The 256,044-nt window shown below is 49.0% G+C and overlaps 3 protein-coding genes and 1 pseudogene across 7 annotated transcripts; 3 read left to right on the top strand and 1 right to left on the bottom strand.

Annotated features, from left to right (window-relative positions):
• Window positions 1-35,333: 35,333 nt before the first annotated feature.
• LOC137356084 (RNA-binding protein 4-like) lies at window positions 35,334-37,547 on the bottom strand. Its single transcript, XM_068021895.1, has one exon. It carries the CDS (start codon window positions 37,450-37,452, stop codon window positions 36,718-36,720), a length of 735 nt encoding a protein of 244 aa, XP_067877996.1. The 5' UTR covers window positions 37,453-37,547; the 3' UTR covers window positions 35,334-36,717.
• Window positions 37,548-52,207: 14,660 nt separating this feature from the next.
• On the top strand, window positions 52,208-54,297 carry LOC137356085 (RNA-binding protein 4 pseudogene; annotated as a pseudogene).
• Window positions 54,298-92,348: 38,051 nt separating this feature from the next.
• Window positions 92,349-101,529, top strand: LOC137356087 (basic leucine zipper transcriptional factor ATF-like 3). The gene is made up of 3 exons (XM_068021897.1): window positions 92,349-92,656; window positions 94,254-94,358; window positions 95,718-101,529. Exons 1-3 carry the CDS (start codon window positions 92,555-92,557, stop codon window positions 95,931-95,933), a joined length of 423 nt encoding a protein of 140 aa, XP_067877998.1. The 5' UTR covers window positions 92,349-92,554; the 3' UTR covers window positions 95,934-101,529.
• On the top strand, window positions 95,723-237,407 carry LOC137356083 (membrane-anchored junction protein). Of its 5 annotated transcripts, none has more exons than XR_010970993.1 (12): window positions 95,723-95,801; window positions 120,466-120,585; window positions 133,370-133,415; window positions 137,908-137,983; window positions 139,738-139,863; window positions 149,134-149,162; window positions 164,235-164,338; window positions 174,674-174,752; window positions 182,864-182,930; window positions 189,088-189,214; window positions 230,438-230,521; window positions 237,322-237,390. XR_010970993.1 is itself a non-coding variant. In XM_068021891.1 (12 exons), exons 2-11 carry the CDS (start codon window positions 120,485-120,487, stop codon window positions 236,598-236,600), a joined length of 846 nt encoding a protein of 281 aa, XP_067877992.1. In that variant the 5' UTR covers window positions 95,723-95,801; window positions 120,466-120,484; the 3' UTR covers window positions 236,601-236,620; window positions 237,322-237,407. The 5 variants fall into 5 exon arrangements, 4 of the variants coding, with proteins under 4 accessions (XP_067877992.1, XP_067877995.1, XP_067877994.1 ...); XM_068021891.1 differs by lacking the exon at window positions 230,438-230,521 and adding an exon at window positions 236,510-236,620 and having other exon boundaries at window positions 237,322-237,407; XM_068021892.1 differs by lacking the exons at window positions 95,723-95,801; window positions 230,438-230,521 and adding exons at window positions 120,081-120,237; window positions 236,510-236,620 and having other exon boundaries at window positions 237,322-237,407.
• Window positions 237,408-256,044: the final 18,637 nt, after the last annotated feature.

The raw sequence follows: 256,044 nt of genomic DNA, 5'->3' as shown, positions 1-256,044 counted from the left end.
AGTAGTATTCTCAGGATTGTTACCGGTGCCACGTGCCAGTGAGGCTAGAAACAGGGAGCGAGTGCAGCTGAACACGTGGCTACAGAACTGGTGTAGGAGGGAGGGATTCAGATATGTGGATCATTGGGATACCTTCTGGGGAAGGTGGGACCTGTACAAGAAGGACGGGTTGCATCTGAACTGGAGGGGCACCAATATCCTGGGCGGGAGGTTTGCTAGAGCTCTTTGGGAGGGTTTAAACTAGTTTGGCAGGGGGATGGGAACCAGAGCCACGGATCAGTAGATGGCGTAGCTGTTGAGCAGGCAGATACTGAGTGCAGAGAGTCTGTGAGGAAGGTTAGACAGTTGACAGGGCAAAGTTGCAGCCAGTATGATGGGTTGAAGTGTGTCTATTTTAACGCAAGAAGTGTCAGGAATAAGGGTGATGAACTTACAGCATGGATGTTATGGCCATTATGAAGACGTGGATATCACAGGGGCAGGAATGGATGTTGGATGTTCCGGGGTTTCGATGTTTCAAAAGGAATAGGAGGGAGGTAAAAGAGGTGGGGGAGTGGCATTGTTAATTAGGGATAGTATCACAGCTGCAGAAAGGGAGGTCGTCAAGGAGGGTTTGTCCACTGAGTCAGTATGGGTGGAAGTCAGAAACAGGAAAGGAGCAGTCACTTTGTTGGGAGTTTTCTATAGACCCCCCAATAGCAACAGAGACACAGAGGAACAGATTGGGAGGTAGATTTTGGAAAGGTGCAGAAGTAACAGGGTTGTTGTCATGGGTGACTTCAACTTCCCTAATGTTGATTGGAACCTCCTTAGTGCAAATAGTTTGGATGGAGCAGTTTTTGTCAGGTGTGTCCAGGAAGGTTTCCTGACTCAATATGTAGATAGGCCGACTAGAGGGGAGGCTATGTTGGATTTGGTGCTTGGCAACGAACCAGGCCAGGTGGCAGATCTCTCGGTGGGAGAGCATTTCGGTGATAGTGATCACAACTCCCTGACCTTTACTATAGTCATGGAGAGGGACAGGAGCAGACAGGATGGGAAGATATTTAATTGGGGGAGGTGGAATTACAATGCTATTAGGCAGGAACTGGGGAGCATAAATTGGGAACAGATGTTCTCAGGGAAATGCACGACAGAAATGTGGAGGTTGTTTAGGGAGCACTTGCTGCGACTGCTGGATAGGTTTGTCCCGATGAGGCAAGGAAGGGATGGTAGGGTGAAGGAACCTTGGATGACAAGAGATGTGGAACAGCTAGTCAAGAGGAAGAAGGAAGCATACTTAAGGTTGAGGAAGCAAGGATCAGACAGGGCTCTAGAGGGTTACAAGGTAACCAGGAAGGAACTGAAGAATGGACTTAGGAGAGCTAGAAGGGGACATGAAAAAGTCTTGGCGGGTAGGATTAAGGAAAATCCCAAGGCGTTCTACACTTATGTGAGGAACAAGAGGATGGCCAGAGTGAGGGTCGGGCTGATCAGGGATAGTGGAGGGAACTTGTGCTTGGAGTCGGAGGAGGTAGGGGAGGTCCTAAATGAATACTTTGCTTCAGTATTCACTAGTGAGAGGGACCTGGTCGTTTGTGAGGACAGCGTGGAACAGGCTTATATGCTCGAACAGGTTGAGGTTAAGAGGGAGGATGTGCTGGAAATTTTGAATGATATGAGGACAGATAAGTCCCCGGGGCCAGACGGGATATACCCAAGGATATTACGGGAAGCAAGGGAAGAGATTGCTGCGCCTTTGGTGATGATCTTTGCGTCTTCACTGTCCACTGGAGTAGTACCGGATGATTGGAGGGTGGCAAATGTTGTTCCCTTGTTCAAGAAAGGGAATAGGGATAACCCTGGGAATTATAGACCAGTCAGTCTTACGTCGGTAGTGGGCAAATTATTGGAGAGGATTCTGAGAGACAGGATTTATGATTATTTGGAAAAGCATGGTTTGATTAGAGACAGTCAGCATGGCTTTGTGAGGGGCAGGTCATGCCTCATAAGCCTTATTGAATTCTTTGAAGATGTGAAAAAACACATTGATGAAGGAAGAGCAGTGGATGTGGTGTATATGGATTTTAGCAAGGCGTTTGATAAGGTTCCCCATGGTAGGCTCATTCAGAAAGTAAGGAGGCATGGGATTCAGGGAAAGTTGGCTGTCTGGATACAAAATTGGCTAGCCCATAGAAGTCAGAGGGTGGTAGTAGATGGAAAGTATTCAGCATGGAGCTCGGTGACCAGTGGTGTTCCACAAGGATCTGTTCTGGGACCTGTGCTCTTTGTGATTTTTATAAATGACTTGGATGAGGAAGTGGAAGGCTGGGTTAGCAAGTTTGCCGATGACACGAAGGTTGCTGGAGTTGTGGATAGTGTGGAAGGCTGTTGTAGGTTGCAACGGGACATTGACAGGATGCAGAGCTGGGCTGAGAAGTGGCAGATGGAGTTCAACCTGGAAAAGTGTGAAGTGATACATTTTGGAAGGTCAAATATGAATGCGGAATACAGGCTTAAAGACAGGATTCTTGGTAGTGTGGAGGAACAGAGGGATCTTGGGGTCCATGTCCATAGATCGCTCAAAGTTGCCACCCAAGTTGATAGGGTTGTTAAGAAGGCGTATGGTGTGTTGGCTTTCATTAACAGGGGGATTGAGTTTAAGAGCCGCGAGGTTATGCTGCAGCTCTATAAGGCCCTGGTTAGACCACACTTGGAATATTGTGTTCAGTTCTTGTCGCCTCATTATAGGAAGGATGTGGAAGCTTTAGAGAGGGTGCAGAGGAGATTTACCAGGATGCTGCCTGGACTGGAGGGCATGTCCTACGAAGAAAGATTGAGGGAGCTAGGGCTTTTCTCATTGGAGTGAAGAAGGATGAGAGGTGACTTGATAGAGGGGTACAAGATGATGAGAGGCATAGATCGAGTGGATAGTCAGAGACTTTTTCCCAGGGTGGAAAGGGCTATCACCAGGGGGAATAATTTTAAGGTGATTGGAGGAAGGTTTCGGGGAGATGTCAGAGGTAGGTTCTTTACACAGAGAGTGGTGGGTGCGTGGAATGCGCTGCCAGCGGTGGTAGTAGAAGCAGATACATTAGGGGCATTTAAGCGACTCTTGGATAGGTACATGGATGATAGTGGAATGAAGGGTAGGTAGTTAGTTTGATCTTAGAGTAGGTTAAAGGTTCGGCACAACATCGTGGGCCAAAGGGCCTGTACTGTTCTATGTTCTATCATGTACTGGATGGGCTGAACGGTCTCCTGTGCCGTAGTGACTCTTTGATTCTATAAGTAGAGGCCTGATGGGGTCTGTGAAATTATGAAGGGGTTCAATAAATTACAACAGCGACTACACTTTTCAAGTATTTCATTGGCTGTAATATGCTTTAGGATGTCCTGGGGTTGTGAAAGGTGCTATAGAAATGCAAGCCTTTCTTTGTGGGTGTGTGCAGAACAAGAGAGCACAACTGTAAAGCAATCACTAATAGATGAAATGAAGAATTTAGGATGAATTTCTTTGCATGGAGGAAGTTAAAAACATGGAACTCTCTGCTACATGGTGGCACATGAAGCAGATAGTGTTGGTGCATTTAAGAGGTGGATTGACTGGTGAAGAAGGGAATCAATGGGCAGGGTGGGAAGAGGTCAGTAGTAGAACTGGAGTATAAAAACCAGTATAAATCAGTTGGGCCGAATGGCCATCCCTGGGCTGTAGATTCTATGCAAATCTATGCTGTTCAAGATACCGTCTTTCGCATGGGACGTTAAACCGAGGCTCCATCTGCCACTATTTTAAAGCAGATCGGGGGAGTTCTCCCTGGTGACCTGGCTAATATAGATCTCTCAACCACAGTATCACAGAATTGTTACAGTGCAGAAGGAGGCCAATTGGCCCATCGCGTCTGCCCCGGCTCTCCGGGGCAGAGCAATTCACTCAGTTCCATTCCCCTGACACAACTAAAAACATTAATGCTCATTTCCCTCGTTGCCATTTGTGGGATCTTACTGTGTGCAAAGTGGCTTGCCCAGGGGCAGGTTAAGACGAAATTAACTGACACCTGGAAAAGTATGGGCTAATAAATGGAGGTCAGCATAGATTGGTCAAAGGAAAACCATGTTTGACTGACTTGATTGAGTCCTTTGATGAAGTAATGGAGAGAGTTGATGAGGATAGGATAGTTGATGTGTAAGAAAAGGTGTTCAAGAAAGTAACTGTTAGTAAAATTAAAGCCCTTGGGATTAACAGTCGTGGATACAAAATTGGCTCAGTGGCAGAGAATAGAATAGCAGTGAACAGTTGATTTACAGGCACCCCAGTGATTGCTGGTTTACACTAGCTCCCTATCCAGCAATACCACGTTTTTAAAACTCTCATCCTCGTTTTCAAATCCCTTCACGTTCTCGCCCTCCCCATCTCTGTCGTCACCTCCTGCAAAGATCTTTGTCCTTCTCCAATTCTGCGCTCTTGCACATCCCCAGTTTTACTCACTCCACCATTGGCCCTAAACTCTGGAATTCCCTCCCCAAACCTCTCCTTAAAGATGCTCCTCCTACCTCCGTGACCAAGCTTGAGGTCATCAGTCCTAATAGCTCCTTCTGTGGCTCATCGCCAAATTTTGTTTGACAAACACAGCTTGGGACATTTTGCTATGTGAAAGGAATTATTTAAATGCACGTAGTTATTGGAGAGTATACCGTGGTGTTCCCCTAGGGTCAGTAGTGGGACCACTGCACTTTTTGATATACAATTAATGACCTGGACTTGGGAATACAGAGCATAATTTCAAAGTTTGCAGATGACACGAAACTCAGAAATATAGTTAACAATGAGGAGGATAGTAACAGAATTCAGGAGGACACGGGCAGACTGGTGAATTGGGCAGACACATGGTAGATGCAGCAAAGTGTAGTTTGATGCATTTTGGTAGGAAGAATGAGGAGAGGCAATATAAAATAAATGGTACAATTTAAAAGGGGATGCAGGTACATAGAGATCTGGGGTGTATGTATGCAAACCTCGGGGACATAGATTTAATGTAATTGGCAAAAGACCCAGAGGTGACACACTGAAACATTTTTTTTTAAACAGGGAGTTATGATCTGGAATGTGCTGCCTGAAAGGGCAGTGGAAGCAGATTCAATCACAACTTTTGATAGAGAACTGGATAAATACAGGGGTATGGAGAAAGAACAGCTATTGATACCACAAAATCATGCTTCGAGTGCATGAATCTGTCACTTTTTCTTCCAGGGGACAAGCTAATGAGATTCCTATATTTAGAAAGGGAGATGGAACAAATCCAGGGAACCATACATCAATTCACTTAGTGTTTGTAGTATGAGAATGGAATTTTTAATTAAAGATGTAATAGCAAAACATCTAGAAACTGAAAATATAACAGTCAGCACCAATTTTAAAACAAAAGGTCATGCTTAATTAAGCTTATTGAGTTCTTTTGAAGAAGTAACAGAGTAGGCAAGGGGAATGCAATGGATGAGATGTGCACTGACTTTCAAAATGTCTTTGAAAAGATACCACCTGATAGAGTCATGAAGGGGGTCAGAACACGTGGAGACAGGGGACAAGTAACAGTGTGGATAGCAAGCTGGCTACAGAGAGTAGGGGATTAAAAGTGATTGTGCAGGCTGGTGGAAGGCAGGATGTAACCACAGGAATCAGTGCTGGAACCACTGTTGTTCATCATTTACGTTAATTATTTGGACTTGGGAATCAGAAGGACAATTTCAAAATTTGGGGATGACACCAATTTGGGGGAAAATAAAGTTAACATGCAGGAAGACTGCAACAAAAGAAAACATTAACAAACTTACAGAATGGCAAATGGATTTCAATATAGATAAAAGTGAGAGGTGCTGTATTTTGGTAGGAAGTGTAAGGAGGCCACATACTGCTTGGATATTAAGAATCTCAAGGGAATAGAGTAAAAGGGATCGAGGAACCGGTTCAATCGAGGCATTGAAGAGGGAATTAGATTGTTAATCTGTAAAGGCAGAATGTGCCGGGCTGTGGGGAGAAATATTTCAAACCTTGGTTAGACCACACTGAAGAGTACAGCGCACAGTTCTAGTCACAGTATAAAAATGATACAGAAGAAAGTGAAAAAGATTTACTGAACGGGCTGTGGCTCTTTTCCACAGAAAAGGGAAAACCTGGTAGAGGTCTTTAAAATTATGCAGGGGTTCGATACGTGGAAATATCTTCTCTACCTCCAGCCTGTCAGGGAACCAAAACTAAGGGTCATAAATAAAAGACAATTACTAATAAATCCAATAAAGAATTCAGGAAAAAAAGTTTTACCCAGTGTGGTGAGAATATGGAACATACTGCCACATGGAGTCAATGAAGTGAATAATGCAGATACATTTAAGGAGAAGCTGCGGAAGTATATGAGAGTGAAGGGAATAGGGCATGTTTACAGGGCGAGATGAAAAGGGATTGGAGGAGGTTTGTGTGGAGCATGAACAGGTCAAATAGCCTATCGTTGTGCTGTAATTTAATTCTGACAGCTACCCTTAATACAAGTTCAAGGACAAGGAAATATGGAGACGTTTGACCGATATCTTTTATTCATCAAATCACCAATAGGATCCATATGCCCTTCACTTTACAGTCTGTGTTCATACAATCTGACTCTAATACCCAGTTGTTGTGTCATCTCTTCCCACATACTGAGTGAGGAATGTGTTATGCACCAGGCTCTGTCCTCAGCTTGTGTGTGTGTGTGTATGTGTATGTGTGACCTCCAAAAACCACTTGCTGTGCAGAATTTGTTTACTGCGTGTTTTATATTGGGAAATGCTGATTGGGGCTATTCCTCCTGGCTTACCTATGCTTACAATCACCAAATGATCAGTTAGGCTGGTGGACAAACACAGCAAGTAATTAAATTCACGAGGGGGGTGTGGAAAGGATTTTTCTTGGATGAGTCCAGAACTAGAGGTCCCCCTTTTAGGACAAATGAGGAGATATTTTTTCTCGAGGGTTGAGAGACACTGGAATTCTTTGCCTCAGAAGCTGGTGGAGACGGGGTCATCGAATATTTTTAAGGTGGAGGTAGATTGATTCCCTTGCCTAACAAGAATCTAAGATTATCAGGGTTAGATGGGAGTGTGCAATTTGAATCACAAACAGACCAGCCATGATATTATTCAATGGAGTAGCAGGCTCGAGGGGCCAAATGGCCTACTTCTGCTCCTAATTCGTATGTTCATAAATTTATTAGCACATCGCAGGAACCGAATGCAGCCTCAGGAGTGTTAAACCAGAGGATAAATGAGCAACTGCTGGGGGAACTAGATGAAAATGAACAAAGAAACAATACAGCACAGGAACAGACCATTCGGCCCTCCAAGCCTGCGCCGATCTTGATGCCTGCCTAAACTAAAACCTTCTGCACTTCCGGGGCCCATATCCCTCTATTCCCTTCTGATTCATGTATTTGTCAAGATGCCTCTGAAACGTCGCTATCGTACCTGCTTCCAACACCTCCCCTGGCAGCAAGTTCCAGGCACTCACCACCCTCTGAGTAAAGAACTTGCCTCGCACATCCCCTCTAAACCTTGCCTCTCTCACCTTAAACCTATGCCCCCTAGTAACTGACTCTTCCACCCTGGGAAAAAGCTTCTGACTATCCACTCTGTCCATGCTGTTCATAACTTTGTAAACCTCTATCATGTCGCCTCTCCACCTCCGTCGTTCCAGTGAAAACAATCTGAGTTTATCCAACCTCTACTCATAGCTAATGCCCTCCAGACCAGGCAACATCCTGGTAAACCTCTTCTGTACCCTCTCCAAAGCCTCCACGTCCTTCTGGTAGTGTGGCGACCAGAATTGCACGCAATATTCTAAGTGTGGCCTAACTAAAGTTCTGTACAGCTGCAACATGACTTGCCAATTTTTATACACTATGCCCCGACCGATGAAGGCAAGCATGCCGTATGCCTTCTTGACTACCTTATCCACCTGCGTTGCCACTTTCAGTGACCTGTGGACCTGTACGCCCAGATCTCTCTGCCTGTCAATACTCCTAAGGGTTCTGCCATTTACTGTATACTTCCCACCTGCATTAGACCTTCCAAAAGGCATTACCTCACATTTGTCCGGATTAAACTCCATCTGCCATTTCTGAAGGCGGCAGGAATCTGACTATTCAGAGAATTTGGATCAATTTGAGCACCATTTAACAGAACACTGGTGGAGAACCTGTGGCACTGCTCAGTGTCAGACGATGTATTGTTTTACACTGGGTGATTACAATGTATGTTCTACTGCTAAGGTGCAGCAATGGCCTTGTTAAAAAGTCTCAAAGGCAGACTGATTTGAGACTTTGTCCATTTAACAGCTAGAATTGGCCTGGTGAGAGCACCAAATCAAACTGGAAAATGATTATGAGTTTCAGGTCAGAATTAAATGACTGTCGTGGCGCTCAGCTCCAGGCTGCAAACATCAACTGCCACACAATTACAACAGGGAAAAGAATTTACCCTGCAGAATGACTGGCTCTGAAAATACTTGAAATAGTAAGTTCCTGATATAGTTACTGATTGAAGGAAGAATCCAAATCATGAGGGAAATCGGACATTAGATTCCACTCCCTCTGTACTTGCACTTTTGTCAGCCTCAATAAGAGCAGTGGAAGCACATTCAATTCTGCTAATCTTCTAGCCAACTGATTAATAAAAGTAAGGAACAAAGTTATTCTAACCCTGTAGCTGGCTGTTTTTTAAAAAAAGGGTCCTGAAAGCAAGATCCTGCTTTGAGATAGTATTTGCAGACCTCCAACATATTATTGCACAGGCCCTATCCATGTGCTATTGGTAGTGGGTTATCTGCCATATCCCCACTCCTGCTGGTAGCATCAACCCTGCTGAGGAACTGTGCACTTGGCTAGTGCCAAAAAGTCAAAGGTCAAAACCAAACTGCCCCTCCGACAGTGCAGCAGCCCCTCAGTGCTGCCCCTCCGACAGTGCAGCAGCCCCTCCGACAGCCCCTCAGTGCTGCCCTCTTCGAGGGGAAGAAGCACTCAGGTTGGTTTTCTCCTCGCATAATCCAGAGCACAAAGGCCCAACTGCAATCAGCTAAGCTGAGGCTGTCGGTGAAACCTGGGGCTTCCCGGACAGTGTACCTCGGGTCGAGTGAGGCAGCAGGGGAGATTCAGAACATATCAATTTACAGAACATACAGAAGACGACTGGGTGAACACCACCTACTGGGCACTTTCAACCTGGCACGCTTGAAGGTCTGTGACCAGGTTACTTGTGGACCCATCAGCCAGGTAAACACTAATACATAAGGAAGTAATGGAGTTACCCCAGGTTAAAGGATAAACTGCTTGCTGATTATCCCAGTTTGGAGATGGGAAGGGAGGAGGCTAAGAATTAGGCTTCTGTTCAGTCTCTTCAGTGGTCATGGGGCGTCAGTTTTCACCTAAATGCCATTCCCTCTCACACCCACCCATACCTAAACACACACAAGAACACAACACATAGCATTTCAGAACAAAACTTTTATTAACAATACTGGTTCAATACAGGAATTCTCAAAGGCACAGCGGCTGATGTCGATATAGAAATACCCAGGGCACAGGATTCAGAAGCTGCAACAGGTTGCAAGAGCAGAGGTGAAGCAAATTACATTGAAGGTGAGAACCCACAGTCAAGACTGTACATTTCCAGACTGAGTCATGGGACTGATGAGAATCTACACTGGGTGGTTCCCTCTCTCGCTCACTGAACACAATTTGCCCTGGGATAAACTGTACCTTTCGTATTTTAAATATCAACCATGCCAAGCACATGTAGGGAGGGAGGAGCAATAGGCTGATTGTTGGACATCATACCTGACACTCAGCTCGTGAACCCTGATCTCATGGGACTGGCAACTTGCATCCCTGCTAGTATAGCAGCAGATGGCAAGCTGTTCCAGCAAGCTGAGGAAGTGCCTTTTGCAGCCTCTGCTACTGAAAGGGGTTGAAACAAAACCATATCAATTGTTGTTACTTCTGTTCAGCTCTTCTCTTAACTGTGACACTGCACTGCACAGGATGGGGTGGGTAAAGCCAGCAGAATGACAGGCCAGAGACTCTACGCCAAGAAGCAGTCTAACCAGTCCGCAAGTACTTCAAGTCTACTCCTCCGGGTTGCCTGGGTTTACGGTAGCTTCATTTTAGTCAGTGTATAAGCCCATGGAAGGTGGGGAGAACATGATAGCAATCCTGTGCATTCTCCAGGGAGCAGTTTACTCCAGTCGGGGTTGTACCTGAGCTATGCTAACCCAAAAGTGGCAGGGATAAACAGGTTTCAGCTCACGGGAGACTACTTACAGAAGTTTATATGGTAAAGGTGCTTTGGGTTGGGTGCCTGAACTACAGCAAGGACACTCCCTGTTTACACAAGGAGGGAGGGCTGTAACATTCACTACAAGTGCAGGGAGCGGTAACTTGCAACTGTTCACAAATTGGGATATATTGAACCAACGACTGAGGATTCTAACTACAGAGTAAAAGCATGGATTAAAAATAAAACAGAAAACACTGGACAGTTAATCAACATCCAGAGAGAAAATACAGGTTAATGTTTCAGGTAATCCCTTTGAACCATCTATCCACAGCTGTCTGAATCCTGAGATCACAGCCTTGGTATCACTCCATGACCTGACTCTTGAGATTAGACAGAGGGGCAGACTCAAAATACAGCTGGTGCCGGAGAACAAGAACAATTGCTCTTGGATGCTGTACACCCAGTTGTGCGAGATAAACAGTTAATGTACGGTGAAGACCGAACTGGAAAAGCTTAAAAGCTGGTACTTCATCTATTTATTTAGAGATACAGCACTGAAACAGGCCCTTCGGCCCACCGAGTCTGTGCCAACCAACAACCACCCATTTATACTAACCCTGCAGCAATTCCATATTCCCTACCACCTACCTACACTCGGGGCAATTTACAACAGCCAATTTACCTATCAAGTCTTTAGCAGTGGGAGGAAACCGCAGCACCCGGCGAAAACCCACGCGGTCACAGGGAGAACTTGAAAACTCCGCACAGGCAGTACCCAGAATCGAACCCGGGTCCCTGGAGCTGTGAGGCTGCGGTGCTAACCACTGCGCTGCCCTGCAATGTCTGGAAACAAATTACTTACCAAAGGTCAGCCAGCCACTGGACTTGGATCAGCCTCCACCAGCACCAACTCAATCAGCTACTTAATACTTGCCAGGGCCCTGGGGAGGGGGAAGAGAACAGGAAACTTCAGAACACAGTAAGCCACAGCACAATAAATGTGAATAAAATATTTTCAGACAGAAACAAAACTCAGCAGAAACCCCCTTACTGAACTCACCTTCATCGGTGCAGGAACAGCATTAGGAAATGTCCCCGAAAAAGCAGTTTTTAATATCTATTCCCCTCCCACTTATCTGGAGCAGGCTACAGACTTGTCTTAAATAACCCACTTGCTCATTCTCTGGGTTGAAGTTCTATCCCAATTGCTGTTTATCATATTGGCCACAGACCAGATTTCTATAAGTTATTTTGAAGGGTTGTGTTTTAAAGAGAAGCAGATTTAGGCCAACAGTGGCTAAAATATCAGTGAGCTAAGCTTTGTAGTCTGGCCCAGCCCCCTCTTGAGTAATGAACAAATAAAAAGTCAGATTTTTCAACAAAGCTGCAAAGGCAACCCATTCACCAAACTCAAACTTTAGCATGCAAAGGATAGTGCCACAACCAGGTGAGTAATGTGTCCAGGGGTCTTTTACTGTCTTCACCTGGTCTTGTTGGAAGAGGGTTAGATTTTTAAACACACAGTTTTGAGCTCCCCCTTGGTGAACCCTTGTTCACCGCTTTCCAATTATAAGGCAAAGAAACGAGCACACCAGGTTTTCTTAGGTCTAAAGAAAAGTGAAATTTATTAACCCTTAAACAAACTAATTTGGTTAACACCTACGGATACACGCCATGCCCCATGCTAGCATGCGTACGCGATACGCATATGCAAATAGAGACAGAAAAGAGAAGAAAAATAAAACAGGGTGGTTTGAGGCAATATCTGAAGAGGGTTTTTTTTAATAAAACGGTGCTTCCAGCTCGCTGTTGAGTCCTTGATTGTAGGTAGTTCTTGCTTTTCGTTGGTGCCCAGTATTCCTCTTAAACTTTGTTCACTGTAGGAGACTTTTCTTTCTTGGGGTTAAGTTGTCTTCAATGGCTTCCGAAGCTGGTGAGAGCAAGATGAGAGCAGACAAGAGAGGTCTTTTTCAGTCCAGGAGTTTACGGAGTTAAAAAAAAACCCAGTTATGTGACTAAACTGGTCTGACCACTACTTCTGTGCAAGGACTGGGTCCCTTGTTCCAACACTGTCTGCTAGCACGCAAATATCTTTCCAGTCCAGGGCCTGGCAACTGCTTGTGATAGGCCCTCTTTTCTTCCCAGCCACAATTTTAAGTTTTAATGTTCACGTGGCGAAATAATGTGTCCCTCAGTCTTGGCAGATGGGGGGCTTACCTGACAATGGTTAGGAGTTATTTATCTAACTGGTCTTTGGGATGTGGCAACACTGGCAAGGAAATATTTATTCCCCATGCCTATCTGCTCCAGGGGCATTAAGAGGCTACATTATATTGTCAGACTGGAGTCAAAAGCCCAGATCAAGTAGGAGTAACAGGATCCCCTCTGAAGGACATTAATGAACCAATGGGGTTTGATGACTATCTAGCATGGTCAGTTTAACTGATGTCAATCCCAAATTAAACAGATTGCATTCAATTCTACAACTTGCCAAGGTCAAGTCAAGACAACCCAGTGATGTGGGGAAATGCAGCAGGTTTATTATTTCATATTACATGACGAGAAGTTGTACCGATGGAGGGAGTCCAATTGTAAGTGTTGCTTTGTCTGCTCCCTTGCTGTGAACTACTGTATCATTTCTTTGAAGAGACCTCAGAGGCTCATGGGGGAAGCATGCCCAAGACATGGATTCAGCTCAGATCACAAGAGGCACGACTGTTACCCCACGCCTACCTGAGATTACACCCTTATTTATTGGACAGTGGAACTCTGCTCTGGTACACAAGGAATTTGGGACCCCCTTATGGCAGCATGCGACACTGAAATAAAAAATGCATCTATGGCAGACCCAAAAATATAACTTCACTCAGGATCGCTTCTCAGCTGTTGTGGGGACGCACGAGCTGCAATTAACTACAATCATCCGTGTACTTGTGAATTCTGTGCAACCTCATACAACCAGGATGTTGCCTGGTCTGGAAGGCATTAGCTATGAGGAGAGGTTGGATAAACTCACATTGTTTTCACTGCAACGACGGAGGTGGAGGGGTGACATGATAGAGGTTTTACAAAGTTATGAGCGGTATGGACAGAGTGGATAGTTAGAAGCTTTTTCCCAGGGTGGAAGAGTCAGTTACTAGGGGACATAGGTTTAAGGTGAGAGGGGCAAAGTTTAGAGGGGATGTGCGAGGCAAGTTCTTTACACAGAGGGTGGTGAGTGCCTGGAACTTGCTGCCGGGGGAGGTGGTGGAAGCAGGTACAATAACGACATTTATGAGGCATCTTGACAAATACATGAATAGGATGGGAATAGAGGGATACGGTCCCTGGAAGTGCAGAAGGTTTTAGTTTAGACAGGCATCAAGATCGGCGCAGGCTTGGAGGGTCGAATGGCCTGTTTCTGTGCTGTACTGTTCTTTGTTATCTGGGCAGATCCAGATGTGTAAAAATAAATCAGTTCAGTTGAAGCACATGTTGTGCTATGTAGCACACTGCGTATAAGCCACAGTAAATAGTCATTCCCAGACAAGTCAAGAGTCAATTACATGTAAAATTGGGAGAGATCCACATTTCATATTCAACCAATTTCAAAAAGTGCGGCAAAGCACTTCAATAGCCTATGGTCAAGGGATGCGGAAGGGATGCGGGGGAAAGAGATGGTGGAATGACCCTTGGAAGTGGGGAAAGCAGACTAACAGAATAAAGACAGAGGGAGAGTGACTTCAGCTCAAATCAAGACATGATTTTAGTTTAACCAAGATGCATTTTCAGTTAAAACCTTTCTCCACTATACTTTAGACGAAAAGGCCATAGGTTCAAAAAGAGATGAGCTCCAACTGCACAGCAGTTCCTTCTCTGACTACTCACCATTCTCTCAACCATTTCAATGGCATCATACTCCACCAGTAAAAACACTGTCCATTTATGCTGGTAAGCTGATGTAATGGGGGACTGAACAGTGTTTTGTGAAGGAATTTCAGCAAAAAGGACAACAGTGGGGTTACTACAAGTATGCAGGGGGACTAAATATTGCATGGTGTGCCAATTATGGAACAGTGGGGAAAATTCAGTGCAAAGAAAACTAGATATCAGCCTCAGCGGCTGCACCCTTTCTGGCTCAGAAAGTTGTGGATGGACTCGCGCCCCACGCTAGAGACTTGAGCTCATGATCCAGGCCGATGTCAAACTGAGGCCCCATCTGTCCTCTCAGGTGGCCCTAAAAGATCCCAAAGCACTATCTGGGAGATGGTGGCATAGTGGTAAGATCACTGAACTAGTAATCCAGGCTAATGCCAAAGGGACACGGGTTCAAATCCCACCACAGCAGCTGGTGGAATTTAAATTCAATTAACTAATAAAAATCTGGAATTGAAAGCTAGTCTCAGTAATGGTACCTTGAAACCATCACTGATGGTCATAAAAACCCAACTGGTTCACTGACGTCCTTTAGGGAAGGAAATCTGCTGTTCTTACCCGGTCTGGCCTACATGTGACTCCAGACCCACAGCAATGTGCTTGACTCTTAACTGTCCTCTAAACGCCCACATCCCATGAAAGAATAAAAAAACAATGTTCGCAAGACATTGCAAAGCACTTCTCAGGCAATGTTAGTTTTGAAGCACAGTCCTAGTATGCAGTCAAATGCAGCAGCCAGTGTGCACAGTAAGATCCCGCAAACAGTAAATGAGATAAATGACCAGTTAATCTGTTCTTTGCTGGTATTAGTTGAGGGAGAAATGTTGACTAGGACATGAACTTCCTCCTCTGAATAGCCCCAGGATCTTTTCCATCCAACTGCAAAGGCAGGCAGAGCCTCAGCTCAACCTCCCAACACCTCCTCGGGGTAACGAAGGATGGGCAATAAATGCCAGACGTTTCATCGACACCCTTATCCCAAGAATGTGTGTAAAAATAAAAGGAAAATTAGGACAAATGCCTTTAAAAGTCTCGGTATAAATTAAAAGTAGAAATCTGAGAAAGCAGTACTTAATTTACTCTAAACACCATCCAAACAATCCTCCAAACCCATGAACAACTGCGTCACAAACTAGCCTATCAGAATTGTCAGCTCAGCTTAGTTTAATAAAGCCTTCTGCCAATTTAAGAACATTTCACCACAATGCTTTTGAGGGTAAACAGACCGCCAATTTTCACCTGCAGTGCCTCACAGGAGACACAAACAGGCTGCATGTCACATTGCACAAAGTGGTTCAACATTAAGGCACTCATGGAGTTGGGCCAGGCTGCAGGCGGTGGGGCCTCCAATGGTGCCGAACGATAAAAGGTCTGGAGAGAAAGAGAAGTTCAAGAATTAAACAGTTAGCTTAGCACGATCCTACAAATTCAGGGCTGCTTTCGCAGTAACAGAATGGTCATAAAACCTCCTCTCTTCAAGATGACGCTGAATATCTAGAGTAAAACTGAACCATTGTGCGTCCAAAATTGGTAGGACAAAGCCATGTTGAAGACTTCATTAATGTTTTTTGTTCTGTATTCTTCATTCCTGCACCCAAGTTACACATGCAGAACTAAATGCTGACTGCCCATTACCTGCTGATTTCTATTTTGCATTAGGGGTGTCCCTAGATAATGAGAATTCTGCTGGTGCCCTTTACTTTCAGGTTAAGCAGTTACTAGGCATGTACAGAACCCACATGTGCTGTTGTCACTCAAAAGCTTAGGTATAGTCGTGATGACATAACCTGGAGGCAAATAAAGCCACAGACAAGGTCTAGTACATCACTAAGAAATATTGGGTACTTCAAATCACCGAGATACTCAATTTGCCAGATTTGTGACTAGATCCCATTTCTGCATCGGCTGCTGTTAACCCTCATCCATGCTTTCGTTATCTCTAGACTCAACTAATCAAATGCTCTCCTAGACAGCCTCTTTCATCCTCTGTAATCTTAAGCTCATCAAAAACCTTGCTGCCCTTTTCTCAACTCTCACCACATCTAGTTCACATATCACCCTTGTGCTTGTTAACCTACACTGGCTCCCGGTCCAATGCCTCAATCTAAAATTATTACTCCCATGTTCGAGTCCCTTGCTCCTTCCTGTCTCTGTAATTCACTCCACTCTCACAACCCTCAGAGCACTCTGCATTCCTTCAACCCTAACCTCTTGTGCATCTCCCACTTCCTTCACGCCACCACTGGTGGCTATGCTTTACGACATCCAGACCTAATTGCTTCCTTAAAGCTCCCCACCTACAAGATGCTCTTCAAAACCTACCTCTTCGATCAAACTTTTGGTCACCTGTCCTAATATTTCATTCTTTGGCTTGGTGTCAATCTGATTCCACCCTTTACTATGTTAAAGGAACGACATAAGTTGTTGTAAAACGCAGTTCATTGATCAGGCTTTTGGTCACCCCGATATCACCTTTTGCTCATTTTCTTGCTTATGTTTCTGTGAAGTGCCTTAAGACTTTTTTTTTTGCTATGTTGAAGTCCACAGATTTTCCAGTCTCATTGCTAAAAAGTCCATTCATGCAGATCATATAAGCAACTGGAATATTTTAATGCATTACATATTGCAGCAACACACCCCACTCTCTGGGCTCCTGATTCTGAGATAGAACATAGAACATTACAGTGCAGTACAGGCCCTCGATGTTGCGCCTGAGGGAAAGTTCAACACAATGCTCTTTAGGCAGTACACAAGAGCTAGTCTATATGAAGTTATCACAGGCTGCCTGCCGTCTTGTACCTCATTATACATGGGAAATCCAAGGATCTGATGGGTCATTCCAAATATCAGAGAAGTTTGAAAGTTATGATCTGTAAATTCACATTAAGATTTGACCTAGAACAGCCTGGTTCAACCTTCCCAATGGCATTTAATACTTTATATGGCTCAACAGCCATAATCACCTTTAATCTCTTCCCTTTACACTTAATCATTCTCATACACAGAAGGGCAACAATTGTAAACAAAATTGCTCAATAATGCATTAAAAAGCCTCAGCATAGCCTCTGCAGCTGGATACTCCACTGGACACACAGTCCAACACTCTTACTACTTTAACATGGAAGTGACAAGTCTACCATCATTCCCAGATCGCTTTCAAAGTCTGTGGTCATTTGTTCCCACTCTTTTCACCAATTCCTTCTTCCAACATACAGCACCTTGCATTTGTTAATATTCAACTTAATTTGCTCTCTGCCCATTAACACGAGTTTGCATTTCTGCTGCACAACCAAATTTTCTGTAAAGTTAACAAGCTTTCATAGAATCAAAAATTTACAGCACGGAAGGAGGCCATTCAGCCCATCGTGTCCGCGTCAGCCTATAGCCTTGCACTTCAAGTGCATATACAATCTTTCAAATGTTATGAAGGCTTCTGCCTCTACCACCCTTTCAGGCAGTGAGTTCCAGATCTCCACCACCCTCTGGGTGAAAACATTTCCCTCAAATCCCCTCTAAACCTCCTACCTCAACCTAAATCTATGCCCCCTAGGGCATAGGGCCTTCCTATCCACTCTATCTAGACCCCTCAATTTTATACACTTCAATTAGGTCTCCCCTCAGCCCCCTATGTTCCAAAGAAAACAAACACAGCCTGTCCAATCTTTCCTCAACTAAAATTCTCCAGTTCAGGAAACATCCTTGTAAATCTCTTTTGTACCCACTCTAGAGCGATCACATCTTTCCTATAGTGTGACCAGAACTGCATGCAGTACTCCAGCTGTGGTCTAACCAGCGTTTTATACAGTTCCAGCATAACCTCCCAACTCTTATACTCTGTGTCTTGGTCAGTAAAGGCAAGTATGCCTTACCTACCTGACAAGCCACCTTCAAAAGATCTGTGGACATGTACTCCAAGGTCCCTCTGTTCCTCTACACTTCTTGGTATCCTACCATTTATTGTGTATTCCCTTGTCTTGTTAGCCTTCCCCAGATGCAATAGCTCACACTTCCAAGATTGAACTCCATTTGCCACCTGTCCAGTCCATTGATATCTTCCTGCAGTCTACAGCTTTCTCCTTCTTCATCAACCACATGGCCAACTTTTGTATCATCTGCAAACTTCTTAATCATACCCCTGACATTCAGGTCCAAATTATTCATGTATGTCACAAAGTGTAAGTGACCTTTTACTGAGCCCTGCAGAACCTCATTGGAAACAGCCTTCCAGTCACAAAAACACCCACTGACCATTATTTCCACTTTTGAATTTAACTTGCCGCTTTGCCTTAGCTAAAAGCCCTCCCATGGGCTTTTACTTCCCTGCTCAATCTGCCACATGGGACCTTATAAAGCCTTGCTAAAATCCATATAGATTACATCAAATGCATTACTTATCAACCCAGCTTGTTACTTTCTCAAAAATTAAGTTAGTCAGACATGACCTTCCCTTAAGAAATCCAGGATGTCTTTGATTAATTTATGTCTTTCTAAATGAAGATTTATCCTGCCCGTCAGAACTTTTTCCAATAATTTTTGGCTGACTGGCCCCCAGTCTATCCCTTTTTAAACAATGGTACAACTTTAGCAGATCTGTAGCCAGAGGGGATTGGAAAACTGTCAGAGCCTCCATTATTTCTTCACTTACTTCCCTTAACAGCCTCGGATACATTTCGTCCAGGCCCAGAGTTTTATCAACTTTCAAAGATGTCAAGCCCCTTAACACTTCCTCTCACTATGTTAATTTCATCTAATATTTCACACTCCTCCTCCCTGATTGCACTATCTGTATCGCCTTTTACTTTTGTGGAAGCAGACACAAAGCATTCATTAAGAACTATACCAATGTCCTCTGCTTCCACAAACAGGTTACCTTATGGTCCCTAATAGCCCTACTCTTTCTTCAGTTATCCTCCTGCACTTTACATATTTATAAAAACAATCTTTGAATTTTCCTGGATTTTACAAGCCAATATTTTTCATGCCTTCTTTGATCTCCCTTTTTAATTTCACCCGACACTTTTTATATTGTAGGTTTTCTGCAATATTGAGCCCTCGATATCTGCCATTAGCTTCCTTTTTTTTTCTTTTATCCTCTCTTAAGCCCCTTGACATGCAGTGGATCTGGATTTTAGGGTTTTCTCTTTAAGGGAACATACTTGCTCAGAAATAAAAACAGAAAATGCTGGAATTACTCAGCGGGTCTGGCAGCATCTGTGGAGAAAAAAACAGAGCTAACGTTTCAGGTCAATGACCCATCAGAACTGGTAAAAGTTCGAAATGTAATAGGTTTCGAGGAGGTTAAATAGGGGAGGATGGAAAAAGAACAAAAGGGAAGGTCTGTGATAGAGCAGAAGACAGGAGATATTAAATGACAAGAGTTGGTGGTGCTGAGCCAAATGGAGTAGTAATGGGACAAGTAAAAAAACAAAAAGACATGTCCAGAGGAGGCGTCAATAGCAGAATAAAGCACAGCTCCTGCGCGAAAGCAAAAAAACAAGGAGAGAAAAACAAGATCAAGGCTGAAACATGCGAAGAAAAGGTATCAAAATGGGGGCAGAGATTACAGTCGGAAATTGTTGAACTCAATGTTGAGTCGAGAAGGCTGTAAAAGTGCATAATCAAAAGATGAGGCGCTGAACCCTAGCTTTCTCTTCTTTGAATGCCTCCCACTGATCTGGCACTGATTTACGTTCAAGACGTTGTTTTCAGTCCACTTTAGCTGAATCACATCTCAGCTTAGTAAAGTTAGCTTTTCCCAATTGAGAACTTTTATTCCTGGCTCATCTTTTCCATAACCACCCTAAATCTAACAGACTTCCACCAAAGTGCCCTCCCCCAACAAAACAAATACCCTTTCCACCTGCCCGGCTTCGTTCCCTAAAACTAAATCCAGAACTGCGCCCTCTTACTGGCTAAAAGTTTTCCTAAATGTATTTGAAGAATTTTGCTCTTGTGCCTTTCACATTAAATTATATCCTGGTCTATATTAGGGTAGCTGAAATCCCCCACTCTTACTGCCCTGAAGGGATTTACCTACATATTTGCTCTTCTATCACCCTCAGAATGTTTGAGGGTCTATAGTACACTCGCAGTAGTGTGACTGCCCCTTTTTTGTTCTTCAGTTCAACCCATATGACCTCGTGATCCAGAAGCAGTCCCAATGCCTCAGGAATTTAAAGCCCTCCCTCCTGCATCATCGCTCCAGCCACGCATTCATCAGCTCGATCTTCCTATTTCTGTACTCACCAGCATGTGGCACTGGGAGTATTCTGGAAACTACTACCTTTGAGGACCTGCTTTTCAATCTCTCTCCTAACTCCCAAAACTCTATCTGCAGGACCTCATCCCTCTTTCTACCTATGGCATTGGTGCAGATATAGACCATGACCTCTGGCGGTTCACCCCTCCCCCACAGAATCTCCTGCATCCCCTCAGTTACATCTTTGATCCTGGGACCAGGGAGGCAACATACCCTCCTGGATTCATGTCTGCAGCCGCAGAAGGCCTGTCCGTTCTCACTTCTGCAGGTATTCAGATTAGGGTCCAAGCATCAACCTATGGAGGACTCCACATAGCACTGCCGTGTCTGGCGATGAGCCCTGCACTACCTGTAGGCTGACACGGTCTCTCCAGTGCCATATTTTTCATCCTTACTCAGGTCTACCTTTTCCCCTGAATTTTTTTTAAAGCTTTTACTTTAATTGGTGTAGCAAGTGAGACCAATTCAAAAATGGAGAACTAAAAATGAAAGCAGAGTATGAGACATAACCTAAATGAATTACTGAAATGCATGAACAGCGTGTCAGTCATGACTCAGCTGGTAGTACTCTTGCTCGAGGCGGAAGGTTTGTGTTCAAGTCCTGCTCTAGGGAGCGAGCCTAGGCTGACACTCCATTGCAGTACTGAGAGGGTGCTGCTCTGTTGGAGGTGCCATCTTTTGGATGAGGCGTTAAACAGAGGCCCCAGGTGACCCCCTGGGTTCATGTTAAAGATTCCATTGGGACTATCTGAATTAGAGCGAGGGAGTTATCCCTGCTGTGGCGGCCAATTTTTAATCCCTCAATCAACATCACAAAAACAGGTTATGGGGTCATTATCACATTGCTTACTGTGTGCAAACTGGCTGCTATGTTTCCTACATTACTGTGACTACACTTCAGAAGTATTTAATTGGTTGTAAAGTGCTTTGGGATGTCTGGCGGTTGCGAAAGGTGCTAAATAAATGCAAACCTCTTTTTTGAGCAGATTGGTAAAATGGGTTTATTCATCTTTTTCCTCCAGGGAAAAAAATGGCATGCAACAGATTGTTATATCTCTATATTTGGGTCTTCAGCTTGGGCATTTGGACTGAAACAGCATGGCCCTGTGCACTTTTTTTTTTTTTTTTAAGGACACTGCAGGTTTGAACATTTCCTTTTGATTTAAAAAGATTACAGGACAATTGCAAGGCCCAGCATGAGTTATAATTATAATAAATTTACAGAAAACAGGAGGACCTACTACACCACGCAGGGTACACCCTGGCCTTGAAAGGAGCCCAAAAAACTGCGGCAAGGAATTATACCCTTAAGCTCGGAGGAAAAATTATCACTAGGGAGGTTTACAGAGGGAGCGGTGCAGAGAACAGCTTGGGTGACCTTAAGGATAATATATATCAATATGAAAAGGGAATTAACCAGATCCCAGAGAGATGCCAAAACTAGACAAATTCAACTTTGAGATGAGAAAAAGGTAGAACTACACACAATCAGGTGGCAAGTGTAGTCCAGAGTCCAGAAATGCAGCAAGTAAAGGAAGAGATGTCATTACAGCACAGGTCACCATTCAGCCCATCGAGTCCATGCTGGCTCTCTGCATAGGAATCCAATCAGATCCATTCCCCTGTAGCCCTGCAAGTTGATTTCCCTCACGTGCCCATCCAATTTCCTTTGGAAATCATTTGTCTCCACTCCCACCACCCTCTTAGTGGGTTCCAAGTCATTACCACTCTTTGGGTAAAAAAGTTCATATCCCCCGCCCTCCCCCAAACCTGTATGATCAGATAATGGGAACAGTTTCTCTTTGTCTACCTTATCAAACTTGGATAACTCTATCAAACCTCCCCCCTCATGAATTCCCTCATCCCTGGAACCATTCTGGTAAATCCTCCCTGCGCACACGCATCTTTCCTGAAGTGTGGTGACCAGAACTGGTCACAATACTCTAGCTGTGGCTGCCCAGAGCTTTGTAAAGGTTCAACGTAACTTCCCTGGTTTTATACTCAATACCTCTATTTATGAAGCCCAAGATCTGACATGCTTTGCTAACTACTCTCTAAATATGTCCTGCCACCTTCAAAGATTATGCACATGTACTCCCAGGTCCCTCTGTCCTGGAACACTCTAGAAAGGTGCCATTAAGTCTGTATTATCTCTTCCTATCCCCTCTGCCAAAATGCATCGCCTCACACTTGTCAGTAATAAAGTCCGTCTGCCACTTACATACCCATTCAGCTAGCCTACCCATGTCCTGTCAGCTTGTACCAACCGCACTGTCTGCCACACCTCTAAGTTTGGTATCAGCAAATATACCCTCTTCTTTGGTTTCATCATATTCCCTATCCCTATCATCCAAGGAGCCCTGGCTTTAGTTCCCATTCCTTTCACCCTTGTTGGAATGTACCTAGCCTGTTCCTGAAACATCTCTTCCTTAAAGATGATCCATTGTTCTGTTACAGATTTTCCTGTCAGCCTTTGGTTCCATTTTACCCTGATTAGATCCCCTCTCATCCTATTGAAGTTAGTCCTCCTCCAATTGAGAAATTCTACTTTAGATTGTTCCTTGCTTTTCATTACTAATCTAAACCTTGACACCTTGATCACTCATACCCAAGTGCTCACCCAAAGACACTTCGCCCACCTCATTCACTAGCATCAGATCCAGCAATGCCTCCTTCCTAGTTGGACTGAACATACTGGTCAAAAAAGTCCTCCCTTCCCTTCCTTTTCCCTAACATTAATTACCCAAGTATTGACTGGAATAAAGTTCCCTAATGTCACCACTCCATAGTTCTTGCACATCTTATTTCCCTGCAGATTTGCTCCTCTATATAATCACTATTTGGAGACCTACAGAATAATCCCAATACCATGATCATACCCTTGCCCCCTCAAGGACATCCTCTTTCCAACACTACAATGTGTTGCATAATCAGTACTGCCACCCCACCTCCTTTGTTGCTTCCCTATCTTTTCTGAACACTTTGTATCCATGAATATTAAGTATCCCTTCACCATTTTCAAGCCACGTTTCTGTTATTCCAACTACATCATATTCTTCTCTTCTTTGGCCTCCTTATCTCGAGAGACAATGGATAAGCGCCTGGAGGTGGTCAGTGGTTTGTGAAGCAGCGCCTGGAGTGGCTATAAAGGCCAATTCTAGAGTGACAGGTTCTTCCACGGGTGCTGCAAAGAAATTTGTTTGCCGGGGCTGTTACACAGTTGGCTCTCCCCTTGCGCCTCTGTCTTTTTTCCTGCCAACTACTAAGTCTCTTCGACTCGCCACACTTTAGCCCCGTCTTTATGGCTGCCCGCCAGCTCTGGCGAACGCTGGCATATTCACACAGCTATTTGCGTTTGTAGCTCACCAACCTTATTCACTATACTCTGTTTACATACATGCATTCTAAACCTGTCTTCCCTCTCTAGTACTGTGCAAAACACTCACTCCTTTAGGCACCTTATACAAGTTTAAGACACAGACACACGGTTGGGGAGGGGAAGAGAGAGAGATAGATTAGTATGTACAGTGATGCATCATGTTAACAGTCATCTGAAACTTACTGAAAGTAGTAACAGTTTTTTTGAAATTGGTCATAAAACTTATTTTCTCAGCTTGGGGAGTCACTGATGAGAGCAGGGTGGAGGAGAGTCATCAGATTAAAATATGTCACTAAGTGAGGATAGGGTTAAAAAAATTTCTCCACGCATTATTGGAGCATAGAATGTTTCAACACCGGAAATGGCCATGGCAGAGTTTGTTGAATCTTAATGCAAATCTGGATAAATATTGAAAGCACATGATGCAGGGCTATGGGAAAAAACAGATTCGTTTTAGATTACTCCAGCAAGGTGGGCCAACTTTCCCTCATCACATCATTTATCAATCATTAATTGGTCTAAATGGTCGGAAGGGATTACATTTGTGGTCTTTGCCAAAAGGCACCAGTGGAATAGAGAGCAATGTATATATAGGCCAGATCATTTGTGTATATTTACTGGCTCTGGAGTAAGTAACAAAAGTAGAATTAGAGACATTTTTGTAGGGACTGTAGGACATCATTGCTTCATAGAAGGCAAGTTCATTAACAGTAGGATCAACAGCTCAGTGCAGCTGGAAGAGGCAAGGAAGAAATTGGTTGGGGGAAATAGTGCAAAAAGATACCAGGGATAAGTTAGGTTGCAACAGTAGAATAGAGCACATTTAAAAAGAGTTTTCTGGCACTGAAGAGATTCACAAAAAGGAGGGAGAATGGATCTAAGCAGCATAGTGCAACAAAGGTGAAAGCGGTAGAGATAAATAGTTGTAGTACAGGATTCAGATGAACTTGGATAGTTTCTTTTACAATAAAAACAAAGAAGCAAAGACTGTTTCGTGTTCCAGGCATCAAGCCAGCAGACAGAGGAAAGCAATGGTAGGATGGAGCCAATCATGCTTGCGCATGAGAAAAGAGGGGTGATCAAATGAGATACAATAGATTGCTGACCTCTGGTCAAGCTGGTGAGTTAAAAGGAAAACAGGACAGCCTCTCGAGCGTACAAAGATAATGTAACAAAAGATGGACACAGAAAGGGGGGGGGTCAGACTAATAAAGCTGAAACTGGGAAGATTATCTCTAGAACATAAGTAGGTTTCCTCCCACAGCCAAAAGACTTGCAGGTTGATAGGTAAATTGGCCATTATAAATTGTCACTAGTGTAGGTAGGTGGTAGGGGAATATAGGAACAGGTGAGGATGTGGTAGGAATATGGGATTAGTATAGGATTAGTATAAATGGGTGGTTAATGGGCAGCACAGACTCAGTGGGCTGAAGGGCCTGTTTCAGTGCTGTATATCTAAATCTAAAAATCTAGGAAATAAGTTCCAGCATCGTTTTGGAAGGGAGTCCAGATGGGTGCTACAATTCCTCAGGTGCAGCATGATCAGACACTTCAAGTAGACCCCATGCCCCCACGATCAGCAGTTTCCATCTGCTATCCAACATCTAGTAGTACCATAGTGTAATCCGGAGGACCCTTCAGTGTTTACTTGGCACTGCAATCTTGCCTCATGTGCACTTTTATCTCATGAAAAGGTGACAGATAGACATGAGAATGACAACTCCAATTGGAAACCAACCAGCTGAGTATGATCTGCTCAGTCATGAATTTGAGGTTTACCCATTTCCCATTGTCCCTCATTACCCAAAATAAGGTCACCTTGAGGGTTGCCACGTTGTTGGACTCATTCCTGGAGACTGTCACATGATATCCTGTGCAGTCTGCAAATATTATTGTATTTAATTAGATGCTCAATAACTGCTCTTGGATTTACAGTACAAGGGGCAGTCTGGTCAAATTGGCCACTCGTGATGCCAGTCCATTCCTTCATGGCATGATGAGACAGGCAGGCTTGCACAAATGTGTTTAAAATATGTGTTGGGGTTGGGAGACGATGTTACCAAGGTCAATGAGACCAGCGATAAGCCACCAAAATTAAGTGGAGAAAGGAGCTCTTCTTGGCCATCTGCCAGTTTTACAGTGCATCTGACCAAAGCCTGGACACCAGTGATCAAAGACTAACAGAAAAGCTGCTACAGTTCCCACCTCCTAGCATATACAAGACAGCCTTGATTTTCAAAAGGGGTGAAACAATCAGGAGCAGTTTATCCTACTGTCTCCAACTGAGGGTGAAGAGGACTTGCTGTACTATACTTTGTGAAAGTGCATTGACAGGAACCATTCAACACATGGTTCACAATCAAGCTGTCAGAGGTGTGAATAGCAACGTGGAAGTACCTTTCCTGTGGGACATCAGCAACGGGACCAGAGAGATTGACTGGTCAGCAGCGGCCAGTAATTACGTGATATTTGGTGAGTGTAGTGTGCTTGGGAGGAATGGCTTTGGACCCCATGATTCCCAAAGCTTCCATCATTGGGGTTATGCTCACCTTATTGGGGCTGTTCAGACTACCTGATAACTGCAATGCAGCATGGAACTAGAATGGTAAAGCCAAACTAAATGGACTTCGATCTTTTCTTCATCAAGCAACTCCTTGAGAGACACATCGAAAACCTGACCTCTGATAGACTGGCTCATTGAGCGATTAATAAAACAACTGCCTCAAATCAAACCCGACAACCACATTCCCCATTGTTTCTAATTTGAAACATAGAATAAGAATCAATTTGTTTAGTCATTTTATCAGATCCCAACAATATTTGCAGCTAGTATGTAGGAGTTGACCACTTAAGATCTGAATTTAATATCCCCCCTCCTAGACCAAATATAAAAAAAGTCCAAATATTACAATGATCTTACAACTGCCTTTACTGGAGTGCTGTGAAGTTATGAAACAATGATCCCAGAAATAATGGTCATTTAAGATGGGAGTAACTTGAACAAGTATATACTGCTCTGGCAAGATGGGAACTATACATGCACAATCTGGATCAGTACAACATTAGTGAGGCCGCACCTGGAGTACTGCGCGCAGTTCTGGTCACCGCATTATAGGAAGGATGTGGAAGCTTTGGAAAGGGTGCAGAGGAGATTTACTAGGATGTTGCCTGGTATGGAGGGAAGGTCTTACGAGGAAAGGCTGAGGGACTTGAGATTGTTTTTGTTGGAGAGGAGGAGGAGAGGTGACTTAATAGAGACATAAGATAATCAGAGGGTTAGATAGGGTGGATAGTGAGAGTCTTTTTCCTCGGATGGTGATGGCAAACACAAGGGGACATAGCTTTAAGTTGAGGGGTGATAGATATAGGACAGATGTCAGAGGTAGTTTCTTTACTCAGAGAGTAGTAGGGGCGTGGAACGCCCTGCCTGCAACAGTAGTAGACTCGCCAACTTTAAAGGGCATTTAAGTGGTCATTGGATAGACACATGGATGAAAATGGAATAGTGTAGGTCAGATGGTTTCACAGGTCGGCGCAACATCGAGGGCCGAAGGGCCTGCACCGCGCTGTAATGTTCTATGTTCTATAATGTGGCAAAATGCCCCAAGGCAGTCTCGAGGCATTAATCAGAAAAAAAACCTGAACAAAGGAGACATTACAAAGGGTGAGCAAAAGCTGGCCCAAGATTAGTTTTGAGGTGGAAAATACCTATTATACTTATACATGTAGGATGGGGTTTAATCTCATGATTAATGTTTTTGCTTTCTTTTGACTTGTAAATGCCATATCTATAAAGTTGTTCATTCCCAGAATGGTTCAGGGTATAATCACATTTGGGAAGTCAAAGCTTGGTCAGCAGAGAGGGCCTTTTGTTAGCAAGGACTGTTTCAAAAAGGGTATATTATATGCTTAATGTCTATGCAAGTTAAAGCTGCTGTGTTAACAGAGAAATGCACTGTTTAGCTGATTGCTGCTTTTTCTGCTCAAGAACAGAGAAAGAATAAACCTAGTCACCAGATTGCCAAACAAGACTATTGCGAGATAGGAAATAGGACAATGGGCCCCAAGATAACAATGGTGAATGACAAGCAATATAAAAGCAGGAGGCACAGCCAAGAAGTTGAGGAAAAGTTAAAAATGTAACGTAGAAGACAAGTACTACCCAAAAAATAAGAGTAAACTAACCACTCTCCAAAACAGAATTGAAATATCCTGGTGCAAGGAAAGGCACTGAAGATTATACATGACAAGTGAAACTTGTACTTGTGTAATAGGGATTAGCAATATTTAAAAGGTGTGTAGTGGAATAACTGGAGATGTAGGGAAATTAGATTGCTTTATTTCAACAAAATGCTCTATAGGGAGGAAGGTAACTAGCTTGTAATCCAGTTATTGCACTTCAATGATAACTGAATATATTCAAATTGACAAGTTTCTTGGAAAAGTATTTTAAGATTAATGATGCACTTGTAAGCAGCAGCAGCGCATGTGTGATAACATCACAGTGACATCACTCGCTCACTGCAGACTCGGTCAACCCGGACTCCCAGCTCAGGTAAGTTTTTAAATTTCAATACTTACCAGCAGAGCAGTTGCCGTATGTCCGGCCTGACCAGAGCTTGAAAGCCAGACCTGAAAGAGGGGCCTGACCCGGCCCCGACACATGGCATCGGATCCCTTCGGGTCGGGTAGCAGGCCTTTACTGTCCAGTGACATTTCCATTGCGCCATTGTCTCTGACCAGCTGACCAAAGAGTGCCAGCATAGATTTGTAAAGAGCAAGTCATGCCTGACAAACCTGATTGAATTTCTTTTGAAGACTACAGTAGTGATCAGGGGAATGTCTATGGATGTTATTTATATGGACTTCCAGAAGGCACTGAAGCTCACAGAATTGAAGGCAAATTATTGACTTGGGGTTGGAAATTGGCAGAGCAGCAGGAAATAGTAGGGATAATGGGCAGGTACTCCAATTAGCAGGATGTGACTGGTGGTATCCCACAAGTATGTATTGGGACCTTACCTATTCATTGTACTTACAACTTAGATGACAGGATAGAAAAACATACCCAAATTTGCCAATGACAAAGAAAGGAGGCGTCGTAAGCAATGTAGATGGAAGCATAAAATTACAGAAATATTAATGGATTTAAATGGGCAAAACTGTGGCAAACGGATTTCAATGGCAAAAAGCTAGTAACAGTGGAGGTTCCGATACATAGATTTATATGTCATGACCAGGTACAGAAAAAAATTAAAAGGCTATGGAATGCTGGTCTTCATATCAAGGACCAGAATACAAGGGGGTAGAAGTCATGCTTCAGCTATACAAAGTCCTGGTTAGACCACACCTGGGGTTACTGGCAGCACTTCTGGGCACCACACCTTAGCAAGAAATAATTGGCCTTGGAGGGAGTGCAGTGTAGATTTACCAAAATGAGGGCTGGACTCCAAAGGTTACATTAAAAGGAGTACTTACAAAAACTAGGGTTGCATCCCCTGGAATTTAGATGGTTAAGGGGTGATTTGATGCATGTTTAAGATACAAGGAGAACAGATAAGGTAGACTGAGAGAAACTTGACACACTGGGGAGTATAGAACATGAGGGATAGTCTAAAAATTAGAGCTCGCCCTTTCAAGAACAGAATTAGGAAACCCTTCTCACTTTCTTCCGCAAACAATTGATGCTAGATCTATTAATGTTAAATTTGAAATAGATTTGTTAGCCATAGGTATTAGAGGATAAAGGGGCAAAGGCAGATAAATGGAGTTAGATCACAGATCAGCCAATGGTCTCACTGAGCGGCAGAACAGGCTCAAGGGACTAAACATTCCTAGAATGGGGGGGCACAGTGGTTAGCACCGCAGCCTCACAGCTCCAGCGACCCGGGTTCAATTCTGGGTACTGCCTGTGCGGAGTTTGCAAGTTCTCCGTGATTGCGTGGGTTTTCGCCGGGTGCTCCGATTTCCTCCCATAGCCAAAGACTTGCAGGTTGATAGGTAAATTGGCTATTGTAAATTGCCCCTAGTATTAGGCGGTAGGAGAATTGAGGGAAGGTGGGGATGTGGTAGGAATTTGGGATTAATGTAGGAATAGTATAAATGGGTGGTTGATGGTCAGCACAGATTTGGTGGGCCGAAGGGCCTGTTTCAGTGTTGTATCTCTCTAAAATTAAATTAAATGCACTCAGAAGGCGGCACTTTCACTCACTGAATTTGCCCCATCAGGGTAGTTTAAAAATGACAAATCAGAAGCTGGAGTCTGGCTTTCTCTTCAAATTGCTTTCAGGATCCCCACTTTGTTTTGTGCCTTTTCTTTTCCACCTCAATTCATGAAGTGACTGCGGTTACACTACTGGATATTTTTCTGAGGCATTCCTACACAATCCAGGGAGGAGACCGGCTCTAATGCTTACTGCTGCTGTCATGAATGGAGGACGCCATACTCCTCCTTCCACGCATGTTCCTTTTAGTTTCTAGTAACCTCAGATTAATCTTGATGCTATTGGTATGCACATATTTCTATGTATTACACTTCTGTAGTGATGCCCATATTTGTATCTCTATTTGCTCTCCTTGGCACCTCTTGTAAAATTCCAAGCCTGTGCTGCTAAAACAGCTGAAAGCAATCGTACAGGCTCCTTCAATGTCAGGACGGGGACAGACTGTTTATCAGCCCTACTGTCAGCTAATTTTGAACTGTGATGCTGAGTGAGCCTGCTTAAAACACCCTACTTCCCCCTGAAAGGGCAACTTTTATGACCCAAATGGTCACAAGGGGATGTTGGGGGGGGGGGGGGGGGGAAGGGAAGAGGGGGCAGAAATACTGAAGAGATTGTTTTGCTTGATGCTTCATTGTCAAAGCCAACAGCTCCCAATCAGCATCTAGACTTAGTCAGGAATCCAATTTTCTGACTGCAAAGGCAGGAATGGACCACAGCTGCAGGGTACAACCCTTACTCAAATCAAAGCTAAATGTAATTCAGACGTCGAGTACAAAGTCTACCATAACAAAAAAATAGGAGTAGGCCATTTGGCCCCTCAAGCCTGCCACGCCATTCAATATCATGGCTGATCTGCTCCAGTCCTCAACTCCTCTATGTCAGCTCCTCATAGCCCTCAACTCCGATATTTCAAACATCTATCTACCCCCTCTTTAAATACTTTGTGATCTAGCCTCCACAACTCTGTGGTAGAGAATTCCAGACATTCACTACCCTCAAGAGCCGGAATTCCTTCACATCTCAGTTTTAAATGAGTGTCCCCTTATTCTGTAACTATGTCCCCTAGTTTGAGATTCCCCCACTAGTGGAAACATCTTCTCAACATTTCCCCTGTCAAGCCCCCTCAGAATCTTGTATGCTTCAATGAGATCACCCCTCATTCTTCTAAACTCTAAATGAATAAAGGCCTAACCTAGTGAATCTCTTTTGAACTGCCTCCAATGCCAGTATATCCTTTTTTAGATATGGGGACCAAAACTGTACACAGTACTCCAGGTGTGGTGAGGCCAAAGTTATAACAAGACTTTCCCATTTTTAAACTCCAACCCCCAGCAATAAAGGCCAAAATTCCATTTGCCTTAATTACCTGCTGCACCTGCATGCTAACGTTTTGTGCTTCTTGCACAAGAACACCCCGATCCCCCTGTGCTGCAGTTTTTGGAGTCTCTCCATTTAAACAGTCTGCCTTTTGATTCTTCCTACCAAAGTGCATAACCTCACTTTCCTACATTAAACTTCATCTGCCAAGCTTTTGCCCACTCACGCAACCTATCTATATCCCCTTGCAGATTCCTTATATCTTCATCACAACATGCCCTCCCACCTATTTGTATTTCAGCAAATTTGGATAGATTACACTCTTACCCCTCCAAGTCATTAATATAGACAGTAAATAATTGAGGTCCTAGGACTGACCCTAGGTGCGTCAACATGAAACAGAGGAGGCTGTGGCGTAGTGGCAATGTCACTAGACTAGAGTCCAGGCTAATGCTCTGGAAAAATGGGTTCGAATCCTACCACAGCAGGTGGTGAAATTTGAATTCAATTAATAAATTGGAATTTAGCTTGTCTAATGGTGACCATTGTCGACTGTTGTAAAAATCGATCAGGCTTTATGTCCTTTAGGGAAGGAAATCTACTGTCCTTACCCATCTGGCTCCAGACTCTCAGCAATGCAGTTGACTTAGCTGCCTAGCAAGCCACTCAATTCCAAGGGCAATTGGGGATGGGTAATAAATGCTAGCCTAGCCCTGCAATACCCACAAAAAAAGGGTAATCATGACCTTGGCCTAGCCAGAGATCCAAGCTTCAAACTCAAAATATCTACATCTGGGTATTTATGTTGGAACATGGGAACTTTAGGATGGATGTGATGGCCCTCGAGGGGGTGCAGAGGAGTTTTACCTGAATGGTTTCAGGGATGAGGGAATTTAAGCTACAAGCTCAGGTTGCAGAAGCAGGCATCTCCTTAGAGCAAAGGAAGGGAAGACTTGGTGTACAAGATTATGACAGGTTTAGATAGAGTAGACAAGGACTAAAGGATACAGATTTAAGGTTTTGTGCGAGAGATGCAGGGAAGAATGAGAAGTTTTTTTTTAAAAACGCAGTAAATGGTAATGACCTGGAACACTCTGCCGACAAGGATGGTGAAAGCAGAGACCATTAATTATTTCAAAAGGAAATTGGATAGGCACTCGAGGGAAGTAAACTTGCAGGGTTACAGGGATAGAGCAAGGGAACAGGACTAATTACATTGCTCTACAGAGAGCCAGCATGGGCCAAATGGCTTCCTGTGTGCCAGTGTCTCAATGGGAATTTCTAGACAAAAAAGACCAGTCCACCTTGTTTGGCTTTTACTATTTTATCATGCAATCACCAGATGGTAGTGGAACTGTTCATTAATCACAGCAATTTGTTTACAACAGACCCAGATGAGGCAAGGAAAAGCACCAGCTGTGGAGAGCTCAGGGAACCACAAGCTGAATATCACTGTGGGGTGGCACAGTGGTTCACACCACAGCCTCACAGCTCCAGCATCCCAGGTTCAGTTCTGGGTACTGCCTGTGCGTAATTTGCAAGTTCTCCCTATGACCGCCGGGTGCTCTGCTATCCTCCCACAGCCAAAGACTTGCAGGTTGGTAAGTAAATTGGCCATTGTAAATTGCCTCTAGCGTAGGTAGGTGGTGGGAGAATGGTGGGGATGTGGTAGGGAATATGGGATTAATGTAGGATTAGTATAAATGGGTGGTGGTTGGTCAGCACAGATCTCTAAATAAAAAAAAATATTCCTCAAGCCTGCAGCACTCACCATGTTATGTCTCAAATCATTCATATACGGTGTCTCAAAATGCAATGTACGAGAAATCTAATTTGTATTCAAAGGAATCAGTACTATCTGCTTTCACGGTCTCCCTAGGAACCCTGTTCCATCAACTGACCCCTCGCTCACTGAAGTACTTTCTGCAGATTAGTTTTGAATTTACCCCCTGTAAGTGCAGCTCATGTCCTCTGGTACTACTGTCCAGTAGGTGGTGAAACAGCTCATTACCTGAGTCTTTTAGAATCCTAAAAATACCAATCATCTCATTTACAAGTGACCTCACTTCAAAAAAAAAAAGTATTTCACTGATTGTAAAGCACTTTTGGACAGAATCAGAGTTGTTACAGCACAGGAGGCAGCTATTTGGCCAGTCATGTCTGCGCTGGCTTTCTGAAAGAGCAATTGACCTAGTACCACGGCATCCTGAGGTTGTGAAAGATGCTGCATAAATGCAAAGCTTTTTCCGTAATCTTCTCTTTTCCAGTGAGAAAATGTCCAATTTACATCATTCCACACAATTCAGTCCCTCCATCCCTTCAATCATTCTAGTTATCCTCTTCTGTATCCTGCAATAAACACAGCATCTTTCTGTACTGTGGCAACCAGAACTGTAAATATTCCAAGAGCAGTCACACTGATGGCGGCAGGATTACCTTACTATTTCAGCTCATGACTGACCTTGTAATATCCCATTTGCTTCATTCATTGCGACTGAGCATTATTGTGATTGGTAATAAATTGGAACTATCAGATCTCATTTCTTATTCAATATCCATGCCTTGGAGGTTTTTTTTTTGTCCCATGGACACTTTGCATTTCTCTACGAATTTCATCTGCTCAATTTCTAAAGAGTCAACTCCTGTAGCGTATCCTCTTCAGTTTGGAGGCTTCTGACTTCATTAGCTTTGTTCTATTATGCAGATGGCTAAATTCTCATTTGCAGCAGACTAGACAAACATAAGGGAGTCACCCAGGGCTTATTCGAAGTCTGACTGGGTGACAGTGAATGCAATGTTCTATTGACATTCGGGCGGCACGGTTCTATTCGGGCGGCACAGTGGTTAGCACCGCAGCCTCACAGCTCCAGGGACCCGGGTTCGATTCCGGGTACTGCCTGTGTGGAGTTTGCAAGTTCTCCCTGTGTCTGCGTGGGTTTTCTCCGGGTGCTCCGGTTTCCTCCCACAAGCCAAAAGACTTGCAGGTTGATAGGTAAATTGGCCATTATAAATTGTCACTAGTATAGGTAGGTGGTAGGGAAATATAGGGACAGGTGGGGATGTTTGGTAGGAATATGGGATTAGTGTAGGATTAGTATAAATGGGTGGTTGATGTTCGGCACAGACTCGGTGGGCCGAAGGGCCTGTTTCAGTGCTGTATCTCTAATCTAATCTAATCAAGAAGGTTGTTCATGTCTGAAAGACCATCAGAACCCAGATATTAAGAAAATTCACTTACCAGATTTGTTCCAGTTGCTCTCTCACACTCCTCTTAGAGTAGAATATCTACTAGTGGCACCGTAAGCCCAGATCCTACTAGTGGCACCGTAAGCCCAGATCCTACTAGTGGCACCGTAAGCCCAGATCCTACTAGTGGCACCGTAAGCCCAGATCCTACTAGTGGCACCGTAAGCCCAGATCCTACTAGTGGCACCGTAAGCCCAGATCCTACTAGTGGCACCGTAAGCCCAGATCCTACTAGTGGCACCGTAAGCCCAGATCCTACTAGTGGCACCGTAAGCCCAGATCCTACTAGTGGCACCGTAAGCCCAGATCCTACTAGTGGCACCGTAAGCCCAGATCCTACTAGTGGCACCGTAAGCCCAGATCCTACTAGTGGCACCGTAAGCCCAGATCCTACTAGTGGCACCGTAAGCCCAGATCCTACTAGTGGCACCGTAAGCCCAGATCCTACTAGTGGCACCGTAAGCCCAGATCCTACTAGTGGCACCGTAAGCCCAGATCCTACTAGTGGCACCGTAAGCCCAGATCCTACTAGTGGCACCGTAAGCCCAGATCCTACTAGTGGCACCGTAAGCCCAGATCCTACTAGGTGAAACCCAACCCAAAACTGTTTCTCAACAGATTTGTGGCACCCAACTCCAAAGTGGGCAGGTATTCTCCTGAAAGCCAGCACTGATTTCACTGAAACAGGTTGAATAAAAAGCCACACACGTACAAAAGCCTTTACACTCGTTTTATACGTTTGACAAAACGCCATGTTGCAGCTGGTTTTTAAAAAAGGAAAAAAGACAGTGATTTTAAAGATCAGGAAAAACCCCAAAGCAAGGTAACTACTTCATTACAACTCGCCCAAGAAACATTTTACAGAGATACTATTCTCTATCCCAAGAACACAAAAACATCAAGTCCCATCCTCCCCCTCCACACGAAAGCAAATATGCAGTAATTATACACAATTTGCAAGTAGGGCTCCCTATTACAAGTTTCATACACCCCATTCCAAAGAGACCCCACCCAGTAAATAAACAAATTGTAAAGATGCCCCCCATTACATGAACAAGCCCCATTTTCAGACCCGCCCAGAAAACATGCAAGTTACATACAAACTACAATGAAAAGCAGCCCCATCACAAGATCTTGAATGATTCCCATTTCCAGACACCGCCCCCCCCCCCCCACCCGAGTAAACAAAGTAAACTGTAAATGTGTCCCATTACAAGAGCTTCGATAATTCCCATTTCCAGATCCCCCGCTCAAAACAGTAAGTTATACAGACAAATGGAGATAAAGACTTCCTTATTACAAGAGCACAAGTCCCATTTCCAGCCCCATCCCACCCCAGAAAACAATGCAGTCAGCTATTGAGTCAAATGTAGTCAAAAGTTCCCCCGTTACAGCAGAAATGTGAATAAGTCCCATTTCCAGCCCCCCTCCAAAGAATGAAAAGTCGACGAATCAATTAGTGACTTCCCCCAAAAGAAAAAGTGAACAGTGGCTCGAAAACTAATGGATCAGACTGACTCTTTAAAAAGGTTTAAATTAAATCCAGCAGCCGGTTCTCAACTCCATGTTTTTAATATTTCTTTGCCTCCCCCCCCACCCACCCCGGCGAGTCCAATGATCTACTTTTTAAACTAACTCCCAACTATCTTCCATCCATTAAATAGAACTGATCTTTTCGATCCTGTATCTATCTATCTGGCAGAAATGGGTTTTGGGAAAAGAGATAATACACAAAAAGAGAGGGGAAACTGCAGTGTACAAAGGAAGATCAAGAGACTGATGGCGCCTGGGGTACTTCATGGCTCTCAGGAGCACTGGCTACAATGAGAATGCCCTCCCCAAGATTTCTTGCTGTCGGCAGATCTTTCCCCCTGTTGCAATGTTGACGCGGCTGGCGACTGGGCTCTTGCATGAGGTTTATCCACGACACCCAAGTTGTCTGTCAACGGAAATCTGCGTGTAGGGTAGGCTTTCCCAACAATGAGGTGAAGAGTTCCCGTACTGGTGGGTCCCGGAGGAGTGGGAGGAGGGTTGGTCACAGCCGGCTCCAGTCCTGGGCGACTGACAAAACAGGATCACTTGGCCGATGCCAAGCCTCTTCAGTAGCCGCGGACCCTCGACCCGTAGCCGTTCACATAAGGCGCTCGGAAGTACTGCGGCGGCATCGGCCTCATCATGCCCGGCGGGGGGCGGCGGTGGTCCTGGTAGGCGGGCAGAGGCTGGGCACCGAACGGGCGGCTCCTGGGCAGCGGGCGGTACGGGTCGTAGCCCGGGCGGTCATAGTAGCCCAGGGCGGCGGCGGCCGGGCCGTAGAAGGGCTGCGGCGGACCCTGGGCGAAGGGGGCCCGCTGGTAGGAAGGCTCGGGCCCCCACGACTCCCGGCTCGGGTTGGACCGGGACAGCTGGACGAACATGTTCTGGCCCTGCAGCGTGGTGCCGTCCAGGGCCTGGATGGCGGCCAGCGCCTGGCGCTCCTGCTCCATGTAGACGAAGGCGAAGGTGCGGGCCACGTCCAGGTCCACCACCCGGCCGAACCTCTGGAAGAGCTCCTTGACGGCGGCGCCCGACACCGGCTCGGACAGGTTGCCCACGAAGACCTTGGTGGTGTTGCGCGTGCGCGCGTTGGCCACGCCCACCGTGATGTGCGCGCCGTGTACGTTGCTGCGGTGCAGCGCCTTGATGGCGCGCGTGGCCTGGCTCAGCTTCTCCATGTGCACGAAGGCGTAGTTGCGCACCACCTCGCACTCGCTCACCTCGCCGTACTTCTCGAACATGCTACGCAGCTCGGTGGGGCTGCAGTAGCGCGACAGGTTGCCCACGAATATCTTCACCATCTTATTTCACTTCTCTCTCACTCTTATAAATTCTCGATTTTTTTTCCTTCCACCCCTCCCCCCCCCGCCACCACAGACTCCTTCCTGCGCGGCAGCCACCGCCGGACTGACGCTTTGCGCAAAATGGCCGCCTATTTATATCGCCGGTGGTTGCGTGCCCCCTGACGTCACGACGTCGACGCGCCGCCTTGGAAAAGTGGCGCGAGCGCAACCGAATTTTCCCGTCGCGGCTTTTCCCTCCCGATTAAATTCCGTAATTTTGATCGGCGTTCATAGGAAACTGAATTATATCAGAATGGGTTATATTATTTACGGGGATTATTTTACACGGGAAGAGAGACGAATAACCGAGGTTGAGGCCGCGAGAGGCTGGACGGTAATTCCCCCCCCCCCCCCGTTTTTCTTTAGATTGTGTGTGTGTTTTTTTTCTCTCCGTGTGTAATTTTATGGGGTATTTTGTGTTCGCGGTCCTGCGAGATGAGCCTTCTCGTGTTGGAACAATCCGTTGGTAGGAGTTGGGCGAGTGGTTGCCCCTGGCAACCGTCCGTCACTCGCAGCAGTGCAGGAGGCGGCCTGAGTTTAAACAAAGGCCGGAGGAGCTGCAGGCAACTCTGAGAGAGGATTGGGGGGTGGGGATAAGATAGGGGACGAGAAGGATGGGAGGAGGGGAGGGGAGGAGGATAGGGGGCGAGTAGGATAGGGGACAAGGAGGGGGGAGGATAGGGGACGAGTAGGATAGGGGACAAGGAGGGGGGAGGATAGGGGACGAGTAGGATAGGGGACAAGGAGGGGGGAGGATAGGGGACAAGGAGGGAGGAGGATAGGGGACGAGGAGGGGAGGAGGATAGGGGATGAGTAGGATAGGGGACAAAGAGGGGGGAGGATAGGGGACGAGTAGGATAGGGGACAAGGAGGGAGGAGGATAGGGGACGAGGAGGGGAGGAGGATAGGGGACGAGTAGGATAGGGGACAAGGAGGGGGGAGGATAGGGGACGAGTAGGATAGGGGACAAGGAGGGGGGAGGATAGGGGAGGAGGAGGATGGGAGACGAGTAGGATAGGGGACAAGGAGGGAGGAGGATAGGGGACGAGGAGGGGAGGAGGATAGGGGACGAGTAGGATAGGGGACAAGGAGGGGGGAGGATAGGGGACGAGTAGGATAGGGGACAAGGAGGGGGGAGGATAGGGGACAAGGAGGATAGGGGACGAGTAGGATAGGGGACAAGGAGGGGGGAGGATAGGGGACGAGTAGGATAGGGGACAAGGAGGGGGGAGGATAGGGGACGAGGAGGGGAGGAGGATAGGGGACGAGATAGGATAGGAGGGGGGGAGGATAGGGGATGAGGAGGAGGGGGTGGGGATAGGAGCGGGGAAGAGAGAAGTGGAGGTGGGAGGGGGAAAGAGGAGTGGAGTGGAGTGGAAGAGATTAGGGGAAAAGTGGGGAGGACGAGGGGTGACCCTAAAATGCAGTTGGGACGCATTCACTTGGAAAATCCGACATTGGTTCGGAATTTTACAAGAGGTGGGTACCATGGAGGAATGACTTCTCCCAACATCGTGGTGGGACCTTAATTAAGATAGTTAAAATGGCAATTAACCCAAATGTTGTGGTGCTTTTATAATTTTATCAACAACACACATATATCAAGGGGCTTCTGAGTCCCAGCAAATTAAAGGGGGCAGCAAGGAGATGACAGTTCAGTGCTGCCTATGCCAGTAAGCCATCTGGAGAGCCAATGTGTGATGGAAGGGAGGGTCATGAATGGAGGGCAATGCCAGGCAACAGCAGAAGGAGCGGTAAAGGTGCCAGCACTGAAGGAGGGGTGCACCACAGCCTCCTGCACAAAGTAGGGCCTATTCCCAGGAGAGGGTACGGCTAATGATCTCCAGATGTCTGAGCAGCAGTGTCAGTGTACCAGCTGAAGTGAGAAGTGCACTGGTGGAGGGTTCGGGGGAATGTTGTGACAGCGCACCCTCTGAGGATCCCTGCTCCCCAGAGATGGCTGGCTGGCTCGCCTCCGTCTCGACCTCTGTGACCTTCAAGATGACCGTGATCTGCATGAGAGAAAACAAACATTGAGGGGTTAAGGGCTTCCCGTTTCTTCATCCCAACTATGTCTGATGTGGAGCTCCATCTGTCCAGTGGTGGACACATGAGCACAGTCCCTCATATTGTGGGTCTGAAGCACCCTTGTGCCCCAGCACTCATTCACCCACTCTTGTGATGACGCTCCTGTTTTGCCATCAGCATTCGATTGGCCGCCCTGAGACCCAGCCAGTTCCAGGGCGGTGGCCTCTGTCAGGGTCAGCATACACAGGACCAGAACCCCTCCCCTGGTCTTGGCCCTCTCTCTTTAGTGTTGTGTGCCTGTTTCTCCTTCAAGCAGTTAGTTTCTCTACAAAGACTAGCACAACACCTATGCTGGTGGCAGCCCTTTTCTCCATGTTGGGGGGGCTCACAAATGCCTCCTCCAGACGGGCGCTCTCGACTGACCTTGTGGGTGTCACTAATGACAGACAGGAGCCTCTCACCCAGATGCAGCCATGCCTCTGACAGGAAATACTGCTGCCTGACCCTGTTGCCACTGACTAAACTCCCTCCTCACCAAGTGCACCTTCTCGTGTTGCCACATGCAAAGCAGTATGAAAAACTCTTCCTTAGCGCGAAGGAGGTCATTGATGCGTTTGCAGCATTGCACCCAGATTCTGGGGATGACCCCACAGCTTCTGACTTCCTCTGAAATCTCCATCCAGCTTTGCTTGGTCAGGTGAGCCGGTCCCTTCTTTCTGTCCCTTGAGAAGAGGACCTCCCAGCTTGCCCTTGCAGCTTGGAGGAGAACCTGCAGGGAGGCATCACTAAACTGTGGGGCCGCCTGCTGTCTTCCTTCTGCCATGGCCACAGCAGGCTCTCGTTCAGCTCCTTCGGGGATCTTGAGGCCAGCCAGGCAGCAGGAAGGGGGTCTTCTAGTCGGTAGCACTGAACGAAGAGCTGGCTGCCCTTTAAATATTGTGCCAGCACCTGGCATTGAGTCAGCTGATGCCGCCTCTGATCATTAATTAGACGGGACCCGCGCCTCCCCTAATGAATTGGCCATGCGCTGTGTGATTGCGTTTAGCTGGTGGCTTGATGCTCAAGCATACGTGGCAGCCACTTGTGGTGCCACTGCCAGAACCCGCAGTCTCCGTATAAAATTCAGCCCATGGAGGCATAAATGGAGACCATTCAGCCCATCAGGTACATGCTGCCACTCTGTAGAGTGATCCAATTGGTCCCATCCTCCACCCCCCCCCCCCCCCCCCCACCCACCACTTCCATAGCACTGCAAGTTTATTTCCCTCAAGTGCCCATCCAATTTCCTGCTGAAATCATTGAATGTTCCCGCTTCCACCACCCTCGTGGCAAGCGAGTTCCAGGTCGTTACACTCGCGGCATTAAAAATGTTCTTCCTCATACCCCCACTGCGTCTCTTGCCTAAAACCTTAAATCTGAGTACAAGGTCTAGGGGACAATTAGTTAATGGGAACAGCTTTTCCTTGTCTACCTTATCTAAACCTGTCATCAACTTGTACACGGCGATCAAACCACCCTTGATCCAAGGAGAACTTAGCTTTTCCAACCTAACCTTCTAGCCAAAATCCTCCATCCCTGGAACCATTCTGGTAAATCTTCCTTGCACCCTCTCAAGTACCCCAACATCCTTCCTCGAGTGAGGTGACCTGAACTGGATGCAATACTCTAGTAGTGACCTAACCAGAGCTTTATAAAGTTTCATCATAACTTCCCTGCTTTTGTGCTCAATACCTCTATTTATGAAGCCCAAGATCCCACATATTTTGCGATGTACTTTCTCAATATGTCCTGTCAGCTTCAAAGATTTGATGCACCTGAGCTCCCAGGTCCCTCTGTCTCTCCACACACTTTAGAACTGTACCATTAAGTCTATATTGCCTCTCCCTATCCGTCTGGCAAAATGCATCACCTCACATTTCTCTGTATTAAATTCTGTCTGCCAGTTGCCTGCCCATTCTGCTAGCCAAACTATGCCCTGTTGCTGTTGTTTTACTGCACCCAGTCATATCTATCTATCACATCCATCATCCAACTCCATTAACCCCTCCATCTCCAACAATCCATCCCCATCTATACCAACATCTTCATCCATCCTGGTCAGTCCATTCATCTCTGTCAATCCAATCCCATCAATCCCTACATCTCCAACAATTCACCCTTCCCCTTGAATCCACCCATCCCCATCCATGCATCCAACTCCATCCGTGCATCCAACCAAATCCATCCATCTCCATTCATCCATCCATCTCCATTCATCTATCCATCTCATGAATCCAGCCATCCTTGTCACCCAGTCGCTCCGGACCCTCCCCTTCCACCCTCCACCCCTTCCTCCCCTTCCACACGCCACCCCTTCCACCCTCCACCGCTTCCAACCTCCACCCCTGTCCCTCCCTCCCCCCCACCCTCAGTCTTCCCTCCCCACCCTTCCCCATCCACCAGTACCCCATCCCTTCACCTGTCCCTGTCTCTCCATCTTCATCAAACCATCCCCATCCCTTGATCCCCATCAATCAATCCATCCATCCCTGTCAATCCATCCCCATCAGTCTGACCTCATCAATCCCTCCATGTCCATCCCTGCACATCAATCATTCCCCATCCATCCATCCATCCATCCTCCCTCTTCCATTCGTCCACCAATCCAACCAAATCCATCCACCCCCATCGATCCATACATCTCCATCAACCCATCCCCATTAATCCATCCATCCCTGACATTCCATCTTTTACACTCCAAGTCCGTCCATCCCCGTCCCTCCGCCTGTCTCAGCCCATCCGCCTGTCCTCATCCATCCATCCCCATGAGTCCCCATCCACCAGTCCTCCATCCCTCCATCCGTCCCTGTCCCTGTTCCCTCCATTGTTAATCCACCCATCCCCGTCAATCCATTCCTGTCAATCCATTAGTCCCCAGCAATCCATCTGTAGCGATCCATTTACCCCCCTCAGTCCGTCCATCCACATCATTAAGGTGTTGTACTTAAGTTTGTATTTTGTTGCAAAAAGTTATGGTCTTAAAATTTACATTTTGATTTTGTTTTATCGTGCTTTAGTGATCTTTTTTGAAAAGTTTGGAGCACTCTCGCCTGAGTCAGAAGATTCTGGGTTCAAGTCCCACTCCAGAACCTGAGCACAGCAGCCAAAGGCTGACACTCGAGTGCAGTACTGAGGGGTGTGCTGCATAGTTGGAGATGCTGTCTTTCCAATGAGATGTTAAACAGAGTCCCATCTGCCCTCTCAGATCCTGTGGGACTATTCGAAGACGGGTAGGGGAGTTCTTCCCAGTGTCCTGGGGCCAATATTTATCCCTCAACCAACATCACTAAAACAGATTATCTGTTCATTATCAGATTGATGTTTGTGGGAGCTTGCTGTGCACAGATTTGCTGATGCATTTCCTACATTACAGCTGTTAATACATGTTGGCTGTAAAGCGATGGGATGTCGTGAGGTTGTGAAATGCGCTATGTAGATGGAATTCTTTTTTCTTCATTTCTATCATCTCCTTCAATCCATTTATCTCATCTATCTTCTATCCATCCATCTTGATCCATCTATCATATGTGCATGTGTTGTCCATCAATCTATCGATCTATTAACCATCGTTAAAAATCCATTATCTATATCTAGCTATCATCTGTATCTACGTGGTCGGATCAATCCATTCACCTCTATTTATCTACCATCTCTGTCAATTAATCCATCTCTATAAGACTACAATTTTTATTTATCAATCCATCTACCATATCTATCAATCTATTTATCTCTATGTTTCTCTATTCATCTGTACTCATCCCACTCCAGCTGTCTATCTCCATTCACCCATCTCTGTCTATCCATGTCTAGCAATGATGGCGGAGCCCAGCGTGTGACAAGCCTGAATTATTTGCAAACATCTTCAGCTAGTGGTTGGTCCATGTCGGCCTCCTCCTGAGAGCCACACCTCACAGACACCGTTCTTCAGCCAATTCAGTTCGTTGCATGTGAAACCAAGAAACGGCTCAGCATGCTGGATGCAACAAAGGCTGTGGGTCCCGGCACCATCCCAGCTGTAGTGCTGAAGACATGCGTTCCAGTACAGCTATAACATTGCTACTTGACAATGTGGAAAAATTGCCCAGTTATATCCTGTCCACAAATAAACAGGACAAGTCCACCCCAATCAGTGTACTCTTAGTCATCAGCAAGCATTTGGAAGGAGTCACCTTAACCTCACCAATAACCTCCTCACCAATGCTTGGTTTGGGTTCCGCTGGGACCAATTGGCTGTAGACCTCATTACAGCCTTGGTCCAAACATGGACTGAAGAGCTGAGTTCCAGAGGCGAGGTGAGAGGGACTACCCTTAACATCAAGGAGCCCTAGCGAAACTGAAGTCAATGGGAATCGGAGGGGTAAAACACTCCACTGGCTGGAGTCATACCTAGCACAAAGGAAGATGGTTGTTGATCAATCAATCATCTCAGCCCCAGGACATCAGTGCAGGAGTTCATCAGGGTAACATCCAAAGCCCAATCATCTTCAGCTGTTTCACAATGACCTTCCCTTCATCATAAGGTCAGAATTGGGGATTTTCACTGATGATTGCACAGTGTTCAGTCCAATCCATAACTCCTCAGTCCATGCCCCCATGCAGCAAGGCCTGGACAACATTCAGGTTTGGACTGATAAGTGTCAAAGAACATTCATGTCACACAAATGCCAGGCAATGACCATCTCCAGCAAGAGAAGGTCTAACCACCTTCCCTTGATATTCAACTACATTACCATTGTCGAATCCCCCGCTATCAACTTCTGAGGGTCACCGTTGACCATAAACTTAACTGGTACAGCCACATAAATACTGTGTCGACAAGAGTAAGTCAGAGGCTGGATATTCTGTGGCAAGTAACTCACCACCTGACTCCCGTAGCCTTTCCACTACATACTAGGTACAAGGCAGGAGTGTGATGGAATACTCTCCACTTGCCTTAGGAGTATTGACAGGCAGAGAGATCTGGGCGTACAGGTCCACAGGTCACTGAAAGTGGCAACGCAGGTGGATAAGATAGTCAAGAAGGCATACAGCATGCTTGCCTTCATTGGTCGGGGCATACAGTATAAAAATTGGCAAGTCATGCTGCAGCTGTACAGAACTTTAGTTAGGCCACACTTGGAATATTGCGTGCAATTCTGGTCGCCACACTACCAGAAGGACGTGGAGGCTTTGGAGAGGGTACAGAAGAGGTTTACCAGGATGTTGCCTGGTCTGGAGGATATTAGCTATGAGGAGAGGTTGGATAAGCTCGGATTGTTTTCACTGGAACGACGGAGGTGGAGGGGCGACATGTTAGAGGTTTACAAAGTTATGAGTGGCATGGACAGAGTGGATAGTCAGAAGCTTTTTCCCAGGGTGGAAGAGTCAGTTACTAGGGGACATAGGTTTAAGGTGCAAGGGGCAAAGTTTAGAGCGGATGTGCGAGGCAGGTTTTTTACACAGAGGGTGGTGAGTGCCTGGAACTTGCTGCCTGGGGAGGTGGTGGAAGCAGATACGATAATGACGTTTAAGAGGCATCTTGACAAATACATGAATAGGATGGGAATAGAGGGATACAGACCCGGAAAGTGCAGAAGGTTTTAGTTTAGACGGGCATCAAGGTCGGCACAGGCTTGAAGGGCCGAATGGCCTGTTCCTGTGCTGTACTGTTCTTTGTTGATCGTCTTCTTTGTTCTTTGAGTGCAGCTCCAACAGCACTCAAGAAGCTCAACACCATTCAGGACAAGGTAGCTCACTTGATCGACACCCCATCGGTGTGCTCGTACACCAGTCGCTGAAGGTAAGCATGCAGGTGCAACAGGTGGTTAAAAAAAGGCAAATGGTATATTGGCCTTCATAGCGAGAGGATTCGAGTACAGGAGCAGGGATGTGTTGCTGCAATTATACAGGGCCTTGGTGAGGCCACACCTGGAGTATTGTGTGCAGTTCTGGTCTCCTTATCTGAGGAAGGATGTTCTTGTTATCGAGGGAGTGCAGCGAAGGTTTACCAGACAGATTACCGGGATGGCGGGACTGACGTATGAGGAGAGATTGAGTCGGTTAGGTTTATATTTGCTGGAGTTCAGAAGAGTGAGGGGGGATCTCACAGAAACCTATAAAATTCTAACAGGACTTGACAGGGTAGATGCAGGAAGGATGTTCCCAATGGTGGAGGAGTCCAGAACCAGGGGTCATAGTCTAAGGATACGGGGTAAACCTTTCAGGACTGAGATGAGGAGAAATTTCTTCAACCAGAGAGTGGTGAGCCTGTGGAATTCGCTACACAGAAAGCAGTTGAGGCCAAAACATTATATGTTTTCAAGAAGGAGTTAGATATAGCTCTTGGGGTGAAAGGGATCAAAGGATATGGGGGGAAAGCGGGAGCAGGTTACTGAGTTGGACGATCAGCCATGATCATAAAATGAATGGCGGAGCAGGCTCGAAGGGCTGAATTGCCTACTCCTGCTCCTAGTTTCTATTTTCTGCCACTTTAAACATTCACTCCTCCATCATCAGCGCACAGTGGCAGCAGTGTGTACCATCTACAAGAATCACATTTTTTATAAAAAAATTCATTCATGGGATATGAGCGTCACTGGCTAGGACAGTATTTATTGCCCATCCCTAATTGCCATTCAGAAGGTGGTGGTGATCTGCTGTCTTGAACTGCTGCACTCCATGTGATGTAGGTACACCCACAGTGCTGTAGGGAAGGGCGTTCCAGGATTTTGACCCTATGCTAGTGAAGGAATGGCGATATAGTTCCAAGTCAGAGTGGTGAGTGGCATGGAGGGGAACTTGCAGGTGGTGGTGTTCCCAAGTGTCTGCTGCCCTTGTCCTTCTAGGTGGTAGAGGTCGCATGTTTGGAAGGTGCTGTCGAAGGAGGCGTTGTGAGTTGCTGCAATGTGTCTTGTATAGGGTACACACTGTGTGCCGGTGGTGGAGATGGTGAATGTTTAAGATGGTGGATGGGGTGACAATCAGGTGGGCTTCTTTGTCCTGGATGGTGTCTAGTCTCTTGAGTATTGTTGGAGCTCATCCAGGCAAGTGAAGAGTATTCCATCACACTCCTGACTTGTACCTTGTAGGTGGGTGAGCAGGCTTTGGGGAGTCAGGAGGTGAGTTACTTGCTGCAGAATTCCCAGTCTCTGACTTGCTCTTGTAGCCATAGTATTTCTGTGACTGGTCCAGTTCGGTTTCTGGTCAATGGTAACCCCCCAGGATGTTGATAGTGGGGGAATTCAGCGATAGTAATGCCATTGAATGTCAAGGGGAGATGATTAGATTATGTATTCTTGGGGACCTCACTTGGCACTTCTGACTGAAGATGGTTGCAGTGCTTCAGACTTGTCTTTTGCACTGACTTGCTGGGCTCACTGAGGATGGGGATGTTTTTAAAGCCTCCTCCTCCAGATAGTTTAATTGTGCACCACTTTTTCCCACTGGATATGGCAGGAGTGCAGAACTTTGATCTGATCAGTTGGTTGTGGAATCACTTGGCTCTGTCTATAGCATGCTGCATCCACTGTTTAGCAGCATGTAGCGCTGTGTTGTAGCTTCACTAGGTTGGCACCTCAGTTTTAGGTATGCCTAATGCTGTTCCTGATGTGCCCTCCTACCCTGCTCATTGAACCAGGATTGGTCCCCTGGCTTGATGGTAATGATACAGTGAGGAATATGCTGGGCCACGATTTTACACATTGTGGTTAAGTACAATTCTGCTGCTGCTCATGGCCCAGAGCACCGGATGGGTTTCTAGTTTTGAGCTGCTAGACCTGTTCTGAATCATTTAGCACGGTGGTAGTACCACACATGATGGAGAGTGTCCTCGGTGTGAAGGCGGGACTTCATTTCGACAAGGACTGTGTGGTGGTCACTCCTAGCAGTACTGTCCTAGACAGATATATCTGTGACAGGTAGATTGGTGAGGTAGGTTTTGCCCTCTTGTTGGTTCCTTCATCACCTGCCGCAGGCCCGGTTTGGCAGAGGTGGCTTTCCAGACCCTGTCAGTAGTGGTGCGACTGAGCCACTCTTGGTGATGGACATTGAAGTTCCCAGACCGATGTCGGGTTTCGTGGCGGGGGGGGGGGGGGGTGGCGGGGGAGCCGGAGCACTGGAGCAGCAGTGGCCACCACGGAGCCCGATGCCAGGTTTGCCGGGCCCGATCTTCCCGGTGGCAAGGCTCCGTGGCGGCATCTCCGCCAGTCTGCAACGGGACCCTACTTTAAATATTTAAAATATCACTCTGCATAAATTTAAATTTAATCCGCTGCGATTGTACCTTCAGTTCCCAATCCTGAGCTTGTCCTGCAGAATTCGCGCCTTCACTTTCCCGTCCAGGAGCAGCTGCGCCACCGAGGAGTCAACTCTGCTTGATTTGTATGGGGAACAGGTCAACTCTGCATTACGTTGAACTGTTTGCAGGGCAGACAGCCTTTTAAAAATGGCGGCAGCACCTGCTCCTGCATAAGGTGACGCCATGAATGGCATCGCTAATGCCACCCCCGCCACCTGATTGGTGGGGATTGGGGCAGCCACTGTCAATATGTTAAGTGGCCGCCCACCATATAATTGCAGCGGTGTGGGTCCCATGCGGGGCGACCGCCATTTTCTGCACTCACCAACGCTGCCTGGAGTACCTTTGGGCCCTTGCTATCCTCAATGCTTTCTTTCAAATGGTGTTTAACAGGGAGCAGCACTGATTTATCAGCTGAGGGAGGGCGGTAGGTGATGATCAGCAGGCGGTTTCATTGCCGATGTTTGACTTAATGCCATGATGACTTCATGGGGTCCAGATCCCATGTTGAGGACTCTCAGGGCCCAGGGTCACTCCCTCCCCATTGTACACCAATGTACCACCACCTCTGGTGGGTCTGTCCTGCTGGTAGGACAGGGCATATCCGTACATAGTGATGGAGGTGCAGGCTGTTGCTTGACTAGACTGTGGGACGGCTCTCTCAATTTTGGCACAGTTCCACAAATGTCAGTGAGCAGGACATTGCAGGATTGACTGGGCAGGGTGTATCTTTGTCATTTCCGGTGCCTAGGTCGATGCCAGTCTGGTTTTATTCTTACTTAGCTTTTCTGCAGCGGTTTGATACAACTGAGTGGCTTGCTAGGCCATTTCAGAGGGCAGTTAAGATTCAACCCCATTGCTGCAGGTCTGGGGTCACATGTAGGTCAGACCAGGTAAGCATGGCAGATTTCCTCCCCTGAAGGACATTGGTGAACCAGGTGGGTTTTTACGACAATCCAATGGTTTCATGATCATCATTAATGAGACGAGCATTTTATTCCAGAATTATTAATTTATTGAATTTAAATTCCCCCAACTGCGTTGGTGGACTTTGAACCCATGTCTCTGGAGGATTAGTCTGGTCTTCTGGATTACTAGTCCAGTAACATAACCACTATGCCACCTTCCCTCTCCACCCGCCCCACCCCCGACACTTATATTCGGCTACTCGCCAAGGCTTCTTCGGCAGCACCTTCCAAACACACACCCTCTACCACCTAGAAGGACAAAGGCAGCAGACACATGGGAACACCACCACCTGCAAGTTCCCCTCCAAGTCACACACCATCCTGACTTGTAAATATATCATCGTTCCTGCATTACTGGGTCAAGATCCTGGAACTCCCTGCCTAACAGTACTGTTTGTGTACCTACATGGACTTCAGTGAATCTGGAAGGAGGCTCACCACCGCCTTCTCAAGGGCAATTAGGGATGGGCAATAAATGCTGGCCTTGCCCGTGATGCCCACTTCCCATGAACAAATAAAAAAAAAAATAGCTGAAGTGACGACTTGTGTTCTTTCTACAGCTGCTGCCTGACCTGTTTCAGGTCCAGGTTCCCAACATCTGCAGGATTTAAAAAAAAATCAATTTCTGAATCTTTTATATTATCAATTAACTGGTGCTTATCAATTAAGAGACACAATAAGGGGGAATCACTAATTAATTAACAAACAAAAAAATTGGAAACATCAAATTAAAATCCAGTGTCGATGAAGAGGTGAGAGTGACATGAAGACAGCATTTAACTGAGTGTGACATCAACGAGCCCAGGCAAAATTGAAGTCAGTGTGAATCGGGTTGGGGGGGCTCTCCACTGTTTAGAGTCATACCTAGCACAAAGGAAGATGTGCTTATTGGAGGCCAATCATCTTAGCTCCAGGATATCGCTGCAGGCGTTCCTCAGGGCTGTGTCCTAGGTCCAACCATCCTCAGCTGTTTCATAAATAACCTTCCCTCCATCATAAGATCAGAAGCGGGGATGTTCGCTGATGATTGCACAGTGTTCAGTTTCATTTGCAACTCCTGAGATAATGAAGCAGACCATGCCCGCATGCAGTAAGTGCTGGACAACTGTTATGATCCCCGTGGAAACCATCAACAAACCAAATGAATCGATTCCACTGACTGAAAATTTAGGAAACTGAAAACCAAATGGACAAGATTTCACTTTTATAAATTTTACTTTAACACTCAAACCAAAACCAACATAAATTAAACATGAGCTAACAGTTACCACGATCGATATATACATCTTAAAGGATACACATTAATTACCAGATGCATCAAAGATAGTCCTGTGGATCCATTGAACAATCTTATCAGCAAGGTGGCATCAAACAGTTCCACAGTACAACAAAATCAGGATCTTCCTTGGGTAATTTTTCAAGTTATGTCCTCCAGGATGCAGATACAGAAGTAGTGAATTCCCGTCAATAGCGAGAAATGCAATCTTTCCTTTAACGGTTTGGTCTTGTCGCCTCTTGAACAACCTCGGCCTTGCCCACTACCATTCTGATGGTGTGGTTCCACTGATAAACTTTCAGTCACCGAAGACAACTTCCATAAGTCAATCACAAATGGTTAGCCCTCAGTCCAGGCACCTTTGCATGTAATGAAACTGCCTGCACCAGCTGCTTTGTAGTCTGATGCTATTCTAAGCAGCCTCTTTAGAAGCACAAAAACTTGCAGCTCTCAGTCAGTCTCTTTAAACAGTCTGGATGATTTTCCATCCACTGTGATGTTCTTCTCAACTCTCCAAAAGACTTCTTTTTACAAAACATACAAACAGCCTTTTAGCTGGTTTCCATCTTTTTTCAAAAGTCTTCTGGTCAAACTGAAACTGAAGCCAGATGTCCTTGCTAAAGAAAAACTGTTTATTTTTTTCTCCGTCACAGGATTGTTTGTTTGTCAAACCTTTGTTTGACTCCCCAAAAACCTGAAAACCTTTTAGTTTCAATTTCAAATCAGGGATTGTTTCAAAAAAGAAACACAAACTGTGCTGCATAACATAACATTCGGGGTTGATAATTGGCAAATAACATTTGTATCTCACATGTGCCAAGCAATGATCATCTCCAACAAGAGAATCTAACCAGCTCCCCTTGACATTCAATGTTAACACTGCTGAATTCCCCCACCATCAACATTCTGGGGGTTACCATTGATCATAAACTTAACTGGACCAGCCATATAAATACTGTGGCTACAAGAGCAGGTCAGAGGCTGAGAATTCTGTGGTGGATGATTCACCGCCTGACTCCCCAAAGCCTGTCTACCATCTACTCTTCACTTGCCTGGCTGAGTGCAGCTCCAACAACACTCAAGAAGCTCCCCACCATCCAGGACAATGTTTATTTGGCAACCCATTCACCAGTGAAAACATTCACTCCCTCCATCACTGGTACATATTAGCAGTAGTGTGCACCATCTACAAGATGCAAAGGAGCTGAGGCTCCTTTGACAGCACCTTCCAAACCTGCAACCTCTACCACCTAGACGAACAATGGCAGCAGATGCATGAGAACATAACCACCTGCACGTTTCCCTCCGAGTGCCACACCATCTTGACTTGAAAATATATCGCCATTCCTTCCTTCTTTGCGTCAAAATCCTGGAACACCCTCCCAAACAGCACTGTGGGTGTATCTGCACCAGATGGACTGCAGTGGTTCAAGAAGGCGGCTCACCACCACCTTCTCAAGCGAAATAACGGATGGGCAATAAATGCTGGTCTTTCCAGTGACGCTCACATCCCACGAAGGAATAAAAGGAAAGACTCCAGCTCCCCCCAGTGTCCACCAGTTGCAGAAGCCCCCAGAGGTACTGGCGGACACAGCGTGCTCCATTTCGAGTCACCCAGGCACGGGCGTATACAAGGCTGGTGGTCAGGTCGAGCGACCTCCTCAACCTGGATCTGTGGATGTTCAAATCGGCCCGGCCCAGGAGCAGTCCCACGAGGACTGGTGCTTGAGAGCTGGCAAGGGCACAGACAATAAACTGCAAATTCAAGCAGCTTTAAAGGGAATGCGACGAATTGGAAGAAAATGTGGCTCTGGGTGGCCAGAGCGCTTTCTGGTGCCCATGCAATGAACTTGCCAACCCCTTTGCAGGCAACAGAGCTTTAACCTTTCCCAGGAAGTTTAATATCCAGCCATTATGGAAGATACTGAATCAGGGATCTTGGAAGGAAATTGAAAACTAAAATTGAGGCGGGGGATTTAGTCAGAGTGGCCAAGCTTGCAAATTGAGAGAGAGGAGATTTAAAATTGGAGGCGGGCTTGTTTTGGGCGGTCGGTTGATGCGGTTTCCAGGGCAACGAGGTTACGTGATGACGTAAGAGGAGCCGGCGGTATATAAAGCGGCCATTCGACGGGCGGCGCTCAGTCTGGCGCGGCTGCCAGCGGGAGATGGAGGCGGAGGCGCGGTGCCGCTACTGCTGAAGAGAGAGACATTAAATCGGCCCGCGTCCTCCGCCGGGTGCTCGGAGAGGCGGCCCGAGGGCCTCGCTGAGCCGGTTGGAAGATGGTGAAGATCTTCGTGGGCAACCTGCCGGGCGCCAGCGACGCGGCGGAGCTGCGCGGCCTGTTCGAGAAGTACGGCCTGGTCAACGAGTGCGACGTGCTGAGCAACTACGCCTTCGTGCACATGGAGAAGGAGGCGGAGGCCAAGCGGGCCATCGCCGAGCTGCACCGCAGCCAGCTGCACGGCTCGCCCTTGACGGTGGAGCTGGCCACGGCGCGGCTGCGCAACGCCACCAAGCTGTACGTGGGCAACGTGGCGGAGGAGGCCAGCACCCGGGAGCTGCAGCGGCTCTTCGAGAGCTACGGCCGGGTGGTGGAGTGCGACATCGTCAAGAACTACGCCTTCGTGCACATGGAGAAGGAGCGCCAAGCGCTGGAGGCCATCCGCGGCCTCAGCGGCACCGAGCTGGCCGGCCAGAGGATCTACGTGCAGCTCTCCAAATCCAACCCGGTGCGGGGGGCCCCGCCGGGCCCGCCCCTGCCCCCGCCCCCGCCTCCCCCCTTCCTACACCCCCGCCGCCTCCCCTTCCCCCCGCCCCCGCCCCACCCCTTCGCCGCCCGCTACTACCGCTACGACCCGTACGGCCGCCGCCTGCTGCCCCCTCCCCCGCCCTTGCCCCCTCCCCCGCCCTATTATCGAGACCGCCGCCCCCTGCCCCCATACCTGCCCGGCCCGGCCGGCCGTGTCAGCAACGGCTACGGGGGGAAAGTTTGGGGTTACTGAAGTGTTTCTGTTATTTGGTTTAGGGGGTGGTGGTTGGTTGGTGGGGGGGGGGGGGGGTGAAGGAGAGGGAGGCTGCCACCAGCCCTGGGAGGGGGCAAGAGGTTGGGCAATAGGTCACTGGCATCACTTCTCCCATCCCTGATGCTCTCTGCCATCATCAGCCTGGTAGAAGAAACCGCTACAACCCAGGGTAAGGTGGACATGAGGCCACAATCACTGCCCTGCCCTTCTCCCCCCCCCCCCCCCCCCCCTCCATGTCCTTTGCTGCAAGTCAGTGATGGTGCCATGTGTGTAATTCATCCCCCGCCCAGCCCAGCGTTTTTATTGAGCGAAGCTGGTATAAACTACAAACAGCTGCATCTGCCCATTACAGGACTTGGGACGAATGGATGAGCAGAGCCTTTCGGAGGCCTCCATTTGGAGCTTTAATCTTTTCTCTTTGTGTTTTAAGACTTGCTGCAGGTGCGGATGCTGCAGGACTACAGAAGACTTGAGCGGCTGAAGCTGACCTGCCATCGGAACCCCTGGAGACAGCACTCCTGTCAGTACAGGAGCAGAATAGGGCGGGAGGTGTGTGGTGTTGGGGGGGAGGTGGTGAATTCCCAATGTAGCTGGGGTGCCCGGAGCTCGCTATCCCCAGTTTGTAGCAGCCCATGTCTGTCTGTCTCTTGTTTCAATGTTCCCTGCTCCTTTCTGCTCTTCCGTTTTCCCCCTCCCAACTCCAGCTCTCCAGGGTTAACGAAACTGTTCGTACTCGGGTCGGGATTAATAACTGAAGCCTCGTCCATATAGAGTAACGTTTGGACTGGCATCGGAGGGGGTGATACGGAGACTTGAACCGAGAGTGGCTTCTGAACGGCTTTTAATGTTTAAAAGGACCGCCGCTGTATGTTTGCTTTACCCATGATTCGTGAACTGTGAACTCGTTGCTTTGTTTATCTCTGGGTGGACGGGGGGGTGGGTGGATGTGGGGCACTCGATCTGATGTGTGTAAATCTGTCAGAACGGACCGTTTTTGTAACGTGTGGACGAGTTGTAATTGCTTCCGTTTTTATTCGAACGTCTCCTTCTTAAAATTAACAAATCGGCCCGTGAATGACGGTGTTTGCTCAAACGGTGTAAAAAAAAAAGTGTAATCGTTTCTGTACGTGTCGTTTCCTATTCGACCTTGTGTGAATAAAACTTGGCACGGCTCTCGGGTACCAACCTATCGATTTTCGGCTGTATTTGGAGTGGGTTCCTCACGTCCTTTCGATAAACTTCCTGGGGTCTGGCTTTTATCCGCATAGTATCTGGGGTTATCAAATGTCACTAATTTAATTCTACTGTGAGGAGTGTTTGGGAGCAACTGGTTCTAGATCTGGTAAGTGCATTTAATCAATGAGTTTTGATTATTCTTTGCATATAACATGGGGGTTTTTCACTTCACTCACCTGGGCAAGCTTAGGTCTGTCTCTCTTTAACCTGACTCCCTCCAGGTTTCAGTAGGCACAAGTGAGAGTTTCCTCCAGCCTTATAACTTGCACACACCAGGAAGATGGGGAAACAACTGAACAGAGTAGAGTAGAGTTGCTGGCATTTTGTGAATGGGCCTTGTAAGTTGAGTGTCCCTAACTTAAAGGGTGGGGTAAAGAGGTTCTCCACTCTATCGCTGTTTCTCTCTCTCCCCGCCCTCCTTTGTCAGAGATCTGTATTTTCAAGTTTTCTGCCCTATAGTGAGCTGGTCAACAGTTGAGCCTCGACAGTGTCCAGCTAGGCCTGCCTGCTGGTTGGGAGGCACCTCTGGTCTGCCTCACTTTATTTACCAAAAATGTAATTTCCTTTTGTTCATCCAATAATAAGTTAATGGTGCTTTCCAGAAGCTTTATCTGCCTGTCGTCCTGTGGCTGACTTGCAACCTTTAATTTCCATGTTCTCTCAGTGATAAACTTAGCCACAGCCAGTGCCTTAGTTTGTACCTCATTTCTCTGGTCCCATTTGCTCCGATCCTAGCATTTGCAAGTGTAGCTGGTCTCTCCTCCTAACCACTATATTTCCTCCAGGCATGCACTACCTGTATCTGTTTGGCCAGTATAAACACCACTGGTTCAGCATCCAGATGATAAATCAGGCTTTAGAGGCACTGATAGAAAAGCTAAATACTGCAGATGCTGGAAATCTGAAATTAAAAACAAAATGCTAGAAATACTCAGCAGGTCTGTCTGCATCTGCAGAGTGAGTTAATATTTCAGGTGGATGGTGTTTCGAGGCACTGCCGTCCTTTGGGGTAATGCAACTGTCAGGTGTCAGTGCCAGCCTTGGAAGAGCTGCTTGGTTATATTCTATGCAATGTCATTCACCGATTCAACTGTAAACGAGGGTGCTGTGACTCTACAAGGCTCTGGTTAGGCTGCAGCTGGAGTGTTCCAGTTGAAATGACAAGTAGACTTGCCAGGTTAAGGGTGGAAGATGATCCATTTGCTTTAGTGCCTTTCACATCCTTGATAACTGTTCCATAACCAGTGGTTACTTTTTATAAGCAAATGCTAGGATACATTTAGTCTGGAGTAGGGCTGTTTGCTGAATTAGAGAAGGTTAATGGGGTGACCTACTAGAAATTTGAGGGTAAACTGATACTTGCTGCTGGTTGGGGTCATAAATTTAGAATTGGTGTTCCACCACCAAGGGAATGTATTATGAGAAATGTGCTCCAGAATTGTTTTGACATAGAATCTGTTATCACTTCTCATGATCATGATTAATAAGCACATTGACCAGTAATGTTTCCATAATAATCAGCCTTTGACAGGTATGGAGTCAAGTAACTGCAGCAGACTGCATGTCGGGTTATCATCACCGAGCCATGGTTACGTGGCCTTGTGATGTAGCAGCGGTAATAAGTTTAAATGAAATCACTTGAGGTCAGCAGCAAAGCTGAACCATACGTAGACCCAGAGCATGCAGTGCATGTCCCAGTGGGCTGGGTACAAAGAAAGGTCCAATCAGGATGCAAGTTTTCTTTTGAAGTTCTGTTAATTCCTGAAGACTTGACAGCAGTTTCCCTTGTCCTAATTCAGCTTCCAGTCCCAGTACACTAGCTACCAAACCACTACACTAATCCTGCCTGCTACTTCTGTACACCTTGCAGCTGCACCTGATGTATTAGCATAGTAGTTTATTTCCACATTAGGATCTGTAAATGCCTATACCCTGAGTCGCTTGTCTTGTACCCCAAGAATCTGGACTTTCTTCATAATACATGCTTTGTGCATGGGTATAGAAGGACTCGTCAAGGTCTGGGAATAAAACAAATTTGAGCATAGCAAACTGACAGATAAGGGAGTGGGCAGGTAGGCGGCAAATACAATTGAATAAATGGGTGGAAGTGTACCTTGTCTGAATTTCTGGAATGAAGGAACATTTTCTTTTAAAAGCAGGTTAAAAAAGATGGATTTTTTTTTTGAGCTTCCGGATACCCTGTTGAAAGGATATTGTACCTGAATTTACATGGGTAATACTAGGAATGGGATGGAGGACTTAGGGCTGTGTTCACTAGAGTAAGGGTAAGGGAGGGTTTAATAGCTGAGAATTAAATTGAATCAGTAAATGTACTGCCTCATAGCAACGAGAAAGGCAGCCCGGGAGCTGGTAACAAGGGTGGAAGCAGAAGTGAAGAAATATTCGAATAGTGGGTATCTGCTATGTAGTACGGGCAGTGAGATCTGCTGAAATATTCCAATCTTCTGGTTTTTCCTATGTTGGTCTTTAACTCTTTGTGCAGGTCAGAGCTGATGCATCGAGGGAGATCTGTGTATAAGCTGGTATTTGAGATCTGTACAGGTCCAGAACCCCAATTAAGGCTACCCCACTGAAAGCTTGATTGATAAAAGATACTAGAGCTCTAGTCTTCATATTCAGTTTGTCTGAAAGGAGGCTTTACCTCTGGGGAACTCTGTGCAATTTCTCGTTTCATCCATTGTTCTATAGCTCATTCATGAGATGGTTACCAGCCCCCAGGCTTTGACCTTAAATAAATGGAAAACAATGGTGTGTGTAAGTATTGGTGAAACTCATTGTCGACAACAAGGGCCCCAGGAGTGGATAGAATTAAGTTTAAAGAGCAGATGGGTCCATGAAAGTAAATTATTAGAGCATGTGACAGAATTCTGCAGTGCCATTTGGCTCACTGTGCTTGAGCTGGCTCTTATTTTCTTGTCCTCTCCCTTAAATTTATCTTTCAAATATTTTTCCTAATATTTAAATGCTGCTGTAGATTTCTGCTGCCACTATCTGTGGTCCAACATTCCATTTTTACTTAATCACTCAAAATTGGTTGCCTTTATTTGATCTCTTAACCTTCTCTGCAGTAAGACCCACTGTTTTTCTAGTCTCTCCTGGTAACTCAGTCTCCATATCTTTGACGTTGTTCCTAAACTATGGTGCCCAGGACTGGACACTACCTAGGTGCAGTCTAACCTATTTTTCCTATTTATAAAATGCATGATCTTCTCTCAGGTGCAACTTTATTCACTTGTGCTCCCAGATTTAAAGGTCTGAGCTTGACTTTACACTCTCAAAACCGTACTGCTTGATGTATATTTTCTCATCCTTACAGCACTTTCACTTCTACATCAAGTTTAATCTGAAATAAAAAAAAAACCTCAACAGGTCTGGCAGCATCTGTGGAGAAGGAAAGTTGACGTTTCAGGTCTGTGACCTTTAATCAGAATTAATCCTGAACGCTCCTAAAGTTGCTTAGTTCAGCTGATCTTTGTTTGTTTCTGTTTGGAAAGTTAATCTTGTCCCTCCACATTGAAATCCAGGCCTTAGTCCTCTGGCTGATCCATGGGGCACAGCGCTGTTTACAACCCCTTGTCTGTAAAATACTTTATTAAGCACACTTGTTCTCTGGCTATATCACCATACAACATCGGGTCTGTATTCACTTAATGAAGCCAGAGATGAGAAACGAAGGTTGATCTACTGTGATTGAAGGTGGAGAGCAGATTGAAGATGTTTTTAAAAGGCAAAGGGCTTTGGTGGAGAAAAACTATTCTCTGGATTGGGGGGTGGTGTGATCAGTGAGCAGATATTCAATGAAATTTGAGGGGTGGGGTACACCAGTGTAAAATGCTCTATGGCAGAGACCAGTGACTGTATTTGACACGGAGGATGATGCAAGGCAATGGGGAAGTTACTTTAGTAAAGCTTCATGTTGCCTCCCATTTTATATGTTGAAGTTTAATTGACGGACTTGTTCAGTAGCTCATCAGACATTTATTAAAACTCCACATACACAGTGCACACTGCAGTTTGATAGCTTGTTCAGAGCGATTAAGTTTCAGACACAACTTGCCTTTTAATCCATATTTTTTCCTAGCTCATCATTTTATGCTCTAGTCTATTCTGCCTGGTATATTACCTGGTTTTAATTTTTTAGGAGGAAAATCTGGTACAACTCTTATCCAGGGCTGTGGTCTGAGCCTCTGATTTGCTTTGGCACTAACTGTATAGTGATCCTTGTCTATATATGTACACTGAGGTAGGCTAGGGTCACAGTTCACAGGTACACAGGTGAGTGCAGGTAACTTGCTTTCTTGGGGCACTTTCTAACTGCTGCTGAGCAGGTGAGGTCAGTAAAGGGGTGGGCTTGCTGCTCAGTGTTTGTTCTGATCTGATCTCTCTCTCTCTCTCTCTTCCTCCCTAGGGACCTCCTGGCAAGCATCTAGCAACTTATCTCCAGTCCAGGGCTACCTTTTGGTAAGTTTAAAAACAAGAAATGCTGGAACCACTCAGCAGGTCTGACAGCATCTGTGGAAAGAGAAGCAGAGTTAACGTTTCGGGTCAGTGACCCTTCATCGGAATTTGGACCCTTCTGATGAAGGGTCACTGACCCGAAACGTTAACTCTGCTTCTCTTTCCACAGATGCTGCCAGACCTGCTGAGTGGTTCCAGCATTTCTTGTTTTTATTTCAGATTTCCAGCCTCTGCAGTATTTTGTTTTTATCCCACAGTAAGTAGCTGTTTCCAGATGCAAAGCTTCAATATAGCAGCAATTCAGCCTTTAAATACCCCACAGAGACCATAAACCAAGTGTTTAGGCTCTCCCTGAGGGTATGCTGCAGTTATAACTCTTTGATCTCCACTTATACCCTGTTCATTCAATCCTGCTACATGTATCTCTGCAGATATTCCATTTTCCTTGAATTTCCTTTTGTCTCGAATTGGATCTGCCCTTTGTTTTTGTTTGTAAAATGTTTTTACCCTCGATTTTCTACCATTTTCCTACTTGCCCTTTTCCGATCTCTTTTGCCTCACCTCAATATTGCCTGATTGTCACTTGTCAAGTTTAATTTCTCTACATAAGGTAGCCCAGGGACTGGGTCCCTGCACTCTTGTGTAGTGCATCGCTGTTCCAACTCGGTGCCTCACTGACTTTTTTTTTTCTTCCCATTTGCAACCTCCTGCATCAGCTTTAAGCTGTGGCACGTTGTGTACTTTTGTAGTTGTCAATAAAAAATTTCATGCTGAAACACCAGGCTTTGAGTTTCATTCTTGTGCTGCAGGTGAGTGTGTGAATAATGGTGATTGGTCGGGTGTGAGGAATAATGGTGACTGTGAGGGTTAATGGCCAGGTGTGTTGCACTGAGACAAGGTACATGTGGATTGATGGGCCTTTAAATGTACCAGGTTCCCTTCCTCATCCTCGCTCTAGTCTGGGATGAGCAGAGTCAATATGCTCCTTCTCAACTTTCTCATTTAATAGTGGACTGCAAGGGAAGGCAACTGAGTGGACACATTCACTAAAACATCACTAACATTTTTAATATTGGAATCGAAGGAATCATTCATTACTGGAGTGAAATATAGACAGTTAAAATGCTACATGAGGTACAGAGTTCTGTTGGACATCAGGAATGAAAACTGTCTGGGTTGAACAAACTGGTAGCTTGACGTTGAGATTCTCTAAGATGCTACCTGGATTAGTAGCTCCATACTGACTACCTTTCCTGGTGTGCATGACCAAGACCTGAGGCCCCTGAACACCTCTGGATCAACCTCTCCTGGTTATGGTCAATTGCCTTCTCCTTCTCAACTCTGCTTTCATTGGGAAAGCCTCCTGCATCATCCCCATTGATCCTCTGATTGTCAACTCCTCAATCTGCCAGTGAATCTATACATTGGTTCCACACCATCCGTAAGTCAACTATATCCCACCACAGTATAGTGGCTGTTTTCGCATTGTTTGCTCCCTGTCCTGTTTTGCTCTGTCTACATAACCTCAAATTCCCTTCCTAGCCATTCATCCCCTTGTGCCCTTTCTCCCATTTAGTTAGATCATGGCTGATCTATAAATCAACTCTATTTACCTGATTTTACTCCATGTCTCTTGATAACCTGGACCAACAGAAATCTCTTCTTCTCAACCTTGAAAACTCCAATTGTCCGTGTATTTTTTTTGGGGTTGGGGGGCAGGAAGTTCCTGATTTCCACTGCCCTTTTTGTAAAAACATACTTTTTGATTTCACTCCTTGATGTAGCTTGAATTTTAAAACTATAGGCTGTTCTGAATGCCCCCTCCTGGCAGAAATAGTTTCTTACCATCTACCCTATCAAATCCCTGGATAGTCACACCCATAATCCACAATGACACTCCCACTGCCAATACTGAGGGAGTGCTGCACGGTTGGACCAACCACAATCTTTCACTATTTACCCTCGAAGTCTTGCAAATGTTGAACGGTTGTTGGAGAGCAGACCAAATTGAGGGGTTTAGATTAAGAGGTCGGAGGTTTAGAGGGGATTCAAGGGGAAATGTTTTCAGCCAGAGAGTGATGGGGGTCTGGAACTCAGTGATGGGCCGAATGGCCTCCTCCTGTGCTGTATATTTCTGTGATTCCATGGAAGAATAGCAGCTTGTAGCTGCTGGAAATTGGAAATAAAAACAGAAAACGTGAGAAAGGCCGAGTAGGTCAGGCAGCATCCGTACAGAGAGAAACAAGATTGAACATTTCCAGTCTATGCCCTTTCCGACAGAATTGGGTTGGCCCAGTTCTGATGAAAGCTCGTTAACCTGCAACGTTGAATCAGCTTGAGCAGAAACCCATTCTCTAAATAAACAGTCATTGTTTGAATTTGCAAGTATACACGAGGCAGAGGTGTTTATTGGTCTCCCGGTGTTTCTCTATCTGAATGCAGCTCTCTGGTGTAAGTGTGAAGCGGCTGAAAGAATGAACTTGTGTTTATGTAGTACCTTTCACAACATCAGGACATCCCAAAGGGATTTAGAGCCAATGAAATGCAACTTGAAGTCGAGTTACTGTTGTAATGTAGGAAGCTGCCCACCAGGGTGGTGGAAGAAGTTGGATGGCCACTTGAGGGAATTAGACTTGCAGGGCTATGGGGGATCGAGCGGGGCAGTGGGACTGCCAGGATAGCTCTGTGGAGAGCTGGCATAGACTCGATGGGCTGAATGGCCTCCTTCTGAGCTGTACATGATGATGACTCTATGCTGATGCTGAAACCATTCTTTATCACGAAATGTGTGCACATTTTGAACACAACCAGGAGAGGGCAGCCTTTGATAGACTTTCATGTATCAAGTGCAACCAACGGAAGACTGGCCTTGGTTCCAGGGGACAGGCACCTGCTGCCCTCTCTCAGGGTGCCAGTGTTGCCTTCTCCACACCACCCACCCCACCCCTCTCCCCAATCACCCACTCCGCCAGCGCTCCTTGTTAGGGCCACAGCCAACTGGGCCAGACTGCCCCAGCTCAGGCTGAGTCACTGCCGTCTGCAGCCAAGCGCTCAGGACCCAGAGCAGTTCAAGGTCACCCACCACTGAAGGGTCCTCAATGGAACCTCAGCAGCCGTTTTATAGTGAATGAGAGCAAGACCCCAGAACTAGATGTCATAAATATAAAACAGTCATTAATAAATCCTCTCGGCAATTCAGGAGAAACTCCTTTCCCCAGAGAGTGGGGAGAATGTGGAACTCACTACCACAGGGAGTGGTTGAGGTGAATAGTATCGATGCGTTTAAGGGGAAGCTGGGTAAACACATGAGGGAGAAAGGAATTGAAGGATACTCTAAATACTGTGGTCACGGCCTCCTGAACTGCCCCGAGTCACAAAGAGCCCAGAAGTTAACCAGCAGCCTGAAATGACAAACCAGCAACTAGCCTGTAAGTTGTGGATGATCCACTTAACTAGCACTGGAGGACTATCTCTGCCCGTTGGCAAGACGAATTTAGCATGTCACGAGTTAGCGCAGCCCAGAATCAAATTACAGTGGTCCAACAAGCGCAGAACCTTGGCAACGCCGACGGTGAAGCCCAGTCCAACAGGCAGTTCAGCCTTGAAATGAGCACTCACTTCCTGCCTGCCATATTGGAAGTTTGTGCTGCAGTTTATTGCTTGATCAAATTTCTACACCTCTATCTCCTGTTTAACCATTAACTCTAATTAACAATGTGCGGAACTGGAACTGCCTCAATTTCCAGTAAGCAATGTTTGCCAGAATCCTAATCTGCCGATAAGAAACCATTAAACCGGAGTTAATGACTGGTAAACTATAACATTTCATCAGCCCTCCTGTTCAAACTGATCCTGAACAGTTGCAGCTGCAACACCCTGTCTCCCCAGCCCACACCCTCCCATGCGCCCCATCTCACCCCTCCCCTAGTCTCCCCCCGCACTCCCCATCTACCCCCACTTCAAATCTCATTTGCACTCCCCTTCCCTCCCACAGTTCCCTGACTCCCACACAACTCTCCCGATCCTGTTCCCACTCCAGGTCTCTCCCGATCCTGTCCCCACTATGAGGGCCTTTTCCCTGCGACTGAGAGAGCAACAGAGGGACCCTAGATAACAGGCCCTCGACATTTACAGCACAATAAGTGGCCATTCGGCCCATCACCTCGCCCTTTCTCTGAACGTACAAAAACGATGGCATTCGAATGTTTGAGGGAGTTCATGTCCCAATCCCCATCTCTCACATCATCCCTCCTCCCCTCCCCTTCTTCCGTTCTTCCCTTCCTTCCCACATCTCCTCCCTCTCCCCTTCCACTCCTCTTCCTCCACCCGTCTCCATCCTCCCAAACTCTCCCTCCCCTCCCCTTCTCCTCCTCCATCTCCACTTCTCACTCTCCTTCCTCATATCCCCTCCTCCCCTCATCCTCCTCCCCTTCACCTCCCTTTCCTCTCCCCTTGCATCCTCCCCTTTTCTCCCCCCTCCCCTCCTCTCATCCCATCCTTCCATCCCCACCACCCCTCCCTTCCTCTCCACCCCACCTCCCTTTCCCCTCCTCTCCTCGCCACCTCTCCCCAATGCCTCACCCCCTCCCCCTTCTCTGCTTCCCCTCCCCCACCTCTTTTCCTCCCCTCCCCAACGCTCCTCCCTCTCCTACCCTCCCAGTTTGCAACAGAGTATCGGAAGGCGAGAAAAGCACTTTTCCCACACTAACTGCGGTTCATTTCCTGACAGTGAGTGGACCCGAATTTCACTGAAATCCTTCAAAGATCCTCTTTAGCAATATCACTTCCCTCTCAAAGCTATTTTTAGAATCACTTCTACAGCACAGAATTGTGGACACTGACTCGAATATTAGTAACATTGATCTCTGTGACAGCTCACATATGAATTAAGAAAATAGAAGAAAGACTTGCATTTATATAGCGCCTTTCATCTGAAAGCGGGTGACAGCCAATGGGGTGCTTTTAAAGTGTAGTCACTGGTGCAATGTAGGAAACGCGGCAGCTAACTTGTGCACAGCAAGATTCCACAAACAGCAATGTGATAATGACCCAGATAATCAGATGTCGGTTGAGGGATAAATATTGGGTCCCAGGAGAACTCCCCCCGCGCTCTTTTTATTTATTTATTTAGAGATACAGCACTGAAACAGGCCCTTCGGCCCACCGAGTCTGTGCTGACCAGCAACCACCCATTTTATACTAACCCTACGCTAATCCCATATTCCCTACCACCTACCTACACTAGGGGCAATTTATAATGGCCAATTTACCTATCACCTGCAAGTCTTTGGCATGTGGGAGGAAACCGGAGCACCCGGTGAAAACCCACGCAGACACAGGGAGAACTTGCAAGCTCCACACAGGCAGTACCCAGAATTGAACCCGGGTCCCTGGAGCTGTGAAGCTGCGGTGCTAACCACTGCGCCACTGTGCCTCCCCTCTTCTTCCAATAGCAGCCGTGGGATCTTTTACATCCACCTGAGAGGGCAGACGGGGCCTTAGATGTAGTATCTAATCTGAAAGACGGCACCTCTGACCGTGCAGCACTCCCTCAGTACCACACTGAGAGCGCCTGGAGCGGGACTTGAACCCACAGCCTTTCTGACTCAAGAGGTGAGCGAGGATGATACCCACTGAGGCAAGCTTCGGTGAAGGATTCCCTCTTTGATTCCCTGCAGGAGTTTATTATAATGATTGACAAGGCTGAGTTTGGGAGAGAAGTTCTGAGCTGCACTAAACAACAACAACTTGCATTTCTTATAGCGCCTTGAGCATAGTAAAACACCCCAAGGTTCTTCACAGGTGTATTTATCAAACCAACATTTAAAATAAATGACTTGTTTAAAGAGATCACCATACACTTGGCTGGAGGACATTTGCCTACTAAGAGACAGTGCTTGTGGAGACAAAGGACTTCACTGCTCCAATTAACCCAAATGGATTTTGATCACCAGACATTGAAGGTGTAAGGAAACGCACCCATCAGATCTGGGTAACAGAGGGTAGAATGTGGGAAGCCAGCAAACAGAGTATTGAGTTACTCAAAAGCAGAAGCCTGTCAGTGCTCGGAATCAGATGTAGATGATTCCTGTTCATTTACTCTGTTGCCAGGCAGAGGTTGACAGGGCCTTATGTGCCAAGTCAGTAGGAAGCACTTCTCCATTAAGTGTTAAGTTAGTTACTGATGGACTTGCAACATGTGTCTGCGTTCCATAGTTGGATGATCAACAAAGTAGAGCTCCAGTCACCCTGAGGACAATTTCAAACCAAAAAAAGAAGTGAGACTAACAGGACAAGAAGCAGTGGTTTTAAGGCCTGACACTGTGGCCCCAAACCTCAGTAAGATAGCTGCAGTTCTGCTTTCAGTCGGCCCGTGTCCTGTCCTCACAGCCTAGGAACTTGGAAGGCTGCTTTCTCAGTCAGAGGCCCGGGGGCAGCCACTCTGCTTTCGGCCCACATTTGCTCCCACTTGGCTTCCCTGCCATCACTCCTATCCTAGAGCCTTTCCAAGTGGGGGCCGAGGAGTGAAATGTTGGCCGGCTGTTCGACCACAGGCAGCATCACAACCAAGACCAGACCTTACATCTGCCACTGGATGCAGGAATCGATGGAGGAACCTACAAACTCCGTTCCTCAGCCACTGAATTCACCCCTCTCCCTGGCTGCAGTCTGAGACCCATGAGACCACATCGGCTCCTGGTTCAGCAACGCCTCCATTTTAAAATTCTCATCCTTTTGTTCAAATCCCTCTCTCCCTCCCTATCTCTGTCACCTCCTCCAGCCCCCACAACCCTCCGAGATCTCTGCGCTCCTCCAATTCCAGCCTCTTGAGCGTCCCCCGATTCCCATCGCTCCACCATTGGCGGCCGTGCATTCAGCTGCCTGGAAGCTCTGGAATTCCCTCCCTAAACCTCTCCGCCTCTCTCTCGCCACCTTAAAGCCTCTTGGAACAAGTTTTTGGTCGCCTGTCTTAATATGAGGCTGCGTGTCAAATCTTGTCTTGATAATCGCTCTTGTGAAGCGCCTTGAGATTTTTTTTTAAGGATGTTAAAGTTGCTATATAAATGCAAGTAGTTGCCCCTGTCTGGGGTTATCTAACTCAGGTTCTAACCTGCTGTTCCTGCTCTCCACATCTCAGTAACACAATCAGTTCATTCAGGAGTCAGTTAATCAAGAAAGCACACACAGCACATATTTATGATGTAATATAAGAGTCGGGTCGAAGTCATTACTACATAGCCAGATACTCCTTTCCCGATAACTGCGATAGATAAGCAGCTTTAAGTACACAGTGAAAGGCTCCTTATCTCCTAGTGCAGGACAATGTCCCATTGGCAATAAACCTCAAGGAGCCGGACCACAGCGAAATAGAAAGCAATAAAACGGCATCGCTTTTTGAGGTTCGAAAACATCCTGGGAGCCTCCACACCTCATGTATTCCAGGAATTCCACATTGCGAAAGCCAATTTTTTTCTTCTACAGATGATGCAACCGCTTTGATCACAGAATTGTTACAGCACAGAAGGAGGCCATTCGGCCCATCTTGTCTGCACCAGCTCTCCGAACGAGCAATTCATCGAGTGACATTTCCCCCGCTCTCTCCCCGTAACCCTGCACATTCTTCCATTTCAGATAACTATCCAATTCCCTTCTGAACGCCTCGATTGAACCTGCCTCCATCACACTCTCAGGCTGTGCACTGCAGACCTTAACCACTCGCTGTGTGAAAAAGATTTTCCTCATGTCACCATTGCTTCTTTTACCAATTACCTATTGTTCTCGATCCTTCACAAGTGGGAACAGTTTCTCCCTATCTACTCTGTCCAGACCCCTCAAGATGGATGGCAGGTCAAATGACTAAAAGATTAATGAGGAGGGAAAAATTAGAGTACGGGAGAAAGCTGGCTAGAAATACAAAAACACTGAGCCTTTCCTTTAACTGTTGGCTTTGTGTGATGGTTGTCTCGGTCTGGGCACGATGAAGGCAATTTTAACTTAACCCGCCTGTTGTGAAATTGCTGGGATCAGGTGGGACACCAATTTGACACCCTACCTTTGACATCAGTGGAGAGTTAAATACCAGGGCTAAAAGGGTTAAATTATGAGGCCAGGGAGGCTTGCACTCCCTCGAGTATAGAAGACTAAGGGGTGATCTAATCGAGGCATTTAAGAGGATTAAAGGGTTCAATAAATAGAGAGAGACTATTGCCTCTGGTGAGGGGAGTCCAGAACAAGGGGCAAAAACCTTAAAATGATCTCTCCATCACTTCTGTAACATCGTATGTCTCGGCTCTTGCCTGTGCTCATCTGTTGCTGAAACTCTTGCCCATGCCTTTGCTACTATTCCGAAGCATTCCTTGCCGGCCTCCCAATTCCACCCTCCGTAAACTTGAGAAAAGTTAGGCCTGGTACTTAACAGCGTAAGGAACTTTTTTAGGATGTTCAAGGAAGTCTCCCCCCTAAAAGCCAAAACTGAAATTGGTACATTTTTGTTAGGCAAGGGTATGAAGGATTACAGAACCAAGGCAGGTACATGGAGTTAAGATTCAGATCAGTCATGATCTAATTGAATGATGGAGCAGGCTCGAGGGGCTGAATGGCCTCCTCCTGTTCCCACGTTGCCGAATCAGCTGGGGCATTAAATCCGATCCTCTCTGTTTCCCAATAGGTGGGTTGGGTTGAAGTTCTCACATTAAGCACTGCTGGAGGAGCAGCGAGACAGTCCAGCCCTCGGTCATTGCCAGTCTGACAGTGTCTGCTCAGAAGTGGGCACGAATGGACCAGGAATGATCCTCCCTCAGATTTTTCTCCCCCCTCCTTCCCTCTCCCTGGAGAAACCCTTGTCTTTTGTTTGACTTTTTCCCTTTGGTGGCCCAGTTGGAATTGTTAATGCATTGGCCAAGATTTGCTGCCAAATTACCAGTGAGTTTAATAATGCCCGCTGTTATTCATGTCCAGCAACCTCCCCCTGAGTTTCAAGAGGTCGCTGCATTTGCACGTTAATTCTCCATTAAACCCACTGCTGAAAAGTTAGGCCTTGTACTTAACAGTGTAAGGAACGTTTTAATGAAGACATTTATGTTGCTGCGACTCAACCTCTCCAGCCCAGAAAGGAAGCAGTGGGGAGTCTCATTCCTGCAGGTAGTAAATTGTTACAGTTTTGTTTTTAACATTTTAAATTTTAGTTCTAATTTTTAACTCTAATTCGCCCTCTTTCTCAGCCCTACCCCTGATTATTTCTCAATCCTTTAATCTTACTGGTTTATGGGAGAGACTGTTGACCCTGCTGTTCACTGAGGTCGCAGATGCGCATTGCTCTCGCTGCACTTCCAGCAACTTGCAGGGGAAACGTTTTTCCAGCTGAAAGGCGAACGTCTAACTGATGGGACACGCTGTGAGAAGAGTTACGATCAACCTGTAACTTGTTGAATTCTGTGGAGACTCAAGTTATAGAGGGCTGCAGGCCTTTGATGATTGTAGATTTCTCTCTTGATTGAAGGTTCTGTTGAAGATGGTGGGTCACTTATAGCTCTCTCTCTGCTGTATGATGTAGGTATCAGATCTTTTGCCAGCAGTGTATGTGCTTTCTGGCTTTCTGGAATGCCAGCAGTTACAAGTAGCTTCATCTTCTGGGTCAGTCTCTCTCTCTCTCTCTTTCTGACTGTCTTTTTTTAAGGTAAAACTGTCACTTCTCACTTTCTGTTGGGAGACGCTCCAGTTTCTTTCCCATGGTGATCGCACTATGGTCCAGGAAGTGACTAAGTCTGTTTTTTTCATAACTATCCAGAGTTACTCCGTGACTGCTGTATCATCGCACCTCTGATGTGCGTGGCATTGTCCCCAAAAGGGAAACAATGAAAATCCTTGGATTTCATTTTTGTGGGGGGTTTTCTGGGGTTTAGAAAGAGGCAAAAGAAGTAGTTAGACAGTTGATGGTCACATCACTTTACCCATTCATTTAATTCACTCCTCAACCTACCAGCCCTGAGTCTGATATCAATTTGATTAAAACAGTGTTCTTTATATTCCGGACAGTGTGTCGTCTAGGACATTGTCTTTTCCCACTCTGTGTGAAATTTTTAGGTTGAATGATTGGAGGAGTAAACTCCATCGAAAAATCCTGGCTTTTTTTTTTACTTTTCCAGGGAGGTGGGTGGATTACGGTCTGTATGAATTTGATTCTCTTTGAGCTTGTTATTGGCATAGACTGCAAAATGTTGAAGGAGCGCTAATGCTTCCTTTACTATAGTGGAGTATTTTCTTTAGGTGCCTGGAGCTTACTCCACCATCACTGGTGTCAATGGCCATTTTAAAAGCTTTGCTGAACTTCGGGGCTGCCAATACTGGGTGGTTTGTTCGAATTGCCTTCAACTTTTCGAATGCTCACTGGCAAAGCTCTCACCACACCACTATTGCACTTCTCTTTAGCAGATCTTTCAGGGGAGCAGCTAAGGTGGAGAAATCGGAAACAGATTTGCCGTAGAACCCGCACATTCCTAGGACGTGCGGGATTCCCTTCTTGGGTTTTCGGAGTGGGGAAATCCACCAGGGCCTGCACTTTTGCCGCCCTTGGCAACACTCGACCTTGGCCCACAATGTGATTTGAGCAGGTGACTTTAGCTTTGGCGAATTTGATTTGTTGCCAAGTTGGCCACGAGGTGAGCATTTTGAAGGCACTTGAAGAGGGCCTGGAAATGATTAAAATGGTCTTCCCAGGTTTGCTGAAAACTAGCAGATCATCGAGCTAAACAACAGTTATTTAGAACAGCTATCACTTGATTCATTTACCTTTGGAATGTAGCTGCCGTATTTTCCAGACTGAAGGGCATTACTTTGCACTGAAACTAGCCATCGGGGTGTGATGAAGGCAGAGATTTCCTTTACCTGCTGGGTCTTGACACTTGTCAGTATCCTGTCAATAAATCTATTCTGCTGTTACAGGTGAAATTTCCTACCTGGTCTATGCAGTCGTCGATACACGTGATTAAGTATGACTCTGTTTTTGTAACTGCATTGACCTTGCTGTAGTACAAAGCCTAGTTGAGTCATCAGATTTGGGAGCTAATACTATGGGAGAGATTCTGGGGCATAGGGTCCAAGAGCTAGGAGGTGATGTTGAACTTGTATAAAACTCTAGTTTGGCCTCAGTTAAGTACCGCGTTCAGTTCTGGGTGTCGCTTTTTAGGAAGGATGTGCGGGCGTTAGAGAGGGTGCAGAAAAGATTCACGAGAATGGTTCCAAGGATGAGGAATTTCAGTTATGAAGAAAGATTGGAGAAGTTAGGACTGTTTTCCTTGGAGAAGAGAAGGCTGAGAGGGGATTTGATAGAGGTATTCAAAATCATGAGGGGTCTGGACGGAGTAGGTAGGGAGAAACTGTTCCCGCTCGTGAAAGGATGGAGAACGAGAGGGCACAGATTTAAAGCATTTGGTAAAAGAAGCAAAAGTGAGGTGAGGAAAGGCTTTTTCACGCAGCGAGTGGTTAAGGTCTGGAATGCGCGGCCTGAGAGTGTGGGTGGAGGCAGGTTCAACTGAAGCGTTCAAAAGGGAATTAGACAGTTATATAAAAAGGAAAAATGTGCAGGGTTACAGGGAGAAGACGGGGGAGTGGAACTAGGTGAATTGCTCACTCGAAGAGCCGGTACATACACGATGGAACGAATGGCCTCCTTCTGCACTGTAACAATTCTGTGATTCAGCCATTCTAACTGTGTTCGATTAAATCATTTTGCAGCATGTACTGGATTTCCTGGCAGACCTGAGCTAGCCTATTTGGGTTCAGTCTATAGGGGTTCGGTGAGGTCTCTCCTAACTCCGCATGGTGCACTGTTAAAGGTGTGCAACCTGGTCTGTCCCTGCAGACTTCCTTGAACTCCTCTAATAATGTGAATAGGTCCAGCCTCTGTTGTTCAGAGAGATAGTCCAGCATTGTGTCTACTCCCTTTGAAATTTGTCCTCACTACTGCTCTCTTTATCACTTTTACTGCCTGTCATACACTTGCTGATCTGTCTAGTTCCCGGATGCATGTATCTTTTTAGCGTGTTAATAGGACAATAGTTTCTGTCTTTTCCTTCTGTCAGGAATGTAGTTTACCTCATTCACCTTTTTCACGACACTACATGGGCCATTAAACCTGGCCTTTAAAACCTCACTGTGTTGGGGTAAATGCACTAGAACTTGTCCTCCTGGTTTAAACTCACGGCCTGCCATTTCATTTCTTTTTTCCTGGGAGGTTTTTGAGGTGTCCCTTTGCTACCGTACAGGCCCTGGGAAAGTCTCTCCCAGAAGGTGGCCACGTAGTTCAGTATCGAGTTTCCTCTCGCCCGTCATCGAACTTTTCCCTGATCAATTTTAGGGGGCCTCCCACCTCATGTCCGAAACTCAGTTCCAAGGGAGTAAGAGCCCTGTGGATTCATTGGGGGAATCCCTGGTAGCAAAGAACAAAAAAAAAATTACTCCTTAGTCCCAGTCGTTGGGGGTATTCACTGCAATATGCTTAGAGTCTGATGGTACCGTTCCAGAGCCCCTTTTGATTGGGGGTGATACACTGAGGATTTCTGCTGGTCAATTCTGAGGCTTTCTATGACCTCCTGGCACATTCGGGACATGGTTCTCTGATCGAACTGTATTTCCATGGGGAATCCGTATCTGGTGACAAACTGGGTTAACCGTTCGATAATGGCTTTGATAGTCATTTTCCTCAAGGGCATGGCTTCTAGGAAACTGGGAGCCATATCCATGATAGCTAACAGGTACTGATGACCTGTCTTGGTTCTGGGAAGGGGTCCCACGCCATTGATTAGAACTCTACTGAAAGGTTCTTTGAAAGCAGGAATGGAGATCAGTGGCGCAGGTTTCATGGAACCTGCAGGTTTAATGGTATTTTAGCGTTTCCCAATAATCTGGCAGACTCTAACCACATCCTTGTGGAGATGTGGCCAGTAAAAGCGTTGGATAATTCGTGCTTGGGTCTTTCGGGTACCCACATGCCCAGCCATAGGGATTTCATGGGCAATTCGCAGAATATTTCGGGGGACCACAATTTGGTGAACTATTGTCCACTCCTCCGCTGCGGGTCGCAGTGAGTTTCTCCATTTCCTCATTAAAATGTCATTTTTTAAATATTGATACTCTAGCAGCTTCTCTGCCTCGGAATACACTGTCTGTGCTATCTTTGTTAAAAACAGGGTCTGTTTTTTTTTGGGCGTCAATTATGGAGGGTCTGTCATGTATTTCCCCTAAATTTCCGAAGAAAAGTTTCAGTCTGCCAGACCTCTGAGTCATGGCCCTTGTTACTGCACAGGCAGAAAAGATTCCAGGGACTTCCTACTGTATTTGCTGTCTCCTTGGCCTCACTTGGCTGGTCTAATATCACTGGGGCTGCGACCACCTTCCCTCCAGCCGAGTCATTGCTGAGTATCAAGTCTCTGCCCGCCACAGGTAGATTAGGGATAATTCCTACAGTAACTGGCCCAGAAACCAGGTCCCACTGCAAGTGGACCCAATACAGGGGTAATTACATGTATCCTTTTTCAATTCATTTTACCCGAACCTTTGCTTTAAGCGAGCTCACTGGTGGGAAGGTCATTCCTTTACCCAGCATTTGGGATTTAAGGGCCCCAGTGTCTTGAAGCAGAACCATGGGTTTACTTGTTTCACTAGAAGGATATGGAGACACCGTTCCTTTTAAAACATATTCTTGATAGCCTTTCCCCCCCTACCTACAGCAGTATTCTTTGTGGAGTTCTTTACCAGGGCTAGGACCATAGACATCTGCAGGGGCACCCTTTTCTTAGTTAACCTAGTGCACCCCTACAAGATTAATGGACTTCCCTGTTAACTTCCAGTAGTCAGATTTTATGCCCTGTTTTGCTGCAATGGGAACACACAGATCTGTGGTATAGATTCCCGCCCTCTGCATTTTCTTTCCTTACTGGCGAAGGGCTTCTTGTGTGCACCTTTTGTTCCGCTGTCGCTAACACTCCATCTTTTATCACTTTCCCACTTTCTGCCCTTTCCGAACCTCTGTGAATTTATCATGACAGGCCTTTCCCTGAGTAAAGGGTTTATGTGTCAGATCAAAGTCATCTGCCATGGCGGCCGCTTCTCTCACTCTGTGAATTCTTTGTTCTTCTATGTGAGTTCTTATGCTACTTGGAACCCTATTTTTAAATTCTCCCAGCAACATCACTTTTCTCAAATTTTCATATGAGGGTTCCAGTTTGAGACATTGCGTCCAGCGATCAAAAGCCATATTTTTGATCCTTTCAAATGCAAGGTAAGTCTGTGTGGGTCTTTTCCGGGTGTGTCAGAATTTCTGTCTACGTGCTTCTGGTGCCAGCTCATTTGCATTTAGAATTGCAGTTTCAGTTTGTTCATAATCAGAGGAACTTTCTTCTGATAACAGGGAATAAGCATCACGAGCCCTACCCATGAACTCACCTTGTAAGAGGAGAGTCCAGAGTTCTTTCAGCTATTTAGCCTGGTAGCTATTTTCTCAAATGAGATAAAATATGATTCAACTTCCTCCTCATTAAATTTTGGCACGGGTCTTGAGTGTCTCAGCACATCAAAGTTTTTGCTCTGAATTGGGGATAAGGTTTGAGTGGCTGGTAGCATTCTCATTTAGGGTTTGCAGTCTTTGTAGCTCAAACCTTGTTGCTGCTTCCTCTCTTTGCATCTCCCTTTCCTCCTCTTCCTTCTGAAACTCCCTTTTCCTTTTGAAATTGCAGCTGTTCCCTTTTCAACTGCAACTGGATTCTCGCTGAAGTTATTTTTTTCAGACTCGGATTCTAGGCTTTCTTCTTTTAGTTCAGGGGGAAGTTTAAAATAGTTGGCTAGACTTTTCACCAGTTCAGACTTTTTTGTCTGAAAGTGATTCCCACCTCTTTAGTTCAGCTTTTAAATCTTCAACACTTAATTTGTTTAACGTACCGTGGGATGTCTCTCCCTGCTCTACAAACTCCTTAGCATTAAATGTGGCTATCTCTTTTGTTTCTCGCACTGCAGAGAACAAACAGAAGAATACAAGAAAACCTATTTGTTTATTTTTCCGCAATTTCAGAGGTCATTTTTCCTCACCCGTTCCAAATCTCTCGTTTGTCTGGCGGTTCTGATCCTGACTTCGAGCCCCCAATTTGTAACGGCCACGTGGTATGAAGTGGGTGGTTCTCACTGTTCAACATCCCCCCTCATTGCAGCAAGTGTATTTGTATTAGCCTCATGGTGTTTTATTTTTAAGTAAAGAGACAGCGACAGGTTTTCTTATAGGTTTTAAAAAACAGAAAGCCAATTGTTTATTGATCAATACGCCATTCCCCGAAATTATCACAACCTCATTCGCTTGCACACCCGCAAACATACACACAAAAAACAGATAGAGAAGGGAAAGAGGTAGGTGGGTTTTAACAGGCGGAGAAGGGTTAGGATAATTCTGTTGAATTCTCTTGAGACTCGAGTTATAGAGGGTTGCAGGCCTGTGATGATTGTAGATTTCTCTCTTGATTGAAGGTTCTGTTGAAGATGGTGGGTCACCTCTAGCTCTCTCTCTGGTGTATGATGTAGATGTTGGATTTTTTCCAGCAGGGCATGTGCTTTCTAGCTTTCTGGAATGCCAGCAATTACAAGTAGCTTCAGCTTCTGGGTCAGCCTCTCTCTCTCTCTCTCTTTCTGGCTGTCTTTTTAAGGTAAAACTGTCATTTCTTACTTCCTGTTGGGAGATGCTCTAGTTTCTTAGATGCTCTAGTTTCTTTCCCATGGTGATCGCACAATGGCCCAGGAAGTGACTACTTCACACCTCCTTTGTTTTAGAAGAAGACATTCAATTATGGAATGTTTCTATGATAGGTGTGAGATGGATTTCATTATCACCTTTTGCCTTTGAAGATTTGTACTTTGTCTTTTTCAGACTATTTGAATATACGAAAGGTTAATCCCCCTTTTTCTACAGTGGCCATTTTGAACCATTGTTCACTTTTTTAAATAGAAAGGTTCATTTTTTTAAAGGCAAAGTCCATTTTTGTCATAACTCTTCGGAGTTATTCCGTGAATGTTGTATCATCTAACCTCTGATATGTGTGACAGACATACTATGGCTGCTATTATCTAGTGTCATGCAGGCCCCCACCTGCCAACAATGAGGCACATATATTTCGCCACACGGACATTACATTTTAAAATTGTTGGCTAGACTTGTTTCAAAGAACGAGAGAAAATGGACAGTCCAATGACACACTTGTTGTGGCTTTTATTCCGAGCTCTGTAAACTTCAAAAAAGTGTATGAAACTGTGGGGGAGACAGAGAGAGACGGGCTGCAGTCAGAGAGAAATACTCTTTGAGGGAAATTCATTTTATTCTGACTCTTCATAGAATCATACAGCACAGAAGGCCAGTTGGCCCATTCTTTCTATGCCTGCTCTCTGATTTATCCAATTAGTCCCACTCCCCCATGCTCTTTCCCCATAGCTCTGCAAATGTTTCCTCTTCAAGTATTTCTCCAATTCCTTTTTGAAAGTTACTACTGAATCTGCTTCCACCACCCTTTCAGGCAACGCGTTCCAGATCACATCTCACTGCGTAAAATAAAATTCTCATCTCCCCTCGCAGTTCTTTAAATTCATGTCCTCTAGTTACTGACCCTCCCAGCACTGGAAACAGTTCCTCCCTACCCACTCTACCAAAACTCTTCATAATTTTGAACACCTCTATTAAACCTCCCCAAAGCTTCTCTGCTATAAGGAACAATCTCAGCTTCTCCAGTCTCTCCACAAAACTGAAGACCTGTTTTCCTGGTACCGTTCGAGTAAATCTCTTCTGCACCTCCTCCAAAGCCTTGACATCCTCCCTAACGTGTGATGCCCACAATTACACTCACAATTTATGAAATAGGAGCTTGAGTTGGCCATTTGCTTCTTTGAGCCTGCTCTGATTTACAAGAAGATCATGGCTGATCTTCCACCTCAACTCTACCTTCCTGCACTATCCCCATATCCCTCGATTCCCTTAGCACCCAAAAATCTATCGACCTCTGTCTTGAATATACTCAATGACTGAACATCCACAGCCCTCGGGTAGAGAATTCCAAAGATTCACAACCCTCCCACCACTGGGGTTAAACTGACTGGCCTGGGTTTATCCTTGCACCTTTTTTTGAACAAGGGTGTAACATTTGCAATTCTGTAGTCCTCTGGCACACCCCTGTACCTAAGGAGGATTGGGAGATTATGTCAGTACCTCTGCAATTTCCACCCTTATTTCCCTCAGCATTCTCAGATGTGTCCCATCTTCTCCTGATGACTTAACTACAGCCAGCCTTTCTAATGCCTCCTCTTTATCAATTTTTAGCCCATCCACAATCTCAACTACCTCCTCTTTCACTATGACTTTGACAGCATCTCCTTCCTTGGTATAGACAGATGCAAATACTCCTTTAGTATCTCAGCCATGCCCTCTACCTCCATGCATAAATGGCCTTTTTGGTCCCTAATCGACCCCACACCTCGGGCTGGATTTTACTGGGCCCCCGACGTCGGGCTCCTGGGTTGGGGGGCCGGAAGATTTTTCCGGCAGAGGCCCGCCACAGAGCTCAACGTCGGGAGGGCTCGGCCCGATCCTCCCGGCGGCAGCGAGGCTGTGTGGCGGCGCGCCACCCCCCCCCCCCCAACCCCCACCCACCGCTGGGCGACGGGACCTGAATTTCACTATGTAAATCAATAAAATGAATAAATTTAAATACTCTCACCTCCAATCATCCGGGCCCGCCGCTATCTTAAGGGCGGCAGCTGGCACTCCCGCACCTTCCCTTCCCCACCTGGGGAAAGCCGGCATGACACGAATGGGAGGGGGGGGGGGGAGAGTTAAGATTTTTAGTGCGGTGGGGCGGGGGGAAACAGGGTCAAATAAACGTAATGAGTGTAGGGGATGGTGGGAAGGGGCGAACATTTGTACAGTCTCGGGGGGAGGTCAGATTTCAAAGATAAGTATTTTGTGGGGGGGGGGAGGAAGGGCAGATATTAAAGTAATTTTCATTGGGGGGGGGGGTGTAAAGGGTGTTAGGATTTTATTTGATACATTTTGGGGGGCGGTGTATCTTTAAAAATTTAAATTTGCAGACAGGGCTGGCTGCCCTTTAAAAATGGCGCCAGAGCCTGCGCACAGGCAGCTGACGCCATTGCTGACGTCGGACAGCCCACCCCCTCCACGTGATTGGGGTGGCGGGTCACCCTGGCTATTTGAATGAGTCGCCACGTGGGAGATCGCGGCGGCTCGGCGGTGTTGCAGGCCCGCCATTTTTTTCGCCCACTGCCAACGGGCTCTTAACATCCAGCCCGTCCTCTTACTACTGTATTATTTAACCAAGGTATTAGTGTCGGCTTTGTTTGCTCTTTAACATCTGATATAACGAAGGAATGCTATATGAATGTGTTTGAAGTTTATCCAATAACACCAACAACAGTAACCCATTATTTTAATGATTTTATTTTAAAAATCCTCTGATCCAAGTCATGCTGGGTATTTAGTTCTGTCGCTATATTGTGGTGTTTCTGTTCATTGTTAATGATTTCTGAGGAAGCTACAAACTCGCTTCAAAAGAACACATCATTTCTGGAATGCAATACAGAAAATATTTCTGGGAATGAAACATGATAATGGCAATTGGGACCAAACTTAAACAATTTATGATTCACCCGAGGGTTTTAATTTTACTTTCTGTCACGTTCTTCTGGGCTAAGGTTGCTTTCTGCTGCAGGCTTCAAGGTTGTGATGTTTTCCTGAACTAGGCAGGGCCAGATTAGGGCCTGGTGTTTGACAAGCCTCTGTTAAAAAGGACGTAAAAGCATTGTCACTGCTGTTAATTAGGCAAATGTTGTATGTCTCCCGCAGACTGGAAGGTGATGAATGACCAGTTAATCTGTGCCATTTCACATCTGCTGAAACAGTTTAGCTTCACATGATACATTGGACATACCACGAACTACAATGAAACCTAGAGCCTTTTATCACTTCTCAGTCAGAGGTCGTGGGTTCGAAACCCACTTCAGGACTCGAGCCTATAATCTAGGCTGAAAGTACTGAGGGAGTGCAGCCCTGTCAGAGGCGGGATTTTCAGATGAGATGTTAAACAGAGGCCCCGTCTGTTTGTTTTGGGAGAATGGAAAAGGTGGCCCAGCCACTATTGGAAGAAGAGCCTGATGTCCTGGCCAATATTTATCCCTCAAGCAACTACATGAGAGTTACCTGTATTTACGTCTGATTTTGGACATCTTGAGGGTAAATTCAGGTTCTTTCCTCCGTTCTAAAGGAAAACTGAATTGTGAAACATATTTCCAGTAACGCTGTGACTGGGTCTCATAGTCACATCCCACTCACTCTGTACTGCGTGACTATCACTCTTCATATTAGTGGAGCCAAGTGAAACAATGTGAGGGCAGGGGGAATTCTGCTCAAAGTATTTTGTTCTTGGGCTATCTCTGAACAAAGGAGTGCTGAGAGATCTCAGGTATCTTCCTTCAAAATACGGCAGTTCAGCGATCCAACCCACCACTGATGTTAATGCGTGACCGGTGCAGGAGCCTTCAGTTTTCAGAGGCCAACATTTACAATTATGGGGAAACCTTTCATGACCTGTGGGGAGAAGATGCTTAACCCAACACCGTCTGCAGGAAGAGAACACCAGCCCAGCCTACCCCCAACAATAATTAGTGATTTTAATCCTTAGCTGTGTCAAAAATCGTACATCTAGAAAGAAAGACTTGCATTTATATAGCATCTTTCCTGAGGTCAGGATGTTCCAAAGAGCCTTACAGCTAGTGGAGTACCGTTGAAGTGTCTGTTGACATCCTTCCATCTACATGAGCTGATGGACCTGCAGTAAATCCATTGGCATTTGGATTGTACCACATGGTGCACTATTTCTGAAGGTTGAAGAGACCAGTTCATGAGAGGCAGGTTCTGCCACAGGTGCCGCATATGAGGTGGTTAGCGGGTGTCGTGAGTTGTCGCTTTCAGCGTTGGCGCTTGCTGTCACCACTGATCGTCACGGTGACGCCCAGCGGTCCCACAGGGAACGTCACCACTTGTCGTTGGCGAGCGTCTACCATGTGTAAAATTCAACATTTAGGACCTTCGTGTCACGCCTGCGAGCATTCTTGAAGCGCAGCTTCGGGCAGTCAATGTCGTAACGTAGGATCCCACAAACCCATGCGATAACGGCCAGTGCTTTTGCAATGTTGGCCGGAACGCCAGGAGAAATCCCCTGCTCTTCTTCCAATAGCACTTTGGGGTCTCCTACGTTCACCTGAAAGGATGAATGGGGCCATGGTTTAAATGTCTCATCCCAAAGATCACACCTCCAACAGTGCAGCAGTCCCTCAGTACTATATACTGCATTCCCCTGCTCAAGTTCCTGGAGTGGGGCTCAAACCCACAACTTTATGACACAGAGGAGAGAGTGCGATCCACTGAACCACAGCTGACTTCTAGCGTCCTCTAACCCAACTGTTAACAGGTTAAGGTATGAGCCAACTGAATGACTCTTCACTGAGGGGAAGGACTGAGGAGACATGATACAGAATACTGAGAGGTACATATTTGACTACAACTAGAATTACACCACACCTTTAGTATAGTGAAGCATTCCCAAAGTTGCAGGAAACTTAGCAGCCAATCGGCACAGAACAAGATCCTGAAAACAACAATGAGATGGTGCCCAGGTCATATGTTTTAGGTGTTGGTTGAGGGATGGATATTGGTGAGGACACCTAGGAGCTGCAGTAATTGCATTGAGCTCTGGGCACTGCACCTCAGCAAGGGTATACTGGCCTTGGAGGGAGTGCAGCGCAGATTCAGCAGAATGATACTGGGGCTGAAAGGGTTAAATTACGAGGACAGGTTACACAGACTGGGCTTGTATTCCCTCGAGTGTAGGAGATTAAGGGGTGATTCTAATCGAGGGGTTTAAGATGATTAAAGGATTCGCTAGGGTCGATAGAGAGAAACTGTTTCCTCTGGTGGGAGGAGTCCAGAACAAGGGGGGCATAACCTTAAACATAGATCCAGGCCGTTCAGGGGTGATGTCAGGAAGCACTTCTTCACATAAGGGGAAGTGGAAATCTGGAACTCTCTGCCCGCAAAAAGCTGCTGAGGCCGGGGAGGTGGGGGCTCAACTAAAAATGTCAAAGCTGAGATTGACTAACTTTTGTTGGGTAAGGAGATTAAGGGTAATGCAACCAAGGCAGGTAGATGGAGTTAAAAAACAGGTCTGCCATAATAAACTGAAGGGTGGAATAGGATCGAGGGGATGAATGGCCTCCTCCTATTCCTACGTTTTCCATCTGCTGTCTCAAGTGGAAGTAGAAAATCCCACTACACTGATGGAGGAACAGCAGGGGCATTCTCCCTGGTGTCCTGCGCCAATATCCAGAGCTCTAGGCCACCGTAATTGTTGTGTAGACGTGATTTAACATCTCATCCGAAACCTCTAACGCTTCCTCAGTACTGAATTTAAGTGTAAACCTAGATTATATGCTCAAGTCTTTAGCGTAGGGCTTGAACACAGGTTCTTCTGAATCAGAGGCGCGTGAGAGAGTGATACTCACCGAGGCATGGCTAACACCAACATCTGAATGCAAACCTATTAGAAATTCCTGTGACTAGATTTATGATGGGAACAGCCTAGATCAATATCTCATGCTGTAATTACACCTCCAACATGAAAGTACTGTAGCGCCGCCACTGGCAGAGAGTGTAATTACAATGTGATGTGTTTACATAGGAACATGCTGTTCTCCCTTCGTCAGATACAGGAGAAATGCCGTGAACAACAGATGCCCCTCTACATTGCTTTCATTGATCTCACCAAAGCCTTTGACCTCGTCAGCAGACGTGGTCTCTTCAGACTACTAGAAAAGATCGGATGTCCACCAAAGCTACTAAGTATCATCACCTCATTCCATGACAATATGAAAGGCACAATTCAACATGGTGGCTCCTCATCAGAGCCCTTTCCTATCCTGAGTGGTGTGAAACAGGGCTGTGTTCTCGCACCCACACTTTTTGGGATTTTCTTCTCCCTGCTGCTTTCACATGCGTTCAAATCCTCTGAAGAAGGAATTTTCCTCCACACAAGATCAGGGGGCAGGTTGTTCAACCTTGCCCGTCTAAGAGCGAAGTCCAAAGTACGGAAAGTCCTCATCAGAGAACTCCTCTTTGCTGACGATGCTGCTTTAACATCTCACACTGAAGAATGCCTGCAGAGTCTCATCGACAGGTTTGCGTCTGCCTGCAATGAATTTGGCCTAACCATCAGCCTCAAGAAAACGAACATCATGGGGCAGGATGTCAGAAATGCTCCATCCATCAATATTGGCGACCACGCTCTGGAAGTGGTTCAAGAGTTCACCTACCTAGGCTCAACTATCACCAGTAACCTGTCTCTAGATGCAGAAATCAACAAGCGCATGGGTAAGGCTTCCACTGCTATGTCCAGACTGGCCAAGAGAGTGTGGGAAAATGGCGCACTGACACGGAACACAAAAGTCCGAGTGTATCAGGCCTGTGTCCTCGGTACCTTGCTCTACGGCAGCGAGGCCTGGACAATGTATGCCAGCCAAGAGCGACGTCTCAATTCATTCCATCTTCGCTGCCTTCGGAGAATACTTGGCATCAGGTGGCAGGACTATATCTCCAACACAGAAGTCCTTGAAGCGGCCAACACCCCCAGCTTATACACACTACTGAGTCAGCGGCGCTTGAGATGGCTTGGCCATGTGAGCCGCATGGAAGATGGCAGGATCCCCAAAGACACATTGTACAGCGAGCTCGCCACTGTTATCAGACCCACCGGCCGTCCATGTCTCCGTTATAAAGACGTCTGCAAACGTGACATGAAATCGTGTGACATTGATCACAAGTCGTGGGAGTCAGTTGCCAGCATTCGCCAGAGCTGGCGGGCAGCCATAAAGACAGGGTTAAATTGTGGCGAGTCGAAGAGACTTAGTAGTTGGCAGGAAAAAAGACAGAGGCGCAAGGGGAGAGCCAACTGTGCAACAGCCCCAACAAACAAATTTCTCTGCAGCACCTGTGGAAGAGCCTGTCACTCCAGAATTGGCCTTTATAGCCACTCCAGGCGCTGCTTCACAAACCACTGACCACCTCCAGGCGCGTATCCATTGTCTCTCGAGATAAGGAGGCCCAAAAGAAAAGAAAGAAGACATAGGAATATTTTCATTATAAATGTGGACACAGGTGTTTATAATGATATATAAAACTAAGCACACTCTGTTTGACTAGAAATTTGTAGCCTGGTCCAATTATCCCTCATCTTTTAACTCTGCTTCACTGAAGACTACACTCCCTGTGGAAAACATCGCACAAAAGCATATACTACAAGTAGTTGTTTGGTAGTACAGAACTTGAGTATTGCCGAAAACGGAGACATTTTGTTGAAGCTTTTCTTCTTGCACTCATCAGGACAATTCACAAGAATACCAATGTAAGGGAAGCAACAAATTTATACCACATGAGAAGAGAGTGCTGATTCCGCGATTGGACAACATTTGCTAAATAATCCACAGTGTTCTAAGAACTACACTGAAAACCAATTTAAGATTGTCAGTCGGGCTCACAGTGTAGCGCACTGTGTAACTTGTGTTACACTTTAAATGTCCCTACAATGCAAAAAAAGCTGTCATGCTTTGGCAAGTGGACTCTGATTGGCTGAGGTGTTGCCACGGGGAATGCACCAGTTTATGGTGTCTGACAGTTAAACAAAATAAGTGACAAATTCATTCCTCAGTGCAATGCCTTGACCGATCAGAGTCAAGCTGCCTGGTTTAAATTTCATACAAAGCTTGGTAGTTAACTGTCAGTCACCACAAACTGGTGCATTCTCCATGGCAACACCTCTACCAATGAGAATCTGCTCATTTTTCCTCTCCTTCCCAAAGGTATTGACTGTTTGCTGGGATAGATTTTAACCACCTTGGTGCTTTCTGATACCTCATCTGACTAGCTGTCATCAATGCACCTGGACAGTGAGTGCCACAAGGCTATTCAACTGCAGGAGCATCACGGCTGCAGGACAGACAAGTGTTGAATCCTGCACAGTAATCAATCTTGCATCACAAATCCCACGAGGTAACCTTGATTTGTTACAGAGTATCATGCAGTCTTCCCACCCACCCCGCACCCCCCCCCCCCCCCCCCCCCACCCACCGGCACCACTTTTGTTCCGAACACATTCATGTCAAAAAATCAGTCTGGAATGTTCTATACCTGTCTAAGATTTACAGGTTATCTATATGAGCCTACCCTGCACTGTCTGAAGTACCTGTCTGAGAGAGTCAAGGCCAGAAATGAGTGTGGGGATTAAGTACTCTGTTAAAAACAGATAGTGCTCGAAACACATAGGTCAGTGCAAGGCTATAGGAAAGAGCAGGGCAGTGGGATTAGTTTGGGATTGATACAGGGCTATGGGGAGAGAGTGGGGCAGTGGGATTAGTTTGGGATTGATATAGGGCTATGCGGAGAGAGTGGGGCAGTGGGATTAGTTTGGGATTGATCGAGGGCTATGGGGAGAGAGTGGGGCAGTGGGATTAGTTTGGGATTGATATAGGGCTATGGGGAGAGAGTGGGGCAGTGGGATTAGTTTGGGATTGATACAGGGCTATGGGGAGAGAGTGGGGCAGTGGGATTAGTTTGGGATTGATACAGGGCTATGGGGAGAGAGTGGGGCAGTGGGATTAGTTTGGGATTGATACAGGGCTATGGGGAGAGAGTGGGGCAGTGGGATTAGTTTGGGATTGATACAGGGCTATGGGGAGAGAGTGGGGCAGTGGGATTAGTTTTGGATTGATACAGGGCTATGGGGAGAGAGTGGGGCAGTGGGATTAGTTTGGGATTGATATAGGGCTATGGGGAGAGAGTGGGGCAGTGGGATTAGTTTGGGATTGATATAGGGCTATGGGGAGAGAGTGGGGCAGTGGGATTAGTTTGGGATTGATATAGGGCTATGGGGAGAGAGTAGGGCAGTGGGATTAGTTTGGGATTGATCTAGGGCTATGGGGAGAGAGTTGGGCAATGGGATTAGTTTGGGATTGATACAGGGCAATTGGGAGAGAGTGGAGCAGTGAGATTAGTGCTCCAGTAAGAGCTGGTACAGACACAATGGGCCGAATGGCCTCCTTCTGTGCTGTAAACCTATACGGGTTGGTGGTTATGTGGTCTTGTCTGCCAGCATTCGCTAGCCTTTCGTTATTTCTCCATACTGCTGTCCTACTCAGTCTCTCTCAGACTCTTTAGCTGTTAGATTAACAGCTGCGATATATTTTGTTGTGTGAATTCCTGTTTGATCGAGCGCACTTTACAACTTTCACTTAATGTAGTTACAACTTCCTTTCAGAAACTTCTGCCAATTTTTACAGACCTCTGAAGACTTTCTGAACTGTCTGCTTCCAGTAAGGTCTTAATCAACCTCACACTGTCAGAAATTGGTCATTCAAGATGCGGAACAATTAAAAGAATCTTTTCCGAAGGCAGCACTCAACTGGACAGACGCCAATATGACTCAGTGTGATATAGAGCGCTTCTTTCCTTGTTGCTCTGTGATATTTAATCATAATCTGATGTCCAGGTTCGCTCGAGGGTTGTTGAACCACTTGCTGTGCGGGAATCAAGGTTGGTCTGTCCTGCCGCCTGCGATGCCCCTGCAGCTGAATAGCCTTCTGGTGCACACTGATAAGTCTGTGGATTTGCTTTTCTGCCACTCGCTGTTTCGCTATAGCCAAACCTAACCCTGCTCTGGCCTGACTCCAATATGGAATAGGATGATACAGCACAGTAGGAGGCCAGTCGGCCCATCGTGCCTGTGCTAGCTCTTTGAAATAGCTATCATATTAGTCCCTGCTCTGTCGCCATGGGCCTGCAAACATTTCCCCTTTCGTGTAGATATCCAATTCCCTTTTGAAAGTTACTAATGAATCTGCTTCCATCGCCCTTTCGGGCAGTGCATTCCAGATTGTAAACACATTTCCAGTAGGAGTGGCTGGTTAGTGATCAATAGCAAGAACCTTAACTATTACAAGGCTGAGTGGGAATCCAGTGTCTCCTGGTCCAGTGATAATTTGCGGCCTTCTGCCAGAATTGGGGCAGAACTGTGCAGTCAACTGTGTTTCTCTCTGCCCCTTCAAAGCTTGAAATCTTAGAATCTTACGGCACAAAAGGAGTTCATTCATCCCTTCATGCCTGTGCTGATTCTTTGAAAGATCTAACCAATTAGTCCTACTCCCTACCCCCTGTTCTTTACTCATGGCCCTGCAAATTACAAACATACATACGAATTAGGAGCAGGAATAGGCCATTCGGCCCCTCGAGCTTGCTCCGCCATTTGATTAGATCATGGCTGATCTGATTGTGGCCTAACCTCTACTTTCCCGTCTATCTGTATAACATTTGACTGCACTGCTCTCTGGGGAACGGAATTTTCCCTTTCAAGTATTGGAGATGCCGTCTTTCAGATGATAAATTAAACCAAGGCCCCATCTGCCAACTCAAGTGGATGTAAAAGATCCCAAGGAATTATTTCAAAGAAGAACAGGGGGAGTTCACCCTGGTGTCCTGGCCAATATTTATCCCTCAACCAACACCACAAAACAAATCATCTGGTCATTTGCTGTTTGTGGGAGCTTGCTGTGCATGAATTACCAGCTGTGTTTCCTACAACAGTCATTCTCCAACTAAGGTTTGTGGATGCCTGGGAGTCCACAGAGATCTTCCAAGGGGTCTGTGACGCAAGGGCGGTCTTACAGGCGAGCGACATGGGAAAATGCTGAGGGCATCATGGTCAAGACAAAATGAGTGAGGGACGGTTAGTGGGCTGCTCTGCCCCCACTGCGCTCCTGCTGCCCATGAGCTTCTGCTCTCTCCATGCTCCTGCTCTCCCTATGCTCCTGTTTCCCCCTGTGCTTCAGCTCTGTTTGGGCTCCTGCATCCCCTCCCGCACCTTGTTTCCTGCTCCCTCTGTGTTCCTGCCCCACCCCCCGAGCTCCTGCTCCCCTGTGCTCTTGGTCTTTCTGGGACCCTGCTCTCTCTGTGCTCCTGCCCTCTCCATCCTCCTGCTCTCTCTGTGCTCCTGCTCTCTCTGTGCTCCTGCTCTATCTGTGCTCCTGCTCTCTCTGTGCTCCTGCCCTCGCCATGCTCCTGCTCTCTCTGTGCTCTTGCTCTATCCATGCTCCTGCTCGATCTGTGCTCCTGCTCTATCTGTGCTCCTGCTCTATCTGTGCTCCTGCTCTCTCTGTGCTCTTGCTCTATCCATGCTCCTGCTCGATCTGTGCTCCTGCTCTCTCCGTGCTCCTGCTCTCTCCGTGCTCCTGCTCACTCCATCCCCCTGCTCTCTCCATCCCCCTGCTCTCTCCGTGCTCCTGCTCTCTCCGTGCTCCTGCTCTCTCCGTGCTCCTGCTCTCTCAGTGCTCCTACTCTCTCCATCCTCCTGCTCTCTCCATGCTCCTGCTCTCTCCATGCTCCTGCTCTCTCCATCCTCCTGCTCACTCCGTGCTCCTGCTCTCTCCATGCTCCTGCTCTCTCCGTGCTCCTGCTGACTCCATCCTCCTGCTCTCTCCGTGCTCCTGCTCTCTCCGTGCTCCTGCTCTCTCCATCCTCCTGCTCTCTCCATCCTCCTGCTCTCTCCATCCTCCTGCTCTCTCCGTGCTCCTGCTCTCTCCGTGCTCCTGCTCTCTCCATCCTCCTGCTCTCTCCATGCTCCTGCTCTCTCCATGCTCCTGCTCTCTCCGTGCTCCTGCTCTCTCCGTGTTCCTGCTCTTTCTGTGCTCCTGCTGTCTCCATCCTCCTGCTCTCTCCGTGCTCCTGCTCTCTCCATGCTCCTGCTCTCTCCGTGTTCCTGCTCTCTCTGTGCTCCTGCTGTCTCCATCCTCCTGCTCTCTCCGTGCTCCTGCTCTCTCCGTGCTCCTGCTCTCTCCATCCTCCTGCTCTCTCCATGCTCCTGCTCTCTCCGTGCTCCTGCTCTCTCCGTGCTCCTGCTCTCTCCGTGTTCCTGCCCTCTCTGTGCTCCTGCTGTCTCCATCCTCCTGCTCTCTCCGTGCTCCTGCTCTCTCCGTGCTCCTGCTCTCTCCGTGCTCCTGCTTTCTCCATCCTCCTGCTCTCTCCATCCTCCTGTTCTCTCCGTGCTCCTGCTCTCTCCGTCCTACTGCTCACTCCGTGCTCCTGCTCTCTCCATGCTCCTGCTCTCTCCATCCTCCTGCTCTCTCCATCCTCCTGCTCTCTCCATGCTCCTGCTCTCTCCATGCTCCTGCTCTCTCCGTGCTCCTGCTCTCTCCGTGCTCCTGCTCTCTCCGTGTTCCTGCTCTTTCTGTGCTCCTGCTGTCTCCATCCTCCTGCTCTCTCCGTGCTCCTGCTCTCTCCGTGTTCCTGCTCTCTCCGTGTTCCTGCTCTCTCCGTGCTCCTGCTCTCTCCGTGCTCCTGCTCTCTCCCTGCTCCTGCTCTCTCCCTGCTCCTGCTCTCTCCATGCTCCTGCTCGCTCCATGCTCCTGCTCTCCGTGCTCCTGCTCTCTCTGTGCTCCTGCTCTCGCTGTGCTCCTGCTCTCTCTGTGCTCCTGCTCTCTCCATGCTCCTGCTCTCTGTGCTCCTGCTCTCTCCGTGATCCTGCTCTCTCCGTGCTCCTGCTCCCTCCGTGATACTGCCCTATCCATGCTCCCGCTCTATCCATGCTCTTGCTCTCTCTGTGCTCCTGCTCTCCCTATGCTCCTGTTTCCCCTTCTGCTTCTGCTCTGTTTGGGTTCCTGCTTCCCCTCCCGCACCTTGTTTCCTGCTCCCTCTGTGCTCCTGCTCCCCTGTGCTCTTGGTCTTTCTGGGACCCTGCTCTCTCTGTGCTCCTGCCCTCTCCAGCCTCCTGCTCTCTCTGTGCTCCTGCTCTCCCTGTGCTCTTGCCCTCTCCATGCTCCTGCTCGATCTGTGTACCTGCTCTCTCTGTGCTCCTGCCCTCTCCATGCTCCTGCTCTCTCTGTGCTCCTGCCCTCTCTGTGCTCCTGCTCTATCTGTGCTCCTGCTCTATCTGTGCTCTGCTCTCTCTGTGCTCCTGCTCTATCTGTGCTCCTGCCCTCTCCATGCTCCTGCTCTCTCTGTGCTCCTGCTCTATCTGTGCTCCTGCCCTCTCCCTGCTCCTGCTCTATCTGTGCTCCTGCTCTCTCCATGCTCCTGCTCTCTCCCTGCTCCTGCTCTCTCCGTGCTCCTGCTCCTTCCGTGATACTGCCCTATACATGCTCCCGCTCTATCCATGCTCCCGCTCTATCCATGCTCCTGCTCTATCCATGCTCCTGCTCTATCCATGCTCATGCTCCCTCCGTGCTCCTGCTCTCTCCCTGCTCCTGCTCTCTCTGTGCTCCTGCTCTCACTATGCTCCGGCTCCCCCATGTGCTTCTGCTCTCTTGGGCTTTGCTCCCCCACCCCCTTGTTTCGTGCTCCCTTTGTGTTCCTGCCCCCTCCCCATACTCCTGCACCCCACTGTACTCCTGCCCCACCCCCTTTACTCCTGCTCCCCTGTGTTCTTGGTCTTTCTGGGCCCCTGCTCTCTCTGTGCTCCTGCCCTCTCCAGCCTCCTGCTCTCTCTGTGCTCCTGCTCTCTGTGTGCTCCTGCCCTCTCCATGCTCCTGCTCTATCTGTGTTCCTGCTCTCTCTGTGCTCCTGCCCTCTCCATGCTCCTGCTCCCTCTGTGCTCCTGCCCTCTCCATGCTCCTGCTCTCTCTGTGCTCCTTCCCTCTCTGTGCTCCTGCTCTATCTGTGCTCCTGCTCTATCTGTGCTCCTGCTCTCTCTGTGCTCCTGCTCTATCTGTGCTCCTGCCCTCTCCATGCTCCTGCTCTCTCCATGCTCCTGCTCTCTCCATGCTCCTGCTCTATCTGTGCTCCTGCTCTATCTGTGCTCCTGCTCTCTCCATGCTCCTGCTCCCTCTCTGCTCCTGCTCTCTCCGTGCTCCTGCTCCCTCCGTGATACTGCCCTATCCATGCTCCCGCTCTATCCATGCTCCTGCTCCCTCCGTGCTCCTGCTCTATCCATGCTCCTGCTCTATCCATGCTCCTGCTCTATCCATGCTCATGCTCCCTCCGTGCTCCTGCTCTCTCCGTGCTCCTGCTCTCTCTGTGCTCCTGCTCTCTCTGTGCTCCTGCTCTCACTATGCTCCGGCTCCCCCATGTGCTTCTGCTCTCTTGGGCTTTGCTCCCCCACCCCCTTGTTTCCTGCTCCCTTTGTGTTCCTGCCCCCTCCCCATACTCCTACACCCCACTGTACTCCTGCCCCACCCCCTTTACTCCTGCTCCCCTGTGTTCTTGGTCTTTCTGGGCCCCTGCTCTCTCCATGCTCCTGCTCGCTCCATCCACTTGCTCCCCCATGTTTCTGCTCTCTCCCTAAATAGCTCCCTGCAAGTAAACTCCCTAACCCATATTCACGGCCACCCCTCGACCTTGCCATCTCAAGGGGCACAGACTTGAAAGGATGTAGCAGACAACTGGTTTAGCTATCCACGGCCAGATCTAGCTGGACCACTCAAAACACTGCTGCCTTCTACTAAAACTGCTCACTGTTCCAGGACCATCCTGGAATTCAAAGATAACCCCAGTTTCTTTTCTCTACTGCAAACTCTTAAAATCCTTTTCCCTGTCACCTCGAACAATAAGGGCAAGGAGCCCATGGATTTCTTTGTCACTAAGGTCGAGACCATCCGATCAGCTGCCTCTGCCCTGTCCCTCCTTTCCACTAGCCCACCAGGCCAAACTTTCTATCATGATCCCCGCTGCCCTAGCCCTGAATTTGAATCTTTCTCTAGTTTCTCTCCTCTGTCCCCTCATGCCCACTCTGAGAACATCTTCTCCATGAGATCCACTGCCTGCTCCTTCGACTCCATTCTCACTGCTGATCACCCAACTTCCCCTCCTGGTCCCCATGTTAGCCAGTATTGTAAATGGTTCTCTCTCTTCAGGTGTTGCCCCTCTCTTCTTTAAATCTTCCATTATCACCCCTCTCCTCAAAAAACCAACCCTTGACCTCACCGCCCTTGCAAACTGCCATCTCCAACCTCCCTTTTCTCTCCAAAGTCCTTGAACGTGTTGTCACCTCCTAAATCCATTCCCATCTTTCCCGGAACTCCATGTTTGAATCCCTCCAGTCAGGTTTCCGCCCTGCCACAATACCAAAATAGCTCTTGTCACAGTCACAAATGACATCCTATGTGACTGTGATAAAGGTAAACTTTCCCTCCTTGACCTGTCTGCAGCCTTTGCCACTGTTGACCACATCATCCTTCTCCAACACCTCTCCACTGTCGTCCAGCTGCTCTCACCTGGTTCCATCCTTATCTAACTAATCATAGCCAGAGAATCACTTGCAATGGCTTCTCTTCCTGCTCCCACACCGTTACCTCTGGTGTCCTCCAAGGGTCTATCCTTGGCCTCCTCCTATTTCTCATCTACATGCTTCTTCTTGGTGACAAGATCTGAAAGGACAGTGTTAGTTTTCCCATGTACACTGATGACACCCAGCTGTACCTCACCACCACCTCTCTCAACTCCTCTACTGTTGCTAAATTATCAGATTTAGAGTCATAGAGAGAAACAGCACTGAAACAGGCCCTTCAGCCCACCAAGTCTGTGCCGACCAACAACCACCCATTTATACTAATCCTACATTAATCCCATATTCCCTACCACATCCCCACCATTCTCCTACCACCTACCTACACTAGGGGCAATTTACAATGACCAATTTACCTATCAACCTGCAAGTCTTTGGCTGTGGAAGGAAACAGGAGCACCCGACAGAAACCCACGCGATCACAGGGAGAACTTGCAAACTCCACACAGGCAGTACCCAGAACCGAACCCGGGTCGCTGGAGCTGTGAGGTGCGGTGCTAACTACTGTGCCGCCCTAATTTCTTACCCAACATCCAGTACTGGATGAGCAGAAGTTTTCTCCAATTAAATATTGGGAAGACTGAAGCCATTGTTTTCGGTCCCTGTTCCAAACTCTGTTCCCTGGCTGCCAACTCCATTCCTCTCCATGGCAACAGTCTGAGATTAAGCCAGTCTGTTCCCAATCTTGCTGTCAAATTTGACCCCGAGATGAGCTTCCGACCTCATATTCATGCCATCACTAAGACCACCTACTTCCACCTCCGTAACATTACCCAACTTCGCCCAAGTCGCTGCTCATCTGCTGCTGAAATCCTCATTTATGTCTTTGTTACCTCTAGATTTGATTATTCCAGCACACTCCTGGCTGGTCTCCCATATTCCACTCTCCATAAACTTGAGATCATCCAAAACTCTGCTGCCCGTGTCTTAACTCACACCAAGCCCCGTTGCACTATCACCCCACTGTACTCACTGACCTACATTGCCTCCCGGTCAAGTAACGTCTTGATTTTAAAATTCTCATCCTTGTTTTCAAATCCCTCTATGGCCTTGTCCCTCCCTATCTCTGTAACCTCCTCCAGCCCCACAACCCTCCAAGATATCTGTGCTTCTCTAATTCTGGCCTCTTGTGCATCCCTGATTTTAATTGCTCCACCATTGGCGGCCGTGCCTTCAGCTGCCTGGGCCCTAAGCTCTGGAATTCCCTCCCTAAACCTCTCCGCCCCTCTCTCTCCTCCTTTAAGACGCTCCTTAAAACCGACCTCTTTGACCGAGCCTTTGTCATCTGACCTAATATCTCCTTATGAAGCTCAAAGTCATACTTTGTTCCATAATGGTCCTGTAAAGGGCTTTGGGAAGTTTTATTATGTTAGAGGCGCTATATAAATATAAGCTATTGTTGTGTTTTTGACAAGGATAGACAGACATCGCACCCATCTCACTTCTGCCCCGATGAAAAGTCACAGACCTGAAACATTAACTCTACTTCTCTCTACACAGATGCTGCCTGACCTGCTGAGCATTTCCAGCACTTTCTGTTTTCACACTCATTGCACTGATATCCATAAGTGAATACCTGTGTTTTTAAGAGCATAATTAAAATATTCTTTACATGCAGCACTTTCCTTTTACGAGTATTACATAGTATTGTAATCCAAGTGGGGGTCGGTGATTACTAATCCATTTGAAAAAGAGTCTTTCAACCAAAAAGATTTGAGAAACCATTGTCACGTTACAGTGACCACACTTGAAAAAGTACTTTACTGGCTGCGTGGAGGACATTTCTAAATGCAAGTTTTTATTTATTTATCCAATTCCCTTTTGAAAGTGGCTGTTGAATCTACTTCCACCACATTCCAGATCAGAACTTGCTGAGTTTAACAAAAATACTGAACTGATACACGCATATTTGTTTCTTTTTGATTGAGGGCTCGTTCTGCTGAAATTCTCGCTTAATTTCCAGGATTTTACCAGCTTGCACAAAAGGTTTTTTTTTCGCCACTATTTTAAACTCTACTGGTGGGTGGCCGTGCCGGACAATGCAAAAATAGAGAGACTTGAGTAGAGGCGTGGGAGGGATCTGTGGGACTTTCCCAGCCATGTGACTTCTTGCAACGCGTCCTATGTTTCCCTGTCAGCTGCAGAGGGTACGGCTTACAATAAAATGAAACTGAAGCTTCCAATAAAGGGAAGCTGGGCTGGCTTCTTTGCAGAGAGAGAGCTCCTCCAGCTTAAGTGACAGAAGCCTCCTGTCCCTGGAGGAAGAACCTGCCTCTCGTTTCTCTGCTCCATTTGCACCGTGTGTGCTCCCCTCGCAAGTTTTATGAGGTTACATAACTTTCCCTCGCATTATAGCATGGCTGCTACTGCCCTGGATTTCTCCCCGGAGTTTGAAACGGACGACTCCAGCCAGAATTCTGAAAAGGTAACGCAAACGACTCTCATGCCCTCTCTCCTTATATCCTGATGGTTTGCACTGATCTGGGGCTTTGGTGAGTTCGGAGGGGGGCGGGGGGGGGGGGGGGGGGGGAGTGGTATTTGTGCTTTTGAAATCAGGGGCTCCTGCCATCCACTAAGGTATGAAGATGGAAGTGGCTGCACAGCAACATCAGGGAAATGTGTGCTGGATATCCTGGTTCTGTTGAGTGACAGCAGTGATGCACTTGGTGGCATTCACTTCCCTCTGTGTCAGAGAGTGGCGGGTTTGAACCCCACTCCATAATCCACATCAACATTCTCAGGGCAGCACTGAGGCAGTGCCGCATTGTCGGAGAGGCAGTGCTGAGGGAGCACCGCACTGTCGGAGGGGCGACGCTGAGGGAGCGCCGCACTGTCGGAGGGACGGCGCTGAGGGAGTGCCACACTGTCGGAGGGGCAGCCCTGAGGGAGCGCCGCACTGTCGGAGGGGCAGCCCTGTGGGAGCGCCGCACTGTCAGAGGGGCAGCCCTGTGGGAGCGCCACACTGTCGGAGGGGCGGCGCTGAGGGAGCGCCGCACTGTCGGAGGGGCGGCGCTGAGGGAGCGCCGCACTGTCGGAGGGGCGGCGCTGATGGAGCGCCGCACTGTCAGAGGGGCAGCGCTGAGGGAGCGCCGCACTGTCGGAGGGGCGACGCTGAGGGAGCGCCGCACTGTCGGAGGGACGGCGCTGAGGGAGTGCCGCACTGTCGGAGGGGCAGGCCTGAGGGAGCGCCGCACTGTCGGAGCGCCGCACTGTCGGAGGGGCGGCGCTGAGGGAGCGCCGCACTGTCAGAGGGGCAGCGCTGAGGGAGCGCCGCACTGTTGGAGGGGCAGCCCTGTGGGAGCGCCGCACTGTCGGAGGGGCAGCCCTGTGGGAGCGCCGCACTGTCGGAGGGGCGGCGCTGATGGAGCGCCGCACTGTCGGAGGGGCAGTGCTGAGGGAGCGCCGCACTGTCGGAGGGGCAGCGCTGAGGGAGCGCCGCACTGTCGGAGGGGCAGCGCTGAGGGTGCGCCGCACTGTCGGAGGGGCAGCGCTGAGGGAGCGCCGCACTGTCGGAGGGGCAGCGCTGAGGGAGCGCCGCACTGTCAGAGGGGCAGTGCTGAGGGAGAGCCGCACTGTCGGAGGTGCTGTCTTTTGGATTGAGACGTTAAACCAAGGCCCCATCTGCTCTCTCAGGTGGACGTAAAAGATCCCATGGCTGCTATTTGATGTAGACCGAGTGGGGGGAGTTTTCCCTTCTGTCTTGGGGCCAATATTTATACTCACTTACTTCAATTGCTGCTTGTGAGCAGATTGGCTGCAACTGATGAACTCACCTGTAGCAATGTAGGCAAAGTGCTTTGGGCAGTCTGGAGGATGTGAAAAGTGCAAGTTCTAAAGGTCTCTTAACATGGTGGATGGAAGAGCAGTGGGATAGGTTCCATTGCCACCAGCCACGTAGCCTGTAAAGTTGGAATTACCACCTGAGAAAGCACTTTGACAACGCGAGGTACAGTTTTGGGGAGGGAGAGGTGACCCACGCCCATGATCCTACGATCAGTAACCTTTCTCCTGATGTATTCCAGGATTATGAGGGGGACGATAAAAAACTAAGACGAAGAGAAAAGAACCGAATTGCTGCCCAGAAAAGTCGACAGAAGCAGACGCAGAGAGCGGACTGTCTACACCAGGTAATGAACGTTGACAGGCTGGAGTCCGGCTTCGTGTTGGCGCCGGCTCGTACACGCTCCAGGTCTGCTTTGCTCGTGTCCTCCACCAGAATCTTGCAGCGCAGAAGGAGGCCATTCAGCCCAATGTGTCTGTCCCAGCTCTTTGAAAGAGCTATCCAATTAATTCCCCCTCACTCACTCTCTGCTCTTTCCACTAAGGTGACAGATTTCAAAAGCACAGATAGTGATCTGTGTAGGTTATATGGAATTTAATCTCCATAATATCTGCATACAGCTTTGCAGAAGCTCACTCACTGTCTCACTCTCGACAACAGTTGAGCTTGCTGTATAATTCTAATCTCTGATGGTTTTTTTGCATGCAGACTTGATGTCCTGTGTTTGGAGTTGAGACATACTTGCAGTGATGTGGTTAGTAACACAGAGCGCTGTAGCTGTGAGAGAGAGAGTGGTTTATTACCTCTGATCACGTCCGCTTGTTTCTAACTGACTGACCTTCGCTATTATCAGTTCTGAAGCTGAGACAGTAAATTGAGATTTCCCCACCCCCTCGCCGTAGTGGGTCAAAGATGGTACCTGGTGCAGCCACACTGCCCAACAGGGTCCTGCATTTGATCCCTCTGGTGTGATTCCTGCTTAGCTGATCTCACTGGAAATGATAACATGGTGTGCAGAAAGGCTCGGCCCTAAGGGGCTGCTTTGCCTGCTTCTGTTGATCATCCCCGACTGGAGCCTGTGTGTGCATGTGGCTGGTGGGTGAGAGTGGGCTCAGCTGTGATGCCCTCTGCGGTTGAATATCCTGCCGACAGCGGCCGTCGGGAGCGACACACGAAATGGCCAGTTGGACGAGGCGCTGCAGGGCAGCAGGTGTCTGCATCACCTTTTTCCACTCATCCATCCCCCCCAGCCCCCCACCCCTGCCTCCACAGGACATTGTTGGTGAGCTGCAGGGTCTGTGAGAAAATACAGCACGCTTGAAACAGAGGGGCAGAGACAGACGCAACCCATTCATCGAATGTCCCTTCTGCCACAAATGGCCTAAACTGAAAGGAGCTGCATTTCAATTTACACTCAGCTGTTCTGTCAGAGGAAGTCAGGGATAGATAAGAAGCTGCATTTGAAAGGTCGGAGGTTACAGGCTGAAAATTCCCTTTAACTCACCGCTAACTATTAGAATTAGCGAAAGCTGCCATGCAGTGTGGGCTCATCCCACAGACTGGTACAGTATGGCACAGTGACCCATCCCAACACACAGTGACGGGCAATGTACTGGAGCAGGCGGGGGAAAGAGAATGGCCAGTCGTTGTATTCTTTTTTAAAACAAACCTCCTCTCGGTGACGAGCTCTTGTTTTACTCCCCAGGAATATGAGCAACTGGAAAGAGAGAACGCCTCCTTGAAGAAAGAAATCCAGACCCTGAGGGACGAGCTGAAACAGTGGAAGCAGGTAGTTCAGCAGCATGAAACACAGTGTGCCCTGCTGACGGCGACCAGCACTGCTCTAGTCAACAAACAGCAGGTCGACGTGACAGACTTTCTGTCTGAAGACTGGAGTGGGATGGAAGTGATGACATACTAGAGGGGGGGGGGGGGGTTACTGCATACATTCAGTAGGCACTGTTCAAAAGCAGACAAGACTCTGGTGAGCTCGACTCTGACCTGGTGCCCCTACTTTAGAACTAATGTAAGAGCTTAACGACGCTGAGTCCAAGTGACCTGAGATTGCAAGAGAGAAAGGACTTGCATTTCGATAGCTCCTTTGGATGTCCCAAAGGGCTTCACAGCCAATGAAGTACTTTCGAAGTGTAGCCAGAGTCACAGTGTAGGACTGAGTTCCTGCTGCCTAGTGTTTCAAACATTGTCGTTCCAGTGCGATTTGTTTAGAAAATTTCCAGAGCACTTTGGTGAGGTCCTGTGGCAGGAAAGGCAGACTGCATGAATTGTACGTGTGTTCTTTAAAACTGCATGAAGTCTTTTTGTCTCTCCACTCACTGAAAAGGTCCAACAGTGAGAACATGCTTTGCTCTTGGTTCATTGAGTGAAGGAAGCTGTTGAGAACGTGCAAGTGATTTGCGCCTCCCAGAATGGGGCAATGCTCAATCCATGGCTAGTCTCAGGTTTATGAACCCTGAGAGAGTCTGTTTCCTCTGCCTTTCGTACCAGCGCACTACATTTAAAACTTTGTCTCAAATGTGCTTTGTATTTTTTTTTTCATTCAAAAATCTATTTCAATCCAGTGTCTCAGATGCAAGTGGGTGGATAGTGCAGTGCACATAGACAGCTTGAGCTTGCTGTTGCAGACTTAACAGAGCTTAAAATTAGAGCCAGGCCGTTCAGGGCTGATGTCAGGAAGCATTCCTTCACACAAATGCTCTGGGAAATCTGGAACTCTCTTTCCCCCACAAAACCATTAAGGTTGGAGGTCAATTGAAAATCTCAGAACAGATTCATAGATTTTTGTTCGGCAAGGGTATTAAGGGTCATGAAACCAAGGAAGGTAGTTGAGATACAGATCAGCCATGATCAAACTGAATGGCAGAAGGGGCTGAATGGCCTCCTGTTGAAAATACAAGTTGGCTTATTTAGTTGTGGGGGTCGTGCGAGGAGAGAGATGGGATGAAACATGGTTTCTCTTCCCAGCAAGCCCAGCTGCAGCCATACAGCACTGTGATCCATCCCAGAGTGGGGTCAACCTTGCAGTTCCCACTGAAATTAGTTTCCTGAAGAAATTTCCATTGCCATGTTGCAAGACATCACGGGCCTGAATCTTTAGCACCGCTGGCTGACTCAGTGAGAACTGAGAGTAGGCCATTTGGCCCTTCAGGTATGCTCCGCCATTCATTAAGATCATGGCTACCTCAACTCACAGAATCAGAATCACAGAATAGTCACAGCACAGAGGAGGCCATTTGGTCCATCGAGTCCAGGCTGGCTCTCCGGGGAGCCATTCAGTCAGTCCCGCTCCCCCGCTCAATCGCCGTAGTCCTGAAAGTCTTTTTCCTTCAAGTGGCCGTCCAATTTCCTTTTGAAGTTTTGATTGTCTTTGCTTCCACCGCTCTTGTGGAAAGCGAGTTCCATGTTGTTACTACCTGCTGCATAAAAAAGTTCTTCCTCATATTCCCCCTGCATCTCTTGCCCAAACTTCAATCTGTGTCCCCTAGTCCATGTACCATTAGTTAATGGGAACGTTTTCCCTGTCTAACTTAAGCCTGTCATAATCTTGTACATTTCTATTAAATCTCCCCTCAATCTGCTTTGTTCTAAGGAGAACAACTCCAGTTTAGTGCATTCCAGTTCCTAACCACTCGCTGCGTGAAAAAGTTTTTCCTCATGTCGCCATTGCTTCTTTTGCCAATTACCCTGAACCTGTGCCTCCACCTTCCTGCACTTTCCCCATATCCCTAATTCCATTAATCTATCGATTTATACTCGACTGATCATCCACAGCTCTCTTGGGTAGAGAATTCCAAAGATTTACAACCCTCTGAGTGAAGAAATTTCTCCTCATCTCAGTCTTAAATGGCCAACACCTTAATCTGAGACTGTGACACCGTGTTCGAGATTCCCCAGCCTCTACCCTGTCCAGCCCATGAAGAATTTTATGTGTTTCAATTTGATCACCTATCATTCTTAACTCCAGGGAATATAGGCCTAGTCTACTGGAGCGTTAGTTAAGAATTCAACTCCCAATTACTTCAAACTACTTTGGTTCAGTAGCTATCCCAAAGAGCCACTCATTGGACTGGTGCTTGAGGTACCAATACAGATGGCTGGAGTCAAATGGCCTGCTCGAGCTCTGTATTTCCACTGCATCACACTAGGAAGGATGTAAAGGCCTTGGAGAGGAAACGAGAGGTGCATGGGACCAGGGAGGAGGGACTTCAGTTATGTGGAGAGACTGGAGAAGCTGGGATTGTTCTCCTTAGAACAGAGATGGTTAAGGGCAGATTTAATACAGGTGTTCAAAATTAAAAAGGGTTTTGCTATAGTAGACAGGGGAAAACTGTTCCCATGGGCAGGAGGATCCGAAACCAGAGCACACAGATTTAAGATAATTGGCAAAAGAACCGGGGAAAGGGTGATGAGAGTTTTTTAATCCATCGAGTTGTTGTGATCTGGAATGCACTGCCTAGAAGGGCAGTGGAAGCAGATTCAATAGTAACTTTAATGGAATTGGATGTATACTTGAAAAGGAAAAACTTGCAGGGCTATGGGGAAAGAACAGGGGAGTGGGGCTAATTGGAAAGCTCCTTCAAAGAGCTGGCAGAGACACAATGGCCTCCTCCTGTGCTGTGAGATCCTATAACAGTTTCCCCCATGTGGTTGTGGGGTTTGTGTGTATTAATTCCTGGAGCTTACAAGATAGATGACATATAGTGCTGCATGGGAACTGCCCATGTCGTTCAGATGTAGAGATGTATGTGCTGGAGTTTACTCAGAGGAGGAGCTGAGGGAGCTTGCAGCATTAAAGAAACAGTTCTTTGTCAATGAAATTATACACTAAACAGGAGTAAGCTCTACACTGTTCTTTACCTCTGTAAAACATATCTTCATTTTGTAAAATTAATGTATAAATGGTGGAAATCCAATTTAGATATGGATCCTTTTATGGAGTTTAGATGAAACAAATAAAAAAATTTCAGACCATGTTAACTGTTTGCTCTTTCTGGCAGGATGAATTTAGATGGGAGGGTAAAGGCACTTGGGGGACGGGAGGGTTAACGCACTGGGTGAAGATCTTGAACGTCAACGGGCCTCCAATTTTAGGTCTCCTATTGGCCTTCTCTGGTCGATGCAGGCCACATTTGTGGGTGCGAATGCCAGTGAGAGAATGCGGGGGAGATCTTGTCTGCTAGTGTCACACACCAAGCAGCTCGAAACCTGTGATTAAAAATAAGTCTTAAATGTTGTTGAGGGAAAAAAAAAGATTTGCCTCGGAAAGAAAAAAAACCCCCCAGAAACTCAAAAACGGCTCATTTACGAAAAGTAGAAAAAAAAGTGCGAGTGGTTTTACAAGGAAAAATTCCCGCAGTGGTTAAACGAAGGTGTGAGCCGCCACTGCACATCAAACAGGTACCGTAGCAAGACAAGTACGTCAAAGTTGCTCTGCTGAAAGAATTTACAGCTTCCTACCGGCTCTACATACTCGCAGCTGGAGTCTTGATACCTGCCCACAAGCCAACGCCTACTCGCATCCTGTTTTGATTGGCTTTCCAGTAAATGACCTTTTTGAGAATTTTGGGTGCTTAGGAAATGGCAGATGTGACGTTTTATTTCTGTTGCTGAAATTCCGTTCTCTTGAACAGGATGTTTTCAAATCTGAAACAGTTAAAAAGAGTCCAACCTTTTTTTTAACATCGATTTTACACTGTATTCACAGCACAGAAACAAGCCATTCGGCCCATCTGGTCCATGCCGGCATTTATGCTCCGCATGAGCCTCCTCCCACCCCCTCTTCATCTCCACCACCCCCATATCCTTTTATTCCTTTCTCCCTCATGTTCATCCAGCTTCTCCTCAAATGCATCTGTTGGCTTAACTGTTCCCTGTGATAGTGAGTTCCACATTCTCACCACTCTCTGGGAAGACGTTTCTCCTGAAATCCATATTGGATTCATTAGTAACTACCTTCTATTTATGGCCCCTAATTTGTTTCAAAGGGAAATTAATTTTGTTCGTTCCCAGGATGTGGGTGTTGCTGGCAAGGCCAGCATTTATTGCCTGTCCCTAGTTGCCCCTTAATAAGGGGCATTCCATGTAAGACTGAGATGAGGAGGAATTTCTTCACTCAGAGGGTGATGAATCTTTGGAATTCTGTAGCCCAGAGGGCTGTGGAAGCTCAATCATTGAGCAGGTTCAAGACGGAAACCGATAGATATATGGATGTTAATGACATCAAGAGATATGGAGATTGCATGGGAAAGTGGCGTTGAGGTAGATGATCAGCCATGATCTAATTGAATGGCAGAGCAGGCTCAACGGGCTGAATAGCCTACTCCTGCTCCTGTACCATTGTGTTCCATATGGTGAAGGTGCTTCCACAGTGCTGTTCGGGAGGGATTTTCAGAATTTTGACCCAATGATGATGATAGTTGATGTCCAATATGGACTGTTCAAAGCTAATAGCATTTAAGGGGAAGCTGGATAAACACATGAGGGAGAAAGGAATAGAAAGATATATTGATGGGGTGAGATGAAGAGGGGCTGAGAGGAGGCTCGTGTGGAGCATAAGCATCAGCACGGAGCAGATGGGCCGAATGGTCTGTTTCTGTGCTGTATATTCTATGTAAGCCAGGATGGTGTGTGACTTGTCAGTGGTGGTGTTCCCATGGTGTTGCTGCTCTTGGCCTCGGTGGTGGAGATCACAGGGTAGGCGGGTGTTGAAGTAACCTTTGGCTCGTATACACTGCAACAACAGAGCGCCAGTGACCGGGGCACCGATCAGGAAAACTGCTCTGCCCTGGACGGTGTCGAGCTTCTTGAATGTCATGGTGGCTGCTCCCATCCAGATGAGTGGTGAGAATTCCTGAACTGGAGACTCAAACGACTCCAGTAGGCATGTAGGACATGGCGTATTATTCCTAAAACTATGCTGACTGCTCCCCAGGAAACCTGAGCTCTTTCAGTTTTCAGGTATACCATGGATGTCCAAACTGTGGTCCATGGGCTATACGGAATTATAGAGAACATAGAATGCAAAACAGAAGGAAGCCATTTGACCCATCACCAATGTTGATGTTAACTGTTCAACTGGAGCTCTCCAATCCTCTTTCCCTGCTATCACTCCTGTGCTCACTGACCTACGTTGGCTCCTGGTCCAACAAGATCTCAATTTTTAAATTCTCTTGCTACTTTTCAAATCTCTCCATTGATTCACCTCTCCCTCCCTATCTCTGTAACCTCCTCCTGCCCTACAACCTCTCTGAGATCTCTGCGCTCCTCCTATTCGGGCCTCCTTGAGCTTCCTTGATTTTCATCATTCCACCATTAGTGGCCATGTCTTCAGCTGCCTGGGACTTAAGCTCTGGAATGCCCTCCCTACACCTCTCTGCCTCGCTTTCTTCCTTTAAGACAGTCCCTAAAACCTACCTCTTTGATCAGATTTTTGGTCATCTGCCCGAACATCCCATGTGGCTCTGTGGCAAATTTTGTTTGATAACGTTCCTGAGAAGTACCTTGCTATGTTTTTCCTACATTAAAGTTGCTGTATAAATGCAAGTTGTTGTATGCTTTTGTAACCCATATCGAGTTCCGATGTTCCAGTCTCTGCCTCAATCACTCTCTGCGGGCAAAGCAAATTCCACATTCTAATAACCTGTGTAAAAATATTTCTTCTAACTTGCTCTTTCATTCTCCTACTGATGATCCTGTCGATCTTGACTTGTGACCAATTCTTTAACCCGTAGAAACAAACCTTCACTATTCACCCTCTCAAACGTTTCCCAATTTTGTAACCACAATGATATCCCCCCTTCACCTTCCCCATTCTAGTTTAAACGAACGCCCAACACTTGCAGATTTTCTTCATAACTACAACCTTTTATTTCTTGCTAAGAGCCTGGAAGCCCTGGCAACTCAGCCCCGGAAATGTTTGCTTTGCTCTGTATCTAACCCGTTTTTTTTTTTTAAACCCTTTATTATAGGTGGCCTTTATACCCCATGTCCCTTTTATTTATTTTTGTCGAGGGGACCTTTATTTCTCAGGCCCCCTTTATATACATTTTATAAAAATAACTATTAAAATCAAATAAATAAAACAAAAACTCAAACTAAAATGCAATTCTCTCATCAATGATGCACTCTAGCCACTGCGGTGCCTGCTGCTCACAGAAGGCCTCAAGTGAACCGGCAGACACAGCATGCTCCTTCTCCAGGGACACCCGGGTGCGACTGTAACCTTGGAAGAGGGGCAGGCAATCAGGGCGGATGGACACCCTGATGGCCCACTGCCTGGACCTGTGAATTGCCACTTTAGCTAGGCCCAGGAGCAGACCGATGGATGAGATTCCCCCTCCTGGCCCATCCCCCTCCCCACCCGGTGCCCGAAGATCAGGAGTGTGGGGCTGAAGTGCAAACAAAGCTTGAGGAGCAGCCCCTTTAAATACTCAAAGAAGGGCTGCAACCTCGCACACTATATATATATATATATAACACGGACTTTCCAGGCCACAGAAATTACAGGGGGTCTGGGAGTCCGTGAACCTACTAACAGTCTGCCTTGTGCAGCACCCTCCACCCCAGGTCCCTGATGTAAAAGGGGAGGACCTCCACTGGGGTTTCCCTTCGCCGCCAGATGGCAATGCGGACCGCCACGGCATGTCCGGGTGGCAGACGAAAGCGAGGAAGTGGAAAGTGTGCAGGAGCAGCCCATACAGGAAACCCCTCCGCGTGGTGAGGAATGGCACAGACGGCATATTCGAGAAGCGGTTCAGGTTGTGCGGGACCGGCCCCCGAGGAGGGTTTCGGGGCCTGGGTCCGATGAGCAGTTCCGGCTGAGCCGGAAGTGCTCCACAATCCTGAGCCCCCTCGTCACCCAGAGTGAGGGGTGTCTAGGAGGCTTCGGCTACTCCTCCACCTGTCGGTCCGTCCCCGGAGCCTGCCGCCCAGACGGCCAAGGCGCTCTTCTCCGCCGGTGGGGGAGCACCCTGACTGGAGGTGACCATGTTCCAGTCTCTGAATAGATCCTGGTAAAAGACAGGCAACTCCCTCAGAGAGGCGCAGCTAACATTCACCGCCGGGTGCTATGTGTCGTCTTGAAGGCAGTGCCCCGGTGGAAAAAATATGTTGCCAGCACACACATCTGGGAGGACACTCAACATACAGGTATCTCTGCAGGGTCTGAAGGCGGAGAGTCGCAGCCTGGATGCGGATGCACAATAGCGACTGGCCGTCCTCCTCAATCGGGAGACTCAGGACCACGGCAGAGACCCAGTGTTTCCCCTTGCCCCAGAGGAAATCGATGAGCTTCTTCTGGATCTTGGTGGCAAATGTAGGCGGCAGGGCCTAAGTGACCAACCGGTACCACAGCATCGAGACCACCAGTTGGTTTATGACCAGCGCACGGCCCCTTTAGGAAAGCACTCAGAGCAGTCCTGTCCAGCGCCCTAGCCGAGTGGTGACTTTCGCCTCCAACTCCTGCCAGTTTGCCGGCCAGGCTTCCTGAGGGGCGAAGGTGGACTCCCAGATAGAGGAGTTGCATGATGCTCCACGCAAAAGATGTTACTCCACCTGCAGGGAGCCTACCCACCACCAGGAGTCTGGAAAATTTCTTCCAATTGATCCTCGTGGCAGAAAAGGTCTGCTGGCACTCGCGCATCCTCCGCAAGTCAACGGGATCTGTTACTGTGAGGAACACGTCATCGATGTGCGGAACGTTGACAAAGAGGAGCAGCACGCTACCCAGGCTGAGAGGACAACCTGCATGCTCGGCCCGCGCAGAGCCAAACCCGCCATGCTCCTGTGAAGCAGGCACAGGAATGGCTCCATGCAGATGGTATATAATTGGCCGGACATGGGGCATCCCTGACGCACTCCTCTCCCAAAGCGAAGAAGGACCCGTTAACTTTGACCAGACATTCTGCGGCAGGATATAAAAGTCGGACCTCGCTGGATGGATCCGGAGAGGACAATGCACCAAAAGGCCCATTCCCTCTGGATCCATGACAGAGGATCCATCATCGGCCAGCAGCTCAAAGAGCTACTTACGGATTCCCCCCCGCCATTTTTCCAGTCAGTAGAAGAAAGGTGAGTCGCGATCTAAATCTTCCAGGATCTGGATCCGCGACTCAGGGCCCTAGAAGCTGCAGGTCCCTCAGCACACCCTTCTTCCCTTTGTACGCCTGCCACAGGGCCAGGTCCGCGATGACATGACTGAGGCGTGACTCCAAGTCGAGCACCACCCTCTCCAGACACCGGATCTCGGCTTCAAGCCTCTTGATCAACCTCCTGACAGAAGACACGGATGTGAGTCTTGCCCACATCCCACCACAGCCTCAAGGAGAGGAACCCCCCACTGCTTCCTTCTCCAGTCGGCCCAGAATTGACAGAATGAGTCCTGGAATTGCTCGTCCTCCAGCAGACGGTTGATCAACTGCCAGTACGTGGACCCCGTGGTTCGAGCACTGCACCAGCAAAATGAAGGCCGCCGAGACGCAGGAGGCGTATGCCTGCGAAATGCAGAGGCGGTTGTTTCAAGAACCTCCTCCTCCAGACTTCCATGTGAAGGCGCTGGAGTCGGGATGGAGATTCCGATAGATGCCCACCAAGTTGAGGGAGCTGATCAGTTCCCTCAACTTCTCAACCGATGCTTGGCTGCGCTGGGGACATGAGCGATCCCTTACCTTGAGGGTACAGCTAAAATCCCCCCAAGGATGATGCACTCGCTGCTATCGATAGAGCTCAAGAGAGTGGACACTTCTTTAAAGAAGCACGCTTGCAACGCACTGGGCCTGTGTGCGGAACGTTAAGAGGAGCAGCACGCTACCCAGGTGAGTGGCAAGGTGGAGCAAGCGGCCCGGCACAAGCTCCTTGACCCCTAAGATCTCCAGCTAAAAACTTGGGGCCAACAAGATAGTCGCCCCACTAGAAATAGGGGTGAGGTGACTCATGTAGACCCCACCCTGCCACTCCAGGAGCCAGGTGTCTTTGTGTCCCAGAATGGTGTGGGTTTCCTGCAGAAAGCTCATTGCATATCTCCCTTCCTTGAGGACTGAGAGATTGTGAAATCTGTGGAGAGACAACCTGCTGCCGTTGATGTTGAAGCTGGCTATGGTTATCTTCATGTCAAAAGTATTTTGATCCTGTCACCAACACCTCACTGAGAGAAGGGAGTGGAAGTGCTCCTGGCCTTCCACTCCCCTAACAACCCTTTGAAGAACGCTTTAAACCGGCGCCTCTCAGCCAGTTTCATGCCCGCACCCTTTCCCACCCCCCACTTCTTGAGGGCAACACGGACGGACTGGATGGTCAGCGCCAAACTCGACCACCGGCTGAGGGCCAGCTGAACTTTATTGCAGCAACCCCTGCATGCCGCAAGGAAGTCCCGGAGGTCCACGGTGGGGATGAGAGGAGACTTGGTAGGAGGCACGAGGGATTCCACCGCCTCACTGGCGATGGATTGAAGATCACCCTCCGTGCCCCACACTGGTCCCCATCCTCCTCCGGGTTGTCACCGCCAGCGGCCGACATATCCATCACATTCTGTGGGGCGGATGTCGTGGCCGTGCCAACTGGTCCCCACCTCCGTCACCATCTCACCACCAGGATCGATGGAACTGGAGCCTATGGGCACCAGCGGTTCAGGAACCCCTCCTCGACCTCCGTCCCCATGCCAGTGAGCGGCCCAGGGGAAACAGTAGTTCCCGATTCCTGAAATCCACCCGGAGCCGGGACCAGAGGTGGAGAGAGGGGGCCATTTCCCGCCCCGCCAGCGCCCATAGGCCCTGCAGATGGGGAACTACGCAAATTGGCCTCTGGGGTCGGGCACATTCTGGGTGGCAGCACCAGGCTGCTGGAAGGGTTGACCTCACAGGTCTCGCTCCCAACCAGGACACCCAAGGCAGAGAGAGTTCTCCCGTGGGGTCCACAGTCTCCCCTACCACTCCCCACCTCATTGGGACTTGCCAAAGTTATAGCAGCATTTCTTCCCCCCCCCCCCCTCCACCCTGAGGGGCAGAGGGTTGCTACCCAGGGCTTGAGGCTCTAATGGTGCTGGCAAATCCTGGCCCTCTTCAGAGGAGGGGCCCCTCCTGCTGTTATTCCAGGAGGGGTGCGGAGGCTAAGAGACCTCCATCGCAGTAGAGGTCTCTGCTTCTACATCCTCACCACCCCCCCCCGCCCAGATCCCTTGGGCCCGAGCTCAGCTGCGGGGCAGGTGAGCTCCCCTGGATCAGGCCTATGGCTGAGCTCAGGATGTTTTATCTCATCCAGGGGATGCACCTTTGAGTATTTTGCTTTGCGCCGCGCCTTCTTTCCACCCGGATGTGTCTCTCCCTCCCCGCTGTAGGCCGTGAAGACCACGGCCTCCAGAACTGCCTGAGCGGTGGTTGTTGCAGGTGTAGGTGGAGTGGGAGGAGGTGGAGGTGGTGGCTGGGAGGTTGGGGCAGTTCATACGAACATGCCCCACCCCCTTGCAAGCATTGCACCGTGCCCCGTCCGAGGTCTAGAAGATGCGGTAGGCCACCCCCGGAACTCCGCATTGAAGTTGGAGTACTGTACAGTTCTGGGCACCACACTATAGGAAGGATGTGATTGCACTGGAGAGGGTGCAGAGGAGATTCACCAGGATGTTGCCTGGGCTGGAGCATTTCAGCTATGAAGAGAGACTGAAAGGGCTAGGGTTGTTTTCCTTAGAGCAGAGAAGGCTGAGGGGAGATATGATTGAGGTATATAAAATTATGAGGGGCACTGATAGGTTAGATAGAAAGAAACTTTTTCCCTTAGCAGAGGGGGCAAAGATTTAAGGTAAGGTGCAGGCGGTTCAGAGTGGATTTGAGGAAACATTTTTTCACCCAGAGTGTGGTTGGAATCTGGAATGCACTGCCTGAAGAGGTGGTAGAGGCAGGAACATTATGAAGTATTTAGATGAGCACTTGAAACGCCATAGCATACAAGGCTACGGGCCAAGTGCTGGAAGATGGGATTAGAATAGTTAGGTGCTTGATGCCCGGCACAGACACGATGGGCCGAAGGGCCTGTTTCTGAGCTCTATGAAGTGGCCTACTGAGACCTCCTCCCGTGCCAGCTGCATAAATAACTAGCGGCGGAGGAGTACCCATGCCAGAGGCTGTTTTCCCGAAGACCGAGCGAGATTGGGGTGATCCCCGACCTCACCTCCCCCAGATGGTGTAGGTGGGGGAGGAGGAGCTTGCCAGGAATAAAGGACTGGACATTGGATAACATTACTCGCTGCGCAGTGGCCCCCCGAGGGTCCACTGGCAGGAAAGTCCCCCCCACAGTAAGCACCTTACTCAGGGCCAGGGACACCACCCGCTTGGTCTTCAGGAAAAACACTGCCTTTCCATACATTTTTGAGGCTGCAACAATGGCCGAGGGGCTGACAACTTCGGCCAATGCTTTTACGCATGCCTCAATTGTCATATCTAAGTGGGCGTAACTCTTCACCCCAAACTTTGTTGTCAAAAGCTTGAAAGGAGACGGGGCAACAAGAACAACCGCAGCAGCTGCTGCAACATAGGAAGGCCCTGCCACCGGAGAGGACTGAGAAGCCATGGGGCAGAAGAGTTACACCCACCATTTGTTGAGAGAGAGGGGATAAACAATTATCAAATATAACAATAAATTAATACTACAAGGATTTAGAGGCAAAGGGGAAGAGGCTGAGGGAGAGGAAGGCTAGGAGAAATCAGTCTTTTGCAGCTGCAAAATTACAGAGCAGTCTTATCGCTGGTCTTCTGGTTGGAGCAGGGTGATGTTTTCACCTGGGACAGCTGAAGCTGCTCAGGCACACACTTTTCCCAATGTTATCAAAATAACAATAAAGTCTCTTCACCTGGGTAGCTCCCGCTGTCCCAAGCCAAATGGTTAGGGTGGGAAGGGAGCTCCCTATTTGGTGGTAACAACACAGGAGCGCCCTACTGAGACAGGCAGCCTCACCCTGGGTCTTCTTCTTTCCCCCCTCCAACAATTAAATAAAAGAGACTTCAATCTTAAACCAAACTCACAGAAGAGCTTTCAGTTCCTTTGTCTTCCTGTTCCTTTCCCTTGTTGCCAAAATAAGTGGAAAAATCTTCCTTTCAGTCCGTCTCTCCCTCACTGCAGCAACTGCACAGACTCCAGCCTCCAGCACAAAGTCCACAGTTGGCTGAACCTCGTTGTGCACGCAGCAGTCCTCAATCAGGCAGTAGCAGATCCCATGCTGTACCTGCCCTGGGAGTATTTGATGGGGACAGTGTAGAGGGAGCTTTACTCCATATCTAACCCGTTTTTTTAAAGATACATTGTGGTTCATTGAGGCCTGAGCTGAGATCCCACATCTCAAATTTGTGAAACATCAGATGCACAAGTAAGGACATAAGACACAAAGGGGGAGAGGCCAGGGGGGTAAAATGGGCCAGCAACCGCTCCTTCTTCTCTGTGAATTAGGTATGTACCTAACCCAGACTGAGGGCAGGTTGTAAGGGTCTATGTGTAAGAGTCTGGAACAATCTCGAATCCAGTACAGCACACTATGTGCGAGATAGAATATAAAAGGCCACACACAGAGAGGCTGCAACTCATTGTTGGGACAGTGTAGAGGGAGCTTTACTCTGTATATAACCTGTGCTGTACCTGCCCTGGGAGTGTTTCATGGGACAGTGTAGAGGGAGCTTTACTCTGTATCTAACCCCGTTTTTTTTTCTTTTTTATGGGGACAGTGTAAAGGGAGCTTTACCCTGTATCTAACCCCTTTTTGTTTTCTTTAAGGTGGCCTTTGTTTATCTATTTTTTTGTTGAGGAGGCCTTTATTCCTCAGGCGCCCCATATACATTTTATAAAACAACTTTACTACAACAGATAAATAAAACAAAAGTCAAATTAAAATGCCATTCTCGGCGTTGATGATGCACTCCAGTCCCTGCAGTGCCCGCCGGTCGCGGAAGGCCTCAAGTGTACCGGTGCACATGGCATGCTCTTTCTCCAGGGATACCCGGGCGCGAACGTAACCGCGGAAGAGGAGCAGGCAATCAGGGCGGACTGACCCCCCGACGGCCCGCAGCCTGGACCTGTAAATTGCCACCTTGGCCAGGCCCAGGAGCAGACCGATGACGAGATCCTCCTCCCGGCCCACGCCCCTCCGCACTGGGTGCCCAAAGATCAGGAGCGTGGGTCTGAAGTGCAGTCAAAACTTGAGGAGCAGCCCCTTTAAATATGCAAACAGGGGCTGCAATCTCACACTCCATATTTACGTGGAACACGGACTCGTCCAGGCCGCAGAAATTACAGACGGTCTGGGAGTCTGTGAACCTGCTTAAAAGTCGATTGCACGGGACTGCCCTGTGCAGCACCCTCCACCCCAGGTCCCCGATGTAAAGGGGGAGGACTCCCGCGTAGAGAGACCGCCACCGGGGTTTCCCCTCGCTGCCAGATGGCAACACGGTCCACCAGGGAGTGTCTGGCCAGCTGACGAGGGCGAGGAAGTGCAGACTGTGCAGGAGCTGCCCGTACAGGAAACCCCTCCGCACGGAGTTGTGCGAGACCGGCTCCCGAGGAGGGTTTCGGGGCCTGGGTCTGATGAGCAGTTCCGGCCGAACGGGGGTCAGCTCGGCCAGAAGCGCTCCGCACTCCCAAGCCCCCTCGTTACCCGCAGTGAGGGGCATCCCGGGGGCTTTGGCTACTCATCTGCCCATCAGTCCGTCCCTGGAGCCGGCTGTATCTCCAACAAAAAGTGCAAGGAGCACATGTAACTATGTTTGATACCATTCAATTAGCTGCCTCTGCCACCTCCCTCACTTCCCCTACCCACCAGGCCAAACTTTCTCTGAAAGATCCCCTGCCCCAGGCTTGAACTCACATCATTCTTTAGTTTCTCTTCTATATCCCCTCATGCCCTATGAGACCCACCTACTGCTCCCTCAACCCTATTCCTATTAAACTGCTGACCTGCTCCTCCTGGTCCCCGTGTTCGTTGATATTGTTAACACTTCTTTCTTCTCAGGTACTGTTGCTCTCTCCTTCGTCAATGTCATCACCCCTCTCTTCAAAAACCCATCCTCTAACGCCGCTACTCCCCCCAACCTCCCCACCCCACTCCCCTGATCTTCAAACCTCCCTTTCTTCTCCAAAGTCCTTGAACGTGTTGTCGCCCTACAAATCCATGCCCATCTTTCCTGGAACTCCATGTTTGAATCCCTCCAATTTGGTTTCTGCCCTCTCTCATTACCGAAATAGCTCTTATCAAAGACACAAGTGACTGTGACAAACATGTCTACAGGGTTGACCACACCATCTTCCTCTAACATCTCTCCACCGTCATCCAGCTGGGTAGGACAGCACTCATCTGGTTCCATTCTTATAGTAGCCAGAATATCACTTACAATGGCTTCTCTTCTTGCTCATACACTGTTACCTTTGGTGTCGCCCAAGGACCTAGCTTTGGCCCTGTCACGCTCACAGCAAGTACAGCGACAGAAATACAAAATAAACCAAAGAGTTATAAAGAACAGAACAATTTAAAAAGACTTTCCTTCACCAAAATGGAGGACAAAGTCACATTACACATACCTTCCCCAGCACTGAAATACACATTCAAGTCTGCTAGTACTAAAACTCATTAGCCCCGTCTGCATTGAAATTAAACAGCTCATCACTTTTGGGGAGGTCAAACGAGGCAAAGGAATACACGATTAATGGGAAAATACTGAGAAGTGTATAGGAAATGAGGGACCTTGGAGTGAATGTCCACAGATCCCTGAAGGTAGCAGGACCAGTCGATACGGTGGTTAAGAAGGCATATGGAATCCTTTCCTTTATTAGCTGAGATATAGAATACAAGAGCAGGGAGGTTATGCTGGAACTGTATAACTCATTGGTTAGACCACAACTTGAGTACTGTGTGCAGTTCTGGTCACCTCATTACAGAGGGATGTAATTGCACTAGAGAGGGTACAGAGGAGATTTACGAGGATGTTGCCAGGACTGGAAAAATGCAGCTATGAGGAAAGATTGGATGGGCTGGTGGTGTTCTCCTTGGAACAGAGAAGGCTGAGGGAAGATCTGATTGAAATGTACAAAATTTTGAGGGGCCTGGATAGAGTGGAGGTGAAGGGTCTATTCACCTTCGCAGAAAAGTCAGTGACATGGGGGCGTAGATTTAAAGTGATTGGTAGAAAAATAAGAGGGGAGATGAGGAAAAACTTTTTCACCCAGAGAGTGGTTGGGATCTGGAACTCACTGCCTGAAAGGGTAGTTGAGGCAGAGATCCTCAACTCATTCAAAAGGAGTCTGGATATGCACCTCAAGTGCCGTAATGTGCGGGGCTACCGACTAAATGCTGGAAGGTGGGATTAGAATAGTTCGATCATTTTTCAGCCGGCACAGACACGATGGACCAAGTGGCATCTTTCTGTGCCTTAAACTTTCTATGATTCTATCACACATGAATGTGAGCTCAAACAAAGGCATTGGCAGATGCTCCATCTCCAGCTACAATCAGTACAATAAAGTGTGAACATCCCTCATCTTATCAAAATGGGCTGAGATCAAAAGCCATTGTATAGCCCCTCAGGAACCGAAAGCCTAAAGTCACATGGGCAAAACCAACACTTTATGAATTTACCTTTTGGAGAACAAGGGCAGGCATCAGTCATCAGATCATCAAAAACATCAGTCTGGGATCTCCAGTCACAGAGAGACCATCAAAAGCCACCTTTAATTCCAGCACAAGATTGAGAGAGAGAGATCAATTCCAGCAGGTGAACCCTGCTGAGACGAGTTCGCAACCAATTGCAGCAGAGAAATGAGAGAGTGCCTTTTGAACAACTCCTCCACCTGTGAAAATTGAATGAAGAAATACCAGCACTGTCTTTGAACTGAAGTGTTGACTGCCAGGAGACTTCAGCAACCCAGCAAGAGCAAGACGACCAGCAAACAAGCCCGCAAGTTTAAAACTTACCTTCCAAGGGGATCCCTCACGTTTTTCCTGAAAACGGTTTTTACACCTTGAACTCTTAACACCTCTTACCCTTTACCTTCTATCTGCGGTCAGTTGGGAGGTGACCAGTGGAAACCAGCCACGCCATTTCCCACCAGTCCATAACACTTATTTCTCATCTACACACTGCCCTTCGGTGACATCATCCGAAAGCACACAGTTAGTTTTCACATGTACACTCATGACACCCAGCTCAACCACACCACCCACCTCATTTGACTGTTGCTAAATCCAACATCCAGTACTGAATGAGCATAAATTTCTTCCAATTAAATATTGGGAAGACTGAAGCCATTGTCTTCGGTCTCTGTCACAAACTCCACTCTCTAGCTACTGACTCCATCCCTCTCCCTGGCAACAAAACCAGACTGTTCGCAACCCTGGTGTCATATCTGACCTGGAGCTGAGCTTCTAACCACATAGTTATGCCATCACAAAGACCATTTCCACCTGTGTATCTTCTTCTTCTTTGGCCTCCTTGTCTTGAGAGACAATGGGTAAGCGCCTGGAGGTGGTCAGTGGTTTGTGAAGCAGTGCCTGGAGTGGCAAGAAAGGCCAATACTAGAGAGACAGACTCTTCCACAGGTGCTCTAGATAAAATTGGTTGTCGGGGCTGTTACACAGTTGGCTCTCCCCTTGCGTTTCTGTCTTTTTTCCTGCCAACTGCTAAGTCTCTTCGACTCGCCACACTTTAGCCCTGCCTTTATGACTACCTGCCAGCTCTGGCGATCGCTGGCAACTGACTCCCACGACTTGTGATCAATGTCACAGGACTTCATGTCGTGTTTGCAGATGTCTTTAAAGCGGAGACATGGACGGCCGGTGGGTCTGATACCAGTGGCGAGCTCACTGTACAATGTGTCCTTGGGGATCCTGCCATCTTCCATGCGGCTCACATGGCCAAGCCATCTCAAGCGCCGCTGGTTCAGTAGGGTGTATATGCTGGGGATGTTGGCCGCCTCGAGGACTTCTGTGTTGGAGATACGGTCCTGCCACCTAATGCCAAGGATTCTCCGGAGGCAGCGAAGATGGAATGAATTGAGACGTCGCTCTTGGCTGACATACGTTGTCCAGGCCTCGCTGCCGTAGAGCAAGGTACTGAGGACACAGGCTTGATACACTCGGACTTTTGTGTTCCGTGTCAGTGCGCCATTTTCCCACACTCTCTTGGCCAGTCTGTCTTTCCACCTATCTTTACATTGCCCAATTCTGCCCCCACTCAGCTCATCTGCTGCTGAAACCCTCATCCATGCCTATGTTACCTCTAGACTTGACTATTCCAATGCACTCCTGGCCGGCCTCCCACATTCAACCCTCCATCAACTTGAGGTCATCCAAATCTCTGCTGCCCGTGTCCTTACTCACACCAAGTCCAGTTCACCTATCTCCCCTGTGCTCGCAGACCTACATTGGCTCTTGGTTAAGCAATACCTTGATTTTAAAATTCTCATCCTTTTTTCAAATTCCTCCATGGCCTCACCCCTCCCTATCTCTGTAACCTCCTCCAGCCCCACAACCCTCCAAAATAACTGCGCTCCTCCAATTCTGGCCTCTTGAGCATCCCGATTTTAATCGCTCCACCATTGGTGGCCATGTCTTCAGCTGCCTGGGCCCTAGGCTCTGGAATTCCCTCCCTAAACCTCTCCACCTCTCTATCCTCCTTTAAGACATTCCTTACAACACACCTCTTTGACTGAGCTTTTGGCCACAATATCTCCTTATGTGACTTGGTGTCAAGTGTTGCTTTATAATGCTCTGTGAAGGGCCTTGGGACATTTTATTTATATTAAAGCCACTATATAAATACAAGTTGTTGTGTGGCATCTAATGTTGGATACCCATTAAGTGGAAACATCATTGTCCGTTTGCCTGACGTTCATATAAGATTACCTGATGTTTAAACAGGCTGTGCAATGCTCAACAAATCTTTAAAAAAATATAAAGCAGCTTCACTTCGTACATGCTGGAGATTGTTCCCCTTTGATATTGGGATGGGCACTTCTGTCTGCCAGTAGTTTGGAGTTCCAACATGTGTCATCAACAAATAACTGTTGAAAAGAAAAACAACATTTTTATATAGTGCCTTTATCATAATAAAACGTCCCAAGGCACTTCACAGGAGTGTTATAAAGTAAAGAATGACATGGAGCCACATGAGGAGATGTTAGATCAGATGACTGAAAGCTTGGTAAAAGAGGTAGGTTTTAAGGAGCGTCTTAAAGGAGAGAGAGGTGGAGAGGTTTAGGGAAGGAATTCCAGAGTTTGGGGCCCGGGCAACTGAAGGCATGGCCGCCAATGGTGGAGCGATTAAAATCAGGGATGCTCAAGAGGCCAGAATTAGAGGAGCCCAGAGATCTCGGAGGGTTGTGGGGCTGGAGGGAATTTCAGAGATAGGGAGGTAGCGAGGCCACGGAGGGATTTGAAAACAAGGATGAGAAATTTAAAATCAAGATGGGAGCCAATGGAGGTCAGTGAGCACAGGGGTGACAGGGGAACTGGACTTGAGGCAGGTTACGACACGGGTAGCAGAATTTTGGATGACCTCGAGTTGACGGAGGCTAGCAAATGGGAGACCAGCCATGAGTGCGTTGGAATAATCAAGTCTAGAGCTAATGAAGAGGCCGGTTAGCTCAGTTGGCTAGATGGTGGGACTGTGGTGCGAAATAACGGCAACAGCGTAGAGTTCAATCTCTGTACCGACTGAGGTAATTCCTGGGGCTTGCCTCCTCGCCTTGCCCCACAGCAACAAAACATAAGGCATGTTAGCAACCCTCTGATGAGGTTACACAGAGAGGTAACGAAGGCATGAATAAGGTTTCAGCAGCAGATGAGCTGAGACGGGGTGAAGTCGGGCAATATTAAAGCAGTGGAAACAGCCGGTCTTAAGGATGGCATGAATAGGAGGTCAGAAGCTCATCTCGGCATTTTTATATAGCTCAGAATATCGCAAAGCACTTCACAATTAATTGATTACTTTTAAAGAGTCACTGTTATGCAGCAATTATCTCCTTCTGGCATTGCTGATTGAGGGATAAATATTGGCCCCTCCGACAGTGCAGCGCCTCCTCAGCACCAAACCGCCCCATCCCCCCTGCAACAGTGCGGCACTCCCTCAGTGCTGACCCTCCGACAGTGTGGAGCTCCCTCAGTACTGACCCTCCGACAGCGCGGCACTCCCTCAGTACTGACCCTCCGATAGTGCGGAGCTCCCTCAGTACTGACCCTCCGACAGCGCGGCACTCCCTCAGTACTGACCCTCCGACAGTGCGGCACTCCCTCAGTGCTGACCCTCCGACAGTGTGGAGCTCCCTCAGTACTGACCCTCCGACAGCGCGGCACTCCCTCAGTACTGACCCTCCGACAGTGCAGCACTCACTCAGTACTGACCCTCCGATAGTGCGGAGCTCCCTCAGTACTGACCCTCCGACAGTGTGGAGCTCCCTCAGTACTGACCCTCCGACAGCGCGGCACTCCCTCAGTACTGACCCTCCGACAGTGCAGCACTCACTCAGTACTGACCCTCCGATAGTGCGGAGCTCCCTCAGTACTGACCCACCGACAGCGCGGCACTCCCTCAGTACTGACCCTCCGACAGCGCGGCACTCCCTCAGAACTGACCCTCCGTCAGCGCGGCACTCACTCAGTACTGACCCTCCGACAGTGCGGCACTCCCTCAGTACTGACCCTCTGACAGCGCGGCACTCCCTCAGTACTGACCCTCTGACAGTGCTGAGCTCCCTCAGTACTGACCCTCCGACAGTGCGGCACTCCCTCAGTACTGACCCTCCGACAGTGCGGCACTCCCTCAGTACTGACCATCCGACAGCGCGGCACTCCCTCAGTACTGACCCTCCGACAGTGCGGCACTCCCTCAGTACTGACCCTCCGACAGCGCGGCACTCCCTCAGTACTGACCCTCCGACAGTGCTGAGCTCCCTCAGTACTGACCCTCCGACAGTGCTGAGCTCCCTCAGTACTGACCCTCCGACAGTGCTGAGCTCCCTCAGTACTGACCCTCCGACAGTGCTGAGCTCCCTCAGTACTGACCCTCCGACAGCGCGGCACTCCCTCGGTACTGACCCTCCGACAGTGCTGAGCTCCCTCAGTACTGACCCTCCGACAGTGCTGAGCTCCCTCAGTACTGACCCTCCGACAGTGCTGAGCTCCCTCAGTACTGACCCTCCGAAAGCGCGGCACTCCCTCAGTACTGACCCTCTGACAGCGCGGCACTCCCTCAGTACTGACCCTCTGACAGTGCTGAGCTCCCTCAGTACTGACCCTCCGACAGTGCGGCACTCCCTCAGTACTGACCCTCCGACAGTGCGGCACTCCCTCAGTACTGACCCTCCGACAGTGCGGCACTCCCTCAGTACTGACCCTCCGACAGTGCGGCACTCCCTCAGTACTGACCCTCCGACAGCGCGGCACTCCCTCAGTACTGACCCTCCGACAGTGCTGAGCTCCCTCAGTACTGACCCTCCGACAGTGCTGAGCTCCCTCAGTACTGACCCTCCGACAGTGCTGAGCTCCCTCAGTACTGACCCTCCGACAGTGCTGAGCTCCCTCAGTACTGACCCTCCGAAAGCGCGGCACTCCATCAGTACTGACCCTCCGACAGTGCGGATCTTCCTCAGTACTGACCCTCCGACAGTGCGGAGCTCCCTCAGTACTGACCCTCCGACAGTGCGGCACTCTCTCAGTACTGACCCTCCGACAGTGCAGCACTCCCTCAGTACTGACCCTCCGACAACGCGGCACTCCCTCAGTACTGACCCTCTGACAAAGCGGCACTCCCTCAGTACTGACCCTCCGACAGCGCGGCACTCCCTCAGTACTGACCCTCCGACAGCGCGGCACTCCCTCAGTACTGACCCTCCGACAGCGCGGCACTCCCTCAGTACTGACCCTCCGACAGCGCGGCACTCCCTCAGTACTGACCCTCCATCAGTGCGGCACTCCCTCAGTACTGACCCTCCGACAGTGCAGCACTCCCTCAGTACTGACCCGGTGACAGTGAGGCACTCCCTCAGTACTGACCCTCGGACAGTGCGGCACTCCCTCGGTACTGAACCTCCGACAGTGCGGCACTCCCTCGGTACTGAACCTCCGACAGTGCGGCACTCCCTCGGTACTGACCCTCCGACAGTGCGGCACTCCCTCGGTACTGACCCTCCGACAGTGCGGCACTCCCTCAGTACTGACCCTCCGACAGTGCGGCACTCCCTCAGTACTGACCCTCCGACAGTGCGGCACTCCCTCAGTACTGACCCTCCGACACTGCAGCACTCCCTCAGTACTGACCTACCGACACTGCAGCACTCCCTCAGTACTGACCTACCGACACTGCAGCACTCCCTCAATACTGACCCTCCGACAGTGCGGCACTCCCTCAGTACTGACCCTCCGACAGTGCAGCACTCCCTCAGTACTGACCCTCCCACAGTGCAGCAGTCCCTCAGTACTGACCCTCTGACAGTGCAGCACTCCTCAATACTGACCCTCTGACAGTGCGGCACTCCCTCAGTACTGACCCTCCAACAGTGCAGCACTCCCTCAATACTGACCCTCTGACAGTGCAGCACTCCCTCAATACTGATCCTCTGACACTGCAGCACTCCCTCAGTACTGACCTACCGACACTGCAACACTCCCTCAATACTGACCCTCTGACAGTGCGGCACTCCCTCAGTACTGACCCTCCGACAGTGCGGCACTCCCTCAGTACTGACCCTCCGACAGTGCGGCACTCCCTCAGTACTGACCCTCCGACAGCGCGGCACTCCCTCAGTACTGACCCTCCGACAGTGCTGAGCTCCCTCAGTACTGACCCTCCGACAGTGCTGAGCTCCCTCAGTACTGACCCTCCGACAGTGCTGAGCTCCCTCAGTACTGACCCTCCGACAGTGCTGAGCTCCCTCAGTACTGACCCTCCGAAAGCGCGGCACTCCATCAGTACTGACCCTCCGACAGTGCGGATCTTCCTCAGTACTGACCCTCCGACAGTGCGGAGCTCCCTCAGTACTGACCCTCCGACAGTGCGGCACTCTCTCAGTACTGACCCTCCGACAGTGCAGCACTCCCTCAGTACTGACCCTCCGACAACGCGGCACTCCCTCAGTACTGACCCTCTGACAAAGCGGCACTCCCTCAGTACTGACCCTCCGACAGCGCGGCACTCCCTCAGTACTGACCCTCCGACAGCGCGGCACTCCCTCAGTACTGACCCTCCGACAGCGCGGCACTCCCTCAGTACTGACCCTCCGACAGCGCGGCACTCCCTCAGTACTGACCCTCCATCAGTGCGGCACTCCCTCAGTACTGACCCTCCGACAGTGCAGCACTCCCTCAGTACTGACCCGGTGACAGTGAGGCACTCCCTCAGTACTGACCCTCTGACAAAGCGGCACTCCCTCAGTACTGACCCTCCGACAGTGCGGCACTCCCTCGGTACTGAACCTCCGACAGTGCGGCACTCCCTCGGTACTGACCCTCCGACAGTGCGGCACTCCCTCGGTACTGACCCTCCGACAGTGCGGCACTCCCTCAGTACTGACCCTCCGACAGTGCGGCACTCCCTCAGTACTGACCCTCCGACACTGCAGCACTCCCTCAGTACTGACCTACCGACACTGCAGCACTCCCTCAGTACTGACCTACCGACACTGCAGCACTCCCTCAATACTGACCCTCCGACAGTGCGGCACTCCCTCAGTACTGACCCTCCGACAGTGCAGCACTCCCTCAGTACTGACCCTCCCACAGTGCAGCAGTCCCTCAGTACTGACCCTCTGACAGTGCAGCACTCCTCAATACTGACCCTCTGACAGTGCGGCACTCCCTCAGTACTGACCCTCCAACAGTGCAGCACTCCCTCAATACTGACCCTCTGACAGTGCAGCACTCCCTCAATACTGATCCTCTGACACTGCAGCACTCCCTCAGTACTGACCTACCGACACTGCAACACTCCCTCAATACTGACCCTCTGACAGTGCAGCACTCCCTCAATACTGACCCTCTGACAGTGCGGCACTCCCTCAGTACTGACCCTCCGACAGTGCAGCACTCCCTCAGTACTGACCCTCCGACAGTGCAGCACTCCTCAATACTGACCCTCTGACAGTGCAGCACTCCCTCAATACTGACCCTCTGACACTGCAGCACTCCCTCAGTACTGACCTACCGACACTGCAGCACTCCCTCAATACTGACCCTCTGACAGTGCAGCACTCCCTCAATACTGACCCTCTGACAGTGCAGCACTCCCTCAGTACTGACCCTCTGACAGTGCAGCACTCCCTCAGTACTGACCCTCTGACAGTGCAGCACTCCCTCAGTACTGACCCTCCGACAGTGCAGCACTCCCTCAGTACTGACCCTCCCACAGTGCAGTAGTCCCTCAGTACTGGCACTGCCTGGGGCACAGATGCCCCTATGTGTGGGATGACCTCCCACTCTCAGGGACCGCCGACAGCCCTTTCCCTCCTGACTCTCGAGGCGGGGCCTCCTGAAGCGGCGTCAGGCAAGGGGGCGGGACAAAGCGGACAGCCATCTTTGAGTGGTGTTAACGGTAAAGGTTCGTGCCTGGGGGCGGAGCTAAAGGGCAAGCTCGTGTGTGGGGGCGGAGCTATTTGGTCAGCATCGTGCGTGGGGGCGGGGCTAAGATTGCGGTTCGTGCCTGGGGGGCGGAGCTAAGGGGCGGGTTCGTGTGTGGGGGCGGGGCTAAGGGGGGGGGCGGGTTCATGTCTGGGGGCGGGGCGAACGGTTCGCGCCGAGTCATCGTCAACCAAGAAAAGGCGGTAAATTTAAAATGGCGGATGGCGCTGAGGCAATTCGCCGCCATCCGAGTTGTTGTCGGGCCCTGAAAGCGGCAGGTCCGCCCGTATTCACTGTGGGATCCGGCCCGCGTGCAATGGGGCCGGGGGTTGAGTGATGCTCATGGAATCGCCTCGCACTGCAGGCCATTCGGCCCATCGTGCCTGTATCGGCCCTTCCAAAGAGCTATCCAATTAGGCCCAATTCCCTGCCCTTTCCCCACAGCCTGGCCAATTTTTCCCCTTCAAGTATTTATCCAGTTCCCTTTTGAAAATTATTCAAGCTGCTTCCACTGCCATTTCAGGCGGTGCATTCCAGATCACAGTGACTTGCTGTGTAAAACAATTCATCTCCCGTCTACTTCATTTGTCAATCCCCGTAAATACGTGTCCTCTGGTTACTGACCCTCCTGCCATTGGTAACAGTTTCTCCCTATCTCGTCTGTCTGAACCCTTTTTAGTTTTAAACACCTCTTTTAAATCTCCCCCTAACCTTCTCTGCTGTAAGGAGACCAATCCCAGCTTCTCCAGTCTCTCATATAACTGAAGTCCCTCATCACTGGTCCCATTCTGTTAAATCTGCCCTACACCCTCTCTAAAGGGCTTGATATCCTTCCTGATGGCTGACCCTTGCTTTATTTCCATAGGTTCCGTGCGGTGGTCCCAATGCCTCTGAAATCATTCACCTACCCGTTGCCCGAGACCAGGTTTGTCCATGCAGGAAGGACTGTTTACAAACTGAAAATGCGTTACAGCCACCATATTAGGTAAGCGAAGGGCTCAGCGCAGCTTCCCACAGCTGACTGACTCAGCTATTCAACCAGGGGATTGCCTGGGATCCACAGAGGAAATCCGGCTGAAATAATGGGGAGGAAATACAAATGCTGGGAGACTTGTGAGCTCTCAGTCGCTGGGTATCAATGTACTTCTTCAGACTACAATCAAATCTACCAGTTATTCCTGATGGAGACTTGCCTCACAGCGGGGATCCAGTATCCCTGGCAACAGTCAGAGACTAAACCATATTGTTTGCAATCCGATGAACGTCCAACCACATATCCGTCAAATCGCTAAGACCACCTATTTCCACCTCAGTAATGTCGTCTGACTTTGCCCCTGCCTCAGCTCATTTATTCCTTTGTTCCCTCTAGACTTGACTCCTCCAACATACTCCTGGCTGGCCTCTCACATTCTACCGTCTGTAAACTTGAGGTCATCCAAAACTCTGTTGCCTGTGTCCTAATTTTCACCAAATCCCTTTCGCCCATCACCCCTCTGCTCGCTGGCTTACATTGGCTCCCAGTCAAGCAATACATTGATTTTAAAGCTCTCTTCCTTGTTTTCAAATCCCTCCATGGTCTTGCCCCTCCCTAACTCTGTAATCTCCCCCTGTCATACAACTCTCCAAGATATCTTTGCTCATCTAATTTGGGCCTCTTGTGCATCCCCAATTTTAGTTACTCCACCATTGGTCATGCCTTCAACTGCCTGGGACCGAGAATCCAGAATTCTCTCCCTAAACCTTTCCACCTCTCTACGTCTCTCTCCACCTTTAAGACTCCTTAAAATCGAACTCTTTATCTAAGCTTTTGGCCATCGGCCTCATATCACCTTATGTGGCTCTGTGTCTAATGTTTCTTTATAACGCTCCTGTAAAGCGCCTTATAACATATTATTACATTAAAGGTGCTATATAAATATAAGTTGTCGTGATTGATGACACACCCATGCATATCTACGCTGGGTTGGCCAGCTTGGCTTGGTCAATATCACTCTCTCTCCCCTCTGAGGTTGTGGATCAAGTCCCACCCCAGAGACTTGAGCCCCATAATACAGGCCCACACTCTTGGTGCAGTACTGAGGGAGCACTGCACTGTTGAAGGAGTAAGCTTTCAGATGAGCTGTTAAACCAAAGCCCCATCTGCCCTCTCAGGAGGATGTAAAAGATCCCAAGGCTACTATTGGAAGAAGAGCAGGGTTGTTCTCCCTGGTGTCCTGGAGCCACTATTTTCCCTCAACTAACATCACCAGATATAGATAATCTGGTCATAATCACATTGCTGTTTCCAGGATCTTCTTGTGTGCATATTGGCTGTTGAGTTTCCCTATAAAACGACAGTGACTATACTTCAAAAATAATTGGCTGCAAAGCATTTGGGATGTTCTGAGGTCGTGGAAACCACTAATTAAGTGTAAGTTCTTTCTTCTTGATACAACGAGGGATTGATAAACTTATTTCTAAATACAACAGCTTCCAATGATGATTGTTACTTTTTTTTCCTGTGGATGGACAGTGGCATCCAGCAGGGTTTTGGCTGGTGACAAAGTCGAAGTACACTTTATACTGTATTTCCTCATTTGTCTACTCAAGTAGAACATACCTTGCTGCCTGGAGAGTGAAACAGAGACTGGTTCATTGCCTGGGTAGTGTTGGAGCAACAGAGGATTGTGAAGCTGGGAGAGGCACATGTCTATCCCAAGAAGGTGAGAAGGTTAGAACCCTCTGAGTGAAGATATTTCTCCTCATCTCATTCCTAAATGGCTGACACCCTTATTTCTGAGACTGTGACCTGTAATTCTAGGCTCTCCAGCCAGGGGCGACATCCTCTCAGAATCTACCCTGTCAAACCCTCTAAGAGTTTTGTAACAGCAACTTTGCCTTTCTGCAGCACTCCTCAGATACAGACATACATCTCGGAGTGCTTTACAATAAAGAGGAAACACATATGATGCGCATCAAGTTTGGGGAAAGGGTGAGGGAGTTGAGAAGCTGAGATGAACAAAGGGAAAGGAAATGTAAACGGTTGTATGGAGAACTAAACTAGTGGTTGAAGAGAAGGGTTTTGAGATGACTTCCAGGAGGCTGAGGCTTGGTGGCGCATGTGTACCAGTTGGAATTCATCTGAACTCACCAATCACAATCTTTTCACTATAGCTTACTTCCTGGGCCCACTTTTATCCGCTTCAGTGGAATTATTTGCTACATGTCAGGGATTGTTTTTTTCTTTCTCTTCACACAACACAAATCTCTGAGTCAGGCCCAGTTGCTCTCCTAAAAATAGATTGAGTCATTTACGACACGGAAGGACGCCATTTCAGCCAATCGAGTCCATGCCGGCTCGCCATGGAGTAGTCCAGTAGTCCCACTCACCCGTTTGATCCCCGTAGCTCTGAACATTTATTTCCTTCAAGTGCCCATCCAATTTCCTTTTGAAATCATTGATTGGCTCCGCTTCCACCACCTTTGATTTCCATGTCATTACCACCCGCTGCATAAAAGAGTTCTTCCTCACATTCCCCCTGCATCTCTTGCCCAAAATCTTCAATCTGTGTCCCCTTGTCCTTGTACCATTAGTTAATGGGAACAGGTTTTCCTTATCTAACAAATCTATACCTGTCATAATCTTGTACACCTCTATTAAATCTCCCCTCAATCTCCTTTGTTCTAAGGAGAACAACCCTGGCTTGATCAACCTAACCTTGTAACTAAAATCCTCCATCACTGGAACCATTATTGTAAATTTCCTCTGCACCCTATTATGCTCACATGAAGTGCAACGATTGAAAATACGAAAACCCAAACTGAAGAGTTATAAAAATGGACAATGTGCTTCAAAAATGGCTGCCGAAAGTGAAACTGTATATTCAAACTGTCTTAGTGCCTGGCAAGGATTAAAGGAGAGATTCTAAGCTAAGAGGTGTCAATTGTCCCCATCCTGAACCCATGAAGAGACATCATGGAATTGAATGGGTTCTTCTGAAACAAAGAAGGTGTGAAGTAGCCACATCCTGGGCCATTGTCGGTCACCACAGGGAGGAAGATCTGTGTCTCCCAACAGAGGTGAGATGTGAGACCATTTTGACCTTAAAAGCAGCTCAACATCACCAAAGCCTGTCCAGCTGAGAGCTGGGAGGAAATCCAGCCAGCCAAAAAGAAGGTTGCCTTCCTGTTGCACTTCAACTTGTGATCCCTTGTCTCCAGACTGAAATTTCAACTAACAGAAAATTCTACAAACAACCTAGGCCTGCAACTTTAAAGAAAAAACACTTGCTGCGGTTAGTTGGGAGTTGAACAGTGGAACACCCTCTCAAAGACCCTCAAATCCTTCCTAAAGTGTAGTGACCAGAACTTGACAAAGTACTCCAGCTGGTGCCTGCCAGAGCTTTATAAAGATTCAGCAGAACTTCCCTGCTTTTATACTCAATGCCTGTATTTGTAAAGCCCAAGATCTCACGCTTTGCTAACTTCTTTGGCCTCCTTATCTCGAGAGACAATGGATAAGCACCTGGAGGTGGTCAGTGGTTTGTGAAGCAGCGCCTGGAGTGGCTATAAAGGCCAATTCTCGAGTGACAGGCTCTTCCACAGGTGCTGCAGAGAAATTTGTTTGTCGGGGCTGTTACACAGTTGGGATTCCCCTTGCGCCTCTGTCTTTTTTTCTGCCAACTACTAAGTCTCTTCGACTCGCCACACTTTAGCCCCGCCTTTATGGCTGCCCGCCAGCTCTGGCAGACGCTGGCAACTGACTCCCACGACTTGTGATCAATGTCATAGGATTTCATGTCGCGTTTGCAGACGTCTTTAAAGCAGAGACATGGACGGCCGGTGGGTCTGATACCAGTGGCGAGCTCGCTGTACAATGTGTCCTTGGGGATCCTGCCATCTTCCATGCGGCTCACATGGCCAAGCCATCTCAAGCGCCGCTGACTCAGTAGTGTGTATAAGCTGGGGATATTGGCCGCCTCGAGGACTTCTGTGCTGGAGATACGGTCCTGCCACCTGATGCCAAGTATTCTCCGGAGGCAGCGATGATGGAATGAATTGAGACGTCACTCTTGGCTCACATACGTTGTCCAGGCCTCACTGCCATAGAGCAAGGTACTGAGGACACAGGCCTGATACACTCGGACTTTTGTGTTCCGTGTCAGTGCGCCATTTTGCCACACTCTCTTGGCCAGTCTGGACATAGCAGTGGAAGCCTTTCCCATGCACTTCCCACTACTCTCTCAATATGTCCTGCCACCTTCAAAAATCGATCACATGCACCCCCAGGTCCCTGTGACCTTGTACACTCTTTAGAACTGTGCCATTAAGTATGCGTTGCCTCTGCCTATTCCTTCTGCCAAAATGCATTACCTCACACTTGTCAGTATTAAATTCCATTTACCACCTGTCTACCCATTCTGCTAGCCTATCTATGTCCTCTTGCAGGCAATTCATATCATCCTCACTGTTTGCCACACCTCCAAGTTTGGTGTCACGGGCAAATTTTGAAATTCTGCTCTGTATTTCAAGTTATTTATCTATCACAAAAAAAGCAGTGATCCCAACACTGATCCTTGGGAAACATTATCGACCGTCCTCCAGTCAGAAAAACAACCATTTACCAAGACTCACTGTTTTTTTATTTTTAAGCCAATTTTTTACCCATTTGGACACTGACCCTCCTATTCCATGAGACTAAATTTTGTTAACCAGTCTTCTATGTGATACTTTATCAAATGCCTTCTTAAAATTCATACAGACAACACTCACCACATTTCCTTCATCAACCTTTTCTGTTACTTCATCAAAAAATTCAAATAGATTAGTGAAGCATGATCTCCCTTTTATAAATCCGTGCTGGCTCTCCTTAATTAACTCTCCAAGTGACTGTTGATTTTTTTCACCTAATTATTGTTTCTAAAACCTTACCCATCACTGATGTTAAATTAACTAGCCTATAATTGCTAGGACTGTCCTTACACCCTTTCTTGAATAAGGGTGTCACATTTGCCACTCGCCAAACCTCTGGTACCTCCCCTGTATCCAGGGAAGATTGGAAGATTATGGCAAGCCCTCCCGCTATCTCCACCCCCACTTCCTTTAGCAACTTGGGATGCAAGCCATCTGGACCATGTGACTTATCTACTCTAAGCATAGCCAGCCTTTTCGGTACTTCCGCACTCTCAATTTTTAACCTATCCATTGCCTCTACTCTCTCTGCTTCTACCAATATTTTGTCAGATTCCTCTTCCTTAGTAAACACTGATACAAAGTACTGACTAAGTGTTTTAGCCTTGCCCTGCACCTCTAAGCATTTAATACTCTCTTTGTCCCTAATAGGCCCCACTCTACCTCTTACTACCTGTTTACTATTTACATGCTGGTGGAAAATTTTTGGGTTCCCTATTATGTCATTCTATTCTCATGTTCTGTCTTTGCCAGACTTATTTTCCTCTTAATCGCTTCTCTAAACTTATTGTATATGGCCCGGTTCCCACTTGAAGAATTCACCTGACGTGCATCATACACTCTTTTTCTATGCCTCTCGTCATTCAAGAAGCTCTATTTTTGGTTCCCCTACTTTCGCCCATGTTGGAATGTACCTGTACCTGAAGATTTTCTTCCTTAAAAATAACCCATCATTCCAATACGGCTTTTCCTGTCAGTCTTTGGTTCCATTTTACCCTGGCTAGATCCCTTCTCATCGTGTTGAAATTAGCTCTCTTCCAGTCTAAGCATTTTACCTTATTTCTTTCCTTGATTTTCTGCATTACTATTTAAACCTTATGATGATCGCTGTTACCCAAGTGCACCCCCACAGACACATGGTCCACATCATTTCCCAGCACCAGATCCAGCAATGCCTCCTTTCTAGTTAGGAAGTTTTCCTAAACATATTTCAGGAATTTCTCCCCCTCCTTACCCTTTAACATTATCCCCATCGATATCACAGAATTGTTACAGCGCAGAAGGAGGCCCTTCGGCCCATCGTGTCTGTACTGGCTCTCTTTAACAGTAACTCCCTCAGTTCCATTCCCCTGCCTTCTCCCTATAACCCTGCACATTCTTCCTTTTCATATAACTGTCTAATTCTCTTTTGAATGCTTCAATTGAACCTGCCTCTACCACGTTCTCAGGAGCGCATTCCAGTCCTCAACCACTCGCTGTGTGAAAAAGGTTTTCCTCATGTCTCTTTTGCTTCTCTTGCCAAATACTTTAAATCTGTGCCCTCTCATTCTCGATCCTTTCACGAGTGGGAACAGTTTCTCTCTATCTACTGTGTCCAGACCCCTCATGATTTTGAATACCTCTATTAAATCACCTCTCAGCCTTTCCTTCTCCAAGGAAAACAGTCCTAACTTCTCCAATCTATCTTCATAACTGAAATTCCTCATCCCTGGAACCATTCTCGTGAATCTTTTCTGTACTCTCTCCAATGCCCTCATGTCTTTCCTCAAGTGCGGAACTCAGAATTGGATGCAATACTCCAGCTGAGGCTTAACTAGTGTCTTATACAAGTTCAACATAATTTCCTTGCTCTTGTACTCTATGCCCCTATTAATAAAGCCCAGGATACTGTATGCTTTATTAACTGCCCTCTCAACCTGTTCTGCCACCTTCAATGACTTATGCACATATACACCTAGGTCCCTCTGCTCCTGCACCCCCTTTAGAGTGTACCCTTTATTCCATATTGTCTCTCCATGTTCTTCCTACCAAAATGAATCACTTCACATTTCTCTGCATTGAACTTCTTCTGCCACCTGTCTGCCCATTTCACCAACTTGTCATTCCTTTTGAAGTGCTACACTATCCTCCTCACAGTTCACAATGCTTCCAAGTTTCATATCGTCTGCAAACTTTGAAGTTGTGCCCTGTACACCAAGTTTAGGTCATTAATATATATCAGAAAAAGCAAGTGTCCCAACACTGATCCCTGGGGAACTCCACTACAAACCTGCCTCCAGCCTGAAAAACATCCATTAACCACTACCCTTCGTTTCCTGTCACTCAGCCAATTATGTATCCATGTTGCTACCGTTCCTTTTATTCCATGAGCTACAAGTCTCACAAGTCTGCTGTGTGGCACTGTGTGCCTTTTGAAAGTCTATGTACACCACATCAACAGCATTGCCCTCATCAACTCTCTTGGTTACCTCCTCAAAAAACTCCAACAAGTTAGTTAAACATGAGTTTCCCTTAAGAAATCCAGGCTGGCTTTCCTTAATTAACTCACATTTGTCCATGTGACTATTGATTTTATCCCAAATTATTTTTTCTAGAAGTTTACCCACCACTGAAGTTAAACTGACTGGCCTGTAGTTACTGGGCTTATCTTTACACCCTTTTTTTCACTAAGGGTGTAACATTTGCAATTCTCCAGTCCTCTGGCACCACCCCCGAATCTAAGGAAGACTGAAAAATTATGGCCAGTGCCTCTGCGATTTCCACCCTCACTTCCCACAGTAACCTTGGATGCATCTCATCCGGCCCTGGTGCTTTATCCACTTTAAGTACAGACAGCCTATCTAATACTTCTTCTTTATCAATTTTAAACTCCTGTAGTGTCTGACTTACCTCATCTTTCAACATGGGCTGGGTTGCATCTTCTTCCTTGGTAAAAACAGATGCAAAGTATTCATATAATACCTCAGCTATGCCCTCTGCCTCCATGTGTAAATCCCCTTTCTGGTCCTTAATTGACCCTACTCCTCCTTATACCACCCTTTTACTATTTATATGCTTATAGAAAACTTTAGGATTTCCTTTAATGCTAGCTGCCAGTCTCTTTTCATGCTCTCTCTTTGCTTCTCTTATTTGCTTTTTCACTTTCCCTCTGGACCTTCTATATTCAGCCCGGTTCTCAATGGTATTTTCTACCTGGCATCTGTCATAAGTACACTTTTTCTTCTTTATCTTAATCTCTACCTCTTTTGTCATCCATGGACCTCCGGATTTGTTTGCCCTACTTTTCCCCTTCGAGGGAACATACCTTGACTGTGCCCAAACTATCTCTTCTTTGAAGGTAGCCCATTGTTCATCTAATGGTTTTCCTGACAGCTTTTGACTCCAATTTATTCGCCCCAGCTCCATTCTTACCCCATTGAAGTTGGCCTTCCCCCAGTTAATTATTCTCACCCTGGATTGCTCTTTGTCCTTTTCCAACGTCAGCTTAAACCTTATGATACAATTATCACTATCCCCTAAATGCTCTCCTACTGATTCTTGATCCAGTTGGCCCATCTCTTTCCAAGAACCAGGGCTAGCAGTGCCTCCCTTCTTGTTGGACTAGCAACATACTGTTGTAGAAAATTTTCCTGAACACACTCAAGGAACTCTTGCCCCTCACTGCCCTTTACACTACTATTATCCCAGTCTATGTTTGGATGATTAAAGTCCCCCATTATAACTATCCTATAATTCTTGCACCTCTCTGTAATTTCCTTGCAAATTTGTTCCTCCATGTCCTTCCCACTAGCTGGTGGCCTATAGACAACACCGAGCAATGTAACTGCACTTTTTCTGTTCCTTAGCTCTAGCCAAATTGATTCTGTCCTTGACCCCTCTAGGACATCCTTTTTCTCCAGCACTGCAATGCTCTCCTTAATACTGCCAACCCTCCCCTTTTTTCCCCTTCCTATCTTTCCTGAACCCCTTGTATCCAGGAATATTTAACACCCTTCTTTGAGCTAGGTCTCCGTTGTAGCCACAACATCATATTTCCACATGGCAATCTGTGTCTGTACCTCACCAGTCTTATTAACCACACTCCGTGCACTCACATACATGCACATTAACCCTGATTCAGACTTTATTACTTTCTCCCTTACTCTGACCCCACCTAATGATGTACTATTCCCTACTCTTGTGCTATCTATCTCCCCCAGTGTTCTGTGCAGCTTGGTATTCCTCTCTAATACTTGCTCCTGGTTCCCACACCCCAGACAAGTTACCAGTTTTGTTTCCCTCCAATCTGAGCTCCCTCTCAGGTTCCCATTCCCCTGACAATTTAGTTTAAACCCTCCCCAACAGCACTAGCAAATCTCCCTGTGAGGATATTCATCCCAGTTCTGCTAAGATGTAACCTGTCCATCTTGTACAGGTCCCACCTGGCCCAGAACTGGTCCCAATGTCTCAGAAATCTGATGCCCTCCCTCCTACACCAGTTCTCCAGCCATTTGTTCAATCGCTCAGTTCTTCTATTCTTATGCTCACTTGCACGTGGGACTGGGAGTAATCCTGAGATTACTGCTTTTGAGGTCCTGTTTTTTAATCTCCTTCCTAGCTCCCTAAAATCTGCTTTCAGGTCCTCATTCCCCTTTTTACCTATGTCATTGGTCCCAATATGCACACCGTTTTGATATTCGGGTAATTAGTCCCACAGTATATAGTTCTTGCACATCTCTGTGATTTCCCTGCAGATTTGCTCCTCTATCTCTTTCTATTTGGAGGCCTATAGAATACCCCAATAGCGTAATCAGAAACTTTTTGCTTCTCAACTCTCACCAAATGGATTCTGCTCTTGCCCCCTCAAGGACATCCTCCCTTTCCAACACTACAATGTCTTCCCTATTCAGTACTGCCACCCCACCTCCCTTTCTTCTTTCTCTATATTTTCTGGACACTTTATATCCTTGTATATTAAGTGCCCAGTCCTCACCATTTCTAAGCCATGTGTCCATTATTGCCACTACATCATACGCCCATACTGCTATTTGGCTTGTAGCTTATAAACCTTATTCACCACACTTTGTGCATTTATACACATGCATTGTAGTCTTGTCTTTGCATTCCTTGTAGTCCTTCTCAGTCTGCTCCTATCGAATGTGGAACTACTCCCTTCTCTCATACTGTCCAACACATCACATTATGCGCCTTAATCCTCTTTTCTACTTCTATATGCTGGTGCCCATCCCCCTCCCAATTTACTTTAAACCCTCCCCAACTACACTAGTGAATCTTCCCAAGAGGACATTGGTCCCAGTCCTGTTGAGGTGCAACCCGTCCCTTTTGAATAGGTGCCTTCTGCCCCAAAACTGGTCCCAGTGCCCTAGGAATCTGAAGCCCTCCCTCCTGCACCATGCTACAAGGTACACATTGATCCTCCCTATCTTCATACTCTCGCTAGCGTGTGGCACTGGGAGTAATCCAGAGATTACTACCTTCAAGGTCCTACTCTTTAACTTTCTCTGTAGCTCCTGAAAATCTAACCATAGGACCTCAATACCTGCCCTTGCTATGTCATTGGTACCAGTATGTACCACAACTTCTGACTTACTGCCTTCCCCTTGCAGGATATTCTGCACCCTCACCGTGATGTCTTTTACCCTGGCACCAGGGAGGCAGCGCACCATTAGGGACTTATGATAACGGTTACAGAAATGCCTGTTTGTCCCCCTGATGATAGAATACCGAGAACAACTGAATTCCTGCACTTTGCTGCTCCCTCCTGTGCAATCCCATGCCCAAATGCTGCCGTGGTCTGGACTGCACTCCTTCAAGATGTCGTAACTCTCAACAGTCTCCAAAACTGAGTACCAGTTTGAGAGTGGCTGACACCCCGAAGACTCCTTCCCTTCCTGCCTCTTCCTACTCTTCCAGATAGCCACCCACCTACTATCCTCAACTCTTACTGCCTGTGGGGTGACCGCCTCTTGGAATGTACGATCCAGGAATCTCTCCTGCTCCTTGATCGTAGTGATTCCAGCTGCCGCTCAAGTTCGGAAAACCTGAGCTTGAGCTGAAGCAGCTGGTCATCCAAGACTGGTGAAGTGACCTGAAGTTCCCATATGGCGCAGGAATTGCAAGCAACAGGTCGCAGCTGCCCATCCATGACCTAAACAAGAAAAAACCCTCTATTCCCTTTTTAACAATCTATTCAGTACCCTGTTTAAACAATCAATTTTAATTAATACCTCTAGACCTGCTCTGTGCTTGTACTCTTATTACAACACTTACTGTTATACTACCCAGATTGAATATTTGTGATTTCCCAGCTCCTAATTTGAACCAATACCCTTGTTTAGAGAGAGAGAAAAGAGAAAAATATTCACCAACCAATCACTTACCTTTATCCCTGTGATGTCACACTTTGGGTTACTTTAGATCGCAGTCAGTCAGCACCTCCCCCTTGTTCTGCTCCTTTATACTGCCACTGGTCTCACTGTGCTCCCCCTTGTTCTGCTCCTTTATACTGCCGCTGGTCCCACTGTGCTCCCTCTCAGACCTGCTCCTTTATGCTGCCACCGGTCACTCTGTGCTCTCCATTGTCCCACTCCTTTATACTGCCACTGGTCTCACTGTGCTCCCCCTTGTCCCGCTCATTTATACTGCCACTGGTCTCACTGTGCTTCCCCTTGTCCCGCTCCTTTATACTGCCACTGGTCTCACTGTGCTCCCCCTTGTCCCGCTCCTTTATACTGCTGCCAGTCCCACTGTGCTCCCTCTCAGACCTGCTCCTTTATACTGCCGCTGGTCTCACTGTGCTCTCTCTCAGGCTCGCTCCTTTATACTGCCACTGGTCACTCTGTGCTCTCCATTGTCCCACTCCTTTATACTGCCACTGGTCTCACTGTGCTCCCCCTTGTCCCGCTCCTTTATACTGCCACTGGTCTCACTGTGCTTCCCCTTGTCCCGCTCCTTTATACTGCCACTGGTCTCACTGTGCTCCCCCTTGTCCCGCTTCTTTATACTGCTGCCGGTCCCACTGTGCTCCCTCTCAGACCTGCTCCTTTATACTGCCGCTGGTCTCACTGTGCTCTCTCTCAGGCTCGCTCCTTTATACTGCTTCTGGTCACTCTGTGCTCTCCCTTGTCCCGCTCCTTTATACTGCCACTGGTCTCACTGTGCTCCCCCTTGTCCCACTCTTTTATACTGCCACTGGTCTCACTGTGCTCCTTCTCAGGCCTGCTCTTTTATACTGCCACTGGTCTCACTGTGCTCTCTCTCAGGCTCGCTCCTTTATACTGCCACTGGTCACTCTGTGCTCTCCCTTGTCCCGCTCCTTTATACTGCCACTGGTCTCACTGTGCTCCCCCTTGTCCCACTCTTTTATACTGCCACTGGTCTCACTGTGCTCCTTCTCAGGCCTGCTCTTTTATACTGCCACTGGTCTCACTGTGCTCTCTCTCAGGCTCGCTCCTTTATACTGCCACTGGTCACTCTGTGCTCCCCATTGTCCCTCTCCTTTATACTTCTGCCGGTCTCACTGTGCTCCCCCTTGGCCGGTTCCCTTATACATCCACCGGACTCACTGAGCTCCCTCTCAGGCCCGCTCCTTTATACTGTTTTAGGAAGAAAGGCTTGAAAGGAGGGTGAGACTGCACACAGTGGGAGCTATGATGGAGTGGGAACAGCATCAACAGTAGAGGGTTTGTTCTGGGAGATGATTTCTTTGATGAGGCCTACTAACATTACTGTTTTTTTTTGAGTCCAGCAAAATGCAATATTTTATTAATTTGGGCTTGGTCTGTAAAGAGATTTGAATTTAAAAAAAACTTAAATGGTCAATAGTATTCATTTGGGATAGGAGTAAGAACTTGTACCACAAGCATCCTTGTTATCTTTTACCCTTTCATTCACATTTAAATTGTCTGACCTTGAATTGTCTGCAACAATCTCTCTCTTCATCTTGAAAGTGCAAGAAGATTTTTGTACAAGATACAAATACAACCTGGTGAACATTGGAAGTGTTCAAACAAATTTGAAAATGATCATCGTTAAGACTGGCGTGTTTGCCCCATTATAACTGACAGCCATTCAACCTTACTTTCCATTGGTTTTTACAGGGAAGACCTGGGAATCAACAGAGAGCAAGTTAGGCAAGAACTAGAGGTAGGATTACATGTTTAAATACTTTAGAGCACAGATACTCAAAATTAAAGGGTGAGGATGTTTCACTCATAGCCACGTTTCAAATACGTAGAGTGCCTGAATTAAATGGTGATACATGAGTGGTGATACCATTGTTAATGTGGAATCCAAAAACCTTGGCTTAGAACTTTTGTTCTTCCGAGGGCCAGAATTTGGGATCAGAGTCAGCAGACGTATTGGAATTTGGGGCACAGTCGGGATTCACTGGATTTCTGCTGCATCAATGAGTCCAGTTAAATCAAAGGGTCGGGGCCTGCCAGCAGGGGAGAAAAAGATGACAGCAACAAGTGACCTCCTTTCTTAGACCTGACTGACCCGTTGGACTCCCCTTCAGAGGGGCAGAGGTGGCTTAGACATGCTGTTGATAATGCTGGGTGGGCGCATACCTCCTTGCCCGCCCCTGCAGATACGAGCATCTGTCCTCATGTGCCTGGGTTTGGAACAGCATCATGGAGAGGCCACTGTGGTGGATGTAAGTACTGCCACATCACACTGACAATACAGGAATATCTACCCTCTTATTCATAAAACTGGCAAATATAAAACTTTTCAAATAGTTCACAAAGAACAATGTTATGGAGAAAGCAGAGTATTCAGCCTTCTCCATTAAACCATCTAGGCTGCTAAGTACTTAATGTGGTTTGTTATGATCCCTGTGGAGATCACAAACCAAAAGAATCCACTCCACCAACTGACCCAATTTTGAGGGGAAACGAACAGACTATATTTCACTTTTATAAATTTTACTTTAACACTCAAACCAAAACCATCAAAAATTAAACATGAACTAACAGTTAAATCACACTTGAAAGAGCTTAAAGATTACGCATTAATTATCAGATGCAACAAAGATAGGTCTCCCGAGTCTTTTTGGCAGTCCCCTCAGCAAAGATAGCACTCGTTAGAGTCACAAAGTCCTTCAAGTCTTTGAATTTTTCAAGTAAATCTCCAGATCCCATCTTACAAAATGCAAATACTGATTTCCATTTAATAGCAGTTCCCCTGCAATCTGAACTCCACCAAAACTGTGCACCCTTCCAGAACTTCTGTAGTTTTGCTCACAACAGTCTTGATGGCGTAGCTCCACTGGTGTCACCTCAAGTAACCCTTTCAGTCATAGGAAACAGCTGTAGCAACTTGTATTTGCCAAGGGCCAGCTCCCAGAAAAACAGGTTCCAGTTACAGCTGCTTGCTTCAACACATTGCACAGTAATCTTGTAAACTGAAACCTGAGCTCCAGTTACATGTCTCTGGTCACACTTCTGATCACAGGATGTTTGTTTTAACTGGTTCTATCCAGTTCTGTCTTTCCTAGAACTCTGAAGCTTTCAGATTCCTTTTCCAGTAAAGGACTGTCTCAGAAGAAATACAAGCTTTGAATCCAAAGTCAGTGCACCTAGCAGTACACTCAATAGGTCAACTGTTCAGATAGCAGTCTGCACACTCAGACTCCATCACTGTTTGTTCTCAGATGTCTGTACTGTGCAGTACACAGCTAGTAGATTCAAGTTACACTGCTGGCTGTGCACTGTTTGTACTAAGCTCTGAAAAAGTAGCTCCACTCATGCATGCATACTTGTCTTCATTTGTGGAGCTCTGGGCCTTCAGCATCTAATTTTAATGTTTTGTGCGAGTTCTTTCTCTCACAATATTAAAAACATCCTGTACTTCAAAAATGCCCAGGGACTGGAGTCATACTACACCTGGTGCAAAGCCCCAGCATTGTGAGCAAGTATACACAAACAACTTTAGCATTCCTGCAAATGATTTCTGCTTCACTTTGTCACTGAAGTGGCAGCATTAACCTGGAGTTGGAGCGCGACCGACTCTAGAGGAAAGTAGTGTGAGACTTCTTGCAGGAAGAAGTCTTGCATTGTTTGGATTTGCAACTGCATGGAATGCAATTCCAGTGTGGTGACGAAATGGGTTTAAATCTTATGAAATCTAACAACAGTTAATTTAAATGTTAATTCAGTGTGAAAGCTGCAGCCAGGAGCCTGGCAGCAGAGCTTTGCGAATGTATGTAAGCACAGATACCAAGTGCTATCTATCTGGGTCAGGACACAGACACGGAGTGCTCTCTCTCTGGATAGGACTCGGACGCAGAGCAATCTCTCTGGACAGGACATAGTCACAGAGCACTCGCTCTGGGGCAGGAGACACAGACACAGAGCGCTCTCTCTGGGCCAGGACATAGTCACAGAGCGCTGTCTCTGAACCAGGAGACACAGACACACAGCAATCTCTCTGGACAGGACATAGTCACAGAGCAATCTCTCTGGACAGGACATAGTCACAGAGCTCTCTCCCTGGGCCAGGAGACACCGAGTGCTCTGTCTGAGCCAGGAGGCACAGACACACAGCAATCTCTCTGGACAGGACAAAGTCACAAAGTGCTCTCCCTGGGCCAGGAGACACAGACACACAGCAATCTGTCTGGACAGGACACAGTTACAGAGCACGCGCTCTGGGCGAAGAGACACAGACACAGAATGCTCTCTGGGCCAGGAGACATAGACACACAGCAATCTCTTTGGGCAGGACACAGTCACAGAGCACTTGCTCTGGGCCAGGAGACACAGACACAGAATGCTGTCTGGGCCAGGAGACACAGACACACAGCAATCTCTCTGGGCAGGACACAGACACAGAGCACTCTCTCTGGGCTAGGAGACACAGACACACAGCAAACTCTCTGGGCAGGACACAGTCACAGAGCACTCACTCTGGGCCAGGAGACACAGACACAGAATGCTCTCTGGGCCAGGAGACACAGACACACAGCAATCTCAGGACAGGACACAGTCACAGAGCACTCTTGACCAGGACACACAGGCCCAGAGCATCCTCTCTACCAAGACACAGACACAGAAGCTCTTTCTGGACCAGGACATACAGACACTGCTTTTACATCATGCATATGTGAAGCTACTTTGCGCTGATGGGAAATAACGGCCAGTCTAATGAATCAAAGTATGATTGATCGGTAGTTGTCTTGGTGAAATGTACTATGATGGGTAATTGGACAGGAACAGAACAGAGTTTTATTTTCACACGAGTGTCAGCTGTTGTGACTCTGCAGCCTGATATTTCTGCAGCATACAAGCTTCAGTCAATTTATGAATAGTATAGCTCCTGGCAGTGGCTGAAAACGGGCACTGCAGCAGTTACTCTACTCACCTCGTGGGCTCTATACTGTGTTATGGTCATGTGAGGAGGGGTCGAATGGCTTCCCTCTTTTCCTCTCCTTGTTTGACCACAAAGGTTTAATTCTTTCTTGAAGTGGATGTACTGACCAATTCAGTAAGTTTTTGATTACTTACTTGCTATGATCATAACAAGAATCAATTGGACATGTTTTCTTGAGTTAACAAAGAAAGAGGTTAACTTTATTGTGCCTAAACCGAAGTAATAAAGTAATAAACAACATGCCAACTTTCACTCTCATACACAGTCTGGAGGTTTACACACAACAAATAGGTTACAGAGTGGGAAAGGGTAGATTGGTTGAGTTAGAGTCCATAAAAATAAAAAAATATATACAGTCTGTGAAGTTTGGTGATTCAGCTGGCTTCTTACTGAACTTAGTGATCCTGAGGCTTGGAGTTTGAAGAGGTAGATAACTGGCTCGGTGGGTCTATTGAAGACAACCATGTGGATGATTTCCTCCAAAGGGGTTTCTGGTTGTAGCTGGAGTATGCAAAGGTGGTCATGTCAACAAGCAGGATTTGAAAGCTTTCAAGTTGGAATGGAGAAAGAGAGAGAGAAAAGGACCCCCACTTAGGGTCCGCTCATGTCAGAGTCCAGTTGCTTCTCCTCTGCTGCAGAGAAAAATACCAGCTTAAAACTACGGATGGGGAGGGGCTTGTCCTATGTGTCACTCAGTGATTCAAAGATAGCAGTGAGCAGTATTTCTCTGTTTGCTGAAAAGAGCAGGTAGTTCCTTTAAACTTCCTGAGTCTTGGTTCTTCTGGGAAATGCACAGAACATTTTGACTCCCTCCTCACAGTCTTTTGCGATGTAGGTTACAGTGTTGCGAACAATGTGATCATCTTAAGTTGTCAGCAGAAATTCTTTTTGAAATGTTCTTTTTAAATTTCTTCAAAAAAAATATAAATTCAGGTCTCCAGTGAATGGACTAAAGGAAATTATAATTCAACAAAACACATTGGCGTAACAACTGACAAACTCTGGCACCATCCCTGCACACTTCAGGTTCCCTAACCCTTAGCTTGTGCTAATCTACAACGAAACATTCTGAGTGTACAATGTGTCAATGTTTATAATGTTATTAAAACTACCTGCATAATCTACTTATCCGAAAACTGATCATAATTAAAAAGTTACAGTACATATAAGAATAATAAAGTAGAATAGGAGAATGCCCTGAATTGAGAAGCTACCCCATAGAGACATGATGTGGTGGTGCTCAATTAATGTTGGTTTGTTGCAGGATGCCATTCGCACAGTGCTTGGGAATCTGGACAGTTTACAACCATTTACCACAGTGCACTTCACCATCTTCCCGTGTATCCTTTGCAGCTTGTTCAATGAGAATCATAAAAATTTACAGCGCGGAAGGAGGCCATTCAGCCCATCGTGTCTGCGTCAGCTTCACACAACACGAGTGGGTGTCAGGAATTGAAAGGCACCCTGGAATCCAGCGTTGCTGAGGGTGAAACAGCAAAATATACTTCTGATGAAAGACCTGAAAACTAGTGATATGTTTGCGGGAACAGTGAGTGAACGGAAGGGGTCTGTTCAGGTTTTTCAAAGTTTTGAGAGCGCCAGCAGTGAAAGATTATCTCCACTAGCTGGAGAATGGCAACAAAAGCACATACATTTAAGATTAGTACTTGAAGCAGAAGGGGGCAAGGTAGAAGGAAACTTTCAATGAAATGTTATTAGAATACGGGACGCTTTTGCGCAAGCTGAACCAATCACGATATGTAAGAGGGAATTAGATAAACCCTTGCGGATAAACATTCAAAGGTGTGGGGAAAGAGCAGAGAAATGGAAATAGAACAGCTGGATCAGACGAAGGGCTAGTATCACCATATGTGTGTTGGAGCAAATGGGGTGGAATCTACAATACCATAGTGGTTATGTTACTGGACTAATAACCCAGAGGCTTGGACTAATGATCCAGTGACATAAGTTGAAATTCCATCACAGCAGCTGGGAAATTTAAGCTCAGTTAACTGAATAAATCTGGAATGAAAAGCTCTTATCAGAATGGTGACCATGAAACTATCGGATTGTCGTAAAAGAAAAAATCCATCTGACTCACTAGTGTCCTTTAGGGAAGGAAATCTGCCATCTTTACCCAGTCTGACTCTTAACTGCCCTCTGAAATGGCCTAAGAAACCACTCAGTTGTGTTCAAGAAGGCGAGTGAACAATTAGGGACGGGCAATCAATGCTGTCCTTGCAACGGCACCCACACCCTGAATAAAGAAAGACTCCTTCTGTACTGAACTTTCCAATGATTATATAGAATCAAAGTGAAGAAGTAGACCATTTGACTCAGCATGCTTGCGCTAGCTCTCTGAAAAAGCCCTCTACTTAGTCTCATTTCCTTGCTCCAGATCCTATTTCTTATGTTCTTGTATTCTTTCATTGTTTTTCTTATATAACTATTTATCCATTTCCCTTTTAAAAGTTGTTATCGATTCTGCTTGTTCCAATCCGTGCCTTCACAATCCTCTGTGTAAAATAATCTTATAGCCTCTACCTTCGTTCCTTTCATAATCTTAAGTTTATTGCAACTCACAAACCAGTGGAAATAGATTTTCCCCCATTTACTGCCTCTGTCCTCTTAATATTCCTCTGCTCCAGTATCCCGAGTCTCAAAATTCTGCTTGATATTGTTACCCTTTAAATACCTTCTCCTTTCGCACTGCGTATCACTATCTCGTTTTCTTTCCTCTGCAACTCTTTTGATTCCTCCAGTTGCTTTTCCCCATCTTGTGGTATCCTTCCTCAACCAACTAACATAGATTACCTCGTTATTCATTTCACTGTTGCCTATGAAACCTTGATGTGCGCAGATCATCTGCCACATTTCCCTATATTGTGTCAGTAACTGCACTACAAAAGTGACTCATTGGTTGTGAAGCACTGAAGAGTGTCCTGAGGATGTGAAAGGTCCTGTATAAATGCAAGGACTTTTTGTTTCAGATGTCTGCTGGAGTGTCCTTGATGTATTTTGAGTGAGCTTTGATATGAGAGGGACTTTATCCAACAGTTTCTCCTTTACCGCTTGAACTTTAACAATATCCAAGATAAAAACGAATGGGAAAGATTGTCAGAACTGCGATTTAAACAAGGTGACAAAGTCCTCATCTCTTATCCATATGTCTGTACCTTGTATATTGAACTAAGATCAGAGCAGCAGCAATCATATGCAGGTAAATGCATTTCTTTTAAATACAGATTTATAGGTGTCTGACACAAGAATTAAACAATGTGATATGAGATCTTCCTTTTTTTTTAGTTTTCAACCCCATCACATTTACTTACTTTTAGTTCACTCCGTTACTTGTCAAGCATAATGCGGTATCCAAAAAAGCCGCTTGGCAGTCTGGGGGCCGAGCCCCACCCAGTGCTGTTCTATAGGGGGAGCAAAGAGGCATGTTGAGCTGACTTAAGCTACCCATTGCAAAACTATCTCCATTCACCTGCTCCAGATTGAGCTGACCAGGATTTTGTTTGTGTGAGGAGCTGTGTAATTGTTTGGGTGAAGTGTGATTTTAAAAGATCTTACAGGCGTAAGATGTTCGAAATTAAAACGGGTTTTGATAGAGTAGATAGGGAGAAGCTGTTTTCACTGGTAGGAGGGTCAGCAACCAGAGGATACAGATTTAAGATAATCAGCAAAAGAACTGGCGGAGGTGGAGGTGGTGGGGGTGGGGGGGTGTGGAATGATAACTTTTTAACACTGAGTTGTTGTGATCTGGAATGCACTGCCTGAAAGGGTGGTGAAAGCAGATTCAATAGTAACTTTCAAAGGGAGATTGGATAAATACTTGTGAAGGAATAAAATTCAGGGTTATGGAAAAGAGCAGGAGTGTGGGACGAATTGAATAGCTCTTTCAGAGAGACAGCACAGGCACAATGGCCTCCTTCTGTGCTGTATGATATTAAGTTTTAGTCAGCTTCAAGTTGATCATTACACATGGGCAGTGAAGACCAAGTATAGTCATCAGGTGATAGTGGGATAATTGGGCCAAGACAGCAGGCATATTTAAACTTTAATTTTGAAATGATAAAGTCTGTAATAATTTTATGTAATACTTTGATGAAACTTACAGGAATTTCAGAAGCAGAGAAGTATAACTGGAATTTCTCTGCAATACAGACTGAGGACTCTGAGATGCTGCAGAGCAGCAACTGGTGGGAGGGTATAATTACAGCGTGACATGTTTACATCAGCAGTTTCCATTGTAAATGTGGACATAGGGAAAATTGACACAGAAAATGTGCAAATGTAAGATTTTTTAATATATTATCAATAGATTCATTAATTCAGATGTTTAGAATTTCTAGAGTTATCCAACAAGCAAATAGGATTAAGAATTCTGTGAAACTTAACGATAAATGTTCTGAAAATCACAGACAGTGCACCCAAGATTTTCTAATAAGCCACCCATTGCTTGCAAGGCCCCACAGATAGTGGGGCACCTCGAAACGTTCAGTCCTTTTTTAAAACTGTTTGTAGATCCCCGCTCTTTGCAACATGGCTGCAGTGTGTATGGTAACAACTTGTAGTGCCTTGACTGTAGAAAGATATTTCACAGTGCTTCATATACCCATGAAAAAGAAAATGGGCAGGAAGGGAAGTCAACAAAGTATATGTTAGGTAGGGTGCCAACAACAATAATCTCCTACCACCTACCCACCACCCCCCGCCCCCCCCACCCCACTCAGCTGATGAATCAGTACTCCTCTATGTTGAACACCACTTTGAGGAAGTACTGAGGGTGGCAAGGGCGCAGAATGTATTCTGGGTGGGGGAATTCAATGACCATCACCAAGAGTGGCTCGGTAGCACCACTACTGACCGAGTCCTAAAGGACATAGCTGCTAGACTGGGTCTGCAGCAGGTGGTGAGAGAACCAACAAGAGGAAAAAACATGCTTGACCTCATCCTCACCAATCTGCCTGCCGCAGATGCATCTGTCCATGACAGTATTGGTAGGAGTGACCATCGCACAGTCCTTGTGGAGACAAAGTCCCATCTTCACATTGAGGATACCTTCCATCGTGTTGTGTGGCACTACCACCGTACTAAATGGGAGAGATTTCAAACAGATCTAGCAATGCAAAACTGGGCATCCATGAGGCGCTGTGGATCATCAGAAGCAGCAGAATTGTACTCAACCACAATCTGTAACCTCATGGCCCGGCATATCCCCCACTCTACCATTACCATCAATCCAGGGGATCAACCCTGGTTCAATGAAGAGTGCAGGAGGGCATGCCAGGAGCAGCACCAGGCATACCTCAAAATGAGGTGTCAACCTGGTGAAGCTACAAACCAGGACTACTTGCATGCCAAACAACGTAAGCATGCAATCGACAGAGCTAAGCGATCTCACAACCAACAGACCAAATCTAAGCTCTGCAGTCCTGCCACATCCAGTCGTGAATGGTGGTGGACAATTAAACAACTAACTGGAGGAGGTGGGTCCACAAATATCCCCATCCTAAATGATGGGGGAGCCCAGCACATCAGTGCAAGAGATAAGGCTGAAGCATTTGCAACAATCTTCAGCCAGAAGTGCCGAGTGGATGATCCATCTCGGCTTCCTCCTGAAGTCCCCAGCATCAAAGATGCCAGTCTTCAGCCAATTCGATTCACTCCGTGTGATATCAAGAAACGACTGAAGGCACTCGATACTGCAAAGGCTACAGGCCGTGACAACATTCCAGCAATAGTACTGAAGACCTGTGCTTCAGAACTTTCTGTGCCCCTAGCCAAGCTGTTCCAGTACAGCTACAACACTGGCATCTGCCCAGTAATATGGAAAATTGCCCAGGTATGTCCTGTCCACAAAAAGCAGGACAAATCCAACCTGACCAATTACTGCCCCATCAGTCTTCTCTCGATCATCAGTAAAGTGGTGGAAGGTGTCAGGCTACGGGCTAATTGCTGGAAAATGGGATGAGAATAGTTAGGTGCTTGATGGTCGGCACAGACATGATGGGCCGAAGGGCCTGTTTCTGTGCTGTTTAACTCTATGACTCTATTGACTCTGCTATCAAATGGCACTTGCTTAGCAATAACATGCTCAGTGACGCCACCAGGGCCACTCAGCTCCTGACCTCATTACAGCCTTGGTTCAAACATGGACAAAAGAGCTGAACTCAGAAGCTGAGAAGAGAGTGACTGGCCTTGACATCAAGGCAGCAGTTGACCGAGTATGGCATCAAGGAGCCCTAGCAAAACTGGAGTCAATGGGAATCGGGCAAAATTCTCCATTGGTTGGAATTGTACCTAGTGCAAAGGAAGATGGTTGATCATCTGAGCTCTGGGGCATTACTGCAGGATTTCCTGAGGGTAGTGTCCAACCATCTTCAGTGGCTTCATCAATGACCTTCCTTCAGTCATAAGGTCAGAGTGGGGCTGTTCGCTGATGATTGCACAATATTCAGCACCATTTGCAACTCCTCAGATCCTGAAGCAGTCCGTGATGAAATGCAGCAAGTCCTGAACAATATCTAGGCTTGGGCTGATAAGTGGCAAGTAGCAGTCATGCCACACAAGTGCCAGGCAATGACCATCTCCAACAAGAGAAAATCTAACCATCTCCCCTTGACATTCAACGGCATTAAGATCGCTGAATTCCCCACTATCAACATCCTGGGGATTACCATGGACCAGAAACTCAACTGGAGTAGCCATATAAATTCCATGGCTACAAGAGCAGGTCAGAGGTTAGGAATCCTGTGGTGAGTAACTCACCTCCTGACTCCCCAAAGCCTGTCCACCATCTACAAGGCACAAGTCAGGAGTGTGATGGAATACTCTCCACTTGCCTGGATGGGTGCAGTTCCAACAACACTCAAGAAGCTCGACACCAGCCAGGACAAAGCAGCCCACTTGACTGGCACCCCATCCACAAACATTCACACCCTCCACCACCGACGCACAGTGGCAGCAGTCTGTACCATCTACAAGATGCACTGCAACTACACATCAGTGGCGCAGTGGTTAGCACCGCAGCCTCACAGCTCCAGCGACCCGGGTTCAATTCTGGGTACTGCCTGTGCGGAGTTTGCAAGTTCTCCCTGTGTCTGCGTGTATTTCCTCCGGGTGCTCCGGTTTCCTCCCACATGCCAAAGACTTGCAGATTGATAGGTAAATTGGCCATTGTAAATTGCCTCTAGTATAGGTAGGTGGTAGGGGAATATAGGGACAGGTGGGGATGTGGTAGGAATATGGAATTAGTGTAGGATTAGTATAAATGGGTGGTTGATGGTCGGCACAGACTCGTTGGGCCGAAGGGTCTGTTTCAGTGCTGTACCTCTAAACTAAACTAAACTAAACATCAATGCTCCGTCGACAGCACCTTCCAAACCCGTGACCTCTACCAACTAGAAGGACAAGGGCAGCAGGTGCGTGGGAACACCACCACCTGCAAGTTCCCCTCCAAGCCACACACCATCCTGACTTGTAACTTTATTGCCGTTCCTTCACTGTCACAGGGTCAAAATCCTGGAACTCCCTTCCTAACAGCACTGTGGGTGTACCTACCTCACGTGGACTGCAGCGGTTCAAGAAGGCAGCTCACCACCACCTTCTCAAGGGCAATTAGGAATGGGCAATAAATGCTGGCCTGGCCAGCGACACCCACATCGCATGAAACGAATGAAAAAAAACTTTGTATTTATATAGTGCCTTTAACATTGTAAAATACCCCAAGGCGCTTCACGGGAGAGCTATCAAACAAAATTTAACACCTAGATACATAAGGAAATGTTACAGCAAATGACCAAAAGTGTGATTAAAGAGATAGATTTTGAGGAGCCTCTTAAAGGAGGAAAGAGAGGTGGAGAGGTTTGGGAAGGGAATTCCAGAGCTGAGGGCCTTGGCAGCTGAAGGCATGGCTCACCCCCCCCCCGCCTCCCCCACCCCCTGTGGTTTGGAGATTGAAATTGGGTGTGTCCAAGAAGCTAGAAATAAAGGAGCGCTGAAATAGAGGAGAAATAGGGGGTTGTAGGACTGGAGGAGTTTACAAAGATAGGGAGGGATGAGGCCATGGAGGGATTTGAAAACAAGGATGAGAATTTCAAGATCCCCAGCTCTACCTCTCCACCACAGCCCTCACCCTCCATTGTCTCTGTGCTGTCAGATTGTTTATCTAACTTCCAGTCTTGAGTGAGCCGCAGTTCTCCCTAGTTAAAGATTGGGAAAATTGAATCTATCATCTTTGGCCCCCTCCACTAACTCCATCCCTCTCCCTAATCCACTATATCAGGCTAAAGCAGGTTGTTTGCAAAACCAGCATCGTATGTGATCCCGAACTGAGCTTCTCCATTACAGCTACATCTGCCAACTTAAACATCCCTATCTCAGCCCATCTCCCACTGGAACTCTCATCTGTGCCTTTGTCACCTTCAGATCTGACTATTCCAATACTCTCTGAGCCGCACTCCCATCCCACAGCATCGTTAAACATCAGCTCATCTGAAACTCTGCTTTCAGTATCCTATCCTTCACCAAGTCCTGATGGCTATCACCCCTATTCTTACTGATCTACATTGACTCCTGACCCCTCCAATAGTTCAAATTTAAATCCCTCTATGGCCTCACTGTTCCTCCTCCAGGACTGTCCATTCATTTGACTCTGGCGTCTTGTGCATCTACTGCCCACTGTCGAGCACTGTGCTTTCTGCTGCCTTGGCCACTTGGTCTGGAATTGTCTCCGTAAATGCCTCTGCTTCTCTACCACCTCCTTTAAGACCCTCCTTTTAAAATCTTGCCTTTATGACCAAGCTTTTGGTCAGCCCAGCTAATCTCTCCCTCTTTGGCTCATCACCAGTTTTGTTTCGTATCTCCTAACCCTGGGATTGAGACATGCCCATCATCTCAATTGCTGCCCTGGGTGAGATCAACTCAGCACAGACTGGGAACTGAAATTGGGATCTTCTGATTCCTGCGGCTCAATAATTTTACCCTATTTTTTGTGCCGTGTGTGAGCATGTGTGTGTCAGTTAGTGTATTACAAAATGATGGCAGTAGCAAGTAAAAAAAAAAAAGGCCATATGCAAGCTGAAAATAAATGTATGGTACCTCGGTAATTTCCCTTTATTGAAATTAAGTCAAAATGGCAAATTATTTTGTATGTTTCACACTACTGGTAAGTAGGAAGAATTAAGAACGAGGAGAGGTAATATAAAATAAAGCGGGTGCAGGAACAGAGGGATATGTGCACAAATCATTGAAGGTGGCAGGGCAAGTTGAGAAAGCAGTTAATAAGGCATATGGGATCCTGGGCTTTATAAAGAGAGGCATAGAGTACAAAAGCAAGGGAGTTATGGTTGTAAAACACTGGTTCGATCACAATTGGAGTATTGTGTGCAGTTCTGAGCACCGCACTTTAGGAAGGATGTGAAGGCATTGGAGAGGGTGTAGAAAAGATTTACAAGAATAGTTCCAGGGATGAAAGACTTCAGTTACCTCGATAGATTGGCGAAGCCGGGGCTATTCTCTTTAGAGAAGAAGAGATTTGATGGAGGTGTTCAAAATCATGATGGGTCTGGACGGAGTAAATTGGGAGAAACCTTTCCCATTGGTGGAAGGGTCAAGAACCAGAGGACACCGATTTAAGACGATTGGCAAAAGATCCAGAGGCGACATGAGGGAAAACTTCTTTATGCATTGAGTGGTTAGGATCTGGATTGCAGCACCTGAGAGTCTAGTGGAGGCAGATTTAACTGTGGCTTTCAAAAGGGAATTGGATAATTAGCCGAAGGGTAAACAAATTGCAGGCCCATGGGGAAAATGTGGGGGAGTGGGACTAGCTGAGCTGGCGCAGACATGACGGGCTGAATGGCCTGCTTCTGTGCTGTAACCGTTCTATGAAGTGAAGATACTGAGTATCTGGGCGGCACAGTGGCGCAGTGGTTAGCACCGCCGCCTCACAGCTCCAGCGACCCGGGTTCAATTCCGGGTACTGCCTGTGTGGAGTTTGCAAGTTCTCCCTGTGTCTGCGTGGGTTTCCTCCGGGTGCTCCGGTTTCCTCCCACATGCCGAAGACTTGCAGGTTGGTAGGTAAATTGGCCATTATAAATTGTCCCTAGTATAGGTAGGTGGTAGGGAAAATATAGGGATAGGTGGGGATGTGGTAGGAATATGGAATTAGTGTAGGATTAGTATAAATGGGTGGTTGATGGTCGGCACAGACTCGGTGGGCCGAAGGGCCTGTTTCAGTGCTGTGTCTCTAAATAAAAAATAAAAAAAATATGAAATGTCATTCCCGAAAGATTGTCCACCACCTGTAAAGCTCAAGTTAGGAATCATTGGAATTCTCCCCATTTGCACTTGGAATAAATCTCAAGCTTGGCACCATTCAGTGCAAAGCAGCTTACTTGATTGCACCGAACTCAGTATCCACCCCCTCCACCACTGGCGCGCTGTGTATGATCTACAGGATTCATTGCAACAACTCACCAATCTTACTTTGATACCCTGTAGCCCAATAACCTGCAGCGCTGAGAAGCTCCACAAGAGATGTAACATCATGGGAACACCATCACCTTTAACTACCCCCAAGTCACACCTCACCCTGGTTTGGACAAAAATCCCTGTTGTTGCACAGTCAATATCCTGCCACTCCCTTCCGAACAGCCCAATGGGAGCACGAGGATTATAGCAGTTAAAGAAGGAAGCTCGCTCCCACCTTCTCAGGGCAACTAGGAATGGGCAATAAATGCAGCCTTGCCAATGACTCCCGCATGCCAAGAGCAAAAGCTTTTAAAAAAAACTCAGACGATTAGCTTGAAAACTTAAAGTTTTAAGGATGGATGAATTGTCTGTGCCTTTAGCCACATTCATTGGATGAATAACAACTTTAAAAATACCTCACTGGCTGTGAAACTCTTTGGGGCGTCCTGAGGATGTGAAAGGTGCTACATATATGCAAGTCCTTCTTTATTTACTTCAGAAGCTCTCTCCAAAGCGCTGACTAGTGGCCAGAGCCTGTGACGGTTGACGTAGCAAAATTGTGTGGGAAATGTTGACAGAAAAGCATATCCAAAAAATCGTGACAACAGGAAGTAAGGTTGTGGTCAGAAAGAGTGTGTAGGTGGCGATCGTTGTGTAATGGGCTGCTGCTGCAGTCTAGTTGACATTACACAATCCGCTCTACAGCTCAATTACACGACTGTTAGCCAATGTAGGGTGAATTTTACCGACCCCGCCCCCCCCGCCAGCCCGCCGGCCGATGTTGGATGTCGTGGTTGGGGGATTTACCTGATTGGTCTAGGGGGGTGACGGGAAGGGGTTAGAAGTTTGTGAATTTTTGGGGGGGATGGAAGGTCAGGTAAACAAGGTAAGTATTTTGGCGGGGGAGACGGCAACGAATGAGTGTATTGTTATGGGGGAGTGGGAGAGTGGCTGGAAACATGAATGTAATGTTTTTAAATAAATTTGACTGAACTTTCCCCTCAACACCTTACTTCGTAATGATGGGACCTGAAGCGGATGCCGTTGATGGGGATGGATCGCCCGCCCCAGCTTTGTAAATGAGTCGCTGCATGTAATATCACAGTGGCTCCGTGGAGTAAAGCCCGCGCGCGCGGGCCATCAGCTTTGAAGCTCATTGCCGAGATGAACGGCGAGCTCGTAAAATTCAGCCCATCCTTTCTATATATGTTTTTCTAACATTTCCAAAAACTCAACCTTTCAAATCTTAAAGCCGGGTTGCAAATTGAGAACCATTTTTCTCCTTAAGTGCGAGCTGCTCAGCAGGGACGAGTGACTTATTGGGCTGAATTTTATAAGGCCGCCGCCAAAATTGACGGCGAGTGAAAAAATGGCGGGCCGCCTCTGCAGGCTGCACGCCACAGAGCCGCAGCGATTCCAAGTGCAGCGGCTCATTTAAATAAATTAATATTTAATTAAGTTAAATATTTGCCCTTCCCCTTGGAAACACTTACCTTTACCATCTGACCTTCCCCCCCCCCCCCAACAAATGCACAAACTTTAAAGTATAACCCTTCCCACCATCCCCTACACCCATAACGTTAATTTGACCCCATTCCCCCCCCCACCTCCCGCACGGAGAAACTTGCCTCCTCCTCGCTCCCCACCAGTGTTGTGCCTCGTTTCCCCGGATGGGGATCCGAAGGTGCGGCAGTGACTTTCGCCGGCGCGAAGATCGCAGCGGGACATCTGGAGGCGACGGGAGAATAATTAATTCAGGTATTTTAATTTAATTAAATATTTAAATTGAGGTCCTGTTGCCGAGCGGCGGCCGGGGGGGGGGGGGGTTGCTGCCGCGAGGCCTCGCCGCCGCTGGTAATATCGGGCTGGGACCTGCCAGCGTTGAGGTCCGTGGTGGGCCTCATCCGGGACCATCTTCAGGCCCCCCACCCCTGCCACAGATCCCGACATTGAGGGCTCCTTAAAATCCAATCCATTGACTTATTGATCTGTGTTTTCTTTGTTGCAGCTGAAGGAGAAAGTCCATTTACTGATTGTGTAAGTACTGTAATTTTTCACCGTGCTTCATGAAAATTAGTGACAAAAATTTTTTGCCTAAGTAAGAAGTCGCACCTCTCCAAATAGTACATTGTGGTGTGATGCGCTTGGAGTTGTTTCCATATGAAATGGCTATATAAATACAAGGTGAATTGGGAAAAGTAATTTTCTATGACTTGCACTTTCTCTTCAAAACAGGGAAACAAATCATAAGAACAAAAAACAAAATAGAAGCTGAAGTAGGCCATTTGACAAGGTCATGGCAGATCTACCTCAACTCCACCTTTCTGTACTATCCCCATTTAATTCCCTTAGTATCCAAAATTTACCAACCTCTGTCATGAATGTACTCAACAACTGAGCATCTACAGCTCTCTGGGGTGGAGAATTCCAAAGATTCACAACCCTTTGAGTAAAGACATTTCTCCTCGTCTCAGTCCTAAATGTCCAACCCCTTATTCTGAGACTGTGACACTGTGTTCCAGACTCTCTCTGAGGAGAAACATTTTCTCAGCATCTTCCGTGTCAAGCCCAATAAGAATCTTATGGGTGGAATCTTTGCTGGTGGCGGGGGTCTTGGCGTCGGGAGAAACCGATGCCGAGATCCCCGCAACGCCTCTTGTATGGAAGGCCCGCCGAATTTAGTGCCAATCAGGCACTTGACAGCGGGCTTTCCGTAGGATTTCGGACCCCATTGCCGAAAGTCCCGTCCTTGCAGAGCTGCTGGCCAATCAGCGCCACCGCGGAACTGTAACGACCAGACTCAAAGGAGCAGCACTGGATTCCAGGCTTAAGGTAAGTCAGGGTGGGAGGGGTCTCACGTGGGAACGGGAGAGGGAGATCAGCAGCAAGGGCAGGGGAGGTGGCCCTTCAGCGGGCGCCCCCCCCCTTCCCAATGCCGCGTCCCTCATTCAGGCACGAAGGTTTTTGTGGCCGTGCTTCCCGTGCGGTGACAGGGCTGCCAGTCGCTTGGTTAATTGTGGATGTGGCAGGAAGAGGCCCTGAATTAGGAATTAATTACCCAGTCAAGGACCTCAATTGGCGACGGGACTGGAAGGCCACTCACAGGCTTCCTGCCCCGGACTAAATTTCGCTGGAGGCTCACCATCCCACCCAATTTTATGCTCTCCCCACTCCAAACCCACCGCGTGGGAGAGCATAAAATTCCACCCTGTATGCTTCAATGAGATTTCCTCTCATTCTTCTAAACTCCAGGGTATATAAGCCTCATCTACTCAACGCACCTTCAATCTCTCCTCATAGGACAATCCCCCAATCCCAAGAAACAGTCTAACCGGTTCCAACTATTTATGATCCGTATTAATGACTTGGATGAAGGGACCGAGTGTATTGTATCTAAATTTGCTGGTGATACAAAGATAGTTAGGAAAGCAAATTGTGAGGAGGACACAAAGGGCTGGAATTTACCAGCCCCGCAGCGGCGGAGGTCGTGGCAGGGGTGGGGGGTGGGGCTTGAATAATACCTCCGGTAGAGGCTCGCCATGGGCCTCAACGCCAGGAAGACCCCGCCCCTTATTACCGGCAGCGGCGAGGCCTCAGGATGGCCCACTGGCCATCAGCCACGGACACTTAATTTAAATATTCAAATAAATGTTAACTATTGAATCATTATTTACCTCGGAGATCCGAAATTGAACACTGGTGGGGCAGGGGGAGGAGTGACGTTTTTAGGGCAGGGGCCAGTGGGCAAAAAAACTAGTGGGATTGGTTGAGGGGGATGGTGGGAAGGGGTTGAAGGTTAAACTAAAAAAGAGTTCGGGGGGAAAGGTCGGGATTGAGAATTTACTTTTATTGGGGGGAGAGGACAAATAATAAAATTATTATTCATTGGAGTGGGGGAGGGGATTGTAAGTGTGAATAAATTTTTATTTTTAATGTTTTTTCTAAACCCGTGACTTTAAACGTTTCAGTGAAACGGAACGGCCTGAAGCCCTTCGCTGTTGCCGGGGTGGAACTTCCACCCAGTTTACGTCACTGGGGGCGGATGAGCCGCCCCCTTCCATGTAAATGATCCACCGCCCGAAATATTGTGGCGGCTCCGCGGCACACATCTTGCGTGTGCGCCCTGCCGCTTTTTGAGGCTGGTTGCCAAGTTCGGGTGGCAAGCTTTAAAATTTCAGCCCAAAGAATCTGCAACTGGGTATGGATAGGTTAAGTGAGTGGGAAAAATATTGGCACATGGACTGTAATGTGGGAAAATGTGAGGTTGTCCGCTTTGCAGGGAACAATAGAAAAGCAGCGATGATCACATTGAATGGCGGAGCAGGCTCGATGGGCTGAATGGCGTATTCCTGCTCCTATGCTGCTACGTCTTTAATCCTGGCACCAAGCAGGCAACAAAACCTGTAGAACTCCTGGTCGTGACTGCAGAGAACAGTATCTATTCCCTGACTGTAGAATCTCATATCACGACCGCATTGCTATTCACTCTCCCCACTCGAATGGCCTCCTGCACCATGGTATTGTGGTCAAATTGCTCATCCACCCTGCAGTCCCTGTTCTCATCCACACAGGTAGCAAGTACCTTGTACCTGTTGGTCCAAGTCAGGGCTGAGCCTCTTACATCACCATACCTGCCTGACTTGCAGTCACACCCTCCTGCCTCTGACCGTTGACCAACTCTAGAGTTCGACTGAACCTAAGGGGTGTGGCTGTTTCCTGCAATTAAGTGTCGAGATAACTCTCCCCCTCCCTGATGCCCCGCAATGTCCGCAGCTTGGACTCCAGTTCAACAACGCTTGAGCTGAAGGTCCTTGAGGTGTAGACGCTGCAGATATGGTTGTCTGTCATCGCAGTGCTCTCCACGAACTCCTAATGCTACAGTTATGGCCCACCACCAGTCTGCTTGGGTTTGTGGGCTCCCCCCGGATTGTTTCCTAAAAGGGTTGGAATTCCAATCGAGGGGCAACATGCAGTAATAGATATCAAAACAGACTCAATTCCAGAATAGACATCTCAGCACCTGAAGTAAAACACTCTGTGCTGCTCTTTATAATTTTCTGTTCATTTACTGGCAGCTTCCAGATTCCAAGCTGTCTGGCCAGTTGTACCTTTTAAATTGTTTTCAGTTCATGCACTGTGATGCTGCAACAAACCCCATTATCACAGACTTAAAGCTCACACTGTAACACTGGCTGGAATTTTACATTGGATAGGAGGCCCTGCCCACCAGCTGAAAAGTCAGTGGCGAGCCTGCCTCCACCGGGCCTGGGGAGCCGGGCTGGGATTTTTCACTCCCCAGGCCCTTAATTGATCTTGGTTGGGACTTCCACCTCCTTGAGGCAGAAGCCCTGCCAAATGGAGCTGCCAGCCAATGAGCGGAACCAGCAGCTCTTAGTCCCAGCAGCACCACCGGGAGTGGTATCCACTGCTGGGACTACACCCCGCCATTGGAGGCAACAGGAAGCACAGGGGACAATCGGCCGAGCTCCGGCGAGGCAAAGGGGGTCAGTTGTGGGGGTGGGGTGGGGGCGGTGGTGGTGTGCGGAGAGCGTTCTGCGTTGGGGGCAGCTGTGGTTTCGGGGGCACGGGATGCCCGATCAGGGGGGCCATTCCCCCGCCCCCACACCAGCTGGCTAGAAGGCTGCCTGGTTTTACCAGGTGGGGTTCTTGGGCCCTTTGCCGTCCAGCCATTGAGGATAAAATACCAGTGGTGGTGGGAGGAGGCCCTTAAGTGGCAGCTAATTGGCCTCTTAAGGGCCTTGATTGGCTTGGGGCGGGCGGGCCGTTTCTTGCCCCGCGTAAAATTGCAGCCGGGGCAGGAGGGGGTTGGGCCCCCCTGCCTCCCACTCAATTTTATGCACCCCCGCCACCAGCCTACTCATTGAGGGGCCGTAAAATTCCGGCCACCAGTTCTCACCTTGCCCTACCTGCTCACTAACTTTTCAATTTCTTTTTTGTCTCCCATCTCTCTTCTCCATCCTCAATTTTTACTTTAATATTAACTTTCTCTTTGCTGACAGTTCTACACATCTTTTCTATTTAAAACATGTTTACTCACCTGTTCCTACGTGAGAAAAAAATGGCGTTCAATTGGCTAAAATCCATCTTCGTAGATCAGTTTACAGCCAATAAGGAATCTGTAGATCGACATTGTCACTTGCAAGACCATTTGAATCTGACACCAACATTAAAGCAAAATCCCGCAGCTGCTGGAAATATGAAATAAAAACAGAAATGCTGCAAATACTCAGCAAAGACTGGCAGCATCTGTGGAGAGAGAAACAGAGTTAACAGGCTGGATTTTCGTCTCCCGTCACCGGGAGCGGCAGCACATGGGAGCTGTGCGTCGCCAGGCTGCCCCGATCGTCCTTGTGGCGACCCAGGATAAGGAACCGGTCAGGCCGCCACCCATTCCCCCCCACCCCCCCCAGAGCACGTGGAGGGGACATGCTCTCCGATGCCAGCAATGGGCGCAGCTGCCTGTGCGCAAGCGCTGGCACCATTTTAAAGGGCAGCCTGCCCTGTCGGGTCATTTACATTTTTAAAGGTCTACCCCCCTCCAAAATACCGCCAATAAATTTATCGCCCCTTCCCCTCCCAATAACAATTAAATTCAGCATTTGCCTTCTCCCCCCCTCCCCCCCCACCCAAAACACTTACCTTCAACATTTAGGAACATAGGAGTAGGCCATTCAGTCCATCGAGCCTGCTCTGCCATTCAATACGATCATGGCTGATCATCCACTTCAATCCCTTTTTCTCACACTATCCTCATATCCCCTTATGTCATTTGTATTTAGAAATCTGTCAATCTCTGCTTTAAACGTACTCAATGACTGAGCTTCCACAGACCTCTGGGGTAGAGAATTCCAAAGATTCACAACCCTCTGAGTAAAGAAATTTCTCCTCATCTCTGTCCTAAGTGGCTTCTCCCTTATTTTGAAATTGTGTCCCCTGTTTCGAGACTCAGGGGGAACATCTTACCTGCATCTACCCTGTCTATCCCTTTAAGTATTTTGTAGGTTTCAATGAGATCACCTCTCATTCTTCGAAGCTCTAAACAATACAGGCCCAGTTTCCCCAATCTCTCTGTGTAGGACAATTCCGCCATCCCGGGAACAAGTCTGGTGAACCTTCATTGCACTCCCTCTATGGCAATAATATCCTTCCTAAGGTAAGGGAACCAAAACTGCACACAGTACTCCAAGTGTGGTCTAACCAAGGTTCTATACAATTGAAGCACGACTTCACTAATCCCGTACTCAAATCCTCTTGCGATAAAGACTAACATACGATTAGCCTTCCTAATTGCTTGCTGCACCTGCATGTTAGCTTTCAGTGACTTATTGACAAGGACACTTTCTAATTTCTTACCATTTAAGTAATACTCTGCACATCTGTTCCTCCTACCAAAGTGGATAACCTCACATTTTTCCACATTATATTCCATCTGCCACATTCTTGCCCACTTATTAAGTCTGTCCAAACACCCTTGAAGCCGCTTTGCATCTTCCTCACAACACACATTCCCACCTAGTTTTGTGTCATCTGCGCACTTGGAAATACTACATTTGGTCCCCACGTCCAAATCATTGATATATATTGTGAACAGCTGGAGCCCAAGCACTGATCCCTGCGGTACCCCACTAGTCACAGCCTGCCAATGCGAGAATGACCCGTTTATTCTCTGCTTTCTGCCTGTTAACCAATCCTTAATCCATGCCAGTATATTACCTCCTATCCCATGTTCCCATGTGCTTTAATTTTGCTAATCAACCTCCTGTTGGGGACTTTATCAAAGGCCTTTTGAAAATCCAAGTATACCATGTCCACTGATTCCCCTCCCATTCGTAAATCCATGCTGACGTTGCCCAATCAGATAATTATTATCGAAGTGTCCATTTATCACATCCTTTAGAATAGATTCTAGCAATTCCCAACGACTGATGTAAGGCTAACAGGTCTGTAATTCCCTGTTTGGTCTCTCTGTCCCTTCTTAAATAGAGGGGTGACATTTGTGACCTTCCAATCTGCAGGATCCGCTCCAGAATCTATAGAATTTTGGAAGATGATCACCAATGCATCCAGTAACTCCATAGCTACCTCTTTCAACACTCTTGGATGTAGAATATCAGGTCCTGGGGACTCATCAACCTTCAGCCCCATTACTTTCTCCAATACAACCTTCGTACGGAGCCTCGCCACTGCCAGGAAGATCAAGTCCAGAAGAAGAACAAAAGGGCAGGTGTGTGATAGGGCAGGGGGGAGGAGAGATTAAATGACAAAGATGTCACAGAACAAAGGCCAAAGGGAATGCTAATAGTTGTATTAAAAGACAAAACATTAGTCCAGAGAGAATGTAAATGGCAAAATAATGAAAAGCTCTATCCAAAAGCAAAAACCTGAAACACAAGTTTAAGACAGGCCCATGGTTAAAAAGTAAAATAAAATAAAAAAGGCAGTCATGCTCTGAAATTGTTGAACTCAGCCTAGAGTGCCTAATCGGAAGATGAGGTGCTGTTCCTCGAGCTTGTGTTGAGGTTCACTGGAACACTACTGCAGGCCAAGGAGAGGAATGTTGGTATGGGAGCAGGGTGGTGAATTAAAATGGCAAGCAACCGGAAGCTCAGGGTCATTCTTGCGGACTGAGCGAAGGTGTTCCGCAAAGCGATCACCCAATCTGCGTTGGATCTCACACCATCTGACACCAAATATGGTTGCAACGTAAGCCTTTTATTGTGTTTGATCAGGTCTTTATACACTCAATGCCTCTAAACAGTAGTGGTACCAGGAAATCAACACAATTATCCAATTTTTTTCTCTGGTCAGATGCACAACCTTCATCAAAACTTCAATTCTCATCTTTGTGACGGAAAACTCAAGACCTTGGAGAGGAACCTTGATCTGCCGATTGCTGCCCTGTGTAAGATCCAGATCAAGTTCCAATCTGGAGAGGGATGGAATTGCTGAGAGTGAATGAGTCTTGCACCCAACCCCCATGTTTTGGAATGGGCTACTTCCCAGAAATTCCTCCTACTATGCTCTCCCTAGGCTCCCAATGGAGCTCACACCCAAAAGAACAAAGAAAATTACAGCACAGGAACAGGCCCTTCGGCCCTCCAAGCCTGCGCCGATCCAGATCCTCTATCTAAACATGTCGCCTATTTTCTAAGGGTCTGTATCTCTTTGCTACTTGCCCATTCATGTATCTGTCTAGATACATCTTAAAAGACGCTATCGTGCCCGCGTCTACCACCTCCGCTGGCAACGCGTTCCAGGCACCCACCACCCTCTGCGTAAAGAACTTTCCACGCATATCCCCCCTAAACTTTTCCCCTCTCACTTTGAACTCGTGACCCCTAGTAATTGAATCCCCCACTCTGGGAAAAAGCTTCTTGCTATCCACCCTGTCTATACCTCTCATGATTTTGTACACCTCAATCAGGTCCCCCCTCAACCTCCGTCTTTGTAATGAAAATAATCCTAATCTACTCAACCTCTCCTCATAGCTAGCGCCCTCCATACCAGGCAACATCCTGGTGAACCTCCTCTGCACCCTCTCCAAAGCATCCACATCCTTTTGATAATGTTGCGACCAGAACTGCACGCAGTATTCCAGATGTGGCCGAACCAAAGTCTTATACAACTGTAACATGACCTGCCAACCCTTGTACTCAATACCCCGTCCGATGAAGGAAAGCATGCCGTATGCCTTCTTGACCACTCTATTGACCTGCGTTGCCACCTTCAGGGAACAATGGACCTGAACACCCAAATCTCTCTGTACATCAATTTTCCCCAGGACTTTTCCATTTACTGTATAGTTCACTCTTGAATTGGATCTTCCAAAATGCATCACCTCGCATTTGCCTTGATTGAACTCCATCTGCCATTTCTCTGCCCAACTCTCCAGTCTATCTATATTCTGCTGTATTCTTTGACAGTCCCCTTCACTATCTGCTACTCCACCAATCTTAGTGTCGTCTGCAAACTTGCTAATCAGACCACCTATACTTTCCTCCAAATCATTTATGTATATCACAAACAACAGTGGTCCCAGCACGGATCCCTGTGGAACACCACTGGTCACACGTCTCCATTTTGAGAAACTCCCTTCCACTACTACTCTCTGTCTCCTGTTGCCCAGCCAGTTCTTTATCCATCTAGCTAGTACACCCTGGACCCCATGCGACTTCACTTTCTCCATCAGCCTACCATGGGGAACCTTATCAAGCGCCTTACTGAAGTCCATGTATATGACATCTACAGCCCTTCCCTCATCAATCAACTTTGTCACTTCCTCAAAGAATTCTATTAAGTTGGTAAGACATGACCTTCCCTGCACAAAACCATGTTGCCTATCACTGATGAGCCCATTTTCTTCCAAATGGGAATAGATCCTATCCCTCAGTATCTTCTCCAGCAGCTTCCCAACAGAGCTGTTGTGAGCTTACAAAAGGCCCAAAACTGTCCAAGGAAGGGTACTCAATTCCAAATGTTGTTAGGAGCATGTAAAACACCTAAAGCCTGTTTCCTCTGGCCCTTCCTCAATGTCCACCTGCAGTATTGGAGGGGTGTGATTCTGACAGTTGAGGTGGACTGTTATGTTCATCCTTGTACGGGTGAGGGAGACCTAACTGAGTTATTTAAATAAGCCCATACGTACAATTTGGACAGGGTCTACAGTGTTGCTGCAGACAGACGATGATCTCATTCCATTGCTGTATCGCCATTCCTGGAATTTTCTTGGGACTTTCGTCTCTGACTGTCAACAAAGTTCTGTCTGATGGGATATTTTACCAGCTGACTGCACTCAAAACTGAGATCCTAAATTTAACATGTGTTCCATATGAGTTACCAGAAACTATAAAGGATGGCTAAGCTTTAGAATTACAGGCAGGATAAATGGAAAGTGATATAAAAATTACAAAAAAGAAGCTGAGAAAAGAGCATCATGCCCATCAAGTTCAGCCCATTCAGACAACAGTGAAAATAAATTGCACCAATTCAGGGAAAATTGGAAATTCCTGTTCAACACCTCAAAAATAAATGGACTTGCATTTATTCAGCACCTTTCATGTCCTCAGGATATCCCAAAGTGCTTCACAGGCAATCAAGTACTTTTAACCGTGGTCACTGTTGTAATGTAGGTAAAAGTGGGAGCCAATTTGCACACTGCAAGGTCTCACAAACAACAATGGTTGATTAATTGATAACCAGATAATGTGTTTTAGGCATTGGTTGAGGGATTAATGTTTGTCAGGACACCAGGAGAACTTCCCTGCATGTCTTCCAATAGTGTCATCAGATATTTAACATCCATCCAAGAGGAGAGATAAGGCCTCAATTTACCATCTCATCCGAAAGGCATGTTCTGATGGTGCAGCACTCCCTCAGTACTGCTTTGCAGTCTCAGCCTAGGTTATGGGCTCAAGTCTCTGGAGTGGGGCTCAAACTCACAACCTCTGACTCAGAGGTAAAAGTGCTATCGTTGAGCCAAAGCTGGAAATCCAAGGCAATCAAGGGAGGTTCCAGGAGACTTTTATAGCCCAAAGCCTGTCATAAATAATCCCAGCAAAACTAGTAGTAGTAGTAGGCATCTGTCCATCACAAAAGACAATGGACTGCGCCTGGGCAGTATGTCACTTCTGAGTTGAGCATCACCTGTTGTGGCTGTAGAGGCTGACTCATGAGTGGCAATCCCTTCCACAGCTGGCACAGATGAATATCGTTGGCCCGAAGTCGACTGATGTTCTTTCCTTCCTCCCGGCTCCCTTTCCACCATCTGGTCCCAGCTAACGATTCATTGTCAATGGCCACTTCACTTGTGAATATGTTAAGTTTCCTTTTAAAGGACTTGCAGGAGGTCCATATGCAGTTTCAGGAAATTGGTTCCAGAAGGCGATGGCTCAATCTGAAAATAGCTACTTTCTGGAATCTAAATTAACTCTGTGCCTAATCCATGCCCTCTAGTTCTACTCTGCTTGTTGATTTATGATCCTATGATCCTATCCAACCAAAGTCCAAATTGTTCATCATTGTAAAAACCTCAGTCATATCCCTTCCAAGTCTGCATCTTGAAGCCAGCCCTCTTAACTAAGAACTCTGAGGTTAGGTAATATCTTGGCTGCCCTTATGTCCATTATCTCTTGACTCTGCATATCCTTCACCCTGTGTGGATACTGTAAGTGGTCACAATACTCTCAGTGCAGATCACAGAATCATAGAATGGTATAGCACAGAAGGAGGCCATTTGGCTCATTATGCCTGTGCCAGCTCTTTCGTAGAGCTATCCAATTAATCCCCTTCCTTGCTCTTTTCCCCGTAGCCCTGTAATTTGTTTTCCTTCAAGTGCTTATTTAATTGTCTTTTGAATGTTACTATTGAATCTGCTTCCATCACCTTTTTTCAGGCAGTGCATTCCAGGTCACAACAATTGGGTGTGTTAAACAAAATGCTTCCTGATGTTGAATAAATAATGATGAAAGATCATTGACCTGAAACGTTAACTTTGCTTCTCTCTCCACAGATGCTGAGTATTTTCCAGCACTTTATTTCAGATTTCTAGCATCTGCAGTACTTTGCTTTTTATTATTATGCTGCCTGATGTTGCTCCTCTGGTTCTTTTGCTAATCATGTTAAATTTGTAAGCTCTGCTTACCGACCCTCCTGCCACAGCTTTTCATTATTTACTGTGTCAAAACCCTTCATGATTTTGAACACCTCAATCTAATCTCCCCTAATCTCTTCTGCTGTCAGAACAACCCCAGCTTCTCGAGTCTCTCCACATAAATGAAGTCCCTCATCCCTTGTACCATTCTAGTAATTTTCCTCTGCATCATCTCCAAGGCCTTGACATCCTTCCTAAAATGTGGTGTCCAGAATTGAACGTAATACTCCAGCCATGGCCTAACCAATGTTTTATAAAGATTTAACATAACTTCCTTGCTTTTGTACTCTATGCCTCTATTAATAAAGCCAAGGATTCCGCATACTTTTTTCAGCCGTCTTTTCAACTTGTCCTGCCACTTTCAAAGGTATGTGTACGTACACCCACAGATCACTCTGTTACTGCACCTCCTTTAAGATTGTACCATTTAGTTCATATTGCCTCTCTTCATTCTTCTTACTAAAATGTATCACCGCACACTTCCCTGCATTAAATTTCATCTGTCATGTGTCTGCCCATTTCACCAGTCTGTCTACGTCCTCCTGAAGTCTGTTCCTCATTGTTTACTACATTTCCAAGTTTCAGATCATCTGCAAACTTTTAAATTATGCCCTATATAACCAAGTCCAGGTCATTAATATATATCAAAAAGAGCAGTAGTCTTAATACTGACCCCTGGGAACACTACTGTATAGTTCCCTCCAATTTGAAAAACAGCTGCTCGCTACCACTCTCTGCTTTCGTTGCCAATGTCCCTTCAATCCTATGGGCTTTACTTTTGCAATAAGCCTTTTGCAACCTATTATTAGAACTATACAGCACAGAAGGAGGCCATTTGGCCCATTATGCCTGTGCCGGCACTTTCAAAGAGCTATCTAATTAATCCCACTCCCCTGCTCTTTCCCCATAGCCATGTAATTTCTCCTGTTCAAGTATTTATCCAATTCCCTTTTGAAAGTTTCTATTGAATCTGCTTCCACCGCCCTTTCAGGCAGCCCTTTCCAGATCAGAACTCGCTGCCTAAAATAATTAATCTCCCCTCTGGTTCTTTTCCCAGTTACCTTAATTCTTGTTCTCTGGTTACTGACCCTCTTGCCAGTAGAAACAGTTTCTCATTGACCTATCAAAACACCTCATAATTTTGAAAATCTATATTAAATCTTTCCTTAACTTTCCCTGCTCTAAGTAGGCCAATCCCAATTCTCTAGATTTGATAGGGGAGATGTAGAGAAGATATTTCCACCAAAACTAGAGCCCATAAATATAAGATGGTCACCAATAAATCCAATAGGAATTCAGGAGAAACTAATTTACCCAGAGAGTGGTGTGAATGTGGAATTCACTTTCAGGTGGAGTGGTAGAAATGAATTGCATAGATGTATTTAAGGGAAGCTAGATAAACACAAGAAGGAGAAAGGAATAGAAGGATATTTTGATGGGGTGAGATGAAGAGGGGGTGGGAAGAGGCTCACAAGGAGCATAAACACCAGCAAAGACCAGTTGGGCCGAATGGCCTGTTTCTGTGCTGTAAGTTCCATGTAATTCTATGTGGTATTTTGTGGAACATCTTTTGAAAGTCTACATACACAATGTCAACTGCACTACCCTCATCAAACTTCTCCATTACTTCATCAAAGAACTCAATCAAGTTAATAAAACATGATTTGCCTGTATCAAAACAGTGCTGAATTGCATTTATTTGCCCATATTTTCTAAATGCCAATTAATTTTGTTCCAGATCTACCAGGGCCCTCTAATTGCTAAATATTATACTACATGTTTTGTACTTGGACCTTGCAATGCAATCTAATGTTATGCATTTGCTTTCCCTATAGCGATCGGACACTGCCCATGTATCTTTAATAAGTGAGTAGCTATTACTCTGGGTCCCTTCCTGGCCCATGGGAAGAGTGTCTGGCATTTCCTAAGCCTAAATACACAAGACTGCATTGTCCACAATAAAAGATAACATGACACAATTTGTTCTTTGTGTAATATGGTGATTAGTTTCCTTGGGATCATGTTTGAAATGATACATGGCAATCTTGGTGGAGATGATTACATCAATATAACTTTCAAAAACACTGAATCTGATTAACTGTTTAGGCTGAGGATCAGGTGAAACTAACTAACAGTTGGTGCACAATCTAAATCTTGTTATGATCCCCGTGGAGACTGTCAACAAACCAAAAGAATCAAATCCATTGACTGATCTAATTTAGGAAACAAAAAAAACAAACGGTCAAGATTTCACTTTTACAAATTTTACTTTGACACTCAAACCAAAACCAACATAAACTAAACATAAACTAACAGTTAAATCACAGACGACGTATGTATGTTAAAGGTTACCACTAATTATCAGATGCAAGAAAGATAGTCCTTAAGAATCCTCTGAGAAGTACTCTCAACAAGAGAGTGCCGAACAGTCCCAAAGTACATCAAAAACAGGAATCTCCTTAGGTAGTTCTCCAACTCCTGTCCTCCAGGATACAGATACAGAAGTAGGGTGGCACAGTGGCGCAGTGGTTAGCACCGCAGCCTCACAGCTCCAGTGACCCGGGTTCAATTCTGGGTACTGCCTGTGTGGAGTTTGCAAGTTCTCCCTGTGTCTGCGTGGGTTTCCTCCGGGTGCTCCGGTTTCCTCCCACATGCCAAAGACTTGCAGGTTGATAGGTAAATTGGCCATTATAAATTGCCCCTAGTATAGGTAGGTGGTAGGGAAATATAGGGACAGGTGGGGATGTGGTAGGAATATGGAATTAGTGTAGGATTAGTATAAATGGGTGGTTGATGGTCGGCACAGACTCGGTGGGCCGAAGGGCCTGTTTCAGTGCTGAATCTCTAAATAAATAAATAATAATGTCCCGTCGATAGTGAGCGATGCAATCTTCCCTTTAACGGTTCAACCTTGTTACCTCTTGAACAACCTTGGGCTTGCCCACAACTGTCCTGATGGCGTGATTCCACTGATAACTCTTTAAGTCACTGAAGACAGCTGCCATAAGTCATATTCGCCTTTGGTCAGCTCTCAGGGTTCAATTCTCTCAGCCTGCAGCCTGTGTTTTAAAAACTGCCAACAGCTCCCAGCTTGTCTCTTTAAAACAACAGCTGGCTATTTTTTGCTTCCACCCACTGCAGAGTATCCTTCTAAACTGAAACTTTAGCTCTGGTCACATCTCTGATCATAAGACTGTGTTTCAAACTGGTTAGGACCAGTTTTGTCCTTCCCAGAACTCTCTGGACTTTCAGTTTCATTTCTGGTAAATGACAGTCTCAGAAAAAAACCACAAGCTTTGAATCCAAAGTGATAGCACCTATCTGTCCATTCAACAGGTCAGCTGTATAGAATGGAGTCTGCAAACGAAGCCTCCATCACAATTTGTAGATTGGAAAGCAGTTTTATCATAGAAGCTTACAGCACAGAAGGAGGCCATTCCGTCCATTGTGCCCGTGCCATCTCTTTGAACAGGCTGTCTAATTAGTTCCACTCCCCTGCGCTTTCTTCATAGCCCTGCAATTTTCTCCCTTTCAAAGTTTGCAAGTTACTATTGAATCTGCTTCCACTACCCTTTCAGGAAGTACATTCCAGATCGCAACTCAATGCATAAAATATAATTAAAAAACAAAAGGCAGTACAGTTTTGGATAATAAAGTATTAAGTGGAAAAAGCCTTTAGACCCAACAGGCCAATTCTTTGATTAGTGTCTACTCCTCTCTGCTATCTTGTTTCACCATATCCCTCAGGTAAAGCACACAAGACTAACCTTTTAACCCTGAGACTGACTGCCTCCCTGAATAATGCCAAAATAACAATCAAATCACAGTATAAGATATTAAATAATAATGGTACTCAAATGCCAAGAGTCAATATCACAGTACTATAAAACTTAAATCACTAAATTAAACACTGCATTATAGTAATGTAACCTTAGTGTTTATTTTATTAATGTAGGTTAAGTATTACTTTAATGAAGTGATTTTTTGACATTTGAGTACCTTTATTACTATAATAGTATAATGTTGAAGAGCTAGTACTGGTACAGGGCTGATAGTTGAGAACCCTGTACTGCAATTTCTATGATGCTACAAGTTAACAATGAGTGTATGGGGATGGTGGCCTATACAGAAACTCATTTTCTCCCAATTTGCATAACAAGACACTTCTTAAGATCAAATGTTGAGGGTGCTGAGCATCAGTGAGACATGTTGCCTTATTTCTGACCCCAGAACCATTATTATCATTCCCTGCGGCCGTTCATTTAAATGGTGAACACTAAGGAGTTGTCATCAGTATTCACTCATCAAATCAAATTAGAGAATTTTTAGTTAGATTTTATTGAAATACCTTCTGTATTTTGCAGACTCCCAATGCTGCAGATATGTCCTGTTTATGCAACTTGAAGATCAATGATTAAAACATTACTTTCAATTTGAAGGGTCTTGCAGATAACCTGACTGAAGAGGTGGTGGCGGCTCCTGTAACAGAAGGACCAAATGAGAAGAAACTGGAGCGATCACAGTTACAGCCGAATAGGAAAAGGTCAGTGGTCCAGGAGTTACAACACAGACAGAGGCCATTCAGCCCATGTGCTTATGATGGTACGAACTCTTCAGCCGGCTCCAGACCTCATTGTAGCCTTAGTCCAAATATGGACAAAAGAGATGATTTCAAGACATGAGGTGAGACTGACTGCCCTTACCATCAAGGCAGCATGTAACAGAACGTGGCATCAAGGAGCCCTAGCAAAATTGAAGTCAATGGGAATTTCTTTGTAACTGCTGTTGCGCTCCTCAAACAACAACAACAAACAACAATTTATATAGCACCTTTAACATCGTAAACTCTCCCAAGCACTTCACTGGAGTGTTTATCAAACAAAACTTGACATCGAGACACACAAGGAGATATGAGGACAAGGGACCAAAAGCTTGGTCAAAGAGATAGGTTTTAGGGATGGTATGAAAGGCAGAGAGCACGGCAGAGAGGGCCAATGCAACTGAAGGCATGGTGGCCAATGGTGGAGTGATGGAATAGGAATGCACAAGAAGCCAGAACTGGAAGAGCGCAGACATCTCAGAGGGTTGTAGGGCTGGAGGAGGTTACAAAGATAGGGCGATGCAAGGAAATGGAGGGATTTGAAAAACAGGATGAAAATTTTAAAATTGAGGCTTTGCCACACCAGGAGCCAATATAGGTCAGTGAACACAGAAGTGATGGGTGCAATGGCTTACCTTCTGTTCCCACACCGTTACCTCTGGAGTCTCCCAAGAATCTATCCTTGGCCTCATTCTATTTTTTATTATTACTGCCAAATTTGCTGTCGAGACGGAGGACACCAAGAGTTTGCAAGGGGATATAGATAGGTTAAGTGAGAGAGCAAAGATTTGGCAGATGGAGCATAATGTGGAAAAATGTGACATTATCCATTTTGGTAGGACAAGCAAAATATTATTTAAATGGAGAGAGACTGCAGAATGCTGCAGTATGAGGGGATCTGGGTATCTTCATACATGAAACACAAAACATTAGCATGCAGGTACAGCAAGTAATTAGAAAGGCAAATGGAATTTTGGCCTTTATTGCAAGGGGATGGAGTATAAAAGTAGGGAAGTCTTTTTTGTTTATATTCACTCTTGGGATATTAGTGCTGCTGGCAAGGCCAGCACTTTTTGCCCATCCCTAATTCCCCTTGAGAAGGTAATGGTGAGCCTTGTTCCGGAACCACTGCAGTCCATGTGGTGTAGGTAGACCCACAGTGCTGTTACGGAGGGAATTCCAGAATTTTGACCCAGCGACAGTGAAGGAACGGCGATGGTGAGTGACTTTGAGGGGAACCTGCAGGTGGTGATGTTCCCATGCGTCTCCTGCCCTTGTCCTTCTAGGTCGTAGACATTGTGGATTTGGAAGGTACTGTCAAAGGAGCCTTGGCGAGTTGCTGCTTGTAGATGGTACATACTGCTGCTACTGTGCATCGGTGGTGCAGGGAGTGAATATTGAAAGTGGTGGATGGGGTGCCTATCAGGTGGGTTGCTTTGTCTTGGGTGTTGAGCTTCTTGAGTGCTATTGGAGCTGCACTTATCCAGGAAAGTGGAGAGTATTCCATCACACTCCAGACTTGTGCCTTGTAGATGGTGGACAGGCTTTGGGGTGTCAGGAGGTGAGTTACTCGCTGCAGGATTCCTCACCTCTGACCTGCTCTTGTAGCCACACTATTTATATGGCTGCTCCAGTTAAGTTTCTGGTCAATGGTAACCCCCAGGATGTTGATGGGCAGGGATGCAATGACGGTAATGCTGTAGAACATCAAGGGGAGATGATTAGATTCCCTCTTGTTGGAGATGGTCTTTGCCTGGCACTTCTGAGGTGCAAATGTTACTTGCCACTGATCAGCCCAAGCCTGAAAGTTACCTAGGTCCTGCTGCATGTGAATATTGACTACTTCAGTATCTAACGAGTTGCAAATGGTACTGAACAGAGTGCAATCATCAGCAAACGTCCTCACCTCTGACCTTATGTTGGAAGGAAGATCATTGATGAAGCCACTGAAAATGGGTGGGCCTCGAACACTACCCTGAGTGCAAGGATATCCTGGGGCCAAGCTGATTGGCCTCCAACAACCTTTGTGCTAGGTATGACTCCAACCAGTGATTCCCATTGACTTCAATTTTGCTAGGGCCCCTTTTTTTATTCTTTTATGAGATGTGGGCTTCGCTGGCAAGGCCACCATTTGTTGCCCATCCCTAATTGCCGTTGACAACTGAGTGGCTTGCTACTTAGCAGTTAAGAATCAACCACATTGCTGTGGGTCTGGAATTGTAGGCCAGACCAGGTAAGGATGGCAGATTTCCTTCCCTAAGTTCCATTAGTGAACCAGATTGGTTTTTACGACACCATTGCTGAGACTAGCTTTGAATTCCAGACTTCTATTAATGAATTGAATTTAAATTATACCAGGTGGGATATAACCCCACATCCCCAGGACATTAGCCTGAGCTTCTGGATTTCTAGTCCACTAACATTACCACTACGCCACCATCTCCTGGCTGCCACACTCAGTCAAATGCTGCCTTGATGTCAAGGGCAGTCACTCTTAACTCACGTCTTGAGTTCAGCTCTTTTGTCCATGTTTGGACCAAGGCTGTAATGAGGTCTGGAGCTGAGAGGTCCTGGGGCAATCCAAACTGAGCTTCAGTGAGCAGGTTGTTGCTGAATAAGTGCCACTTGTGAGCACTGTGGACAACACCTTCCATCACTTTGCTGGTGATTGAGATTAGAGTGATGGGGCGGGAAGGGGTAATTGGTCGGATTGGATTTGTCCTGCTTTTTATGGATGGCACATACTTGGGCAATCTTCCACATTGTCAGGTTGATGCATGTGCTGTAGCCTTTGCTGTATCCAGTGCCTTCAGCCATTTCTTGAAATCACATGAAGTGAACCGAATTGTCTGAAGACTGGCATCTATGATGCTGGGGACTGCAGGAGGAGGCCAAGATGGATCATCCACTAGGCACTTATGGCTGAAGATGGCTGCAAATACTTCAGCTTTGTCTTTTGCACTGATCTGGGCTCTGCCATCATTGAGGATGGGGATGTTTTTGGAGCCTCCTCCTCTGGTTTGTCGTTTGATTATCCACTGATGTGGCAGGACTGCAGCGCTCTGATCTGATTTTGCTACAACTGTACAGGGCATTGGTGAGACCACACCTAGTGTACTGCATACAATTTTGTTCTCCTTATTTAAGGAAGGATATACTAGCATTGAAGGCAGTTCAGAGAAGGTTCACTAGGTTGATTCCTGGGATGAAGGAGTTGGCTGATGAAGAAAGGTTGAGCAGCTTGGGCCTATACTCGTTAGAATTTAGAAGAATGCAAGGTGATCTCATTGAAACATACAAGATTTTGAGGGGGCTTGACAGGATAGATGTTGTCTAATTAAGACAGAGATGAGGAAGAATATCGTCTCTCAAAGAGTCATGAATCTTTGGAATTCTCTACTGCAGAGAGGTGCGGAGCCTGAGTCATTGAATATATTCAAGGCTGAGATAGACAGATTTTTGAAATATCAGGGAATCAAGGGCAATGGGGAACAGACAGGAAATTGGAGTTTAGGCCAAGATCAGATCAGCATGATCTTATTGAATGGTAGCGTAGGCTCGAAGGGCTGAATGGCCTACTCCTGCTCCTATTTCTTATGTTCTTATCCACGTGCCGTCCCTTGGCGACAGGGCAGAATCTTAAAATTAGAGCTATTTAGAAATAATATTGGGAAGCACTTCTTCACAAAGGGTAACAGAACTCTGGAATTCTCTCCCCCAAACTGCAGGTGCTCGATCAATTGAAATTTTCAAGTCTGAGATCATTAGAGTTTAATCACATGTTTATCTTGATGTGATTTTTCAAGATATTAAGGGGATCAGATAGAGAGAAATTATTTTTACTGGTGGGGAGTCCAGGACAAGGGGGCATATTCAAAAAATTAGAGCCAGGTCTTTCGGGAGAGAAAGTAGGATACACTTCTACATGGTGGTAGAAGTTTAGAACTCTCTTCCGCAAATGACAATTGAGCTGGATCATGTGTTAATTTTAAATCTGAGATGGATAGATTTTTGTTAACCAAAGGTATTAAGGAATATAGGGCAAAGGTGGGTACATGGAGTTAGATCACAGGTCGGCCATGATCTTACTGAATGATGGAATAGTCTGGAGGGGCTAAAGGCCTCTTCCTGTTCCTATGCTCCTTTCTATATGGAGATAAATCAGCTGTGTGGAAAGTGGCATGGACACAGTATTATGGTGCTTTTATGGTGATTGGTCTCGGGAGAGACCAAGGCTAAGGGAGTAAACCCTAACAGATAATCCAGAGCGGAACCCCGTAGGCGGTCATGTGTCACCTTTGGCATGTTTCCGGCAGTTCCTGCAGCCATACCGGTGCCAAATGTCGTGCTCTGCACTCCTTTGGACCCCACCAGAAAGGCCGAGAGGGGGGTTTTGACGACTGGGCAACTCTCAACCTCCATAAATTCGCTCAGGCGTGCACCATGGAGAGGTCACTCCATAGTTGCCTCACAGCGACTGAAACAACACGGAAGGCAGCAGTTACGGGTTATAAGTCCAGATAAATTGGCGTAGAAACTGGGCGCCACGGGTTGCCTTTGTCGGTGGGAGAGGTCATCGCACCTCACTGGACAGCTACTGCCCGCCTCAAACCGGGCAGCCCCCGGTCAATAAGGTTCTGTCCCGCCACAGTCTACCTGCTTCAATGGGTGCTTGGAGCTCAGGGTCATTGCCCGAAAGGTGGACTGATACACCGCACCAAACAACAAGAAAAAAGGAAATAAGGTACCAGCCCTTCGCTTTGCAAGCTGGAACGTCGAACTATGTGTCCTGGCCTGTCGGAAGACCTTACACAAATCAACGATTCTCGGAAGACCGCCATCATTAACAACGAGCTCAGTAGACTCAATGTAGACATTGCAGCACTTCAGGAGACTCGCCTCCCCGCGAGTGGATCTCTAGCAGAGCAAGACTACACCTTCTTCTGGCAGGGCAGGGATCCTGAAGAACCAAGACAGCAAGGAGTGGTCTTCGCCATCAGAAACTCCTTGCTCAGCATGATAGAGCCTCACTCAAATGGCTCGGAACACATACTGTCCATCCGACTGCTCACCACCTCTGGTCCAGTACACCTACTCAGCATCTATGCTCCAACACTCTGCTCCCCACATGAAGCTAAAGATCAGTTCTACGAGGAACTCCATAACATCATTAGCAGCATCCCCAACACCGAACACCTATTCCCGCTGGGGGACTTTAATGCCAGGGTTGGGGCCGACCATGACTCCTGGCCCTCCTGCCTTGGGTGCTATGGCGTTGGAAGGATGAATGAGAACGGGCAGAGACTGCTTGAGTTGTGTACCTATCATAATCTCTGCATCACCAACTCGTTCTTTCACACTAAACCCTGTCATCAGGTTTCATGGAGGCACCCAAGATCGCGTCGTTGGTGCCAGCTGGACCTCATTGTCACAAGACGAGCCCCCTTAAACAGTGTTCAAATCACACGCAGCTTCCACAGTGCGGACTGCGACACCAACCACTCCCTGGCGTGCAGCAAGGTTAGACTCTGACCAAAGAAGTTGCATCATTCCAAGCAGAAGGGCCACCCGCGCATCAACACGAGCAGAATTTCTCACACACAGCTGTTACAAAAATTTCTAACTTCACTTGTAACAGCCCTTCAAAACACTCTCACAGTGAGACCAAGTGGGCCCACATCAGAGACGCCATCTATAGGTCAGCTTTGACCAGCTACGGCAAAAGTGCGAAGAGAAATGCAGACTGGTTTCAATCTCATAATGAAGAGCTGGAACCTGTCATAGCCGCTAAGCGCATTGCACTGTTGAACTACAAGAAAGCCCCCAGCGATTTAACATCCGCAGCACTTAAAGCAGCCAGAAGCACTGCACAAAGAACAGCCAGGCGCTGCGCAAACGACTACTGGCAACACCTATGCAGTCATATTCAGCTGGCCTCAGACACCGGAAACATCAGAGGAATGTATGATGGCATTAAGAGAGCTCTTGGGCCAACCATCAAGAAGATCGCCCCCCTCAAATCTAAATCAGGGGACATAATCACTGACCAATGCAAACAAATGGACCGCTGGGTTGAGCACTACCGAGAACTGTACTCCAGGGAGAATGTTGTCACTGAGACTGCCCTCAATGCAGCCCAGCCTCTACCAGTCATGGATGAGCTGGACATACAACCAAATCGGAACTCAGTGATGCCATTGATTCTCTAGCCAGCGGAAAAGCCCCTGGGAAGGACAGCATTACCCCTGAAATAATCAAGAGTGCCAAGCCTGCTATACTCTCAGCACTACATGAACTGCTATGCCTGTGCTGGGAAAAGGGAGCAGTACCCCAGGACATGCGTGATGCCAATATCATCACCCTCTATAAAAACAAAGGTGACCGCGGTGACTGCAACAACTACCGTGGAATCTCCCTTCTCAGCATAGTGGGGAAAGTCTTTGCTCGAGTCGCTCTAAACAGGCTCCAGAAGCTGGCCGAGCGCGTCTACCCTGAGGCACAGTGTGGCTTTCGTGCAGAGAGATCGACCGTTGACATGCTGTTCTCCCTTCGTCAGATACAGGAGAAATGCCGTGAACAACAGATGCCCCTCTACATTGCTTTCATTGATCTCACCAAAGCCTTTGACCTCGTCAGCAGACGTGGTCTCTCCAGACTACTAGAAAAGATTGGATGTCCACCAAAGCTACTAAGTATCATCACCTCATTCCATGACAATATGAAAGGCACAATTCAACATGGTGGCTCCTCATCAGAGCCCTTTCCTATCCTGAGTGGCGTGAAACAGGGCTGTGTTCTCGCACCCACACTTTTTGGGATTTTCTTCTCCCTGCTGCTTTCACATGCGTTCAAGTCCTCTGAAGAAGGAATTTTCCTCCACACAAGATCAGGGGGCAGGTTGTTCAACCTTGCCCGTCTAAGAGCGAAGTCCAAAGTACGGAAAGTCCTCATCAGGGAACTCCTCTTTGCTGACGATGCTGCTTTAACATCTCACACTGAAGAGTGCCTGCAGAGTCTCATCGACAGGTTTGCGGCTGCCTGCAATGAATTTGGCCTAACCATCAGCCTCAAGAAAACGAACATCATGGGGCAGGTCGTCAGAAATGCTCCATCCATCAATATTTGCGACCACGCTCTGGAAGTGGTTCAAAGTTCACCTACCTAGGCTCAACCATCACCAGTAACCTGTCTCTAGATGCAGAAATCAACAAGCGCATGGGAAAGGCTTCCTCTGCTTTGTCCAGACTGGCCAAGAGAGTGTGGGAAAATGGCGCACTGACATGGAACACAAAAGTCCGAGTGTATCAGGCCTGTGTCCTCAGTACCTTGCTCTATGGCAGCGAGGCCTGGACAACGTATGTCAGCCAAGAGCGACGTCTCAATTCATTCCATCTTCGCTGCCCCCGGAGAATCCTTGGCATCAGGTGGCAGGACCGTATCTCCAACACAGAAGTCCTCGAGGCGGACAACATCCCCAGCTTATACACACTACTGAGTCAGCGGCGCTTGAGATGGCTTGGCCATGTGAGCCGCATGGAAGATGGCAGGATCCCCAAAGACACGTTGTACAGCGAGCTCGCCACTGGTATCAGACCCACCGGCCGTCCATGTCTCCGCTTTAAAGACGTCTGCAAACGCGACATGAAATCCTGTGACATTGATCACAAGTCGTGGGAGTCAGTTGCCAGCGTTCGTCAGAGCTGGCGGGCAGCCATAAAGACGGGGCTAAAGTGTGGCGAGTCGAAGAGACTTAGTAGTTGGCAGGAAAAAAGACAGAGGCACAAGGGGAGAGCCAACTGTATAACAGCCCCGACAAACACATTTCTCTGCAGCACCTGTGGAAGAGCCTGTCACTCTAGAATTGGCCTTTATAGCCACTCCAGGCGCTGCTTCACAAACCACTGACCACCTCCAGGCGCTTATCCATTGTCTCTCGAGATAAGGAGGCCAAAGAAGATGTTGATAGTTGGACGTAGAGAGAGTGGCATTGTACCAGGCCTGGCTGAACTTTGAGTACCGCCTTCCCTGATTTACTTTGGCAGTATCCCAGTGGTCACCACTGATCCAACTGAAAGGAGGCCTGCCTTTTCCATTGCCTCTCGTGGTAGTTCTTGGGCCCACGAAAGTTGATTAGAGTGCATTGTTGATGTGGAGAGTGCCACCTTTACCTTAATAATGTGTCATTGGTAGCGTGCAGACACACAAACACACACCCCTTATCAAATAAAGCAATGCAACATCAGGGTAGAATGCCATGCAGGCTTCAACATCAGTTAAAGCTGAGATTCCAGTCCATGGCCTCTGGCTTTCAATTTAATTCAGTGCCAATAGCCTTCAAGAATGTAAGTCTGTGTTTCTCCTGATACCACCAGAGCATGAACCCTCGTCTGGGGTTACTGTCACCCCGAGCTCTAGTCTGGATTTACTATCACCATGAGCTCTAGTCTGGGGTTACTGTCACCCTGAGCTCTAGTCTGGATTTACTATCACCGTGAGCTCTAGTCTGGGGGTATTGTCACTCCGAGCTCTAGTCTGGGGTTACTGTCACCCCGAGCTCTAGTCTGGATTTACTATCACCGTGAGCTCTAGTCTGGGGGTATTGTCACCCCGAGCTCTAGTCTGGATTTACTATCACCGTGAGCTCTAGTCTGGGGTTACTGTCACCCCGAGCTCTAGTCTGGATTTACTATCACCGTGAGCTCTAGTCTGGGGTTACTGTCACCCCGAGCTCTAGTCTGGATTTACTATCACCGTGAGCTCTAGTCTGGGGTTACTGTCACCCCGAGCTTTAGTCTGGATTTACAATCACCGTGAGCTCTAGTCTGGGGTTACTGTCACCCCGAGCTCTAGTCTGGATTTACTATCACCGTGAGCTCTAGTCTGGGGTTACTGTCACCCCGAGCTCTAGTCTGGATTTACTATCACTGTGAGCTCTAGTCTGGGGTTACTGTCACCCCGAGCTCTAGTCTGGATTTACTATCACCGTGAGCTCTAGTCTGGGGTTACTGTCACCCCGAGCTCTAGTCTGGATTTACTATCACCGTGAGCTCTAGTCTGGGGTTACTGTCACCCCGAGCTCTAGTCTGGATTTACTATCACCGTGAGCTCTTGTCTGGGGTTACTGTCACCCCGAGCTCCAGTCTGGATTTACTATCACCGTGAGCTCTTGTCTGGGGTTACTGTCACCCCGAGCTCTAGTCTGGATTTACTATCACCGTGAGCTCTAGTCTGGGGTTACTGTCACCCCGAGCTCTAGTCTGGGGTTACTGTCATCCCGAGCTCTAGTCTGGGGTTACTGTCACCCCGAGCTCTAGTCTGGATTTACTATCACCGTGAGCTCTAGTCTGGGGGTATTGTCACTCCGAGCTGTAGTCTGGGGTTACTGTCAGCGCGAGCTCTAGTCTGGGGGTATTGTCACTCCGAGCTGTAGTCTGGGGTTACTGTCAGCGCGAGCTCTAGTCTGGGGGTATTGTCACTCCGAGCTGTAGTCTGGGGTTACTGACAGCGCGAGCTCTAGTCTGGGGGTATTGTCACTCCGAGCTGTAGTCTGGGGTTACTGTCACCGTGAGCTCTAGTCTGGGGTTACTGTCACCCCGAGCTCTAGTCTGGGGTTACTGTCAGCGCGAGCTCTAGTCTGGGGTTACTGTCACCCCGAGCTCTAGTCTGGATTTACTATCAACGTGAGCTCTAGTCTGGGGGTATTGTCACTCCGAGCTGTAGTCTAGGGTTACTGTCACCCCGAGCTCTAGTCTGGATTTACTATCACCGTGAGCTCTAGTCTGGGGGTATTGTCACCCCGAGCTCTAGTCTGGATTTACTATCAACGTGAGCTCTAGTCTGGGGGTATTGTCACTCCGAGCTGTAGTCTAGGGTTACTGTTACCCCGAGCTCTAGTCTGGATTTACTATCACCGTGAGCTCTAGTCTGGGGGTATTGTCACCCCGAGCTCTAGTCTGGATTTACTATCACCGTGAGCTCTAGTCTGGGGGTATTGTCACCCCGAGCTCTAGTCTGGATTTACTATCAACGTGAGCTCTAGTCTGGGGGTATTGTCACTCCGAGCTGTAGTCTGGGGTTACTGTCACATTGTTTAGATTGTCGTCACAATTTTTCATTTGGCACTGTTGTCCCTTTCCTCTAATATGGAAAGACTGTTGTCACATGACTTAATTTGATGTTACTGTCAATGTGAGCGATAGTGCGGCATATTGTCACAAGGTAGGCCTAAATGGAAGGCTAAGTGAGACTAATAAAACACCACTAATTTATTTTTTGAAGGAATAAAAGTGACCTGATGAAAATCATCAATAAAGAGAACATGGCCAATTCAGGGACAATGAGTGAGAAGAAGAGGAAGGTAAAAATGTGAAACCTGCAAGTGTTCAGCTTGCAGACTGGTTTATACTCCAATACTTCACGAGGTGTATTATTCCAAATCTTTGCTGCTCTGAGTAACAAAATGTTTTCAAAAATCCATTTGAAATTAAATTTTCCTGAACTAACATCTTTGCCTCCCTGTTCAATTGGGATTTATTTCCTTCTCTGTGACGCAACTCAATTTAACATTTGGTCAGTGCACTCTTACTAGTTCAAATTAATATAATTTGTATGAGTTATATATTACCTGGTATATGCACAATGGATGCAGTTAGTTATATATTACCCACAAAAGGCAAAATACTGTGGATGCTGGAAATCTGAAAAATGCTGGAAATACTCCTTTAATCTCTCCTCCCTTCTACCCTATTTCAGACCGTCCCTTTCATTCTTTCTTCCCCCCCCCCCAAAGTTCATAAACATTACACTATAACCCTTCCCACCATCCCCTACACCAATAATATTAGTTTGACCCCATTCCTCCCGCTCCCCTTGCATTGAAAAGCTTACCTGCTCCCCCCTCCCCACCAGTGTTCCGCCTCGGGGATCCGAAGGCACGGGAATGCCAGCCACCGGCACCAATGTCGCACCAGGACAGATGGCAAGAGTGAGAAGGTTACCTATTCCTTTATTTAAATTTCACATATTTAACTTTGGCTCCTGTCGCCGAGTGGCGGGGCAGGCGGGGCGGCCACAGGGCCTTGCGGCTGACGGCAATATCAGGCTGGGCCTTCCTGGTGTCAAGGTCCATGGCAGGCCTCTGCCGGCGGCATTTTCTGGCCACTCCCCCCCCCCACCCCCCTCCCCCACAATCCACCGCCACAAGCCCGATGTCGGGGGGTCTGTAAAATTCACCCTTACATCTCTAACATTTTTCAGTTTTGATGAAAGGCCATCAACCTGAAATGTTAACTGTTTCTCTGTCCACAGATGCTGTGTCATCTGCTGAGTATTTCCAGCATTTTTTCTCTTTTTATTTCAGATTTCCAACATCTGCAGTATTTTCTTGACATGGTCGAGCAAAATCTGTGGCAGTGAATGACTAAACCAGTTGTGCATGAGATGCATACAAGTTTGCAGCCCTGTTGAGGGAGAGACGTTGGTAACGGTACCAGGGGGAATGACAAGAATGGGTAACAATGAGTAATTTGGACTGAAGCAAGGAAGCTGGTTAGCAGGTCAAGAGCAGCAGAGCTGTTGTGACAAGTTGAGGGTTAGAGGAGAAGGGGTTATGGAAACATAGAAAATATGAGCAGGAGTAGGCCTTGATGATCATGGCTGATCATCCAGCTCAGCAACCTGTTCCCGCTTTCGCCCCGTATCCTTTGATCCCTTTAAACCCAAGAGCTATATCTAACTCCTTGAAAACATACAATGTTTTGGCCTCAACTGCTTTCTGTGGTAGCGAATTCCACAGGCTCACCACTCTCTGGGTGAAGAAATTTCTCCTCATCTCAGTCCTGAATGGTTTACTCCGTATCCTCAGACTATGACCCCGGTTCTGGACTCCCCCACCATCGGGAACATCCTTCCTGTCAAGTCCTGTTAGAATTTTATAGGTTTCTATGAGATCCCCCTCACTCTTCTGAACTCCGGTTAATATAATCCTAACCGACTCGAGGAGAGGTGGTGGCGTAGTGGTATTGTCACAGGACTAGTAACCCAGAGACCCAGGGTATTGTTCTGGGGGGCATGGGTTCAAATCCCACCACAGCAGAAGGTGGAATTTGAATTGAATTAATAAATCTGGAATTTAAAAAGCTAGTCTAATGATGGCCATGAAACCATTGTAGATTGTTGTAAAAGCCCAGCTGGTTCACTAATGTTCTTTAGGGAAGGAAATCTGCTGTCCTTACCTGGTCTGGCCTACATGTGACTCCAGATCCACTGCAATGTGATTGACTCTTACATGCCCTCTGAAATGGTCTAACAAACCACTCAGTTGTATCTAACCGCTACAAAGTCAATAAAAAGGAATGAAAAACTCCCTTCCTAACAGCACTTTGGATGTACCTACCCCACATAGAATACAGCGGTTCAAGGAGGCAGCTCACCACCACCTTCTCAAGGGCAATTAGGGATGGGCAATAAAATGCTGGCCTGGCCAGCGACGCCCACATCCCATGAATGAATTAAAAAAAAAATCTCTCCTCATACGTCAGTCCTGCCATCCCAGGAATCAGTCTGGTAAACCTTTGCTGCACTCCTTGCAAGAACATCCTTCCTCAAATAAGGAGACCAAAACTGCACACAATATTCCAGGTGTGGCCTCACCAAGGCCCTGTATAATTGCAGCAAGACATCCCTGCTCCTGTACTCGAATCCTCTCGCTATGAAGGCCAACATACCATTTGTCTTTTTTACCGCCTGTTAGACCTGCATGCTTACCTTCAGCGACTGGTGTACGAGAACACCCAGGTCTCGCTGCATATTCCCCTCTCTCAGTTTATAGCTGTTCAGATAATAATCTACTTTCCTGATTTTGCTACCAAAGTGGATAACCTCACATTTATCCACATTATACTGCATCTTCCATGCATTTGTCCACTTACTCAATTTGTCCAAATCGCCCTGAAGCCTCTCTGCATCCTCCTCACAACTTACCCTCCCACCCAGTTTTGTGTCATCTGCAAATATGGAGATAGTACATTTAGTTCTCTCATCTAAATCATTAATATATATTGTAAATATATATTAGTGACCACCTCCAGGCGCGTATCCATTGTCTCTCGAGATAAGGAGGCCCAAAAGAATATTGTAAATAGCTGGAGTCTTAGCACTGATCCCTGCGGTAGCCCACTAGTCACTGCCTACCATTCGGAAAAAGACCCGTTTATTCCTACTCTTTGTTTCCTGTCTGCCAACCAATTTTCTATCCATCGCAATACACTACCCCCAATCCCATGCGCTTTAATTTTACACGCTAATCTCTTATGTGGGACTTTGTCGAAAGCCTTCTGAAAGTCCAAATAAACCACATCCACTGGCTCCCCCTCATTAACTCTACTAGTTACATCCTCGAAGAATTCTAGTAGATTTGTCAAGCATGATTTCCCTTTTGTAAATCCATGCTGACTCTGTCCAAATCCACCACTGTTCTCCAAGTGCTCTGCTATAAAATCTTTGATAATGGACTCTAGAATTTTCCCCACCACCGATGTCAGGCTGACTAGTCTATAATTCCCTGCTTTCTCTCTACCTCCCTTTTTAAATAGTGGTGTTACATTAGCTACCTTCCAATCTGTAGGAATTGTTCCAGAGTCTATAGAATCTTGGAAAATGACCAACAATGCATCCACTATTTCTAGGGCCACTTCCTTAAGTACTGAGGGATGTAGATTATCAGGCCCTGGGGATTTATCGGCCTTCAATCTCATCAGTTTCCCCAAAACCATTTCTCTACTCATACTGATTTCCTTCAATTCCTCTCTCTCACTAAACCCTTTGTTCCCCAACATTTCTGGTCTGGTATTTGTGTCCTCTTTTGTGAAGACAGAATGTATGCATTTAGTTGGTCACCCATTTCTTTGTTCTCCATAATAAATTTCCCTGTTTCTGACTGCCAGGGACCTACGTTTGTACTAATCTTTTTCTCTTCACATACCTATAGAAACTTTTACAGTCAGTTTTTATGTCCCCCTCAAGCTTGCTCTAGTACTATTTTCCCCTTCTTAGTCCTCCTTTGCTGAATTCTAAACTGCTCCCAATTCTCAGGTCTGTTGTTTTTTTCTGGCGAATTTATATGCCTCTTCCTTGGATCTAATGCTATCTCTAATTTCCCTTGTAAGCCATGGTTTGGCTACCTTTCCCGTTATACTTTTGCGCCAGACAGGAATAAACAATTGTTGCAGTTCATTCATATTCTCTTTGAATGTTTACCATTGCCTTTCCACCATCATCCCTTTAAGTAACGTTTCCCAATCCATCGTAGCCAACTCGCGCCTCATACCTTCGTAGTTTCCTTTACTAAGATTCAGGACCCTTGTCTCAGAATAAACTACATCACTCTCCATCTTGATGAAGAATTCTATCATATTATGGTCGCTTATCCCCAAGGGGTTTCGCACAATTTGATTGTCAATTATTCCTCTCTCATTACACAATACCCGGTCTAGGATGGCTTGTTCTCTAGTTGGTTCCTCAACGTATTGGTCCAGAAAAACCAATACGTTGTGGGCGGCACAGTGGCGCAGTGGTTAGCACCGCAGCCTCACAGCTCCAGGGACCCGGGTTCGATTCTGGGTACTGCCTGTGTGGAGTTTGCAAGTTCTCCCTGTGTCTGCGTGGGTTTTCGCCGGGTGCTCCGGTTTTCTCCCACATCCAAAGACTTGCAGGTGATAGGTAAATTGGCCGTTGCAAATTGCCCCTAGTGTAGGGAGGTGATAGAGAATATGGGATTACTGTAGGATTATTATAAATGATAAATGGGTGGTTGTTGGTCGGCACAGACTCGGTGGGCCGAAGGGCCTGTTTCAGTGCTGTATCTCTAAATAAAATAAATAAAAATAAAAACCATCCCGTATGCACTCCAAGAATTCCTCCTCTACGGTATTGTGACTAATTTGATTTTCCCAATCTATATGCAGATTAAAATCACCCATAATTACAGATGTTCCTTTATCGTATACGTCTCTAATTTCCTGTTTAATGCCATTCCCAACATCACCACTACAGTTTGGGGGCCTATATACAACCCCCACTAACATTTTTTGCCCCTTAGTGTTTCTCAGCTCTACCCATACAGATTCCACATTGTCAGAGCTAATATTTTTCCTCGCTATTGCGTTAATTTCCTCTTTAACCAGCAATGCAACTCCACCGCCATTTGCTTTTTTTCCGTCCTTCCTAAATACTGAATACCCCTGGATGTTCATTTCCCATCCCTGGTCACCTTGCAGCCATGTCTCCGTAATCCCGACTATATCATACCCGTTTACATCTATTTGCACGATTAATTCATCCACTTTATTGCGAATGCTCCGCGTGTTAAGGCACAAAGCCTTAAGGCTTGTCTTTTCAACATTACTAGGCTCCTTCCCACTGTTTCTCACTGTGGCCCTGTTTGATTCTGGCCCTTGATCACTTTTCTTATTCCCCTTACTGTCTTTTTTTCTTGTCTTTGATCCCCCCTCCTCTGACTCCTTGCAAAGGTTCCCATCCCCCTGCCATTTTAGTTTAAACCCTCCCCAACCACTCCAGCAAATACTCCCCCTAGAACATCAGTCCCGGTTCTGCCCAGGTGTAACCCGTCCAGTTTGTACTGATCCCACCTCCCCCAGAACCTGTCCCAATGTCCCAGGAATCTAAAACCCTCCCCCTCACACCATCTCTTCAGCCACGTATTCATCCGATATATCCTGCTATTTCTACTCTGACTAGCACGTGGCACTGGTAGTAATCCTGAGATCACTACCTTTGAAGTCCTACTTTTCAACTTACTTCCTAACTCCCTATATTCTGCTTTTAGGACCTCATCCTTTTTTTTTACCTACGTCATTCGTGCCAATGTGTACCACGACCATTGGATGTTCGCCCTCCCTCTTCAGAATGTCCTGTAACTGCTCTGAGACATCCTTGACCCTAGCACCAGGGAGGCAACATGCTATTCCCCTTACAATGGAATCCCCTATAACTATTGCATTCCCACACTGTTTACTCCTCCCCTGTGCAGCAGAGCCAACCGTGGTGCAACGAATTGCGCTGTTGCTGCTTTCCCCTGAGAAGCCATTCCCCCCAACAGTATATCTGTTTTGCAAGGGAATAGCCACAGGAGATTCCTGCACTGCCTGCCTAGTCCTCTTGCTCTGCCTGGTGGTCACCCATTCCCTTCCTGCCTGTGGAGTCTCAGCCTGCGGTGTGACCACCTCTCTATACGTGCTATCCACGATACTCTTCGCCTCGTGGATGCTCCACAGTGTCCCCAGCTGCCGCTCCAGCTCCGAAACCTGGGCTTCCAGAAGCTGCAGCTGGAGACATATCCTGCACACATGATGGTCCCGGGCACTGGGATCGTTCCCGGCTTCCCACATAGAGCGCGAGGAGCACCCCACGGCTTTGAGCTCTCCTGCCATGACTTAACCCTTTAAATTAAACCTTTTGGAAGATCTTAACATCAAATAATATCAATTACTCTAGGGCCCTTCTTCCCTGCTCCTTGTTACTACAGAACTCCCTAAAAAACACTACTTACTATATATGAAAAAAACTGTCGACCTTTCTTACCTTAGATACTTACCCAGCTAATTAGAGCTATTCCCTAACAGCAGTTACTCACCAACCAGTCACCTTGCAGCTTTCCCGTGACGTCACTGTTGGCTTTATTTTTCAAGTTGGGAGTTTGAGAGTGAGTTTGTGAGGAAAGGGGGGGGGGGGGTGAGTTTTTTTTTCCACAGGCAGATTGTTTGAGTGGGTGGAGTGGGGAAGAGTGGTATGGCTGTTGGTGGGAGAGTTTATGTGAAGGGTAAGATTAAGTGTCGATAGGAAAGTAAGGAGGAGGATGGGGAATAGGGTAGAAACTGGGCTTAGAGAGAAGATCTTGATGAAGAAGTCAGTGTGGAGCTTGAGAAAGTAGTACATGACACAAATATTTAGTGAGAGGCGGGAGAGGTGGAAAATGGTGAGCTCCTCAAAGGACTAAAAAATATGAGAAGAGTTGGGGCATGCACAGGAACGGGAATAGACCATTTAGCCCCTCGAGCCTGTTCCGTCATTCAGTGAATACAGTGAATAGTTGAGGCCCCAACGCAGATCCTCGCGGGACACCACTAGTCACATCCCGCTAATTAGATCTGCCAATGATCCCTACTCTCTGTCTGTTGCTGCTTAGGCAATTTCTTAACCAGGTCAATAATTTGCCTTCAGTTCCACGAGCTTCAACTTTAGATAAAAGGACTTTATCAAATGCCTCCTTGGAAATCCATATAAATAACATCTATAGACAGACCCCTGTCCATCACTTTAGGCACCTCATCAAAAGATTCAAGCAGATTCGTCAGGCATGACGTACATTTTACAAATCCACGCTGGCTCTCCCTGACCAACTGGAAGTTTTTCTGGTGTTCAGCCATCCTGCCCTTAATTATGGACTGTAGCAATTTCCCAACATCTGATGTTACCCTAACTGGTCTATATATAATTCCCTAGTTTCCCTCTGTTACACCTCTTGAATAGTGGAGTGACGTGCAATTTTCTAATCTAAAGGAATCGTTCCCAAATTGAGAGAACTTTGCAAGATTATAGTTAGGGCATCAGCAATGTTTCCACCTCCTTTTAAAACTATGGGATGGAGACCATCTGGTCCTGGCGATTTGTTGCTCTTCGGTGCCATTAATTTCTCCTTCATTGTTATCTTGCTTACATTAATTTTGTTGAGTCCCTGTCCCTGATTTAATAATAGTTTTCTTGGGATGTCTGGCATACTGACGCTTCCTCTGCTGTAAGTACTGAAGCACAGTAATTAACCAGCATGTCCACCATTTCCTTGATCATGCAGTGATCAGTCTTCTGCTGGTGGAGCCAGAGAGCAGGGCCGTGGACAAGGTAAGAGAAGTTATTCCTAAAGGAGTGAGTCTGGGCAGGTGGTCGCTGCTAACAGAGGGTGAGACAGTTGGGATTCCTTCTCTGGAAGAGCCAGTGACCATGTATCTCCAGAAGAATACCAGGGGAGGCACAGAGGGAGGATGTAGGCTTGTTATACACAGCACCTCAAGATTGGGGCGGAGGCGAGAGTGAAGATAAGATGAGCAATACTGTCAAGTTGAGGAGGGGAATCGAAGGATTGTACTGGAGGAGGGAGAAGTAACGATGGATTTATCGTGATCTGGTGTCTCAGCCCATTTAGGGAGCTGGTGCGTCGGCCCACATCGGGAGCTGGCACCCCAGCCAAGATTGGGAACTAATTTTGTGGAGGCCCTGCACGTTAACCACACCATGCTCCAACATCTTCACCAGCAGCAACTCTCAAGCCTTCAGGTGACACCAGTAATGTTTTTCTACCCAAATTAATGTTGTGAGCCATGTAGCTGGGCTTCCCAGCTCCTCCATTGCTGTGTAACTATTTAGTGACTTGAAAATATTTTATTTTTAATCTAGAAACGAGCAAAGAAGTCTACCCAAGCACAGAGCCCACTCACCAAGCAGCTCAACTCATGGGGTTCAGGTTGGTACACTCTTCCTAGGCCAGGATGATTACTCAGTGCTTAGAGCACACAAAGCAAAATGTGGCTTCAATTATTTAGGGGCATTATGAGCAACAACATTACCCATGCCCATTGGATAAACTCTTCCATTAAAACAGCAGACAAAGGATTTTCATACAGATGTGAAATGCAGTGCATACATTAGTTTCTAGGTCTGTAGGTCTCATCTCCAAGAAAGACAAATTCCTTTTAGATTCAATAGCTATCTAAAAATGACACAACAATCTTTGTAATATTAATGAAAGCAAAATACTGCTGATGCTGGAAACCTGAAATAAAAACAAGAAATGCTGGAAATACTCAGCAGGTGTGGCAGCATCTGTGGAGAGAGAAGCAGAGTTAACATTTATTCTTGCTTTCAAGTAAGATCTCTTCTAAACTGTTCATTCTTAGCAGATATCAATTACACATAAACACATAGTGTACTAAATTACAGTCTAACCACACTGAGTATTAAATTATACTGTACACCCCCTCAACCAGGTATTAAATTACACTGTGCACCACCACACCGAGTATTAAATTACACTGTGTAGCCTCACACCAAGTATTACATTACACTGTACCCCACCCCCCCCCCCCCCACACCAAGCATTACATTACACTGTGTAGCCTCACACCAAGTATTACATTACACTATACCCCACCACCCACCCCCCCCACACCAAGCATTACATTACACTGTACCCCACCACCCCCCCCACACCAAGTATTACATTACACTGTACCCCACCACCCCCCTCACACCAAGTATTACATTACACTGTACCCCACCCCCCCCCACACCAAGTATTACATTACACTGTGTAGCCTCACACCAAGTATTACATTACACTGTACCCCACCACTACCCCCACACCAAGTATTACATTACACTGTACCCCACCACCCCCCTCACACCAAGTATTACATTACACTGTACCCCACCACCCCCCCCCCCACACCAAGTATTACATTACACTGTACCCCACCACCCCCCTCACACCAAGTATTACATTACACTGTACCCCACCACCCCCCTCACACCAAGTATTACATTACACTGTACCCCACCACCCCCCCCACACCAAGCATTACATTACACTGTGTAGCCTCACACCAAGTATTACATTACACTGTACCCCCCCCCCCACACCAAGCATTAAATTACACTGTGTAGCCTCACACCAAGTATTACATTACACTGTACCCCCCCCCCCCCCACACCAAGCATTACATTACACTGTGTAGCCTCACACCAAGTATTAAATTACACTGTGTAGCCTCACACCAAGTATTACATTACACTGTACCACCCCCCCCCCACACCAAGCATTACATTACACTGTGTAGCCTCACACCAAGTATTAAATTACACTGTGTAGCCTCACACCAAGCATTACATTACACTGTGTAGCCTCACACCAAGTATTACATTACACTGTACCCCCACCCCCCCCCCCACACCAAGCATTACATTACACTGTGTAGCCTCACACCAAGTATTACATTACACTGTACCCCCCCCCCCCCACACCAAGCATTACATTACACTGTGTAGCCTCACACCAAGTATTACATTACACTGTACCCCACCACACCAAGCATTACATTACACTGTGTAGCCTCACACCAAGTATTACATTACACTGTACCCCACCACACCAAGCATTACATTACACTGTGTAGCCTCACACCAAGTATTACATTACACTGTACCCCCCCCCCCCACACCAAGCATTACATTGCACTGTGTAGCCTCACACCAAGTATTACATTACACTGTACCCCCCCACCCAACACCAAGTATTACATTACACTGTGTAGCCTCACACCAAGTATTACATTACACTGTACCCCCCCCCACACCAAGCATTACATTACACTGTGTAGCCTCACACCAAGTATTACATTACACTGTACCCCCCCCCCCACACCAAGCATTACATTGCACTGTGTAGCCTCACACCAAGTATTACATTACACTGTACCCCCCCACCCAACACCAAGCATTACATTACACTGTGTAGCCTCACACCAAATATTACATTACACTGTACCCCCCCCCCACACCAAGCATTACATTACACTGTGTAGCCTCACACCATGTATTACATTACACTGTACCCCCCCACACCAAGCATTAAATTACACTGTGTAGCCTCACACCAAGTATTACATTACACTGTACCCCCCACACCAAGCATTAAATTACACTGTGTAGCCTCACACCGAGCATTAAATTACACTGTGTAGCCTCACACCAAGTATTACATTACACTGTACCCCCCACACCGAGCATTAAATGACACTGTGTAGCCTCACACCGAATACTAAATTACACTGTCTGCTGCCACACCGAGTATTAAATTACACTGTGCAGCCTCACACTGAGTATTAAATTACACTGTATGCTGCCACACCGAGTATTAAATTACACTGTGCAGCCTCACGCTGAGTATTAAATTACACTGTGCAGCCTCACACTGAGTATTAAATTACACTGTGCAGCCTCACACTGAGTACTAAATTACACTGTGCACCCTCGCACTGAGTATTAAATCACACTGTGCATCCCCACACTGAGTATTAAATTACACTGTGCAGCCTCGCACTGAGTATTAAATTACACTGTGCAGCCTCGCACCGAGTATTAAATTACACTGTGCCTCCTCGCACCGAGTATTAAATTACACTGTGCCTCCTCGCACCGAGTATTAAATTACACTGTGCCTCCTCGCACCGAGTATTAAATTACACTGTGCCTCCTCGCACCGAGTATTAAATTACACTGTGCCTCCTCGAACCGAGTATTAAATTACACTGTGCAGCCTCGCAACGAGTATTAAATTACACTGTGCAGCCTCACACTGAGTACTAAATTACACTGTGCCTCCTCGCACCGAGTATTAAATTACACTGTGCAGCCTCGCACCGAGTATTAAATTACACTGTGCCTCCTCGCACCGAGTACTAAATTACACTGTGCCTCCTCGCACCGAGTATTAAATTACCCTGTGCAGCCTCGCACTGCGTATTAAATTACACTGTGCCTCCTCACACTGAGTACTAAATTACACTGTGCCTCCTCGCACCGAGTATTAAATTACCCTGTGCAGCCTCGCACCGAGTATTAAATTACTCTGTGCCTCCTCGCACCGAGTATTAAATTACACTGTGCAGCCTCGCACCGAGTATTAAATTACACTGTGCAGCCTCACACCGAGTATTAAATTACACTGTGCAGCCTCGCACCGAGTATTAAATTATACTGTGCCTCCTCGCACCGAGTATTAAATTACACTGTGCAGCCTCGCACCGAGTATTAAATTATACTGTGCAGCCTCGCACCGAGTATTAAATTATACTGTGCCTCCTCGCACCGAGTATTAAATTACACTGTGCCTCCTCACACCGAGTATTAAATTACACTGTGCCTCCTCACACTGAGTACTAAATTACACTGTGCCTCCTCGCACCGAGTACTAAATTACACTGTGCCTCCTCGCACCGAGTATTAATTTACCCTGTGCAGCCTCGCACTGAGTATTAAATTACACTGTGCCTCCTCACACTGAGTACTAAATTACACTGTGCCTCCTCGCACCGAGTATTAAATTACCCTGTGCAGCCTCGCACCGAGTATTAAATTACTCTGTGCCTCCTCGCACCGAGTATTAAATTACACTGTGCAGCCTCGCACCGAGTATTAAATTACACTGTGCAGCCTCACACCGAGTATTAATTTACACTGTGCAGCCTCGCAACGAGTATTAAATTATACTGTGCCTCCTCGCACCGAGTATTAAATTATACTGTGCCTCCTCGCACCGAGTATTAAATTACACTGTGCAGCCTCACACCGAGTATTAAATTACACTGTGCAGCCTCGCACCGAGTATTAAATTATACTGTGCCTCCTCGCACCGAGTATTAAATTACACTGTGCAGCCTCGCACCGAGTATTAAATTATACTGTGCAGCCTCGCACCGAGTATTAAATTATACTGTGCCTCCTCGCACCGAGTATTAAATTACACTGTGCAGCCTCGCACCGAGTATTAAATTATACTGTGCAGCCTCGCACCGAGTATTAAATTATACTGTGCCTCCTCGCACCGAGTATTAAATTACACTGTGCAGCCTCGCACCGAGTATTAAATTATACTGTGCAGCCTCGCACCGAGTATTAAATTACACTGTGCAGCCTCGCACCGAGTATTAAATTATACTGTGCCTCCTCGCACCGAGTATTAAATTACACTGTGCAGCCTCGCACCGAGTATTAAATTACACTGTGCAGCCTCGCACCGAGTATTAAATGATACTGTGCCTCCTCGCACCGAGTATTAAATTACACTGTGCAGCCTCGCACCGAGTATTAAATTACACTGTGTATCCTCACACTGAGTATTAATTTTTTTATTTGTTTATGGTATGTGGGTGTCACTGGATAGGCCTGCATTTATTGCCCATCCCTAATTGTCTTTGATGGTGGTTGGGAGCTGCCTTCTTGAACCGCTGCAGACCTTGATGTGTAGACACATCCACAGTGCTGTTAGGGAGGGAGTTCCTGGTATTTGACCCAGCAACAGTGAAGGAACGGCAATATAGTTTCAAGTTAGGATGGCTTCTGGCTTGGAGGGGAACTTTCAGGTAGTGGTGTTCCCATGCATCTACTGTCCTTGTCCTTCTAGGTGGTAGAGGTCATGGGTTTGGAAGGTGCTGTCGAAGGAGCCTTGATGAGTTACTGCAGTGCATCTTGTAGATGGTACACACTGCTGCCACTGTGTGTCGGCGGTGAAGGGAGTGCATGTTGAAGGTGGTGGATGGTGTGCCAATCAAGCGGGCTGCTTTGTCCTAGATAGTGTCAAGCTTCTTGAGTGTTGTTGGAGCTGCACCCATCCAGAGAGGTGGAGAGTATTCCATCACACTTCTGACTTGTGCCTTGTAGATGGTGGATAGGCTTTGGGGAGACAGGAGGTGAATTACTCACCGCAGAATTCCCAGCCTCTGACCTGCTCTTGTCGCCACAGCATTTATATGGCTGATCCAGTTCAGTTTCTGGTCCATGGTGACTCCCAGGATGTTGATAGTGGGGAATTCAGTGATGGTAATGCCATTGAACATCAAGGGGAGATGGCTAGATTCTCTCTTGTTTGAGATGGTCATTGCCTGGCTCTTGTGTTGCATGAATGTTACTTGCCACTTATCAGCCCAAGCCTGGATGTTGTCCAGATCTTGCTGCATTTCTACACGGACTGCTTCAGTATCTGAGGAGTCACGAATGGTGCTGAACATTGTGCAATCATCAGCGAACATCCCCACTTCTGACCTTATGATTGAAGGAAGTTCATTGATGAAGCAGCTGAAGATGGTTGGGCCTAGGACACTACCCTGAGGAACTCCTGCAGTGATGTCCTGGAGCTCAGATGATTGACTTCCAACAACCACAACCATCTTCCTTTGTGCTAGGGATGACTCCAACCAGCGGAGAGCTGTCCCCCTGATTCCCATTGACTTCAGTTTTGCGAGGGCTCTTTGATGCCATACTCGGTCAAATGGTGCTTTGATGTCAAGGGCAGTCACTCTCACCTCACCTCTGAGGTTCAGCCCTTTTGTCCATGTTTGAACCAAGGCTGTAATGAGGTCAGGTGCTGAGTGGCCCTGGCAGAACCCAAACTGAGTGTCAATGAGAAAATTATTGCTGAGCAAGTGCTGCTTGATATCACTGTCGATGACCCCTTCCATCACTTTGCTCACGATTGGGAGTAGACTGATAGGGCAGTAATTGGCTGGGTTGGATTTGTCCTGCTTTTTGTGCACAGGACATACCTGGGCAATTTTCCACATTGCCGGGTAGATGCCTGTGTTATAGCTGTACTGGAACAGCTTGGCTTGGGGCGCAGCTAGTCTGGAGCACAAGTCTTCAGTACTATTGCTGGAATGTTATTAGGGCCCATAGCCTTTGAGTATTATGCTGTGTGGCCTCGCACCGAGTATTAAATTACAATGTGCATCCCCACACCGAGTACTATTTTACACTGGGGACCAACAAGTGAAACTGTGAAGTCTTACCTTATACATGTAGCAAAGTAATGGGCTGTAAACTATCCTGTAAACTGGTTTTCTCATCAGGTAAGCCTGAAAATGCGACACACAGTTGGAGTGGTGATGGCGTAAAGGAGCAAACCACCTTACATCAGAAACTGAATCATGACTCACCACAAGCAGCAGTAGGAGGGATTTTCCAGTTTTTAATCAGGTAATAGATTTATGCTTTTGCTATTTAATTTAGTATTTTAAACCTGCTTCACTCCTAAATCTTTTACGAGGGCAGTTTCTACTAACTATGTGGGGGTGCTAGGCTGCACTCGGACATGTTTGTTGGCCTCAGCCCTCTTGGGCTTAGCAGGAGATGTTTCAGCTAGCGTTCCTGCTCCTAATTATTACCCTGTTACCTGACTCGCACCAAGTCCCGTTTCACCCGTCAGCCCTGTCCTCCCTGACCTACATCGGATTTCAATGCAGCCACGCCTCAAGTTTAAGTTTCTTAGAAGTTTTTTTGAAGGTTTTCACGTTGAGAGTGGTAACATTGAGTAAGGTGATTTTTACGGTTTTACACCATGTGAAATTGCTCAGAGAAAACAACAGTTGTTTCCTTGAAAAAGGAGTTCTTAGAAGTGGCAGGCCTGAATATTTCTGGCGGTGTACTCTGCTCATCGCCTGGAACAATAACTAGAATGGGTGGAAACAGTGGGTTTATATGTGGTGGAGAATGAGAATGTTTGTTGGATCCTACTGCTAACAAGTCATTACATGTTCTTGTTCCTGCTATTGGTCAGCTAATGGTGTTTCATAATAGGTCAGTGCATGCTATTATTCCTGTTATTGGCTAATTTAGGGCCTCTTCCCGCCACCGCTGGGATCTTACCAGTCCTGGGGGTTGCCTCTGCCACACGGGGAGGACGCCTTGTAACATGAGGTGCCCTCCCTGCAGGCTTGGTTGGGGAGGGGTGTGCTACCTCCTTTGTGGGCAATTTGTTGCCCATGGAGGAACCCCTGCAGGACCCTCCCCTCCCCTGGACTGTACGACCACAGCCTCCAGCCTCACACCGCGCCCCCCCCCCCCCCCCCACCTTTGCTGGAGTCTTCAGCTTGGCCTGGTGACCCCGCCTCACCTACCTCTGGTCCGGGGTTCCAGCGCTGGTCCTGGGTCCGAGGCCTCTGCAGTGGCGCTCTCGATACTGTTGAGCTGCCGGCTCTCTGGTTGGTCAGCAGGTCCCGGAGGCGGGATCCCTGTCTTTAAAGGAATGGGGATCCCGGCACGGGAAACTTGGAGGTTAAAAGTCCGGAGGATCGCTCTCGGGGACGCGAAAAGGCCGAGGCGGGGTTCCCCCTGTCTTTTTGGCTCGGTGCCGGGAGCCCCGCCTCCAGAACCAAATCCAGTCCTATGAGTGGGCCTATGGTAAACTTGGTATGTTGGCATGCCCTAATATGACTTGGTAATGAGAAGAAATAGTGTGGAAAGTTGTTGTTCCATCTCCATGGTGAAATTGATGTTCAAATGTTGGTTATTAAGATGTTGTAGCAAACAGAAGATCTCTTATTCTTGTTTTCAAATCCATTCATGGCCTCAGCACTCCCTAATTCTATAATCTCCTCCAACCTCACAGCCCCACAAGATCTCGGCACTCCTCCAATTCTGGAGTTTTGAGCATCGCTGGTTTTCATCGCTCCAATCAATGCAAACTTAATAGGAAAATAGGGCTTAGGAGCAGGTGTAGGCCATTCAGCCCTTCCAGCCTGCTCCGCCATTCAATAAGGCCATGGCTGATCTGGTTGTGGTCTCTACTCCACTTTCCTGTCTACCCCCATAACCCTTGACTCCCTTGTCGATCAAAAATCTACCTAACTCAGTCTTGAATAAATTCAATGACCCAGACCCCACTGCTTTCTAGGGAAGAGAATTCCACAGACTAACAACCCTTTGAGGAAAAAAAATTCTCCTCATCTCTCTCTTAAAAGGGAGACCTCTTATTCTTAAACTGTGTCCCCAGTTCTAGTTTTCCCCCACCAGTGGAAGCCTCCTTCCAGTATCTACTCGATCTGAAGTCCCTTCAGGACCTTATATGTTTCACTAAGATCACTTCTCATTCTTCTCAACTCCAATGGGTATAGGCCCAACCTGTTTCAACCTTTCTTCATAAGTCCTTCATCCCTGGAATTAGTGGAGTGAACCTTCTCTAATGCTGGCATTGTATTTCGTTTGGATGTAATCCATTGTTGTGAGTTCCAGTAAAATGGTTGCAATGGAAGCAATGGTCTAGATTCCAAGGATCTAAATGTTTTTGCATTTTGATGCCAGTTTTAAGAGAGTGATGATTTACCAGCCACGAGGCACACATTGACAGTGTGTTAATCTTGCTGATTATCAAAGCTACTGATCTTTTTTGCAGTGCTTTGTTTTCATTGCATACGATTTTTGGCATGAGGCGATCGCAGTAGCAGCTGCCACCTGCACCCAGAGTCGATAGTCTGCGAGGGTAAAGTTGCTACCAGGTCAAGGCGTAAACTCTTCATTACGGCACTGAGAATTTGCATTGTTTTAAAATAGTTTCTCCTGCCTTATTTCATACTGAATCCAAGATGTAGAATTGTTAAACTGGAATGCCACTGGGCCGAGGTAATGTTCCATCAGTCTCTTATGCCTCAGCTATGTTTGACATCAAAGCCTAGAGAGTGAATGCTGGCAGGCTATTTCACCATGGCTGTCTTACAGCCGAGTCCGATCTGGACGTGCCCTTATCCAATTTCCCCACCTCCTTTCCAACTGGGGAATCTGGCTGAATCCTCCCCTGTCTCTCTGTGACACTGGGATAGGAGCCTGGCTGATTCCAACTCCCACCCCTCTCTCTGACCCATGGACATGGGGGGGCAGGCTGGCTGAATCCTCCCCTCCCTCCCTCTCTCTCTTACACTGGGGAAAGAGCTCAGTTAAATCCTCCCCTCTCTCTTTCCAACCCTGGATCATGGGAACAGCGGTCTGGCTGATTCCTCCCCTCCCTGTCTGACCCAGGGGCAGTGGGGGAAGGAGGCTGTCTGATTCCTCTTCTCCCCCACTCTCCCTTTGACCCAGGGCCATTGAGGCCATCTGGGCTGTTGTCCCAGAGAAGTTGACACAGATCTGTCTGTCACCAGAGCCTCTGTGTCAGAGGGAATCGAAGCTGTGAAATTTCTGATCTATAAGGTGCATTGATTATGCAACCACAGTTGTAATATTACATTCAAATTGCCTCAGGCAAAAGGTGCTTGAATACATTACCATCAGTATCAGACATGTCAGTTATTTTAAATATAGTTCCTGTTAAAGTTATACATTGCTGTGAATGCTAGGAAGCTGTACATTGTTGTAAGTTGTGGTACTCTCTGCATTGTAATCCAGTTTGCTGCACACAACTCAATAAAACTATTTTGAGGAGCATTGAATCTCAGAAGTCCCTCCTTCCCAAAGACAGTAATATCTGGTGGAACCACTCCGCACTCAGCCTGCTAATTCTTTGGCCTTTCTGCACACAGCCGCCATGCATACACTTCCAGTGCTGGAGTTGACACTGCTGGCAGACCTCTCACAGGACCCCAGTCATAGAATCTTACAACACAGAACAAGGCCATTTGGCCCATGCTACCTGAAAGAGCTATCTTATTAGTCTCACTCCCCTGCTCTTTCCCCTTAGCCCTGCAAATTTCGCCTTTTCAAGTACTTATCGCAAATCCCTTTTGAAGTCACAATAAGGTACATGTGGGCGGACAGTAGGCTGCGGTACCTGAGTATAGACAGTCTGAAAGTAGACCATCAAGGTCAAAATAGTAACATGCACACAAAATTAGCAAAATGTGTGCACTGTATGTGTGGAATGATTGCTGAGGCAGGTATCCATTCAGGGTCAGTCTGTGTCCATCCACCCACAAGCCTCTGAACTTGAAGGTTGCAAGTTTGGGCCCCACTCCAGAGGCTTGAGACAAAAAAATCAGGCCAGCAATCCGAGTGCAGTATTGAGGGAGTGCTGCACTGTCAGAGGGGCAGTACTGAGGCAGCACCGCACTGTCAAAGGGGCAGTACTGAGGGAGTGCTGCACTGTCGGGGGGGCAGTACTGAGGCAGCACCTCACTGTCAGAGGGGCAGTACTGAGGCAGCAACACACTGTCAGAGGGGCAGTACTGAGGGAGTGCCGCACTGTCGGGGGGAGCAGTACTGAGGCAGCATGCACTGTCGGAGGGACAACACTGCGGGAGTGCTGCACCCCTGGAGGGTCAGTACTGAGGGAGTGCTGCACTGTCGGAGGGGTATTACTGAGGGAGTGCTGCGCTGTCGGAGGGGCAGGACTGAGGGAGTGCTGCACCGTTGGAGTGTCAGCACTGAGGGAGTGCTGCACTGTCGGGGGGGCAGTACTGAGGCAGCATGCACTGTCGGAGGGACAACACTGCGGGAGTGCTGCACCCCTGGAGGGTCAGTACTGAGGGAGTGCTGCACTGTCGGAGGGGTATTACTGAGGGAGTGCTGCGCTGTCGGAGGGGCAGGACTGAGGGAGTGCTGCACCGTTGGAGTGTCAGCACTGAGGGAGTGCTGCGCTGTCGGAGGGGCAGGACTGAGGGAGTGCTGCACCGTTGGAGTGTCAGCACTGAGGGAGTGCTGCACTGTCAGAGGGGCAGTACTGAGGGAGTGCCGCACTGTCGGGGGGGTATTGCTGAGGGAGTGCTGTACTGTCGGAGGGGCAGTACTGAGGCAGCGCTGTACTGTCGGAGGATCAGTACTGAAGGAGTGCTGCACTGGCAAGGGGCAGTACTGAGGGAGTGCTGTACTGTCGGAGGGTCAGTACTGAGGGAGCGCTGCACTGGCAAGGGGCAGTACTGAGGGAGTGCTGGACTGTCGGAGGGGTATTACTGAGGGAGTGCTGTACTGTCGGAGGGTCAGTACTGAGGGAGTGCTGCACTTTCGGAGGGTCAGTACTGAAGGAGTGCTGCACTGTCAGTGAGCAGTACTGAGGGAGTGCAGCACTGTCGGAGGGGCAGGACTCAGTCAGCTGTGCACTGTCGGAGGGGCAACACTGAGGGAGTGCTGCAACGTTGGAGGGCCCGTACTGAGGGAGTGCTGCACTGTCGCAGGGGCAGTACTGAGGCATCGCTGCACTGCCAGAGGGGCAGCACTGAGGGAGTGTCGCACTGTCGGGGGGGCAGTACTGAGGCAGCATGCACTGTCGGAGGGGCAACACTGAGGGAGTGCTGCATCGCTGGAGGGTCAGTACTGAGGGAGTGCCGCATTGTCGGAGGGGTATTACTGAGGGAGTGCTGTACTGTCGGTGGGTCAGTCCTGAGGGAGTGCTGCATTGTCGGAGGTGCAATACTGAGGGAGTGCTGCACCGTTGGAGGGGCAGTACTGAGGGAGTGCCGCATTGTCGGGGGGGCAGTACTGAGGCATCATGCACTGTCGGGGGGGCAGTACTGAGGCAGCATGCACTGTCGGAGGGGCAACACTGAGGGAGTGCTGCACCCCTGGAGGGTCAGTACTGAGGGAGTGCTGCACTGTCGGAGGGGTATTACTGAGGGAGTGCTGTACTGTCGGAGGGGCAGTACTGAGGCAGCATGCACTGTCGGAGGGGCAACACTGAGGGAGTGCTGCACCGTTGGAGGGTCAGTACTGAGGGAGTGCTGCACTGTCAGAGGGGCAGGACTGAAGGAGTGCCGCACTGTCGGGGGGGGCGGTACTGAGGCAGCATGCACTGTCGGAGGGGCAACACTGAGGGTGTGCTGCACCCCTGGAGGATCAGTACTGAGGGAGTGCTGCACTGTCAGAGGGGCAGTACTGAGGGAGTGCTGCACTGTCAGAGGGGCAGGACTGAGGCAGCGCTGCACTGTCAGAGGGTCAGTACTGAGGGAGTGCTGCACTGTCAGAGGGGCAGTACTGATGGAGTGCTGCACCGTTGGAGTGTCAGCACTGAGGGAGTGCTGCACTGTCGGGGGGGCAGAACTGAGGCAGCATGCACTGTCGGAGGGACAACACTGCGGGAGTGCTGCACCCCTGGAGGGTCAGTACTGAGGGAGTGCTGCACTGTCGGAGGGGTATTACTGAGGGAGTGCTGTACTGTCGGAGGGGCAGGACTGAGGGAGTGCTGCACTGTCAGAGGGGCAGTACTGAGGGAGTGCCGCACTGTCGGGGGGGTATTGCTGAGGGAGTGCTGTACTGTCGGAGGGGCAGGACTGAGGGAGTGCTGCACTGTCAGAGGGGCAGTACTGAGGCAGCGCTGCACTGTCGGAGGATCAGTACTGAAGGAGTGCTGCACTGGCAAGGGGCAGTACTGAGGGAGTGCTGCACTGTCGGAGGGTCAGTACTGAGGGAGTGCTGCACTGGCAAGGGGCAGTACTGAGGGAGTGCTGTACTGTCGGAGGGTCAGTACTGAGGGAGTGCTGTACTGTCGGAGGGGCAGTACTGAGGCAGCATGCACTGTCGGAGGGGCAACACTGAGGGAGTGCTGCACCCCTGGAGGTTCAGTACTGAGGGAGTGCTGCACTGTCGGAGGGGCAATACTTAGGGAGTGCTGTACTGTCGGATGGTCAATACTGAGGGAGTGCAGCACTGTCGGAGGGGCAGTACTCAGGCAGCTGTGCACTGTCGGAGGTGCAACACTGAGGGAGTGCTGCACTGTCAGAGGGGCAGTACTGAGGGAGTGCTGCACTGTCAGAGGGGCTATACTGAGGGAGTGCTGTACTGTCGGATGGTCAATACTGAGGGAGTGCAGCACTGTCGGAGGGGCAGTACTCAGGCAGCTGTGCACTGTCGGAGGTGCAACACTGAGGGAGTGCTGCACTGTCAGAGCGGCAGTACTGAGGGAGTGCTGCACTGTCGGGGGGGCAGTACTGAGGCAGCATGCACTGTCGGAGGGGCAACACTGAGGGAAAGCTGCACTGTCAGGGAGTAGTACTGAGGGAGTGCAGCACTGTTGGAGGGGTATTACTGAGTGAGTGCTGCACTGTCGGAGGGTCAGTACTGAGGGAGTGCTGCACTGTCGGAGGGTCAGTACTGAAGGAGTGCTGCACTGTCAGTGAGCAGTACTGAGGGAGTGCTGTACTGTCGGAGGGGCAGTACTGAGGCAGCACTGCACTGTCGGAGGGGCAACACTGAGGGAAAGCTGCACTGTCAGGGAGTAGTACTGAGGGAGTGCAGCACTGTTGGAGGGGCAGTACTGAGGGAGTGCTGCACTGTCGGGGGGGCAGTACTGAGGCAGCATGCACTGTCGGAGGGGCAGCACTGAGGGAGTGCCGCACTGTCGGTGGGTCAGTACTGAGGGAGTGCTGCACTGTCGGAGGGGCAACACTGAGGGAGTGCTGCACCGTTGGAGGGGTAGTACGAGGCATCGCTTCACTGCCAGAGGGGCAGCACTGAGGGAGTGCCGCACTGTCGGGGGGGCAGTACTGAGGGAGTGCTGCACTGTCGGAGGGGTATTACTGCGGGAGTGCTGTACTGTCGGTGGGTCAGTACTGAGGGAGTGCTGCACTGTCGGAGGTGCAATACTGAGGGAGTGCTGCACCGTTGGAGGGGTAGTACTGAGGGAGTGCCGCATTGTCGGGGGGGCAGTACTGAGGCATCATGCACTGTCGGAGGGGCAACACTGAGGGAGTGCTGCACCCCTGGAAGATCAGTACTGAGGGAGTGCTGCACTGTCAGGGGGGCAGTACTGAGGGAGTGCTGCACTGTCAGAGGGGCACGACTGAGGGACCGCAGCACTGTCGGACGGGCAGTACTGAGGGAGTGCTGCACTGTCAGAGGGTCAGTAATGAGGGAGTGCTGCACTGTCAGAGGGGCAGTACTGAGGGAGTGCAGCACTGTCGGACGGGCAGCACTGAGGTAGTGCTGCACTGTCAGAGGGTCAGTACTGAGGGAGTGCTGCACTGTCAGAGGGTCAATACTGAGGGAGTGCTGCACTGTCAGAGGGTCAATACTGAGGGAGTGCTGCACTGTCAGAGGGGCAGTACTGAGAGGAGTGCTGCACTGTCAGAGGGTCAGTACTGAGGGAGTGCTGCACTGTCAGAGGGGCAGGACTGAAGGAGTGCTGCACTGTCAGAGGGGCAGGACTGAGGCAGCACTGCACTGTCTGGGGCAGTACTGAGGGAGTGCTGCAGTGTCAGAGGGGCAGTACTGAGGGAGTGCTGCAGTGTCAGAGGGGCAGAACTGAGGGAGTGCTGTACTGTCGGATGGGCAGTACTGAGGCAGCACTGCACTGTCGGAGGGTCAACACTGATGGAGTGCTGCACTGTCGGAGGGTCAGTACTGAGGGAGTGCTGCACTGTCGGAGGGTCAGTACTGAGGGAGTGCTGCACCGTTGGAGTGTCAGTAGTGAGGGAGTGCTGCACTGTCAGAGGGGCAGTACTGAGGGAGTGCTGCAGTGTCAGAGGGGCAGTACTGAGGCAGCACTGCACTGTCAGAGGGGCAGTACTGAGGGAGTGCTGCACTATCGGAGGGGCAGTACTGAAGAGGTGTTGCCCCGTCGGAGGGTCAGTACTGAGGCAGCACTGCACTGTCAGAGGGTCAGTACTGAGGGAGTGCTGCACTGTCAGAGGGGCAGTACTGAGAGAGTGCTGCACTGTCAGAGGGGCAGTACTGAGGCAGCACTGCACTGTCAGAGGGGCAGTACTGAGGGAGTGCTGCACTGTCAGAGGGGCAATACTGAGGGAGTGCTGCACTGTCAGAGGGGCAGTACTGAGGCAGCACTGCACTGTCAGAGGGGCAGTACTGAGGGAATGCTGCACTGTCAGAGGGGCAGTACTGAGGGAGTGCTGCACTGTCAGAGGGGCAATACTGAGGGAGTGCTGCACTGTCGGAGGGTCAGTACTGAGAGAGTGCTGCACTGTCAGAGGGGCAGTACTGAGGGAGTGCTGCACTGTCAGACGGGCAGTACTGAGGGAGTGCTGCACTGTCAGAGGGGCAGTACTGAGGGAGTGCTGCACTGTCAGAGGGGCAGTACTGAGGGAGTGCTGCACTGTCAGAGGGGCAGTACTGAGGGAGTGCTGCACTGTCAGAGGGGCAGTACTGAGGGAGTGCTGCACTGTCAGAGGGGCAGTACTGAGGGAGTGCTGCACTGTCAGAGGGTCAGTACTGAGGGAGTGCTGCAGTGTCAGAGGGGCAGTACTGAGGGAGTGCTGTACTGTCGGAGGGGCAGTACTGAGGCAGCATGCACTGTCGGAGGGGCAATACTGAGGGAGTGCAGCACTGTCGGAGGTGCAGTACTCAGGCAGCTGTGCACTGTCGGAGGTGCAACACTGAGGAAGTGCTGCACTGTCGGAGGCTCAGTACTGAGGCAGCGCTGCACTGTCAGAGGGGCAGTACTGAGGGAGTGCCGCACTGTCAGAGGGGTATTACTGAGGGAGTGCTGTACTTTCAGAGGGTCTGTACTGAGGGAGTGCTGCACTGTCGCAGGGGCAGTACTGAGGGAGTGCCGCACTGTCGGGGGGGCAGTCCTGAGGGAGTGCTGCACTGTCAGATGGGCAGTACTGAGGGAGTGCCGCACTGTCAGAGGGGTATTACTGAGGGAGTGCTGTACTTTCAGAGGGTCTGTACTGAGGGAGTGCTGCACTGTCGCAGGGGCAGTACTGAGGGAGTGCCGCACTGTCGGGGGGGCAGTCCTGAGGGAGTGCTGCACTGTCAGAGGGGCAGTCCTGAGGGAGTGCTGCACTGTCAGAGGGGCAGTACTGAGGGAGTGCCGCACTATCGGAGGGTCACTACTAAGGGAGTGCTGTACTGTCGGAGGGTCAGTACTGACGGAGTGCTGCACTGTCGGAGGTGCAATAATGAGCGAGTGCTGCACCGTTGGAGGGGCAGTACTGAGGGAGTGCTGCACTATCAGAGGGGCAGTCCTGAGGGAGTGCTGCACTGTCAGAGGGGCAGTCCTGAGGGAGTGCTGCACTGTCAGAGGGGCAGTACTGAGGGAGTGCCGCACGATCGGAGGGTCAGTACTAAGGGAGTGCTGTACTGTCGGAGGGTCAGTACTGAGGGAGTGCTGCACTGTCGGCGGAGCAATTCTGAGGGAGTGCTGCACTGTCGGAGGGGCAATTCTGAGGGAGTGCTGCACTGTCGGAGGGGCAACACTGAGGGAGTGCTGCACTGTCGGAGGGGCAGTACTGATGGAGTGCTGCACCGTTGGAGTGACAGGACTGAGGGAGCACTGCACTATCAGAGGGGCAGTACTGAGGGAGCACTGCACTGTCGGAGGGGCAGTACTGAGGAGGTGTTGCCCCGTCGGAGGGTCAGTACTGAGGGAGTGCTGTACTGTCAGAGGGGCAGTACTGAGGGAGTGCTGCACTGTCAAAGGGACAGTACTGAGGGAGTGCTGCACTGTCAGGGGGCAGTACTAAGGCAGCGCTGCACTGTCAGAGGGGCAGTACTGAGGGAGTGCTGCACTGTCAGAGGGGCAGTACTGAGGGAGTGCTGCACTGTCAGAGGGGCAGGACTGAGGGAGTGCTGCACTGTCAGAGGGGCAGTACTGAAGGAGTGCTGCACTGTCAGAGGGGTAGTACTGAGGCAGCACTACACTATCAGAGGGCAGTACTGAGGGAGTGCTGCACTGTCAGAGGGCAGTACTGAGGGAGTGCTGCACTGTCAGAGGGGCAGTACTGAGGGAGTGCTGCACTGTCAGAGGGTCAGTACTGAGGGAGTGCTGCACTATCAGAGGGGCAGTACTGAGGGAGTGCTGCACTGTCAGAGGGGCAGTACTGAGGCAGCACTGCACTATCAGAGGGGCAGTACTGAGGGAGTGCTGCACTGTCAGAGGGGCAGTACTGAGGGAGTGCTGCACTGTCAGAGGGGCAGTACTGAGGGAGTGCTGCACTGTCAGAGGGTCAGAACTGAGGCAGCACTGCACAATCAGAGGGGCAGTACTGAGGGAGTGCTGCACTGTCAGAGGGGCAGTACTGAGGCAGCGCTGCACTGTCAGAGTGGCAGTACTGAGGGAGTGCTGCACTGTCAGAGGGGCAATACTTAGGGAGTGCTGTACTGTCAGAGGGTCAATACTGAGGGAACGCTGCACTGTTAGGGAGCAGTACTGAGGGAGTGCAGCACTGTCGGAGGGGCAGTACTCAGGCAGCTGTGCACTGTCAGAGGTGCAACACTGAGGGAGTGCAGCACCGTTGGAGGGTCAGTACTGAGGGAGTGCTGCACTGTCAGAGGGTCAGAACTGAGGCAGCACTGCACTATCAGAGGGGCAGTACTGAGGGAGTGCTGCACTGTCAGAGGGGCAGTACTGAGGCAGCGCTGCACTGTCAGAGTGGCAGTACTGAGGGAGTGCTGCACTGTCAGAGGGGCAATACTTAGGGAGTGCTGTACTGTCAGAGGGTCAATACTGAGGGAACGCTGCACTGTTAGGGAGCAGTACTGAGGGAGTGCTGCACTATCGGAGGGGCAGTACTGAGGGAGTGCTGCACTGTCGGAGGGTCAGTACTGAGGGAGTGCTGCACTGTCAGAGGGGCAGTACTGAGGGAATGCTGCACTGTCGTAGGGGCAATTCTGAGGGAGTGCTGCTCTGTCGGAGGATCAGTACTGAAGGAGTGCTGCAATGGCAAGGGGCAGTACTGAGGGAGTGCTGTACTGTCGGAGGGTCAGTACTGAGGGAGCGCTGCACTGGCAAGGGGCAGTACTGAGGGAGTGCTGGACTGTCGGAGGGGTATTACTGAGGGAGTGCTGTACTGTCGGAGGGTCAGTACTGAGGGAGTGCTGCACTGTCGGAGGGTCAGTACTGAAGGAGTGCTGCACTGTCAGTGAGCAGTACTGAGGGAGTGCAGCACTGTCGGAGGGGCAGGACTCAGTCAGCTGTGCACTGTCGGAGGGGCAACACTGAGGGAGTGCTGCAACGTTGGAGGGCCCGTACTGAGGGAGTGCTGCACTGTCGCAGGGGCAGTACTGAGGCATCGCTGCACTGCCAGAGGGGCAGCACTGAGGGAGTGTCGCACTGTCGGGGGGGGCAGTACTGAGGCAGCATGCACTGTCGGAGGGGCAACACTGAGGGAGTGCTGCATCCCTGGAGGGTCAGTACTGAGGGAGTGCTGCACTGTCGGAGGGGTATTACTGAGGGAGTGCTGTACTGTCGGTGGGTCAGTCCTGAGGGAGTGCTGCACTGTCGGAGGTGCAATACTGAGGGAGTGCTGCACCGTTGGAGGGGCAGTACTGAGGGAGTGCCGCATTGTCGGGGGGGCAGTACTGAGGCATCATGCACTGTCGGGGGGGCAGTACTGAGGCAGCATGCACTGTCGGAGGGGCAACACTGAGGGAGTGCTGCACCCCTGGAGGGTCAGTACTGAGGGAGTGCTGCACTGTCGGAGGGGTATTACTGAGGGAGTGCTGTACTGTCGGAGGGGCAGTACTGAGGCAGCATGCACTGTCGGAGGGGCAATACTGAGGGAGTGCAGCACTGTCGGAGGTGCAGTACTCAGGCAGCTGTGCACTGTCGGAGGTGCAACACTGAGGAAGTGCTGCACTGTCGGAGGCTCAGTACTGAGGCAGCGCTGCACTGTCAGAGGGGCAGTACTGAGGGAGTGCCGCACTGTCAGAGGGGTATTACTGAGGGAGTGCTGTACTTTCAGAGGGTCTGTACTGAGGGAGTGCTGCACTGTCGCAGGGGCAGTACTGAGGGAGTGCCGCACTGTCGGGGGGGCAGTCCTGAGGGAGTGCCGCACTGTCAGAGGGGTATTACTGAGGGAGTGCTGTACTTTCAGAGGGTCTGTACTGAGGCAGTGCTGCACCGTTGGAGGGTCAGTACTGAGGGAGTGCCGCACTGTCAGAGGGGCAGGACTGAAGGAGTGCCGCACTGTCGGGGGGGCGGTACTGAGGCAGCATGCACTGTCGGAGGGGCAACACTGAGGGTGTGCTGCACCCCTGGAGGATCAGTACTGAGGGAGTGCTGCACTGTCAGAGGGGCAGTACTGAGGGAGTGCTGCACTGTCAGAGGGGCAGGACTGAGGGAGCGCAGCACTGTCGGACGGGCAGTACTGAGGGAGTGCTGCACTGTCAGAGGGTCAGTACTGAGGCAGCGCTGCACTGTCAGAGGGGCAGGACTGAGGCAGCGCTGCACTGTCAGAGGGTCAGTACTGAGGGAGTGCTGCACTGTCAGAGGGGCAGTACTGATGGAGTGCTGCACTGTCAGAGGGGCAATACTGAGGGAGTGCTGCACCGTTGGAGTGTCAGCACTGAGGGAGTGCTGCACTGTCGGGGGGGCAGAACTGAGGCAGCATGCACTGTCGGAGGGACAACACTGCGGGAGTGCTGCACCCCTGGAGGGTCAGTAGTGAGGGAGTGCTGCACTGTCGGAGGGGTATTACTGAGGGAGTGCTGTACTGTCGGAGGGGCAGGACTGAGGGAGTGCTGCACTGTCAGAGGGGCAGTACTGAGGGAGTGCCGCACTGTCGGGGGGGTATTGCTGAGGGAGTGCTGTACTGTCGGAGGGGCAGGACTGAGGGAGTGCTGCACTGTCAGAGGGGCAGTACTGAGGCAGCGCTGCACTGTCGGAGGATCAGTACTGAAGGAGTGCTGCACTGGCAAGGGGCAGTACTGAGGGAGTGCTGCACTGTCGGAGGGGCAGTACTGAGGGAATGCTGCACTGTCGTAGGGGCAATTCTGAGGGAGTGCTGCTCTGTCGGAGGATCAGTACTGAAGGAGTGCTGCAATGGCAAGGGGCAGTACTGAGGGAGTGCTGGACTGTCGGAGGGGTATTACTGAGGGAGTGCTGTACTGTCGGAGGGTCAGTACTGAGGGAGTGCTGCACTGTCGGAGGGTCAGTACTGAAGGAGTGCTGCACTGTCAGTGAGCAGTACTGAGGGAGTGCAGCACTGTCGGAGGGGCAGGACTCAGTCAGCTGTGCACTGTCGGAGGGGCAACACTGAGGGAGTGCTGCAACGTTGGAGGGCCCGTACTGAGGGAGTGCTGCACTGTCGCAGGGGCAGTACTGAGGCATCGCTGCACTGCCAGAGGGGCAGCACTGAGGGAGTGTCGCACTGTCGGGGGGGGCAGTACTGAGGCAGCATGCACTGTCGGAGGGGCAACACTGAGGGAGTGCTGCATCCCTGGAGGGTCAGTACTGAGGGAGTGCTGCACTGTCGGAGGGGTATTACTGAGGGAGTGCTGTACTGTCGGTGGGTCAGTCCTGAGGGAGTGCTGCACTGTCGGAGGTGCAATACTGAGGGAGTGCTGCACCGTTGGAGGGGCAGTACTGAGGGAGTGCCGCATTGTCGGGGGGGCAGTACTGAGGCATCATGCACTGTCGGGGGGGCAGTACTGAGGCAGCATGCACTGTCGGAGGGGCAACACTGAGGGAGTGCTGAACCCCTGGAGGGTCAGTACTGAGGGAGTGCTGCACTGTCGGAGGGGTATTACTGAGGGAGTGCTGTACTGTCGGAGGGGCAGTACTGAGGCAGCATGCACTGTCGGAGGGGCAACACTGAGGCAGTGCTGCACCGTTGGAGGGTCAGTACTGAGGGAGTGCCGCACTGTCAGAGGGGCAGGACTGAAGGAGTGCCGCACTGTCGGGGGGGCGGTACTGAGGCAGCATGCACTGTCGGAGGGGCAACACTGAGGGTGTGCTGCACCCCTGGAGGATCAGTACTGAGGGAGTGCTGCACTGTCAGAGGGGCAGTACTGAGGGAGTGCTGCACTGTCAGAGGGGCAGGACTGAGGGAGCGCAGCACTGTCGGACGGGCAGTACTGAGGGAGTGCTGCACTGTCAGAGGGTCAGTACTGAGGCAGCGCTGCACTGTCAGAGGGGCAGGACTGAGGCAGCGCTGCACTGTCAGAGGGTCAGTACTGAGGGAGTGCTGCACTGTCAGAGGGGCAGTACTGATGGAGTGCTGCACTGTCAGAGGGGCAATACTGAGGGAGTGCTGCACCGTTGGAGTGTCAGCACTGAGGGAGTGCTGCACTGTCGGGGGGGCAGAACTGAGGCAGCATGCACTGTCGGAGGGACAACACTGCGGGAGTGCTGCACCCCTGGAGGGTCAGTAGTGAGGGAGTGCTGCACTGTCGGAGGGGTATTACTGAGGGAGTGCTGTACTGTCGGAGGGGCAGGACTGAGGGAGTGCTGCACTGTCAGAGGGGCAGTACTGAGGGAGTGCCGCACTGTCGGGGGGGTATTGCTGAGGGAGTGCTGTACTGTCGGAGGGGCAGGACTGAGGGAGTGCTGCACTGTCAGAGGGGCAGTACTGAGGCAGCGCTGCACTGTCGGAGGATCAGTACTGAAGGAGTGCTGCACTGGCAAGGGGCAGTACTGAGGGAGTGCTGCACTGTCGGAGGGGCAGTACTGAGGGAATGCTGCACTGTCGTAGGGGCAATTCTGAGGGAGTGCTGCTCTGTCGGAGGATCAGTACTGAAGGAGTGCTGCAATGGCAAGGGGCAGTACTGAGGGAGTGCTGTACTGTCGGAGGGTCAGTACTGAGGGAGCGCTGCACTGGCAAGGGGCAGTACTGAGGGAGTGCTGGACTGTCGGAGGGGTATTACTGAGGGAGTGCTGTACTGTCGGAGGGTCAGTACTGAGGGAGTGCTGCACTGTCGGAGGGTCAGTACTGAAGGAGTGCTGCACTGTCAGTGAGCAGTACTGAGGGAGTGCAGCACTGTCGGAGGGGCAGGACTCAGTCAGCTGTGCACTGTCGGAGGGGCAACACTGAGGGAGTGCTGCAACGTTGGAGGGCCCGTACTGAGGGAGTGCTGCACTGTCGCAGGGGCAGTACTGAGGCATCGCTGCACTGCCAGAGGGGCAGCACTGAGGGAGTGTCGCACTGTCGGGGGGGGCAGTACTGAGGCAGCATGCACTGTCGGAGGGGCAACACTGAGGGAGTGCTGCATCCCTGGAGGGTCAGTACTGAGGGAGTGCTGCACTGTCGGAGGGGTATTACTGAGGGAGTGCTGTACTGTCGGTGGGTCAGTCCTGAGGGAGTGCTGCACTGTCGGAGGTGCAATACTGAGGGAGTGCTGCACCGTTGGAGGGGCAGTACTGAGGGAGTGCCGCATTGTCGGGGGGGCAGTACTGAGGCATCATGCACTGTCGGGGGGGCAGTACTGAGGCAGCATGCACTGTCGGAGGGGCAACACTGAGGGAGTGCTGAACCCCTGGAGGGTCAGTACTGAGGGAGTGCTGCACTGTCGGAGGGGTATTACTGAGGGAGTGCTGTACTGTCGGAGGGGCAGTACTGAGGCAGCATGCACTGTCGGAGGGGCAACACTGAGGCAGTGCTGCACCGTTGGAGGGTCAGTACTGAGGGAGTGCCGCACTGTCAGAGGGGCAGGACTGAAGGAGTGCCGCACTGTCGGGGGGGCGGTACTGAGGCAGCATGCACTGTCGGAGGGGCAACACTGAGGGTGTGCTGCACCCCTGGAGGATCAGTACTGAGGGAGTGCTGCACTGTCAGAGGGGCAGTACTGAGGGAGTGCTGCACTGTCAGAGGGGCAGGACTGAGGGAGCGCAGCACTGTCGGACGGGCAGTACTGAGGGAGTGCTGCACTGTCAGAGGGTCAGTACTGAGGCAGCGCTGCACTGTCAGAGGGGCAGGACTGAGGCAGCGCTGCACTGTCAGAGGGTCAGTACTGAGGGAGTGCTGCACTGTCAGAGGGGCAGTACTGATGGAGTGCTGCACTGTCAGAGGGGCAATACTGAGGGAGTGCTGCACCGTTGGAGTGTCAGCACTGAGGGAGTGCTGCACTGTCGGGGGGGCAGAACTGAGGCAGCATGCACTGTCGGAGGGACAACACTGCGGGAGTGCTGCACCCCTGGAGGGTCAGTAGTGAGGGAGTGCTGCACTGTCGGAGGGGTATTACTGAGGGAGTGCTGTACTGTCGGAGGGGCAGGACTGAGGGAGTGCTGCACTGTCAGAGGGGCAGTACTGAGGGAGTGCCGCACTGTCGGGGGGGTATTGCTGAGGGAGTGCTGTACTGTCGGAGGGGCAGGACTGAGGGAGTGCTGCACTGTCAGAGGGGCAGTACTGAGGCAGCGCTGCACTGTCGGAGGATCAGTACTGAAGGAGTGCTGCACTGGCAAGGGGCAGTACTGAGGGAGTGCTGCACTGTCGGAAGGTCAGTACTGAGGGAGTGCTGCACTGGCAAGGGGCAGTACTGAGGGAGTGCTGTACTGTCGGAGGGTCAGTACTGAGGGAGTGCTGTACTGTCGGAGGGGCAGTACTGAGGCAGCATGCACTGTCGGAGGGGCAACACTGAGGGAGTGCTGCACCCCTGGAGGTTCAGTACTGAGGGAGTGCTGCACTGTCGGAGGGGCAATACTTAGGGAGTGCTGTACTGTCGGATGGTCAATACTGAGGGAGTGCAGCACTGTCGGAGGGGCAGTACTCAGGCAGCTGTGCACTGTCGGAGGTGCAACACTGAGGGAGTGCTGCACTGTCAGAGGGGCAGTACTGAGGGAGTGCTGCACTGTCAGAGGGGCTATACTGAGGGAGTGCTGTACTGTCGGATGGTCAATACTGAGGGAGTGCAGCACTGTCGGAGGGGCAGTACTCAGGCAGCTGTGCACTGTCGGAGGTGCAACACTGAGGGAGTGCTGCACTGTCAGAGCGGCAGTACTGAGGGAGTGCCGCACTGTCGGGGGGGCAGTACTGAGGCAGCATGCACTGTCGGAGGGGCAACACTGAGGGAAAGCTGCTCTGTCAGGGAGTAGTACTGAGGGAGTGCAGCACTGTTGGAGGGGTATTACTGAGTGAGTGCTGCACTGTCGGAGGGTCAGTACTGAGGGAGTGCTGCACTGTCGGAGGGTCAGTACTGAAGGAGTGCTGCACTGTCGGTGAGCAGTACTGAGGGAGTGCTGTACTGTCGGAGGGGCAGTACTGAGGCAGCACTGCACTGTCGGAGGGGCAACACTGAGGGAAAGCTGCACTGTCAGGGAGTAGTACTGAGGGAGTGCAGCACTGTTGGATGGGCAGTACTGAGGGAGTGCTGCACTGTCGGGGGGGCAGTACTGAGGCAGCATGCACTGTCGGAGGGGCAGCACTGAGGGAGTGCCGCACTGTCGGTGGGTCAGTACTGAGGGAGTGCTGCACTGTCGGAGGGGCAACACTGAGGGAGTGCTGCACCGTTGGAGGGGTAGTACGAGGCATCGCTGCACTGCCAGAGGGGCAGCACTGAGGGAGTGCCGCACTGTCGGGGGGGCAGTACTGGGGCAGCATGCACTGTCGGAGGGGCAACACTGAGGGAGTGCTGCACCCCTGGAGGGTCAGTACTGAGGGAGTGCTGCACTGTCGGAGGGGTATTACTGAGGGAGTGCTGTACTGTCGGTGGGTCAGTACTGAGGGAGTGCTGCACTGTCGGAGGTGCAATACTGAGGGAGTGCTGCACCGTTGGAGGGGTAGTACTGAGGGAGTGCCGCATTGTCGGGGGGGCAGTACTGAGGCATCATGCACTGTCGGAGGGGCAACACTGAGGGAGTGCTGCACCCCTGGAAGGTCAGTACTGAGGGAGTGCTGCACTGTCAGGGGGGCAGTACTGAGGGAGTGCTGCACTGTCAGGGGGGCAGTACTGAGGGAGTGCTGCACTGTCAGAGGGGCAGGACTGAGGGACCGCAGCACTGTCGGACGGGCAGTACTGAGGGAGTGCTGCACTGTCAGAGGGTCAGTAATGAGGGAGTGCTGCACTGTCAGAGGGGCAGTACTGAGGGAGTGCTGCACTTTCAGAGGGGCAGGACTGAGGGAGCGCAGCACTGTCGGACGGGCAGCACTGAGGTAGTGCTGCACTGTCAGAGGGTCAGTACTGAGGGAGTGCTGCACTGTCAGAGGGTCAGTACTGAGGGAGTGCTGCACTGTCAGAGGGTCAATACTGAGGGAGTGCTGCACTGTCAGAGAGTCAATACTGAGGGAGTGCTGCACTGTCTGGGGCAGTACTGAGGGAGTGCTGCAGTGTCAGAGGGGCAGTACTGAGGGAGTGCTGCAGTGTCAGAGGGGCAGAACTGAGGGAGTGCTGTACTGTCGGATGGGCAGTACTGAGGCAGCACTGCACTGTCGGAGGGTCAACACTGATGGAGTGCTGCACTGTCGGAGGGTCAGTACTGAGGGAGTGCTGCACTGTCGGAGGGTCAGTACTGAGGGAGTGCTGCACCGTTGGAGTGTCAGTACTGAGGGAGTGCTGCACTGTCAGAGGGGCAGTACTGAGGGAGTGCTGCAGTGTCAGAGGGGCAGTACTGAGGCAGCACTGCACTGTCAGAGGGGCAGTACTGAGGGAGTGCTGCACTGTCGGAGGGGCAGTACTGAAGAGGTGTTGCCCCGTCGGAGGGTCAGTACTGAGGCAGCACTGCACTGTCAGAGGGTCAGTACTGAGGGAGTGCTGCACTGTCAGAGGGGCAGTACTGAGGGAGTGCTGCACTGTCAGAGGGGCAGTACTGAGGGAGTGCTGCACTGTCAGAGGGGCAGTACTGAGGGAGTGCTGCACTGTCAGAGGGGCAGTACTGAGGGAGTGCTGCACTGTCAGAGGGGCAATACTGAGGGAGTGCTGCACTGTCAGAGAGGCAGTACTGAGGCAGCACTGCACTGTCAGAGGGGCAGTACTGAGGGACCGCAGCACTGTCGGACGGGCAGTACTGAGGTAGTGCTGCACTGTCAGAGGGTCAGTACTGAGGGAGTGCTGCACTGTCAGAGGGTCAATACTGAGGGAGTGCTGCACTGTCAGAGGGTCAATACTGAGGGAGTGCTGCACTGTCAGAGGGGCAGTACTGAGAGGAGTGCTGCACTGTCAGAGGGTCAGTACTGAGGGAGTGCTGCACTGTCAGAGGGGCAGGACTGAAGGAGTGCTGCACTGTCAGAGGGGCAGGACTGAGGCAGCACTGCACTGTCTGGGGCAGTACTGAGGGAGTGCTGCAGTGTCAGAGGGGCAGTACTGAGGGAGTGCTGCAGTGTCAGAGGGGCAGTACTGAGGGAGTGCTGCACTGTCAGAGGGTCAATACTGAGGGAGTGCTGCACTTTCAGAGGGGCAGGACTGAGGGACCGCAGCACTGTCGGACGGGCAGTACTGAGGTAGTGCTGCACTGTCAGAGGGTCAGTACTGAGGGAGTGCTGCACTGTCAGAGGGTCAATACTGAGGGAGTGCTGCACTGTCAGAGGGTCAATACTGAGGGAGTGCTGCACTGTCAGAGGGGCAGTACTGAGAGGAGTGCTGCACTGTCAGAGGGTCAGTACTGAGGGAGTGCTGCACTGTCAGAGGGGCAGGACTGAAGGAGTGCTGCACTGTCAGAGGGGCAGGACTGAGGCAGCACTGCACTGTCTGGGGCAGTACTGAGGGAGTGCTGCAGTGTCAGAGGGGCAGTACTGAGGGAGTGCTGCAGTGTCAGAGGGGCAGAACTGAGGGAGTGCTGTACTGTCGGATGGGCAGTACTGAGGCAGCACTGCACTGTCGGAGGGTCAACACTGATGGAGTGCTGCACTGTCGGAGGGTCAGTACTGAGGGAGTGCTGCACTGTCGGAGGGTCAGTACTGAGGGAGTGCTGCACCGTTGGAGTGTCGGTAGTGAGGGAGTGCTGCACTGTCAGAGGGGCAGTACTGAGGGAGTGCTGCAGTGTCAGAGGGGCAGTACTGAGGCAGCACTGCACTGTCAGAGGGGCAGTACTGAGGGAGTGCTGCACTGTCGGAGGGGCAGTACTGAAGAGGTGTTGCCCCGTCGGAGGGTCAGTACTGAGGCAGCACTGCACTGTCAGAGGGTCAGTACTGAGGGAGTGCTGCACTGTCAGAGGGGCAGTACTGAGGGAGTGCTGCACTGTCAGAGGGGCAGTACTGAGGGAGTGCTGCACTGTCAGAGGGGCAGTACTGAGGGAGTGCTGCACTGTCAGAGGGGCAGTACTGAGGGAGTGCTGCACTGTCAGAGGGGCAATACTGAGGGAGTGCTGCACTGTCAGAGAGGCAGTACTGAGGCAGCACTGCACTGTCAGAGGGGCAGTACTGAGGGAATGCTGCACTGTCAGAGGGGCAGTACTGAGGGAGTGCTGCACTGTCAGAGGGGCAATACTGAGGGAGTGCTGCACTGTCGGAGGGTCAGTACTGAGAGAGTGCTGCACTGTCAGAGGGGCAGTACTGAGGGACTGCTGCACTGTCAGAGGGGCAGTACTGAGGGAGTGCTGCACTGTCAGAGGGGCAGTACTGAGGGAGTGCTGCACTGTCAGAGGGGCAGTACTGAGGGAGTGCTGCACTGTCAGAGGGTCAGTACTGAGGGAGTGCTGCAGTGTCAGAGGGGCAGTACTGAGGGAGTGCAGCACTGTTGGAGGGGCAGTACTGAGGGAGTGCTGCACTGTCGGGGGGGCAGTACTGAGGCAGCATGCACTGTCGGAGGGGCAGCACTGAGGGAGTGCCGCACTGTCGGTGGGTCAGTACTGAGGGAGTGCTGCACTGTCGGAGGGGCAACACTGAGGGAGTGCTGCACCGTTGGAGGGGTAGTACGAGGCATCGCTGCACTGCCAGAGGGGCAGCACTGAGGGAGTGCCGCACTGTCGGGGGGGCAGTACTGAGGCAGCATGCACTGTCGGAGGGGCAACACTGAGGGAGTGCTGCACCCCTGGAGGGTCAGTACTGAGGGAGTGCTGCACTGTCGGAGGGGTATTACTGAGGGAGTGCTGTACTGTCGGTGGGTCAGTACTGAGGGAGTGCTGCACTGTCGGAGGTGCAATACTGAGGGAGTGCTGCACCGTTGGAGGGGTAGTACTGAGGGAGTGCTGCATTGTCGGGGGGGCAGTACTGAGGCATCATGCACTGTCGGAGGGGCAACACTGAGGGAGTGCTGCACCCCTGGAAGGTCAGTACTGAGGGAGTGCTGCACTGTCAGGGGGGCAGTACTGAGGGAGTGCTGCACTGTCAGGGGGGCAGTACTGAGGGAGTGCTGCACTGTCAGAGGGGCAGGACTGAGGGACCGCAGCACTGTCGGACGGGCAGTACTGAGGGAGTGCTGCACTCTCAGAGGGTCAGTAATGAGGGAGTGCTGCACTGTCAGAGGGGCAGTACTGAGGGAGTGCTGCACTTTCAGAGGGGCAGGACTGAGGGAGCGCAGCACTGTCGGACGGGCAGCACTGAGGTAGTGCTGCACTGTCAGAGGGTCAGTACTGAGGGAGTGCTGCACTGTCAGAGGGTCAATACTGAGGGAGTGCTGCACTGTCAGAGGGTCAATACTGAGGGAGTGCTGCACTGTCAGAGGGGCAGTACTGAGAGGAGTGCTGCACTGTCAGAGGGTCAGTACTGAGGGAGTGCTGCACTGTCAGAGGGGCAGGACTGAAGGAGTGCTGCACTGTCAGAGGGGCAGGACTGAGGCAGCACTGCACTGTCTGGGGCAGTACTGAGGGAGTGCTGCAGTGTCAGAGGGGCAGTACTGAGGGAGTGCTGCAGTGTCAGAGGGGCAGAACTGAGGGAGTGCTGTACTGTCGGATGGGCAGTACTGAGGCAGCACTGCACTGTCGGAGGGTCAACACTGATGGAGTGCTGCACTGTCGGAGGGTCAGTACTGAGGGAGTGCTGCACTGTCGGAGGGTCAGTACTGAGGGAGTGCTGCACCGTTGGAGTGTCGGTAGTGAGGGAGTGCTGCACTGTCAGAGGGGCAGTACTGAGGGAGTGCTGCAGTGTCAGAGGGGCAGTACTGAGGCAGCACTGCACTGTCAGAGGGGCAGTACTGAGGGAGTGCTGCACTGTCGGAGGGGCAGTACTGAAGAGGTGTTGCCCCGTCGGAGGGTCAGTACTGAGGCAGCACTGCACTGTCAGAGGGTCAGTACTGAGGGAGTGCTGCACTGTCAGAGGGGCAGTACTGAGGGAGTGCTGCACTGTCAGAGGGGCAGTACTGAGGGAGTGCTGCACTGTCAGAGGGTCAGTACTGAGGGAGTGCTGCAGTGTCAGAGGGGCAGTACTGAGGGAGTGCAGCACTGTTGGAGGGGCAGTACTGAGGGAGTGCTGCACTGTCGGGGGGGCAGTACTGAGGCAGCATGCACTGTCGGAGGGGCAGCACTGAGGGAGTGCCGCACTGTCGGTGGGTCAGTACTGAGGGAGTGCTGCACTGTCGGAGGGGCAACACTGAGGGAGTGCTGCACCGTTGGAGGGGTAGTACGAGGCATCGCTGCACTGCCAGAGGGGCAGCACTGAGGGAGTGCCGCACTGTCGGGGGGGCAGTACTGAGGCAGCATGCACTGTCGGAGGGGCAACACTGAGGGAGTGCTGCACCCCTGGAGGGTCAGTACTGAGGGAGTGCTGCACTGTCGGAGGGGTATTACTGAGGGAGTGCTGTACTGTCGGTGGGTCAGTACTGAGGGAGTGCTGCACTGTCGGAGGTGCAATACTGAGGGAGTGCTGCACCGTTGGAGGGGTAGTACTGAGGGAGTGCCGCATTGTCGGGGGGGCAGTACTGAGGCATCATGCACTGTCGGAGGGGCAACACTGAGGGAGTGCTGCACCCCTGGAAGGTCAGTACTGAGGGAGTGCTGCACTGTCAGGGGGGCAGTACTGAGGGAGTGCTGCACTGTCAGAGGGGCAGTACTGAGGGAGTGCTGCACTTTCAGAGGGGCAGGACTGAGGGACCGCAGCACTGTCGGACGGGCAGTACTGAGGTAGTGCTGCACTGTCAGAGGGTCAGTACTGAGGGAGTGCTGCACTGTCAGAGGGTCAATACTGAGGGAGTGCTGCACTGTCAGAGGGTCAATACTGAGGGAGTGCTGCACTGTCAGAGGGGCAGTACTGAGAGGAGTGCTGCACTGTCAGAGGGTCAGTACTGAGGGAGTGCTGCACTGTCAGAGGGGCAGGACTGAAGGAGTGCTGCACTGTCAGAGGGGCAGGACTGAGGCAGCACTGCACTGTCTGGGGCAGTACTGAGGGAGTGCTGCAGTGTCAGAGGGGCAGTACTGAGGGAGTGCTGCAGTGTCAGAGGGGCAGAACTGAGGGAGTGCTGTACTGTCGGATGGGCAGTACTGAGGCAGCACTGCACTGTCGGAGGGTCAACACTGATGGAGTGCTGCACTGTCGGAGGGTCAGTACTGAGGGAGTGCTGCACTGTCGGAGGGTCAGTACTGAGGGAGTGCTGCACCGTTGGAGTGTCGGTAGTGAGGGAGTGCTGCACTGTCAGAGGGGCAGTACTGAGGGAGTGCTGCAGTGTCAGAGGGGCAGTACTGAGGCAGCACTGCACTGTCAGAGGGGCAGTACTGAGGGAGTGCTGCACTGTCGGAGGGGCAGTACTGAAGAGGTGTTGCCCCGTCGGAGGGTCAGTACTGAGGCAGCACTGCACTGTCAGAGGGTCAGTACTGAGGGAGTGCTGCACTGTCAGAGGGGCAGTACTGAGGGAGTGCTGCACTGTCAGAGGGGCAGTACTGAGGGAGTGCTGCACTGTCAGAGGGGCAGTACTGAGGGAGTGCTGCACTGTCAGAGGGGCAGTACTGAGGGAGTGCTGCACTGTCAGAGGGGCAATACTGAGGGAGTGCTGTACTGTCAGAGGGGCAGTACTGAGGCAGCACTGCACTGTCAGAGGGGCAGTACTGAGGGAATGCTGCACTGTCAGAGGGGCAGTACTGAGGGAGTGCTGCACTGTCAGAGGGGCAATACTGAGGGAGTGCTGCACTGTCAGAGGGGCAGTACTGAGGGAGTGCTGCACTGTCAGAGGGGCAGTACTGAGGGAGTGCTGCACTGTCAGAGGGGCAGTACTGAGGGAGTGCTGCACTGTCAGAGGGGCATTACTGAGGGAGTGCTGCAGTGTCAGAGGGGCAGTACTGAGGGAGTGCTGCAGTGTCAGAGGGGCAGTACTGAGGGAGTGCTGTACTGTCGGAGGGGCAGTACTGAGGCAGCATGCACTGTCGGAGGGGCAATACTGAGGGAGTGCAGCACTGTCGGAGGTGCAGTACTCAGGCAGCTGTGCACTGTCGGAGGTGCAACACTGAGGAAGTGCTGCACTGTCGGAGGCTCAGTACTAAGGCAGCGCTGCACTGTCAGAGGGGCAGTACTGAGGGAGTGCCGCACTGTCAGAGGGGTATTACTGAGGGAGTGCTGTACTTTCAGAGGGTCTGTACTGAGGGAGTGCTGCACTGTCGCAGGGGCAGTACTGAGGGAGTGCCGCACTGTCGGGGGGGCAGTCCTGAGGGAGTGCTGCACTGTCAGAGGGGCAGTCCTGAGGGAGTGCTGCACTGTCAGAGGGGCAGTACTGAGGGAGTGCCGCACTATCGGAGGGTCACTACTAAGGGAGTGCTGTACTGTCGGAGGGTCAGTACTGACGGAGTGCTGCACTGTCGGAGGTGCAATAATGAGCGAGTGCTGCACCGTTGGAGGGGCAGTACTGAGGGAGTGCTGCACTGTCAGAGGGGCAGTCCTGAGGGAGTGCTGCACTGTCAGAGGGGCAGTCCTGAGGGAGTGCCGCACTATCGGAGGGTCACTACTGAGGGAGTGCTGTACTGTCGGAGGGTCAGTACTGAGGGAGTGCTGCACTGTCGGCGGAGCAATTCTGAGGGAGTGCTGCACTGTCGGAGGGGCAATTCTGAGGGAGTGCTGCACTGTCGGAGGGGCAACACTGAGGGAGTGCTGCACTGTCGGAGGGGCAGTACTGATGGAGTGCTGCACCGTTGGAGTGACAGGACTGAGGGAGCACTGCACTATCAGAGGGGCAGTACTGAGGGAGCACTGCACTGTCGGAGGGGCAGTACTGAGGAGGTGTTGCCCCGTCGGAGGGTCAGTACTGAGGGAGTGCTGTACTGTCAGAGGCGCAGTACTGAGGGAGTGCTGCACTGTCAAAGGGACAGTACTGAGGGAGTGCTGCACTGTCAGGGGGCAGTACTAAGGCAGCGCTGCACTGTCAGAGGGGCAGTACTGAAGGAGTGCTGCACTGTCAGAGGGGTAGTACTGAGGCAGCACTGCACTGTCGGAGGGCAGTACTGAGGGAGTGCTGCACTGTAAGAGGGCAGTACTGAGGGAGTGCTGCACTGTCAGAGGGGCAGTACTGAGGGAGTGCTGCACTGTCAGAGGGTCAGTACTGAGGGAGTGCTGCACTATCAGAGGGGCAGTACTCAGGGAGTGCTGCACTGTCAGAGGGGCAGTACTGAGGCAGCACTGCACTGTCAGAGGGGCAGTACTGAGGGAGTGCCGCACTGTCGGAGGGGCAGTACTGAGGGAGTGCTGCACTGTCGGAGGGTCAATACTGAGGGAACGCTGCACTGTTCGGGAGCAGTACTCAGGGAGTGCAGCACTGTCGGAGGGGCAGTACTCAGGCAGCTGTGCACTGTCGGAGGGGCAACACTGAGGGAGTGCTGCACCGTTGGAGGGTCAGTACTGAGGGAGTGCTGCAGTGTCGGAGGGGCAATTCTGAGGGAGTGCTGCACTGTCGGAGGGTCAGTACTGAGGGAGTGCTGCAACGTTGGAGGGGCAGTACTGAGGGAGTGCCGCACTGTCGGAGGGTCAGTACTGAGGGAGTGCCGCACTGTCGGGGGGGCAGTACTGAGGCAGCATGCACTGTCGGAGGAGCAACACTGAGGGAGTGCTGCACCGTTGGAGCGGCAGTACTGAGGGAGTGCTGCAGTGTCAGAGGGGCAGTACTGAGGGAGTTCTGCACTGTCAGGGGGCAGTACTGAGGCAGCACTGCACTGTCAGAGGGGCAGTACTGAGGGAGTGCTGCACTGTCAGAGGAGCAGTACTGAGGGAGTGCCGCACTATCGGAGGGGCAGTACTGAGGGAGTGCTGCACTGTCGGAGGGTCAGTACTGAGGGTGTGCTGCACTGTCAGAGGGGCAGTACTGAGGGAGTGCTGCACTGTCGTAGGGGCAATTCTGAGGGAGTGCTGCACCCCTGGAGGGTCAGTACTGATGGAGTGCTGCACTGTCGGAGGGGCAATACTGAGGGAGTGCTGTACTGTCGGAGGGTCAGTACTGAGGGAGTGCTGTACTGTCGGAGGGTCAGTACTGCAGGAGTGCTGCACTGTCGGAGGGGCAATACTGAGGCAGTGCTGTACTGTCGGATGGTCAGTACTGAGGGAACACTGCACTGTCGGAGGGGCAGTGGTGAGGAGGTGTTGCCCCGTCGGAGGGTCAGTACTGAGGGAGTGCTGTACTGTCGGAGGGGCAGTACTGCGGGAGTGCTGCACTGTCGGAGGGGCTGTACTGAGGGAGTGCTGCACCGTTGGAGGGTCAGTACTGAGGGATTGCTGCACCGTTGGAGGGGCAGTACTGAGGGAGTGCTGTACTGTATGAGGGGCAGTACTGAGGGAGCACTGCACTGTCGGAAGGGCAGTACTGAGGGAGTGCCGCACTATCGGAGGGTCACTACAAAGGGAATGCTGTACTGTCGGATGGGCAGGACTGAGGGAGCACTGCACCGTTGGAGGGTCAGTACTGAGGGAGTGCTGCAACGTTGGAGGGGCCGTACTGAGGGAGTGCTGCACTGTCGGGGTGGCAGTACTGAGGGAGTGCTGCACTGTCGGGGTACAGTCCTGAGGGAGTGCTGCACTGTCAGAGGGGCAGTACTGAGGGAGTGCTGCTCTGTCAGAGGGGCAGTCCTGAGCGAGTGCTGCACTGTCAGAGGGGCAGTGCTGAGGGAGTGCTGCACTGTCAGAGGGTCAGTACTGAGGGAGTGCTGCACTATCAGAGGGGCAGTACTCAGGGAGTGCTGCACTGTCAGAGGGGCAGTACTGAGGCAGCACTGCACTGTCAGAGGGGCAGTACTGAGGGAGTGCTGCACTGTCAGAGGGGCAGTACTGAGGGAGTGCTGCACTGTCAGAGGGTCAGTACTGAGGGAGTGCTGCAGTGTCAGAGGGGCAGTACTGAGGGAGTGCTGCACTGTCAGAGGGGCAATACTTAGGGAGTGCTGTACTGTCGGAGGGTCAATACTGAGGGAACGCTGCACTGTTAGGGAGCAGTACTGAGGGAGTGCAGCACTGTCGGAGGGGCAGTACTCAGGCAGCTGTGCACTGTCAGAGCTGCAACACTGAGGGAGTGCTGTACTGTCGGAGGGTCAGTACTGAGGGAGTGCTGCACCCCTGGAGGGTCAGTACTGATGGAGTGCTGCACTGTCGGAGGGACAATACTGAGGGAGTGCTGTACTGTCGGAGGGTCAGTACTGAGGGAGTGCTGTACTGTCGGAGGGTCAGTACTGCGGGAGTGCTGCACTGTCGGAGGGGCAATACTGAGGGAGTGCTGTTCTGTCGGATGGTCAGTACTGAGGGAGCACTGCACTGTCGGAGGGGCAGTACTGAGGAGGTGTTGCCCCGTCGGAGGGTCAGTACTGAGGGAGTGCTGTACTGTCGGAGGGGCAATACTGAGGGAGTGCTGTACTGTCGGAGGGGCAATACTGAGGGAGTGCTGTACTGTCGGAGGGTCAGTACTGCGGGAGTGCTGCACTGTCGGAGGGGCAATACTGAGGGAGTGCTGTCCTGTCGGAGGGTCAGTACTGAGGGAGCACTGCACTGTCGGAGGGGCAGTACTGAGGGAGTGCTGTACTGTCGGAGGGGCAGTACTGAGGGAGTGCTGCACTGTCGGAGGGACAGTACTGAGGAGGTGTTGCCCTGTCGGAGGGTCAGTACTGAGGGAGTGCAGCACTGTCGGAGGGGCAGTACTCAGGCAGCTGTGCACTGTCGGAGGGGCAACACTGAGGGAGTGCTGTACTGTCAGAGGGGCAGTACTGAGGGAGTGCTGCACTGTCAGAGGGTCAGTACTGAGGGAGTGCTGCACTGTCAGAGGGGCAGTACTGAGGGAGTGCTGCACCGTTGGAGGGTCAGTACTGAGGGAGTGCTGCACTGTCGGAGGGTCAATACTGAGGCAGCGCTGCACCCATGGAGGGTCAGTACAGATGGAGTGCTGCACTGTCGGGGGGGCAGTACTGAGGCAGCATGCACTGTCGGAAGGGGCAACACTGAAGGAGTGCTGCACCCCTGGAGGGTCAGTACTGAGGGAGTGCTGCACTGTCGGAGGGGTATTACTGAGAGAGTGCTGCAGTGTCAGAGGGGCAGTACTGAGGGAGTGCCGCACTGTCGGAGGGGCAGTACTGAGGGAGTGCTGCACTGTCGGAGGGTCAATACTGAGGGAACGCTGCACTGTTCGGGAGCAGTACTCAGGGAGTGCAGCACTGTCGGAGGGGCAGTACTCAGGCAGCTGTGCACTGTCGGAGGGGCAACACTGAGGGAGTGCTGCACCGTTGGAGGGTCAGTACTGAGGGAGTGCTGCAGTGTCGGAGGGGCAATTCTGAGGGAGTGCTGCAACATTGGAGGGTCAGTACTGAGGGAGTGCTGCAGTGTCGGAGGGGCAATTCTGAGGGAGTGCTGCACTGTCGGAGGGTCAGTACTGAGGGAGTGCTGCAACGTTGGAGGGGCAGTACTGAGGGAGTGCCGCACTGTCGGAGGGTCAGTACTGAGGGAGTGCTGCAGTGTCGGAGGGGCAATTCTGAGGGAGTGCTGCACTGTCGGAGGAGCAACACTGAGGGAGTGCTGCACCGTTGGAGCGGCAGTACTGAGGGAGTGCTGCAGTGTCAGAGGGGCAGTACTGAGGGAGTTCTGCACTGTCAGGGGGCAGTACTGAGGCAGCACTGCACTGTCAGAGGGGCAGTACTGAGGGAGTGCTGCACTGTCAGAGGAGCAGTACTGAGGGAGTGCCGCACTATCGGAGGGGCAGTACTGAGGGAGTGCTGCACTGTCGGAGGGTCAGTACTGAGGGTGTGCTGCACTGTCAGAGGGGCAGTACTGAGGGAGTGCTGCACTGTCGTAGGGGCAATTCTGAGGGAGTGCTGCACCCCTGGAGGGTCAGTACTGATGGAGTGCTGCACTGTCGGAGGGGCAATACTGAGGGAGTGCTGTACTGTCGGAGGGTCAGTACTGAGGGAGTGCTGTACTGTCGGAGGGTCAGTACTGCAGGAGTGCTGCACTGTCGGAGGGGCAATACTGAGGGAGTGCTGTACTGTCGGATGGTCAGTACTGAGGGAACACTGCACTGTCGGAGGGGCAGTGGTGAGGAGGTGTTGCCCCGTCGGAGGGTCAGTACTGAGGGAGTGCTGCACTGTCGGAGGGGCAGTACTGCGGGAGTGCTGCACTGTCGGAGGGGCTGTACTGAGGGAGTGCTGCACCGTTGGAGGGTCAGTACTGAGGGATTGCTGCACCGTTGGAGGGGCAGTACTGAGGGAGTGCTGTACTGTATGAGGGGCAGTACTGAGGGAGCACTGCACTGTCGGAAGGGCAGTACTGAGGGAGTGCCGCACTATCGGAGGGTCACTACAAAGGGAATGCTGTACTGTCGGATGGGCAGGACTGAGGGAGCACTGCACCGTTGGAGGGTCAGTACTGAGGGAGTGCTGCAACGTTGGAGGGGCCGTACTGAGGGAGTGCTGCACTGTCGGGGTGGCAGTACTGAGGGAGTGCTGCACTGTCGGGGTACAGTCCTGAGGGAGTGCTGCACTGTCAGAGGGGCAGTACTGAGGGAGTGCTGCTCTGTCAGAGGGGCAGTCCTGAACGAGTGCTGCACTGTCAGAGGGGCAGTGCTGAGGGAGTGCTGCACTGTCAGAGGGGCAGTACTGAGGGAGCACTGCACTGTCGGAGGGGCAACACTGAGGGAATGCCGCACTATCGGAGGGGCAGTACTGAGGGAGTGCTGCACTGTCGGAGGGTCAGTACTGAGGGAGTGCTGCACTGTCGGCGGAGCAATTCTGAGGGAGTGCTGCACTGTCCGAGGGGCAATTCTGAGGGAGTGCTGCACTGTCGGAGGGGCAACACTGAGGGAGTGCTGCAATGTTGGAGGGGCAGTACTGAGGGAGTGCTGCACTGTCGGAGGGTCAGTACTGAGGGAGCACTGCACTGTCAGAGGGGCAGTACTGAGGGAATGCTGCACTGTCAGAGGGGCCGTACTGAGGGAGCACTACACTGTTGGAGGTGCAGTACTGAGGGAGTGCTGCACTGTCAGAGGGGCAATACTGAGGGAGTGCTGCACTGTCAGGGAGCAGTACTGAGGGAGTGCAGCACTGTCGGAGGGGCAGTACTCAGGCAGCTGTGCACTGTCAGAGGGGCAGTACTGAGGGAGTGCTGCACTGTCAGAGGGGCAGTACTGAGGCAGCACTGCACTGTCAGAGGGGCAGTACTGAGGCAGCACTGCACTGTCAGAGGGGCAGTACTGAGGCAGCACTGCACTGTCAGAGGGGCAGTACTGAGGGAGCGCTGCACTGTCAGAGGGGCAGCACTGAAGGAGTGCTGCACTGTCAGAGGGGCAGCACTGAAGGAGTGCTGCACTGTCAGAGGGGCAGCACTGAAGGAGTGCTGCACTGTCAGAGGGGCAGTACTGAGGCAGCGCTGCAGTGTCAGAGGGGCAGTACTGAGGGAGTGCTGCAGTGTCAGAGGGGCAGTACTGAGGGAGTGCCGCACTATCGGAGGGGCAATACTGAGGGAGTGCTGCACTGTCAGAGGGGCAGTACTGAGGGAGTGCTGCACTGTTGGAGGGGCCGTACTGATGGAGTGCTGCACTGTCGGAGTGTCAGTACTGAGGCATCGCTGCACTGTCAGAGGGGCAGTACTGAGGGAGTGCCTCATTGTCGGGGGGGCAGTACTGAGGGAGTGCTGCACTGTCAGGGAGCAGTACTGAGGGAGTGCTGCACTGTTGGAGGGGCCGTACTGATGGAGTGCTGCACTGTCGGAGGGTCAGTACTGAGGCATCGCTGCACTGTCAGAGGGGCAGTACTGAGGGAGTGCCACATTGTCGGGGGGGCAGTACTGAGGGAGTGCTGTACTGTCGGAGGGTCAGTACTAAGGGAATGCTGCACCGTCGGAGGTGCAATACTGAGGGAGTGCTGCACTGTGGGAGGGTCAGTACTGAGGGAATGCTGCACTGTCGGAGGTGCAATGCTGAGGGAGTGCTGCACCGTTGGAGGGGCAGTACTGAGGGAGTGCTGCAATGTTGGAGGGTCAGTACTGAGGGAATGCTGCACTGTCGGAGGTGCAATACTGAGGGAGTGCTGCACCGTTGGAGGGGCAGTACTGAGGGAGTGCTGCAATGTTGGAGGGGCAGTCCTGAGGGAGTGCTGCACTGTCAGAGGGGCAGTACTGAGGGAGTGCTGCAGTGTCAGAGGGGCAGTACTGAGGGAGTGCTGCACTGTCAGAGGGGCAGTCCTGAGGCAGCACTGCACTGTTGGAGGGGCAACACTGAGGGAGTGCTGCACCGTTTGTGGGGCCGTACTGAGGGAGTGCCGCACTATCGGAGTGTCACTACTAAGGGAGTGCTGTACTGTCGGAGGGTCCGCACTGAGGGAGTGCTGCACTGTCAGAGAGGCAGTACTGAGGGAGTGCTGCACTGTCGGCGGAGCAATTCTGAGGGAGTGCTGCACTGTCGGAGGGGCAATTCTGAGGGAGTGCTGCACTGTCAGAGAGGCAGTACTGAGGGAATGCTGCACTGTCGGCGGAGCAATTCTGAGGGAGTGCTGCACTGTCGGAGGGGCAATTCTGAGGGAGTGCTGCACTGTCGGAGGGGCAACACTGAGGGAGTGCTGTACTGTCGGAGGGTCAGTACTGAGGGAGTGCTGCACCCCTGGAGGGTCAGTACTGATGGAGTGCTGCACTGTCGGAGGGGCAATACTGAGGGAGTGCTGCACCGTTGGAGGGACAGTACTGAGGGAGCACTGCACTGTCGGAGGGACAGTACTGATGGAGTGCTGCAATGTTGGAGGGGCAGTACTGATGGAGTGCTGCACCGTTGGAGGGACAGTACTGAGGAAGTGTTGCCCCGTCGGAGGGTCAGTACTGAGGGAGTGCTGCTCTGTCGGAGCTGCCATCTTTTGAATTAGACGTTAAACCGAGGCCCTTTTCCCCCTTCAGGTGGATGGAAACAATCCTGCGACAGTATTGAAGGAACCGTTAAATTCCTCCGGTGCCTTGGCCAATATTTACCCCTAAACCACACCACCATCCCATTGCTGTTTGTGGACCCATGCTTTGTGCAAGTTGGCTGCTCATTGTTTCCCATAGAAACAAATGTGACTGAACCTGAGAAGTATTTATTAGCTGTAATGCACTTCAGGACGCTCTGAGGATACGAACGGTGCTATAAAAAGTGGAAATCTTTAAACATCTGTGGCACGTGCTGACAGTTTACACCAAGAATGGGACGAGTTTGTGCTCTTTCAGTTTCTATCTGTGCTGCTTGGTTGATGCAGGGCATTGTTAGTTTAAGACTTTTTATAACTGCATTACCCTGTCTTCCAGCCACTACAAAAATTTGCAATGTTTGTCTCACATCCTATAATCTTCACGCTTTTAGAATCATAGAATAAAATCATAGAATGGCTACAGCCCAGAAGGAGGCCGTTTGGCCCATCGTGTCCGAGCCTGCTCACTGCAAGGGCAACTCACCTTGACCCACTTCCCTGCCTTTTCCCAGTAGCCCTGCAAATTGTTTCTCTTCAAGCAATTATCCAATTCTTTTTCAAAGGCCTCCGTTGAACCTGCCTCCACCACACTCTCAGGCAGTGCATTCCAGACCCTAACCACTCGCTGCATAAAAATGGTTTGTCCCCATGTCACCGTTGCTTTTTCTGCCAATCACCTTAAATCGGTGTGCTATGGTTCTCGATCCTTCCGCCGATGGGAACTGTTTCTCCCTATCTGCTCTGTCCAGACCCCTCATGATTTTGAACTATTAAATCTCCTCTTAATCTTCTCTTCTCCAAGGAGAACAGCCCCAGCTTTTCCAACTTGTCCACAGAACTGAAGTTCCTCATCCCTGCAACCATTCTCATGAATATTTCCTGCACCCTCTCTAATGCCTTCACATTCTTAGGTGCAGGGCCCCAGAATTGGGCACAATATTCCAGTTGAGGTTGAACCAGTGTTTTATACAGGTTTACTCTATGCCCCTATTTATAAAGTCCAGGATCCCGTATGCCTTTTTAATTGCTTTCTCAACCTACCCTACCACCTTCAATGATTTGTGCACATATTTTAAAATCTCAATCTTGGTTCTCCACAAGAGGGTGCTATTAAACGCACTCAGTCCCATGGTAGAATGTTTTCTCTTAAAATGATTTGATTGCCCGTCACTTCTTTAAATGTGTTTGCGATACCCCCAGGTTTCAAAGGAAGGTCAGAAGAGGAGATCAGTTGGCAAATGGAGGGTAGCCTGAGCTTGGCTTTTGAAAAGAGCCTGCAGGTTGTTGCAGGAAGGTGAGACTGAGGGAGCTGTGGAGGGGTCCCCCAGATTTGAGATCCTGGGAAGGGATGAGTTTGAGGAGGATGGTGCCGCATTTAACACTGCGTGAATATTTAAAAATGGCACCACGGACAGCCCAGGGTCCACCATGCAGCCTCTCTTCATCAACAGGGTAAAGCATCCTGTCCATATTTCTCCACGTTTCAATGGGTGTCCCTGCATTGGGGTGCGAGGCAACACTGCAGTAAGTAAATAAGGGGGCGGGGAGACAGGAATCCTCTCTCCCACTTCACATAGATCAATAGAATAGGCCAACGCAGGCCCAACTCCACCCTCTCCCCAGAGACCCCAAAATCCCAGGGCAAAGGTTCAGGGGGTATGCCTTTTTGCGGCTATGGAAACATGCATTAACCGGGCAAAGATTGGGAGAATGAGCTGAATGTCGAATCAGTCTGTGAGTGATTCAGAATGTATTTCTGCAAAGCCAAGGACTTCTTGGGATGAAATCATTTTTCATAGGCCGGAAGGTGATGTACACAGAAGATGTGAATTTCAATGCATTCAGACTGCAGAGATAAAAGGCAGAAGCAACCTGCGCTATGGTTTGTACCGCTGCACATTCTTTCATGGTACAGGCATTTCGCTGAATTCAACAAGAAAATAAATAAAATGGGAATACAACAGCTTCCAAACATTGTGAGGTGAGGGGCTAATGTGTCCTTAGGGTATCCCTTAGTGGTTCAGCAAATTCAATTTCTTTATTGCACCTTAAGTCAATCCTGAAACATCAGCCTTTCAAACAATCTGCTTTTGATAGAGAGCGAAACCACAATACCATAGAGGTTTATAATACAGAAGGAGGCTATATTGCCCATCGTACCTTTGTTAGCTCTTTGCAACAGCAGTCCAAAACTAATTCCACTGGGCTCCTCTCTCTCTCTCCACAATATTCAAGTATTTTGAGTATTTATCTGAATTTCCCTTAAAAGATACAACAATCGCTGCCTCAGCCCCTCCAAGGTGATGCGGGTCCCGTTAAGTACTCACTCATAACGGCAGTATTGATAGTGTAACCACATTTCCCCTTAGTAGCACTGGTTGCTAGGAACTGTTTAATGGTTATGCAATGATATTAGGATGACCAATCATTTGAGGCACGATGAGCGCCAGTTCTACATCAGTAGGTTATACATTGCCTCAAGAATATTTTTTTTTATCTGAGGAAGTTTGTCCCTGCTGCTGCTGTCATTGCCCAACTCCGTTCCTCCCTTGGTAGCAAGCTCCCGAGCACAGGCAGCAATCCCGCATAAAGCCCACTGAACCTATTTTAAAGTAGGCTGGTCCTGGGGAATTCACCGAGGGTGAGGCGGGGTGGGAGGTGGCAGCAATGAGTCAGACTGATGGGAGAAGCCTCGGTCCCGCGCCTAGCATCAACAGTGCCACGTTGAGGACGGTCTGGGTGCAGCTGGGAAAGTCCCAGATTCGATCCCACCTATTACGTTTTCTGATCTCAGCTGGGGCATCCATCAAAGAGCATCCGTTTCCTTTGACCCTTATGGTCAAAAAAGCCCTCACAGCTCTCACTGACTCATCTCACACACAAAAGATATGTGTGCAGTGCTGGGGCCCTGCCAACACTCTTGGGCCTGTAGCTCACTGGGCCCCAACGAAAAGCAAGATCTACCTACAAAAGGACTCTACAGTGAGCTCGAAGAACCGTAACAAAAACTCTTCAGATATTGCCTCAAACCTTTCCACTTTATTTTTCTTCTGCTCTTTTCAGTCTCTATTTGCAAGTGCGTATCGCACATGCATGCTAGTGTGGGCGCGGCGTGTATCCGTAGGCGTTAACCGAATTAGATATTTCAGTTTAAGTTTAATAAATTTCACTTTTCTTCTTTAAACCTAAGAAATCCTGTTTGTGCTCATTTCTTTGCCTTATAATTGGAAAGCGGTGAACAAGGATTCACCAAGGGGGAGCTCAAAGCAAGGTGTGTTTAAAATCAAACCTTGTTACAGTAAGACCCAGTTGAAGGCTGAGAGGGAACCCTAGACCCCTTTCTCATCTGGTCATAACAAACTAAAACTGGGACTTCACGGTGGCCCTGATCCTGAACAGTGACCTGACTGCTGCTACTGGCCCAACATCTTGGGACTGGAACTGGTGAGCTCCAGTTAAAGAGCACAGGCACAACTGGATGTGGCACCAATTTATCTCCTCCTGTCCCGCTAGCCCCCAGAGAACAGATGCGACGTACTTTTGAAAATTATTCAACCACCACAGTAACTACATTTCAAAGGTTCTTCACTGGCCCTGAGGCACTTCAGGATGTTCTGGGAATGAGAAAAGGCACCATAAAGTTCTTTCTTTAACCTTACTAGTTGGCCTCCATTGACATTGCTATTTGTGGAATCTTGCTGTGCACAAATTGGCTGCTGTGTGACTACGCTTCAAAAGTACTTCATTGGCTGTGGAGGACTTTGGAACGTTCTGAGGTTGTCAAAGGTGTGATATCGATGCAAGTTTATTTTTCTTTCGTTGTCTCTGCTCAGGCAGACCAGCAAGATCAGATGGCACGATTTGAAGCAGAGCAGGGAGTTCTCCTGGTGCCCTGGCCAACATTTATTACCCAACCGCCACCAAAATCTGGTTACCTGGTCATTTATTTAATTTGACCTTTTTGGGATCTTGCTGTGTGCAAATGGGGTCTGTGTCTGCCGGCATAAAAGCAGTGGCTGCAGTTTAGAAGTGCTTCATTGTAAAAAGCATTTTGAGCATTCCTGATTCCATGAAAGGAGCACCTGATGTGCAATTCTTTCTTTAAATATCATGATTGGCCTGCCTGATCATTGATCTAATTTGTTCTGTATGGGATCTTGCTGTGCAGATATTGTGTGCTGTGCTTGCCTGCATATTATCAGTGAAAACACTTCAAAATTACTTTATTGGTTGTAAAATGCACTGAGACATTCTGAGGTGCAAGGTGCGATAGAAATGCAAGAGAATTCTTCCAAATCCAAAAAGAAATGGTTTGGGATTTTTTTTTTTGCTCAAGTGAACTTAAAAGATCCCACAGCACCATTTTAAAGAGAGCAGGGTGTTTTCCCGGTGTCCTGGCCAAAGTACCTACCTTCAACCAGTATTACCAAAAACAAATCAGTGCCTCCATATAGACACCACGATTCCGAGCCAGAATGAAGATGACTGAGTAATTTCCCTGTCGGTCACATCTGGAGCTTGCAAAACGAAGTGACTGGGGTAGCTATTAGACACATAATTTGTATTGGTAACTATCCTCTAATCACTCCAATCCATTTTGCTGGAGAAATCACGCTTCTTTTATCAGGAGACATTGCTATCGTAAGTTCTGTTTGCTGTAGTTCATAGAGACTTTTAAAAAAAATAGACTCTGTAGACTGTTTGCTGTAGTGAGCTGTTTAAATAGACTTTGTTTGCCGTAAAATAGATTGTTTGCTTTGAGTCTTCCTGTAAGTCCCGCTCCATTTCCAACTCTTTATATAAAATGATGAGAGGCATAGATAGCCAGAGTCTGTTTCCCATGGTAGGGGTGACTAAAATGAGAGGGCATAGATTTAAGGTGAGAGGGAGGAGGTTTGAAGGGGATCAAAGGGGTAAATTTTTCACACAAAGAATAGGGTATCTGGAATGAGCTGCCTGAGGAGGTGGTGGAGGCAGGAACAGTAGCGACATTTAAGAGGCATCTGGACAGGTACTTGAATGAGCAAGGCATAGAGGAATATGGAATTAATGCAGGCAGGTGGGATTAGTATAGATAGGCATTATGGTCAGCATGGATGTGGTGGGCCGAAGGGCCTGTTTCTTTGCTGTACGACTCTATTACTCTATTGCGGTGGGCTGAAGGGCTGTGACTCTATGACTCTATTGACTGAAACAATGGTGTGGTGTCAATACTAAAAACAAGAAATGCTGGAACCACTCAGCAGGTCTGGCAGCATCTGTGAAAAGAGAAGCAGAGTTAACGTTTCGGGTCAGTGACCCTTCTTCGGAATTCGGACCCTTCCGAAGAAGGGTCACTGACCCGAAACGTTAACTCTGCTTCTCTTCCAGTTCCGAAGAAGGGTCACTGACCCGAAACGTTAACTCTGCTTCTCTTCCAGTTCCGAAGAAGGGTCACTGACCCGAAACGTTAACTCTGCTTCTCTTCCAGTTCCGAAGAAGGGTCACTGACCCGAAACGTTAACTCTGCGTCTCTTTTCACAGATGTTGCCAGACCTGCTGAGTGGTTCCAGCATTTCTTGTTTTTATTTCAGATTTCCAGCATCTGCAGTATTTTGCTTTTATTTTAGTGTGGTGTCAATAGACATTCTGATGTATTTATTCTGCTGCTGAAGTGGAGCTGTATCAAGTGGTCTGCCCCTGTAAGCCTACTAACTTTAATTGATGTAACTAAGGCATGCCCTTGGGTCAGTGAGAGGGTAATTGCTTCTCTGTCGATTGGTAGCTGCTTGTAAACCCCTGACCCTGACTACACCTCCCTCCACTGCCCCCCACACACCCCACTTTCCAGATATAACTGGCTTTAGTTATCTTTTTAAATGTATTTTTAATGAATGTTTAAAAAAAAAGGCTTGCATTTCTATAGCAGTTTTCACAACTCCAGGACGCCCCCAATGCCCTGTCGAGCCAATGAAATTCTTTTGAAGCGTAATCACTGTTATAATACCGAGAAACATGGCAGTCAATTTGTGCACAGCAAGATCCCACAAACTGCAATGAGATAATGGCCAGATTATCTGCTTTATTAGGTGTTGGTTGAGGGATGAATATCGGCCCAGGACACCAGGGAGAACTCCCCTGCTCTTTTTACAATAGTGTCCGTGGATCTTTACACCCACCTCAACACAAAGGCAGCACCCCTGACAGTGCAGCACTCCCTCAATACTGCACTGGAGTGTCAGCCTGGATTATGTGAAACTTTGCATCTGAATCTTATCACAGCGGATAAGACTGCCATTGGGAAAGGAAGGGAGGGAAAACTTGACTGTGTAGAGACAGTTTAACCATCCTTTTACCCTTTATTCTCAGGCAGTCCTGCCTGACATACTTGGTTTCATTCTTGATAAGCAGTCAGGCGCAGGTTTAAAGTTGGTGTGCAAAAAGTCACACAGATAACAGGATTTTCTGTTTCAGTGCTTTTTTAGCTGTTAGACCAAGTAGCTGGTTGTCAGCCACTGGAGCACTGAGGCTAGGAGCTGACACTTCAGTGTACTGCTGTCAGCACCTCTGTGGTTTTACACCCGTGCCCTAAACAACCTCTTCCTCTGCAAATGCATTTGGTTAGAGAGAGGGGAACCACCACCCAGAACAAGCAGGTGCTTAAAAGCCAGCATTTCAGACTCCTGCCCGTCGACAGAGAGTTTTAAATGGAAAGGTGAAGTGCACGTCTTTTAATAGAGAATATTTCCTCCAGTCAGGGAGTCGATGACAAGAGATCAGCAGTTTAAAATGATCCATAAGATTGAGGAGAGAGGTTTGGAGAATTTTCTTTAAACAGAGGGTTGTTGGAGTATGGAATTCCTCGCCACAGAGGTGAGGTAGAGATAGATGATTGCCTCTTCCGAGGGAAATTGGATAAATATTTGTATCAGGGGAAGCTACAGGGCGAGAGGGAGACAGCAGGGGCATTAGGATCAGTTTAGCATTGATACAGGGCTATGGGGAGAGTGGGGGGCAGTGGGATTAGTTTGGGATTGATCCAGAGCTATGAGGAGGGAGAAGGGCAGTGAGATTAATTTAGAAAGAATACAGAGTGGTGTATCTAAGTTTGCTGACACTAGGTGGCACAGTAACAGAAAATTGTGACTCCCTACCTACCCCACATGGACTGCAGCGGTTCAAGAAGGCAGCTCACCACCACCTTCTCAAGGGCAATTCGGGATGGGCAATAAATGCTGGCCAGGCCAGTGACGCCCACATCCCAGGCACGATTTTAAAAAATGTACAGAAATCACTAATAATTAGTGGACAGGTACAAAAATAATTTAAAAGTCTAATGGAATGGTGGCTTTTATCTCGAGAGGGCTGGAAGACAAAGGGATGGAAGTGATGTTACAGTTTATTTAAAGCTCTGGTCAGACCCCATCTGGAGTAACTGTGTTCAGTTCTGGGCCCCGCACCTCAGGAAGGATATATTGGCCTTGGAGGGGGTGCAGTGCCGATTCACCAGAATGATACCGGGGCTGAAAGGGTTAAATTATGAAGACAGGTTGCTCAGACTAGGTTTATATTCCCTTGAATTTAGAAGGTTGAGGGCTGACCTAATCGAGCTGTTTGAAATGATAAAAAGATTCAATAGGCTAGATAGAGAGAAACCATTTCCTCTGGTGAGGGGGAGCTGAGCAAGGAGGCACGATCTCAAAATAAGAGCCAGGCCGTTCAGGGGTGATGTCAGGAAGCAGGTCTTCACCCTGGGGTTAGTGGAAATTGTGCCTGTGCTCTCGGAAAGATCTATTCAGTTAACCCCAGTTCCCTGTTCTTTCCCCATAGCACCACATAGGGCGGCACAGTGGCGCAGTGGTTAGCACCGCAGCCTCACAGCTCCAGCGACCCGGGTTCAATTCTGGGTACTGCCTGTGTGGAGTTTGCAAGTTCTCCCTGTGTCTGCGTGGGTTTCCTCCGGGTGCTCCGGTTTCCTCCCACCTCCAAAAGACTTGCAGGTTGATAGGTAAATTGGCCATTATAAATTGCCCCTAGTATAGGTAGGTGGTAGGGAAATATAGGGACAGGTGGGGATGTGGTAGGAATATGGAATTAGGGTAGGATTAGTATAAATGGGTGGTTGATGGTCGGCACAGACTCGGTGGGCCGAAGGGCCTGTTTCAGTGCTGTATCTCTAAACTAAACTAAACACCGCCAATTTTCCCTCTTCAAGTATTTATCCAATTCCCCTTTTGGAAGTTACTATTGAATCTGCTTCCACCGCCGTTTGAGGCAGCGCGTTCCAGATCACAACAACTCACGGCGTTAAAAAAAATTCCCCTCATCTCCACCTCCCACCACCCCCCCTCCCCCCCCGCTCCCCGGTTCATTTGCCAATTATCTTAAATCTGTATCTCTCTGGTTACTGACCCTCCTGTCAGTGGTAACTGATACTAAGATTATTGGGAAAAACCTTTCCACTGGCGATTCTGCCCTGAGAAACCCTCCGTTCCAGTGCTCCCTCTGCACTAGTGAGTGCCCTCGAACAATGTCTAATGCCCAGGGATAGTCACCAGAATAGCAGAGGTTTTAATAAAATAACCTTCAACCTGTCAGCGCTCCCACACACAAAACATTCCAGGCGGAGACATAAAGGAGAGACACGACCAGACAATTTATTTTTGTAAATACAGGTTTCTTTGGCTGTTGAATAAAATCAAGATCTGAAGCTCTGGAAGAGGAGTGGGACTGAACACCCTATCCCTCTGATAGGTCAGGTAGTTTGAGGGGTGGAGTGTGCTGTCTCCCTGAATTCCTTTATCTGCAGGGTTAACACAAACATTACAGACACGGAGAGACAGAAAGAGGGAGATCAATAAGGAAAGATTCACAGAGGAAGAGAGAGAGGTCAGGTACCAAGGTGGGTAAACATTACTCAAGATTCATTGCAATTCTGGCCAATAAAGGACTCAGGAGCCCGGGCTGGTGCCTTTAGACAAATCGGATTTAATCCCAGTGTCCGGTTTATTCTCACTCAGTCTCCGGGTTTATTCTCACTCTGTCTGCGGGTTTATTCTCACTCAGTCTCCGGGTTTATTCTCACTCTGTCACCGGGTTTATTCTCACTCTGTCTGCGGGTTTATTCTCACTCTGTCTCCGGGTTTATTCTCACTCTGTCTCCGGGTTTACTCTCACTCTGTCACCGGGTTTATTCTCACTCTGTCACCCGGTTTATTCTCACTCTGTCTCCGGGTTTATTATCACTCTGTCTGCGGGTTTATTATCACTCTGTCTCCGGGTTTATTCTCACTCTATCACCGGGTTTATTCTCACTCTGTCACCCGGTTTATTCTCACTCTGTCTCCGGGTTTATTGTCACTCTGTCTGCGGGTTTATTATCACTCTGTCACCGGGTTTATTCTCACTCTGTCTCCGGGTTTATTCTCACTCTGTCTCCGGGTTTATTCTCACTCTGTCGCTGGGTTTATTCTCACTCAGTCACCGGGTTTATTCTCACTCTGTCGCCAGGTTTATTCTCACTCTGTCACCGGGTTTATTCTCACTCAGTCTCCGGGTTTATTCTCACTCAGTCTCCGGGTTTATTCTGACTCTGTCACTGGGTTTATTCTCACTCAGTCACCGGGTTTATTCTCACTCAGTCACCGGGTTTATTCTCACTCTGTATCCAGGTTTATTCTCACTCAGTCTACGGGTTTATTCTCACTCAGTCTCTGGGTTTATTCTCACTCAGTCTCTGGGTTTATTCTCACTCTGTCACCGGGTTTATTCTCACTCAGTCTCTGGGTTTATTCTCACTCAGTCTCCGGGTTTATTCTCACTCAGTCTCTGGGTTTATTCTCACTCTGTCTCCGGGTTTATTCTCACTCTGTCTCCGGGTTTATTCTCACTCAGTCTCCGGGTTTATTCTCACTCAGTCTCTGGGTTTATTCTCACTCAGTCTCTGGGTTTATTCTCACTCAGTCTCCGGGTTTATTCTCACTCTGTCTCCGGGTTTATTCTCACTCAGTCTCCGGGTTTATTCTCACTCAGTCTCCGGGTTTATTCTCACTCAGTCTCCGGGTTTATTCTCACTCAGTCTCTGGGTTTATTCTCACTCAGTCTCCGGGTTTATTCTCACTCTGTCTCCGGGTTTATTCTGACTCTGTCTCCGGGTTTATTCTGACTCTGTCACCGGGTTTATTCTCACTCTGTCACCGGGTTTATTCTCACTCTGTCACCGGGTTTGTTCTCACTCTGTCACCCGGTTTATTATCACTCTGTCACCGGGTTTATTATCACTCTGTCTCCGGGTTTATTCTCACTCATTCTCTGGGTTTATTCTGACTCTGTCACCGGGTTTATTCTGACTCTGTCACTGGGTTTATTCTCACTCAGTCTCTGAGTTTATTCTCACTCAGTCTCTGGGTTTATTCTCACTCAGTCTCCGGGTTTATTCTGACTCAGTCTCCGGGTTTATTCTGACTCTGTCACCGGGTTTATTCTCACTCAGTCTCTGGGTTTATTCTCACTCAGTCTCCGGGTTTATTCTCACTCTGTCGCTGGGTTTATTCTCACTCTGTCACCGGGTTTATTCTCACTCAATCTCTGGGTTTATTCTCACTCTGTCTCCGGGTTTATTCTCACTCATTCTCTGGGTTTATTCTGACTCTGTCACCGGGTTTATTCTCACTCATTCTCTGGGTTTATTCTGACTCTGTCACCGGGTTTATTCTCACTCTGTCTCCGGGTTTATTCTCACTCTGTCTCCGGGTTTATTATCACTCTGTCACCGGGTTTATTATCACTCTGTCTCCGGGTTTATTCTCACTCATTCTCTGGGTTTATTCTGACTCTGTCTCCGGGTTTATTATCACTCTGTCACCGGGTTTATTCTGACTCAGTCTCCGGGTTTATTCTGACTCAGTCTCCGGGTTTATTCTCACTCAGTCTCCGGGTTTATTCTGACTCAGTCTCCGGGTTTATTCTCACTCAGTCTCTGGGTTTATTCTCACTCTGTCACCGGGTTTATTCTCACTCTGTCACCGGGTTTATTCTCGCTCAGTCTCTGGGTTTATTCTCACTCTGTCTCCGGGTTTATTCTCACTCTGTCACCGGGTTTATTCTCACTCTGTCTCCGGGTTTATTCTCACTCTGTCACCGGGTTTATTCTCACTCAGTCTCTGGGTTTATTCTCACTCAGTCTCCGGGTTTATTCTGACTCTGTCGCCGGGTTTATTCTGACTCAGTCGCTGGGTTTATTCTCACTCTGTCTCCGGGTTTATTCTCACTCTGTCACCGGGTTTATTATCACTCTGTCTCCGGGTTTATTCTCACTCATTCTCTGGGTTTATTCTGACTCTGTCTCCGGGTTTATTATCACTCTGTCACCGGGTTTATTCTGACTCAGTCTCCGGGTTTATTCTCACTCAGTCTCCGGGTTTATTCTGACTCAGTCTCCGGGTTTATTCTGACTCAGTCTCCGGGTTTATTCTCACTCAGTCTCTGGGTTTATTCTCACTCAGTCTCTGGGTTTGTTCTCACTCTGTCACCGGGTTTATTCTCGCTCAGTCTCTGGGTTTATTCTCACTCTGTCTCCGGGTTTATTCTCACTCTGTCTCCGGGTTTATTCTCACTCTGTCTCCGGGTTTATTCTCACTCTGTCACCGGGTTTATTCTCACTCAGTCTCTGGGTTTATTCTCACTCAGTCTCCGGGTTTATTCTGACTCTGTCACCGGGTTTATTCTGACTGAGTCGCTGGGTTTATTCTCACTCTGTCTCCGGGTTTATTCTCACTCAGTCTCTGGGTTTATTCTCACTCAGTCTCCGGGTGTATTCTCACTCTGTCTCCGGGTTTATTCTCACTCATTCTCTGGGTTTATTCTGACTCTGTCACCGGGTTTATTATCACTCTGTCTCCGGGTTTATTCTCACTCATTCTCTGGGTTTATTCTGACTCTGTCACCGGGTTTATTCTCACTCAGTCTCTGGGTTTATTCTCACTCAGTCTCAGGGTTTATTCTCACTCAGTCTCCGGGTTTATTCTCACTCAGTCACCGGGTTTATTCTCACTCAGTCTCCGGGTTTATTCTCACTCAGTCTCCGGGTTTATTCTCACTCAGTCTCCGGGTTTATTCTCACTCAGTCTCCAGGTTTATTCTGACTCTGTCACCGGGTTTATTCTCACTCAGTCGCCGGGTTTATTCTCACTCTGTCACCGGGTTTATTCTCACTCAGTCTCTGGGTTTATTCTCACTCAGTCTCCGGGTTTATTCTCACTCTGTCTCCTGGTTTATTCTCACTCTGTCTCCTGGTTTATTCTCACTCTGTCTCCGGGTTTATTCTCACTCATTCTCTGGGTTTATTCTGACTCTGTCACCGGGTTTATTCTCACTCTGTCACCCGGTTTATTATCACTCTGTCACCGGGTTTATTATCACTCTGTCTCCGGGTTTATTCTCACTCATTCTCTGGGTTTATTCTGACTCTGTCACCGGGTTTATTCTCACTCAGTCTCTGGGTTTATTCTCACTCAGTCTCAGGGTTTATTCTCACTCTGTCTCTGTGTTTATTCTCACTCTGTCTCTGTGTTTATTCTCACTCAGTCTCCGGGTTTATTCTCACTCAGTCTCCAGGTTTATTCTCACTCAGTCACTGGGTTTATTCTCACTCAGTCTCCGGGTTTATTCTCACTCAGTCTCTGGGTTTATTCTCACTCAGTCTCTGGGTTTATTCTCACTCTGTCTCCGGGTTTATTCTCACTCTGTCTCCGGGTGTATTCTCACTCTGTCTCCGGGTGTATTCTCACTCTGTCTCCGGGTTTATTCTCACTCAGTCTCCGGGTTTATTCTCACTCAGTCGCTGGGTTTATTCTCACTCTGTCTCCGGGTTTATTCTCACTCTGTCTCTGGGTTTATTCTCACTCAGTCTCTGGGTTTATTCTCACTCAGTCTCCGGGTTTATTCTCACTCAGTCTCTGGGTTTATTCTCACTCTGTCTCTGGGTTTATTCTCACTCAGTCTCTGGGTTTATTCTCACTCTGTCTCCGGGTTTATTCTCACTCTGTCTCCGGGTGTATTCTCACTCTGTCTCCGGGTGTATTCTCACTCTGTCTCTGGGTTTATTCTCACTCAGTCTCTGGGTTTGTTCTCACTCTGTTTCCGGGGTTATTCTCACTCTGTCACCCGGTTTATTCTCACTCAGTTTCCGGGTTTATTCTCACTCTGTCTCCGTGTTTATTCTGACTCTGTCACCCGGTTTATTCTCACTCAGTCTCCGGGTTTATTCTCACTCTGTCTCCGGGTTTATTCTGACTCTGTCACCCAGTTTATTCTCACTCTGTCACCGGGTTTATTCTCACTCAGTCTCTGGGTTTATTCTCACTCTGTCACCGGGTTTATTCTCACTCAGTCTCTTGGTTTATTCTCACTCAGTCTCTGGGTTTATTCTCACTCAGTCTCCGGGTTTATTCTCACTCAGTCTCTGGGTTTATTCTCACTCTGTCTCCGGGTTTATTCTCACTCTGTCTCCGGGTTTATTCTCACTCTGTCTCCGGGTTTATTCTCACTCTGTCTCCGGGTTTATTCTCACTCTGTCTCCGGGTTTATTCTCACTCTGTCTCCGTGTTTATTCTCACTCAGTCTCCGGGTTTATTCTCAGTCTCTTTCTCCGGGTTTATTCTCACTCAGTCTCCGGGTTTATTCTCACTCTCTCTCCGGGTTTATTCTCACTCAGTCTCCGGGTTTATTCTCACTCTGTCTCTGTGTTTATTCTCACTCAGTCTCCGGGTTTATTCTCACTCTGTCTCCGTGTTTATTCTCACTCAGTCTCCGGGTTTATTCTCAGTCTCTTTCTCCGGGTTTATTCTCACTCAGTCTCCGGGTTTATTCTCACTCAGTCTCCGGGTTTATTCTCACTCGCTCTCCGGGTTTATTCTCACTCGGTCTCCGGGTTTATTCTCACTCTGTCTCCGTGTTTATTCTCAGTCTCTTTCTCCGGGTTTATTCTCAGTCTCTTTCTCCGGGTTTATTCTCAGTCTCTTTCTCCGGGTTTATTCTCACTCAGTCTCCGGGTTTATTCTCAGTCTCTTTCTCCGGGTTTATTCTCACTCGGTCTCCGGGTTTATTCTCACTCAGTCTCTGGGTTTATTCTCACTCAGTCTCCGGGTTTATTCTCACTCAGTCTCCGGGTTTATTCTCACTCAGTCTCTGGGTTTATTCTCACTCTGTCTCCGGGTTTATACTCACTCAGTCTCCGGGTTTATTCTCACTCAGTCTCCGGGTTTATTCTCAGTCTCTTTCTCCGGGTTTATTCTCACTCAGTCTCCGGGTTTATTCTCACTCAGTCTCCGGGTTTATTCTCACTCGGTCTCAGGGTTTATTCTCACTCAGTCTCTGGGTTTATTCTCACTCAGTCTCCGGGTTTATTCTCACTCAGTCTCTGGGTTTATTCTCACTCTGTCTCCGGGTTTATTCTCACTCAGTCTCCGGGTTTATTCTCACTCAGTCTCCGGGTTTATTCTCACTCAGTCTCTGGGTTTATTCTCACTCTGTCTCCGGGTTTATTCTCACTCAGTCTCCGGGTTTATTCTCACTCAGTCTCCGGGTTTATTCTCACTCAGTCTCCGGGTTTATTCTCACTCAGTCTCGGGGTTTATTCTCACTCTCTCCGGGTTTATTCTCTCTCTGTGTCTCGGTTTATTCTCACTGGGTGATGGGTGTCGCCTGTGCTGTGAATTTCTCTGACGTTTTTCTTGTTTTTCGCTCAGGACCCTCCGAGATGCCCGGACTCAGTGTGTTGACCGTCTCCGGTCTGATCTTGATGCTGGTCTCAGCTGGACTGAGCCGCAACCCTGCTGAGCCAGCCTGTCATCTCTACTGTAAGTGGGGTCAGTGAGAGAGACAGTGAAAGAGAGACAGAAAGAGAGAGAGGGAGAGCGAGAGAGAGACAAACAGACAGACAGAAAGAGACAGGCACAGTGAAAGAGAAGAGAAACAGGCAAAGAGAGAGACAGACAGACACAGTGAAAGAGAGACAGAGAAACAGAGACAGACTGACAGACAGGGACACAGAGCGAGGCAGACAGAGACAGTGAGAGAGAGAGAGAAACAGACAGACAGAGACACACACACACACACACATACACAGTAACTCTGCTGTAAATTAAGATAAAGCTTTTCAGGTTTGACCCAGTGCCTTTTAACCAGGGAAGGCTTCACCCAGGGGGCAGAGTGTGTACTGATATAACAAAGCAATCTCCCCTAACCCCCTGCACCCCCTCCTTCCCAGGGATGGAATCATTAAAATACAGTGCCATGGGCACTGAAGTTTGAAATGGGATCTATTTTGGAATGTCCCCTGGTAGAATTTAAAACTTGGCATCTGGTCCATTAAATTCTGCATCCCCTGCAAACCAGTGTTGGTGAGGAGAGTGTTGGGGCGGGGGCAACTTGTTGTGAGAGGGTCAGGAGGAAAGGTCCAGGCATTAAGTTCACCAACCACCTCCCGATTCCTCTCAGGGTGAATGAGATGTAGCTCCATTGCCCTCTGTTGGCTCAGTCTCCCGTCTCTCCTTTGCAGCTTTTAACGTGACCATCAAGAGTGACCGTCGGGGGACCTGCCGGGGGACCCAGCTCATCCAAGCCTGTGTGGGTTACTGTGAATCCAGTGCCTTCCCCTCCAAATACTCTGTGCTGCTTGCCAGTGGCTTCAAACATAACATCACCTCTGTGTCACAGTGCTGCACCATCAGTAAGATGCAAAAGGTAATTAAATAAAACTTTAAACGTCTCAAAACCATCCCCATCCCTCTCTGTATCTCTCTGCATCTGTCTCTTTCTCTCCCTCTCTGTTTCTCTCTCTCTCTCTCCCTGTCTCCCTCCCCTCACATTCACTGCCTCTGTATGGGTCTGTCTCTTTGTGTGTGTCTCTCTCCAAAACCCTACGTATTACATCCACAAATTCTGTCCCTCTGCTTGTGTGTGAGAGGGAGTGAGTGTTATCTGAGAGAGGGTGAGAGAGGGTGTGAGTGTGAGAGAGAGGGTGTGAGTGTGAGAGCTGTTGAGGGTGAACGTGTGAGAGGGTGAGAGAGGATGTATGAGTGAGAGTGGGGATGTGAGAGTGAATGTGAGGGTGAGTGTCACGGATGTGAGGATGAGTGAGGGTGAGGGTGAGTGTGAGGGTGGGTGAGGGTGGGTGAAGGTGAGTGAGGGTGTGGGTGAGTGAGGATGTGAAGATGAGTGAGGATGTGAGGGTGAGTGTGAGGATGTGAGGGTGGGTGAAGGTGAGTGAGGGTGAGTGAGGATGTGAAGATGAGTGAGGATGTGAGGGTGAGTGTGAGGATGAGTGAGGGTGAGTGTGAGGATGTGAGGGTGGGTGAAGGTGGGTGAGGGTGAGTGAGGATGTAAAGATGAGTGAGGATGTGAGGGTGTGTGTGAGGATGAGTGAGAGTGAGGATGAGTGAGGATGTGAGGGTGAGGGTGGGTGTGAGGATGAGTGAGGATATGAGGATGAGTGAGGATGTGAGGGTGAGTGAAGATGTGAGGGTGAGTGTGAGGATGAGTGAGGATGTGAGGGTGAGTGTGAGGATGAGTGAGTATGTGAGGGTGAGTGAGGATGTGAGGGTGAGCATGAGTGAGGGCAAGTGAGAATGTGAGGGTGAGAAAGAGGGTGACGGCAAGTGAGGATGTGAGGGCAAGTGAGGGTGAGGGTGAGTGAGTGTGAGGATGAGTGAGGGTGAGTGTGCGGATGAATGAAGATGTGAGGGTGAGAGTGCGTGAGTGTGGGGGTTAGGGAGAGTGAGGGTGAGGGCGAGGGTAGGTGAGGGTGAGTGAGAATTTGAGGGTGAGGGTGGGTGAGTGAGAATGTGACATTGAGTGAGAATGTGAGGGTGAGGGTGAGTGAGAATGTGAGAGTGTGAGAATGTGAGGGTGAGTGAGGGTGAGGGTGACAATGTGAGAGTGAGTGAATGAGAATGTGAGGGTGTGAGAGTGAGTGAGAATGTGAGGGTGATTGAGGGTGTATGAGGGTGAGTGAGAATGTGAGGGTGATTGAGGGTGTATGAGGGTGAGGGTGAGTGAGGAGGTGGTCGATTGTCTCGAGCTTCTATTTGTAGCAAAACTCAGTGAGTTTCATCGAATCACAGTTTCAGCATCAAAATTCAGTGGCTGCTGTTAATCGCAGGAGTCACCCCCTCACTACTCCCACTCACCCCCCCTCCCCATCACTCACTACCTCCCTCCTCCACTCCCCGGCCTCCCCATCCCTCACTCTCCACCCCCAGTCCCCCCTCCTCCCCATCTCTCACTCCTTCCCTCCCCCACTCCCCCCCCTCCCCATCCCTCACTCTCCACCCCCACTCCCCCCTCCTCCCCATCCCTCACTCTCCACCCCCACTCCCCCCTCCTCCCCATCCCTCATTCTCCACCCCCACTTCCCCTCTTCCACCCCCCAAGCCGCCCCCATCCCTCACTCTCCCCTCTCTCTCTCATTTCACCCTCACTCCCCAGCTCTGTCTGCTGTGACTGACTCTAACTGGCTCCTGTTCCATGTTCCAGGTGAAGGTGAGACTGTTCTGTGGGCGCAGGAGGGAAGAGATTGCAATCTTCACAGCCAAGTCCTGTCGCTGTGACATGTGTCGACTGTCCCGATACTGAGGTCTCCCCCCAATAATGGGGTGTCCAATTGCAGCACAGCCCCAGGACCCTCAACAAACCTCCACAAATACAGCAGAAAAGGAAGACTTGCATTTCTATAGCACCTTTTACAGCCCCAGGATGTCCCAAACTGCTTCACAGCCAATGCAAAACTTTACAAAGTGTGGTCACTGTTGTAATGTAGGAAACGTGGCTGTCAATTTTTACACAGCAAGATCCCACTAATAGCATTGTGATAATGACCCAGATCACTCGTTTCAGTGATGTTGGTTGAGGGATAAATATTGGCCCCAGGACACATGGGAAACTCCCCCCTCCCCCCGACCTTCTTCCAATAGTGGCCGTGGGATCTTTTACATCCACCTGAGAGGTCAGACAGGGCCTCAGTTTAACCTCTCAACTGAGAGACAGCACTCCCTCAGTACTGACCCTCTGACAGTGCAGCGTTCCCTCAGTACTGACCCTCCGACAGTGCAGCGTTCCCTCAGTACTGACCCTCCGACAGTGCAGCACTCCCTCAGTACTGACCCTCCCACAGTGCAGCACTCCCTCAGTACTGACCCTCCCACAGTGCAGCACTCCCTCAGTAATGACCCTCTGACAGTGAAGCACTCCCTCAGTACTGCCCCTCCGACAGTGCAGCACTCTCTCAGTACTGCCCCTCCGACAGTGCAGCACTCCCTCAGTACTGACCCTCCGACAGTGCAGCACTCTCTCAGTACTGCCCCTCTGACAGTGCAGCACTCCCTCAGTACTGACCCTCTGACAGTGCAGCACTCCCTCAGTACTGACCCTCTGACAGTGCAGCACTCCCTCAGTACTGACCCTCCGACAGTGCAGCACTCCCTCAGTACTGACCCTCCGACAGTGCAGCACTCCCTCAGTAATGACTCTCCGACAGTGCAGCACTCCCTCAGTACTGCCTCTTCTGACAGTGCAGCACTCCCTCAGTACTGCCTCTTCTGACAGTGCAGCACTCCCTCAGTACTGACCCTCCATCAGGGCAGCGCTCCTTCGCAATAGGCGTGTCGGCCTGGAGTATGGGCTCAAGCCTCTGGACTGGGGCTCGAACCCACAACCCCTGAGAGGCAATTGAGCGAGTGATATCGACAGAGGCACAGCTGAGAGCTGATCCTTAAAAATGGGGAGAGCAGGCGTCTGAGTGGAAATGTTTTGCCATCTCATTTGGCAACACCTCATTGAGTTGGGATTGGATAAACCCAGTGCCGGGAGGCTGTAACCTAACTCCAGCATGGATCTCATCTAATCCTTGCATTCCTGTGTGACTGAGTTATTTCACATTGTATTTGTTACTGGACACTGTGTGTGTGACTGTTAGTCAACTATGTATCTCCACCCCTCACCCTGGACTTTGATGCTTCTCCCTGTGTGAGGACTGCTGTAGAAATATCGAATATTTGTGCAAAGTGTATTGTTTCTGGGTCAATAAAATTCAATCACACCAGAAAGCAAGCCTTCCTGGAATCTGTTCACTGTCGTCAGCCTTATTGACATATGGCCAGCTTTAGCTCCACACGCTAGCTGCTCTGCTCCATGGATGCAGCTACCTCCTCATCTGGGTTGTGGCTTTACTCGAAGCCCATTGCAGAGCTCCCGTGACGCTGGGGATCAATTGGGCTTTCAAGTCGGAGATTGATGGATGGTTGGATAAGGGTATCTGGGGTAAGGTGCCACGGTGGGTGACAGGAGTTGAGCTGCAGACCAGTCAAGATCTAATTGAGTGGTGGAACAGTCTCACGGGGCTGAACGGCCTCCTGTTCCTACGGACACTCGCTCACTGGAATGTCATCCACTGACTGTCATCCAGCAGCAGGTTTTCGGGAAAGACAGGGTTGATGAATGTGTGCAACTTTTATTAACTGGCTCATTGCGTCATTCAGAACCTGGAGTTTGGTCACTCCCTGAAGATAGGTCACTCTCTGGAGATAGGTCATTCCCTGGAGATAGGTCATTCCCTGGAGATAGGTCACTCTCTGGAGATAGGTCATTCCCTGAAGATAGGTCACTCTCTGGAGATAGGTCATTCCCTGAAGATAGGTCACTCTCTGGAGATAGCTCATTCCCTGGAGATAGGTCATTTTTGGGAGACAGTTCATTCCCTGGAGATAGGTCACTCTCTGGAGATAGCTCATTCCCTGGAGATAGGTCATTTTCTGGAGATAGGTCATTTTCTGGAGATAGGTCATTCCCTGAAGATAGGTCACTCTGGAGATAGCTCATTCCCTGGAGATAGCTCATTCCCTGGAGATAGCTCATTCCCTGGAGATAGGTCACTCTCTGGAGATAGTTCATTCCCTGGAGATAGGTCACTCTCTGGAGATAGCTCATTCCCTGGAGATAGGTCATTTTTGGGAGATAGTTCATTCCCTGGAGATAGGTCACTCCCTGGAGATAGGTCACTCCCTGGAGATAGGTCACTCCCTGGAGATAGGTCATTCCCTGAAGATAGGTCATTGCCTGAAGATAGGTCACTCCCTGGAGATAGGTCACTCTCTGGAGATCGTTCATTCCCTGGAGATAGGTCACTCTCTGGAGATAGCTCATTCCCTGGAGATAGGTCATTTTTGGGAGATAGCTCATTCCCTGGAGATAGGTCACTCCCTGGAGATAGGTCATTCCCTGAAGATAGGTCACTCTCTAGAGTTCGATCATTCCCTGGAGATAGGTCATTCCCTGGAGTTTTGGGCACTCCCTGGACAGAGGTCTCTCACCCTCAGCTTCTCAATAGTTGGAGTCCTCTTTAATGTGTGGGGTATTGTACATTCAGATGCACAACACAATCTCCCTGTCAGGGTGTTTCATGATGCCCTGTTACTTTAATGACCCAAATGCAGAATGCGTTCAGTAAACACAGCCTGAGGTCAGTTAGAGTGTAATTGCTGCTTGGCTAGAGAAGTTTGATGTAAATTACCAACAGGTCAGAAAGAAAGCAGGAAATGACTGGCTCTCTGGCTCGACATTATTTGCACTTTATAGTGTGATAGCCTCGATTTAAAAATTCTTAACCTTGTGCTCAAACCCCTTTGTGGCCTCGCCCCATTGCTAGCTCTGTAACCTCCTCAAGTCCCGCAGCCCACTGAGATCGCTGTGTTCCTCCAATTCTGGCCTCATTCATATTCATCATTTTAATTGCTCCACCATTAGCGGCTGTGCTTTCAGCTACCTGGGCCCTAAGCTCCCTCCCTCAACCTCTCCACCTCCCTCTTCCTTTAAGATGCTCCTTAAAACCGACCTCTTTGACCAAGCTTTTAGACCCCAATATCGCCGCATGTGGCCTGGTGTCAAAATTTGTTTGTTAACACTCCCGTGAAGCACCCTGGACCTTTACGACATTTAAGATAATGCATAATTGCAAGTTGTTTCGGTTTTGTACAGGTCTGTCACTGTGTCACACTGGGGTACAGTACTGGTGGGTACAGGTCTGTCGCTGTATAACACTGGGGTACAGTACTGGTGGGGACAGGTCTGTCACTGTGTCACACTGGGGTACAGTACTGGTGGGGACAGGTGTGTCACTGTGTAACACTGTGGTACAGTACTGGTGGGGACAGGTCTATCACTGTATCACACTGGGGTACAGTACTGGTGGGTACAGGTCTGTCACTGTGTCACACTGGGGTACAGTACTGGTGGGGACAGGTGTGTGTCACTGTGTCACACTGGGGTACAGTACTGGTGGGGACAGGTCTGTCACTGTGTCACACTGGGGTACAGTACTGGTGGGGACAGGTGTGTCACTGTGTAACACTGGGGTACAGTACTGGTGGGGACAGGTCTGTCACTGCATAACGCTGGGGTACAGTACTGGTGGGGACAGGTCTGTCACTGTGTAACACTGTGGTACAGTACTGGTGGGGACAGGTCTATCACTGTGTCACACTGGGGTACAGTACTGGTGGGGACAGGTCTGTCATTGTATAACTCTGGGGGACAGTACTGGTGGGTGCAGGTCTGTCACTGTGTCACACTGGGGTACAGTACTGGTGGGTGCAGGTCTTTCACTGTATAACACAGGGGCATAGTACTGGTGGGGACAGTTCTGTCATTGTATAACACTGGGGTACAGTACTGGTGGGTGCAGGTCTATCACTGTCTAACACTGGGGTACAGTACTGGTGGGGACAGGTCTGTCACTGTGCAACACTGGGGGACAGTACTGGTGGGGACAGGTCTGTCACTGTGTAACACTGGGGTACAGTACTGGTGGGGACAGGTCTGTCACTGTGTAACACTGGGGTACAGTACTGGTGGGGACAGGTCTGTCACTGTGTAACACGGGTACAGTACTGGTGGGGACAGGTCTGTCACTGTGTAACACGGGTACAGTACTGGTGGGGACAGGTCTGTCACTGTGTCACACTGGAGTACAGTACTGGTGGGGACAGGTCTGTCATTGTATAACACAGGGGCATAGTACTGGTGGGGACAGGTCTGTCATTGTATAACACTGGGGTACAGTATTGGTGGGTGCAGGTCTATCACTGTATAACACTGGGGTACAGTACTGGTGGGGACAGGTCTGTCACTGTGTAACACTGGGGTACAGTACTGGTGGGGACAGGTCTGTCACTGTGTAACACGGGTACAGTACTGGTGGGTGCAGGTCTGTCACTGTGTCACACTGGGGTACAGTACTGGTGGGTGCAGGTCTGTCACTGTGTCATACTGGGGTACAGTACTGGTGGGTGCAGGTCTGTCACTGTGTCACACTGGGGTACAGTACTGGTGGGGACAGGTCTGTCACTGTATAACACTGGGGCACAGTACTGGTGGGGACAGGTCTGTCACTGTGTAACACTGGGGTACAGTACTGGTGGGGACAGGTCTATCACTGTATAACACTGAGGTACAGTACTGGTGGGGACAGGTCTGTCACTGTGTAACACTGGGGTACAGTACTGGTGGGGACAGGTCTGTCACTGTGTAACACTGGGGGTACAGTACTGGTGGGGACAGGTCTGTCACTGTGTAACACGGGTACAGTACTGGTGGGTGCAGGTCTGTCACTGTGTCACACTGGGGTACAGTACTGGTGGGTGCAGGTCTGTCACTGTGTCATACTGGGGTACAGTACTGGTGGGTGCAGGTCTGTCGCTGTGTAACACTGGGGTACAGGACTGGTGGGGACAGGACTGTCACTGTGTAACACGGGTAAAGTACTGGTGGGTGCAGGTCTGTCATTGTATTACACTGGGGTACAGTACTGGTGGGGACAGGTCTGTCATTGTATAACACAGGGGCATAGTACTGGTGGGGACAGGTCTGTCATTGTATAACACTGGGGTACAGTACTGGTGGGTGCAGGTCTATCACTGTATAACACTGGGGTACAGTACTGGTGGGGACAGGTCTGTCACTGTGCAACACTGGGGTACAGTACTGGTGGGGACAGGTCTATCACTGTATAACACTGGGGTACAGTACTGGTGGGGACTGGTCTGTCACTGTGTAACACTGAGGTACAGTACTGGTGGGGACAGGTCTGTCACTGTGTCACACTGGGGTACAGTACTGGTGGGGACAGGTCTGTCACTGTGTCACACTGGGGTACAGTACTGGTGGGGACTGGTATGTCACTGTGTAACACTGAGGTACAGTACTGGTGGGGACAGGTCTGTCACTGTGTCACACTGGGGTACAGTACTGGTGGGTGCAGGTCTGTCGCTGTGTCACACTGGGGTACAGTACTGGTGGGTGCAGGTCTGTCACTGTGTCACACTGGGGTACAGTACTGGGGGGGACAGGTCTGTCACTGTATAACACTGGGGTACAGTACTGGTGGGGACAGGTCTGTCACTGTATAACACTGGGATACAGTACTGGTGGGGACAGGTCTATCACTGTATAACACTGGGGTACAGTACTGGTGGGGACAGGTCTGTCACTGTGTAACACTGGGGTACAGTACTGGTGGGGACAGGTCTGTCACTGTACAACACTGGGGTACAGTACTGGTGGGGACAGGTCTGTCACTGTGTAACACTGGGGTACAGTACTGGTGGGGACAGGTCTGTCACTGTGTAACACTGGGGTACAGTACTGGTGGGTACAGGTCTGTCACTGTATAACACTGGGGTACAGTACTGGTGGGGACAGGTCTGTCACTGTGTAACACTGGGGTACAGTACTGGTGGGGACAGGTCTGTCACTGTGTAACACTGGGGTACAGTACTGGTGGGGACAGGTCTGTCACTGTATAACACTGGGGTACAGTACTGGTGGGGACAGGTCTGTCACTGTGTAACACTGGGGTACAGTACTGGTGGGGACAGGTCTGTCACTGTATAACACTGGGGTACAGTACTGGTGGGGACAGGTCTGTAACTGTGTAACACTGGGGTACAGTACTGGTGGGGACAGGTCTGTCACTGTAACACTGGGGTACAGTACTGGTGGGGACAGGTCTGTCACTGTATAACACTGGGGTACAGTACTGGTGGGGACAGGTCTGTCACTGTGTAACACTGGGGTACAGTACTGGTGGGGACAGGTCTGTCATTGTATAACACTGGGGTACGGTACTGAGTGGGACAGGTCTGTCACTGTGCAACACTGGGGTACAGTACTGGTGGGTATAGGTCTGTCATTGTATAACACGGGTACAGTACTGGTGGGGACAGGTCTATCACTGTGTAACACTGGGGTACAGTACTGGTGGGTACAGGTCTGTCACTGTTTGACACTGGGGTACAGTACTGGTGGGGACAGGTCTGTCACTGTGTAACACTGGGGTACAGTACTGGTGGGTACAGGTCTGTCACTGTTTGACACTGGGGTACAGTACTGGTGGGGACAGGTCTGTCACTGTGTAACACTGGGGTACAGTACTAGTGGGGACAGGTCTGTCACTATAACACTGGGGTACAGTACTGGTGGGGACAGGTCTATCACTGTGTAACACTGGGGTACAGTACTGGTGGGGACAGGTCTGTCAGTGTGTAACACTGGGGTACAGTACTGGTGGGTGCAGGTCTTTCACTGTATAACACTGGGGTACAGTACTGGTGGGGACAGGTCTGTCATTGTATAACACTGGGGTACAGTACTGGTGGGTACAGGTCTGTCATTGTATAACACTGGGGTACAGTACTGGTTGGTACAGGTCTGTCATTGTATAACACTGGGGTACAGTACTGGTGGGGACAGGTCTGTCATTGTATAACACTGGGGTACAGTACTGGTGGGTACAGGTCTGTCATTGTATAACACTGGGGTACAGTACTGGTGGGGACAGGTCTGTCACTGTATAACACTGGGGTACAGTACTGGTGGGGACAGGTCTGTCACTGTGTAACACTGGGGTACAGTACTGGTGGGGACAGGTCTGTCATTGCATAACACGGGTACAGTACTGGTGGGGACAGGTCTGTCATTGTATAACACTGGGGTACAGTACTGGTGGGGACAGGTCTGTCACTGTGTAACACTGGGGTACAGTACTGGTGGGTGCAGGTCTTTCACTGTATAACACTGGGGTACAGTACTGGCGGGGACAGGTCTGTCACTGTATAACACTGGGGTACAGTACTGGTGGGGACAGGTCTGTCATTGTATAACACTGGGGTACAGTACTGGTGGGGACAGGTCTGTCACTGTATAACACTGGGGTACAGTACTGGTGGGTACAGGTCTGTCACTGTGTAACACTGGGGTACAGTTCTGGTGGGTACAGGTCTGTCACTGTGTAACACTGGGGTACAGTACTGGTGGGGATAGGTCTGTCATTGTATAACACTGGGGTACAGTACTGGTGGGGACAGGTCTGTCATTGTATAACACTGGGGTACAGTACTGGTGGGGACAGGTCTGTCACTGTGTAACACTGGGGTACAGTACTGGTGGGTACAGGTCTGTCACTGTGTAACACTGGGGTACAGTACTGGTGGGGACAGGTCTGTCATTGTATAACACTGGGGTACAGTACTGGTGGGGACAGGTCTGTCACTGTGTAACACTGGGGTACAGTACTGGTGGGTGCAGGTCTTTCACTGTATAACACTGGGGTACAGTACTGGTGGGGACAGGTCTGTCGCTGTGTCACACTGGGGTACAGTACTGGTGGGGACAGGTGTGTGTCACTGTGTCACACTGGGGTACAGTACTGGTGGGGACAGGTCTGTCACTGTGTCACACTGGGGTACAGTACTGGTGGGGACAGGTGTGTCACTGTGTAACACTGGGGTACAGTACTGGTGGGGACAGGTCTGTCACTGCATAACGCTGGGGTACAGTACTGGTGGGGACAGGTCTGTCACTGTGTAACACTGTGGTACAGTACTGGTGGGGACAGTTCTGTCATTGTATAACACTGGGGTACAGTACTGGTGGGTGCAGGTCTATCACTGTCTAACACTGGGGTACAGTACTGGTGGGGACAGGTCTGTCACTGTGCAACACTGGGGACAGTACTGGTGGGGACAGGTCTGTCACTGTGTAACACTGGGGTACAGTACTGGTGGGGACAGGTCTGTCACTGTGTAACACTGGGGTACAGTACTGGTGGGGACAGGTCTGTCACTGTGTAACACGGGTACAGTACTGGTGGGGACAGGTCTGTCACTGTGTAACACGGGTACAGTACTGGTGGGGACAGGTCTGTCACTGTGTCACACTGGAGTACAGTACTGGTGGGGACAGGTCTGTCATTGTATAACACAGGGGCATAGTACTGGTGGGGACAGGTCTGTCATTGTATAACACTGGGGTACAGTACTGGTGGGTGCAGGTCTATCACTGTATAACACTGGGGTACAGTACTGGTGGGGACAGGTCTGTCACTGTGTAACACTGGGGTACAGTACTGGTGGGGACAGGTCTGTCACTGTGTAACACGGGTACAGTACTGGTGGGTGCAGGTCTGTCACTGTGTCACACTGGGGTACAGTACTGGTGGGTGCAGGTCTGTCACTGTGTCATACTGGGGTACAGTACTGGTGGGTGCAGGTCTGTCACTGTGTCACACTGGGGTACAGTACTGGTGGGGACAGGTCTGTCACTGTATAACACTGGGGCACAGTACTGGTGGGGACAGGTCTGTCACTGTGTAACACTGGGGTACAGTACTGGTGGGGACAGGTCTATCACTGTATAACACTGAGGTACAGTACTGGTGGGGACAGGTCTGTCACTGTGTAACACTGGGGTACAGTACTGGTGGGGACAGGTCTGTCACTGTGTAACACTGGGGGTACAGTACTGGTGGGGACAGGTCTGTCACTGTGTAACACGGGTACAGTACTGGTGGGTGCAGGTCTGTCACTGTGTCACACTGGGGTACAGTACTGGTGGGTGCAGGTCTGTCACTGTGTCATACTGGGGTACAGTACTGGTGGGTGCAGGTCTGTCGCTGTGTAACACTGGGGTACAGGACTGGTGGGGACAGGACTGTCACTGTGTAACACGGGTAAAGTACTGGTGGGTGCAGGTCTGTCATTGTATTACACTGGGGTACAGTACTGGTGGGGACAGGTCTGTCATTGTATAACACAGGGGCATAGTACTGGTGGGGACAGGTCTGTCATTGTATAACACTGGGGTACAGTACTGGTGGGTGCAGGTCTATCACTGTATAACACTGGGGTACAGTACTGGTGGGGACAGGTCTGTCACTGTGCAACACTGGGGTACAGTACTGGTGGGGACAGGTCTATCACTGTATAACACTGGGGTACAGTACTGGTGGGGACTGGTCTGTCACTGTGTAACACTGAGGTACAGTACTGGTGGGGACAGGTCTGTCACTGTGTCACACTGGGGTACAGTACTGGTGGGGACAGGTCTGTCACTGTGTCACACTGGGGTACAGTACTGGTGGGGACTGGTATGTCACTGTGTAACACTGAGGTACAGTACTGGTGGGGACAGGTCTGTCACTGTGTCACACTGGGGTACAGTACTGGTGGGTGCAGGTCTGTCGCTGTGTCACACTGGGGTACAGTACTGGTGGGTGCAGGTCTGTCACTGTGTCACACTGGGGTACAGTACTGGGGGGGACAGGTCTGTCACTGTATAACACTGGGGTACAGTACTGGTGGGGACAGGTCTGTCACTGTGTAACACTGGGATACAGTACTGGTGGGGACAGGTCTATCACTGTATAACACTGGGGTACAGTACTGGTGGGGACAGGTCTGTCACTGTGTAACACTGGGGTACAGTACTGGTGGGGACAGGTCTGTCACTGTACAACACTGGGGTACAGTACTGGTGGGGACAGGTCTGTCACTGTGTAACACTGGGGTACAGTACTGGTGGGGACAGGTCTGTCACTGTGTAACACTGGGGTACAGTACTGGTGGGTACAGGTCTGTCACTGTATAACACTGGGGTACAGTACTGGTGGGGACAGGTCTGTCACTGTGTAACACTGGGGTACAGTACTGGTGGGGACAGGTCTGTCACTGTGTAACACTGGGGTACAGTACTGGTGGGGACAGGTCTGTCACTGTATAACACTGGGGTACAGTACTGGTGGGGACAGGTCTGTCACTGTGTAACACTGGGGTACAGTACTGGTGGGGACAGGTCTGTCACTGTATAACACTGGGGTACAGTACTGGTGGGGACAGGTCTGTAACTGTGTAACACTGGGGTACAGTACTGGTGGGGACAGGTCTGTCACTGTGTAACACTGGGGTACAGTACTGGTGGGGACAGGTCTGTCACTGTATAACACTGGGGTACAGTACTGGTGGGGACAGGTCTGTCACTGTGTAACACTGGGGTACAGTACTGGTGGGGACAGGTCTGTCATTGTATAACACTGGGGTACGGTACTGAGTGGGACAGGTCTGTCACTGTGCAACACTGGGGTACAGTACTGGTGGGTACAGGTCTGTCACTGTTTGACACTGGGGTACAGTACTGGTGGGTGCAGGTCTTTCACTGTATAACACTGGGGTACAGTACTGGTGGGGACAGGTCTGTCATTGTATAACACTGGGGTACAGTACTGGTGGGTACAGGTCTGTCATTGTTTCACACTGGGGTACAGTACAGGTGGGGACAGGTCTGTCATTGTATAACACTGGGGTACAGTACTGGTGGGGACTGGTCTGTCATTGTATAACACTGGGGTACAGTACTGGTGGGGACGGGTCTGTCATTGTATAACACTGGGGTACAGTACTGGTTGGTACAGGTCTGTCATTGTATAACACTGGGGTACAGTACTGGTGGGGACAGGTCTGTCACTGTATAACACTGGGGTACAGTACTGGTGGGGACAGGTCTGTCACTGTGTAACACTGGGGTACAGTACTGGTGGGGACAGGTCTGTCACTGTATAACACTGGGGTACAGTACTGGTGGGGACAGGTCTGTAACTGTGTAACACTGGGGTACAGTACTGGTGGGGACAGGTCTGTCACTGTGTAACACTGGGGTACAGTACTGGTGGGGACAGGTCTGTCACTGTATAACACTGGGGTACAGTACTGGTGGGGACAGGTCTGTCACTGTGTAACACTGGGGTACAGTACTGGTGGGGACAGGTCTGTCATTGTATAACACTGGGGTACGGTACTGAGTGGGACAGGTCTGTCACTGTGCAACACTGGGGTACAGTACTGGTGGGTACAGGTCTGTCACTGTTTGACACTGGGGTACAGTACTGGTGGGTGCAGGTCTTTCACTGTATAACACTGGGGTACAGTACTGGTGGGGACAGGTCTGTCATTGTATAACACTGGGGTACAGTACTGGTGGGTACAGGTCTGTCATTGTTTCACACTGGGGTACAGTACAGGTGGGGACAGGTCTGTCATTGTATAACACTGGGGTACAGTACTGGTGGGGACTGGTCTGTCATTGTATAACACTGGGGTACAGTACTGGTGGGGACGGGTCTGTCATTGTATAACACTGGGGTACAGTACTGGTTGGTACAGGTCTGTCATTGTATAACACTGGGGTACAGTACTGGTGGGGACAGGTCTGTCATTGTATAACACTGGGGTACAGTACTGGTGGGTACAGGTCTGTCATTGTATAACACTGGGGTACAGTACTGGTGGGGACAGGTCTGTCACTGTATAACACTGGGGTACAGTACTGGTGGGGACAGGTCTGTCACTGTGTAACACTGGGGTACAGTACTGGTGGGGACAGGTCTGTCATTGCATAACACGGGTACAGTACTGGTGGGGACAGGTCTGTCATTGTATAACACTGGGGTACAGTACTGGTGGGGACAGGTCTGTCACTGTGTAACACTGGGGTACAGTACTGGTGGGTGCAGGTCTTTCACTGTATAACACTGGGGTACAGTACTGGCGGGGACAGGTCTGTCACTGTATAACACTGGGGTACAGTACTGGTGGGGACAGGTCTGTCATTGTATAACACTGGGGTACAGTACTGGTGGGGACAGGTCTGTCACTGTATAACACTGGGGTACAGTACTGGTGGGTACAGGTCTGTCACTGTGTAACACTGGGGTACAGTTCTGGTGGGTACAGGTCTGTCACTGTGTAACACTGGGGTACAGTACTGGTGGGGATAGGTCTGTCATTGTATAACACTGGGGTACAGTACTGGTGGGGACAGGTCTGTCATTGTATAACACTGGGGTACAGTACTGGTGGGGACAGGTCTGTCACTGTGTAACACTGGGGTACAGTACTGGTGGGTACAGGTCTGTCACTGTGTAACACTGGGGTACAGTACTGGTGGGGACAGGTCTGTCATTGTATAACACTGGGGTACAGTACTGGTGGGGACAGGTCTGTCACTGTGTAACACTGGGGTACAGTACTGGTGGGTGCAGGTCTTTCACTGTATAACACTGGGGTACAGTACTGGTGGGGACAGGTCTGTCACTGTGTAACACTGGGGTACAGTACTGGTGGGGACAGGTCTGTCACTGTATAACACTGGGGTACAGTACTGGTGGGGACAGGTCTGTCATTGTATAACACGGGTACAGTACTGGTGGGGACAGGTCTGTCACTGTGTAACACTGGGGTACAGTACTGGTGGGGACAGGTCTGTCACTGTGTAACACTGGGGTACAGTACTGGTGGGTACAGGTCTGTCACTGTGTCACACTGGGGTACAGTACTGGTGGGGACAGGTCTGTCACTGTGTCACACTGGGGTATAGTACTGGTGGGGACAGGTCTGTCATTGTATAACACGGGTACAGTACTGGTGGGGACAGGTCTGTCATTGTATAACACGGGTACAGTACTGGTGGGGACAGGTCTGTCATTGTATAACACTGGGGTACAGTACTGGTGGGGACAGGTCTGTCATTGTATTACACTGGGGTACAGTACTGGTGGGTACAGGTCTGTCACTGTGTAACACTGGGGTACAGTACTGGTGGGTGCAGGTCTTTCACTGTGTAACACTGGGGTGCAGTACTGGTGGGGACAGGTCTGTCACTGTTTGACACTGGGGTACAGTACTGGTGGGGACAGGTCTGTCACTGTATAACACTGGGGTACAGTACTGGTGGGTACAGGTCTGTCATTGTCTAACACTGGGGTACAGTACTGGTGGGGACAGGTCTGTCACTGTGTAACACTGGGGTACAGTACTGGTGGGGACAGGTCTGTCACTGTGTAACACTAGGGTACAGTACTGGTGCGGACAGGTCTGTCACTGTGTAACACGGGTAAAGTATTGGTGGGTGCAGTTCTGTCACTGTGTCACACTGGGGTACAGTACTGGTGGGTGCAGGTCTGTCACTGTGTCATACTGGGGTACAGTACTGGTGGGTGCAGGTCTGTCGCTGTGTCACACTGGGGTACAGTACTGGTGGGTACAGGTCTGTCACTGTGTCATACTGGGGTACAGTACTGGTGGGTGCAGGTCTGTCGCTGTGTCACACTGGGGTACAGTACTGGTGGGTACAGGTCTGTCATTGTAGAACACTGGGGTACAGTACTGGTGGGGACAGGTCTGTCACTGTGTAATATTGGAGTACATTACTGGTGGATACAGGTCTGTCACTATAACAGGGAGGGTAAAGTACTGGTGGGAAATCACAGAAATATGCAAGAACTGGCGATATTGGGGTCTTTAATTACCCAAATACTGTTTGGGATAATGTTACAGTAAAGGGTAAAGAGGGTGAGGAATTTCTGAAACGTGTTCAGGAGAACTTCCTTGACCAGTATGTTCTTGGTCCAACTGGGAAGGAGGATTTGCTGGATCTGGTGCTAGGGAGTAATGTGGGGCAAGTGGACCAAGTGTCTGTGGGGGAACACGTGGGTAAGAGTGATCATCATTTAATAAGGTTTAGATAAGTAATGGAGAAGAGCAAGGAACAATCTGAAGTAGAACTTCTAAATTGGAAGAGGGCTAACTTCAGTGGGGTGAGAGGGGACTTAGCCAGGGTACAATGGAACTGAAGACTGACAGGAAAAACTGTAACAGAACAATGGGTGATATTTAAGGAAGGGATGTTTCGGGTGTCGGCTAGGTGCATTCCAACAAGTGTGAAAGGTAAGGGAACCAGGGTACCTTGGATGACGAGAGAGATAGAGAATATGATGAAACTAAAAGAAGAGGGTCTATGATGCACGTCAGGTGACTTCTTCAAGGTAGAACCAGGACAAATACAAAAAATGCAGAGGGGAAAATAAGACTAGCAAAGAGAGAGTATGAGAATAGAATGGCAGTAAACATAAAAGGGAACCCAAAAATCTTCAACCGGTGTGTAAATAGTAGGGAGGGTTTGGGTGTAAAATGCGGGGTGGGTCCTGTTAGGGACATAGAAATTGATATATGTGTTGAGGTGCAGGACAAATCCAACCCAGCCAATTACCGCCCTATCATTCTACTCTCAATCATCAGCAAAGTGATGGAAGGTGTCATTAACAGTGATATCAAGCAGCACTTGCTTCGCAATAACCTGCTCAGTGATGCTCAGTTTGGGTTCCGCCAGGGCCACTCAGCTCCTGATCTCATTACAACCTTGGTTCAAACATGGACAAAACAGCTGAACTCCAGAGGTGAGGTGAGAGCGACTGCCCTTGACATCAAGGCAGCATTTGACCGAGTATGGCATCAAGGAGCCCTAGCAAAACTGGAGTCAATGGGAATCAGGGGGAAAACTCTCCGCAGGTTGGAGTCATACCGAGCTGTGGTTGTTGGAGGTCAATTATCTCAGTCCCAGGACATCACTGCAGGAGTTCCTCAGGGTAGTGTCGTAGGCCCAATCATCTTCAGCTGCTTCATCAATGACCTTCCTTCAATCATAAGGTCAGAAGTGGGGATGTTTGTTGATAATTGCACAATGTTCAGCACCATACGCGACTCCTCAGATACTGAAGCAGCCCATGTCCATATGCAGCAAGACCAGGATAACACCCAGACTTGGGCTGATAAGTGGCAAGTAACATTCACGCCACACAAGTGCCAGGCAATGACCATCTCCAACAAGAGAGAATCTAACCATCTCCCCTTGATGTTCAATGGCATTACCATCGCTGAATCCCCCACTATCAACATCCCGGTGTTTACCATAGACCAGAAACTGAACTGGACCAGCCGCATAAATACCGTGGCTACAAGAGCAGGTCAGAGGCTGAGAATTCTGTGGTGAGTAACTCACCTCCTGACTTCCCAAAGCCTGTCCACCATCTACAAGGCACAAGTCAGAAGTGTGATGGAATACTCTCCACTTGCCTGGATGGGTGCAGCTCCAACAACACTCAAGAAGCTCGACACCATCCAGGACAAAACAGCCCGCTTGATTGGCACCCCATCCACAACCTTCTACATTCACTTCTTTCAACACCGACGCACAGTGGCAGCAGTGTGTACCATCTACAAGATGCACTGCAGCAACGCACCAAGGCTCCTTTTCTTCGACAGCACCTTCCAAACCCATGACCTCTACCACCTCGAAGGACAAGGGCAGCAGACGGATGGGAACACCACCACCTGCAAGTTCCCCTCCAAGTCACACACCATCCTGACTTGGAACTATTTCGGCCGTTCCTTCACTGTCACTGGGTCAAAATCCTGGAACTCCCTTCCTAACAGCACTGTGGGTGTCCCTACCTCACATGGACTGCAGCAGTTCAAGAAGGCAGCTCACCACCACCTTCTCAAGGGCAATTAAGGATTGGCAATAAATGTTGGCCTAGCCAGCGATGCCCAAGTCCCATGAACAAATAATGAAAAAAGGATAAAATACTTAATGAGTACTTTGTATCAGTGTTTCCTAAGGAAGCGGATGCTGACAAAATTTCAGTAGAAGCAGAGGTAGAGGTAATGGATGGGGTGAAAATTGATAGGCAGGATGTACTGGAAAGGCTGGCTATGCATTAGAGTGGATAAGTCACCTGGTCCAGATGGCTTGCATCTCAGGTTGCTAAAGGAACAGGGGGTGGAGATAGCAGAAGGGCTTGCCATAATCTTCCCTAGATACAGGGGAGGTGCCAGACGATTGGAGTGGAAAATGTGACACCCTTATTCAAGAAAGGATGCAAGGACATTCCTAGTACAGCAAAGTGCGAGGTGGTGCATTTTGGCAGACAGGATAGGGAGAGGCAATATAGACTTAATGACACAGTTCTAAAGAGTGTGCAGGGACAGAAGGACCTGGGGGTGCATGTGCATCGATCTTTGAAGGTGGCAGGACATATTGAGAGTGTGGTTAGTAAAGCATATGG

The sequence above is a fragment of the Heterodontus francisci genome, chromosome 44, assembly GCF_036365525.1.
Source record: "Heterodontus francisci isolate sHetFra1 chromosome 44, sHetFra1.hap1, whole genome shotgun sequence".
Classification (NCBI taxonomy): domain Eukaryota; kingdom Metazoa; phylum Chordata; class Chondrichthyes; order Heterodontiformes; family Heterodontidae; genus Heterodontus; species Heterodontus francisci.
The sequence above is the reverse complement of the archived record's forward strand: the minus strand, read 5'-3'. Positions and strand labels throughout refer to the sequence as shown.

What these genes read in the sequence shown, in the direction of transcription:
- LOC137356084 (XM_068021895.1), bottom strand. Translation starts at nt 37,452, where the DNA reads ATGGTGAAGATATTCGTGGGCAACCTGTCGCGCTACTGCAGCCCCACC.
- LOC137356087 (XM_068021897.1), top strand. Translation starts at nt 92,555, where the DNA reads ATGAGGTTACATAACTTTCCCTCGCATTATAGCATGGCTGCTACTGCC. An exon ending in CCAGCCAGAATTCTGAAAAG is followed by an intron (nt 92,657 to 94,253) that starts GTAACGCAAACG and finishes GATGTATTCCAG; the next exon opens with GATTATGAGGGGGACGATAA. An exon ending in GAGCGGACTGTCTACACCAG is followed by an intron (nt 94,359 to 95,717) that starts GTAATGAACGTT and finishes TTTACTCCCCAG; the next exon opens with GAATATGAGCAACTGGAAAG.
- LOC137356083 (XM_068021891.1), top strand. Translation starts at nt 120,485, where the DNA reads ATGCCTCTGAAATCATTCACCTACCCGTTGCCCGAGACCAGGTTTGTC. An exon ending in CGTTACAGCCACCATATTAG is followed by an intron (nt 120,586 to 133,369) that starts GTAAGCGAAGGG and finishes TGGTTTTTACAG; the next exon opens with GGAAGACCTGGGAATCAACA. An exon ending in AAGTTAGGCAAGAACTAGAG is followed by an intron (nt 133,416 to 137,907) that starts GTAGGATTACAT and finishes GGTTTGTTGCAG; the next exon opens with GATGCCATTCGCACAGTGCT.